The following is a 288,358-nucleotide window of genomic DNA, read 5'->3' on the forward strand; positions in this document are numbered from 1 at the left end:
CACTATGCTGGAGATCCAGAGAACTGCAGCACTTTCCTCACGAACTGTACCATTATCTTCGCTCTGTAACCCCTGACATTTGCCACAGAAGTTGCCAAGGTGGCATTTGCCATCAGCCACCTCACAGGCAAGGCTCGTCTGTGGGGAACAGCTGAGTGGGAACGTCAGTCCGTTGCCTGCTCCACCTTCCAAGCCTTCACAGCCGAACTTCGCAAGGTGTTCGGGGTACCTTCCCAGGGTCCTGATGCTGCTGGTGGAGCCAAAAACATCAGGTTGTATCACAGTGTGTATTTCACTTCAACTCTGGAAACTCGTCCACACTGATACATTTTCACTGATGGAGAGTGACAGGAAACATGGGGGTAGAAAATACTTGCAACAGATTCATACAAAGGACATTTCAATCAGGAGAGACTCATTTGTAACACTTATGAGAGGTTAAAGAAGTGATGTAGAAACATGGATGATATGGAATGGGCTAGTGTAGGTTCGTCTATGGAGCTGTAGTTGAACAATAATAAAACACAGGAGACTGAATGGATTAAGTTAAACCGGTTGTATTAAATATTTCAACAAAAAACGCTTGAATAATATCAAGGATAACAACAACAACACAAAAAAAACAACACTAAAATTAAGTATTCAGTTATTCACAGAATAGTCAGTTTTTCCCAGGAAAGTTCAGATGTCCATGTTCATATGTCCATACCACTCAAAAATAAAGCAGTCCCCCTTTTGGTGAGTTCAAATGCTAAAAAATGAGATATATCAGTCTACTAATGTTTCGCTTTGAAGTGAAAGGAGTGATGCTTCATTGACTTAGTCCTACCATACCAACAAAGGGGGGGGGGGGGGGGGGGGGGACCATGCGTGAGGCTGGTCAACAGATGAGTTGAGTGGGTGTGTGAGGTTCGGGCTAATCCTTCCAGCTCGCCATCCAGTTCTTCATCCAGTTTTCTTATCCAGTTTAAAAAGCCTGACCGTTGTTCAGCAGTGGTTTAAGATTTGAGATTCCACCTTGCAGCTCGGCACACTTCACAGCAGTAGACAAAACTGAATCCATGGTTCCCAAGTTGTGAAAATTGAGAAGTTCCCATCAAATCCAAAATTTGGTTCACAGAGCTTCACAGAGCAGTGTTTAATCAGCAGTGCATGTAGTGAGTGAAGGCAATCAATGCAGGTGAGGCAAATCACACAGAGGAAACAAAACTCAAGGAAAAGGGATTGGCATTGCGACTGGCAATCTTGTAGCTCTCTTCCAAACTACTTTTAAGGGTTTTTACATACTGGGAATGTGGCGGTTGGGAAGCATCAACGGGAAGACCAAAAGCCAAATCAATGGGTAGACGAGGTTGACGACCAAACATAAGCTCATATGGACTTGTGGCAGCATAGTCTATGCGTTGCACATAATGCACCTTGAACGCACCTTGATGGCCTGATAGCCTATCCGTCTTCCGTTTTCCACATCACTTCCGGTAAAAGGCCGGCTCCCTTTTTACCACAGTGTGTGTCCCGCTGTGTGTGCTGCTCTGTGTCGCTCCTGTATGCTCCTGTTTGGCGTGGTAAGTGTCCTCTCTCTCTGCATTGTGGTATTTGCATTCCGACAGCTAATGCTAGTGTGGTCATAGGAAATGCTGATGTCTGGATTTGTCCCTCTCGTCCTCCCTCCTGTATGAGTGTGTGTGTGCGCGCATCCACTTCTGCTGAAGGTATGTTCTGTCTCTGTTGCAACTGCATAATTTTCAGTTTAAATTGAACAGTGCTAATAATATATTTTGGTTAGGCGAAACCACAGATCGGACGGCTGCTGCTTTGTCTCGACTCTACTTCCAGCTTGCTTCCTGCTTTTGCCTGCTTTGCTGCTGTTGTTTTACCTGCTGCTTGGGTGGCGTTTCGGCTGTTTGCAGCTCTCGACGAACCTTTTTAAATCTATTGGCTTTTTAAAATAAGACTTGTTGCTGCAGACTACCTGGAGCCTTCATGTTTCCCACAGTACCTCTGCATGGCATTGCTAAGCATGCTTGTGCTGAGCTGGATTTCCCCTTTTACCGATTTAATTGTATGAGTGAGGTGTGGGTTGTATGAATTGAATTTGGGTTAATTGCCTAGGTTATTAATTTTTGTTTCTTTTTTTTGGGTTCCTTTTGATTAGTTAATTTGATTTCCTTTGTTTTTCTTGTGTTAAATGATATTTTGAATTGTGTATTTTCTTTTAATTAGGTGTTTTGCTTTGATTTCTATTGGGCAGTTATCATTTGGATATTTAGTTTTTTTTTTTGTTATTTGTACATCTGTTTTCTAGGTTTAACTTGCCCATTAATTGTTTATTTCTTTTTGTTCTGAGTTGCAACTCCCCTAATATTTTATTCCTGTTTCAGTTGTCGGTGGCTGGTGGTGGTGTCCCCTCATTTGATGTGCTGTGCTCCCTGGTGTTGGTTACTTCAAAGTGTGTGTGTGGGTGATTTATTTCTATTTATTTATTTTGGGTGAACAACTCCCCGTTCACTAATACCTGTCCACCTGGTAAGCCTCTGATGGTTTTAGACTCAAAATCAGGTCCTTGATCACTGTGGAGGCGTTGAGGGAAACCATAATGGACGATGAAATTTTCCCAGAGTGCCTTGGCAACAGTGCAAGCCTTTTGATTGCGGATAGGTATAGCAACTGCATATTTAGTGAAGTGATCCATGATAACCAGTATATCCTTGGTGTTGCTACGATCTGGCTCCAAAGACAGAAAATCCATACAAACCAACTCTAATGGTCGGCTGGTCAAGATGTTAACTAATGGAGCTGCCTTTTCTGGGAGTGTTTTGCGGCGAATACAACGGTTACAGGTTTGTATTTTCTTCTCCACTGCAGCTGCCATTTTGGGCCAGAAGAAGCGAGCTCTCACAAGATCAAGTACTCACTCCATTCCCATATGTCCCATACCATCATGGAGACTTTGTAATGCCAGGTCTCTCAGTTCTGCTGGCAATACCAATTGGAAAGCAGTACGTATCCCTTCAAGTCGTTTTCTGTACAGGATGCCATTTTTGAGCACAAGACGATCACACTCTCTAAGCAAGAGAGGAAGTTCTGGCAATTCAGCTTTTACTGTAGGGGATGGAGACACTCCTGACTCCATTTGATGGATGACTTCCCTAATGCAAGGATCAGCTCTTTGTTTCTCTCTCAGATCATCTTCTGTTAGATGAGCAATTACAGGGAGACCATTTTGGTTTTTATCAACAAAAATGTTGGGAACAGCAGAAGGATGAACTGCAAGTGATGTAACAAGAGGTGCTGGGTAATTACCATCCTTTACATACACTATAGTGTTACAGATGACATGCTTGTCACAAATGGCATGAACATCCGACTCAGACAGGTGATGTAAAGCAAACTGACGAATTCTTTCATTCTCCTTTTGTGAAGACAAATCATCATAGAGCTCACCATGAGGAAGTCGGGACAAGGCATCAGCGTCAACATTCTGTTTGCCAGTTCGATACTGCAGTTTGAAGTTGTAAGTGGAAAGAGCAGATAACCCCCGCTAGCTTGTAGCATCAAGCTTAGCTGTTGTCAATATGTAGGTGAGGGGATTACTGTCAGTGACAACTGTGAACTGAGTACCATACAAGTAATCACTGAATTTATCCGTGACTGCCCACTTGAAAGCCAGAAATTCCAGCTTGTGTGCTGGATACTTAGACTCGCTACGAGACAATCCTCGGCTGGCAAAAGCAATTGCTCTGAGTCTTCCGTCTTGTTCTTGATATAGTGCTGCACCCAATCCTGTGGTGCTTGCATCTGTATGCAAAATGTAAGGCAGTTTGGAATTGGCAAATGCAAGGACAGGGGCTGTGGAGAGTTTTTCAATAATGGTGTCAAATGCCTGTTGACAGGTGGATGTCCAACGGGAGCCAAAAGGTTCATGGGGTTTGTGATACTGAATGCTCTGAAGAGGTGGATATCCAGCAGTGAGATCATTTAGAGGTTTGACCAGTCGAGAGTAGTCCTTGATGAATCTGCGACAGTAACCCGAGAAACCAAGGAATGATCGCAGTTCCTTAATAGGCCAAGTCTTCAGAGCTTTAACTTTTTCAGGGTCAGTTTCTACACCATTGGCTGAGACAACATGGCCAAGATAGCGCACAGAGGACTGGGAGAATTTACATTTTTCCGGTGACAACTTCAATCCATATTCTGTCAACCGTTGGAGTACTTTGAACAAGCGAGCTTCATGTTCTTCCAAGGTATCAGAAAAGATAATGATATCATCAATGAACACCAACACTTCTTTCAGGTTCAGATCTCCCATACTTTTTTCCATCAAGCGTTGGAATGTGCTTGGCGCGTTAGTAATTCCCTGGGGCATTCGATTGAATTCCCAGAAACCCAGGGGACATACAAAAGCATTTTTTTTGTTTATCAGCTTCCTCCAGTTCAATCTGATAGTATCCAGACTTAAGGTCTAACACCGAAAACCATCTGGAACCAGTAAGAGCTCGGAATGCGTCTTCAACATTGGGAAGAGCATAAGCATCCTTAATAGTCTGCAAGTTTAACTTCCTATAGTCTATACAGAGACAAACAGAGTTGTTCTTCTTTCGTATGACTACGATGGGGGAAGAGAAGGGAGACTCAGACTCTCGAATAACCCCAGACTCAATCAACTCCTGCAAATGTTTACGAACAGCATCTATGTCTTGTGGGTGAATGGGTCCTGCACGTTGTTTAAATGGTGTTTCATCACTCAACTTGATATGGTGTTTTACTTTGTCTGTATGTCCAAAATCTAAATCATGCTGTGCAAAAACTTCAGGCATAGCATTAAGACAGTTTGTTATTCGCGCTTTCCACTCAGGTGTTATAGGTGAACCATCAAAATCAAAATTCAGACTGGAAGATGCTGAGGGTTGTGGTGGTTTGGGAGCACCATTAGGCTGAGAAGAATCGGGTTGGGAAACAGGATACTGGTGGTTGATACTTTCTACTGCACTCAATTCAGCTAACAGAAGCTTGGGATGTAAGATCAAATCATGTCCAGTCTCATTATGCAACACAACAGGAAGTCGACTTGATTGCTTGGAGGGCAAAGTGATGAGGCAGCTTGTTACAAACACTACACAAGGCCAAGAAGAGTCTGATGTGAGGCAAATCACACAGAGGAAAAGGCGAGACAAACTCAAGGAAAAGGGACTTCTGATTGGCCCACATGACAGAGCAAGATGACAGGCAAGATGACTTTTGACTGGTTCAGACAGCCAATCTACCTGTCAATCAGAGTTTCACACTACCTGCGTTACACATTTGCTTAACAAATAAACTTGAGAGACGTGAGAGTCTTTGGCGATTGGACCCCATCTTGATGTCATCATATGTGATAAGGGGTAGGTATAGGAAACCCCCCTCGGGTCTAGACACTGGTGGTGGTCTTCAAGATCAGAAAAGCGGAAGCTGTAGATCTGGACATGATTAGGGGGATGCTGAGCTTGGCCTGACTGAATATGAAGACTGAAGGTGGATGAAGTGGAGGAGGGTTGCAGCAACTGCACTGAAATGACGGCTGCCAACAGGAGAGAGGAGAACAGATTTTACAGTATGACAGGGACAACGTGATTGGCTGGTTGAGATCGTGGCGAGATCTGATTGGTTGCCGAGCACCTGAAGTCAGCTGATTACAAGGAGTGGGGTGAAAGAGGGAGAATAGAGATAGTCTTCCTGACTGAACTACGCTAAGCTTAATTTCAGCCAGGAGAGACTCGTTTGCTTAACGAATAAACGTTTATTGCCATGTGCAAAAGAAGAGTCGAAAAGTGAGAGATAGTTTTTGGCGATTAGACCTTATCATGATGTCATCATATGTGATAAGGGGGTAAGGCTGTGTGAAGTATAGGAAACACCTAAAGAAAAGCAACAGAAGGAAAAATGGCAAAACAGTTAGCTATAGTGATCCTTCCCTTACTGCAGCAGGACTTCTAGTAAAATAGGTAACAAAAAGGTTACACAGAGAAATACATGTAAATTATGAGATAAGTCATGAATGAGGTTGCATTAGCAAAGCTGGTTAGTGAAAATGAAGTTGCTATAGGCCTGAATAAATTATGGGAGGCAGCAATTATAGATAAAAGCCTACAAGCCTATAAGAGCCTAACCCTAACCCTTAAAATAAAATAACAATACCAGTTTGACAGAACATCACACAAAACAGGAGTGCTGACATTGCACTCAGGATATAACACTAACCAGTACCAAAACAGAATGAATTATTAAAGGAATTTTGTAAGTTGTTGCATGTTTTTGAAAAAAAAAATAGAAATTGGTTCTAGGTATAGTTCTTGTTACTCATTTACTTTATGGTCTGTGTGTGTGTGAGAGAAAGAGAACATGTTGGCCAACAAAAACCCACAACACTTGCAAGGATTTGGTTCACAGATGCACAATGTGAAGAAAATAGATTTTATGCAAAAGTTACTTGGATTCCTGTTGAGAGAGGCAGGAACATAACAGTTGCATAAACATAAAAAATGCATAAACACTTTCATTCACCCATAGGGTTGTGTTTTTGTTTTCTCAGGGCCCTATGATGCACTGCATTTGGAAAAGATCAAATTAGCCATAGGTCTGTCCATCATTTTTGCACGGTGGGGCCGCAGTATGATGCCACCATGGCTGCAAACTCGCTCCATCGGAGCCCTGGAGACAGGCACTATCAAAACCCTGAGGGTTCATGTTCATTGCCCAGAACAAGAGGGCATTTGTCCTTCAGATATGTCAAGGTAGTGACTTAGCTGTAGTGCTGGAGGGCTCCCAACATCCTTCTTCTGCCTGAACGGCTTCAGGGTGTGCATCAACTCCGTCAACAGATTCCGCTCCCGTGCTGTGAACAGCAACTCATTGTGCCCAGCCTTTTCTAGAACTTGAGAGAGCTTTAGATGATCACATTAGAGAACTGCCTTCACTTGCCTCAGTGTCGAGTTCAAGCTTGTGTTGACAGTGGCGAGGATGCCTCCTTGTTCCCCAAATTCAGCATCAAACACATCTTTGAATGTTGTGCTCGTGTGCAGCAGTGAGTTGAGTTTTGATAACTTTGAAAGAGAAGGAGTTGTCACTTTTGTTTCTCTCAAACTGTCTCCCACCACCAGTTGGAGAGTGTGCACAAAACACTGCAAGCGCTGTTTTTTTCCCATAGCAGCATCTTCGTCGTCGTCATGTACTTCATCTTCTTGTTCAGTGGGGAAGCACACAGTGGACGTTTGTTGGCCGCATTGTCACTGATAATATAGTCCAATTCGTCTTTAATTTCGTACTCATGGCATATGACCTCAAATTGCTCACAGATTCTTACAGCTGTTTGAGAGCCTTTGAAACGTTCACAGGCCAAGAGATTGGACTTGCTAGCTGTATCCTCTCTTCCTCTCTCTCTATCCAGTGCACAGTGACAGCAAGGAACCTGATCATTTCTCGATAATGAAGATCCCCAACATGATGATGCAGGACACCGACACGAAACGGGGGGGAGGTCCTCTATCTGGGAATGAATGAATATCGCCAGCGTTAGTTGATTAGTTGATTCTGGAAGCAAAGGGAAATATATTGATTCGTGGCACTTTTTTTAACACACTTTGAATCTTTCAAATCATAAGGCTCAAGTCCAAGTGAAGTCATGAGTCACTGGCGTTAAACTCCAAGTCAAGTTGTAAGTCCTTTAAGATATTGTCAAGTTGAAGCCGAGTCCAAAGTAATCAAAATTGTGAGTGCAAGTCATGTGACTCAAGTCCACACCTCTGACTGTTATCCACTACAACAGCTCAAGTTATCCACTGCAAACAGTAACACAGAAGGCTAGAATGCTAGCTTAAGGCACACTATTGAACAAAGCAAGCTGACACCCTCTACTGGAGGCACAGCAAACTACACTTCTGTCACACTACACCGTTTGTAATGCACTGCAACTCACACATGACGTCACCACTCCAAGTAAAAACCCTTTGGTTATCCTGCACAGGTATGGAATAATTCCCTGCTGCGCTCCCACCCCACACTATCAAAACATTAAAACACACACAGGAGGCATCTGACCTCCCCTCCTAACACTGGAACAGCCCTAAACAACTGCGAATGACACCCTCCCTTCCAAAGAGTGCCGAACTGCCGCAATGTGTGTTCCAACCCCGGATGCCACAGACACAATGTCTTTTGTCTCTGAAACCCCCTGCAATCAGGCACACCTGTTGCCAATTCAGTCAATCAAACCCAGTGCTCAGTCACATCATGGGATGGGAATCGAGAACTGGTTTCAGTTGAGAACCTGTTCCAACTGGTTGGATGCGTCTACATCCTTTGCCTTTAAGTTTTATTATTCCCTTATGGATGCCTTCCACTTAGTTCCGTTTGCCTTGCAAAACAATGTCACACTTTCGTGAGAGGCAGTCAGCGTGAATGACAACGAAGGAGTCGAGGAAGTGTGGCTTAATTTCACACAAAGTTATGCTAACGGCACAATGTGCAATGTCTGTGGCACTAAGATTTCAAGCAAAGGATGTATCAATAAAATCGTATCAATTCCCATCCTTAGTCACACCACAATACCAAATGAAATTAGGTCAGCAATGACCAACTAAAATAAAATGCAAATAAAATAAGTCAGACAACTAACAATAATTAAAAGTCAGCAAAGACAACAGAAATAGAGGCCTGATGGCCCAACTGAGAACAGAGTTCTGCATGTGTGGCATAGAACATGCCGAGGCAAAGATCACTATGGTGATGAATGAGGTCTGGTAACCTGTTGTGCCAGGCCAACCAAAACTACAAAGATATAAAAGAATAGTGATTTTACAAAGTGTATTTAGTATGCCAGGGACTTCCACCAGCAGGAATGTGCAAGTAATGACCAGAGTAGGACCACCATCAGTTATATGTATGACTTACTGAGGATTGAGTTCAAAGATCTGATTATGAAATAGTACTAATGTCATGTGATGTAGGAAACATTTACAGATGCCTTTTTCTGTAATTAACTGCTGAATAGAAAATTAACTAGGACAAGAGGGTTATAATGTTTATACTGGAAGATCCAGCAACCAACTGGTATGTATTGAAGTTAAAATGTCGTATATCATGCAATGTGAATGAGGCAGAAATGAAGGAATGAACTGTGATTGTTGAGCAAATGTCATGTTAAGATTATTGCTGTGTGCCCTCTATTGATGATACTTCAACTGCTGATTGTCATGCAATGCGTACATTAGCGCTCCCATGCCGATCAGATATAGCACCCCACTGCTGATGAGTCTATCTTCAACAGTGCAATGAGGGAGGCCAGTGCTTACAAATCATTGTCCTAAAAGCCCCCCTAAAAACCACAGATGGGAGGACATCTGTGGAAAACTGCAATAAATCAGGGAATGCAGCTTGTGATAAAAGGGAAGTGAACCATTCAGATGAACAGATGAAGCCAGATTAATTTTTTTTTAATATATGTATCTATATGCATATATAGTCTGACAGGGGATGCAGGGCACCTAAACATGTATCATTAAAGACAGGGAGAAGCCTGAGCTGAACTGAGGAGGATCCATCAGCCAACAGTAGTGTGACTCTACACAGGCAGTGTCCTACACCTGTCAGGAGGGGGCACTACAGGCTACTACACATTTGGTTACTTGCTCACATTCACAAACCCAGAGCTGTCAACATTTTTCATAGCCTGATGTATTTGATCAAGAAACTGTTGGAATAAAGTATTCCTCCATTCAATCCTCGAATTTATGTTCCATAGAGCCTCGATTATGCCATTTTACACTGATCCACCTTTTTTTTTTTTTTTTACCAGCATGCAGCTATAGATCCAGTAGGATAAGCTGTTTTATACTGGCATGGACATGATTGGCATAAACCTCTGGGTGTTTTTCTCATTTTGATTTAACCCATAGATTGAAATGACAGTGTGGCCTATGTATCTATTGATTGAAACTGATAACCTATAGGGCTAGATACTGTAAATGCCAACATGGCACAAAACAGAAACTGTGTTTTAAAGAGTCTTTAGCCTCTCTGAGATAGATAACAGACCACATTTGATTAAACAGAGCTAGGGATTTATCTGAAAATAACAGATTTTGATGTTAAGGAATAATATGAAACCTGAAACGCTTCTGCTGAAAGTCTGATAGTAACTATGATTACTCTTTACAAAGACAGTGACGCAAAAGTGTATTTTTGGAAAGTGGGAAAGAAAATTATGATGTTGCTAAGGCTCAAACATTTCTGAGGAACATGGGCCTAATCAAGGACTAAAATTTTCATTGATACATTTTGGACAAAATAAAATGACTTCCATTACTGTAATGTGTGGTTTTTAACCATCTCATTTTAAGGAAGTCCTTTCACAGCTTAGGAGCCTTTAAACCCAACCTAGAACCCAGTTTTTTAGAAGGACTGCAATGACTTTTGCTTAATGATGCATCAATCGGAACACAGTATTCAGCTGCATCACATCAGCTTGCACCCAAAATGTATTAATCTGGAAGAGTTGTCTTACTTTACATTCTTAAATTATCTGCAGTAACTTGTCCATAGAGTTCTTACAAGATTAGACACCCCTCAAATTATGTGACTGGTGGTAGGCTGCATATTTTCCTTTCAAATATTGCAAATATTTTTACAGTGTTTCCTCTCTTAACAGGATGTACAGATCTGCTGGAGCATCCCATCCATTCTACTCCATCGGTAGACTATCCAGTTCAGAAACAGTTTCGTCACACAGAAACAGGCCTTTGGAGTACACTCCATACACAAAGGGACCTGCTCCATCGCAATAGGTTTCAGTCTATCCTTTGCGTTGTTTAAAAGGGAATGAGTACATCACAATTGGCTGACATTTCACCGTATTACCACTTGATCTTGGTCTGTTTTGGGTGAATTTCATGTATTCACGACTTCATCAAGTTCTTCCTGCATTGAGAGAACAGTAAATACAAATGTGAATATAAGTCTTGTGCAATGTAACTGCTGCCTGTCTAAATCGAGGCCTAGGTTTCTGCGATGTCATTGTACGCCCTCACCTGCTTGTTTTTATATCTACGTTTTTATATCTCTTTGTTCTGTAATCAGGGCGTTCTTGTAAAAGAGGGCTTGCTCTCAATAGCCCTCCATGTTTAAATAAAGGTTATATGAGTCAATAGTGAACACACACAGCACACGTTCTTGTTAACATCAACAATAATCAATGTAAAACTAAGCAGCCCTATACAATAGCACTTCCAGTGACAGGCTAATACTTTACAGTCAGTGCACTGTGATTCTGCATTTCCAAAACAACCTACAGCAACTTCTGGGTCTTTTCGAAGAAGTGCATCCTCCAGTAGGAGCACCAACCTGTCACCTTTTCACCTTGTCTCAGCATCAGATCACATTAAAAAATATGAAGATAGCAATTTAAGAGAACCGTCCGAATGTATACGTATATGTTTCTGAGTTTTGGTCTCTTTCAGGGGAGCCAGCTCCAGTGTATTGAAATAAAAAGTACTGTATAAGATGCATGCTGCCCTGCACCACCAGGGGTCTATTCCAGAGAGCACATTTAATGAAAACTCTGAGTTTTTTCTCTGAGATGAGGGAAACTCTGGGTTTTCCGTTCCATAAACTGTGATCCCTATAATTGTGAGTCAGTTACCATGGTAACTTACTCTGTGAAGCTAACCTGCTCGCTGGCAGGTTTTCTTCAACAAACCCTGAGTTTCTGTCCGTCTCCACCCTCCTGCTGCGATTTAAGAAGCTTCTGACACCAATCATTTCCTCTTCATACTGTCTAAGTCAAAGTGCAGATCGGAGACATTCATGTAAAGAAGTTCATGTGGGAAATGATTAAAATCCCGATTGGTCGTTAGTTTGTTGTCTTGCTACCCAAGACCTGTGTTTATGAACATGAGCTCTTTTCTGGTCAGTCAGTCAGTGTGAGGACAGAGACAGAGATCTCATATGTTACACATGGAGGCTTCATCCTCACATCAAATCTTTCTAACTCTGAGACTCTGTGGACATTAAGACGCCTGTCAGACTGGCATCAGTTCCTCTGCACCGAAACATTCATCACTGTAAAAAAAAAAGCTTTAGACACACATGACTCTGGTCTATGAAGAATTATTTCTCATGTTCTGATTGGTCGCACTGATGGACAGTCCTATCACAGCTGTCATATTACGCTGTAGATGATGATACTTCTGAGCGAGGATGACAGTAATGCAGCTGAAAATACTTTAACATTTAAAAACTCCACTAAATGTAATTTAAATGTCAGGTTTTGAAAACACTGAAATACAGTCATGCTGTTGAGCAAGATTTTTAAATGTAAAGTAGACATCTGAAAATTTACATTCAGCTTTAACCTCGACTCTTTTTCAACTGAAAAGCACCAAAATCTAAATCTGAGGTTACAATCATAGATCTATAAACTTGTGTCTGATCTGTTTCATCTATATCTATAAACCTGTGTCTGATCTCTTTCATCTATATCTATAAACTTGTGTCTGATCTGTTTCATCTATATCTATAAACGTGTGTCTGATCTGTTTCATCTATATCTATAAACTTGTGTCTGATCTGTGTGATCTATATCTCCATCCTCTGCTGCAGCAGAACTGGCTCCACATCAGGTTACATGTGAACATTGAATCTAACAAACAGCAGGTTCCAGCTGTTCCACAAATAAGAGTGTGATAAAGAACGTGGTCTAGTGGACGACGCTGAATAAACTCTAACACTTTGAACTAATTGACTCTTTCACTGCTGCTGCTGTTTTTAAAAGGTAAATGTGCTTTAATGTCACACATGAATCTTTCTGGCTCCACTGGATTAAAATGGAGGCTCTGCTCTACCTGTTGCCATGGTGAATCGTTGAATCAGAGATCCATTGATTGATGGCTTTTTATATTCCTCGTGCACACGGTTAACTCAGGTGAACATACTCAGAGTTGATTGAACTGACTCAGATCAGCTGTTCTGGAGCTGAAAAATTTCCCGTCTCAGGGTTCATCAACCCAGAGTTCAGGGTTCCAGTCAGAGTTTGTTAAACCTGCTTTCTGGAATAGACCCCTAAATGATGAACTCCACTGCTGAAATTTCATATTGAACATAATAATCAAGACAAATCTAAACCATGCACATTGTGTCCGCTTCCAGCAGCTGACTAGCTAGTGGGGAGAGAATGGGAGTTTCGCCTCTCCATCTCTTTAGAATAAGGTATATCCATTTTGTTCTTTGCTGTGGACAGCAGAGCAGAGTGTCCACAGCAGAGAGCAAAACAGACTTTAGTCAAGTTGATGACTGCTCGCTGCCTTAAGTGCAACAAAATCCAACAGTAAAGAAGATCAAACAACTGTTGAACAAGCAAAACAGAAACTTCCCCCTTCACTCAAAAATATGTTTTTCCTCTTGTTCCTACAGTTGGATGTTTGAGCTTCGCTGTGCAGAAGGGTGTTTGTACAGTTTGACACTACAAGGCAAAAATTAAGACATTAATCTGCCTCTGTCCAATATTCAATTTACACAGGTGTGATGTAGAAACTTGAAGCCTCCAGTGCACAAACACTGAGAATGGACTTTACAGGGAAGAAGGAGACATCTTGTGTCCAGCAGTTAAACTTTTTAAATTAAAAATATTTGCATATTAATAGATTCTGGAATTTTTAATAGGGGAAAACCATTAGATGATGATTTTTTTTTCTGGAAAAACCCTCTCAGACACAGACAATTATTCAAAGTAGACTATTTTATATAAATCTTAAACCACGTCTGGAGGGGACCTTTAAATACGATGTCTTTGACAGCAGTCAACTCACGCTCCCCTATCCGCTATATTTCACAGCTATACAGAGCTCATTGTGCTAACAGTGAAGTGTCATGAACAAGCTCATTGCATGTAACAATTTAGTCTAATTAGCTTAGTATCTCAAAATGAGTTCAGCAGTACATGCAGCAGTCAGTCTGACCAGCAGCAGCTGAGAGGAAGATATAAGACAGAACTGTTAACCAGTTCTAAGGGTCTTGTCAATAAGGACATAAGGTCTGATGTTAATTAATCTACATATTAACAAACTGTTATTTTTATTTTTTATTTTATTATTGTAGGGATGATTAATGCTGTAAACGTTGGTGCTGTATTAGGAAAAAACATGGAAATCCAATCTTCCGTACCCAACCCCTTATGTGACTGTGGTCTCAGAAATGATCTAAACAGCAAAATGATCTGCTTTTGAACTGAGTTTTCTAATAATTCTGAACATTTCAGATCTTTGTGGATGCTTGATGAGTCACTCAATTATGCATTTACACCTAAAAGCATGTTTCCAGAGGCTTAAGATCAAATCTGCGCATACGAACAATGAGGCCCAATGTGCTTAATTCAATCTTTCCTTTGGAAAAGACTGCTAATAGTCTGTATATCCCACTATGGAGTGTTATGACCAGTTTGTTGGAGGTTCCCATCAGCCCGACAGCAAGATCATTTACATGACTGTGTGTGATACATGTAACCCATTAGATCTTATAACTTTAATACTGACCCATCTTTAAGGCTAGACAATTCTGGCAAAGACAAAAGGTACATGGCGCAAATTCAGTATTATAAACATCCACGAACGAACTATGGCTGTTAAGTAGTACATTTTTAAGTGTGTTAAAAGTGGTATTATATAGATAGAATAAGTGAATTTAATGGCAACAGCCTGGCTTAAAAGAGGGGTTTGCGTTGTGCAAAGGCCACCTGGAATGGAGATTACTCTTCTGCCCAGCCATAGCTGAAGCATGATTCCAGAAAACTCATGCTCTGACATTACAAGCCCAGTAATAATGTCGAAAAACAACGAGGCCCAGGCTGCCCTTTAACTGTGGGCTTCGGTAGGTGCGCCTTAGAGATACAGCAAGACTTATTAGCTCAGATAAATGGCATAATGATCGAGTCTACTTCTTAAAGGATGAAGATGTGAGAAAATGGTTATATTTTGAAGGTTGAATAAATTTAGGGAGTACTAGTAGTATCATAATTTTGAGCTTGCCAATCAATTCCAGTAAGTTTAAACAGAAGCTTTCTGGTAATATTAATCCCCAAATACCTAAAATGATCAGTGGCAATTCTGAAGTATAGCTCAGCAGAAAAACTAGGGTCAAGGCCATCCGACAAAGGCATGAACAGACTTTTATCCCAGTTAATAGTAAACCCTGAAAGCTGCCCAAAGGTGTTTATCAGATTGAGTATGGGAGAGAGGGACGTCCTTACATCTGACAGGGTCAAGATCACATCATCTGCGTAAAGAGCAAGGTACATTCAGATATGCCACACCTTGTCTCTAATAGAAATTGCCCAAGGCTGAAGAGCCAGGGCAAGGAGCATAGGGGAAAGGCAGCAACACTACCTAGTTCCATGGTGTAGCAAAAACTGGGGAGACCTATTGTGGTTAGTTAAAACAGAGGATTTGGGACAAGCATAAAGCATTCTTAACACTCATAAATTTGTCAAATAAAACAAATTAATTTAAAAATAGATCAAATCAAATTTTCAAGAGTAGCAAACATTTCCCTCCACTCGATTTGGTCAAAGCCCCCCTGTGCATCTGCAGAAATTACTATTAGAGAAAGAGAATCTATCTGGAATTAAACCTTTTGATCAGGGTGGATTAATGTGCCAATGTTTGCTTAATCAGTTTGTCAGGTCTTTTGCAATCATCTTTTGGTCACTATTTAGCTTAAAGAGCGATAAGATGTAACATTACTGTCGTCCCTGTCTTTTTTCAGGAGAAGACAGATATGAGCATCATACAAAGTGTGAGGAAAATGCCATCTCTCACAGAGCAGTTTACCATACAAAGTAAAAGGGGGGCAATGATGTCTATGTGGGCCTCGTAAAATTCTATGCCAAACCCAACAGGGCCACAAGCTTTGCCGTTAGGAAAAAGGCAAGTGGCGCTTTTGAATTCATCTAGCATGAAGTCAGAATCCAATTCCTGCTTCCCTCTTCTGAGTCCACAAACTGTATGGAAGTCCACTTCTTTGAAGTAAAATCCAATTGCAAATGAGTTTCCTCCCCAGAATGTTCAAGTTCACTCTCAGGAACTGGGTGAGGAGCTCAAACATCCGGACAGAGAAGAATCTCTGTTACTCAACATTGAATCTGATTTCCAGTTAGATAAGGTTTGGCCGTTGGTTGGGATGCCTGACAGACACGTCCACATACAGACACATTTCAAGCGGCAAGCTCCAACACTGAAAAATTAAGCCAACATGGAATTACCAAAAATTGCACTTCTTCGAATGGCTGCTTGAGTCTGGCTCCAACAGTGAGTCAGTCCACATAGACTCCCATGTTAAAATGTCCAACTTTACAGCAGAAATAAACATGTTTACAGCCTGGTACAAAAAACAGTTTTGGTCTCTAGAGCTAATTTCCTTCCTCTTTTTACTTTTCAAACTCTGTCATACTACGTTGTGCCTTTGCCCTGACAGTGGACGTACTGCTACCCTCAACTTTGACTGAAATCTAAAACAAAACTGTCTGTGACATGTCACTTGCCTCCCGACTCTGTCGTTACCTTGAAACGTGTAGAATAGCGCTAATTCATTTCATAACAAAAAAACAATGAAAGGTGAAGTTAGCAGTGATACACTTGCTCTGCTGTCATATAACTGTGCTATAAATGCAGGTTGATCATTAAACTATATAACATTAGTTAATGTTTAACGTTTTCTTTGAATTGATTTGTCACTGATTTGTCACCTGACAACTTTAGAAGCGTTAACACTGACATTTATGTTAATTGCAAAATGAATTACCTTCAACATTGTGGATGGAAGATTCAATCCAGTTGCTGATTCCTTTTTTTTAAAAAATCCTTTTGGGGATCCTTTCAAATCCTTCAGCCCATTTATCAATTTGGTTGAATGAAAGTTTTTCGACCAATTCGCTTTTCTGCCACAGAAAGAGACATTAAAGTTGCTTAAAGAGGCTTCCCACCCTCAGCATGACATCAGAGGAAAATGACCGCTGTGTGAAAACGGTTATTTCGTCCAGGAGGAAGGAGCTTTTGAACTTTCTGAAATGAACAATTCAAACAGATTCATGTGGTTATAGCCCGGGTGTGAGGAGGTAACAGGATTCTAACTGATCTGTCACTCTGTCTTTTCCATTCTTCACACCTTCTATTTGTGTATAAATGAGTGCAACACTATGATTCTGAAAGTTATCCCAAATCAAATGATTATTGTGTCTCACCACTATCTGTGACAGCAGCCTTTTCACACCACCTTCAAGGACAGTCACACAACTACAACAACAACAACAACAACAACACAAGACGGACGCATACCCCAGCCTTTCTTCATTTCATCAAAGGTCAGAAGGTCACCAAATATAAAAAACGTAAGCTTTTGTGGACCGCAGTAGCCAGAGTTAATTCCTCAATCTGACTCATAGTAGTCAAGTAACCTTGCTCTGGATCAGGAGATAAAACACACCTTCACTAAGCAGACAGTCTGTGATTCAATTTCTGGCTTCACATTCAAGGTGGGTCAGATACTGAGCCCAAACACCAGCATGTGAGTGTGTGCTATGGTGGAAAAGAGGTTTATGTGTAGAAAAAAAAGTGCTTGTATGAATGTGTGTGTGTGTGTGTGTGTGTGAATGGATGAATGTGGCTTGTGTGGTCAATAAGTGCTGTCCATTTACCATTTGAATTAGTTATTTCTTAGTGTTTGGTATGAATAAAATCTTTTATGAAAGCAGGTTATTCGTCTCTCACTGCTCAGCAGCCGAGAGAGTGTGAGAAAGTTATCACATACAGTACTCTCAGTTATTCCAGGCAATTCCCTCATGTAGTGAAGTGTTGGTTGGAACCAGTGGCTGTCTGCTCAGACAAGGCCTCCATTATGCTCAGAGGACTGTGCTCCATGGGTATTTTTTTCCATTAGCCATCAGTTATAAAGCTGCTTTTCAAGAAACAAGAGGTCCATATCTGTTCCACGATTGAGCAAAGACTGAGTGGTCTGCAGTGAGTGAGAGAAAAAGTTAGTTAGACTCATTTTATTAAAAGAATTGAAAATGACAGAGGAGGCAGATGTAAAGGATAACATTTCGTGTTTACTTTTGAAACTGAAACTCACTTCTAGTATACAATCTCAAAATCATGATTGTTTGTTTGCTTAGGTTGTGTGCTCAAGCAGATATTGCATTGAGGTCAGAGTGGTGTGGCAACAGAGTGAGGGACAGAAGGAGAAAGAGGGAAAAAGGAAAATCGTGAAAAGTGATGGTAACAAACTGCCTCCCAGGAATGTCTCAACATATTTTATTCACCTCTGCATAATGCTGTAGGAAAGACAGACTCTAAGACATGCCTCACACCGAACGTCCACACGCTATTTTTTTATTTTTATGCTGAATCCATGAAGCCACGACACATTGAGAAAGTTCTGGTTCTGGTTCAGGTTTGCAGGGCATGCCTTATCTCAAATAAACAACTACTACTACTGACCAGACATTCACAGGTAGAGAAGGCGGACTTACCACCTTCCCATCCCCCACCCATCCCTGGAGTCATAATCCTGCTGTTCCTGGTTTACTCCACAGGAACAAAGACAGTTTGTTCACCCAGAGGTGCTCCAAGTCTATCGAGTATGAGGCGCCGTCAACACAGGAACTGGGCAGGGCTGATGACAGAGTCTGGATGTAGATACACCAGAAACTTTGACCGGGCCTGACCTCTTAGGAGGTGGACTTCAGTTCTCTATAGCTGAATATCATTATGTCATTTGTGTTTGTCATCCCCACTTTTAAGTCTGTCAGAACTGTTTGTACACTGCAGTGATGTGTCTGACCAGTTAAAGCTAAAAACAGAGATCAGTTACTGAAGTGGAGGTGATGTCTCTCCTCACATCTGATCTAAGAACAGCGTTCTGTCCAACAAAGGATCTGATGTTGTTAACCTTGTAAGGCAGCTGGCTTTCTCTCAAGTGAGAATCCATCTTGTTGGCTACTGGCAGCTACAGGCGTGTCTTAGGTAAGGTTAAAGCGTTATATCAGGACTGGGGGGTAGAAAAGCAGAGAACAGCTTGGAAGATGTTTTCACGCCTCTCTCAAGCACATGACGTTCTGTCGTGGCTGACAGGATGGAGATGGTTGCAACAAGTTATTGTAACTGTCCTCAAGCTAAGCAGCCGAATCACAACAGACCACACAACAGTATTTTTCAACATTTTTAGTTCAAAATAGGAAATATCTGCAGCTAATTCTGTCCCATAGCACAACAGATGCACCAATAATTTTAATGTATAAGAAAATACAAACAAGTTATTTTGTGAATTATTTGATTAGCCTCTCGTGGTCTTATGATATATTTGCCTGTTCTGTTTATTATGAGCAATAAAATAAATAAATTGTGCCCATTTTTGCCTCAAGGTAGGTTCTGTGTTCTACACAAAACAAAACTCAATAACTGTATTATTACATAAATAAATAAATGATAGGCTACTATAATATTATTGCATAAATAAATGATAGCATTTTACATACATGTAATATATTGTTGTAAAACAATGTATATTTTCAGAATACTGTGCTTATTGCAACAAAAATCGAAAGTTGATTTATAAAATTTAACATATTTTCAATATGTTGCGACCGTCCCTGATCTGTGTTGCAACTGTCCCCATGTCATGTCCCCATTCAAATGAATATTGTGAAAGATATGTAAAATGTAATCATCTTTAAATGGTATGGGTAATTAGCAGAGAGATGTAAGGGCAATATGTAATAGTTTGGTTGGTCTAGTCCAAACTGTCTCTGAGTAACAGAGAAATGTGTTAATCGTCCTGGTCCCCTCCTCTATTCCCTGTAGTGACCTAAAAAATGTAAAAACCTGAACATTTTTTTTTTAAAAATGGATTCATTTAAAAACATGGCTGAATAAAGATTTCCCTCAAATGGTTGCAGCAGTTTTGTCTGTCTATCAGAAGCAAAGAAGGCTACAAACACAATCCTTCCCTAACTCTAACCAAGTCAGATCACAGGAAGTCAAACCTGCGGCAGGGCACTGATATCAGTCACTGGCTGCCATGGGAACCACACAGAGGTGTTTGATATGTCCACAAACATGACCCAAAGTTATTTGTTCCACTTCTGAAAAATGGAAAATGATGCACAATAGGTTCAGTATAATGACAGTTTATATCAGATCAGAAAATGTGTCATTGTGAAACTCTCAAAATACGAATGATGTATTTTGTCATACGTTTACACACATTTAGGGAGGATAAAGAGGTGGAAATGAGCCCAGTGTTTAATTTATACAGGATGTTTTTGAGTGACATTCCTGGGAACCCAGCAGTGATGTGGAAGAGAGGTGGTGGGAGCTGTAACAGACTGAGACCTGAGATGAAGCTACTGTATGAACATATGAGCATTTGAAACACACTGAGTACTGAGATGACGACCAAATAGCTGTGGTGATTTTACAGGTTTTTTAAAAGTGAAAACATGTGAGCTGTGTACTGACCCGGCAGGAATAAGGACTGTGAAGGAAAGTCCTGTAGATGTGATACACTGGTCGAAATCTGTTGGAACTGGAAAGTCGGCCAACTGGCTGAAGTCCACTGGGCATTTGGTCAATGATCTCATCTTCGCATAACAATCTTGGAAGAGTGAGCCATAATGTCATTACTCTGGGTGGGGAAGGTTGCTCTGGACATCTTGATTTTTAAAGCCAAAAACTGCTACAAAGCAAATCACAAATTAAATGAAAATGTCCAGGAAGTATTAGTTGGCTCATGCTGAAACAGAGTCATAAATTCACAGACCTGGAAGATGACACAGCAACTCTTTTGGAAAAGAGATCTTAATGAGCCTGGGTAAAAGAAAAAATAAACAGCTCACCTTGGACTGTGTCCAAAATACCAGAGCACAGAGAAAGAATGATGCTTATTGTCCATTGTATACCTGCAGACAGACAGACACGTAGGAGGGGGCAGAGGTTTCGTATTCAGATTTCTCCTGTCCTCCACAACCCTTCTGCTCTGCAGAGCAGCCATGAATTGAGTTTATTGTGAGGAGCAGGCCAGTATAGGAGAGGAGGACCAAAATGAGGCCACTGGTGACTAGCCACTGTTTATCCACTCCAATGATACCTTCTGTTAAAAAAGAGCATTGACTCTCCACCTCAGGGCGCTGTGCTGTAACAGATCTGTACAGGGTTTTGTAGTGACGCATTTCATAATGAAGAAATGGGGAAATTAGAAAATATATCATCAGTGAGTTGACAAACACTCACCATGAGGTTTATTAGTAGCTGTACAGAAGCTTGTGTTCAGTTGAAAAGCTATTTCCTTAAACAGACAGACATGTTGATGCTACTTGTGTATTTTCAGTAGATCCTTTATCCTGGTAAACACCCACATCCTGCAGGCTTTCTGTCCCTAAACTGACAAACATTATACACATGTTAACACAGGTTGATAGACCTCCTCACGACCAGTAAACATTATCCCTTTAACCGTCACTGCCTGTGACCTGCGTCTGGAGGGAATACTGTAAAATCTGAAACAACACATTGTGTAATCATAACACATCAAGGAACATCACAGCCATTTACCCAATAAATTAATATTAATTTCACTGTATGTGTATTTGTATTATGTATGTATGTACCGAGGATTCATAAATGCTGAAGCCTTTTCATAATGAAGTCAGCTAAGTCCTTTAAAGTCTTCCTGTGAGAGATAACGGCTGATTAAAGTATTTACAGCCAGTCAGGCAGACAGCAACACAAGCTGATTCTATGCAGCCTCCACCTGCTGCTACACTACTGCTGCACCACATCCTTTGTGTCGTACAACGACCTGATCCCGTTTTAGCCTGTCCGAGCACCTGCTCATCAACTGCAGCCTTCACTGCAGTCCGCAGAATAAAATACAGGTTTTCACTAAAGGCTAAAAAAAAAAGAAGGATAACAGGAACTTGTAAAATCAAGAGGGAACCATTCACATGTCTGAAAATTTGCCTCTAGAATAATGTTCTCCATCTCTGACAAATGGAAGTGTAAAACACAAGTCTGTCTTTAAGCCAAGTGTTTTTCCTGTGTGGTATATTCTGACAGACTGAGTCAGAGCTTAAGCACCCTGAGTAACGGTGCCTCACAAGCTTCCACCTCCCCACACTATCTGATATAGTTTATGTCAGTCCTGTTCAGTCATCAGTAAAACACCACTTTCCACAGTTAAATGAACTTAGGATGAGACGCAGGAGGAACCAAAAGATCTGTACATGAATAATATCATGATTTACATCTACATAGCTAGCAGGGCCCATTAAACTGGTCCCATACAACTGGAATAGTGTTAAAGGTGCCCCGTTGTAAACAACCAGCAAATTGCAGTGTATATCCTTTAACCTGAATAAAAAACTGGGTACATTTAATACCTCATAAAACCGTTGCAGAGCCATTTTAGAGACAAATGTAAACTGATATGACAATGGTGATGTATGAGGAAGTAATAAATGTTAATTAGGTCCCCACAGGTGAAACTAGTGCAGTCTAATCCAACAGTGTTGCAGTTCATCCTCTTTCATCAAGGGAATAATGTTTGTGTTATTAAGTCGATCTCACTGATATCAATTTGTGTGAAGTAACCAGACAGGAATATCTGTTACTTTAACACTATTTTATATTATACTGCCTATATAAATACTGCCAATACAACCTGAAGTAGTCCCACTTATGAAAGACTCAGTATGCGAGTATACGACTCAGTATACGACCCTGGGTTATATTTGTTATGTTTCTCTCCAGAAACAGAAAAAGGCAAACAGGATGAGGACTTCAGGCCCTTGATGTGACACACCTGTGAAGGAAAAAAGGGAGGGAGGAGACGGAAAGGAGGAAGGACAAGGTGAGGAGGACAAGTGAAGAAAGACTGGTGTCGAAGAAAAAGTTAAGTCTTTTTAAGTTAATCTTTAACTATTAAGAGTATGAAGAGTGACCTAGTTTTATCAGTCAGCCTTCAGCACAGTTTATCACAGTACAACAGTTACCATGGTAAAAATACATGAAATACCGAACTGTCCCTCTTTTTTATGTCATAGATTAAAACATTGGGTATTTTGATGATATATTGATCGCTTAACTGAAACTGTCCCCGTTTTGATTTCAGAAACCTGGTCAACTTATACAAAACTGTAATAATGAGCCTTTAAAATATAAACTTCACAGGGCTGTGCACATGGTGAGCCGTCTGTTAATGACATGGGCAAAGCTATAATGATTCTGAATGTGTGGGATCAACCAGCTATAGACTGTTAGAGCCGTGGAAACAATGAGTGATCAAGTCTGTTTGTCAAGTCTTTATACAACTACTACCATCACTACGGCTGACTCCAACACCTCTGAGTGTGTTGTGTCTGTCTCCAGCAGTGAGTCAATCCCCAAGCATGTAAACATGTTTACAGCCTGGTACAAAAACCGTTTCGGTCTCACGGGGATGAATTCCTCATATAACTCACTCATTTAATTTTTTATGAAGACTTAAAGTCCTGTATAATTGAGGGTGTGGCCTCTTTGAGTGACAGTTGGCTGAGCGTATGCCCCAACCCGGCATGCACCGAAGTCATGGCTCCACATCCGCCCCTCCTCTTCGCCCATTTTTGGATTAGCCGAGAGTTTGGCGGAATCAGGCACTGCCAAGATGGCGACAGTAAAGCAGCTCACTCCGAGCTTCTAAAACAGCTCTTCAGAAACCTGTGGGTGAAGTCACAGAGGCTACATCCATCTTTATTTACAGTCTATGCTCTGAATATATTCTTTCATTGGCACATCACCCCCAACACTCTGTCAATATGCAGTAATAATGTGCATCACATGACGCCTTACTTGTTTACATCATGAGCGTCTTTGTGCATTTACTGTGAGAACATAAGATAGACTACAGGGACCAGCTAATTCATGCATAAACAACCACTGGTGTCAAATAATGCTTTAAATAAATGGGTGTGTAATTTATTATTAATGAGCCAGAGCTCGTTCAGACATGTGATGGACTACAGCGGATTATTGTGACAGGGTATCACCTGTGACCACCACTACAGGACATGCAACCAATAAGAAGCATCATAGTTTTATTTTGAAATAAATAAATCATCAGAGATCAAAAGCTTTCCCCTGAAACATTTCATTCTAAACTGTTGTCAAATCAAGTGTTTTCTTCAATAAAAAAGAAAAACATTGGTGGAACATTTACTTTACAGAACACATGACAACAACATGGATCTTTGGTATTTCTAATCTCACTGTAAGAGTACTGCTCTCTCACTGTAATTACATGATTATATATCACGTGGCACTTCCTTTAAGAAAAGCACTTCCTGAAATGACCCATTGTATTTTAGTCATAGGCACTTTTTCACCTGCTTGTGTTACTGATGAAATGTGTTGTCACTGGAAGCTACAGCCTGACCTTGACTGGAATGAATGAAGACTCCCTGCTGAGCGAGTTCAGCGTCCCGCTACAGCAGGATGATATGATCCAGCAGAGTTGGAGAGAGGATTGAAATCCCTTCACCACTACATAAACATAATGAATTACAGGTAAAAGTCCAGCAATCAATTTTTTAGAAATAGTTAACAAAAGTAAAATACATCAAGTGAGTTCCAAGAATGGTCTTTTTCACAATGTTAAATTACAGATGCATTCTGGGAGGTTCAGATGATGCCTCTATACAGCATTAAGTATAGAAATCCACATTTTATGACCCATGATCTTTCATGTGTTTGCTTGAGAAATCTTAATCTGCACAGTAATAAAAAGCCATCAGACAAATGTGGCCACGAACAAGTTCAATATTTTTCAGTGAAACCAACAGAAGGAAAATACTCACATGATCCCAAAACTGATGGTGATTGAGTCAAACTTTGTTACTTTTAATTTCTAATCACATAATAAATACTGAAACCACTCTCTCCTCTTCACTATCATGTTTGCACATACTGGCGTTTTTCCATCAGCTTCTCCTCCAAGCACTTGATCAGGATCGGGTCCACTTTGGGATCGAACTTGTTAGCAAACCAGTGGCCATAGTTAAGGAGCCAGCGAAGTTCAGCAGCTCCATAGATGCAAACACTCCGCATGTGTGTACCTGTGCATGCTGGGTAAAGGTTTCCTTCCAAGTAGTTCCACTTCACCAGTCGTGTCTTGCTCTTCAGATCTGTAACATCCGCCGCGGACCTGGGGATGTGTCCTGGAACCCCAGCGACCCTGACAAGCGTGGCCCAGAAGTGTTCATCTGGTGAGTATGTGTCAGCAGACCATATCAGGAAGTCCTTCGTCACCTGGCTGCTGCTGATGTAATTCACAAAATCTCTTGACAGGACAAAATACGCACTTCCGATGAACATCTCGATACCGTGAGGAGGAACATCTTTGGCCACCGTGGTTTTGACGGGAATACGACGGTACTCATAAGGCACGTTCTTCAGCTCGTGCTGGAAACGGAAACGCTGCTTCTTCAGTTCACTGGGTCGACTGGACTCCAGCATGTTACTGCCATTCAGCTGCTTCAGCTCCATCACCAGTTCATAGTTTGACTTGAGAGGAAAGTCCTGGCCGCACAGGTTGATGACGTACTTCCACTTGACCTCCGACCTAAGCAGGTCAGAGAGGCAGTTGAGGTCGGCATTAAGCCTGCTGATGTGGGCGTATTCCACAGACTCCAGTTTTGAGGCAATAAACACATTTGGAGTACAGTGAGCCAGGTTTTTCACAGCCTTTATAAACAGTGGAGAGGCCTTCTGATCATAGTGAATGCAGTAGATGTTATGAGGTGAGTAGATGGCATGAAGAATACGCTCCACCATGGGTGCGTTCTTATGCACCACCAAAGAGTAAGCCAGCGGGAAGTTCCTCTCTGTGTCCGACACTGGGACCTCATTGTAGGCCCTCGTTTTGATAAATGTTTGACAGTCTGAGGTCAGACTCACAGTGCTATCATCATCCACGTCTATAATGACTTTCTGTTTTATCTCCAGAGCTTTGCCGATCTCCACAGGATCCAGCTCATATATTGCAGTGCAGTTGACGTCATACCTGCGGTTGTGGATTCTGGATATGCTGACAGTGATACCATAGGGCTCAATGTAGACGCTGTCCCTCACTGTCACTTTAATGTAGACCAGCTTGAGCAGACAGACCACCAGCAGAGACAGAGCAAACAGGAAGCACCTGTGTCTCAATCTATGTAAGTAGTGAGCACATCTTATTCTCATTCTGGAAACAAAAGGATAAAAATGTGGAGATAATAATAAGTTTAATACACTTTTTAAAGTTATCTTTACAATTTTAAGGTGCATGGAATTCTTGATCTAAGTGCACTAGAAGGTAAACCTTTCTTTTCCTTCAATAATTTACGTCATAAATTCATTTGAACTTCAGGTGTTTTTTCTGTTTAGGAGGCAGGTAAAATAAAATACAGAGTTACACAGGTAGCTGGTTCTGGTCTCATTACCTTGCTCTCTGAAGTTGTCTCTGAGCGGCTCCATGCAAACGTCTCGCACAGTTCCACAAGAACCTAAATGTAATGAGAACATTTCTCCAGTAAGTGTAAGGAATAAAAGAAATAACAGGCCTACTAACAATAAACAGCGAAACTGACTCAACAGATCCAGTAAAGTGGGAAACCTTCAGTCTGTGTATGAGCAGCTTCAGGAATCACTCCTCAGGTCTGCCTCTCCATTAATCCCACCTCAGTCTGAAAATATTCCTCTCCAACAGGAAACACATGATGAGGCTCTGAGTACTGGACTACTTCAAATCCGGTACCGGTACCTTTACGAACAGACAGTACGGAGGAAAAGTCGCCACATGAGTAAAGACAAAGCACGACGACGGAGCCGAAGTCAGACTCCCATCTGCTGAGTCCGGAGCTCCATCGCGGACCGACAGAGAGGGGTGGCCGCAGGGAGCAGCACTCCGCCCACTGGCCGGACACATCCACCACATCACCCCCACCCGACACATTCACCACTTACTCACTAATGATATGATTAACCCTCTTCAACAGGGGAAGATCCAGCAGCGATGCTGGATCTATATATATATATATATATATATATATATATATATATACACATATATGTATATATATCTATGTCACACACGCACATATGTATATATGTGTGTGTTTGTATATATATATACACACACACATATACATATATATTTATATATAAATATGACCAAAGGGTCATGATTTCATTATGCACCTCAAACTTTAACCACACATCTTTACATCTTTATTTTATTTGTTTCAAAGCTGGAAGCAGCTGAAATATGACATTTAACAATCTTACATGTAGACTCAGAACATGGAAACATTGAGAGCAGTGTTTAGAACTACAGTCTACAGTACCTTCACATTGAGTTAATCTGACATAAACAGTTGCAACATGAAACTTAACATGTAAATAAACAAAAGACAAACACATCATGAACTCTAAATTCTCACATTTTTCCACCTTCTGTTTAACACAAGTCGAAACTAAATGGGTCAGAAAACTGAGTGAAACTCACCAAGTTAAACTGTCGATACAAACACAGTTATCAACAAAATGTTAAATTAATTCACTGGCCCAGTCTTCAAACTCTGAACAGTCTTTCTTTATCAGAATTTCCCAGTAGCAGTCCATCAAAGAAGTTGGTAGTAGCTCCTTGTCGTCCACCAGATGGATGATCCTGATTTTCATTAGACGGTTTATTGCTGCCTCTGCACAAGTACAAAAGAAATTCAAATACATTAAAAACCATGCTTTACATATGAATTTGATCTTTAAATAAATGAACAATTCAATTTAATGAGCCTGCTTACAAGCTCAGAGTCCAGGTGGGAGACACATGAGGCAGTGATTAATTATTGACACAGAGAAAGCCATGCTGCCTACCCACCCTCTTTATTTGTTTGAGTTGCTCTGAAGGAAGTGTCAGAAGCAGGATGTGTGTGGTGGGTTAGGATTAGATAAGTCAGGAACAACAGACCTGTAGTCAGTGTGTTCTGAGGAGAAGCAGCCCTGCAGTGCTGATCATCGTCCTTAGGGTTCGTCTGTGTTGAGTTTCCTTCAGCCTCCATGTTCAATAAGTAATGAGACAGGGGCTGGTCTCTGAACGTCACCTGGGCGAACAGTGAAAGAGTTCATCAGAAACATCTTTAACAACATGGACAGGTCTGTTTATAAAAGATGATTCATCAGTGAGATGGAGGGCCAATCAAACAGCAGCACCATGTAACCTCTAAACAGGCCTCTGTATCATGTACCATGCTAGTCTTCATCTTTTCAATGAGATCGACTTCCAAAAAAAAAACAAAATGGGGTGGGGGTGGGGGTGGTGGGTTACTTACTGCTCTACAGTGAACACTCAATAATTTACAGCCCAGTCTGTATCTGACTCTGTCTCCACAGACCCTGACATGCAGGAAACAGCAGGAAGTTGGAGCTTGTTCCACATCAACAGCAGGAAGGAAGGACAAAAATCTGTGTGCTGAATTTTTTTTTTTAAATCTACTAAATCCTACTGGAGCAACGGAAACTCTACTAACAACCTGGCTCTTCCTGTCAAACCTTAAACTATAAAAGACTTAACGTCACCATATCACTGTAGGACTGTATTTTACTGTGCTGCCTGGTTTGTGAACTGTGAGGTGGCCTGAGAGCTGAGCGGTTAGGTCCGCGAGTCGACTCTCCTCCCCATTTACTGTGTACCCGCCCTGAAAGGTTTGACTTTGTAATCGTGTCAAATGAATAAACTTTAATACAATTATAAACTTTATTAATGATTTAAGTCATTGGTTTATTCAGTGCTTCTGTACTCAATTTTAAAAGTTACTATTCAAATCACGCAAATGCAGAAATGCTTTAGAGGCTAAGTCAGGTATTATAGTCTATATCTCTTGTTGTAAATGATACTCACACCACCTCCAGTGCTTTTTGATGACCCTGCCCTGCCTGTAGCTCTCAGCTCCAGGTCCACTGGTGGACAAGATCTTTAAAATATAGTTTCATGTTTAAAACGTTTCCTGACAGCCGCTCACTGTAGTTCTTAACAAACAAACAGGAGGAAGTAGTTTTATTAGGGACATAAAGGAACGCGTCCCCCAGCGACAGAGTGACTCACTGACGGGTTGTAATAGCTTTTAGAAACAATGGAGCTCAGAGGAGTCACACCTACTGTATCAGGCTTTGATACACACAATAACTACTTTCAAACTTTTAAAGTAAAGTATTTTTTAGATACTACGTGTTGACTCAGTTAAAGGGGTCAGAATCTAAATGTTAGGTGGTGCTACTCTGGAAGAGTTCCCTTTGTGAGAACATTCCATTCATGTTCCACATTGATCTGATGGTGGGAGGGAAAGGTCACAGAGTCACCAAACATCTTGGTTCATCCTCTGGGGAAGATGAATATCCATGGTAAAGTGGTAATGCTGGCCTGTAGTTGTTAATACACTCTATCTGAACCTATAACCTATACTCAACAGAGTATTGTGAAGTGGACAAACTGACAGGCTGCTCATTACTGGGCGTAGTGTCCCAACATAGCTCTGAGTTTAAACAGGGCCTCTTGGTGCAGCTAACCCTAATCCTAATGACATTTGATCCTGGCTGGGGGCCTTTGTTACGTGTCCTTTCTGTTTTCTTGTCACTTCTCTACTAAAGGTGATATGAAGTCAAAATACTTCACGGCACAAAGAAACAAAAAGAGGGAAAGTCTGAGGTGGTGTGGGCACATTGCTTCAGGTCCTGGTGGTGAAACAATGAAACTCAGTCCAGAGTTGGTTTATAATATTCTGAGGCAAGATTTTAAACTAGTGGGAAGCTATCAAAAGTATAAATTTGTTTTCTCACCAGGTTGAATCTTTTTTGGCATATTCTGGATCACAGCAGTGGTCTCATGGGACTAAAGTGTTACTATCTGCCTGAACATTAGCCCTCAGCTACAATGAACAGCCATTAGACTCAGTGTTTCCTGTTTCCCTTAGCCGTTCTTCAGGCTGCCATCTAACCTTGTCCCAGGCGTACGCTGAGCTCACTGGGATGTTGTTACCAAGGATCGACTCCAGCCAGCGCTCTGGAGCCAGGTGCAGCTTCCCTTTACTGTCCTTTATCGAGCCATCACTCAGTACATGAGCACGATGCCAGTGACCCTGTAGAGGCAAGACAATGAGGTTGTTTTCTCCTTCACTGAAGCCTATGTTGCCAGTACAGGAGTACAGTACTGCAGTAAAGGAGTACAGTACTGCAGTAAAGCAGTACAGTAGCAGTAGCACTTGTGCTGTTGCAATGTGGGATGACAGTTTGTGTGTTGTCACTGATTTATTGTCTTTTTCGAACAAAGTGCAAACGAAGGTTTTTGTTGGAGTCAAGGATGTGTTCTCTCACTACAGTATCAGACAGACTGACATTCAACTATCAAATGCTCAACATCTGATGGTACTGTAGAGGAGTCATTGTCATGGAGTTTGAGGAAAAGTGTTGACTGTATCCATGTTAAGCACATACCTCTTATCAAGACATTTGGTTTAATTATTTCCAGGTTCTTGATAAATATTGTGTTTAAAGAGAAGAAGCTGTTACACAGGGATGAAACAGGTCTCATGAAGAGCTTTGCCTGACCTTCAGCAGCAGCTGTAGAGCACTTCCAGGCAGCAGGACTCCCCTCTGTATGAGCTTACAGAGGTGTAAGCTGTTGTCTTCAGCTTGTGTCTGTATCAGTGCATTCTTTCCTTTCATCTGAAAGTTGATGTGTTTCCTGTGTACAGTATTTCCTGGTTGTGAGGTGCTGCAGCTGTCCTTGGCATTGTTTGGAGGTGGCGATCTTAATGGTGTCACCGGTCTACGCCTTTTCTTTCTACGCCTGTCTTTATTACGGCTGTGTTCTTCCCCAGGTTTAGAGGAGGCCGGTCTGGAGAAGTTATGTGGCTGCTGTCTCACTGCTGCACTGCTTCCATGCTTGGAAGGCTGACTGGACAGTTTGGCCTTCACAGATACATACACCTCCACCAAATGCATTTGTTTCTGGAGGATTTCCACTAAGTTCCTCTGACATGAAGCTAGAGACACGAGCTGACTTCTCAACACATGTCGCCGAAGGGAGTCAGACACAGTCCTGCAGTGAGAATCAAACAGCACTGCCGTTATTTACGTAAGAGGTGAGCACAGTGATAATAGCAACCTTTAGTGGGGCAGTCATGTCTTTCAAAACAATATAAAGACAGCACAAAGGACAGCATCACAGCAATAAACCACAATGAAGCACAATAAACCACAATGTGCATGTGCATGTCTGCACAACTACAACAACTTACAGCTGAATCTGTCTGACCACTGGAGCTGTACTCAGATTTGTGGTTGTAATTGAAACTTTATCTTCATCAAAACTAATGTTTCAAAAAATAATTTTCGCATCATAAAGTCTTAAAATCTCATCTGAAGAAAGTTCAAGTGTAATTTCTTTGATTCTGGTGCAGAGACCTGCCTATACTTCTAGTCTGATTAAAAATCAGAGGTGGTGTAGTGGTTCAGATTCCACTTCAGACCTCCTCTAGTGTCATCCTGTAATCTTGAGCACAGCAGTTTGAGTCAGGCAGCAGATCACTGTATACTGCAGAATCTACTTAGGCCTATTAACTTTCACTTCTGCCATGTTCTGAAAATGAAAGCTTCACTTGGGTGAAGGATGAGAGAAGCTCCTGAACTGACCGGTATGTTTGGGAAAGATGATCCTTCTCCAGATGCTGTCTGGTGAGCACCTCAGCCAGTACACTCTGGATCTGTGTTAGAGCATCATGATACCTGCCTGAAAAATGACACCTACAATAAATGATAATCATTCTTTATGGTTGTCCTCGATCTGAAACCAAGCTGACACTATTGTGCTCATCACCTGCTGGAAACATTGGGATCTATTGGCTCATTATGGCGCATCATTCTCTGTATTTCTCTACACTACAGTATAACTAGAATTACTCATGGTTGTCTCTGTCCAACACTCAGACCATTACATGCCTGTTTATCCAGAGTCATATAAAACATTAACCACTTTTGTGAATTTTGTTATAATTGCTGTGTGAAAAGTGGCGTAAAAGTGTTTTGTGAGGTCACACTGACCTTTGACCACCAAAATCAAATAAGTTTGAGAGAATGGGACAACCCAAAAACATTATGCCTTTGGCTCTGCCTATCGCCAGCGCAGAGCCATGAGTATTATTGCTGCTGCCAGTGGAGCAGACTGTTTGAATCTGTTCTACCTGCATCCTGCAGACCAGTCAGAGGCCACGTCAACATGTCTGTCTGGTTCCTCACCACCTCCTCCAAAGCCACTGTTACAGCTTCCGAATGTCTGAGCTGTGAAAAGATCACGAGTGGAAGATGATGAATATCACATCAACACTGTAATGCCAGTGAGACTGCAGGTCTCCTAAGAGGACAGCATTAGATGACCCCTTTGTGGTCTGTGTACATTTAATCCAGCCTCACCTGGCTCTAATGCAGACTTGAGTCTGAAGGTGTTTAAGTGTAAGGAGCTCTCACTTTATCACTGATGGTGTGTTTTTTCCTCAGCTGAATGTCACCGGGCTCTCTGGCTCCGTCTCCGTCACCTGACTCCCTGGATCGTACATCGTCAGTGCGGCTGAGACTGAAGCTGCTCTGGCAGGAGAACTGCATGTGGCCCTGAGCCTCTGAGGATGTGGCGTCTGAAAGTCCTGTATTCAGACCTCAGTAAGAATCAATCACAACTGAAAACATTTAAAGTATTAAGGTTTTCAAAACTTGAAATAAACAATAGATCCAACACAGTTTATTCTCAAAGTTTGACACAAACTGAATTAATTAATCTCATGCTCAAACTACTTTAACTACTCTTGTGTCTGCTGCCTGCCTACTGTCTCAAACTCATTCCAAGCTGCTCTCATACTATCTGTGAAAACTCCATGTCAGGATGGATCAACTGGACAACATGAAAGGTGTGAAAGTGGGTTCCTTTCTGATTCTGAAGTATTTTACTTCACATCTAAGATATCTGTCTGGGATAGGTCTGGGTCATCTGCACGTGATGCTTGAGGTTTTCAGGATCCAACACTCACCTCCCTTAGGCTTAAAAGGTGGGAATGTATTTCAACCCTAACCCTAACCCTCTTAGTTTAAAAAGTTTCAAAACATCCAGAAACCTCTTACAGTACTCTGCCAACAGTATTTCTCTGCTGTCTATTCATATTCTCAGTATACTCAAAATGCTGAATACACAGCTTCAGTTGGCTGTTTGTATTTGTTGTGTTTTTGGAATCAGCTGCCCTGCTTCAAGAGGATCAAACTACTAATGACTTTTCTCTGACTAAAGGAAACTACCAGTGGAGTATAACCCTGACCTGATGAAGTGTTATTATATTATGTATGATGTTTTCTGAATGTCAAAATAAAAGCTCAGATTACATTTGCTCTGCAGAGAAAACAGACTGATCTCTGAAGTCCAGCGTGGAATGTGGAAGGCAGCTCACCTGGTTGTCTGTACTGTACAGGTGCGTCACCAGGCTGCTTGTGTGTGACAGGAGATGTTTGGAAAGTTAAGAGCAGCTCTTTGATATCCTTCTCCTCTGCCAGGTCCAGTGCACTGAGGCCACCGACAGTCCTGTCCCTGACGTTTGACCCACACTGGAGGAGAAGCTTCACCACCTACTCAACACACATTCAAGACATCTTGTTAGGGGGTGGAGCCCCCACCTACCAGGGGACTTTGATATTGTACAAACTCAGTTAAGCCAATAGATTCACACTGTGTTCACTGGAGAGTCAGTAATGTCCTGTTGCCCATTCAAACTGACCAATGCTGCTGTGTGTGATACCACAAAACTGCAGTCATGTGATGTTTGACTGGAGGGAGTACTGAGCCTCACTCAGGATAACACATGCATCATGAGAATAGCTGTACACTTCTACAGTGCATCAACATTTCATATAAAGCATCCTTTAACATGTTCACATGACATGATCGTCATTAACAGCTGATAATCACTCATGTAAACAGAGCATGGGGAGCAGATCAAGTCTAATAACTCAGGTCCCTGCGCACTGGGGTCAAGGCTCCTGTCCTTTACAGCGGAGGAGGTGAGGGCAGAGCTCAAGAGGCTACACCCTGGAAAAGCAGCCAGCCCTGATGCTGTGTGTCTGAGGCTGATAAAGGACTGTGCAGCCCAGCTGGCTGAGCCTCTCCAGAGGACACACACAGAGCGTACAATAGCAGAGGCTGCTCTGGACACAGGACCAGGTGAAGTGAAGATAACTGAAGATTACTGGAGCTGACACAACAATTAATGAACTTTACTGTAAGTGCCATAAAAAGTAAAAGGCCAATAGGAACTTCATCAAACAACCATCTATGAAAGAGTTATTTTCATCTATTTTGTCCGCTGTCTCCTGGCTACTTTTACACAACAACATTGCGCTGGTTAAGATAATAGCGAATTGTTAGGAAAAGCTAAAATGTAACTGGTTATCTTAGTTTACCATGAACTGAGACAAAGCAGCCCAATGAAGTCAAACCCTGTTCAAAATTCATTCTTTAAAAAAAAGAAAAAAAAAGAAGCAGTAATAGTATGAGCTGGATCAATAAGTATATGGATAAGATAAGGATAAAATCCTAATGATACCCATCCCTGTTTGTGATTATAATTTTTTATGGCTTCATAAACATTTGAAGGATTACATCATTTGGAAGTGGTGTCTGTTCATTGGTAGGGAGAGCGCCAGAGAACTTCAGGGGAGGCGCAGTGTGAGAAAAAGTAAATTAGAAAAAATAACTGTACACATCTGGTTAGCTCAACTCAGCTATGCATGTGGCAAGATGGATCGATATCTAACACCTATAGTGAGAGAGGAGACAAGAGTCTGGGCAGAGCAGAAAGCAGAGGAAGTATGTTTCTTATCAACCACCTATGCGCATTGGTCAAAAAAAAAAGTATTTTGACGTCCCCGTTAAGACATCAAATTTGCATGTCTTAAGACGTCATAAAACACCGTTTTAACATGTAAATTACATCTAAAGACAATATATAAAAATGTGTTAACACGCTCATTTTAAACGTTGTGAAAGGCGTTTAAATTTGGGCGCTACTACTTCTTCAATTTCTTTTAAAGTATATTTTTTTTGGGCTTTTATGCCTTTAATGGACAGCACAGTGGAGAGTGACAGGAATCGGGGAGGCAGAGAGAGAGGGGGAATGACATGCAGTGAAAGGCCGTCCGATGCGGGATTCGAACTGGGGCCGACTGCAGCGAGGACTGTAGCCTCTACACATGGGGCGCCTGCTTAAACCACTACGCTACACAACGCCCCTACTTCTCCAATTTCTGAGGGGAAACCACATAGACCTTATCATTTCAAGGAAAGAAACAATTCCCCATTCAACCTATGAATTAAGGTTAGGAGTATTGACATTATTAATAATAACAATAATAATAATATACAATTATATAAATATGAATAATAATAATGCCATATAAATAATATTGTTATTATAAACATCTGCATTTTTTATAGGCTACTGCTCACTGAGAAAAATGTAACTTCAATATCATAATTGACATATCCATTTAATGTGCTGTTTGTCTAAGTGCCCACTAGAGGGCAGTGTTAGAGCACAAATGGCAACTTGTTGAATTGTGAGCAGACTGGAGGAGGAAAGAGAATTTGGGTTCAATAAGTTTTTGATTTCAATGTAAACTGTTAAAGATCCTTTCTGATTAGTGGCAAGAGTATTTTCCTGTTAAACGAAAACACACATATGGTCTATTGTTCACCTTCTGGATAGGAATGAGAACCTGCAGATGATGTAGAGACAGAGCAGGTGCTGGAGTGGAGAAGCGAGTTGAGCGCGCCTGAACCACTCACATATACAGTACTTTATACAAACGGATACTTGAACTTAAACAGATTTCACTACAAACCACCACTCCAGCTCCCAGCTGCTCCCCGTGGTTTGCACCCTGCTCCTCAAACAGACTGTCCTGAACTAGCCCAAACCACAGCTCGCTCTGGGCATACAGCTCAACATATATGAAACATAGCCCCTCTGTCAAAAAAAGGGGTGGGTATGTTGACACCAACCAATAGCATGGAAGTATTGATGGTCCAAACATCTTAAGATTCTCAAAACTTTCTGTCATCTTTAGACGTAATTGACGTGTAAAGACGGCATTATCTCTCCTCTTGAGTTGCACAATTATGACGTCTTAATGTGGATGTCAAAATAGAGGTTTTGGACCAATCCGCGTGCCATAGCAGGGCCCTGTCTACACCTGGTGCAAAGCAGCAGTTTCAGACCGACACAGTTGTCTTTTTCCCGTCCAGCCCCCACTTTGTTTAAACAGCAAACCCACTTGCGCTGTGGTCTGAAGGCGGCATTATCAAGAGAGCAATATGCGCCTACATAGGCCACATAAGCGTTATGTGACATCCATGATGCACATGGCTCTGCAGACTGTGCAGAGAAGTGTTCTTTCTTACTACCCGGTAAATCAAGAATTATTCACACTTCTCATATAGGCCTAATATAAAATATGTCTAACATGATTTGTGCCATTACTTCTTTGTAGAGTTGTGCGCATTGCACTGATTCACTCAGCCCTTCCTTGCCCCTCAGCCACATAATGACACAAAATCAGTTTTTTGCAGAGAGCATATATGGAAATGGAAGATGGACGTAGCCTCCTCCTCTGTCGCAGGTACTGGAGAATGATTCCTCCAGGACTGAAGAGGGCAGTATATCAGGTGGAGGGATAAAAGGAGGCAAACACAATAACAGCAATACACGGGATGTGCGTATGTGTGTGTGTGTGTGTGTGTGTGTGACGCAACAGGTCAGATGATGTAAAGAGTTTAAGAGTAAGAAAACCTGAATTTAAAACCATTTGTAGTAACACGAGTGACTAAAGATCCAGCCATGAAACATGACTGAGAAGATGACAGTTCAGTCCAGACTTGGCTGGAGGATAACCAAGGAAAAGGGACAGTTACATGCATAATAATCTGACCTACTCTATAGGAAAAGTGATAACTGAATTGGGGCTGTATAGATAAAACTGTAGCATAGCAATAAGTGCTGTAGTAACTCTTCCTCCGTCTTAATAAACCCCATTCACATGTTGTAGAGGAACAGATGCTGAAGGTGTGAATGAAAGAAGTCTGAGAGTTTCTCCATCACCTGATAGTGTCTAGAGGAAACAGCATCATGTAGGGGGGTGACACCGTCAAAGTTCCTGGCATTAACATTAGCTCCAGCCTTCAGCAGCTCCTCTACCACTGCCTTATCACCTACAGCTGAAGCCTCGTGCAGAGCTGTCCAGCCTGACAATTCAAGTCAACATTTACTGTCAACAGTGGCTTCATGTTTGACAGGTAATAATGCTTTCATGAGTGAAAGATGTCAGACTTCAGAAGTGATCAAATGGAAATAAAAAAAAGTGTCTCAGCTGTGACAAACCTGCATAATCCTCCATGTTGACGCTGATCCCAGCCTGAATGAGCGCTCTGACTTGTTCCAGGTCTTTCCTCTTGGTTGCTTTGTGCAGCGCAGTCTCGCCTTTTGCATTTCTCTTGTGAAGATGTTTCTTGTTGGGGATTTTCACACATTTTGAGACATTTGCTTCGAAAATGAATGAAATCAAAGTTTATGAGAAATAGTAAATAATTAGGAAGGGTACGTTCAGTAACAGTGGTCCTACACACATACTTAATGTTTCTTTAGTTACCTGACTGAGATGTAGACTCAGCATGGCCTGAAGCAGACTGGACACAGCTGGACGTCCCTCCCTGAGGTGGTTTCACTGATTTTATCTCCATCTCCACTTTCTGCTCTTTGTTTTCAACCTGTGAACCTGAATCCTTTCTCTCTGTGTCCTCTGTTGTCCCTCTGCTTTCACACACATTAAGGTCACGCAACAGGCTCAGTGAGTCATCATCTGAAGATGATATATCTCCATTTCTCTCATGCTTCTGGTTACAGCTGTCAGTCATCTCCATAATGTCTCTGGAAGAAGAATGAAGAGCTGACATACTGACATAATGACAAGTGAAGTGAAGTTTCTTCCCTCACAGATCTGAACCTAACAAGTCCTCAAACAACAAAACATGTCAGTTACCAACAAAACTGATCTGACATCTGAGCTGAGAGGTCAACATTGTTTGTCAGTGCCTTCCAAAGCTGTTACACATCACCAGCATACAAAGGATTCATGTGATTACTTACTTGGTTAAGAATAGTAAAAGAGCGTGGTCATGGTTAAATGTTGTCTTTTGGTAAATGAACAGCAATTTCCTGTGTTATTGTCCCCCTCACCTCTTTCCTGTGTTCATGAGTTAGGGGTGACTCAAACAACCACAAAGGGTCAGGACTTCCATTTGTTTAGTTCTTGTATCCAGAAGAAGTGACAGAACTCTCATATCCTGTCATATTGTCACAGGGGTGAAGAAACAGAGACTGCATCCCTCTACATTTACACTGTTTGTGTTTAGCTACTGGACAACCAGCAGAGGAAGGTGAAGAGTCATCACTGAGACTATTCCAGACTGAGGTTGGCAAAGAGAAACACAAGTGTCACCAAAAACTAAATCACGTCATAAAAACTTGATTATTTAACTTATCATAACTTGTTGTCAGTGTCTCCATTTTCATCATGTTAAATAAATTAGACTAAACAGATGTTGGCTGGTCAACAATAGCTTCATTCAGGTCCAATGACTCACCCTGACAGAGCAGGTCAGTGTACTCACTCCTCTCTACTGGAGAATGGATTTTTCTTTAAAGTTGCTCTAATAGACCTTTTTTGTGGCTGACAGTGTCAACGCTGTGGCATTATTTACTGCTGTTACAGTCGCCATCATTTTATCAATCATCAGACTTGTGATTCATTCAGTGGACCAATGATACATTGATACAGACAGAACCAAATAGTCAACCTCTAATCCTGACTAAAATGACCGCACTGGGGAAAGACTGGATCTGAGCCGTGTGCACTACCACCAGTGTATCTGTGTCAGCAGCAGCAGAAACATCAGACCTACCTGGTGGTCAGAAACACACAAAAACACCTGGTGACAGGGATGCACGCCACTTCTTCTTCTACCACCTCCACACCTGCAAAACAGACAGATGTTTTTATCATATACAATGCAGATGTTTTATCTTATACGGTGCAGATGTTTTATATACAGTTACAGCTACAGACAGATATCAACGTTAAAGTGCTGAGAATATGATCCCTGAACGTTATTCAAGTTAAAACTTGAATTTGATTTCTGGTTGGTGTGTGTTTAAAACAACACACTTACTTCTTGAAGTAGTGTTTGTGTGTGCGCCACAATAGGATGTTCTAATAAAAGTTGATACAATAATAATAATAGTAATAATAATAACAGATAGTAATGATAGCAATGATATATAATAATAGTAATGTGGTAATAGCAGCAATGTACATGTGCATGTGCTATATATACAGACAGTATAATAATAGTAATAATAATAACAATATATGATCATGATAATAATAATAATAATAATAATATGATCATATGTGATAATGATAATCAGGATGGTAGAAAGAGAGTTTACACCAGAGGGGCAGGCAAAGGGGCCCGGGCGGCCCAGCACAGGTACCACCCCCCCTTTCCCCCTTATCTTTGCTCCAATGGAGGGTTTTCAAGTTTGTCAAAATGATTTTTATCTAGGGTAAAGTTTTTGTTTTTTTCTAATTTTTCCCTCTTGTAATGACATCTTAAGAACAGCAAAGATCTAAACTGCTTTTTACTTGATAGTGTTAAATTTCTGGTCAGAATTTTTGGTTCAAAGTTCACAGAAACTGAGAAGCACTGGTTCCAAAATCTGTGAACAACAGTCACTTCAGTCAGGAAGGTGTACATGTATGTACCATGTGTGCCTCTATGCTGCCTGATGTGAGGTTCAGGTTCTGTCCAGTCCACAGACTCAACTGGACTATCACCATGGTATCCTCAGTTTGGTCACTGTCACTGTTGTCTACCTCTACATGACAATCAAACTAGCATGACCTTTTTTATTAACGCAAGCAAAATGTCCTGTGTCAGAAGACTGGACTATTTTCCATCACTAGATGGCAGCACAAAATAAAACGTGAGTTTGCTAATAAAACTGATACTGAATGAACACACAAGAAATAAAATGAAAACAGGGCACACACACATTTTCTGGGGAGAAATTCCAACAATAAGAAAACCAGTGTTATTTTACTAGGTATAGTTACAAAATACTATATTTTACTCTGTGTCACCAGCCCTGATAAAAGGTTTCCTTCATTCCAAGGAGAAAACATTTCCTTTCATGTTGATTAAAGTAAATCATTTCAATGACAAATAACATATGACTGCCAGGATGTTACCTTCTCAGGTGCAGAACACCTGTGGGGAGACTACACTTCTTCATAAACAGTGTGTGTTGACATATTTCACTAGCTCAGAACCAGGACTACCAGAACAGGGTTCTGAACTGTCTCTGCTAGGTTCAATGGGTCTGATCCAGGTCTTACACTAACCCTCATTTCGTAAATATTATATAGTTTCAACTGTGACTCCCATACATTCAGTCTCAAACAGGTCGTTTTTTTTAACATTCATACTGCGCTGAGTGGAGGAACCTACAACTAACAATGATTTTGATCATTGTTAATGATTGATTGATCAACCTGTTGATTATTGTTGTTTTCTTGATTAACAATTTGATCATTAAAACACCAGAAAACAGTCCACACTCAAAGACATTCACTTACTGCCGCCATGTTGTTCTGGTATAAATTCACTGTGACCAATAATATATGTAAACAGTTAAACAGTCACAGTCTATGAACCTGACGACGTTAGCTAGCGGCTAACAACAGTTAGCATTAAAATTTTCCAACTGTTCCAACTGAGCTCTATGTGACCAAACCTTTGAAGCTACGGTGGCTAATAGTGTGTGGTTGGTTAGCGATTAGTGTTAGCTAAGTTACTCTAGGAGAGTGAATAGTTTACCTTCAGCTGGATAAATGTAAGTAACAAATGTTGAAGAAAAGAGAGTTTAACATCACTGTCTCTATCACGTCTGAAGGTGCCCCTCTTCTCCAGCCACAGCAGCAGGTGTAACCCGGTGTGACGTAGCAGAACTGTAGCGCCAAAGTACAGCCCTGTTGTGTGATCAAATGATTTCTGAGGCGTTAATGTGCCGGAAGCTTGTTTACCCGGCCTAACCTGATCCCACAGTATCTGACTTATAGTTAACTCCTTTAACTAAAATTTAAAATAGGTGTTACAGCTCAGATTGGCTATAATAGCAGTAAGTATAGATTTTATTTACTGACTGAAGACCCTCACACTAACAAAGTGACAATTTACCCTTTAAATGATTTCACGTGATCAACATTCAGTTTAAATTTAATACTGATTGTGGTTTAATTGGTTTCACCATAGCAGCTTGGTCTGTGACTACTACTAATCGAGTACAAGGGGAATCCATCTGAAACCAAATACTTAGAAACAGGCTTTTGTCTTTATTGATATAAAGTAAATATATATGTATATTCATAATAAATATAATAATATATATTATATTAATAATAATATATAAACAATGTACAAGACAAACAAACTGTACCATTGACGTATGTTTTCCAGCTATTGCTTGTTGTTATTACAAATATATATATATATATATATATATATATATATATATATATATATATATATATACACAAAAAATATATATATATATTTTTTTTTTGTAATAACAACAAGCAATAGCTGGAAAACATACGTCAATGGTACAGTTTGTATGTATTGTATATTGTTTATTTTGTAATGTAATTCTTGATAAACTGAATGAATACAGGTCTTCATGTGGTCTATGTTGTGGTGGACTACAGCTGTAATCTGTGAAGTGCTCAGATTTTGGAAAGGACAGGGACACCACATCTCTCAAGTGCAGTCTCTGTTGGTGGGTCCGTTACTAAACAGTTGGTTCAGCCTTGAACTAACCCTTAAATCAAATCTCAGATTTGTTCAGCCTCATTACACTGTGAACAAACAAAAAGCCATGAAACTGTGACCACTGACCCAGAAACGATAGGAGCGCTCTTAAAACCGATGTGTGTAGAGCCTGAACATTAAAATCTTTTTTATAGTCATGAAAATGATCTTGTATTTCTAATCAGGTCTTAAAGAGGGAGACCAGTCCCCCACACAGAGACCATGTCCTCCATGCAGAAAGTCCTCCGTATTGAGACCAGTTCTCCGCAGAGACTATCCGGAGGACCACAGGCACGTCGCAGGGACGTGCTCAGATAAATCAAACTACAGAACACTGTACTGATTTCTGACAAAGTTAAATGACACATTATCCTTTGGCTGTGTCATGATAAGTGATCTGAAGTCTATTTTCTAATTATAGCTGTGTAGAGTTATTAGACTGAGAAGCACCTGAACATTCCTGAAGGAGAACCCTCCTCAGTTCTGGATCAATGTGTTTTAGGCACAACACAACATTTTAGTTATTTGCTCTGCAGTGAGATCTTTAAACCTGGAAGACTCACTCAGTCACAGTTGATCAAATAAAGTGTTGACAGCAGTGTTTGATTCCTCAGTTTTACCTGTGACGAGTGTAAGAGTGGATCCTGCTGATTACACCTCTCAAGAAATGTTTTAGCTGTTAGGTCAAAATGAAATTATGTCTGAAATACAAACAGGTGCATTTTCAATATTTGTATCCTGTGTTTTTATTTCCGATTAATATTACATGAGTATTAAGATAAAAATAAAAAAGAAAATATAATGTGGGTAACATAATTTAATCATTTTCATAGGCTACATGTAGGCTTATAAAAACGAACGAAAAAAAAACTCAGCAGCAACAAATAAGCTCTGCCGAATAATCACTCAGTCACTCAGTCATCATCTACAGATTTAACTTATCACTGATGAACTGGTTAAAGAATACTGTATCATTATACTCTGTCTTTCAAATCAGTACAAGGTCCGATCGTTTCCGCTTTAGCTGTGCTCGTTCCCGCGGCGGGCCTGCCGTTCTCAGTAGGCCAGCAGCACCAGCACCCGCTCGCTCACGGACCACAGCTAAACAGTGGTGGTGAGATTAGGCGTCCTCTCCCTGGCCACGCCCTATTACAGGCGTCGCCTAGGAAACGGGGCGTGGATAAAGCGTTCGTGAAGCAGGTGACCGACGTGATTGGCTGAAGTGTCGGATGATGTAGTAGCGTGCCATCGTTCCATCGGTCCTCCGTGAGCTGTTGAAGCCGCTCAAAGTGTCTGTGCCCGTCTGCAGTCAGTCTCTCGTCCTCCACCTGCCAACGGTAAGTCAGTCTTCTCTTCGCTTCATGTTAATGTCATGTCGCCTGTGTATACAGAGGCATGTAGGGGCCGCACTGACGGCTCAGTTTGATGGATGATGGCAGGAATAGACGATGAGCGGAGCCGCATCTCAGCCGCTGCGGAAACGAGTTCAGCAGACATGACAGACCGGTGGCATTCCTAACAGTGATGCCAAAAACTGACTGTTTATTAACGTGTACCGCTGCTTCGATCTGGAGCAGTCATTCAGAACGTGACAATAATACACACAGATTGTAACAGTAACGTTGTAACTTAAACGTTTCTTAAAACGAATTATCACAACTGAGGCCAGACAGGTGATTATAGATCATAGATCATAGATTATGTTGTTATTGATGTTTGTGTTGGTTTGTCTAATGTCCTAGTTTGTATTTGTTCTGTTATAAATCCTGCATTCAGAATAATATTTATGTGAAAGCTCAAAGTACCAAAAAGTGAGAGTAGGTTAACAGACTTCTGGTTGAATGATTATCTGTAGAACTGTATTACTGCAATAACACATATGTATCAGTTTTATTCCTCTATATCTAATAATTGATTATTGATTGTGGTTGTGTTTCCTGTGATCATGTTGTTTTCCTGTAGTGACACCTGTGTCAAGCTGAACAGTGTCTTCTTCCAGTTTACGTTACTTTACTTGTTTGGCAGCCCTGCTCCACCATGCTGACCCGTCTGTTCCGTATGCATGGCCTCCTGGTGGCCTCCCACCCCTGGGAGGTGATTGTTGGCACAGTCACTCTCACCATCTGTATGATGTCCATGAACATGTTCACTGGCAATGACCAGATCTGTGGCTGGAACTTTGACTGCCCCAAAACAGAAGAGGTGAGTCAGTGAGATGAGACTGTAGTACTGTACCACACAGCGTGAAGTAGACCACAGTCCCAGCCTGAAACCGCCTCAGGACTGTCTCTCCACCTGCACTTCAGACTATATGTCACACTGAAAGTATATGGATCCTTTGACCAACCGCACAGCTCTGACTTAGTGTCCTTATCATTTAGAATTGATATCCATTGTTACGACCCACAGCTATAGATCCTAGAAAGCATGATGAATCTTATTTAGATTTTGATCTCGGCTGGAGGGATGACGATGATTTCATTAGTTCAGACCAACACATGACAACAACTGCCAGATAATTTGCCATCTGGTGTACTCAGGGTGCACACCCTACCTTTGTTTTTCATCTAGCACCTCATCACTTCCTGGTGTCTTCACTGTTTAGCTATGAACCTGCTGCTGCATAACTTCCTAAGACAGCTAGTAAATACATATCTTCATCCCATCTGACAGGACTGCATCCTGAAATAGCTGAAGTATGGAGTAAAGTAAATAGCTGTGTGTGCGTGTGTGTGTGCGTGCGTGCGTGTGTGTGTGCGTGTGTGCATGTCATGTCATGTTCTGGATATTATGGATTTTGTAATATCGTCATTACTGTGATAAACACACATTTTGGTTTTTAGCACCTAACTACCCCATACTAACCCTAACACTAACCTGATGGACGACAGAGCTTTGTCCTGATTGGCTGAAGCCTTCATTGACATACAATTTTACAGTATATCATACACCTTTATAGTATATCATACAGCTTTACAGTGTGTCATACAGTTCTACAGACATTTCAAATTGTAAAACAATTTTGTTTGACACTCACATTTTACAGTTTCTGTATAAGTTGTAATGAGTGCAGAACAGTTAGTACTATTTCAGAACTGAGACCAGGATTCAGCTCCTTGTGTTGGATGATGGTGGGTGGATCTTGTCACCTTAGGGCAGAGCTAGGCTAGCTGTTTCTGCCTGTCTTGAATCTTTGTGCTAAGCTAAGCTAACCAGCTCCTGGCTGTAGCCTTTTATTGACCTTACAGATATGAGAGTCAGTGTGTCCAGCTCTGCCTGTAGGTATTGCTATTATTTCTAATGAGAGTCTGCGATCTTCTCTTTTCATAGCAAATACTGAGCAGTGACATCATCATCCTCACCATCACACGCTGCATCGCCATCGTCTATATTTACTTCCAGTTCCAGAACTTGAGACAGCTGGGATCCAAGTATATTTTAGGTAAATTATTGATGGTCACATGTTGATAAGATGTCACAGACGGGTCTGTAGAGGGAGCACATCCTCTGACCTGTCAAGATATAAATAAAAAAAATCTCATCCTCTCTTTCAGGCATTGCCGGCCTTTTCACCATATTCTCCAGCTTCGTCTTCAGCACAGTGGTCATTCACTTTCTTGACAAAGAGCTCACAGGCCTCAAGTAAGGACGCACTCCTCATACTGTCCTCTCTTAGTGTCTCTGTTGAAAGCTCCAGCTGATTGCTCTGCTCTGTCCTTCAGTGAGGCTCTGCCCTTCTTCCTGCTTCTCATTGACCTCTCCAAAGCATGTGCTCTTGCCAAGTTCGCTTTGAGCTCCAGTTCCCAGGTTTGAAGAAATATTCACTTATCATATATATATATATATATAGAGAGAGAGAGAGAGAAAGAGAGAGAGAGATGCAACTGACTGGCTTATTTCACTCTAACTCTTTCAGGATGAAGTGAGGGACAACATTGCTCGTGGCATGGCAGTGCTGGGACCGACCTTCACTCTGGACGCCCTGGTGGAGTGCTTAGTGATCGGAGTGGGAACCATGTCAGGTACTCCCTGCCAAGTGAAGCTCCATTTATCCTTTGAATGAGGTGTAATGAGGTGGCTCTCTGATTGTTTCCTGGCCCTTTTCCTGTGAATTGTGCTTGAGAATCTGTTTGTGTCTTTCAGGTGTGCGGCAGCTGGAAATTATGTGCTGCTTCGGCTGCATGTCTGTCTTGGCCAACTACTTTGTGTTCATGACCTTCTTCCCTGCATGCGTGTCACTGGTGCTGGAGGTAAGGCTGCAGTCTGCGGTTGTATGTGTGTATTTGTGTGTGTCAATGTCGGTCTGACTGACCGTGTTGCGTTTGTTCCTGTAGTTGTCCCGTGAGAGTCAGGAGGGCCATCCTATCTGGCAGCTGAGCCACTTCTCCAGAGTGATGGAGGAGGAGGAGGACAACAAACCCAACCCTGTGACCCAGAGAGTCAAGATGATCATGGTAACAACCTCTCCACCTTCTTGTGTTTCTCTGTTTTCATCTGAACACCATGTGATAGCAGCTCTCTACTCCATGTGCAGTCTCTAGGCCTGGTGATGGTTCACGCCCACAGCCGCTGGATCGCCGAGCCCCTGTCCATCAACACCACCGTGGGCATGCCACAGGTCGGCATGGAGCTGGACCACCTCTCACCCAGGAGGATCGAGCCAGAGAAACCGCTCTGGCACTTTTACCTCACCAGGTGAGGCTGTTGATCTGCTTGACTGCATGTCTGTGTGCATGTGACAGCTGCCCTGCTTCAGAACATTAGTTGTGAGAGGAGGTTGTGGTGTGAAGAATAAATCTCTGGTCAGAACGTGGTGTTCAGGATCAACATCTGATGATGACAGTGGACACCGGCTGCAGTAGGGCCTTGGGGTTGCAGACAGTCCTGTCTGTAATGTTGCTGCTGCAGTTTTGACCCCTGCAGACTTTCTCACTGTGTCCACTGGAAGTAGATGAAGTTGTGGTAGAAATGTCTGCTCTTCTTGGATGTGGAATGAGGTCAGCATCAGACTCTGACCCGACTGGTCACTGGTTGACTGGAGTGTACTGTGGTCATACTGGGATGAGAAATAACATGGCTGCCAGCATTTCTTTATGTTGAGCTATCAAACTGTTATTTCATGATTATGTTTGTGTGAGACCTAAAGGAAACTGTCCCTCTCCTGCTGCAGGATGATCACCATGGACATAGAGCAGGTCATCTGCCTGGCCTTGGCCCTTCTGTTGGCGATCAAGTACATCTTCTTCGAGCAGGTTGAGATGGAGTCTACGCTGTCACTAAAGAACCCCATCACTATGTCTGCCCCTGGCCTGGCCCTGCGACGGCCCACCGAGACCTGCTGCAGGAAGGAGCCGCCGGCTCCCCGCCCCATCGCCCCCACCCACAACATGGCTGCCATGGTCTCCATCAAGGCAGAGAAAGGTGTGTCTGGACTCAGTGATGATGTTGAAGCAGCATTGTGTAGCATTGTGGTTTCTAACTCTAACTTGTTTCCTTAGATGAGGTTATCCGGCCCCTGTCCACCCCAGCTGCAGATCCCCAGCCAAAGAGCCTCTTTGTTATGGGGGATGAAGAGGAAGAGCTCAAATCTGACGCTGCTCAGCCGAGCCTCCCCACAAACCCTAGAGACCTGGACCAATGTGTGGCCATCTTGAACAACCCTGAGGTAAGACATCACACATAAATACAGCTAACTCAGCTAACCTCCTCACCTCCACCCACTTCCCAGCTCCCTCAGGTATCTGTGTGGGTCGTGGGATCACATCCCACCAATCAGACTGCAGGATTTGAGGAAGTTGTCTGATCTTACTAGGCTTTAATGAGATTAGTCACTGTGGTATCTCTTTGAGGCTCAACCAATTAGAGCATGACGCCAATAGAAAATACACTTGCAGTGAGTCCACTGGCTGTCTTTGGCCTCTGTGCAATCAGCTCACCTGAGTCTCCCAGGATAGTGTGAGATGGTGTTTATAGGTTCTTAAATTCATTTAAATTTATTTGTATAGCACCAAATTACAATATACATTATCTCTGGTAGATGAGCATCTACCAGAGACAGAGAAACTAAGCTGGCTCACTATAGACAGATATATTTAATGTAGAATCAACTTGCATGAGATTTATTGCTCTAATATTAAATTGAATCCACGGCAACAAGCATCACCGTGTTTACAGTAAATGTTTGTAAACACACAGCGATTGTTATAATCTATAATCTATAATCTGTATAGTCAGTCTCAGTAAAGATCCGTCCTCCTGTCTGACCACACTACACGGTGAACAGTAAATGGCTGCATGTGTTGCAGTTGGGGCCTCGTTTCCTGAGTGATGCTGAGGTGATGCTGCTGGTCAACTCCAAACACATCCCAGCGTACAAACTGGAGGCCACCATGGAGAGGCCAGAGAGAGGAGTGGCCATCCGGAGACAGATGATCTCTTCAAAGCTGCCCTCTCCTTCTGCGCTTTCCTCTCTGCCATACACACACTACGACTACTCCAAGGTGCGTGCGCACACACACACACACACACACACACACACACACACACACACACTGCCGTCCTCTCTGTAACATACTTCCTGTTTCCCAGGTTATGGGCACCTGCTGTGAGAATGTAATTGGCTACATGCCCGTACCAGTGGGCGTGGCTGGACCGCTGCATCTGGATGGGAAGCATTTCCAGGTTCCCATGGCAACTACAGAGGGCTGCTTGGTTGCCAGCACCAACCGTGGTTGTCGAGCAATTGCTGTGAGTGTCGGATTGTTGTTTTCCTACAGGACAAAATAGCTAACTACAAATATCCAGCTGCTGTCTCCAGATCAGATCAGTTCTCTATTTACTGTTGACACAGTTTGTAAGTTCTAGTTCACCTGCTCCAGGTATAACCGTGTCCGTTTCACATGTTGCTTTGAAATCTCACGTCAATATCAGACAAAGTGAGTTTTACTTGACCTTTAAAATGTGTAAATTAGGAATGATGAGGTAGAAATAGGAAACTTTGCTCCTGTGTATATTCTGAAAGTGCTCAGAAAAAAATGACAGCATTGGTCATTCAGATATCTAAAACTAAAAATATGCTGCAGCTGGGAGGTGGAGCCAGCAGTCGCATTCTGGCTGACAGCATGACTCGAGGACCCGTGGTGAGGCTGCCCTCCGCCTGCCAGGCTGCAGAGGTCAAGGCCTGGCTGGAGAGCACAGACGGTTTTCATGCCATCAAAGAAGCCTTTGACAACACGAGCAGGTAAAACACGAACCTGATACGGACAGGACTAAAAGTATGGCTCAGTGTCTGTGTCTACATGTTGATTTTTGTGTGGTTGTTGTGGCAGGTTTGCTCGGCTGCAGAAGATGCTGGTTGGTTTGGCTGGAAGAAATCTGTACATCCGCTTCCATTCCAAGACTGGAGATGCCATGGGAATGAATATGATCTCTAAGGTAACTGTGTGTGTGTGTGTGTGTGTGTGTGTGTACATTTGAGATTCAGATAGAGAGTTTCCATCCTAGTGTGAGACTCATGTATGATGGTTCACACCTGGCCTACCTGCAGGGTACAGAGCAGGCTCTGAGCAGACTGCAGCAGAACTTCCCAGACCTGCAGGTGGTGGCTGTCAGCGGAAACTACTGCACTGACAAGAAACCAGCCGCCATCAACTGGATCGAAGGCAGGGGCAAGTCTGCCGTCTGTGAAGCCACCATCCCCGCTAAAGTGGTCAGAGAGGTAGGAGGAGCCAGGACTCAGGGTGTTGACTTCTCACATGTTTTAGAATGAGGTGTCCAGTATTAAAGGGTCCTGCTGTTAGCCCCTTCGAACTGCTTCAGCTGTAATCATTCCTCCTGTGAAAAGGTCCAGTGCACTGTCAGTAGAGAGATGGAGGAGAAAGTTCCTGAGCATCCTCTAAAATCTTTTTAGTACGATAACTGTCTCTACACTGCAGCTCAGCACAGAGGGACAGAAGCCTGTATTCAGTCTCAGTAACATGTCTGAAAAAACATTACACATCAATCTGGATCCCATTTCACAATCTGCTAAAATCAACCGTTTGAGTTTTATATGAGTTAATTCAGAACAAGTTCCCTCCATCAGACTCATCCTGCAGAAGCTCACATTAACTTTACCTCAGCAGACTCATGTTCACTCGTTCACTGCAGGTGTTGAAGACGACAACACAAGCTCTGGTGGAGGTGAACATCAGTAAGAACCTGGTGGGCTCCGCCATGGCAGGGAGCATCGGTGGATTCAACGCTCACGCAGCCAACCTGGTGGCTGCCATCTACATCGCTTGTGGACAGGTGGAGTAGTTCTCAGGAAATATTCTGCATCACTTTATTTCACTGTATGTGCATAGTGAGGGCTAAATCATGAAATCTGTGCGTGTGTGTGTGTGTGTGTGTTTGTCCTGCAGGATCCAGCCCAGTCAGTGGGCAGCAGTAACTGCATCACCCTGATGGAGGCATCAGGACCAACAGGAGAGGATCTGTATATCAGCTGCACCATGCCTTCTATAGAGCTGGGCACTGTGGGAGGAGGCACCAACCTACCCCCCCAGCAAGCCTGCCTCCAGGTACACACACACACACAGGCACACACACAAAGGCACACTCACGCGCACACACACACAAATTGTTTCTGCTAGTGGACAAAACAATCAGTTACTGCAGCTTTAACAGGCCTGTGCGTGTGTGTGTCTCTGTGCCTGTGTCTGTGTGTGTGTGTGTGTGTGTGTGTGTGTGTGTGTGTGTGTGTGTGTGTGTGTGTGTGTGTGTGTGTGTGTGTGTGTGTGCCCGCAGATGCTGGGTGTGCAGGGAGCCAGTCAGGACTGTCCAGGGGAGAACGCCCGGCAGCTGGCCAGGGTGGTATGTGCCACCGTGCTGGCCGGAGAGCTCTCTCTGATGGCTGCTCTGGCGGCTGGACACCTGGTCAAGAGTCACATGACACACAACAGGTAAGCGCCAGGAACCTTCATTTACATGACTCAGTTTTGTCTGTGAGCCATTCACAGGTCTACACAAAAATCCGAAAGTTCAGCACATGCCAGACCCTAAAGAGTCACACAAAGTTTACAGTGACTATCAACTCCAGCAGACAATCTAGTGTGGGTCAAACCACGTTTAAGCCTTGCAGGTCTACTTTGTTTGTTTTTCAGGGACATATACATTTACATGTTACATCAGTCAAACCATTTAAAGCCTTAACTAATTCCCCCCAGATGCCATTTTATAAAAAAAAATATAAAACCAGTATGCATGTGACACACAACCTTGATGGTCTAAGACGATGTTACTGTCCTGTCTGCAGGTCCAAGGTGAATCTCCAGGAGACTCCAGGAACCTGCAGCAGGAAAGCGTCCTGAGAGCAGTGTGGCCTCCTGCAGGAGCAGTAACTTCAGGAATCTATGGACAATCTGAAAAAGACTAATCATTCATCAATGAAAGAACAGACCTCAGACGTTCTCTGAGTGACACAGGAGTATCATGTGACCAATCTCTATGCTGGCTATGAAAAGGATTCATTCAAGCTAATGGGACTGTTCTGTGGGAAATATAAATGTATCTGGTTATGTCTTATGGAGCTAGAAGCAGCTAATTACTGGCTTCTTTCATTTCCAAGGTTAAGAATGTCGTTAGGCTTTTGGGTTCAGATGAAACAAGCTCTCCAGTCACCAAACGAGCACCGTGAACACAGAAACACTGATACCTAAAGGAGCCTGCAGACTGTACACAGACTATAAGTTTACTGCAGGTCACACTGTGCAACATGGGTCTAATAAACATGGCTACAACATCAAGGCTGATGTATGTGGAATGTAGGATGATTAACCCCTGAATCAGCAGCTATGGCACAAGTCAATAGACAAGATTAATGTTTATATCAGTGAGCGTCATCCATCTGCATCGCTATGGTGGTAAACAATGAAGCTTAGCACAAATCGATTAGATTGGATTAATAGTGATTTTTATTGTATGGGAAAAAAAATCCAAAAAGAAGCGGAGGAGAATCTGGACCCGGGTGTGGTGAGGGAAAAAGAGGCAAACGTAGGACCTAGAGATAGGGTTAGGGAGTTGGGTTAGGAGAAGTATTTCATAATTTCATCCTATTGGTTGGTTTGTAGACGTAGGTCACAGCAGCATCTTTGAATCTCTCTCAGTGTGACGCTGGACCACGACCAAACACATCACCCAAGTTTGTTTCCCATCATCTTTGGTCCCGGGCGGCCCAAAGTCGCACAGTGTGTGCCTGCCTTAAAAAGTGAAGGTGTCTGTTGAATGTGTGTGAAAACTGAAGATCATTGCTGCTCACTACAGATTCTGCATCACTGGACCGACATCAGGAAAGAATAAATATGTGAACGATTATTGATGATTATTAAAGGCTGAGTTTATCTGCAGGTACAGAACAGGTGAGAAAATCTCAGGACTGTGTCTGTACTGCTGATAGGACATACAACAAATCATTAGGCTGGCCATTCCCTGACTTCCCAGAATGCCACAGCCCAATTTAAATACGCTCATCTTCTGTGGCCCACCCAAACCTTTAATGACAACACAACTCACGATACTAAGATTAAGTGTTTCCTGATACATATTTTTTGTTTTATAAACAGAACAATTCTGCAGGTTAATAATCCATCTATATACACATAACAATTAGTTAAGTAACTAATTAAATCACAGTGAATTGTTGAGCCTGTATCCTGGCTGTTTGACGCTGGATAATAAAACACTTATAAATACAGTTTCACAATATCCAACATAACATCAGCATGAAGCAAAGAGAAAATATGACAGTCACCGCTCCATTTGAACTGTTTTCCCACCAATGACAAGATATAAGAAACAGGGCCAGATCAATAATTTACTTCCATAACTTTGTTTTACTTTTTCTTATTTAAATATTGACTCATGGATATTTTATGGGCATTTCAAACTTAATTACCAAATTAAAAATTGAAAACAATTTATTTATTTATTGTAAATGACCTCTCACTGCCCACCTGCAGTAGCTCTACGACCCACCAGCTTACAAACGTGCGTGTGCGTGTGCGTGTGTGTGTTTGTTATCTGTGGAGATGAAGTGACTAAACGTCTGCTTGAGTTGCATCTGTAATTCATTAATAATGTCTGCTTCTAATCAACACAAAGTTGTGTTGTCACTGTGTGTGTGTGACAGTGGCATCAATCAGTCTGTGTTTTTAACTGCATTAGCACAGTGCTGATGCTTCAAGAGTAACATGCTGCAGACGTGTGAAATGAATTCACTGACAGTGAGTTTTCCTGTTGAACCAGCAGACAGGCGGAGGTTCTGGATATATTTTGTAATAAACACAAAAGGACTTTAGAGTGACAGGTTGTCCTGTTTTGATTACTGCTCTGTCATGAGCTGGAAAATTGAATTTACATGACAGTAAATGCACCGTCGGCCTTGACTAATGACACCTGTCCTGTCCTGTAAACAGGTTCAGATGTAGGGATTTATAATTATTTATTATTACCAGTGATTATTTCTTATATAGTAATATTTATCAGCACACATTGATGCATAATAATAAAAAGTATTCATTATTATTTCACTTTATATGGTGCTTACATGGTAAAATTAACACACTAATTCACTTCACACTAACACAGCTAAGACACACACAAAGCACAGAGAGGGAGACAGGGAGGCTGACTGGGGGCCCGCAGTTTGATTTTGGCCCCTGTCAATTTATTCTGGCCCTGCTCAAGTTCTTTGCCTGGTGTTTCTAATTGTTCCTGTTTATGCTGTGACAAATTAATGTTTAACCATTTAAGCACTAATGACATAATCTATCTATATGTTCATTTACATTATTGTTGTGCCATAAATACTAATCAGTCTGCATTCACTTCAGTAGAGGAACTAATGAAAACCAATGTCTGGATGTGAGAGTGACAGATATTGAGAGAATCTAAAACACTACAGCTTTAGAAGACGGTCAATATCTCCTTACAAAACATGTAACTATTAAAGAATATGGCACAAAACATACAGAAACTGAACCAGATCCAGCATGGATTAAGATGTTAAACATGTGTCCTGCAGTGAGATCTCAGTCACCCTGCTGAAGCCAGCTTCACTGTTTTAGCAGAAGAGTGTAATCAATGAGTGACAGCTGTAGGTTAGTGAAAGTTATACTTCTAATCAGATTACAGAGCTTTAACTTTCCCTCCACACGCTGCTCAGCAGAGGTCTCAGTCAGAAATCCTCCACTGATCTCTCAGTGCACAGCCCTCACCAGAGAAGCTGCTGTCCAATCAGATGAGGGCCCAGCACATCTCACCAGTTGTGAGCACACTGATTGGCTCAGCCCTGGTAGGACGCTGCAGAGCAGATTCATGAATAATATTGGAAGTGGGCTGGTCTAAAGTTTGGCAGGAGTTGACAGACACACCTCTGTTCTCCTCTTAAACACTTGAGGTACAGGGGAGGTTCATGTGAACACACGGGTCACTGTAGATCAGGATGTAAAGAGTGTGACGGCCGTGGTCTGTTTAAATAACACTAGTTTAACAAACACTTTGAGTGCTAAAAAGAATCCACATTCAAACTGTACAGTTTGTGTCGTCAACCTGTTTTTTGTTTACTTTTCATTGTTCATTCTTACAGATTGTTAGATTATTTGAATTAGTCATTTTAACAGTAGCCTTCATGCACCTTCATACATACTTCATACACCTAACGATGCTGTGCTTTGGGGACCTAAATGTATCCTTGGACACAACAGTGTACAATTAATTCATATCAAGCTACAGAGCTTCAGCAGAGGCCTCATCACCTCCGACTGTTCACTGTTCAGCCCTCCAGGCTGTGGTTCTACTTCCTGCTGCGTCACAAGAGGATTTTTGTCAAATATCAGACTCAGATAATTAACTATTTGTGTCTTTTAAGTGCAGGGGAATATGAGGTGTGAGTGAATTGTGTTTTATTTGTGATTTACCTATTTTCACTCCATGTAATGAAATGAAACAAAACCTACTGACGTCTGACAAGAGCTGATATTTTAAAATCCTCCAGGTTCTGACTTGCCTGGGTGGATGAGGGCCACAACAGGCCTGAACAGCTCCACCCATAGACATATTGTACAAATGGCTCCGCCCGGTCTGTTAACGGAGACACACTCCGGTCCACTAGGCGGCGCTGGAGCCGGCCAATAAACACAAGCAGAGTAAACCCAAGCAGAGGACAAGGAAGAAGAGCACCAGGAAGCGCAAGACACAGGGAACAACGGCGACCCAGCTGTTGTCCGGTCCATCATGTTGTCCTTCACTAGAGTTCCTCGTGTTTCTTCACACATTTTTCTCCTCGTGAACCCGCAGCTTCACGTGGCGACGGCGCAGAGCTCGAGGAGCCTCTGTCCCCAGGTGACGAATGCCCCCCCACCCCCCATCCACCGGTTGACTGTCAGCTCGGCTCACCGACCCCAGGCCACGTTATTTTTATTATTTATTATCAGTTATTATTATCAGTACTTCACACTGTCTTGTTTATATTCCAGCTCACGAGCGTGTCTCACCTCCCGGGGCTTCGTTCGTTCACTACGCACACGCTGCCGGGCCGCGCTGTCACCTGTCACCCGCCGAACAGAGTAAGTCCTGCTGCCAGACTCCGTTCACAAGTTTCACAATTCAAGCATCAACACACTAAACACGTTTTATACTGATTTACAAAGTGTTGGGAGCTTCTCCACTTACAACAACATTGCATTTAAAATACCGGTCACGTGGTTCACACCGATTCACTGCGTCACGTATTTCAGGTGAAGCTGATAGGTCACATTCAGATTTCCACCATCCGCAGAGACACAGTGAAGAGAAACGAGTCCGGAGAGGAATTCAACAGTGAGTCCTTGTGTGTGTGTGTGTTCAGTATCTGACCTCAGGTTTTCTGTGTCAGTGGTTTGAGAGCAGAGTTGGTGGAGACAAGTGGAGGAGGAACATCCAACTGACCACTCCAAGGCTGGAGAACCTCACCCCTGTGCAGATAAGGTAACCCACAGCTCTCCTCCTCCTCCTCCAAGCATCACTGCAGGTGTGGATGTTTAAAGCGTAACTGTGTGTCTCTGTTGAAGTGAGCTGTCTGAAGCAGCGTACGAGAAGCTGGCGGACGAGACTCTGGATGCTCTGGCTGATTACTTCGAGGACCTTACAGATGAAGCTTTCACCGGAGCTGACTACGACGTCGTCTTCTCTGTGAGTCCGTCTCTGTTCACTGTCTCTGTGCAGCACAGGTACAGGATAGTGATACTGACTCGTGATTGGCTGATGGGCAGAAGGCAACAGGCTCACTATCATGGTTCTTACTTTTTTACATGTTGGTAATGAGGAGTGTGAAGAACTCCAAAAACAACAGAGAAGTGTTTCATGCACTGAAGTAACCTTGTCACTATAAATCCACATATACATGCAGCAGGTCAGTAATCAGACTCCTCTTCTGCTCCTGGTTTCTTATTGGATAGATGGATGGAAAGAGGCTGCCTGTGTGTCTCTGTGTTGGTTTCAGTTGGTCGACATTGGGTGCTGTTATTTGAAATGTGGGGATGCATCACTACATATTATGATCTCCCCTGCTCAGCGTTGTCTTCAGTCTCTGTTCTGTGCATATCACATCAGTTGATTAGAAACCTGGTGACCAATATACAGAGGTACCTGTGTGGTCCAGGACGAATCTACTTGGGAAATCAGGTTTCTCAAATCCTCTACCCTGATTAAGAAATCATATCGGTGGAGAGAGCGACTCTAACCTGGTCACTGATACACAGTGTGGTCAGCATGAGCTAGAGTAGCTGCAATGGATTCAAAGTGACAAGTCTGAGACCACTCAGACCTCTCCTTCACCTGTGTCCTCAGTGTGTTCCATAACAGCCACTTTGACAGAAGATGGATAAATACACAGCTTCAGTGCTGTAGTGTTGGGCTCCTCTGAGTCCTGAAGCTCTGCTGGTGTTAACTGTCCTATAAATGAAGTGAGTGGAGTGGTAGAAATAGCTTGTTTGTAACAGCGTTTTTGCTGCTGAACAAAGTATGAGAAGTGAACTATCAGTGACTGATAGTTAGTTAGTTAGTTAGTTAGTTAGGGACTTCTGTATTTGCCAAGTATGTTTTGACAAGCAGGAAATTTCATGATGATGTTTTATGAATTCCTATGAAGTAATAATGTAAATAGTGTATACATGTGCAGTAAGTATAATGTGTTCCCTAATACTGTGCGTCCAACCACTCTGGGATATTTATGTGGGTAGACAGTAAACTTATGTAACTTGCAGGTACATTTTGAGGCGGACCAGTTTGTTCAGATCAAAAAGAGCAAGACTAGGCTGAGAGCAGATGCTGATCCACCAGAAACACTCAAACACCTGTTAGGCGGACGTTGCATGTAATTAACCACATAAACAAAACTAATATAGAAGAGGTCTTGCTGGGGTTAGACGCAGAGAAGGTGTTTGACTCTGTTGATTGGTGTTTTTTATTCAAGGTATTGTATGGATTCTGATAGCACTGGACTACAAACCAACAGCTAAAGTATGGATTAATGGTGGATTATCATATACTTTAGAATTATAAAGGAGATGCTGACAGGGCTGCCCCATTTCCCCACTCCTATTTGCAAAATTGATCGAACCCTTGAGTCAGTGGATACGACAAAATGAGAAGATACATGGAATTACTATGTTTCTAGAAGAGCAAAAATAGCCGATATTTTGATATACTTGGGGTGTCCATCTGTTTCCTTACCAGAATTGCTTACAACTCTTAACAGAATACGGATTATTATCAGGTTATAAACTTAAGACCCACAAGTCCCAAATCCTGACATTCAATTAGCCCCCTAGCAGATCAGTCAAAGTTGAATTTAAAGTGAGTTGGTCAAAAATGTATAGGGACACACCTGAGTACAGAGGTGTGTGGGTGAAGGGAGGGGTGAAGTATGTGGGAGAGTATGCGTGAGGGCAGATAAACATATACATCTCTTCTTGTTCTTGTCTGCATTATGTATAACCTGTGTTTTAAGTTTAAGTCAAAAGTGTGTGTGTGTGTGTGTGTGTGTGTGTGTGTGTGTGTGTGTGTGTGTGTGTGTGTGTGTGTGTGTGTGTGTGTGTGTGTGTGTGTGTGTGTGTGTGTGCGTGTGTGTGCGCGCGCACGCGTGTGTTTCCGTCCTCTGGGAAGTCCACACCACAGATCATATGACTCAAGACTGTTGTGTGTCTTTCTTGGCTGCACTACATCTGCTAATGTCCTTGACTGACTGAGTGATGACGTTACAACATTGGTCGGCCAAGTGTTGGACTTTTCCCATTGGCTGTTGCTCTTTCAAAATGGCATGAACAGTTCCTCTTACATAACCAGGGTGTGTTTACTGTGGATCCACAACAGTGTTCAACTACTGTATCTTCTCAGATAGTGGGCGGGGCCTTTACCTCACCTGAAAAAGTAACAGGTCTTTATTTCTAACTCCCCATTTCATATGTAGAACTGGGCATACCAGTATTTTATTAAGATGCCTCATTTTCCGCTCCTGTTTGTTAGTTACCTGTTAACACTTTCAAATTAAAAGTCCTATTGCATTTCGGTGGACAGAAACCCTTTATTTCCTAACAGGGCTTTTGCTGTGCTGATGTGCTGCAGTAAGAGTATTGTCTCTGTTCTAGGGGGGTTGTTTATTCTTTCATCCCTCTCGCCTGTAACATCTTCCTCCTCCCTGTCAGTTGTCCATGAGGCTGATTAATAAAGCAGCCAGTCGTGTGTGTCTTTTTTTTATTCATTGCGTTGGAGAACAGCTGTCTCTGCTGTCTGACTGATGGGCCAGTGTTTCAGTCTTGGCAGCTGACCCCCTTTTTCAACTGGCTGCACTGGCATATGGGGCCATAAGCAACACGCACGCACACACACACACACACACACACTCTGCAGAACGCAGAGAGCTGTGACACTGCATAAATCTGCAGGTAAATCTTTCTGGAATAATCAGCAGTCAGCTCTACACTCTTGTTTCAAACTTAATCCATCGTCCTGTTACAGAGGTTTCAGTGAGCCACACAATAACATGCTCAACAGTCTTCTCCCCCTATAATCACAGTCATTTCTACATTTCTCTTTGTGTATCGAGGAAACAAATGAGACACAACCTGTTCATCACTGAGCTGTAGAAGGGTTGGTAGGTGCAGAGTATTTAGCTGTTCCCAGTCATGTCCCGACTCCTGCTCTGCGCTGGAACTGGAAATCATGGAACGGCTCCACTTTACAGTGAAGGAAAAAATATATATAACAAATCATTTGGTGTGAAATGGACAGAACTTAAATGATATCAGTGTGTGAAGATCACTGCTGTTGATGATTGTGTGACTTGGAGGTGTTTTGTTCCATTACAGTAGTTGTTGAACTGGTTTATTAAATGTGTGTGTTCTGTCTTTGTTCCATGCACAGAGTGGAGTGCTGACTGTGAAGGTGGGCGGGGACCACGGCACCTATGTCATCAACAAACAGACACCAAACAAACAGATCTGGCTTTCTTCTCCCACCAGGTAAGACCGACTCCACCCCTGACCCCACCCCCTGATGGTTTTGAGGAAAATGAACACATGACCCAGATGCCTTTCACACACGTCACACCATCACAGAGTGGTTCTCGGGCACCACCCTCAGCTCCTCTCTAACAGTAACATCTGTCTGCAGCTGCCTGCTCTCCACTGCACTGCTGTGGTTACACACAGAGCTGTCCAGACAGCTGTTGGTCTCTGCTCTGTGTCCAGACAGCTGGGACAACAGCTGAGTGTGGGTGGACATTTTAATCTCACAGTGATGGTTGATGAAGGTGTAAAACTCTTAGTGTTTGAAATGCTCCACGGTACAGTGGTCTCTGATGTCCAACAGGAACATGCTCACGCCATCTTTTATTACAGTGATGTTCACCATTCACAGTAAATGTTGTAATTATCGCCCTAAAATGATTTTTCAATAACATGTTTCATTCGCTTTTGTCTCTTCACATTACAGACAACATTTAAATGAGATATGACTTTATATTGAGACAACCAGTCATATACATATCAACCAATGGAGAACCCGCACACAAATTTAGAGGTGACATGTGACTTTAGACCAATCATATTCACAAACTGGAGATACCGGGTGTGTCCAGTAATGCTCGTGGGTGACAGTGTAAGTGTATCTATGGTGCAGTAGACAAGTTAGCAGCGTATGTACTTTAAAACCCTTATATCACAAAATGATATCAATATTTAATTAAAACACTAAATCAAAGTTAAAATAAAGACACAGATGTGAAACCATCACTATTAGAACTCATGAACTAAGTCCTCAGCCTCATGGAAGTAAACTTTTTTTTCTGAGAGATCTGAAACATCAGCCTGTCAGTGAATTTCCTCTGCTGTCTTGTTTGCAGTGGACCGAAGCGCTATGACTGGACAGGTGAAAACTGGGTGTACATTCATGATGGTATTAGCCTCCACCACCTGCTCTCCAAAGAGTTCTCCATCATCTACAATAAGAAAATGGACCTCTGTGATCTGCCCTACTCTTGAGAGCCTCACCTGGAATCACCTGTCTGTAGTAAATCTATTGTGAGTCACTGAACTGTTCGATCACATTGGAGCCAAAGACACAAAGTATTTAGTGTATGTACAACTCCACAGTACTTTACCAGCATCAGCCCATAATGACAGTCATCTGCGTGTGAGCTGCTCTGTTGTTATCTGTATCCTCTCTAGTAAAAATCTATTTCATGACAATGTCACAGTTTCACGAAACCCATGTGGAATTCATCCACATTCAGTCTCCATGTAAACTCCTCAGTGTCCCTCACCGTTTCCATGGCAATCGGTGTTTTCACATCCGACCGATACTGTGGTTGAGAAGTTGACAACACCGTAGGCCCCAACAACACTCCAGTTTCTCAACAGTGCTGGAAACCTGTCAGATGTCGGCTGACGGACAGTTCGTCCCCATGTTGCTGATTTGTATTTATTTTATTTGAGTCACCATGTAAATGTAAATAAGATAGTGTTACTATTTGATGCATTTGACCTGAGTTGGCTTCAAGCTCATTTTCATCTGCAGCGACAGAACAGCACTCATCAAACATAATACACAGCAGTAGGTCACACAAGCACACACACACTCCACGTGTGTGTTAGTCAAATTAAAATCAGGAACGTTTGTACACAGAGCAGATTATTCAGCACAGAGCACACTGGTTGCTGTTCATATACAGCACCCTGAAAGACAACAGTACAAGTCTACATTAGATTAGCTCTGCCAGGTTGTAGCGTCCCTGTTAAAGTGGAGAGATTTGGTCGAAAGATGAAGTGATTGTAGTGGAAACTAAAATCCCTCATGTTGAGATCTGCAGCTTCTATAAGAAAAATAAGTTTTTCTACCAGACGCAGGAACAGTGTTGTGTTTCCTCTCTGATCTCCATAAACAATCTGGGTCCCTCTTTTTAACTTTATTAATATTTTTTAGAATCATTTTCCTTCTGCCTTGTCCATTATATGAGTATTCAATAAAAGATTTCAATCCAACCTTTTCATTGTCAAATGCAGTTTGCTTGGACTAGAAAAGTTTTAGTCATTCGTTCTGGTTTATCAGTAAATATCTGGTCTAGTTTTGTATTTGAAACATTTTCTGAACTGATTCCAGGGATATTTGTCTGTAACTATATTTTCTCTTTAACTTATTATCCCAATTCAAATTAAAATCACCCAGAAGAATTTATTATTGGTTGTAATTACACTCTTAGGATTTCTGTGAGTTGATGAAGTGGGTCTGAGTACAACATGTTCTTGTGTTAACAGCTTTGAAGGCAACATGTTATTTGCCACATAAACACTGTAATGATCCAATTAGTCATTCTCTTTAATTCGTTTAATGTCAAGTCATTCAGTTAATGTTAAAGTTCTTTAGTTCATCATTGACAGAATAATGAATGTGTCAGAATATGTGTGTGTGTAAGTGTGTGTGTGTGTGTATATCACATTACCAGAAAGTTGGGGTATCCCTTCCCTCCTCCTGTGCTGTAGTCAGACTGGGACAAATGACAGAATGAATTTATGTGAGGATTAAAAACACAGACAGCGCTGCACTGCAGTCATTACATGCATTACAAATAGTCAAGGATGAAACCACATTAAGCCTGAAGCATTATTTCCATTGTGGTTCTCTAGAGGGTGCTATAGAAAAGAAATATTGTGATACAAATAGCTACTGCTCCCAGATAGTGATGGCTAGAAACATGGTTCCACCTTTTAAATGACAAGCACAGGCCACATTAGCTTGTAAAGCTTGTTGATTAAAACTGGACAAATAGTCGATTTTAATGCTCCTGACAACCACAACTCATACACATGCACTACTATTTCTGACTACTGATGTCAACGCTATGAATGTTTTCCAGGAGAGACTGTCTGAACATGGGAGAAGTTATCTCCATATTTAAACCATATCGCCTCTCTCTATGACGGCCGGCAGCATGTTGTATGAACTTCTTTTCTAGTATCTCCACACTTTAATTTTATGCTTCTCTACAGGACGTTATGCTTCCTGTGTTAAAGAGGTGAGACGCAAAATCAAACCTCATTTTTGGGGACACTGGACTTTGTGTTTGGCATCCCCCTTTTTTGACACCATCAGTACGAATTTACAAAACAAAGCACATCTGCTCACCTGCTGTACTTCTTTAAGTTTTTAGGTGCTGTTGTGTTACATGAATATTTCCAGTTTGCCTAAACTGACTCCTCATTTCAAAGGGAGATCCTGTAGTTTTGCTACATGTGTCATACAGCTGCAGTGACTTTGCACATACATATGAAACATCAAATCAGCTGATGAAATATGATGTTTTTGCAATTAAGCATCACAGGTACCAGCTAACACGTGAAAGTGTGTGCAGGAATGTTTCAGCATAAATAATTTAACAACTAAAAGACTCTTCAGTCAAGTTTTATAAAATCAGTTCTTCTTCTTCTTCTTCTTCTTTATCCATTATACTTTGTGTATTACTTTCTTCTGAAGATTTTTTTTTAAATGTCATGGGCGGATCATGAATCTGGCTTCTCTGTTTTGATCTTTCTGCATAATCAGTCTCTGACCACTAGGCAGCAGTGTCCCCTTACAGAGCTCTGTGATCAGCTGATCCTGTCTACTGCTCCTGGGTCAGACAAAGCGGAGGCTGCTGGGAACAAGGGGATTCACAGTCTCCACCAATCAGATCAGGCTCAGTCAGAATCAGACTCTGAGATATCTGAGAATGTCTCTCAGTTTGTATCAATAACCTTATGATACTACATCGATAACCTTGTGTATGAATATTCAGGTTACTGATAACACAGGTTGTCATGACTCTGTCCCCCATATGTTTAAGATACAAAGCATTCCTCAGTAATCGTGTCACACCAGGATCTGCAGTCTGGAAACCTGTCCCACCACGGGGGTCACTGCCAGCCTCTCCTCTAACAAATGGAGCACACATCCTGAGTACACCCGGGGCGGGCTGACAAGGATCTGGAGGCTGCACGGTGTTGTGTCACAGCTCAGTTGTCTTGGATAGAATAGGGCCACAATCATCATCCAGCTCAGGAGGAGGAACTAGCAGTTCCTTCAGTTCAGGCCTGTCTCCTCCGTTGCCATCGGATTTGGAGGGAGGTCGGCTCTCCTCCGATCCGCAGCCTGAAACCAACACTTCCTGTCTGCCATTGAACCCCGACTCCAGCCTACCAACTGGGTCAAAAGGTGTGGCGATGTGCCTCTTCAAGCTGAATCCTCTTAGTTGGCATCTGGTGACATCGGACTGTTCGTGGATGATAGGACCATGAATCCCTGTGCAGTCAGGCTTAAACTCCCTTCATCCTGTTTCTCTCCTGTTTGTCTTTCCATTGATGATCGTCCTGCCTTCTCTGTTCAGCAGATCCTGGACGTCTGCCGCAGGGGACAGGCGTTCCAGTTTTTGGTGGACTCGATTAGGAAGGGTATGGTCTAGAGGAATGTTCCTGGGTCGCTCGCAGTTTCATTCTGGATGCTTCCCACATTCGGGACTTTTACTGGGAGCATCCAGACAAGCCGTGTGGCGCAAACCCTGGATGTTTTATGATGGAAAAATGTTTGAGCTGCAGTCGTCCCTCTCTGTACTCCAGCACTTCACTGCAGTGGAGAAATCTGCTCCTATCAGCTGTAGTTAGACTAAAGACTGTCAATCACACATCAGAGCAGACGCACAGCTGGAGCAGTGTTTCAAACCAGCGTCCGAACAAGGAAATAAAGACAATAACATTTAGAGAAACAAAAAACATAAAGGAAATTTGGTGACATTTCTAAGAGCTGATAAGACAACAGACACATTAATTTGTAATCATGCTCTCTCCTTTTATTCACTAATCCCTTTCTGTAAGGTTTTCTTGTCCCCTCTTAATCTATTGAATAAAATCATTTTATAAATTAGGTCTACAGTCCAAATCCATGGTGTACTTTATGTTCTCTGATGCTGTACGAGACAGACCATGTTGTGGTCCTCATTTGGAAATCTATCTATCTATCTATCTATCTATCTATCTATCTATCTATCTATCTATCTATCTATCTATCTATCTATCTATCTATCTATCTATCTATCTATATATCTATCTATCTATCTATCTATCTATCTACCTATCTATCTATCTAACTGTTGTTAGGCGACATATAGTGGTCGGAGTAATTACATACTATATTGTCTCTATTATCCATGACGATTCGCTGTTATGTTGTAACCATGACAACAAAGATTGTCTGATGTGTAGGAAGTACTTATTTTAACCGAAATCATGATCTTTTCCTAAACCTAACCAAGTAGTTTCTGTGCCTAACCCTAACCAAGCCATGACCGTTGTTATAGTAACCACAGCAACGTTCGGTCAGTTCAGAGCCCTGATTCCACTTTTTCATTAATAATAATTTTTCTCATATTCAGAACAAATTGAAGAGAATATCTGTGAACGTGGCTCATTGTCTTTAATGTATTAATGTCCCAATAGTTTTAGCGCCAAAGAGAAACAGTTTTTCAGTGTCTCAACAAGCACTGAAAAAAACATTGAAAACTCCTTCTACTTTTTACAGTGAGCTGAAGAATCGTCCTCGTTTCTTCTGCCTCACTAAAAAGGAGATATGGGTTCTCCAGGAAACTGGTTGTATAAGAGCGGCAAGGTAGGGATAATGTGTCTTGGTAAGAGAACACGGAGGCAGTCAGATTGAAGTATCCTTCATTTATTTAGCTGTGGTCTGCAACAATAATACAAACAAAATAAACAAACATTTTACTATCATAGAAACAGTAAACTAGCTTAATACTGCACTAGCATAATATTAGTTGTGCAAACAATAATATAATAATCATTAAACATAACCTAATAATCACACTCACCACTTCTCATTTACACACAGCGGGAAAACAGGGAATCAGGATAGCTAATGCTGCATGAGGTGAAGGAAAACTGTCTGCTCTTGACCGCATGGAAGAAAGGAGAACACTAACGGAGCAGAAGCATGCACACAGGTGGTGCATTCAGGAACGTCGGTAAAACTGAGACGCATTCGATAAAGTGGGAAAAATAAGTTCTCTATGCAAACACACTATATAACACATAAATCTCACTTGAACAATGTGGGCTTTCGAACACAGCCGCCCCCGACTGTCAACATTGACAGTCGAATCCAAGGTAGAAAGGTCACTCAGGTAAGTAAGTCCTTGGTTTCCTCATCTTCTAGCTTGGGGAGTTGGACCAAGCGAGCTACTGGTCGAATGTATGTCCGATCCTTGACCTTCACAGCAGCGGTCCGAATACGCCCATCAGCTCCAGGATAAGTATCCGTCACCTTACCGACGGGCCATGAAGCTCTTGGGAGTTGGGGATCCACAATGAGCACCACTTGGTTTGGCATGAGGCATTTCCCATCCTTCTGCCACTTCTGTCGCTTCTGCAAAGTAGGCAAGTAGTGACTAGTGAACTTGGACCAGAAGTGGTCAACAAGGACTTGACTATGTCTCCATCTGCGATTTCCAAGGGTGTTGCTTAGGTCATAAACTGCTTGAGGGAGTGAGGCATCGTAGCGTCCCATCAGCAGGATGCTAGGTGTGATGGGATCCGGATCTGCTATGTCTGATGAAACATAACCAAGAGGCTTAGCATTCAAGATGCCTTCCACTTCCACTAGCACTGTCTGGAGCACAGTTTCAGATACAGTCTGGTCTTTAAGAACAACCTTGAGGGCAGTCTTCACAGACCTTACCTCTCTCTCCCATGCTCCACCAAAGTGGGGAGCACTGGGAGGATTGAAGCAGAAGGTGATCTGCTGTTCTGCCAGCTGTTCCTTTAGAGAAGGAGTCATCGCTTCAAAGGCTTCACGTAGCTCTCTAGCTCCACCAACAAAGTTTGTCCCATTGTCGGACAGGAGCTCAAAGGGTTTGCCTCTTCTGGCTGTGAAGCGACGCAATGACATCAAGAAAGCTTCAACATTGAGGCTGTCAAGGAGGTCCAAATGCACGCACCGGGTTGTCATGCACTTGAAGACTATGCCCCAGCGTTTCTCGGTTCGTCGTCCAATCTTCACCGTGAATGGTCCAAAGCAGTCGACGCCAGTCGAATAAAAGGGTGGCTTATACAGCCGTAGACGAGCTGGTGGCAAATCCGCCATCTTAGGGACTGAAGGATTGGCTCGCCATGACTGACAATGCATACAGTTGTTTTGGTACCTCTTGACCACTTCCCTACCACGCAGAATCCAAAAGCGGCGACGCAGTTCAGCCAGGACTCTCTCTGGTCCAGGGTGCAGGAGCGTTTCGTCGAAGTCCTGGATGATGAGCTTAGTCAGAGGATGCTTTGGGTCTAGTAAGACCGGGTGGATTGCGTCTGTCTCTAGCTGTTCAGCTCTTCGGAGTCTTCCACCGACTCTAAGGAGTCCTGTCTCCTTATCGTACTCAGGAGATAGTGAGCCCAGCCGGCTATGGGATGGTAGGGGCCGGTCTGACATGAGAGCCTTAATCTCCTCTGGGAATGACATAGACTGGGCTTGCTTTAGATGGAGATTCTCCGCTTTGATGTAATCAGCTGCCTCAACGGACGAACCGGAGCCTGGATCAGCCGCCCCGTGTAGGGATCGCACTGTTGCTTGCATGAGGTCCTTCCATGTAGAGAACAAGCTGACATCAGGAAGCTGAAGAGAGGGGTCAACAGTCACATGTGCGCAGAAAGAGGATTTCTTCAGTTCACTATCCTCTGGCTCTGGATAGACTGATGGACTGATAGGCCAATGATCCTCAGAACATCGAAGGAAGTCAGGGCCTTGGTGCCAACGATGTGGTCGGGACAATTCCTTTAAGGTCTTGCCACGCGTGATGTCGTCAGCGGGGTTATTGGCACTATCCACGTACCTCCAGTTGCTCACATCAGTAAGGTTCTGGATCTCGGCCACACGAGTGCCCACAAAAACCTTGTAACTACAAGATTCTGACTGAATCCAGTGGAGGACTGTTGTGGAGTCCGACCAGAGTGTGACCTTCCTGATAGGTAAGGTGAGCTCCGTTTGGATAACACGAGCTAGTTGAGCACCAGTGAGCGCAGCACTCAGCTCCAACCGAGGGATGGATAGTTGCTTCTTTGGTGCCACACGGGATCTGGCTAGGATGAAAGCAACATGAATTTCCTTTTGATCATCCTCTGTTCGCAAGTAAGCAACAGACCCGTATGCTCTCTCAGAAGCGTCGCAGAAAATATGGAGATCTCGGATAGATGTAGGAGAGTCTGCGGAGGCTGGTGCATAGCATCTTGGGATTTCCATCTGAGTCAGGTCAGGAATTTCCTGTTCCCATGTTAACCATCTGTCTCGCAGGCTCTGTGGTTGAATTGGGTCGTCCCAACCGATTCTTTCCTTCCAAAGGTCCTGGACGAGAATCTTGGCTCTTGTTGTAAATGGAACAATGTACCCTAACGGGTCGTACTGACATGCAAGTACCTTGTAAACAGTCCTTAACGTGGGTTCTGTTCTCTCAGCTGGTCTGTGTTTGTACTTCAGTGAGTCGCGGAGGCAGTCCCATCGCAATCCAAGAGTTGGCTCCTGTAGGTCTGTACTGGATTGGGAGAGCCATAGCTCACTGCTCTCAGACCGTACATCAGTTGGGAGATGCTCAATGACAGCTGGAACGTTGCTAGCCCACTGGCGTATCTCAAAACCGCCGGAGTGGAGTAGCTGGCACAGCCTGTCTACCAGGTCCTTAGCTTCCTCTTTTGAGTGTGTACTGCGGAGACAGTTATCCACGTAGAATGACTGCTCGACACAGTCCGCGAGGTCGCTGTTGGTTTCCTGTACGTGCCGCTGCAGGGCGTAGATGGCACAACAAGGACTGCAAGTAGTGCCAAACGGTAGGACTTGCCATTCATAGATCTTTGGCTCCTCCGTCCTCTGCATCCCCCGCCAGATGAAACGCAGAACTGGTTTGTCGGTTGGCAACAAGCGTATCTGGTGAAACATACCCTTTATGTCTCCACTCACTGCCACTGGATACTGCCGGAACCGAATGAGGACTCCGAGCAACGATGGGCCTAAAGTAGGTCCGGGCAGGAGAAGGTTGTTGAGGGACTTCCTATCGTACTGGAAAGAACAGTTAAAGACTATTCTGTTCTTGTTGTTATGCCGCACCATATGGTGAGGGATGAACCAGGATTCGGGGGTTGACATAGCTGCCTCTGGTGGCACAACTGCTACATAGCCCATCTTCTCGAGCTTCTGGATTTCCTGGCAGTATACCTTGGCTAGTTCTGGGTCTTTGGCAAGTCTCCGCTCTGTACTTCGGAGGCTAGGTAACACTGCTTCCATAGGAGCCTGAAGGTTTGGAGAGTTGGCTCGACGAAGCAATGGCGTAGCATATCTTTGTATCCCACCAACAGTGACCCTGGTGGTGGACGTCTGAAGAAGGTTCAGGGCTTGCTGGTCTTGCTTTGACCGAGTTGCTTGCTTCTCACTCATAAAGGGGAGAGTGTCGATCTGCCATAGCCGCTCTACGTTCTTTAGGAGCTCACAGGTAGGCGTGACCGTTGCAGTGAACAAGCATTGCTGTTCGGATGAAGCTATGTGCTCTGTGCTGGTGGGACCTTGGAGCGACCAACCAAGTTTGGTGTGGACTGCAATGGGTCCTCCTGGTGGGCCCAAGTGCACCGGCTCTATAGGTGCAAGAAGATGAGGCGTGTCAGATCCGATGAGCAACAGAGGTTGGACATGGTCGACGGGAGGCAGAGGTAAGTTGCGGAGGTGTTTATACCTCCGTTGGAGGATTGACACTGGATAAGAGTGTTCTGACAAACCTAGATTGTCAGATGTGAATGCTTGACGTATGTGATGCTTCTCAGCAGGTTTGATGGGGGAAGATACATGAAAAGTCACTGAAGCGCCGTGCAGCTGCACTACGTCCTGGTGAACAGTCCTGATGGTAAGCGTTTCAGGATGTGAAGTAAGGTTCAAATGTTGGACAGCTGATGGCAGGATGATGCTTCGCTCAGAGCCATCGTCCAGAACTGCATAAGTCTCTAAGACTCGGTTCCCATTGTGGAGTAGGACTTTCACGATTTTCAGCATCACCTTGGGGGATCTGTTTGGTCTATCTAAGTACACCTTTGTCGTGGGAGCAGTCACCATCAGCACACTCTTCTGTGTTTGCTGGACTGCATCGTGTAGTATTGTCAGATGCTGCTCCTTGCAGACATTGCAAGGTCGCTTGAGGGTACAAACGTCAGGCTTGTGAGGTCGTCCACACCTCCAGCACCGTTGCCCGTCCGTTAACCAATCCACCATCTGTGCTGTGGTCAACACCTTGAACTTGAGGCAACCGTTTAAGAAATGTTCTTTGTTGTTGCAGTGTGGGCAGTATGGTTGAGGTTTGGATGAAGGCCTAGGCTGGGCAAGCCGTCCTTTGGAGCCTCGCTGATCACTAGCAGTCAGGAAGAATGCTGTGGGTTTCTCCTTTGGTCTACTGAGAGGACGTTGGTCCCCTTTGGTTGGCTTTGGAGCCTCATAGTGGTAGAGTGAAGCTGCTCTACCTGCGATGCGCTTGGCCTGAGATTTCATCTGTAGCCAGGAGCTCAGATCTGGTAAAGTATAGGTTTGGTCAGTTCCTGTCCGAAGAATGCCTTGGTTCAGACAATATTCTACGAATCCGTCGCGATAACTTGGCGGCATCTTACTCAGCAGTCGGTCAACGTGGGATCCACATCTTAGCTCGTAGCCGTTCTGTCCCTCCAGAGTCCTAAGCATGCCTACTAGTGACTGGATCGACAAAGCGAACTCATCAAAGGCTTCAGAGTCTCCAAACCTGATGGCTGGGGCGTTCAAGATTGCGCCTAATTCACTTTGGACAAGCTGGCGGGGTTGACCATACTTTTCCTGTAAAGCTTGCATAGCCATGGTGTACGGTTTAAGGTCATGCATGTATGCTTTAGCGAGTTGGAGTGCACTATGAAGTTTCAAGTGTCCCAGGAGCACCTGATACTTGTACTGCTCATTGAGGTGCTGATGGCTATTTAACAAGTTGTCAAGGGCCATCTTCAGTAGGGCAAAGTCACTTTCTTTACCACTCTCGAATATGGGGATCATCGGTTTCGGGATGCCATAGGACGAGGCGAGGATTGGGGAAACATTGGGCACTTGTGGACTGGGTTGAGTCAAAGCTGGAGTGGCGTATGACAGTGTTTGTACAGGGGGATTGAAGGCATTCGGCTGATGGTAATTTGCTGCCACCGAGCTAATAGGTAGGGTTGCAGGAGGATGAGCTAGTTGCAGCAAGGGAGATGAAGCCAGCATTATTGGAGGTGGAGCTACACGTTGAGTAGCAGGAGGCAGAGCTGTGTCTCGAACGGGAGGCGGAGCCACGCGTTGTGCTGGGAGAAGAGGCGGGGCCACCTGAAGCGGAGGCGTAGCTACGTGTTGCACTGGAGGTGGAGCCACGCGTTGCGCTGGGAGAAGAGGCGGGGCCACCTGAAGCGGAGGCGTAGCTACGTGTTGCACTGGAGGTGGAGTCACCTGGAGCGGAGGCGGAGCTACAGCACCCTCTGGCGGCGGATTCACGTGTGGCGAAGGCAGAGCCACAGGTGGCGCCAGAGGCTGAGCCACTTGAACCTCTGGAGGCAGAGCCGCCGTCGCTAGTGAATGAGTTGAATGGGCAGCAGAGGCTCTTGCACTATCTGGTTCTTGTGCTTTCTCTTTAAGAAGAGATGTAACCATCTTAGCTATTTCCAGATCGTTAGCTCTCTTCTTTATTTGTCGCCGTTGTTCAAGTTGCTTTGTTAATGATTCTCGGGTTCTAAGAACTTCCTCCTGTAGCCTTTGGGCCTCTCTGGCTTGAGCTTGAAGTCGCTGATACTCTGCTTGGACGAGTTGGTCCTCTTCCACCTGCTGCTGCAACTCCTCAAGCTCTATCTGCTTTACTCGCTCTTCAAGCTGGGCTGTCTCAAGGTCTGAGAGAGATGGGAATGTTCTTTGAGATGCACGTGAGTACCTTGTGAGTCTTGAATTGGAGGTCCGGGAAGAACGTGTTCGCTCACTGCGTGAATGTCTGGTGGAGGGAGCTGGCTGTGTGGCTTGGTTTTGTCCCTCTGGAGGGAGAGTTGCAACCACATAGTCGCTCAGGTATGATGGAGGGTGTCTTTCCCTCTGTGAAACACGTTGGGGTGCAGGTTCAGTCTGTGCATCCAAGTTTGCTGGTTCCATACCTTGATTGATGCTCTATCCGGCTCGAAGGACCATAAAAAGGAGATATGGGTTCTCCAGGAAACTGGTTGTATAAGAGCGGCAAGGTAGGGATAATGTGTCTTGGTAAGAGAACACGGAGGCAGTCAGATTGAAGTATCCTTCATTTATTTAGCTGTGGTCTGCAACAATAATACAAACAAAATAAACAAACATTTTACTATCATAGAAACAGTAAACTAGCTTAATACTGCACTAGCATAATATTAGTTGTGCAAACAATAATATAATAATCATTAAACATAACCTAATAATCACACTCACCACTTCTCATTTACACACAGCGGGAAAACAGGGAATCAGGATAGCTAATGCTGCATGAGGTGAAGGAAAACTGTCTGCTCTTGACCGCATGGAAGAAAGGAGAACACTAACGGAGCAGAAGCATGCACACAGGTGGTGCATTCAGGAACGTCGGTAAAACTGAGACGCATTCGATAAAGTGGGAAAAATAAGTTCTCTATGCAAACACACTATATAACACATAAATCTCACTTGAACAATGTGGGCTTTCGAACACTCACTAACGTTTACTGTTCAAGGGAATTTCAGTTTCTTACATCAGGAAAACTAAAACTCAGGACTGGATATGTCTCCCCATGTCTAAGATAAATGGTCATCTGCTGGTAAGTAGTTTGAACATTTACATTTTTGCTTCTAGTGTCAGAAGATGACGAGGTGGGATGGCTCTGTCCATGAATACCAAATATCCATATTAAATGATCGGTTTTAGAAGTTTTTTCCTGGTGAACGCACCAGCAGGCTCCTCCCACATGACATCACTTACTCAGTTTCCCAGGGATCAGTGGTGCTGTCCGGAGTTGATGACAGATGAACCGGGTCACAGAAGCTTATGACATAACCATGATACACCCCACACTGCCTCATCATCGTGTGTGTGTGTGTGTGTGTGTGTGTGTGTGTGTGTGTGTGTGTGTGTGCGTTACAATGCATCCATTTGTACATAAGCTTATTACAGTAATATCCTTTTTTCAATAATCTGGAGGAATGATAGAACCGAGCTCCTGATGTCTCTTGCTCCATCATACATGATGCTGACGCCATCCAGCACAGAACACTTTCACAGAGCACTATGTCACCATGATGTAGTTAAGCTCTGCTCCTCTTGTTCTTGTATGTTCATGAAAACAAGTCAAACAAAACAACTTTTTAAGTTATTTTCTGGACATTTGACATGTGAATTTTTTTTATCTATTTTATTTTTTATTTGATGGGACAGTGGAGATTGACAGGAAATGCAGGGATAGGGTGTAGGGAAATGACATGCAGTGAAGAGTCAAACTGGGGACTCGCTTCGCAGGTGATCTGTGCCCACATGGAATGCACCCCAACCACCCAGCTATCAGGTCACCCCAAAAGAAGTCATTTTTTGAATAAACATGAATTTTGCACTTCAAACTGTGTAGATGGTAAACTCACCACTGTTAACAACAGTTGTATCTTCGCATTGACTGCTTAAGCCATCTAACTTCTGTGGTGCTGTAACTCCGTCGTGCTACTTTTTCCTTTGCGTTTTAAAGAAAACAGTCGAGGTTGGGTGTCATGGGAACAGAGGTTGGTTTCAGGTTCAAACTCAATGCTGTTGTCGTCATGGTGGCTTGATGTTCACGCAGAGAGGTTTGAATCCCCACCAGGCAGAAAGCATGTTTAATACAAACAGTGTGACTCATCATCTGAGTTGTCACGGCACATGTCATGTCAGTTTGGCCATCGGATGTCTAGATATCTTTGTTTGGAAATGTTTGTTTATTTTGTTGTGATGGGATCACAGCAGCGGTGACACCTGCTGACGTTCAGAGCAGGTGTGAGGAGAGGAGGTGAGAGAAGAAGAAGAGATGAGTCTTCAAGACATTCTTTAAGATAGAGAGAGATGCCCCTGCGATAGCATTCAGCTTCTCCACCAACAGGAAACCACAGAACCAGAACAGTCCGGACACTACATTATCTCTGCATTACACTGCCACAGTACTCAGCACTCATTACTACATGAGACCTCTGTACTAATGAGTCAGAGCACACCCATCTTCAAAACTCTTTATTTTGATCTCAACTACACACCTGTAAAGTTTGTGATTGTATCTTGGAGGTTGTGACGTTGTCCTGGTGACAAAATCTGTCCACAACAGGCAGACTGACAGAGAGACACTCGCTCACAACAAGTACTCAAAACCACCTCTCTGTGGGTTTGCACTACGGTAGGTGTCTCCAGGACCACTTTTTGCTATGATGACACACACACACACACACAGACACACACACACACACACACACACACACACACACACACACACACACACTCACAAGGTGAAAACAATACAGCCCTGCTGTTGCGGCTGGTAAAAAAGGGGGATGTAGCGGATTACCACTTTAAGCACCCAGAGGCTTAGTGCCACTATTATCCTCCTACAGTGGGATTTTCTGTGTGAATTATATAACAGTGATGCTTCAACACAAATCAGACCTCGGCTGTTTTGTCTTTTGGCTTTTTTCCACTGCTGCTCCATCTCCTCTGTTCAGTGCTCGGCTTCCAGACAATGAGCTCGACTCCTCAGCGGGGCAAGCACAAACACCTAGTGACAAAAAGGGTGGACCTACTGTGGGGCTGAAGAGTTGAAGAGTTGTCATGGCAACTGATTGTCATGTGTTGCTATGATGCTAGAGCCTTGCTGAGCAGCAACATGAGGTATAAGAAGTTCATCACCATCATGCAGGCAGCTCTCGGAGTCGCCCCCCTCAACAAGAGAGAGTTGATCCCTCCGCCACGTAAACTGTGGAAACCTGCACGGTGAGTTGTTGTTGTTGTTGTTGTTGTGTGTGTGTCTGTGTGCACATATGTGTTGTGTGTGGGTATATTTCCATTGAGTATGTGTGTGAGTGCAGAGTGGGTGGTCATGAAGTCAATGTGACAGAGTCTGCTTCTCTGTCTGTTTGTCTGTCTGTCTGTCTGTCTGTCTGTCTGTCTGTGGACAGATTTTGTCACCAAGATTCAAGACACAGTCACTAATCTTTACAGCTCTGTAGTTCAGAATGTCACAATGAACTTTATTGTCATTCAGAGGATACAACAGAAGTGCACAGCAGAACCAAAGTGTGTATTCCCCTGGCTCATAGTGCAGTTATATATAAAAAAATGAAAATGTATAAATATAAAATATAAATATACATGAATAGACAGAGTGGACATAATAATAGACTAGGACATAACAAGTAGTGCAACTGCAACAGCAGTTAAAAATGCAATAACAGCAGTTAGAAATATAGTAAGAGTAGATAATAAGTACAGTTGTGGAAGCGGGATACATACATTCAGTCACTCTCTGTGCTTATAGTGTGACTGATTGTGCATGCATGTCTATGTATTTTTTAATTTATTTTTTAGAGGGAATTGAAGAGTCTGGCGGCCTGTGGGAAAAAACTTCTGCAGATGCGGTCTTGCATGCTGCAGTTAGCATTTACCAGAGGGCAGAAGGGTAAAAAGTCCATGTGCAGGGTGGGTGGAATTTCTGGTTATTTTGTTGGCTCTGCTCGGACAACACGTCAGGAACAGATCCTGTATAGATTTGAGACAGGTTGTGATGATTTTTCTCTGCCGTGCTGACCACTCTCTGGAGGGATTTTTGATGAAATGCTGTGCAGCTGCCATACCTTACTGAGATGCTGCTGGTCAGTCTATTTTGCCTATGTACGTAGAATGTGTTGAGGACAAGCGTGGGGAGGTTTGCTCCTCTCATCCGCTGCAGGAAATGCAGGTACTGCTGTGACTTCTTGACAAGGGAGGTGGTGTTTGTAGTCCATGTCAGGTGGTCCGTGATGTGCACCCCCAGGAACCTGGTGCTTCTGAAAGACTCCACAGCATTGCCGTTGATTGTGAGTGGTGTGTGTGCTGCATGCTTCTTTCTGAAGTCAGCAGTGATCTCCTTGGTCGTGTTGGTGTCCAGTGACAGGTTGCTATGAGTACACCAGGCAACGAGTTGGTTCACTTCCTCCATGTAGGCTGAGTTGTCGTCATTGCTGATGAGGCCAACCACTGTTGTGTCATCTGCAAATTTGATGATATGATTCGAGTTGTACTTGGCACAACAGTCGTAGGTCATCAGGGTAAAGAGCAGAGGGCTCAGAACACAGCCCTGGGGGATCCTGGTGTTCAGGATTTTGGTCTCGGAAGTGTTATTTCCAACTCGTACTGCCTGGGGTCTGTCTGTAAGGAAGTCCAATATCCAGTTACATAGAGAGGTGTTGAGACCCAATGGGCCAATTTAATTAACCACGTCCTCTGGAAGGACTGTATTGAATGTGGAGCTGATGTGGATGAAGAGCATCTGCACGTAAGTGTTCTTATTCTCCAGATGTGCCAGGCTCAGGTGATGTGCTGCTGAAATGGTGTCATCAGTGGAGTGATTAGGGCGGTATGCAAACTGGAGTGGATCGAGTGCTATGGGGAATCTGGATGTTATAAGATCCTCGACCAGCTTCTCAAAGCACTTCTTCATCATGATGGGAGTGAGTGCTACAGGGCGGTAGTCATTGAGGGTTGATGCAGGTGATTTGGCACTGGTATGATGGTGGTGGCTTTGAAACATGGGGGTAGAATGGCACCTCCTTGGCTCAACACCCTGGGATGTTATTAGGACCTACAGCTTTCCTTGAGTTGACCCTGTGTAGGCCTTCCACATCAGCTGGGTCAAGGCAAAGTACCTCATCATCCAGGCAGGGGGGGACTTTCTTTGCTGGCATGTTCCTTTCCTCAAACCGGCTGAAGTAGGCATTTAGTGTATTGAGGAAGTCTATATTGTCATTGCAGGGAGGTAGAGTGGACTTGTAGTCTATAATGGACTGGATGCTTTGGGACATGCATCTAGGATCTTTTGAGCCAAAGAAGTGACTCTGGATTTTTTGTCCATAAGCACGCTTTGCAGCTCCCACTCCCACTCTAGTTGGCTCTAGCAGATCTGAGAGCATCTTTGTCACCTGACTTGAAGGCAGCATTTTGTGCTCTTAGAAGTGCATGCACCTCTCTGGGGAGCCAGGGTTTCTGGTTGGTACATGAAGTGATGGTCTTGATGATTGGCAATTCTTCTACGCACTTAGTTATACAGTATATAAAGTTACAGACTCAGCATATTTCCCCAATGCGTTGACAGTGGCAGCTTCCCTGAACATATTCCAGTCTGTACATTTAAAACAGCCCTGAAGTGCTGAAACAGCTTCCTCTGGCCAGATTACTTCATCAATGGGTTGTTTTTAGTAAGCAGGGGCCTGTATGCTGGAGTTAGCATAACAGAAGGTTAGGGTGGGGGTGAGGGTCAGCCCTGAATGCATGTTTGATGTTTGTGTAAACCCGGTCAAGCGTGTTTTCTCCTCTGGTTGCATAGTTCAGTACCAGTTGGTAAAAATGCAAGACTGGCTTCAGGTTAGCCTTGATTAAAATCTCATAAAAACACAGTCCCAGTTTGTATTCTGCATCGCTCAGACTGATTGATACAGTGTGGATAGTGAATCTTTTGCGTTCGCACTAGTTGCAGTGTAAACAGCCGTGATGCTAATGGCTGACAATTCTCTTGGCAAATACAATTTTAGCATCTGGAACTTTATGTCTGGAGAACAGTGACTTTGATTTACCGCTGAGAATGTGGCTACTGTCTGCCCTGAATGTTGTTAGCCCATCTACACAAATGGCACTGTTGGGAATACTGGGATTGGCCTGCCCAGGTCTCGGTGAAGATCAGAGAACACCAGTCTCTCGCTTTGAGTTAGGTGGTTAAATCCAGTCTCAGGTAGTCCATTTTATTTTCCAGAGATCAAACATTCATGAATTTCCCCTAGGAGATAAATAAAGTATCTATCTATCTATTAGACAGCAGAATAGAATAGCAGGTCTGTGGGGATTAGCCTTTAGCCTAGCGCTGACACCTGCTCTCGTGCCACGTTTACGTGGTCTCTCACAATGCTTCTGTAGCTCCCTGCGGTGGACAGTGATGGTAGGATAGTCGGCTGCTCTGTAGGCCCCTGGGTCTTGCTGGCATAGAACCCTAGATCACTGTGTGTTTCCAGTCAATAAGCCAGCAAACGATTGGATGTGTGAAGTTCAAGCAGAGAACTGTGATCATAGATTAATCTCGCATTTGACTTTGTCGGATTAGATAGTACATTTACTGCAAATCACACATTGTTATCTAGAGCCGGAGCGGTTGCTGCCAAACAGGGCAGATCAAAATAAAAGTATTTATGAAGAGAATTCCTACTGCATATGGAATTTCCACAATATCAATTATTGAAAAAATGAAAAATCTATAACTGAAAAACTCCTGCACTACTTTAAAAACAAATAAATGCCCCACCAAATGCTCCGCGCTGCCCCACCAAATCGTCCCGCCTCATCCCAAAAAGATAGCAGAAAATTATCTTATTTTGTCCTTGTTGATTTGACCATTCATAAATATACCACATTCAAATAAATTAAGTTTATTTATATCTGACTGGTCGGTGTGGCCATATAAAAACTGGATACGGAGGCGAGAGCAGTTACTCCACTAACCTTTTAACTTCATCACTTGTCAGTTGCTTATACTCTGGTTACTGGTGACTTGACTGATGAGAACAGCCTGGTTTTAGTTTTAATTAATCCTTCAGATTTGATCTCTAGATCGGCTAGATTTATTTGACTGCTTGCAAATTGTGGTTTTTGGGATTATTTATTGTCAATCATTTGCAATCACCTTCTAGACATAGCGGTTAGCTAGTTAGCTGTGTGTGTGTTAGGTGGTACTACCTCATGCTACTACCCCTCAGCTCAAACCGACCGCTGATCCCTGACCCAATTGCACAAACACTGCACCCCCAAACAGGACTCACAGTGCAGCAATGACTGATAATGACCATAAAACTGACATTGCCAATTACATTGAAGCATCTCATTTAAATAGAAGATATACATAGAAAAAATCTACTGGATTACGGCAGATATCTTGATTTTATTATACCAGACCATGTATGAAAAAGGTATTTAGATATAAAGGTGTCCTCCCATGAGAGAGGTGGGTTTAAAATTAAATACATTATGGGCGTATGTATATATTCTATGGCTTTAGTTTTAGATTAGCTAAAACAGTGCCTGTTATAGCTTACAGTCCTAAAGAACACTCATAGAGGACCCCAGTAATGAGTCTAGAAGTCTGGCAGGAAGTGAAAGAGTCATTCATCACGTGGGAGTATTCCAGGCCTGCCTGGAATACTCCCACGTGATGAATATTGATCTGAAAATTACAATAGAATCCACCCTTCATTTATGTTCAGATATCTATGTGCTACCTGCTCATGGTCAGATTTACCTGTGGACAGAAATGAGCAATACATTTGATGAAACACAAATTAAATTAGGAAAATGTGACATATAAACAGAATGTAGAGTGAAATAAAGGTTTTGACACAAGGCCGATCAGTAAAACAGGGACCCAAGATCAGATCAACAAAGTAGGAGCATCTTTAAACCCTTATTGTCTCTATACTGGTGTCGTACAAAGACCCACATACATTTACAAATAATCAAATTACTCCAAAGTGATTGACACAATGAACAGGGTCTCGGAAAATCTGGAGCCCTTGGGCAGATGCTTTGTGGGTAATCCAGCATTGCAAGGGACTATTTATTCAAAATGTCACCCATATATCTATTTCTATGTACTTGTGATCTTTAACTTTAATGTAAATGCAGTATTTTGTTGTTGTTGGACTATTGGACTGTCTGAGTGGTGGGGGGTTGGTTCTGTATGTTTTAATATGTAAACCTGAACAAAACTTGTCTGGTCAGTGATGTTTCAGTGTGATCTTTACCACTCGCTACCACTGATCCAACAAACAGGAAAACACTGAGTGGGAATTCATCTCAGGATTCATTCATTCATTCAGTAGTAACATGATCTCCTTACGGACCTGATGAGATGACACACAGACATACAGTTTGCACACTGCTGACTGTTCCCAGAACAGCAGGTTATATACTACAAACAGAATTCAGTCACTTTGATTTCCTCCAGAGAAACAGTCACTTTATTCTTTTAGACAGTGTTGTTTGTGTTTGTGTTTGTTTTTTTTGTCATCATTATAGTTGTTGAAGACACCACCCCCTATCTATCTATCTATCTATCTATCTATCTATCTATCTATCTATCTATCTTTCTATCTATCTATCTATCTATCTATCTATCTATCTATCTATCTATCTATCTATCTATCTATCTATCTATCTTGTCTCCTGGTGTCTCCTCTTGTCTCTTTCCTTGTGTCTCCTTTTGTTTCCTGGTGTCTCCTTGAGTCTCCTGGTGTCTCCTCTTGTCCGTGACAACCTGACAACAATATTATTTACAGACCCAACAGTCCACCATGAACAGCACCTGGTGGAGGTAGAAATACCTGCAGACAAAACACAAAACTACCGAGAGAAGAAGAAGCTGAGTTAATAATGACACATGAATGTCATGAGATGTTTGTGAACACCTGGTTACAGCTGAACAGCTGAAGTTCACTGAAGTTGAACTCAAAAAATGTCTGTTGAACCAAATTGGTGTAGAGAGACTATTAATTCTGTCCTTGTCTCGTCTGTCCCTGCGACCCCCAACCCCACCCACACACACACACACACACACACACACACACACACATACACACACGCACGCACGCACAGGTCCACACACAGTGGCACACACTCGCAGAAGTCTTGCATGCAGCAGCAGTAGCAGTGCAGCCATCCTCCTCCCTCTCTCCCTCTGTCTCCCCCTCTCTCCTTCTCCCCCCCCCTTCTCTCTCTCTCCTCAGTCTTGCTTGGTCTCTGCTCTGTCAACAGCTCCTGCATCTCTCTCTTTCTCTCCTCTTTTTTTATCTCTATATCTCTCCGGCGTTGTCGTCTATCACCATGCGTCTCGGCGTCTGCTCCTTCATTTCAGATATCCTGAGCACCTCCACTAACATCTGTTTCTGCTGGACCGAGGGCAAGGTAGAGTCACACCTCCTCTACTTCCACTGCCCTGCTGCTGTGCTCAGGAGCAAGGCAGCAGCAGCAGCAGAGCGTCTGTGAATACACTGTAGTGTGTGTTAAGCTTTTACTCTGTGTGTGTGTTAGTAGTGTGTGTGTGTGCGTGTGAAAGTTTGGCTTGCTCAGTTGTATTGGATTGGTTGAGTTGAATATGTTTTTATATATCTGTGCATATGTGTTTATGATGGCGCCAGTCTGATGGTGTGTTGAGTGGAGTTGTACAGGGTTGGTGTTCGGTCCATAGAAGTTACTGAGGTTTTGACTGATGAATACTGACTTAAGTTCTATCTTTAACAAAGTGATATAACTGCCGTCCTATAGAAGGAGATCTGGGTCTCTGGCTCTGGTACAGAGACGTCTCACACATCAGTCTTCATCAGGATGAACTGTAATAACCTCATCACCATTATCAGCCTTTTACTTTATGACCAATATACTGGATATAACTAAAGACATCCCCATCATCCTCAGCTCTACCTTGTGATTAGTGTTAATAGGCAAAAGTTAGCATGCTAACACGCTAAACTAAGAGGGAAAATACCTGCTGAACATCGGTATATTTACATTGTTTATTGTTAGTGTGTTAGGACGCTGTCTTTAGTGCTTAGTTCAATGCTGCTGTGTTTCAGTGCAGCCTCACAGAGCTGCTAACATCACCGGAGACTTGATATTTCTGCTTGCTAAATGTCCAAACACAGCCTTAATATAACCCTGTACGTGCTGCACAGGTGAAACTGCTTTCATTTCAATCCAGTTCCAAATTTTGTACAGAGGGACAGTGGTCAGGTTTACTGGTCACAGTACTTCCTAAAGTCGTTTCTGTGGGTGGAGCAGTTTTTATTAAAGCTGATTGGCTTTCATTTGACTGTGTCAGGTGAATTTCTTATGGCGGTTTAATTATTTATGCCACTTGGAGTTGTGCCCATCGTGCTCAGGTCAGTTCATTTGTGTGTACAGTTAAAGGATGTTATGTGTTTCCTTTACCTGTGTTTGGTTCAGCTGAAGCAGTGTGTGTGTGTGTGTGTGTGTGTGTGTGTGTGTGTGTGTGTGTGTGTGTATGGTCACTGTGACAAGAGGATAAAGAGATGACTACTGATATTGACAGACATCATTTGAGTCTGTGAGAAATCAGGGACAGAGGAAGACAGAGAAACAGAGATGTATAGACAGACTTAAATGTAACGTAACAGTGACACTGCTGCTCAATATTTTACTCAGATTGTGTGTGTGTGTGTGTATGTGTGTGCGTGCGTGTGTGTGTGTGTGTGTGTGTTAGATTGATGGATTTGTCCTGGGACAGGAGCAGTATTAGATTCAGTGCTGGGCGTCGGCGAGGGAGTGCAGAGGCAGCTGCGGATCTGTCGCTAATAAACCAATCAAAGACCCCCAGAGCAGCCTCTGTCCACACATGGCTGGAGGAACACGTCGTCAATCCTGCACTATTTATCTGGCAGTCATTACTGTACCACGGCCCAGAGACATCGATTCAGCTAAAGCTAAGGTGTGGCAAGGTCACCTGACAAACAGATAGCAATGGCAACAGTGTGTATGCTCACATCTTACTTACCTTGAAATCCATGGTATCCTGATGATCTGATTACATCCATATGATGCCATGATACAATACAAACTACAATGGAAAACTAACCACAGACACAGTATATATTGTGTGTAAGTATGTACTGCTGCATGAAAAGGAAGGGACAAAAAAAAAGAGGACAGAAGACAGTGTGGCTCAGCTCCAAGCCAAACAGATCACAGATATATAGTTTCATTTTCAAAACATGTTCAAAAGAATTTCTTAAAACAGCTGCTCACTGTAGTTTTTATCAAGCGTTGCTTGGACAGGAGAACATTCTCAGTTCATTATCCTCACCAACCAGACCTGACTGTTCTTGACACACGACCTGAGCAGTGTTTTGTGTGAAGTGTTGGATTATTTTAAAACTAAATTAATAATAAAATTCTCTCACTGTCTCTGAGTCGATGCATGTTGTGTTGCAAGCACATATGCAAATCGCTCTGGGAAGTAGCCAGGAGAGCTAGTGGTCAGTAATGGATGAAATAAAGCAAAAAAACTTGGAAAAGCATATCTTCTTAATATCCTCAGTGATTCAGAGAAACCAATTCATTATGAAATGTTTCGAGCTTGTTGTAAACAAGAACGGCTGCTTGAGTCTGGCTCCAACAGTGAGTCAGCCCCCATAGACTCCCATGTTAAAATGTCCAACTTTACAGCAGAAATAAACATGTTTACAGCCTGGTACAAAAAACAGTTTTGGTCTCTAGAGCTAATTTCCTCCTTCATGACTCACCTGTTTATATAACTCACCTGGTTACATTTTATTAAGGCTTAAAGTAATGTATAATTGAGGGCGTGTCTGCTTTGAGTGACAGGTAGGTCAGTATATGCTTACCACAAGCCGGCATGAAGTGAAGTCTCGGCTCCACACATGCCCCACCTCTTTGCCCTATCAGCTGGGAGTTAGGTGGAGTCAGGCACTGGCAAGATGGCAACGGTGGAGCAGCTCACTCTGAGCTTCAAAACCGCTCTTCAGAAACCTGCGGGTGACGTCATCGAGGCTATGTCCATCTTTAGTTACAGTCTATGGTTATTACATGGGTACTCAGTCGACATTACTACATTATTACATGAGTACTCAGTAATTATCGCTACATTATTACATGAGGACTCAGCAGTACTCAAACCACCTCAATAGTAGTTCTCACTACAGTGTGTTCTGTCTTTCAATTTCACCATGTTATTATAACACAGAGCTGATATAACTGTTGGTTCTCCGGCCATAAACAGAACAACAGTTCATTCCTATGACTGTGTGAAGACCACCTCACACAGTCAGGGCTCCTCATGCCTCACTAGCTACATACTGCTAATCAGTGCACTGACCCAGCAACAGCAACAGCCGGCATGGAGCACCACAGTGTTCCCCACAAGTTGAAGACACTACACTGTACTGTTGGGTATGTTCCAGTGCTATTAGAAAGTTTTGAAAAACAACTCTACCAGAAGAATGCAAGAGGTTTCCATGTTTTTTTTTATCCTTTACACAACTTTCACTTTGTTTTTAAGTTTTAAAGAGCAGAAACATTGATGCAGTGCTTTTATACATTTACAATACAGTAGAATTAATTTATTTAATGAGACAGTGCATTATTTAGAATCAACTCAAAGGATCTGGAATTCAAAATCAAAAAATGTTTTTCACAACAATTCATTAGAAATGTTCAATGAAAGTGTAACAGCTAAACCTGAGAGATCCACACGTTAATGCAGCACTCGGGTTGTGAAGATACTTTTTAGGTCAGAAAAGGACCAAAACATGAACCTGCTGGACATGTAGATGAAGTTGTTTCTGGTCCGTCTCACCTGACAGCTAATGTCTGCAGGTAACACCTTTTCACACCTTGTTGTGGACAGTAGCTCAGAGACAGAGACAGTCAGTGTTTGTCTGTTGCTCTCGGTGCAGTGAAGCCGTTTGTGTTAGCACAGTGACACCCAAGACTGGAGGTGGGATAGATAGATAGATAGATAGATAGATAGATAGATAGATAGATAGATAGATAGATAGATAGACAGATAGATAGATAGATAGATAGATAGATAGATAGATAGATAGATAGATAGATAGATAGATAGATAGATAGATGGATGGATGGATGGATGGATGGATGGATGGATGGATGGATGGATGGATGCATAGATGATAGATAGATAGATAGATAGATAGATAGATAGATAGATAGATAGATAGATAGATAGATAGATAGATAGATAGATAGATAGATAGATAGATAGATACATACTTTATTTATCCCCTAGGGGAAATGGGGAAATTCATGAAGAGGAGGGGGTGTTGTTTTTATATCATGTGTGCGTGTGTGTGTGTGTGTGTGTGTGTGTGTGTGTGTGTACATGCGCGAGTGTGTGTGGGTCTATATTTCTTATTCTGATCAGTGCTGTCCTGTTCACGCTGTAGGTGGACCTGCTACAGATTAATGTTCCTCTATTGATTGATCCATTTGGCTGTGAGGATAGATGGCACCCTGAGGTGACCCACAAGCCACAGTGTTCATTATTTCTCTCTGACCGTTTATACACAAACACACACACACACACAACACACACACACACACACACACACACACACACACACACACACACACACACACACACACACATACATCATAAGAACAGAGTGCTGTCAATAAGTGATAATCAGAAGCAGGTTGAATGTTAAACAGTCACAGTGACCATGAGCTTACAGGTGTACTGGGGTGAGGGGGGTGGGGGTGGGGGTGGGGGGCACTGATGAATAAGTAATGAGTAATTAATGGTTCAGAGTTCATCAGGAACTACTCATGAAGACAGTGGTTATTGGGATTCACAGATATTTAACTAATCATTATTAATGTTTCATTAATATAGAATCTGCCAGTCTGTTCTATAACATCTCATCATTATCTCCAGAGTCATTCAGAAACTATTCATTAGTGATCAGATTATTCCTGATTGGTCCCTCACTTGTTCCTTAGTGATTAATCACTTTTTGTGTATCTACCATATTGTATTGTGTTAACAGCGTTTCAATTACTGCAGCCAGTAAATCCTAATCTCGTCAAAGAGCTGCCTCAGACCAGCAGACACCAGCTGTGATGAATGACTGTGACAACAACCTGTCAATCACAGAGACACCCTGAAATAGACTTTCCTCTGATGACCTCTTCACATGATGAGCAGCGTGAGCTCACCGCAAGGTGTGGTGCAGCGCACAACCCAAAGATGAAGTGTAGCTTTACACGACCAGGTGCCATCAGACCACTCCAACAAAGACTGATGTCACTTCAAAACAGATGAGGTTTTGTTCATCCATCACAGGTCACAGGTCACAGGTCACAGGTCACAGGTCATGTTGGGAACAGCTGCTCTCTAACTGGTTGTGAACTGAAAGTCACTATAGACAAAGTGAAAGTGGTTTAACTTGAGCAACAGCCAAGGCAGCACTGCCACCAGCATTGACATCTTCCTCTGCATCAGAAAACCAGTGAAAAGCTCTGGACCACAGTGCGACCCTGTGCAGCTCATACTGACCCTTTACATCCTCTACTGCTACTGATGCGGCAGACAGCGGTGAGAAGAAGGTCAAACAGAGGGTATGAGAAGATGGATGTTTATGCAGAGAAGAAGAGAGAGAGGATCATTCAGAGGGGTGAGGGTGGTTTAGATTTACTTCCTAGGTAGGTCAGCTGACAAAAGGAGCTCCACCAGCAGGAGGGGGCTCAGTGCTTTTAGAGCAAGGACAGTGGAGGATGTGATCTTTGACACCAGGCTGACCTCCCTGGACAAATTTGGTGCTCTTGCATCGCAGTCAACTCACACAGAAAATGCATAGCTTTGTCTTTGAGATTTTATTTTATTTTAAATAGAAAATAACCAAAAAAGACATTGCTCAAAATAAGATATTAAAGAAACCAGTAAAAAAATTATTGCACAAAATAAAAATATTAACTGCAAATGCAATATGCATAATGTAGCTGCATAATGTGTTCTACAGCACACACGGGCAAGTTTTGTCTGGTGCTGATAATCCGCTAGTGTTTCACTTTCATATTGAGTCGATCCAGCCGCCTGTGTTCATGTCTGCACAGTGACACTACCCGAGCGATCAGGTGATCACATGTCTTTGTCTCCATTTGGCAGGTGAATCTAGTACTGACACAGATTTACTAAACTCAGTGAAAGAGCTGTATTCACAGCGTGTCTATATGTATTTTATATAAAGATATGTTTGAATTTTATCATTATGTGTGTGTTTAGAACTTTTCTATTTAGGGTTGGGTGGAAAATTTGAAGATTTCACCTAGAAATGCCTCCACTAAAATCTCTGTAGTTTCGCTCTGCTTCACTATATCAATATCAATTTTGGGACATGTAATGTCCAGATGTTGTAGTGTGGTACAGTAGAGGCTTTGGGCTGGCCCTGTATAATTACAAAGGGATATTCACTCTGAAAGTGTCATTTTTGTTCGGCGAAAATAAAAGTGTTCATTTATGCTGTGTGCCATCTTCATTTACTCAGAGCCAGTAACATCTGGGCTGATGCTTACACCTCTGGATGAATCTCACAAGTGTTACATTTCTTTAGACAGATCAGGAAGATTGAAGATTAGACATGTAGACATCAGCCTAGATGTTACTGGCTAGGAGTAAATGAAGATGATAGATGATGAAGATGACGTTATGTTGTTGTGTGGGTTTATGTAATATTTCAAAATAATAGTTTTACTAGTATAAGTAAATAGTAAGTTAAACATTCAGATTTTTTGCAGCGCCCCCTGTGGATGAGGACACCGCTAGCTGCCTGTGCCAAGGACCTGGTCAGTGTTGTGCCAGTTCACACTTAAAAAGAACTACTTCAAAGTTCAGTTCACACAGATGAAAATGAACTAGTTCATGTTCATAGTTCATTATTTTATATTTTGAACTAAGTTCACAGTTCCAAAAATGAACTAGTTCATGTTCATTTGTTCCGTTTTTGTATTTTTTATTTTTAATAAATAGGCCGCTATTCTCTTTCAACAGAACCTCCTTCTACCATCCATCACCAGCCCCAAATGATTGCCACTCCCAAACTAAATAAATTATTGAACACCGCTGAAGAATATCAGACATGAGTTACATTTAAAATCTGTATATAAATATAATCTGTCTGGTTCTTCACTTGTTTGTTCATAAAATTGCTTCAAATGCTTAAACAAGCTGGCTTCAGCAGTAGTAGATGCGTCTGTAGCGTCTGCACCGCTAGCACCAGCCAAGCTGGGCCGTGTCTATGGAGACGTCATGCAGCGTGCTGTAAAACTGTCGTAAAACATGAGTGAGGGTGAACGCCGCTCACTTTCACGTTCACCATTTGTAAACTGATTTGTTCAGTTCAGCGAACGTGTTCATGCACAACACTGGACCTGTAGGTGTGTAAATGATAGAGGAGGCAGATGATGTATGAATAGCTGTGTTTACTGTGGAGGAGGCAGGGTGGAGTAACAACAATAGACACAGGCTAATTGATGTCTTCTTATAGCTCCACTCACATTAATGTTTAGCTGCAGAATGACAGGATGGTAACACTGGTTAGTCGAAGCACATTTGCTGTGGACACTGATTCTCCCCAAAGGATGACTCCTCATGTTCTGATGACACCACCATCACCATCAGGACACACTACAAATACAGACAGGAGTAAAGCTGACTGAAGAATGAATGAAATTGATGGATCAGGAAGTTTGGGTTTTATTTTGTAGTTTTGGACATCACTCCTCTCAGTTATGAGTGCTGCTCAGATGATGGATCATGGAGATGTCACTGAACACTCATTCTGCAGGTGATTTGTTTGTGTTTTTTACAGCTGTAGACTGACTGATATTTTGCAGTCTGAGCTCATTCAACTCAAGCAAGTTGATGTGGTTTCTAATCCTGGGAGGAAGTCCAGTAGAGTGTGAATGTTGTTACAGTTTAAAGAAACAGAAGTGTCTCAGTATTTGATTTGGTCCTTAAAACCTGTTTCACTTGGGTTTTCTCTTTGCCTTCTGCACACACACATTTATACAAACACCCACACACACCCTTCCATTAAAGAATTATAGATTTATTTCCATGCAGGTAGTGGTTTTACTGGTCCACATCTTGAGATTTCTGCCTCCACCACAGTACAATGGAGGTGACATAAAAAAAACACCTAAAAGTGAAACAATGTTCCTGTCAGCTATGACTGTTTTTAAATGGATTATATCAGTGACCATCACAAACTTAAGTCCAAACCAAAACCAAAACCAAAACCAAAACCTGGACTAATAAAACCAGAATTGTATGCAAGAGAGATTCACTGGAAGGAAGAGAGAAAATGATTCAGGTGAACTCACCTTTAATAACAAAACTCTTCATAAGCAAAAGTTTGTGTGACGACACCTGTTGAAATATAGTGAGCTGTAAAACTTGACATAGTAAATAGCTTAACTTAAAAGAGCTGGAGCTGTGAGAACAACACATATAAAGAAAGAAAATCATATCACACCAGGTGTGATATGATTTTACCAGGTTATCTGTCAGGTAACTGATGTACCAACATTTCACACACAGACACAAACATCTTATCCACTCGAGTCTGTATCTTTTGTCCTTTTCTCTTCCTGTTCTCAACTTCGTGTCCTGCATATGCTCTGTGAGATGTGTGTGTGTGTGTGTGTGTGTGTGTGTGTGTGTGTGTTTGTGCACATCTCCTGCAGCAGTGTTAATTAGTGGAGGCCAGATGGATGAGGTGACGGTGTTACTGTACCCTCTGCAACACCACTCCCTCTGTCATCCAGCACATGCTCACACACACACACACGCACGCACGCACGCACGCACACACACACACACACACACACACACACACACACACACACACACACACTTACATAATCCAAACACAGTGCAGTGCAGATGTGGCCTTATTTACAGTTGTATCTATTTTAAGGTAACAGTGAGGTGTTGGACTGCTCAGCTGTTGTCATTTAAAATCTTCTGTTCTTTTACGCCTCTTCTATTTGTGGTTCCTCAGTTTCGTGTATTTTTGGTGGAAGCTCAGAGGTGACGGAGTTAGAGACAGGAAGATAAATAGATAGATCTCTGCATCACAGCCGGTTTCACACCTTTCCAAAAATAATGTGGGCGGCAACCAAAGAAGAGAGAGAGAGACACAGAGAGAGAGAGAGAGAAATAGGTAAAGTGAGGATTCAGTATTCATGGTGTTGCTCTCTCTCTCTGTTTAGACGCACTGCAGTGGTCTCTCTCTCTCTCTCCTTTCTTCCTCTGTTCAGCTTCCTCAGCAAGTTGCCACTATCCCATAAGCAAATCCCCCCAACACACACATACACACACACACACACACACACACACACACACACTGACACAGTGACCTTGACAGAAAGCAGAGAAACAGGCTTGAGGCAGAAGTTTCTCTTTGGCTCTTAATCACTGATCCAGGATCAGAAGGAGCTGTATTTACAATGAGCAGTTTAAGTACAAGGTCAGCTGTGTTTTGTTGTGTTTTGCTGTGTTGTTTCACTATGCAGCTGACTTGCTAACATTACAGGTGCACAGTGACCCAGCCTTTGCTTTTGTATATTGTCTATCAATATGCTCCTTGTGTTTACAGTGAGAACACAGAGCTCTCATGATTCATCCAGATCAAAATATTAAATAGTAAATTAAACATAAAGCAGCAGATACAGTCACATATTTTCATACTGACCACGTGGGAATAAGACATAACTAAGGTGCGGTAAGGCTGAGTTGGTTTTCTCAGCTCTGTTCAGTTAATCACTAGTATGTACAACAATTGAATGGACATGAAAATCTCTAGGTTGGGTTTAATCAATCATAATCATAAATAACTGTTGGTAACTTTCTTCTTCCCTGAGGAAAGTCATAGATACAGGATTGAATCATAATCAACTCTCAGTCTCAAAGATAATGACATTAAGAAACATCTAAACAAGATTGGTTGTTTCTCTGGATTATGATTTTATATTTATGTTATCTGACTTTTATTAGTATCATAAAATGCACTTATATACAAGGAATTATGTACAGAATCATTTGAATAACATTTTTTTTACACTTGCTAAAATATGTGTATTTGTATACTGTTTTAAAACCTGTTCAATTTACACTCCAAACCTAAAACATAACACAGAACAACGGTAAATTAAATTGACATTTGCGTCATCATACAGCTGAAAAGAAATTTAAAAATAAACTGGGCTAATCAGTGCAGCACTGAGGTCTGTTGCAGGTGAGGAGAAGGGGATGTGAGGCTGAATCCAGAACAGTTTGTGGTTATATTGGGTAATGTGTTTGACTGTCGTCTCCCAGTCTCAGTCTGGTTTACAGCCCATCCCTCAGCCCGACAGTACATGTACAGTTCATGATCAGATGTTGCTCTCAGACACAATGATGCTGGACATCTGGACGTATCTGTCGATGAATCAGGCTGCAAATAAGTTTTCCAAAATGTCTTAAATTCTGTTCTCCCCTTGTTATTATGTCATTATTGAGTTAAGATGAAGAAAAAATGAAGCATTTTAGCATAAAGTAACAACAAAAAAACATGAAAAACTGAGGGGTCTGAAACTCTCTGAGTGAACTGCACATGAATACAGAGTCTGTTTTACATTACAGGAATTACCGCAATTTCATTTCGAGCATTCAGAATTACCCTGTACAAAAATAGCTAAGATACAGTAGACTGCTGCAGGAGGACAAATGTTTGTAGTTCAAGCCTGAAGTTGGCATCACCCTGGTTCCCTCCATAAAAAGCCAATGTGAGTTTTCCATTGTCTTTTGGATTATTACAAAAAATGAACATGATATGATCCTGACAGGTTTTGTTCAACAGGATCATCTTCACTAATGAACACCCACTTTATGACGTTTGAAACCTAAATACAATCAGCAGAAGTAATAAGCTAATGTTAGGCTATAAGCCAACTACACCACGGTCACATGACTTCAACGTCACCACCATTAAACTTCAACTTGTAGTTTGATTTAGCTCTTAGCTCATCTACAAAAGCCTGTGTGTGATGGATATGCACCAAGCAGCAGGGACCTTCAAAATTTGAAAATTTTAAATGTGCCTGCTGCTTGATGCGTGTACTTCACTCCTCATGTTTCAATCTGTACACAGGACATTACTTTCAGTTTCATTCATGTCATAGAGACTTATCTTGACATTGACCTCAGTCACTGCAGGTGTCCCTCAAAAAGCCATTCGAAGCTGTCACAACTGGCCAAGACAACCTCACACTGATGGTTTCAAACCCAAATGTGTCCCCACAACCATAGCAAAACATGTATACACATATGTACAGGCCCTAACAGAAGTTGATCTGCAATAAACCTATACCACTATATCCCCTTATAGACGAACTTCTATTACCTACCTTACCTCTTACCTTTTTGAGACTCCTATTTTGAAAGTGTCTGTGCAGTATAAATGACATAAGGTTTTCACAGCAGAGCCAATAATTCCCTCTAACCATGTTAAGACTTTTATTTTGAAGGTTAATCCAAATCATGGAGATGGTGTTCGTGTGTTTCTGTCAATATGTGTGTGTGTGTGTGTGTGTGTGTGTGTGTGTGTTTGTTTGTGTGTAGTGGTAGAGCTGCCCAACAGAACCTCCAGTAAGTTCTTTTTACCTGGTTGAGACTCTTATTTTGAAGGTGAAAAATCAAAAAAGTAAGATGTTGTTTCTGTGTGTCTGTCAATGTGTGTGTGTGTGTATTGTTGTGTGTGGCAGTAGAGCTGTTTACCATAGAGCCTCCTGTGTAGGTTGAGACACTTATACAGTTAATATCCATATGGTGGTGATGTTGTTTGTGTGTCTTTAAATGTATGAGCGTGAGTGGTGCTGGGAACTGCCAAAGCTTGACCTTCGAACAGCCCTTTGAAGTTGTCAGGACCGGCCAAAATGACCTCACAATAATGGTTTTTAACCATATTTGTCCTCACAATTATAGAAAGACATATACACACATGCAAGGAACCACACAACAACACGCACACAAAAGTACACGCAAATACACTGTGTTGATTTACCTTACAGTTTCTCTCTTAACTGAGTTAAAAATCTAACAAGTAATGAGTCTAATTAGCCAATCAGAATCAGCTTTGCCCATTCCTGCCCAGTAATTGTCAGTAGCACCTGCTGAGATACTAGTTGCCATGGTGTCTGTGGCCACCAGGGGGAGGAGGGAAACACACACACAATCCCCTCTGTCTCCCTAAGCAGACAACAGCGTTTAAGATGAAAATTGGATGAAACAGAAAACTGCAAGTCCTTTTGAAAAGATCACTTCACCATTGTCGTCCCAAGGTTTCAATAAAGAGATTGATATCTTTTATGTGTACCTACAGTTTAGGGTTGAGGTTTTATCGCAGTTTTAAAACTCCCTTCAACTCTGTTGAGGGCCAGAGATTCAGAGCTCAGTTTAACTGAGGTGGGATTTCCTCAAAAATCGTAAAATATATCAGAATTACACCAAAACTGGGTGATACAGGTCAGAAATCTCTGGATTTTTAATATAAAAATTGTCAATGAAGTTTGGAAATTGTGGGGTTTAAAAGAGTTTGTCTGTTTTTTTATTTTATGAAATTTTTCAGGGATGGCAGGTAGAGTGTATCTAATGTCATCCATTCTAGCTATGAAGATTCTGTGCAATACACACCCATTATAGAATCTTAAACTGTCTAAAAATTACACAAAACGGAAACTGCGATTTTGTGAAAACTGTAATAGTTGTAAAAATACTGATTTAACCCAATAGTCTCAAGTCTTGTTACACTTTTAACATTTCAACTATTTTTCTACGTTGAAGTATGACGTAGCAGTAGAGCTCCAAAGAGGGCTGGGATTGGTCATTTTCACAATGTCTCCCCATTCATTTTTCACCATTTTTCTTTGCCGTTTATCATCATTTATGTCGCCATGGTTCTTCGAATCACTAGAAAAGTCATAGCACACAATTCCAGATAAAGCTGCACATACTGATATATATATATTGTCTGGGATTTCCGGGACTAGTTACATGCTGAAATTTCAATATGGAAGATGAATAAGTCGAACTAGAAAATGCATTTCCTGTGGACAATGCTGAAGTAGCTGAAGCAATGGCTGAAGATTAAAAGCAGAACTTGTAAGCTGGAGGTTGAATGGCATGAAATGGGTGAAAAAAGCCTGAATTGTTGATGGAAAGTGTAACAAATACCACCAAACTCTTCAAAAATGTAAAAACTGAAAGTTGAAGGTAAGTTGAAAGCTAAATGGCCTAAAATGGCTGAAAAAACCTCACAAAGAAGAAATGTACAAGCAAAACTTGTAACGTCATACCTGAAAGAGATTTCTGACATTATGCTAAAATGGTTGAAAAAGCAGCTCATATTTACTGAAGTAAAGTGCTTTGAAAAAATTTTAAACTGAAGGATCTGAATTCCACTAGCTGCAAAAGCTGAGAACTGAAACATGTTGTTGAAACAGTTGAAAGTGAAATTACTCACTGCCAAAGGTGGAAAGGTGGGAGTAGGAATAAAACACCTCAAAACTGTAAAAGAAATCATTTGTATTAATAACAGAAAGATGAACTGCATTCTAAACAGTAGAACGTTTATTTTTTCAACAGTTACACTAGACAGAAATTGGTCTCAGTTGTGAAGTTTTTAAATTTTGTAAATACAGTCCAATCTGACCTGAGAACAGTTTGAAGGACTTTGTATGAACAGTGTAAATACAGGACAATCTAAACTGAGTCAGACTCAGCATTCACACTAATAAGTATGCAGGATAATAGTATATGCCTGCACATAATAAACCCTTTGGTTGACGGCATTAAAAAGTCCTCTTTGTTTTGGAGGGGTGGTGGTTTTGTTGCATCCCTAACAATGTTGAGACCAAACCTACGCCCTTACGATGAGGCCATGGGAGATAGAGAGTGGATGGTATAGTTGAGTTTCCCAGTTCTTGGGTTTGGCCTTCGGGAGGAGACAACAGACCAGCCCCAAGGCATTAGAAGTGGCCTAACCTCTGTCAGGAGGTAAAGTATTGCAAAATATGTACCTATTACTTATTACAGCCTGTCACTCAGTCTGCTGCTAAAGCTCCGCAGTCTGTGGCCTTGGACTCAGCATACCGTGCGATAAGCTGTTTCACCAAAAACAAATCAAACCCACCAAATCCACTGAAGCCCAGTTTAATGGCTAGGAGGACCCCCAGCCCTTCTCCACCTCCATCCTCTGTGAGGACACCGTGCCCTGCTGTGAACACCGGCCTGGCAGAAGCCTCTGTGAGTGCAGTGTCTATTCATTGGTCAAGCTATATTGTAAGTTATCTTTAGTGGTGCCTTTATTCATGCAGTAAACAAATGCAAATTTGTTGTTGTCTTCTAAACAGGATGCGTCTGGAGGAATTCAGCCAGCCACTGCTGGAGCTACAGCTTCATCAAGAAGCAGTGAAAAATGCACCTCCTGGAAGGTCTGAACAGCTGGAACCAGGATTTGGGGACTGCAGTGGTGACCATTGAGCTGTCCTCTCAACACCAAAGCTTTGTCAACACCAATAGCCTTAAGTTTTGTGGTTGGAAGGCTGCTCCCTTTCAGGCTGCTGCCACTATGCCACAGCCAGGTGTGTCCTCTGGACTTGATTCAGGATTTCCTGATTAGTCCGGGGGATGTACATTAATGATTATGTGTAAAGAAATAAAATAACTGTGGATGTCTGTAGTGTGCCAGGCATGAACAAAGTTGACATCTTTGGCAGAGTATTTGGTGGAGCTGAGGAACCAGCCAAATCAGTCTCACCAACCAGCAGGTCGGGAACATTTGTTGTCTTGCTACTTTCCCTCTGTACCCTGTCATACTTGTTCATACTTGCATGTGTTTTTGTCTTCTTATGTGCTGTTCTCTCTATCCTTTAGGTGAGCGACGTTAATCTCTGACAGAACCTGCTGGACAACGACAAGTAGAGGGTGGTGTTTTCTGCCATGCACCAGAGCAGCCTGGACATGTGGAAGTTCAAGTCTCCTATGAAGAGGCAGGAGCTCACTTCAGGGATGGAGAGACACAGACTCACCACCACCGACCCATTCAATGCATCCCCAGCAGCAGCTCTTCCCTGCTCCACCCAGGCCAGTGATGATGGCTCTAGGGGACTCGAAGGTGCCTGTGCTGGTTGCTGCCCTACAGGCCCCCGGGTGTCAGCCTCATCTTTGACCGCCCTGCTCCAGTCAGAAAACGTTCCTGCAAAATACTGCATAGCAGGCAGTTCAGGACAGTGGAGACTGGACAGAGCAAATACAAGGGCATTGTATACCACCCCTCTGTAGAAGTTGTTCTCAAGGAGCAGTGGTTGGAGTAGAGCAAAAAAAAAAATTAATAATTGTTAAATACCTTCCCAGAGGCATGGACACTGAATATACATCCTTCTGAATATGTTTCCTGTTATTGTCTATAGTTGTCATAGAAAGCACAATAGAAAACTGTAAAAAAAAAATGAAGAAATTAAATTAATGAATAAATATTTGAGATAGTTACTGTCAAATAAAAATAGGAGTGAAACTTTTTAACTGTAATTTTCTCCTCTTTCTTATTTTCTATATTCCGATTGTAACTTTATTGGAGGGATTGCTGAAAAAGCAATGTTGTTGTCAGGTCGAAAAAGAACATTCTATTTATTGTTTGTGTGAATGTTGATTCTGCATTCACACAAACAATAAACAGAATGTGATTCACACTAATCACAATAACACTAATAACACTAGTAACTAATAACATTAGTAAAAAGCTAATATCATTGAAATCGAAAAATGTAATTTTTTTTTTATTCTTATCGTTTCTTCCATCCCTTTTTTGGCACTTAACAAGTCCTACAGTTTTTTACAGAAACTGTTCAAGTATCAAACGTGAGGCTTTTTCAGGAGATGGGTGTTATTGTTTTTATGATTAGTAATTTTTTTAATATTTAGCTATATATTTTTTTGCCATACAAATAAATGGAGATGATGTTCAAATCCTTGAAAACGTCAGACTCTTTGAACCTCTTAAGTGATTATTCAGCTTATTGATATCTTCAACAGATTCTGATTTATCACAGTTTTAGTTTAATGCTTTTTTCGGAGTTTATAAATGGTGTGTATTGTGTTTCACGAGCAGAGGCTAGAGTGGATGATATCACAGCTTGAGTGGGAGAAACTGTAGAACTCTGAAAAACTTCTGTGTAAGTCGTCTTCATGGCCACATATTTCAGTCTTCAAATACAATTTCTTCCTAGGTAGTAGAAAAATTTGTCCTGTTTCATAGAAAGTGTCTACTTTAGCACATAGACTTACATAATTTGAACAGTGAGCGTCAAAGTGATGAGAGTACCCTCAAACTCTCCCATGGATTGCAATGCAATTTCAGGAGTTGATTTCCAGAGAAAAGCAGAACTGATCCTTTTTTGTAACGCTCTAGAAACTCTAGAAACACCAAAGTCACATACTCTGTGCACAAAGGTGTTCTGCCACTCATGGTCAAACTATTGTTCTGATAGGAGTTACTGTTTCTACAGAAATAGTAGATGTTTGAGAGGTTCACCAAGCCAAAATGTCAAACACACACACAGCCATAGAAATACACACACAAAAACACACACACAAAAACACACACACACACACACGCACACACACACACACACACACAGACAGACAGTGATACAGACAGACACTTTAAGCTACAGGAACCATTCAACCATCATTGCAACTCTCTCATATACCCATAACCCTATCCCATGCAATACAAATTCAGAAGCTGAAAGCAACCCGTGTCTCAGCAGGTGCTACTAATGCAGTATCTGGGCAGATATGGACAAAGCTGATTCTTATTGGCTAATTGGACTCATTAACTCTTATCCTTTTTGCTCTTAAATATGAGACCATTTATAAGGCAAATCAGCACTGTGTATGTGTGTGTCTTAATATCTTTCTATGGTTGTTAGGACAATTTTTTGTATACATATATGTACACACATATATTGACCGACTCACAAACCATCTCCACATTTGGATATTCACCTAATAAAAAATCATCATTTTGGCATCTAATTTTTCAAAGCACTGTAATTCAATTAATATGAGCTACTTTTTCAACCATTTTAGCATCGTGGTGAAGTGATCTTTTCCATAGGACTTTACTTAACTTAACTTTCCCTCCGATATCCCATTTTGGAACACAAGTTTAATCTTAAAAGTTGTGTGTGTGTTTCCCTCCTCCCCCTGGTGGCCACAGTCACTAGTAGCAACCAGTGTCTCAGCAGGTGCTACTCAGCAGGTGTTACTGGGCAAAATGGACAAAGCCGATTCTGATTGGCTAATTAGACTCATTAATTATTAGCCTTTTAACTCAGGTATGAGAGCAATTCTAAGGTAAATCAACACGGTATATTTGCATGTACTTGTGTGTGCGTGTTGATGTGTGGTTCTTTGCGTGTGTGTACATGTCTTTCTATAATTGTGAGGACAATTTTGGTTAAAAACCATTATTGTGAGGTCATTTTGGCCGGTCCTGACAATCAACTGGCTGTTTGAAGATTAAGCTTACACAGTTCCCAACACCACGCACACACATACATTGAAAGACACACAAACATCATCACCACCATATGGATAATAACTATACGTGTCTCAACCTGGTAACACAAGCTTTTTGGAGGCTCTATGGTAGACAGCCCTACTGTCACACACAACAATACACACACACACATTGACAGACACACACAAAACAATCATACTTTTTTGTTTTTCACCTTCAAAATAAGAGTCTCAACCAGGTAAATAGAACTTACTGGAGGTTCTGTAGGGCAGCTCTACTGCTACACACAAACAAACACACACACACACACACAACACACACACACACACACACACACACACACACATATATTGACAGAAACACAAACACCATCTCCACAATTTGGATTAACCTTCAAAATAAAAGTCTCAGCATGGTAAGAGGGAATTATTGGCTCTGTTGTGAAAACCTTATGTAATTTATACTGCCAAACACAGAAGCACAGACAGTTTCAAATGAAAATAGGAGTCTCAAAAAGGTAAGAGGTAAGGTAGGTAATAAAAGTTTGATCTTAGAAGCTATTGTCTATATGGGGATATAGTGGTATAGGTTTATTTCAGATCAACTTCTGTAGGGCATGTGGTTGTGGGTACACATTTGGGTTTGAAACCATCAGTGTGATGTTGTTTTGGCCAGTCGTGACAGTTTCAAAAGGGTTTTTGAGGGACATCTGCAGTGACTGAGGTCAGTGTCAGGATAAGTCTCTATGACATGAATGAAACTGAAATCAACGTCCTTTTTCTACAGATTGAAACATGATACAGTCTGATGTCACAGCCTGATGGTACAGGCTGATGGTGCAATCTGATGTTACAATCTGATGGTACAGTCAAATGTCATAGTCTGATGTTACTGTCTGATTGTACAATCTGATGTCATAGTCCTATGTGACATCCGATGTTACAGTGTGATATCACAGTGTGATATTAATGTCTGATGTTACTGTCTGATGTCACAGTATGATATTAGATTTTGTCATGTGTCATGTTACCGTACGATGGTAAAGGATGATTTCATGGTCTAATGTTACTTTCTGATAGTGGAGTATAATGTCACAGTTTGATGTTACAGTTTGATGTTACACTCTGATGGTACAATCTAGTGCTACAGTACGATGTTGCAGTCTGATGATTATGTCTGATTTTACAGTCTGATGTTATAGTCTGATCTCACAGTGCAATGTCATCATCTCATGTTACTGTCTGATGGTACAGGCATATATTATAGTCTGATGTTACACTCTGATGGTACAGAAATATGTTACAGTGATATTACTGTCTAATGTTACTGTCTGATGTCACCGTCTGATTTCACACTCTAATGGTACAGTCTAATGGTATAGTCTGATATTACAGTCTGATGTTACTGTCTGAATGTAAAGTCAGATGTTACTGTCAGATGTTACAGTCTGATTCTACACTCTGATATGACAGTCTGATATTACTGTCTTGTGGTCACGTTTAATGTCATAGTCTAAAGTTACAGTCTGATGTTACAGTCTAGTGTCATAGTCTGATGTTCCTGTCTGATGGTACAGTCTGATGGTACACTGTGATGGGTCATTCTGAAGTAAAAGTCTGATGTTACATTCTGATTTTATAGTGTGATATTACAGTCTGATGGTACAGTATGATATCATAGTCTCATGTTACTCTCTGATGGTATAGTCTGATTTTACAATCTGATGTCATAGTCTAATGTTACAGTCTGATATTAAAGTGAGATGGTAGAATCTGATGTCATAGTCTGATATTACAGTCTTATGTTAGAGTCAGATGTTACTGCCAGATGTTATAGTGTTATATTATAGTCTGATGCTAGTCTCATGTCACAGTCTGTTGTCACACACTGATGGTACAGTGTAATGTCACAGTCTGATGATACAGTCTGATGTTACAGCCTGATTGTACACTCTGATGTTACAGTCTGATGTTACTGTCTTATGGTAAAGTTTAATGTCATAATTTAATGGCACAGTCTGTGGTTATAGTCTAATGGAGTACTGTGATGGGTCATTCTGAAGTAAAAGTCTGATGGTAAATTCTGATGTTACTGTCTGATGTTACAGTCTGATGTTACAATCCAATGGTACAGTCTGATGTTATAGTCTGATGATACAGTCTGATGGTACAGTTTGATGTTACAGTCTGATGTTATAGTCTGATGATACAGTCTGATGGTACAGTTTGATGTTACAGTATGATGTTACAACGGTTTTACAGTCAGGTGTTACTGTCTGATGTCACAGTTCAATGTTACAGTGATAGTACAGTCTGATATTGTAATGTGACATGTTGACATCAAATATATAACAGTATCTGTTTATCAGTAGAAATCCATAGTGTTATCAGAGAGTGTCTCGGATGACTGTGGATCTGCTGCAGAAATAGTCACTCGGTCCGTCATATGTTTCATCTTAGAACCCTGTGTTTTAATATTGATAATGATCTGCCATACAGAAGATTTAAGAGAGAAAGAATAACATCATCTTATTTAAATATGACATCATTGCAAAGGTGACCCAAAGATCTGACAACCATCCATCCATCTATCAAAAATACTTTCTTCTTGAGCTAGAACGTTCTCGTCAACATCAGTGTCTATCAGTGTCTTTGGCTGTCGCCACAACACACAAACAACCTTCTTGACACAGTCACCTCATCCACAACAAAGACTTTAACTTTCACTGGTGTGCAGCCTTGGAATGCAGGAAACAGTCTTTTTGGACAGTCTGAGGGAGTCTGTCCCAGACATTACCAGTTCATGCACACAACCATTTTGACCTGATCTGCTCATTGACTTTCTCTGCCACTGCTGTGTTCCTCTCATCACCTGTATTCTAGACATACTGTATGACCTCTGACCTGACAGGCTTAAGCGTGGTGTTCGATATGGAGAGTGCATGACTGACACAGAAGTCAAGTAGCATACGTGGGTTGAAATTAGCAACAGCAAGTTGTCCTTGTACACATTGGGGGTACAGACCAGGCACTCACTTACGAGCTGCTGTACCGAACTCCACCTCTCCTGGTTTACTTCTCTCACTCTCGTCCACAATCTGTGTTTTTTCTTTCTCTAAGCAGATCATCTCCATCTGCTCTGCAGCACTATAATGTCCATCACCAGCACTCTGACGTACAAGTTTAGCATGTATGTCATGTTTACATGAGCGGTTATTTTCTGGACATTTCAGTTTCCTGATCAGAAATTCATCTTCTCACAGTTTAAACCTTTCTCTCCTCTGTGTTTGTCAGACACAGCTGTTTCAGGCCTGTGGTTCTTCATCTGGTCTAGCTGTGTGTAGTGCTGCCACTCCGTAAAAAGGGCAGATGATGATGTTTGGGCACTGGAAACTTTAAAAGGGATGTTCCAAAGGAAGCAGGTCAGCAGGCTGGAGTACATGCTCAAAAATATTACCAAACTGAAAAAATGAACCCTGCAAAATTCAACAAAAATATAACTTAAGCCATAACATCAAACTTCCCTAACTAATCTGCTGATCAACCCCACTAACTTATAGAAGAAACTGGGCTGACCCTTCCAACCCACCAAACCTACAAACAAAGATCAATCACATCTCACAACCAACTAAAACACTGATGAAATAACAATGATAATGACAAAACAATGATAATTTGGGGGATCAGGGCCTAGTGAAAAGGGAATGGAGCAGCTTTTTCACACTGTGATTTATCCAAGTCCCTGTTCACCTGGTGTTTCCTTTATTCTGTCCCTCACTAGGGGACACTGCTCCTGTTGTTAGTCTTGGTTATCCTCAGCTTTAGTTATGGCTGAGTTGGCTGTCTGATCACATACACTAACACGTTGGGTGACTACGTTTCTGTGGGCATTCTTACTCTCTTTGTTCTTTCTTCTTTCTTTAGGACATGTTATTTTCCTCCTCCTCCTCCTCTTTCTCCTCTCTGGAGTCTAATCTTAATTTTGTCTGTCTCTTTATCCTCTTCTATATAACCGTTTATGATAACGGTTCTAATAGAGCTTCATCAGTTTTCAGTGTCAGTGATAGAGCTACTGTGAGTGTGATGGTGACTACTCTCTGTCTCCCATAGTGATACACAGCTCACTGACTAACACACACACACACACACACACACACACACACACACACACACACACACCCACACAGACACACACACACACACACACACACAGACACACACACACACACAAACACACACACTGAGGATGAGGGATGTAGGGCCTGGTCTGATACAAAGTGACAGAGAAACTGAGATACAGGAGAGACTTGCCTGACTTGGGAGAGAGAGACTACTGCAGTGCGTCTACACATCGAGAGAGAGAGAGAGAGAGTAACTCCATGAATACTGAATCCTCACTTTACCTCCATCTCTCTCTCTCTCTTTCTCTGTGTCTCTCTCTTCTTCTTCAGTTGCTGCTCACATTATTTCGGAAAGGATTTATGTATTTATCCTCCTGTCTCATAACTCCATCACCTCTGAGCTTCCACCAAAAATACATGAAACTGAGGTGCCAGAAATAGAAGAGGAGTAAAAGAACAAAGGATTTTAAATACATCTGAGCAGTTGTTATATTTAACATATCAGTTAAATCCAACAGGATCTGCTCCTGGTAACTGAAGTGTTATCAGTATCATCCTGGTTCTGTTCAGACCAGTCAGAGCTCTAGAGAAAGGTTGAAACACAGATGAAATATATTTTACATAATGATGATCTGAACAGTTTCTGTGTAGCTGTGAGTGGATACATGATTCTATGGGTTCATTTATGAAAAATGAATGTGAACATGAAAGCTGCAAGAAGCAATGAGCGGGCCCTTACACTTCTTTCGCACCTCTGGGTTGCTCGCAGTAGGCCGGTTAAGATTTCCTGCTCGAACCGTGTGGAGATGGACAACATGTATTGCATGTTTCTTTGCATTCTTAATTGTGTCCACTGTGTGAAACAAAATACCACGCAACAAGCTCACAATATGTTCCTGTATTCAAATGAAGAGCAGACAATGAAAATGTCATGTAAATTAAAATGATGATTGTCACTCAAGGGATACTTCCTGTTTTCAGAAGGTGGCACAGTGACTATGACTTCATATTAGCATGCAGATGTCTTCAGAGTGAGACTATCATCAAACGTGAAATTTGGGGCAGATTGATAAATGTATATTTGAGTTAGTTAGTTGAGTTCGCCACGCTGCCGTGATTAGGCATTTCAACAAAAAGTCACAGTTTTCACAATCAGGCGTCAACAAAGTCTTAAGCATATTCTGACAAACCTGCTCAGAGGACTACAGCAAATTGTAAAACATGACATTCAAATTCTCACATTTAATTCTCTAGGAGTTCAGTACCATGGTGGCATAGCAATTTCTGATGTTTCGCCATGAAAGAGGAAGTTGTTATAACTCCAGCACACCTTGTCCAAACTGCCCCAAACTTTATATGATTGATAAGAGTCCCAGCCTGAAGCATCTACATGGGTGTCGAGATTGGGCGTGGCAAAATGACTCAAGGGTGCCCCCTAGAAAATTTCAACAAAGTAGCCCCTGCAGTATATTTTATCTAGATGTATGAAAATTGGTAGGCATATGTAACACATGGAGCGCTAGGAAAAAACGTCTTGGAGCCTTATACTAAACCCAACTGGAAGTCCGCCATTTTGAATTTAGTGTTCAATTTAGGTGCATTTTTCCCCTTGCAGGTCAGGTCAGTTCTTATTTGTATAGCACCAATTCGCAACAGAAGTTATCTCAAAGCACTTTCCAAATACAGCAGTTCTAGGTTTAGACCTTCTCTTTATAATATTATTTAAACAGAAGTGTGTGTGTGTGTGTGTGTGTGTGTGTGTGTGTGCATGTGTGTGTGTGAGTCTGGCTGTGTGTGTGTGTGTGTGTGTGTGTGTGTGTGTGTGCCCGCAGATGCTGGGTGTGCAGGGAGCCAGTCAGGACTGTCCACGAGCTGTTTTGAACACCTGTGTCTAGCTGGAAGACAGCTGACGCAGAGATGAGTGAGATTTTGGATCAGCAGCCTCTCAAACAGCTGCTATCTCTTAAGAAATGGTAACTCCTATCAGAACCATGAGCGCCACAAGACCTTCGTGCACAGAGTATGTGGCTTTGGTGTTTCTAAAATGGGGTAACAGGGGCAGGTTACAAAAAAGGGTCAGTTGTGCTTTTCTCTGGAAATCAACTCCTGAATATTTATTGCAGTCAATAGGAGAAGTGGAAAATATCTCCATACCATCTCCTGAGAAAGCGACACATTTTAATACTTGAGTGGTTTCTGTAGCACAAAAACATAAGAATAAAAGATGAAAGATAAAGATTGAATAACATTCAGCATTCACACTAATAAGTATGCAGGATATTTATATATGCCTTCTATGTTATTGCATTGCAGGCACATAATTATCATTATTAATTATAGTCAAATTTAGCAGGTTTAGCAACAGGTGTTAAACAGGATCATGGGGGCAGTAGGTGGTTTGCGGTTACAGGTCCAGACTCTACAGCTCTGGAGGCGGGAGGACCTATGAAGAGTAACAGAGCAGGGAAAGAGGGGAACAGAAAGATAGAGAAGGAGAAGGTAGAGAGAGAGGCACACAGCCTGGGTGCTCATGTCTTTGAGTGATGCAGTTTTTTTGTGATTTTTGTGTGATTTTTTTGTTCAAGATTTTAAGTATTGGAGAATTTGTTTTTCAAAAAATATCATTCTTAAAATACCTCACTATTCTAAAGTACATATTTTTTTATGGCATCACATTGTTGTATTGTTCAAAAGCCTAATGAATTTGAAACAACCTACTGACTGACTGTAGATACTGGAGAACAGGAAACTTATGATTTATGTATGAAATATAACATGAGACAGCTATTGTCATTTTTGTATTTTTTTTATTAAATTTTCTTCCAATTTCACACGCCTGTCAGTGACGGAGTGCGGTCATGGTAAACACAGCAAATGGTCTTTGGTGAAGAATCATCTGCCTCGTTTTTAGAATCAGAATTGGAATCAGAAATACTTTATTAATCCCCTGCGGGAAATTGTTATGTTGCAGTGCTCCATTCCTCCAGAACACATCTATATGGGTGTCGGGATTGGGTGTGGCAAAATTGGTCAAGAGCACGCCCTAGAACATTTCAATGAACTAGCCCCAGCAGTAGGTTTTACCTAGATGTATGAAAATAAGTAGACATGTGTATCACATTTAGGTCTGAAAAAAAGCCTCTAGGACCCATACCCTAAACCCAACCTGAAGTCCACCATTTGGAATCTGTGTGCAATTTTGGTGCATGTTTTTGCCATTTACAGGTGTTGCACTGTAACAAAATCCTCCTTGAGATTTAATCAGATTGACTCCAAATTTGGTCAGTACAAAAGAGACCTTTGGGTTGTTAAATTGCGCAGCTTTTTCTGGGTCTTTGGCATACCGTGTCCGCCTGGCAAATTTCAATGCTTTCAAACAAACACTGAAGTAAAGCTCTGACAGGAAACATTTAAAGCTCAGACTTCAGTTTCCTGAGGAACCGACCTGGACTGTGACAATTTAAAACATCGTGTTGTGTTCATGATGTTGTGTTTGATGATTTATTGGTTTACTGTTTGAATGTGTAGCTGTAGTTTCTCCATGGGTGTAAATCTGTCTATCTGTGTATCTCTCTCTCTCTCTCTCTCTCTCTCTGTGTATGTGTGTGTGTGTTTGTGGAGCATTAAGACAGAGTGCTGACCTTGGTGTTTCCTTGTAGGGAGTGGTACAGCTCAGAGGTGTATGTGCTGAGGCACTTGGATGGCTTAAAGACACACTGCCTGCACCACCAGCAGCCTCACAATCTATGTGTGTGTGTGACTCCCTCTCGCCACCAGGTATTCCACCAACAGACTCAACTGCCTTTAATGTCATAGATATAAAACATAGTCTGACTCCAAAGTTGTCACAAACAGACACGTGGTCATGACCCTCAGGCAGTCGGATAGACCTCCAGAGTCCTGAAAAATGAAGTCAGTACTGAAGTGTCAAAACTGCACTTCTTTGAATGACCACTAGAGTCTGGCTCCAGCAGTGAGTCAGTCCCCATAGACTCCCATGTTAAAATGTCCAACTTTACAGCAGAAATAAACATGTTTACAGCCTGGTACAAAAAACAGTTTTGGTCTCAATAACTAATTTCCTCCTTCATGACACCTGTATGAGGGGGTGAATTTTTATATAACTCACCTGTTTATATTTTATTAAGGCGTAAAGTTTGAGGGCGTGGCCTCTTTGAGTGACAGGTGTATGCTTGCCACAAACCGTCAGACACCGCCAAGATGGCGACGGCAGAACAGCCCACTCTGACTTCAAAACTGCTCTTCAGAAACCTGTGGGTGAAATCATGGAGGCTACGTCTCACATCTTTATTTACAGACTATGGTTAAAACATAACACATGAATCAAACATTCTGCAGCCTTTTGTCTGCTGATGTGAGCGAGACCACATGATGGTTTTAACTGTTTCTGTATTAAACCAGGCCTCAGTTTTCCCCTAACTTTAACCAGGTGTCTGATATCTAAACGGTCTAAATATAACCATAAAAAGTATAATAATGCTGTAGCCTGCACGTGTTACACAGTGACACCAAAGGTCCTGACCAAGTGTCTGTATGTGATGAGTTGGAAGTGACAGAGCAGACATACTACACACAACTGTAGGTCAGTCAGACTCAACAGAAACTTCACAGCAGCTGATTCTGATTTATTTAGGTTGATTTCACCACCAGCTCTAAATCAGGTTTATTTCTATACTTTAAACATCATCCAACATGAGGCACATTTACCTGAAATATTATTAAACTGCAGCTTTGATTTTTTTTATTCATTAATGTTTATGTATGTGTTTTACTTTGTGGTCTCTATATGAAGCTCATTTCTCCACTACATTTATTCATGTGATGCGTTTATACTGCATGTCTGTGATTTACCTCATTTTCTGTTCAGCTTCTGTATCACACTTCATTTCTCTTTTCCATTTACCTGCTTTGCTTTTCAATATCCTGTCATTTACAGGGTCAAACCCAAATTACAAGTTTACATGTTTTCGTAGTCCCCTGCTGTGTGTGTGTGTGTGTGGGGGGGGGGGCCCTATTCCATCAATGCAGATAAAGGAAAATCTAAAGATTTATGAATTACACAGGACAGATTGATATGGTTATTCATGTAGAGGTTTTAAATTTTGCATTGTCATATTAATAACGGAGGCTATCAATCATATGTATGAATTATAAAATAAATAACTATGTTAACCTTCAGCCCCAAATCTAATTGAACGGATGGATTTAATGATATTTGACATGTCACAACACAGGTGAGTGGAATTAACTGTTCAGCTGATTAAAAACGAACATTTCAGCTACACCTTTTGTTTCTCATTTGTACTTCCTTATTCATCTTTTTAATAATTTTTTGAATTTATTTGTGGATTGTCTGTTTTCCATTAAGCTCCTCTGATGTTGTGTCTCTTTGATTAACTGTGGCCTAATACAGATACAGGAAATAGCTACTGTCTCTGGTACAAATGTGTCATTAAAGTGAAAAGGGAAGTGTGAGGAAGACTTGTATTTAATGATTGGTACTTGGGAGGAAGTTTATAGGAACTCAGGATGTTGAGAACATGGGTGGCACCAGGGGTGGGGTTAGCGGCTGAAGCCCAGAATGTTTTTAGAAAAATCTTCACTGTTCATTCTAAACCTGGATCATAGCAGCGTAGGAACCAAATAACGTGAACTCGAGATGACGTCTTCCATCATCAGACCCCAGGTCGTGTAGGTAGATGATGCAAAATGAATGAATGGACGTCTGTGTGTGATAAACTATATTGTTTATGGGGTTCAAATCTTCTGCCAGTTTCATTATGATTGCATATAATTGGATTAGATTTTTGTGGCCTTACATTTGTAGTCAAATAACTTTCTGTAACTGTTGGTGACATCAGACACCGCAGCCTCTTTACACAGTTCATTACTTTGGTTCCACACCTCAGTGGAGCAGCAGCCACTGATCGTCACCGTGAAGACAACACAGCTGGAAACAGCTGGAACATACGGCCTCTGATACAGCATGTCAGGTTTTGTTTTAACAACGTTCATTTGACTAAAAAATGTCATCAGGAATGGTGTCCTGTCCAATCAGTCAGAAACCCTTAACCAACCAATCAGCAGATATTAGCAGAGTGCTAATGTTTTATGGTAAAAGATCTCCTTCCCTGTAAGAAAAACAAATAGACGTTAGTATTTAATCATTTCAATTATTATATATAATCAATAATATATTTTCAAAAATAAAATGTGGGCTTTTTTTGTCTTGGAGCAGGTGTATAAAATTATCTTAACAGTTTAGCTCCATTTACCCACAATCATTGAGGACAAGCTCATGAGTGCCCTCTAGGTGAATTACAGCCAATTTCAGTACATGGGCTTTAACAGGAAGTGTACACACTCTCTGTAGACAAGCTCTCTCTCCTCATCAGCACCTGTCAGTTCCCGGTGGTCAGGTGTCCCACCCTGACAGTCAAGCCAATGAGGCAAGTAAAGCTGCATTTACTCTAAGTTGTAAAATAGACAGTAACTCTGGAGATTCTCACTTGATATATGGAACCCAGGGCGCCGGGGGAAGAAGGGCCAAAGGGCCATTTGCTCAGTTCACCTCTGGAAACCTCTTACAACATGAGTGTGGACAGTGTTTCAGAACCTGAACTCTGTCTCATTCACATCAGGACATTTGTTTCGGAGCTCTGTCAGTGGGACTCTGTTAGACATGTTGGTAGAAGGAGTAATATTTAGGAGCAGGTTACGTGCATCTACAGACCAGATCTGAAATCTAGGGGATATGAAACCAACAAACGCTTTAACATGTTGAAGCCAGATGATAATGACATGTTTTAAATGATATAAAAACATGACATTTTTGCTTCAGCCTTATGATCACATAATTCATCTGTGTCTGGAAGTTGCTGCTGTGTTGTCATAATGTTTGTAGACACTAAAGCCTGATTTACTGTCGCATGCTAAAGTGCAGGCTTGGAGAGAATCTGGGGCTCTGTGCAGCGTTATCTATCAAATTAATGATCTTGCGGCCGGTGATGTCCTGTACATGTCGGTGGCAAGCCGGCAAGAGTAGCGCCTTCCCCTGGTCACCTGCTCACCACATGTCACGGTCTCTGCTGCAGCTGGAGGAATGGGAGCTCAGTGGAGATAATAATATAATAATACAAGAGATAATGTATTTGTTGCTCAATGCGTTGTTGGTCCCCCCACCTCTTAAGTTAATGTGATGTCCTTGTACCAAAGTTAGACGGCTGAAACCTCGGCTGAAGAGAACAAGGGCGGAGATGTTCGTCATGTTTGTCATGTTTGTCATGTTATGAGCGAGGATCAGATCAATGTCTCAGTGTTAACATGGTCACATGACTGTTGTTTTAGGACAGATTGTGAACCAGATGTTTAAGGTGAACATTATCTGCAAATCTGTAAATGAAACTCGTTTATTAAGGGAGTATACAATTGCGTTTTTGTTTTCATTTCTTTGTTGCGGTAATTATGCATTTGAAGAGATAAAAATAGATTCGATTTTAACTTTTAAGTTTCCTCTTATTTTATGTGCTGTAATAAATGATTTCATTCTTATATTAGCAGAACTGGACTTGCATAGTCCTGCTGTACACTCTGGCATCATCAGGTATCAGGTATTATTATATATGGCAGACTTGGCAAAGGTCCTTCAAAGACACAGAGGGAACAAATTATTTCTTCAGTTGATGTGAAAATGAGGTGTGATGAATAGTATTATCAAATGATAGTTAACATACGTTGTATGGTTGTGTACGGGTGTGTAAAGTGTACAGGTGTGTACAGGTGTGTACAGTGCACTTTATGTCGAGGTGTGTACAAGTGTGTACATGTGTGTAAATGTGTGTTAGTATATACACTGCCCCCATCCTTTCAGGGTTGGATGTTGAGCAGCAGGGTCGGTGCAGTGTGCTACCTGCAGCACCACATGTCAGTTTGGTGAGGAGACCGGTCGATTCAGGCCTGTGCTTGGGTCGCAGCCAGACTAAACATTCACAGGTTTCACCTTCCTGCAAACATCGATCGTCCTCTTCCTCCCAGTCCTGCTCATCTTTCTCCTCTCTTTCCTGACCTCATTTATCCACCTCTACATGCCTGTATACAGCAGGAAACCTAATGTACACAGCAGCAGCACTAGAACAATCCAAACAAGCAAACCTAAGAAGATTTCAGTACATTTGTCTTATAGCTCAATGCTTCCTAGTTGTGTCTTGACTAACTAGCACAGGTACTATTGTCTGAAGACAGAAGTAGTGTGACCAAATACTTCTAAGTTCCTAAACCTAAAGGAGAATTCTGTCAATTTCCACCAGTGTTTCCAGAGTAGACCCCCCTCATCTCTGCTGCAGGCTACATCAGCTGCTACTGGTATAACACACTCAGATCTCTGATCAGACGGTTTGTGGTCCTGTTGCATTATGGGTAATGTAGGCACCACTTTTGGAAAAATAAGAATCTGTGGAATAAAAAGTAACATAAGTTCTGCTGCCTCATTTTTGATATTTTTCTAAAAACTGTGCAGGAGTGTAATACTAAATCTGTGGACCGCTCCTTTAACCAAACCTGAAGCAGAGAGGAAGCAGATGTTTTGTTAGCCTGGAGGACTTGTTGCAGCCATGTGAACGAGTGCCAGTGTGCAGAGATCAATATTGTTTTGTTATCATATAGATCACATGACTATTTGTAATATTCATGTAGTGATGAACCAATAAGACATTATCTCCAGCGCTACAGTGTTTTCACCTCTTTAGCTCATCGTTGGCTCACAACTGTTTTGGTTCACATCAACCTGGTTTCAGCAGCAGCTGTTTCCAGAAAAACATCGGTAACAGCCTCCGTCCTCAACCTGCTGAGCAGCAAACAGCAGACGGACACAATCAGAGAGCAGCTGCTGAATATACTGGAGCATTTACAGCTAAAGAGCCAGATATTTCCCTCAGCAGCTGGTGCAGACGAAACACAGATCTAAAAGAGAGGGAACGCTGGACTGAGATTCATCAGGTGACACCGACACCACTTCACATGAACCATCATGTTGATCTGTGCCTGCTGGAAATGAGCAGGTGATGATGTCAGTGTTGTGTAATACAGCTTTAAGATACGTCTGAAGACTTCAGTCCCTTCTAATTATTGGCACATGACAATGACGCTGTGTAAGTGAGCGACCAATAGTTAATCTCCTTAAGAGAGAACAAGCGACCCTGCTGACTAGACAACAATAACCCCAACCCTGGAAACAGCAGATGCTAATTAAAAACACAACAATTGTGACAACAATTAAAAACTCTACGTTTAATTCATTACAGAAATCTGTGGGTTAATCTCACCTAAACCTTTAACATCACATTCACATCTGAGCCACTGTTAATGTAAACATATTAATTAGTGGAGCTTCAAGTTGCATCGTTGTGTTGAGCAAGTATAGTTGTAGTTAGCTGAAGAAACAGCTGAATTTCACTGTTGGTTAATCATCATCTAAATTCTGTGGATTTTTATGAAATAGGATTACATTAGTAGATATGAAGTGAGTACAGTAATATGACTGAGTGATAGTGGTACAGAGGGAACATGTCTGCGTCACTTAGTTATTGTTAATTAGACAGAGTGTGAGTGTTTTTGTGCAAAGGCAGAAAAGAAATGAAATGAAATCTCTGGCAGAATATGAAAGCAGTTTGTGGATCTATGTGTTGCTCGGTTATCCCTCCAGTTGCATTATGATTCCATTAAGGAAACTGGCCCCAGGATTGTTTTATGTCCTTCACTGCAGTGACACTGTAGACATTAAAGTCCATATTTATAAAGAACCTCTTATACAAATATCTCATAGCAACATCTCAACAACCTTCTCTCAATTCTCAAGTTTAATTCTTAAGCTAATCGCTGCACATGTTCTGCTTCTCCCATTCTGAGAAGATACCAGATGCAGATTAAACACTCATTAAAACTCAGCAGCTACAGAGAGATTTCAGGTCACAGTGTATCACATCCAGAATAACATCTTAAAGATTAACACAGTGTCAGTCTTCATCATATTCACATTGAAGGTATGATCACAAAATGAATGTTGAGAGATGCAAAGAATACATACATTTATATTTTCTATAAGTTAGAAGGTGTGAATGCTTGTGCTGTTATTAGTCTGAGGATGATGTGTCCAAATGGCTGGATTAGCATGGTCCTGAGTTTTTCTCTTTATAAATTATTGAGTAATTTAACCAGGAACATGCACCATGTGGCACAAATTAGACTAATCAATCATAGCTAGCTTGTATGACATGCTGTCCGACCATGTCAGGAATCAGAGGTGTTGAGTTGATTAGAACGGCTGCACTGGAAGGCGACGTGCAACCCTGTCCATCAGGGGGTTGAAGGTGTGATGTTGTGAAATATGGAGATCATGCTCTCCCTGGGAAGACATTTATAGTGCTTCCCTCAGTCATTCACAAGTTAATATGTGGGCGAAGAAAGAGCTGATGTTGTGTTAGATCTTTTTATTAACTTTATTTATAATAATTATAACACTTTATTTGAACACATACAACTTGTTTTGAGTAAACTAAAGTTAGTATTATTTTCACTATAATACAAGAGGTAACATATTGTGTTATTTATCACAGACCACTTAGTGTCAAAGTCTAGGTAGAGCATTTATTTTGAAATAAGTTATATTTGACAGTATGGCTCTGTTCTGGTACCACTGTATCTCTTCTGATGGGTCTTTGTCAGTGAGCTGGGGAATGGCATCCAGGTGACTCTGTTTAGTCTAACTATTAAGGATTGACTTCTACCTTGCATAAGATTTTTTTATAGGCCTTTATTATCAATGGTTTGCTGTTGGAGAGTACAGTTCAGACAGAGAGAACGTTCCAACATTCTGCTGTGTTTTGATGCTGCTGGTGGATTGAAACTGTACTGGATTCCATCAGCAACGAGATTGCCATGGTTTTTTCCTCTTGTCTCATTCTCATGAATTTAAGGCCTTCCTGAGCTCGAATTGAGCTCCCACCAAGTTTGTATCGTTGGCCTATCTGATGTGCTTAACCTGACCTCATGCAAATAAACCCTCACAAAGCATGAATACATGAGTCAGTATCCAATGGCTGCCTCAAAGTGTGTAGCTTTACTAAACGTACAGGTTAATGGGACTCATACATTTTGATCACACATCTTCCTCGTGACTTGGGCCAAAATAGTCCAATCCAACATTTGTAAAAGGAAGGAAGTCAGGTAGGATTCTTCAGGGCCCGTATTCACAAAACATTTTATCTTACCACTAAGAGTACTCCTAAGTCACACTAAAAGTTTTTCTAACTAAGAGTCCTAAGTCCTCCTTACAAAGCTGCTGAGACCAACTTTTATTAAGGAAACACGAAAACTCCTAAGCTAAGATTGCGACTCCATTGCTATGACCGATGGATGAGCTTGCTAGCAGGAAACACAGTGACTGGTTGATGAAAGACTGTCTGTGCCGGTGAAAACGTATGCACAACATCCGGCAGTAATAAAATAAAAATCTCTGAGAAATAAAAGAATACAAATCAAATAATAACGTATTGGGTGCTGTTTACAAAAGTAATGCATTCTCCAAAATGCATCTGCGTGATAAAGTTTGTGTCAACCTGGAAGAATTAAATTTTATTATAAAAACTAACAAGCTCATCTGTCATAGACTACCTAGCTAAACCTAACTGGCAGCCTATTAGCCACAGTCTGTTGTACCTGTTGTAATGTAGCTGTGGTGCGGCTGTGGGTTGAGGTGTGAGAAGATTTCCCCCGTCCCCCACCAGTGACATCCAGCTGGAATATGATCCTTTCAAACAGTGGCCTCGGGTCACTCTCTATTAAGATCCATGAATTGTGTTTAGGTCCTGGACACTGTACAACAATGTCTACAACTGTGCAGGCAGCATCCAATACAACCTGTGTGTTGATGGTGTGATTTTGTTCTCCTGCAGGAGCTACTTTTGGCCTTAAGATACATTGTGAATACAGGCACTGAATGCACATGGTTTCTACCCCTGTGTCCAGAGTGTTTGAGGATGTGTCTTAGAATGAGAACTGAAATGTCAGCATCTTTACAAGGGTGCTCGGTCTCATCAGGTATTGCAGATCTATTCAGCCAGCCACCTATTTTTATGATGTTTCCATTTAGTATAGGATCTACTGATGATACTACAGTTCTTACCACTCTGGGGGTTGTTTCCAGCATTGCCATTTCATCTGGGAACTTGACCTTTCTACCTGAAAGTGTCCAGTTCAGTGCTCACCTTTTGGTGACCTCTGGACTTTCCTAGGACAAAAGAAACAAGCATAACAACCCTGAATGTTAACCTGCCTTATGTATGTGAGTCATAGCCACTTTCACCAGCGTTAGCAAAGTGATGCAGTTGTGCATATTTTGGTGTTCCATAGCTCTTACAACAGGTATCATACAACGCACAACATTGAAGCTTTTAATCTTTTCTAGACTGTTTATCCATTCATACACTGATCCAATATACCCTGGTGCAAAGGTTTGTCTCACCCAGAACTCTTGAAGTTATTGCTTGGGTGGGAGAAAAGTAAGAAAGACAAGTGGATCAACTATTGAGTTCACAACAGAAAGTATACCTCTGCGGGTATGTGGCTTCTGGCTGAGATGGATGTTGAACTGGAGATTGTTCACACACCACTGCAGTCCCAGTACTCTTTCATTGGGGATGCTGTCTTTGTTGAGATCCAATGTCCTTTGCCTTTTGTTTTTGGGGGATGGAGGCTACAACTGCTCAGCTATTGAGCTTAAACCCATCTTTGTTGCATAATGCAATGAGGTCTTATGTCATCAACGTAAAAACTGTCTTGGACTGTTTCAGCTATCTGTGGTGAAAACGAGCATGCATTGTTGTCATCTGTTTAATGTAATACAAAGTTTGCACAAATTAACAATGTAGCGGTTTTCTGGGGAAGTTTGGGGGCCAGTTTCAGATGGGGTGCTCTGAATGTACAACCCAGCAGTCTACCCATTCTTAAATTAACTGTGTTCTTATCGTTTCTTTTAATTGCTTTTTTAACATCTTGTGTGTAAGTGAACTTGTCAGTGACCCAGTGATGCAGTTTGTGGGAAGTTTGAAGTTTTTCACACTTTTTTGCTCAATAACGCTGTTTTGGGGCTTTTCCTTCTGTCATGGCGAGGAGGAACATGGCGAATACGGGAGAGTCGCCCTCAGCCATGAGTTCCTTATCTCCTTACCGACATTGACAGTTATACCAGTGGGGCTGCACAGGCTGGATAAAAGGAGAAAAAAGAAGTAGAAGAGGAGGACTACGGCAGAGACTTAAAAATGTCAGGCTCAATGCCCGCCGCAGGCTGCCTTCCCTTCTTGTAATCCTGTCGTCAAAGGGCCGTCTCTTAGACACAAGACACATGAACTGGAAGCGTGGGTCAAATGGAAACCCGAAATTAAAGAAGCTTGTCTTCTCGTCCTCTCTGAAACATAGCTTAGCAGGTTGGAGGACCTAAGATAAAGTGGGTCTGGAAGCCCAGTTCGACTGGATCGGTCACTGGAAATAACCAAGAAAAGAACAACCAAGAATTACTGTAACACCATTGTGGTCAGAGAGAGAATATGCGCTCCAGGTATTGAACTACTGACTGTGTCTCTTCGCCCCTTCTATTTACCTCGTGAGTTTCAACAGCTGTTTCACACATTGGTGCATATACATCCGCGAGCCAACGCGACAGCTGCTGCTCAGCTGCCCTGGAGGCTCCTAAATTTATCCTAGGGGATTTTAATCACTGTATTCTAAACAAGACGTTGTATGAACAGTGTGTAACTTGTACCACCACTAAAAAGAACACTGTTATTGATCTTTGTTAAGGATCATTAGGCAAATCTTTCAAATCCATGCCATTGCCATCTCTGCTTCTTATTATAACAGTGATGCATGTGTACAAAACCTTCCTTCAGGCGCCTGGAAAGGTAAGAGAGGACTGTAGAAGCCTGGTCGGAAGACAGTATCTCCTCACTCCAGGCGTGCTTTGAATGTACAGATGATGATGACGATGATGATGCCAGAAAACCATTTCCAGTTCATCTTCCTCTGATGAGAGGACAGACCAGCTGTTTAGACATTTGTTTTGTTTATTATTATCCGTCCTCAGTATTCACATGTTCAGTTTCTTGCCTTTTACTTAATTGTAAATTAGCTGTTGTTGATAGATGATAGTAATAACATCTTTAAGAAAAGATTTTATAAATATTTAATTGGAATTAAGTGATGGATCAGCTCTAGCACAGTCACCACCTTCACAGCTGAAAGTATTTACCAATTTAACATCAAAATGGTGTTCAGTAGGAAAGAACTGACAATTAAGATTTTGAAGCAGTTGTCAGTGTAGTTTTTAGTTTTATTCATAACTTAGTTTTGTCATTGAAAAGGTTTTTAATAAATAAACCTTTTGTGATTAAATTGTACTGAGTATGTTTTTCCAAATTTACCATATGCCTCATGATGAATCTAACAGGTCACTTTGATGAATTAGTGTTTTCATTATTATTAAAATTGGTAAGTACATAAGACACATTAGAAAAGCACAAACTCTAACATTTATCTCTAGATCCTTCATTGTCAGTGTTCAAGGACAGCAACATTTAAACATTTCTATTATGTTTGTTGTTGGTTAAAGTCAACACAACAGTCTTGTAATTAATTACAAATTCAGGAGAAACTTCCATTAATGTGTTGTGTGATTACGATACTGTGCATGTTGCTACTGTTAAAATTCATACCAGACACGCTCCATAAAAACCATCAACAAAGCAAAGCTTCGTAAAAAACTATTTCCCATTAAAACTGCATTCATTTCAACAATTTACACAGCTGGAGAGGTGTACAAAAGAATGTAATAAATTGTATTTATTAAATGCTGCGTGCAATTTACAATCAACTGTAACTGACAAATTAAAAATAAAATACAGTTGGATGAAGGTAAAGGTGTACCTGTACTTGTACTGGTCATTACACAAGTTTACATAATAAAGAGAGGTAGATGAATCCCCAGCTCAACATCATTTTTCGAAACAACAAGTATAAATTATAGTAGAAATGTAAAAATAATACTTCATAGCTAAGTGAGGATAGTGCAACAGTCTGTTGACAGGACTGTAAGCTCTTGCAGCCAGTCCATAAGTGATGGAGGCAAGGTGCAAAAAGTCCAGGAGCTGTTACTCATCATCAGTCTTCATGTGAGACACAGTTCACATGTAACAGATTCGCAGTTTGAGGGAGAAGCTGTCCTGGAGTTTTTTCATGTTCGGCAGAACCAATTTAAATGAAATGCAAAGTTGCAAAATTTAAATGCAACGTGTGGCTTAAGCCACGGCGTACATCAGAAAGACATCATTTTCACAGTGAAGCATCAGGGACGTGTAAAGCATATTCTGACCATGTTTAGAGACGATTGGAGAAATTATAACAGAGTTACAACCATTTCCTGTTTCAAAATTCACAGCAGCGCTACAGCCACACCCTTAAATGAAAAGTAGGAGAAGGTGTTTGTAACCAAGACTGAGCCAGAATGGACTATGTATCATGAAATTTAAGCCACTCCCTGTTGGAAATTTGGCACGCCACCAAAGCCACACCGTTATATAAAAACACACAATTTTCGCAATGTAGCATCATCAAGGGCAGAAGTATTTTTTGACTAAGGTTGAGGAGTAGTACATGAAATTGTAAAGACATTATATTTCATATTGCCATTAGGTGGCACTATGAGTATTACTAAATATGAAAATGTAAATGTGATCAGACCGTGACTCTTATAAAACATACATATTTTGGGGCAGTTTGGACAATGTGTGCTTGAGTTATAGCAAGTTGATGTTTCATGGCGAAACATTGAAATTGGCAGTGTCGCCACGGGCGACAAATCAAATAATAACGTATTGGGTGCTGTTTACAAAAGTAATGCATTCTCCAAAATGCATCTGCGTGATAAAGTTTGTGTCAACCTGGAAGAATTAAATTTTATTTTAAAAACTAACAAGCTCATCTGTCATAGACTACCTAGCTAAACCTAACTGGCAGCCTATTAGCCACAGTCTGTTGTACCTGTTGTAATGTAGCTGTGGTGCGGCTGTGGGTTGAGGTGTGAGAAGATTTCCCCCGTCCCCCACCAGTGACATCCAGCTGGAATATGATCCTTTCAAACAGTGGCCTCGGGTCACTCTCTATTAAGATCCATATAAATTGTGTGTAGATCCTGGACACTGTACAACAATGTCTACAACTGTATAGATAGCATCAATTACAACCTGTGTGTGGATGGTGTGATTTTGTTTTCCTTTTTACAAACTTTTTGTGGTGGTGCAATAATTTTTACATGTGTTCCATCTATGGCACCGATCACAGCGGGTAGACTGGCAATTGCCATGAAGCTCCTTTTTCTGTGTAGTTGTTGAACATCTAAAAGAAATTGTATTAATTGTCCTATGATGTGGTCAGAGCACATTTATTGTTTGGTGAAAAGATCGGCTTTTCTCTGTTGCCAACTGGCAAAGCATTGCCAAACACTTAATTTCCATACTAATCAGGTTGTTTCGGTTGCTAGGAGATGTTGAGTCCCTTACAAACTCCACAACGATCATTATTCCCTCGTGATTGAGTCGTATCTTTTAAGTAATTCAGCATCGTGTAAGGTTTCCACAACACTGTGATGTGGAATGACAGCAGCTCTTTAAGATTCTTTGTGATTTGGTCATAGTGGGTTAGGAGTCCTCTCCACTGCTTCTAACTTCTCCCAGACTTAGATGCTGCTTTTAGCACTAATTAAGTGGCTTTGTGAATTACTCAGTCAGAAAAATTAGGAGTCCTAAAATTAGGACTGACACCCAGTATTTTTAGGAGTTTCTCCTAAATTAGTAAGTTAGGAGCTACTTTTAGCCTTAAGATGCTTTAGCCTTAAGATGCTTTGCTAAAATGTGCCCTGAACATTCTATGCAATAAACACCTCACCACTGCCGATGATAAAATCTGTCTAAAAATGACACAAAACGTAAACTGCAATTTTGTGAAAACCGTAATAGCTATCTAAATATTGTCACAAGTCTTGTGACCCGTTAAACTTTACAACCATGTTTCTACATTGAAGTATGATGCAGCAGTAGAGCGCCAAAGAGGGGTGGGTTTGGTGCTCTTCAACACGTCACCCCAATCATTCTCTATGGGAATGTTTTGGCCGTTTATCGCCATTTACGTCGCCATGGTTACTCGAATCGCTATAAAAAAAAAAAGTCATGGCACGAGACTGCCGATCGAGCCGCACGCATTGAGTATATTGTCTGGGTTTTTCTCAAAGCTGTGAATAAGTATGCAGGATAGTAATATATGAAGATTTGAATAATTATAGTGCCTCAACATTCACGCTCATAATAAAGATTTGTATCTGAAGTACACATGCATCTAAATATAAAACTGTTCCCGTGAAGGAAACAGGAAGCGCGAGTCTGCGTGATTGTCGGAGCAGCAGTGAAGCCGACAGTTGTTGTGCTGGTCGGACGGACCTCCCTCTTTCTGGCCGCTGGCTCCAGTAGGCTGTCCGCCCGCAGGAACTCAAGCGACGAGGGCGGAGATATGTTTCATTCCAGAGACTAGCCACCGCGCTAACCACCGCTGAAACCCCCTCTGGTCCGGACCTAACTGCGACGACACAGCCTGTTCCGCCGAGGACAAACAGCAGGATGCCGGTGAAAGGCGGAGGAAGACTGGCCTCTTACCCGAGCAGGAGCGACAACGTCGGAGTGAGTGTCACTGTTGTGTGTTTGACGTGAGTGACGTTACGGCTGGTAACAACTCCGCCATAGCGCCAACACGTCTCTGCTTCTGACTGCTGTCCAAGTGTTTGTTTGTGTGTGTGTGTGTGTGTGTGTGTGTGTGTGTGTGTGTGTGTGTGTGTGTGTGTGTGAGAGAGAGAGAGTGTGAGTGTGTGAGTGAGTGAGAGAGATTTAAACCTGCCTGAAATGACAGCCCAGCCAATAGTGAGCGTGTGAGTACACCTGTTGTGCCTCAAGAGAAGAAAAGCATGTTACAGGAACCAGTATCTGCTGCTGGTCCCAGTGGATTCTCACTGGATGAACTTTGACATCCGTCCAGTGTTGATGTGACCCTTCTGTGGTTCTGATCCTGACTGTGTTCTCTGAGATTAGGTCACTGAGTGTAATTAAAGTGTGTGTGTGTGTGTGTCAGAGAGAGAGAGAGAGAGAGAGCCTGTTCAGCCTAATTGTTGCTCTGTTCAGTACAGAGCTGTGTTTGAACACGGAGTAAGATTCTCTGTTTGAAGCTGAATTAGATTAAATGAAACGACTATTACATGTTTTATAAGAACATAACTTTAGTTGTGTTGCTGTGACCACAGAGGGCAATAACAACTCTGGTGGTTTGTCAAAATTGGCTGTGTGTGTAGTGTGTGTGTGTGTGTGTGTGTGTGTGTGTGTGTGTGTGTGTGTGTGTGTGTCTGGATGGTTCTGCCCAGAAGGAGAGAGATGATTTTTTTCAGATCTTTTCCGAATAATGGTCATCCTTAATGGGAAATCCTGGGGGCTGTGTGTGTGTGTGTGTGTGTGTGTGCTTGCGTGCGCGCGTGTGTGTGTGTATGTCTGTGTGTGGTCTGAATGAACCTGTGACAGGTAGAAGAGCCTCCTTTAGTCCTGGTAGGCTCTGGGATCAGTATCATGTTTTGTTTTGCAGTGTGGTCGCTCAGAGTTCTCAGACCTGCCCACACAGTCGCGAGTCACGTGTTCTCTCTGGTCTGAAACTCAGAAACATACGGTCCGAAAAAAAAAAAAAGCTGCGATTCTGGCTCTTAACCAATTGTTTGCTCTGAGCTCAGCTCTGAAAAGAACAGTCTGCAATACAAGTGCAACTGTACATCCACAAAAGTTTCAAAATAAAGGTTCGGCCCTTCCAAACTCAAGTCATATCACCATTTACAAACCTGGACACCAAACTAAGACAGCAGGAGAACAGTGACACGTCAAACTGTTGATACAGTGCTGCAGCTGTGAAGAAGGAAAACTCAAACATAAAATAAAGTTTGCAGACATTTGAAAATTGTTTTCAGCCTAATGAAACATACACACACAAGCCTCCAAACTGTAGATTAAATCTTACAAAATCTTTTTTATTAGATTTCAAACTTTCAAATCTTTGTTTTCAGACATATTCATCCCACAGCAGTCTATCGCTCCGTCTTGTATTGAGGCTGGTTTTCATTGTGAATACATAGATACAGCTTGTGTCAACTGTAAGTCGTCTTCATTTCTTCTTAGACTGTTGAAACATCACAAAGGTCAAAATGTTTTCTAAAGCTAATCCTCTGTTGTATGAGAATCACAGATAAAGCAGGGAGGTGGTACAAGGGTCTATACTGAAAGAGTTTGATGAGTGCCAGCTGATGTGTAATCGCTGAGAGCAGAACAACACTCACTCAACAACACCGGGTATAAACCTAGCGTATGGCAGGACTGTGTATGTGTGTGTGCAGGGTGTGATTTGTGACCCTGGTACCAGCACATTAGTCCAGGGCAGGATTTCTTCCTGGTCCGACCACAGCCCTGGTGCCTATCTGAGGAACATACAGCAGATGAAAACTGTTGTGGATCTGTGAAATACCCCCTGATGATGTCAGAGAAACTGTTCACGCCAAAACATTTTGAAGACGTTGTTGTCAGTCAGTCAGTCAGTCAGTCACTCACTCACTCACTCACTCACTCACTCATGGGGTTTTGTGGAGGTAGCATTGGCCCGAGGCCGGTCCAGCCACAGAGTAAAGGACTGGAAGCCGTGAAGAAGCCAGGAGTTGTGTAAGAGCTGAAGATGTTTATTAAATACAGCGTGAGCTCTGGAGGTTGTTGAAGTGTGTGATCTTTAAAGTGTCAGTTGTATTTAAACACTCACAGAATCAGAAATGTCGGATGAAGTGTTAGAGCGGACAACAGTTTAGGTGTCAGTGAAAGAGTGCAAAGGTGAAAGCAGTTTAATGGTCAGTTGGTTTCTGTGATTTCAGTCGGTTGTCAGTGTTTTCTCTGCTGATCTGAGTAAATAGAGGAACGAAGTGAACGCTGAGTGAGTTCTTCTCATGTAGATCAACAGACGGTCAACAGTGGTGCACGCTGAACCCACAGCACTTGTTGTGAGTCTGTTTTCCTGAGCCATGTCTGATGTAGTCAGTGCACATTGTTCATTCATACTGAATCTAACACCTTCATGTATAATGGAACATGAAATCAGTGACAGCTGAGTCCTCTCCCTTCTAACAGAGAGTGTATCATCACATACTCTTCACTGGATCATCGTCATCATCACTCTCTCAAAGATCAGTGGTTCTGAAGTATCAATTCTCCCATGATTCAGTGGGGTCTGTTCATCGGCTCCATTCTGTCCTCTGACAGTAGCAGAGAGCCCGAGTGACCTATTCACAGTAACACAGCTGCTGACAGTGAACAGAGCTCTCACACACTGGAACATATCAAATCTAAACGCCTGGCACAGACACACACTGATGCACCACGCTCAGCTGTCAGATTATTAGGAACACCTGGCTAAAACTAATACATGCAGTTTAATACAAGTCCTGCATGAGGGTTATAATGTTACGTTTCATGTCAGGACCAGCAGCGTCTGACCAGTTAAAGCTAAATCAGTTAGAACGACACAGAAGTGATATCTGTCCTTACAGAACAGTGTTCTGATCTGATGCCTGTGGCCTATTCGGCTCTGCTTACCTAACTGTAAAAGTCGCAGCAAAGTGTTGATTCAACTTTACGTTGAGTTTGGATAAAAAAGTGGTTTGTTAGGCTTGGAAAGCTGAGTAATGTTGACAGGTGTTTCTATTATTTTGTTCTTTGAAGTTTAGCTCAGTTTGGGGAAATATGGCGTTAATCTGAATTATCATAAGGAACCACTTTAATGATTTGACAAAAGATATAATTTCAGAGTCAGCACAATAAAACTTTTAAAATGTTTATAACACACAAATGAACTTGAAGAAAGAATAAACTTAACAGGCAACATGAATCAGACACATAAAGTAAGTTACAGAAAACAAAGGCAATGACTTAATAATTAAAGACATTTACACAATACTGATAAAGACTGACTCAACAACAACACAAGCACTAACTACACATACAGTGATGTTACAGTGAATGAATCGCTGACTAAGTTTGAAAGGGGAAATATGCAGCAGGTGAATAAACCAAAGTTAAATAAATGGTGGTAAATGTACAATCAGGTGTGGATGGAGGAGCTGACTGTGAATTCACCTGCTGATAAAGACGGTGTGCTGCCTGTGTGTCTGTGGAACAGCTGATTCAGCATGGTGGTGTCGGAGCAGTGCAGGTGAAGATCCTGATGAAGATGAGATTAGCATAGAAGCATTCCTGTGTCTAATGTCTTTTTCTGCTCCAGCGGCTTCACACTGTGGGTTTATTGTGTTTAAACAGTTAACCTGAACTGATGGTACATGTGCCCCTGTAGATTCTTATTTCTTGACCTGACCTGTTTCTCTACTTGCGCATGTGTTATTCTTGGCTACAATAGTTGGCTCAGTTGGCGTCACGTGCACCACGGCAGCTGTGACCAGGAAAAGTGATTTTCTGGAAATTCTTTGGTAAAAAAGATAACGTGCGGCTCAAGATGCTTGTGTTTCCAGTCGGATATGGACGTCTCGTATTTTCTTTTTCACGGTAAAAATATATAATTTGCGAGTAATCGAGTACTCATTCATAAGGTAATGAGAGTACTCGAATATTGAAATAATATGAAATATAAAGGCCCTAAGTTTCAATAGAGTGGTTGCACGTTGAGCTGTTGATTTTGACTGGAAAACAACGTGTGTCCAGTAGCATTGAGACAGTGACAGTAGCTGAGGTTATGATGGGTCACTTCCACAGTTCATTCTTTCTCTGTATTCCTGCTGTTATGAAACTGGACTCGACACTGAAAACATCTCAGGTTAGAACATGAATGCTGTGATTGTTTGCATTCTGATGTCACCTGTACCATCCTTGTTGGTCGTTGTGTGGACTGGGTCAGTTTTCATGTAATGCTCTTCTTCCCCACACTGTACGTCACCAATGATCCTCATGTTTAATGTGAAATCATGAAGGACCTGCTGTTTCCTGGAAGTTGGTGGAGGTCAGTGATTTTGGGACTCAGGTCTGTCTCCTGTGTGGTTCTGTATTCATTCTGTCATCATGTTCAGTTTTGTTAAGTAACCTAGTGTTGTACATTTAGCCAGGTGTCTGTGTTTTTCTGTCTATAACTGTGATTTCATGTGGAAGCAGGAGGCTGAGTCTAACCCTGTTAGACCAATACAGTTATAGTCCCGAGGTTCCCAGTTTGTTACCTAAATGGTGCCTGAGTTTCCAGGAGGACTGACTGAGGACTGTGCTGGTTTGAATACACTCCTTTAAGTTGTAAGATATTCAGATATTCCCTGACCAGTGAGAACCACAGGGGCTCAGATAGCTGCTGGGAGTGGCTGACTGATAAAATTCCTGCTTTCTCCTTTATATCTCCCTCCCTGTGTGTGTTTACTGGTACTGCCCTCCGGCTGGGGAATAGGTTCAGAGGCCAAGGGCGCGGTGCACTGCTGAAACCCAAGCTAACTTCAGCGAAGACCACATTTAGTGCAGCTCTAGTGTCTCCCTGGTCTGTGCATGTGTGCAGGACTTGAAACTGCATTCAAAGCCTGTTATCGTAAGAATATAAAATAAGCATGTTGAACACATGAAGTCAGACTGAACGGAGAGACACAGCCAGTGGTGGGGTGTTAACACCACAGAGGAGGTCAGGGGTTAGTTCACGGAAACATCTTTAAGGCTGTTGCAGCTGTTTATTTTTCACTTTTGATGGAACTAAGTTTCCCCCTGCATCCAGTCTGTATGCTGAACCAGACGGTTCAGACTGGCAACTGGAAAGAATCCAATTTGGGTTCAGATTTGTTCCAGGTTTAATTTGACTAGGCACTGGATTACGTAATATGGATATGAATATATATGAAAATGGTGGCAAAGTTTAAATGTTGTTTTTAAAGCATGTCCGCAGAAACATGGTCCTTCCCTCTGAAAGCTGCAGCTGACTTGATGAGTCTTTTCTGGGACAGTGCTGGTATTCAGTATCTCTGCCCACTCATGCAACTTAATGACAGGTCACTTAGCATAGTTTACCTCAGCTGTTTGGCTTCACTGCCGGTCAGGAACATTATGGTCTTCTGCAACTTGACTTGAGTTCCCCTTAACTGTCCTTTCTTCTTCTTCTTTGACTCGTCCTTACAGCCTCCCCTGGTTCATAGCATCAGTTTAGCTTCATGGTTGTTGAGTATTACGAGTAGAAGGGTCCGAGCTTTTGATCATGTTACTGTGTACTAAGTTAAGGAAATAATGTGATTTTTAATGTCTTTCTGCTTGTGTATTTACTTCTTTTCAAACACAGACAGCTGCAGGTCAGACACCAGTGTGGTCTGATAATCAGCAGATGCGTATGTATTTCCAACCCTCATCATTTTGATTTTGAAGGTCACAGAACCAGTTAATCTGGACTGTCCTGAACAGAGCAGCCCTGAGCACACAAACTTCAACATAAAATAAATACTTAACATACGACTCAGTCATAAATAATGATCGTTGTGGAGTTTGTGAAGGATGCAGTAACATCTCCAACCAACTGATCAGTATGGAAATTAAGTGTATGGCAAAGCTGCGCTAGATGGCGAGAGGAAAGCCGATATATATACACCAAACAATAAATGCGCTCTGACCCGACATCATAGGACAGTTTATATGATTTCCTTTAGATGTTCAACAACTACAGAGAAGCAAAGCAGCTTCATGGTCGGTCCACCTGCTGGGATCGTTCACAGAGATGGAACGCATGTAATAATGATTGCTCCATCACATGAAAATGGTCACCAGCCATAGCAACGGAGTCACACTGTTAGCTCAGGAGTTTATGTGTCTCCTTTTTTAAAAGTTGTCTTTGTGAGGAGAACTTAGGAGACAACTTTTAATTAAAAACTTTTAGCATGACTTAGGAGTACTGTTAGTGGTAAGTAGGGCTGGGTGATATGAAAAAAAATCTTATCACAATAATGTTTTTCATATCAGTCAATACCGATATATATCACGATATAAACCATATTTCAAATGAATAAAATTAAGTATATATTATAAACTAAAATCTTAACTCTGACCATCAGAAGCTCGGTCTGGGACTGTAAAGTCTTGTATTGTGCGTGCTGGAGAGGATGATATAAAAGATAAGTGGTGTTACCTGTCTTTGTGGGAACATGCTTTTGACACAGTTTGCAGTGCACGCTACTCTGCCTCTTATCGGACTTTAATTAGCCAGAGTATCTCCACTCTACCCAATTCCTCTGACCCTTCTTATCAACGATATCCTCGTCTTTTGAGCCTTGGGCTGTGTCCGTCGGGGTGTCTTCTTCAGTAACACTGTCGCTCGACTTTTCATTAACATTTTCTGCCGTAATTTTCTCTTTTATCTCTCTCCCACTCCTGACGTACAGGTGGGCACGGCTGCTACTCCACCGCTCTGCGCTGTGTGCTTCAACCAAACCTGACGTGGCTGTAACTTTATTCCAGCCATATATTTCTATCAAGGAAAAGTTATTTGGCGATAATTATCTTTATTGTTTTAGCGCCCAGCCCCTAGTGGTGCGATACATGCTTTGTGAATAGGGGCCCAGATTGTCACACAGTGTGGCTCAATGGGTGTGATTGTTGTGTGTGTCGACATTTGAATGTGGGTAATGCTGCATTTGTCTCATGTACATGCCACTGAGTACAGGCTAGTAGTTTGTGTCTGTGTGAGAGGGAGAGAGAGAGAGAAAGAGAGCTTTCATTGCTCTTGTGTCTAACACACAAATGAGTGAAGTATATTTGTACAGCACCCTTCACAGATCCAAAATTAAGTTCTTTACAAAGTGCTTTACAGAAATAAAAAAGTACAAAAATTCAAAACAGATGAAGAAGTAGAAAAATAAAATGGAGCATGTCATCAGACAGACTAACAAGAAGCCTGTCTGAATAAAAACATTTTCAGCTGCTTCACTAAGATTTTACAGGAGTTTGTGGATCATAATGATCAGTGGAGAGTGTTTCATTAAATGGTTACCACAGTCACCTCAGGTCCTATAACAGACAGACAGTCATTTTTATTCAGCAGACCCAAGAACATGATGTATGTGGCTGTATAAGGGAGGAGGGGGTCAGAAATATACTGAGGTGTTTGACCATGCAAGGCTGTAATGGTTAGAGCCTTTTAAAACAGATGCTGAATTTTATTGAAGACAGTGGAGGAAGGTTTGAACTGGAAAATACATGAGGGGCTTTGATTATCAAAAGACAGGAGCTGTCCGACACCTAGACACAACTCCATGCAGTAAATCTGATCCAAATAAATTGCAAACTAAATCAAATAGACAGATACACTCACTCTACAACACCAAATCATTATTTGTCAGTTGTAAGTCAAATGAGTTTGTTTGCATCAAATCTGCTTTAAGACTTGCAGTGATAGCAACTCTTCTGATAACAGAACAGATATGAATTTAACAGGAAATATGTTGCCATGGATACAGTGCGTTAAGCTGTGGGCTTCAAATTGAGCCCTGTTTTTTTCACATTTTGGAAAATGAAGTGAACTGAATGATCTGTTTTAAGTTCCTGTTTGTTATGTATCATTGATGCAGTGACAACGATCACTGGATCACTGACTGAGGAGCTTCTTTTTTCGCTGGTTTCTAATCAGATTTATGGAGGTTTATTTGCAGTAGTGTTATCATGTCTTTGTGTTCAGGTTTGACTGAATCATGACATGAGTTTTGTCCGATGTGAGTTTCAAATGTTTTTGGTTCAGAATGTGAGTTCAGTTTGAGTGTTTTCTCCCGCTGTTGGTCTCAGCCTGCTAAGTTTACTTTCAGCTGTGTACCACTGTTTGGTGAGTAGTTCCTCAAATTGAGGCAACTTTGGCGCGTGTTTATTGGAATTACATCGGTGTAGTGTAAACACCACAATTTAGAATTGGGGGGCACCTCCTCAGGAAGGACAACACTGAATCATGTCTTTGATTAATGTGATCAATCTCATATCAGAAGCCGTGACTTCTCCATTCAATGGATCTCCAGTCTCTACTAAAAGAACACGACAGGACGACTGAGTGTACATAAAGAGATTTATTAACTAAACTACTATCTACAGAGTAAATGCAATGTGTTATAATTATAAAAACCCTGGAGGCTGTCTCGTTATCACGGTGATGGATTCTGCTGGTGTCTCAGCGGTTCAGCTGTGGTTTTGACTTGGCTTATAAAGATAGAAGATTGCGTGTGTATACAAAGAAAACATTATTTGGACCACGTTGCACAGAAAGAAATAAAGGACACGGACAATATGATGATAAGTGCAAAATGGCAAAAAGCAATGGCTAAGTGTGGTTCCTAAGAGCCAATGACTAAGAGCCAATGACTTAGAGCAATGTGTGAATTGATCGCAACTGTTTTATCCCCTGGGGGCTGGCGCACGTTTCAGGGACGTCACCCGTCTTCTCCTGTGTTTCCACTGGGAGGAGAGAGTCATTTCCACGGAATTTAAGAATAGTTTAATTCTAGAGTTCACCTATAAACTCACACATCCTTCTTCCACCATGACCATAAATCGTTAAATGAAATGACATATAAACCTAATGGCACTAATAATGACAGATAGGAATAATACAAGTGTGGGTTTCATATTACATCCTTCAAACCTGGAATTAATCATCAAGTGGTTAACTGATCAAACAACAATATAAACATTTCCTAAAGCTAATAGTCTATAAATGTGGATTACACAGCAGTTCTTTGACTGTAATAATAATAATATGGACATTCTGGATGTCATGTAGTGTGTTACCTGAGAAGGATGGTGACAGTATGGTTACATGAAAGACATTGTCTTAAACCTATATGTTACATTTCAGCCATTCTTGAGGATAGAGGTTTGGGATTAAACTATAACATGGAAACATTGCATGAGTTACAGAACAGTTAGATATTTAATTTTACATTCTTCCTCAGATCTGTGTCTGTGAAGAGAGTTCTGCTGGTCACTACACAGGATTGGTGTGGGTTGTAGTTTATGACTCGGTCATTTAAGAGGGACAGAGGAAGTGAGGTTGGTGTGAGTGTGTGCTCCAGTTTGCCTGGTGTCCATTGGTTGACCCTCTGGAGCTGACCCTTTGACCCTTGGTCTGGTTGTGCATCTCTGTGACATGCTAACAGCATGGTCTGTTTGTAGAGAAGGGTCCTCTGTCTCTATTTCATATCAATGTGATAGTTTGATGGTGGGAAGAATGACAACATGTCAGTTTTGGATCCATAACTCTGCATGTCCTTACAATGAACTTCTTTACTGGGTTATGACTGATGTCAGACCAGATGTCCACTATATTGGTGAGGGCAGTGATGTCGCTGCTGCTCCCAGTGTCTGATAAACTGTAGTTTGTTTTTGTTTGTTTAAAGCTAATCAGCAGTACGATTTCAGTACAGAACTTTTGTTCAGCTGATCTTTGTTTTGATATTTAACTTTTGTTTGTGAGGGTAGTGCTCCCGCTATCGTCCCCAGCGTGTGATAGGCAGTGGTATTTTGTGTTTGTTTACAGCTAGTTAGTAGCGCTTGGCTGGGTCTGCTTCCAGCGCCTGATGCTGTATAATATTGAATGTTTTCATTGACAGTAGTATTTTGCCCAGTCTAACAACAGTAGTTATTGACAGCGACCTTTGTCGGCATGGGCAGTGTTTTCTATCTTGCTTACAACATATTGATTGTTTTGTTTGTTAGCAGGTAGCAGTGGTGTTTTCACTGGAAACTGCCTTGTTAAATAGTTCATCTCTGTTGGTGAGGGTTGTGTCTTCACAACATGCTCTCCGGTTTGTGCCTGCAGTTAGTGACAGCGCTCGCACTCGAGCTAACTTGTTTGGTGTTGTAACAACCCCGTGTTTGTGAAGGCAGTGCTTTTGTTCCCCACTGGCAACACAAGGTGGGATATTACTAGCTCCTGCTTTGTGCCACAGTTAGCGACAGTGCTCTTGCTGGGGCTGACTTGGTGACATTGGCGTTTGATAACTTTTACTGGTCTAGGTGTTGTTTTCGTCCCCGCTCCCAGTGTACAGTGTCTCCAGTGGAGTGACCACTACGCTGACACTCCGTTACTGTAGTGTCTGTATGGCCCCTCTTCAGCAAAACGATGGACATGATCTTTGCCCATCTTGTCTCGGCCCCGAGCACCTGAGAGAGGGCTTCTCGGAGCCTCCCCTCTAAAATGTGAAAAAAAACAGGGCTCAATTTGGAGCCCACAGCTTAACTCAGTGTATCCATGGCAGCATACTTCCTGTTTAATTTATATCTGTTCTGTTATCTGTTTGTATCTGTTATCATCCCCTCAGCATGTGGATGACATTCAACAGCTTCCTCCCCCCTTCCAAAAGGGCAGGTCGTGGCCGCATATCCAGTTCCTGAGCTCATGGGCTCCATCCCATTTCCTAGAGAAACCGTTATGACGGATGCCAGCTTCTCGGATTGGGGTGGAGTGTGGCAGAACAGGACGGTACAGGGGCAATGGTAGAGCTACGGGCTGTGTACATGACTCTCAAACACTTCTTGCCATACCTGAGGGGAGAGCACATTGTTGTTCGGTTGGACAACCCCTCGACTGTGTACCACATCAACCACCAAAGGGGCCCCAAATCAGCATGTTTACTGAGAGCATCCTGGCAGCTGCTGACATGGGCAGCCCCGCGGCTGACCAGCTTGAGAGCAATGTGCCGGGGGGGAGAAACCAGGCTGCAGACTCCTCCGCTCCTGCCACAAGCCCTCACCAGGGTATTGGCAACTCTGGGGGTCTTTTCGGCAGGGCAGAGGTGGAACTCTTTGCCTCAGAGACTGCTGGTGGCCCCCTTTTGGCCAGCGAGGACGTGGATCCCTCTGCTGTGCAGGGTCTGCCGCGGGTCCACCGTGGTGCCTCCCCAACAGGAAGGATCTCCTATTCCAGTTAGGGGGTCGGATTTGGCATCCTAATCCTTGTCGCCTCCAACTTTGTGTTTGGCCCCTGGAGGGCCCGAGGCGATCAGGAAGACTATTGATAGTGCCAGATCACCGTCCACGCACTTGCAGTATGATAACTGGTGGAAACTATTTTTGTGCTGGTGGGTATGCTGTGTGAAGGACTCAGTGCTTCTGCAGTCCCTCCTAGACGAGGCCTTTCTCCCTCTACATTAAGGGAGACATTGATGTGGCTGCTCTTTTGTGTCGGCATGCTCAACACAATGGGGAGCCACAATCTGGTGTCCTTTTTCTTAAGAGAGGTTCTGAGGGTGCGTCCCCCGAGAGCCCCGAGAGCTCTAGTCCGGGACCCGGCCCTGGTGTTGGATCCTTTATGCTCGCCTCCCTTTGAGCCCTTGGTACAGGCAGAGCCGAGGTGGGTTTCCATTAAGGTGGCGCCCCTCCTTGCAATTACTTCAGCCAAGTGTGTCAGTGAACTGTACGTTCTGTCAGTGAGTGACTCATGTCTGAGGTGGAATCCAGATGACTCAGATGTCACTTTGTGGCCGAATACAGCGTTTCTTCTGAAGGTGCTGCCATGCTCACGCCTCAAAAAGCCTGTTCAGTTGGCACAGTTTAATCCCCCACAGGGAGATGGGGACAAGTTGAGGGTGCTATGCCCACTAAGAGCCCTTAGAGCCTATGTTAACACTACTGCATGTGTCCAACAATACAAACAGCTCTTTGTTTGTTATGATGGCCCAAGGCGAGGTTGCGCTCTTTCCGAGTAGTGCCTGTCCCACTGGATTGTGGATGTTATTGCCTAAGTGTATAAGGTGAATAACTGCCTTCTGCCATCTGGAGTCAAATACCACTCTACCAGGAGTGTCTTCACATCATAGCCCTTTGGGGAGTGATTAATACTATCAAAAAAATATACATATATGAGAGACGATCCTGCTCATTGGACACTTATCCTCTTGACTGGTGGGAAGCGAATCAGATGTGCTTCCTGAGGCTGGCCGCTCTAGCAGGCGCTATCTGTGCATTCCTGGGACATCGGTATCATCCCGTCTCACAGTTAACAGACTGACAGCAGACTAACCCCACAGCAGGTCCACATGTTGCTATTTCTGAACAAACACCAGTAGACGAGCTGTCCGCCATGCTGAGGACGGAGGTAGACCTGCTCTGTTTCTTTTATTTTGAGCTCTGACGATGCAACTACCAGTTTAGGTTTTGTTCACCTGTTGGCTTTTTTTGATCATTAATTAGCTGAGAGAGGAGGAGGAGGAGGAGGAAGAGGAGGAGGAGGAGGAGGAGGTTTTCCTTACAGCACTCTCAGTGATGGAGGATTCAGTGTGTGTTTTCATTTTGTTAAACTGTTTATACATTAGAAAGTCTGGCTGCGATTTGCTATTTATTTTAAGTTATAAAATATTTTCCTAGTCGGGACATCTAGGCGATTAAGCCGGTTCCGCACATGTAAAAATAAGCCCCTTCTTATGAAGAAAAAAACCCCACTTATATTGGTATTCCATTCTCAATAGTACATTTTAATCTTGTTGGTTAATGGTTACTGGTCGGTTAACGAGCGTCGGCTGTCGGTCAGAAAAAAAATACAAAATGAGCTTCCCTAGTAGAGACAAAGGTGTTTAAAGGTGTTCATAGTCTCAAAGAGGGCTGTTGAATTTTTGTTGTGCGATGAAATGAGGTTGGTGAAGTAAGCAGTCCTAACATCCTTCATTATTCATTCAGACTGACTGAAAGCTCTCTCTCTAATCTCTGTCTTCACTGTCTCCTGAATGTGTGGACTGAGTCATTAACCAGGGTGAGGATTTGACAGTGGATACTTGTCTAGTTTTAAAAGGAGCCACTATATGTAACACAGAGGAGCACTGTTCATTAAATAACTGGACCTAAGTCTCCACATCATTATAATTTAACAGTTCATCTGGGTCAGACAGAGCTGGTTAATGATGAGCCTGTTGATGAGGCAGCACATCCTCATAACAAGAAACATTAAAAAGCACAGACTGACATCACTGACCAGGAAATCCTCCGAGTACTACTAACTGTAGTTAGACTATAGGAGAAAGTCCAGACTGTGTCCTGTGTCGGCGCAGAGACATCATTAATTCATTAATGCTCATTAATAACTCATTAAAAAATTCAGATGCCTCAGAGGGAGAATCATCAACATTAACATCACCAATAATTAAAACTTTGTTCAGCTTTATGACCAAAGAAAAGAGCTCAGTAAAATCAGAAAGAAAAGGGCCAGGTGGTCCAGCAGGTCAGTTAAATGAAAGTTAAATTAAAATACAATAGAAAGGGGTAAATCCACCAACTTCAGTCATATTGAGTTATAATGTATCTACATAAACACCACAGATAATGTATGGTATTGCTTAGCAGGTGGCCGTGATACAAGCATGATTATACACTGTACATACTGTACAATTACTGTTCATATACCTGTCAGGTATCATCATTATTACATCTTATTGTCACAGGTAAAATGTTCGAGAAAGGAAATACGCTCAGTTTATTAGGTACACTTAGATTAAACTGTATAGTAAATAAATAAATAGATATATAATGTGTTACTTTCATGGAGGTTGAAGCTGTTATTTATGTGTTGCCCTCATTAATATTAATGAATTATTTACATTGGAGCCCCTTTGTAATGTCTGTTTCAATTTAAGCACTATAAATTAATCTCAGCTCTCCGCTGCAGGTAGTAATGATGATGATGAGATATCACTGCTGGTTCACATGTGATGAAGCGTTGTTCTGGTGTAACTAACCACAGCTGTGCTTTTGGAGGACTTCCTCTCCAAGAGCTCAACAGTGGGAGGTGAAATTCACTTCAACAGTGAGAGAGAGCCCTTTAGAAAGCAGAACCAGGTGTGAACAGCTTATTCCTGAATATTCCTGAATATTCCTGTTTGTGTGTGAACACACAGTTTTAGTTGTGAGTCCAGCTTCATGGATCTGGCACCAGGTTTCCAGGAGCAGCAGTGAGTTGTTGTTGTTGTTGTTGTTATTGTGTGTCTGACCTCAGAGCAGCTTCCTCTGCCCTTGTTTCCTCACACACTGATACGATCGAACTGACGAACTGTGGACACACAAACTGCTGCTGCTTCCTTTTAATGTGGTTTCTGATATATCAATGGAAAGACTGAGAGCGATGATATCACCGTCACACACATACACACACACACACACACACACACACACACACACACACACACACACGCTTCTTCCTGTTATTTCCCAGTAATTACACTGTTTGATTTCTCAGTTGTTCTCAGATCAACATCACAGGCACGACAGGATGACACTGTGATCTCTGAACCAGATAAAACATAGATAATACACTACAGTGAGTCATGTACAGTAAAGTTATTTATTTCTTTGGCTGTCATCAGTCAGAGCTGAAGTTTTATTAGACTTACGTCTGTTTCTTGATCTGATTCAATGTTGTGTGTGTTTTCTGTTCCTGTCTGACTTTAGTAAAGGTATATACCCTCACAGCTCTGTGATATAAAGGGGACGGATATTATCTGATCCCAGGTACATCTGTACAGGCGTTTATGTTGTAACAACTGTCAGCCTGTCAGTCTCTGTTTACACTGTAACATTTACCAACTTAATAACTTCATTTAAAGGTTTGTTAATGTTGAGGTGTTAATCCTGACTTTAACTGGTACTGGCCTCAGAGGTCCAGGATTGGTTTTCCTCTTAATAGACAGATCTATACAACATGTGATGAGGGGTCTTCAGCAGACAGGGCTCCTGGTAAAATGATAACATAGAGAATGATTGTGTTGAGTCACATTAAAGGAACCAGTTGTACAGTTTGTTACCTCAGGAGCTGATGCAGGTGTGTTTTCTACTGACAGTGGGAAGAGCTGTGAGAACACAGCACGACTCACCAGTCCCTTATTTACATAAAATACACACACACACACACACACACACACACACACACACACACACACACACACACACACTGCAGTCTAAACAGGTGTGGTGAGGACTGTACTTGCAGAGAGGAACAGAAACAGATCTGAGTTCACAGGATTCAGCAGAAAGACTGAAGCAGCTCATTTATACACACTTAAAAATCATATAAATATTAGTGGGCACTAACAGCCCACGACTGCTGAGCGTCCTCTGCTGATGATGATGATAAAGATCATATCTGATCAGATCATTACAAAGATCAATAGACAGTGAGTATAGTTTAAGTGAGGCCTGTGTGTCTTTGGTGTGGTCCAAACAGTGGTTGTGGTCTGGTGTTGGCCTCAGGACTCAGGGTGTGGTGAGGTGGTCTCAGGGAAAAGGAAGCAGTCTGTAAACCCTCACTCCCTCTTCCTGTCATTCCACAGATAATGTTCACTCACAGGAAACACACACACACACACACACACACACACAAACACACAGCCTGAGTCTGCAGGAAGTTTACTTGAATGTGTTTCTGATACAGCTGGACCGAAACTATAACATGATGTTTTAAACAGATATTTTATATTTTCTTCATTAACATATGAATATTAAAATACTGATCTAAATATTTTATTTTTATTTTATTTTAACTGATTCTATAGTTTCAATAAAGGCAGTTTATCCACATCTCACTGTTTAATACCTACAGTTTAATACTGACTCAAACAATAAGCACACTGTGTGATACCTGTCTAACCAGAAGACAATGAACAGACACTCAGGTGAGAATTACCTGCGTTCAACAATACATCTGATCACACCTGTCACATGTTGTCATGTCTCCTAATGGGAATTAAGTTATCTAAAGGAGGAATCTGTCCTGATATGTCTACACCCTGGTCTCCACCCTAGGTCACTCACACACACACACACACACACACACACACACACACACACAGCAGATTGTATAAATAGCAGGATCATTTGTCATGTTGGGGGAGCTGTACCGTCCTCGCTGAGCTCTACACTCAGACCTGTCAGTGAGAGTCTGACTGCTGCAGTCAGCTATAGTCACCAGGAAGTACCCAGCTGCTACAGGAGCACAAATCATCCTCACTCACATGTACTCACGGCTGTATATACCGAGAATTTGACCCAGTCAGTCTTTAACAGCTGTATTACTAGACAGTTATATCAGAGATGTGATCAGTGATGGAGAAGGTCATCATGTGGTCTAAATACTTTATCATTATGATATTGATCAGTTTTTGCTCTTACAGCAGCTGAATGCTTCTGTTCTGCAGCAGAGACAGTCTGACACTCCGTCTGAATAAAGAGTGAGCAGATGAACATGTTGTTTAAACTTGTGTGTGTGATCCCTTGAAAAGAAACACTTCCTGGATTTTTGATGCAGATGTTTGAGTTTAAAATTTTAGATAACAATATAACGACTTACATTCATTGTAATATTGCAGCTGTGTGTTGGTCTGCAGGTGTGACCAGCTGATTACGTCAGCAGGTAGTTTCACTGTGATCCACTTGGAGGAGTGCTGAGCAGGCTGGAACAGGACTAGCCTCTGCACTAAGTCCAGGACCCAGTGGTCTTTGGTCTAAGGTCTGATTTTTTTTCTTGCTGATGCTCAGAAGTTGAAGCTCTGTAACATCACTGACCACATGTTGTTTCCTGCAGCGCCTCCTGAAGGACAAACTGAGGTGGAGGTTGTTGTTTTTTCTCCTGACTAGTTTTATTGTTAATGTCTGAAGTCTAGACACAGAGTCCTTTTGTTCACTGTGTGATGACAAAGACCCGACCCTAATCCCCCCACCCACCCACGGTGCCACTCAGATATGTGTGACATCATAATAAGGGCACAGAATACAAAGCAGCATGAGACAGACACAGTCCACATCAATACAAGATGACTGGGGAGACACTGAGTCCTTATGACTTGAGTGCTCCGCCTCCTCCTCTTCAGCTTGGTTACTTACAGCACAGGTACAGCATCTGCTCCTGTTGGGGAAGGTCCACATGATGTAACTGTGGTCATCTGTCCAAGTCAGTGACAGTGCACATGGACCCCTGTGTAGACTTCCCACAGCTTGACACCTTGCAGACTGTCCACGCTGATGATGTCACAAAACTGACTCTCCTGTCACGTCCATCCTCAGTCACACACTGTTTTCACCATCATGTTTTCCAGTGTTCATGTTTGGAACGTGTCGGAGCACCTGCAGAAAGGTGTGTGTGTGTGTGTGTATGTACGTGTGCTGAAACGTGTATATTTATAGTCATGTTGTGAACACATGAACAAGCCTGAGCTGCTCTCCCTCACTTGTCCATTATTAATATGAAACGTTATGAATTCCTGTGTGTGCTGTCAGCAACTGTGCTTCAGTGAAGCAAACTAACACAATTACACTGGTGAGGTCCTCCAACAGAGACACAGCTGTTCTCCTCACCAGCTACACACAGCTGCTCTATTTATAGCCGTGTAGTGTCAGTGCTTCATGAATTATGAAACAGTGTAAACTCATCAGAGCAGTGAGGCTCGACCTCAGTCATCAGTGATTTAAAGTCTGACGCTCAGGTGGAAGAGAGCTGATGATCACTGCAGAGAAATAATGTAACCACACATTTTTATTTCTTGCCAGTTTATGTGTGACTCACTAATCATGTACAAATAAAGGAGAAAAAGTTTAAATGTTTTAATTTCTATAAAGACATGTATGACCTCTTATTAACACAAACAGGATGTTCGGACTGTTCATCTAAAGGCCCTAAAATTATTATTATTATTGCTTCAGTTCAGACCATGTGTCAATTTCTAAAGTAAACAGTATTTAGGTTTTATTTTGGAGGGATTCACGCAGCTCTCTCCTCTGGTCCTTTCAGAGTAAAATCAGCGACTTCATCCATTGTGCATAAAGTGAACTCTTATAATTGTCAGTGTCGTGCACTTCCCTCATGTCCTCCAGTCTTCATGCTGCTTTTCATCCTTTATTTAAATGAGCAGAAACAACCTCAGTAGTAATGAACCACTGTGACTGATGTAAAGTACCGACTTCTCCTCTTGCTGCAGGTTTTTATCTGTACAAACCTTTAGCAGCTCCGTACCACTCATGTTCAGCAGTGTCTGAACTGACTCAGTGTGTCTTGTGTGTGTGTGTGTGTGTGTGTGTGTGTGTGTTTCTTGTGTGTTTTGTGTGGTCTGTTGTGTTAACACAGCTACAGTCACTGCTGACTGGATGGAGCTGGTTCCCATGACCTTGTGCACGTGACTGTGTTTGTGTGTCAGAGTGTGTGGGTCGGAAAGTGCATGTTTGTGTGTTTTCAGGTCAGCGTTGTGTGTAATGTCACAATATATCCATTGTTATCATTCAGTATGTGGTTGTACAGAGCTCTGGTTACATCAATGTAGAGACAGTTTACTGCCTGACACTGACGTGCAACTGAGTACAACAGACTTTTTATATACATTGTTCTATAAACAGCTAACTATTTAAAACAGGCCTCCAAGAATATAATTGTATTATTTTTAGTATCATAATTACACGTCTATAGATTTATAAAGGTGTATTTTTATTTTATTAGTTAGGTGTACAGTCTACTCCTCCAGTTTTTCTTTTTTTCTAGACACGCCCGGTATCCCATACTCCCGCAGTTTTTCATCCTCAGGAACATGTCATTGTTTTCCCGCCAAAGCCAGGATTTTGATTGAAAACACAGAAATGTATCATCAGATTATATCATTAATCTAATGTCACATGAATTATAATTTTTTGTCTCAGTACCACATGATTGAGGTGAAAAAGCAGAATGCAGACGGACCTGACGTGTGTTTTCCGCCATGTTTCTCCTCTCATTAGTTTTAAAGGTCCACTGTGAAGCTGTGTTAACATTCAGAGTTACACAACAACACACTCTCTGTGGGTCCATCAGCTTCAACACATTAGTTGTTTCCTTCCTCAGAAACATTTGTAAAGCTGATGATTTCAAAAAGTTTACATCCATGTTTGTCACTGTAGGTGTGTTGATCAGTGTGGACCACTGGCTCCACTGTGTGTTGTGTATATCGGGTATGTGCATGTGTGTCCTCGTCCAGATGTGCTCAGTCTACCAGAACTCTGAACCTTTAATATGTCTGAGTGTTGTATGGAAGCCTGTGAGGGTCTCTCTCTACTGTGTACAGTGGAAGGGAAACAAGTTGACAAAGCGCTGATGTTTTGCTAACGGCTAACACTACGCTATTTACCATAGATCAGACCCAGAACCTGGACGGGGTCAGAGCAGGTTTTATCAGAGGGTTTTATTGTTCTACGAGCTTCAGACACATCTACACTTCAAAGACACCTCATTAGACATGTGTGTCTGACCCACTGCTGTTTATAGAGACACACATTAACAGACACACACACACACACACACACACACACACACCGTGATTGATGTTGGTCATTCGTGGCCTTAATGAGGATGTGTGTTTCTACAGTTTTCAGTTATCTTTATTTACACCATGTCCCTCTCTCTGTTTCTCTGTCACTCTGCAATAGTCACAGGTATTTATCAGCTCTGATCAGCAGTCATGTGATGTGTTTCTGAGGGTTGGTGGTTTGGTCCCCGGTTCCGCCATGTCAAAGCGTCCTTGGGCAAGATTTACGGCATAAGCCATTACACATTCCTCTGAGAACGAGCTGCAGTGACATGTCACCAGACTGACTGCAGCGATTTCCCTCTCTGAATCTGTGTGTCTGTGTCTGAGCAGAGAGACCAACTGACAGTGTGAAAGGAGTCAATCACCTGCTCTATTTGGAAAGTGCCTTGAGATAACTTATGTTGTGAATTGGCGCCATACAAATAAAAATTGTCTTGACTTGACTAGACGGGTTAGGATTAGGATTTTCTTAGTGTGAACAGAGGGCTGAAGTAGCTGTTTCTTCCTCTTCTTCCTCTGCAGTCTGCTGACAGTGCTCTGACTGAGAGCTGCTGGTCATTCAGAGTCATGTCTTGTATCGCACTCCCCCTCAGCTCCTCCAGTTGTCTCTGCTACTGCTGACTCGTCCTTCTCTGGACTCAGAGGTCACAGCTGTGATAGGGAATCCCTGGGTGCCTCGGTTCCTCTTTGAAGATTAAACCTCCATTTTAATGAAAGCATTCTCTCACTCTTCTTCCTGTCTCTCCCTTTGCACACTGTGGGACAGAACTTTAGTTTTCACACTGCTGCTCTTATTCAGTCTTTTATGTAAGAAACTGATTGACTGAGAGAGGAGATGTAAAACTAAAAACTACATACAGATGGTTTTTGGTTCTTAAAACCACAAATATATCTTCTTATGGATCAACACTTTCACTTTTAATGGCTAATAGTCTGTGGCCAGTGTGTTTTACTGGACTGTGTGGCTGCTGTGGGATGAGTATTGTCACTTGTTGAGGTCAGCAGGTCAAGTTGAGCTGTAGTGTCCTCTTCTTCTCTCCTTCTCTCCTCTTCTTCTCCTCTCCCTTGTCCACTAAATGTTCACTGCTGTTTGTGTAGGAGTACAGATGCAGCCCCCTCTTGTTCGACCAGTCGTAGTTTTCTCGTCCCATCTCGTTCCTCTGGAGGAGCCATGTTCCTTATTTATAATGGAAATATAATGTCTGAAATATTTACAACATTGGGAGGAAGTGTTTCAATAAGACATGAGGTAAAACAATCGCAGCCATTGCGCTCAGCTTTTAAGGATGAGGATGAAGTGGGTCTGCAGGACCAGGGGATGACTGAGTCAAAATGTCTGCTGGAAGCGAATCCAGTTTAACAATGGAGGATTATGCAGCTTAATCCAGAGTCCCCAAGTGGAGAAGTAAGTGTTGAGGAGTAATGGAAGAATAGAGCACAGTCATTAATGTCACTGAATCATTTAAATAGTAAATTAACACAGTGCTCGTTAATCCTTTATTCTATAAATGTCCAAATTAATGACGAATGTCCAGAAGCTGTTCCAGAAAAATAAAGAGCAGTCCACCCACAGAGGCTCACTTCACTCAGAAGCAGCCAGAGTTAGTAAGATCATCACTTGATAAATTACTGACTTCAATGATTATTTAATAATGAAAATTCTCATTGATTGATTCATGGTTTTTACTATTCTGAATTTCACCCTGTTTTATAGTTTGAAATTTCAAATTTCAAATAAAACATGTTTTCTGATCTGCTACTGTTTTAAACTGCTGTCGGTTTAAATATATATATATATATATAATATCATATATTTTTATATAACACACAGAGCCATGTTACTCACTTCTCTGCTTCTGTTACTGTGAAGCTGCTGTTAAAGCTAATGCCTTCCTTTTCTTGGAGATCTTTCGGTCCTGAAGGTCAGGACCAGTTTTACTTCAGCTGCAGTCATTTAAAGCAGCCCTTTAAGAAGATACCATCATATAGATGATCGATGATCAGCATATAAATGTACATTTGCATGACATTCACTCATCTGTCAGATGCTTTTATACAAGTGAGGGACATCAGTAAAACTCCAGTGGAATAGGAGACCGTGGTGTAAGTACTAAGTACTACTGTACATTTATTTAAGAAGTGAAGGACTTCAGGTAAAGAAGTGCAGTTAAAGTTAAGAGTAAGAGCTAGTTAGACATGTTGAATATGTAAAATATCCATCCATTATCTTCCACTTATCCGGGATCAGCTGGCTCCTTTCAACGCAAAGAAGTAGTGACTCTACTCTGAGCTCCCTTTAAATTTTCAAAGCTCCTCATCTTATCTCTAAGGCTGAGCCCAGCCATGCTGCTTGCATCCACAATATTAATCTTTCAGTCACTACCCAGAGCTCATGACCACAGGTGACCAGGTGAGGGTTGAAACGAAGATTGACTGATAAATCCAGAGCTTTGCCTTCCGACTCAGCTCCCTCTTCACCACAACGGTCCAGTACAACGCTCGCATTACTGCTGACGCCGCCCCGCCCCGCCTGTCAATCTCCTGCTCCATCTTACCCCTCACTTATCAGATGACCCTGAGATACTCGAACTCCTTCACTTGGGTCAAAGTAACTCACTCCCAACCCAGAGTGAGCAGCCCACTTTTTTTCACCTGAGAACCATGGCCTCAGACTTGGAGGTGCTGATTCTCATCTTGCTTCACACTCAGCTGCAAACTGTCCCAGCGAGCACTGGAGGTCACGCTCTGATGAGGCCGAACAAATCACATCATCTGCAAAAAGACAACAATGCAATTCTGAGGTTCGCAAAGAAGCGGACACACTCCTCACCTCGGCTGCGCCTGAGATCCTGTCCAATGTCAAAAACAGGATCGGAGACAAGGGACAACCTTGGCGGAGTCCAACATTCACTGGAAATGTGTTTGACTTTCTGCCGAGAATGCGGACACAACTCGCACTTTGGTTATACAGGGATCGAATGGCTTGTAGCAACGGGCCCGGTACCCCATATTCCCACAGTACCCCCCATAGAGACCCTTGGGGAACACGGTCATAAGTTTTCTCCAAGTCCACAAACACATGTAGACTGGCTGGTCAAACTCCCATGCCCCCCTCAGTACTCTCGCGAGGGTAAAGAGCTGATTCACTCTTCCGCAGCCAGGCAGAATCCGCATTGCTCCTCCTGAATCTGAGGTTTGACAATCGGTTGGAGCCGCCTTTCCAGCGCCCTGTAGTAAATTTTCCCAGGGAGGCTGAGCAGTGTGATACCACGATAATTGGAGCACACCCTTCGGTCCCCTTTTTTAAAAATTGGAACCACCACCCCGGTTTGCCACACCACAGGTATTGTCCCCGACATCCATGTGACATTAAAGATATATAAAATGAATATAGATTTTTTAAGATGGAGGGGGACGCTCCTGCCACACTCTGTGAGTCAGGTGGTGTAAAACTGGAGTCAGGCTGATCCAGGCGTTCCTGAATCTTCAGGAGCCTTCAGCTGAAAGATCTGGCTCAGGACAGTGAGTACTAAACATCATGAAATCCTCTTCCTGGGATCCTCCACCAGCTTGTCTCACCTGTGGAGACTCTTCAGCAGATTCAATAGAATTGTTTAGGTGGAAACAGTAAGCCTGGGAAAGGGGAAGAGGTCATGGGAAAGGGAGAGCAGGTGCAGATGAGCGATAGCAAATTATTTCTGTTTTTTCTGACCAGCACCACTAATACAAAATTCAATAAAGCTCTGTTCTATAACAATATCTAATTGTGTTTGTTATCTGTTGCTGCACAGACCAGAATTTGAGAGCTGGACTTGGAACAGTCGCATCACTTTCTGGAGCTCTCTCTTGGAGAAATTATGTTTTGTCACCTGTTTGATGTGGGACTTGAAGCTTGAATCCTGGGAGTCCTGGAGTTTCCCCAGGTTATTGAACAACATTTCTCTTTTTGTTTTGGGGCTGACTTTTCAGTTTTGTCCTCATTTAACTTTAAGAAGTTATTGTTCATCCATTTATTTATTGCTAGACAGGTGGTAATAGAGTTTATAGCTGCAGCATAATTTGGTTCAGCAGAGATGTACAGTTGTGTGTCATACGCGTAACTATGGAAAACATAGATTGTGCTCTCTGCCGATATCAGCAAGTGGCAGCATGTACAGTGAGAATAATAATGGGCCAAGGCAGCTTCATCTGGCAACCATGCAGTAGATGTCGTGTTTTTCAGACACATGATCTCCGAGACTGACGTAAAACTTTCTCCCTGTGATGCATGTTTTGAACCAGTTTAACACAGTCAGAAAGATTGACCAACTTTTTCAAGACAATTGATTAAGATATTATGGTCATTCATATCATGGTCAGTCATAGTCTGGCCCCTCCCCTTAGACCAATTTGTCTTGGGACGCACTATCAGGGGCAATTGCCCACAACAACACAGTTCCCAGGGTTACTGGTACACACAAACCCCTCCACCACATTAAGGTGGCGATTCTTGGAGGGGAAGGAGACCCCAGGGTAGACCCAGAACTCAGTGGGGGTGATTACATATCCCATCACGCCTCAGGATCCCCCAGGAGGAGCTGGAAAGCGTTGCTGGAGAGAGAGATGTGTGGAACCTCCTGTTTAGCCTGCTGTCACCGAGACCCAACCCCAAATAAGCGGGACAAAATGGATGGATGTACGGACACATGGTTGCCAGGTTAGCAGACAGATGGATGTAAACAACCCGGATTGTGTGAGAACTAGCTGGTATGTAGCGTGGACGTAGCCCCACAGCTAACAGTTCAGTGTCTGGACTGCAGAACTGTCCACCTGAACCATCTGAAAGCTGATGATGGTGCTGATCCACAACTGTGTCTCTGTGAAACTCTGCACTCATTGAAGTCTCATTCCTTTGTCAGCTCTCTCATCTTATTGTCCAGTGAGTTCACATCAACAGTCATGTGTTCATCTGAGAGCATATTCACTTTCTTTACCCACAGTAACACAGTGTGAGGCTCCACCTTGTTGATGTGTGTGAGTGATGCTGTCACATGACCAATCACATGACCTTTGTTGGGTATGTGCAATGGAATGACTACTATGTCCACTTTTTAGTAAACAACACAGGCAGTTTCCTTTAAGAAGACATGCTTGTGTTTTCTTCACCTGGGGTTTGCTGTGTAAGACCATCATCGTTTTTGAGGCAGGGTTTACCTGTGCAGTGACTATCACCAGGTAAAATAGATGTATTTCCTGAATCATTGGCAGGTGTTAAACAGCTGACAGAGTAAACCAGATTCATGGAGGTAAAGGCACACAAAGAAAACCTAGTCCCAGTCATGGTGTCAGTTTAGAAACCACATCATGCATTTGTCACAGAATATTCTCCTGAACAAAGTCAAAGAATGCATGTTGATCAGTGGGTTCTAAAGTTCTGTGATAGGGTTCTATTATTATCACTCCATCAACTCCCTCTGTGCTGCAGGATTCCAGCAGGTCTCTTGTCAGTCTGGTCCAGTGTAGAGGTGCAGGATGATGAGCCGGTGTGTTTCTGGTAAACTCATGTGGTCTGGGTTTGTTGATGTTCACATGGTTCATGCAGCACAACAGTAAGAGCAGCTCTGATCCTCTGTCAGCCTGTAAAATGATGACACATCATGGTCTGCTCTCAGGTCGGTCTCTCAATAATTCATACATCAAAAGTGCTCAGTAAGATATCTGAGATTTACCCACATCCTGTCCTCTGCTGTGGACACATTGATGTGTGTATGAACCTTAAAGCTATAACATTTACCCAGACCTATGTTATATATGTTGTTGAGTTGTGTTCTTACATTATAATTTCAAACTTTTCATCTGCAGGAAATTAAACCCACTGAATCTTATTGTTGTATTTCTGATTAATTTTTGTCACATATTCAGTAGGGCTGTCACTTTTTATTCAAAATTCAAACATTCGTTTGAACATGGGTTGAAACGTTCATATTTAAGCTGTAATGACCTGTTCAAAATATAGGCTGCAGTCTCTATAAGCGCATCAGACCATTTGAAGTAGTTTGCCTTGTGATCCAGCAGAGGGCGCTCTATCAACTTCACCTAATGCATGCCCTATTGACCTATCAGTAAACTAAGATAATGATAATGCAGTGTTGCTTTGTTACAAAACTGGAGGATAATAGCAAGCAGAGCTGTCCTGAGCAGACAATCACAACACCAAAACATCCGAGAAGCGGCGTGTGTAAGTATTTTTAAGTTCTATACTGTGTACGACGGGCGTGAGTGCGCAGGGGAGGGGATCATGTCGAAGTGAAAGCCCTAATATTCAGTAAGGTGGAAAAACCAGTGAAGACATGTCGTTCCTCTTCGGTGTTAAGTTTTTACCGGCTCCATCAGAGTCTTTACTGTCTTCGTCAGTGTCATTCGTGCAGCCGGTCCCAGTGGATAAGTCCAAGGCTCAATTTCTTTCCCAGTCCGACCGTGGAGCCAATACTGGCCTGGGTTTACTGAGAGGAGAATCTTATGAGCTGCTAAAGAGCCCAGCTTGACTCTGAACTTGACTCTGCTTTCATTAGTAATGGCTACAGTAGACATGATAATGTTAGCTAACTTCCTGTTATCCATATTATGAATGTGTTCAGCAAATGTTGCAATCGCTAGCTGGCTAACTGCCAGCATTGCCGTGGATTGCAGTAATGCTAGCATGGGCTAATGCTTGTGTCTGGATTGTTTTTTGATTGGTATCGTGTTCACAGGGTAACTTTATTCAGTTGAGCTTCTTGTTGGGTGTTTAGTGGATAATTTCTCTGAGCTTCATAACATCTGACTGAGAACGAGAAGGGATGGCAGGTGTGGCCAATGAAGCATTTGCTTTGGTCTGAGATGATGGTCATCTAGAGCGACATCTAGTGGCAGTGGCGGTGGTTTACAGAACCTGGAGGTTGTTCTGAAACATCAGATATTTGGTGGGAAACAAATGTGAACATTTTCATTTCCCTTCACATTTTTGGTGAACGTGATTTAATAAAAAGGAAGAAAAAAGGGAAGGAAGAATGAAGAAATATAGTTAATATGTTAAATAGTATTTCTGTGCACACAGTCGGAACATTAGAGTATAGTTTGTCTGCATTACAGTAGTGATCTGAGATAATGTAGGTTAAATGATCTGCTTTTGAATTGCTGCTTTTGAATTGATTGATTCCTCTATAACATTACATAACATGTATAACATTCCCGTATAACAACTACAGCAGCTAGTCATGCTTAGCTGTTACTAGAACCTGTGAGTAAAATAAACAGGTGACATTAGTTGTTATGAGGCCATTTCATTCATTTTGTACTTTGTTACAGACAGTTACAGACTTTGAAGATGACACTGAGTGTTGAGAATAGCAACCCTCAGGTTTAACATTGTTTAAACAGGTTTAATCATTATATAAATTATTTGTCTTGTTTGAGCTTGAAGCCTGTCCTGGTCCTGTTTCAAACACCTGTGTCTAACTGGAAGACAAAGCTGACACTGAGTGACATTTTGCTATTTCTGCTATTTCTGAAGAAATGGTAACTCCTATCAGAACCATGAGCAGACCATGGGCTGCACAAGACCTTTGTGTATAGAATATGTGACTTTAGTATTTCTAGAGCCAAAAATGTGGACACGGGAGCGAGTTAGTTAGAGTCAGTTCTTCTTTTCTCGGGAAATCAGCTCCTGAATTTGTATTGCAGGCAGTGGGAGAGGTGGAGGGTACTCCCATCACTTTGAGGCTCACTATTCGAGTTCTTTAAGTCTGTGCTTAAGTAGAAAGATTCTATGAAACAGCACAAATTTGTCTACTACCTAGGAAGTGTGAAGACAAGTTACACAGATATTTTTCAGAGGAGTTCTAGAGCTTCTCCCACTCTATCTGTGATGTCATCCACTCCAGCCTCTGCTCGTTAAGCGCGATACACATCCATTATAAACTCAAAAATTGCCCAAAAAAAGCATAAAACTTAAACTGTGATGAATCAAAAACTGTTGATCGATCAGGGAGTGTGATCCTCAATGTTGCAGGGATGGAGTAAGGCAATAGAATAGAATACCCTTAGATTGAAGCTCCTTCTTAAGATGGTCATACTCCTTCCTGTGTTTCAATAAGCCAGTGCTCAGGTCGGGAAAAAACAGCACCGGTTTGTCATCATACATGATGAGACCCTCCTCTTTGGACCGCCCTGCAGCGATGCAAAGAATTTTGTCCTGATCTTGATATTAAAGCAGGTCTATCAGGACAGGTCGCATTGTATTATCAGGGGCTTGGTGAAATGCTCTTGCTCTATGGTGGCTGGAATCCAGTTGGCAAAGAGGTCATTTCCCTTGCAGCTTTCCTGAAGGTTAACAACACGTATATTGTTGCGTCGGCTGTAGTTTTCCAGCTGGTTGACTATCTCCATCAAAAAGGAATTTCCTTTCCTCAATTTGAGAACACAGGATTCCAATCCCACCAGCAGGTCCTCTGCCAGTGCCAATGCGCTCTTCCGCTTCAGCTATGCAGGAGCTCAGGTTGTCTAACATGGTTTTCAGTCTGGAGATAGACTGAATGATTTTTGCAGTTTTAGAGTCAAGTTTGCTGGAGAGGGCTTGGTTACCGTTTCTTATCTCATGAAGACTAAGTGAATCTCTTCTGTCCAGGTGTTCCTGTGCCACCGCCATTATGCTAGCTTGGTCGTCGCTCTTGAGAGTAGTTTTCTATCTGAATTTAGTTGTTCCAGGATCTCAGGTCCATAATTTAGCTGTCTGACCAAAGTAGAAATACGCTTGGGTGTTTTTTAGAGGATTTACAATGGATTTGCTTGGAGAGCTCCCGGACTAGCATCTACCTAGCTTTGCTGCATCACGTGACCCACCCCCCTCCAGTCAACTTTTATTTGAAATGTTGAATGTGATTCTGTAGAGTTAATATTGTCCTCACAAATGTGGTTTGCAAAAGTGTGTGTGCATGTGTATGTGTGTTTGCGTGTGTGTGTGTGTGTGTGTGTGTGTGTGTGTGTGAGAGAGAGAGAGTGAGACAGAGAGAGAGAGGGGCAGGGAAAGCATCAGGATAGTGTGCAGAGTGACAGACAGAGAGGAGGGAGGAGTGTTGGCAGACATCGAGTCTCTCCCCGTCAACCTGCTCCTACCTGGCCATGTCATCTGGCCTGCGCAGGAAGTGGAGGAGCACGGTGCGAGCGCTCAGGACTCTGCGCGGGACGGGAGCAGGAGGAGGTGCAGGAGGCCCTGTGAGTCTGCTGTTATTTTTAGTCTCTCCTCCCTCCCGGGGCTAGGCTAATCCGCCGCAGCACAGGCTAATCCAGATTGGAGGTAGGACACTGAGGCAGGAAGGTTAAGCGCTGGCGCCTGTGGGAAGCCTGCTTTGGTTGTGTAAACCGAGCGCACCATGCTGAGGCAGGATTTCAGTAGTCAGGTTTGTGGATTTGACAGGGCAGGAGGACGGTGGCCGCTCCGCTCACTGGAGCTCTGAGGAAGCTCCTCTGATAGCCATGAGTCTGGAGTGGCTGCCGACCAGCTGCTGTACCGGCTACCCGAGCTGGCACCGCTACAGGCAGACCTGGACCGCCAAGTCCAGGGCCTCAGATGGCTGCAGGGAAGGGGGCAGCTGCGGTGGCGGTGGGGGGGCCAGGATCCAGCTGAGGGGGTTGGACACTGAACAGCTGAAAGGCAGCCTTGTGGTCCTCTACGCACCTGCTGGGAACTCCTGTCTGCTCAGATTGGTGGGACATGGATGGATGGATATATTGATATATAGCAGAGATCACAGTGTGCTGATGTGTGTGTGATGTCCTCAGGGTGTCTGCTGCTTTAAAATCTCATATTGAACTGAATGTGTGCGTGTCAATGTATTACATGTTAAAGACATGAAGTCTTTAAAGATATGAAGTCTTTAACATGGAGGATTTATAGAGTGTTTGTGGCTGCATCATGTTCAGTTTCAGAGAGTGTGAACTGGGAATAATAGAAATCTTTGACTTCACTTCAGTCATGTGTCAGTCACTGTAGCCTCATCTTCAGACCCCTCATTATGTCTGCATTACTTGCTCACCCTGAACCAAAAACCCTGTCATCATGATGCTGCTCAGTGTGTGATTTTAGATCAAAATCACAACGTCTGTGTCTGTCCCACCCGATGTCGATCCGGTTCTGTGGCTAATGATATATCGTAGTGGTCTTGATGTTTAGGCTGAAGTCACAGTCAAATAAAGTTTACTGGATGACTGTGTTGTAGATGAAATCACAGCTAATTAATTCGTTGTGGGTCAGTTCAGATTGCATAATCACATCCTTCAGTTTATTTATAAATCCGTGTTACAGATATTAGTACACATCTTTATAATAATGTACTCTCACTTATTTTACTTATTTTACTATTTTTAGGGTCCTTACTCTGTGTGTGTTTGTGTGTGTGTGTGTTTGTGTGTGTAAATATGCAGTACTTTGAGATGTAGATACTAAACATTTTTTTTTTATTCTTTTAAGGGAGTGTCTCTGTTGTGTTAGTGTATTTTATTAGAATAAAAGTCTGTGACTTTCCCTCTGAAACTGTGTGTGTGTGTGTGTGTGTGTGTGTGTGTGTGTGTGTGTGTGTGTGTGTGTGTGTGTGTGTGTGTGTATGTGTGTGTGTTTGTGTGTGTGTGTGTGTGTGTGTGTGTGTGTGTGGTGGCATTCACCTGAACATTAACATTGATGTTTTATATGTGTGTTTGAATGGAGGGAGTGAGAGTGCACTCAAACATGTGATAGTCTGCCCTCCCTGGGTGATGATGAGTGTGTTAGTTGGATGGAGCATGAGTATGACCACAGCCTGAAGCAGCTCTTCAGTAATGAGGCTAGATGAGACAGGTGACAGGTGGTGAACCATGTGTCTGTATGTGTACATCCACACATGTCCAGGTGCTGATGCTGCTTTTTCTTCCATGTGATTTTCAGCATGCTACTAGCCCTAGAATTTTAGTGTGATTGAAACAAATGTAATAACAAATTGTTCAGCGTATCCAGGAAATTCCTGCTTATATTTCTCTTATGGCGAATATGTACAGTTTATTTCATATGAATTTTTATATGCAATTTTTTTACCATAGGAATGAATAGACAGCATGTTCATATCTTCGAAAAGCTTTCTCCTTTTTGAACTGCAATAACTTCAGCATACTTTCACCTCGAGAGTTCTGTTTAACATTAAACAGATCCCAAGGCTTTCAGCTATTAAGCTTGTAAACAGCTTTTTGCTATCTTGTACAGTTTTCAGTTAATCACAGTTTCAGTTTTATGCTTTTTCGGACAGTTTCTGAGTTTATAATGGGTGCGTACTGCATGAGTTAGAGTGGGTGATGAAATAGCTAGAATGGAGAGAGGCGCTTCAACTTGTCTAAAAACTTTTCTTTAACTCATCCTTATGGCCACTCTACACACATCATTGCTCCCCACAATGTAGGAAAATGTATCTTAATCAGGCAATGCACTTACAAAAGCAGAGAGACTTAAAGAATTTGTACAGTGAGCCTGTGATGGGAGCACCCTCCACCTCTCCCATTGACTGCAAAACAAATTCACGAGCTGATTTCCCAGGAAAAGCTAAACTTGTAACTCGCTCCTGTTTTTACATTTTTGGCTCTAGAAACACCAAATCTACATATTCAATGCATGGTCTTGTGTTGCTCATGGTCCACTCATGGTTCTGATAGACCTCCCCCCTCCCCAATCTTTATCACTAAAGGTAGGCTAAATAACAGAAACACCTCTGTATAATGTAATATACACTACATCCTCCACATTGATTAACTGAATCAACAACTGTCTAAAACTATTTGTTGCCTAACTGCGAGTAATTGGTTGATCAATTCAGCAGTTGCTTCAGCTTCTTCCGCATTGCTTCAGCAATCTCATTCAGCTCTCAGCATCCACATGCATTTTCAGCAGAAAATGCATTCTCAAGTTCGACTTATTCATCTTCTGTATCGAAATTTCAGCTCGTAACTAGTCCCGCAGCTATATATATATATATATCAATATGTGTGGCTTGATCGGGAATGGTGTGCTATGACGTTTTGTAGCTATTCGAATAACGACGTAAATGGCGATAAAAGGTGAAAAAATTCCCATAGAGAATGAATGAGGAGACATCCAAAAACGACCAAAACCAGTCGTCTTTGGAGCTTTACTGCTTTACTTCAACGCTGAAAAATGGTTGAAGCGTTAAACTCGTCACAACACTTAAGAATCTTTTGGGTTAAATCAGTATTTTGACAAGTATAACGGTTTTCACAAAATCGCAGTTTACGGTTTGTGTCATTTTTAGACGGTGTCAGATTTTGTAATGGGTGTGTATTGCACAGTTCCCAACGCCATGCACTCAAACACCATTACCACTGTATGGATATTAACTGTATAAGTGTCTCAACCTGGTATCACAAGCTTTTCGGAGGCTCTATGGTAGACAGCCCTACTGCCACACATACACAGTTATAGACACACACACACACACACAACACACACACACACACACACACACACACATTGACAGACACACACAAACACCATCTTAGTTTTTTGATATTTACTTAAAAAAATAAGAGCCTCAACCAGCTAAAATGAACTTACTGGAGGGGCAGCTCTACATAAAAACACACATATAGACACAAACACCATCCCACAATTTGGATTAACCTTCAAATTAAAAGTCTCAACATGGTAAGAGGGAATCATTGGCTCTGTTGTACAAAATCTTATGCAATTTATACTGCAAAACACATATGCACATAAATTTACAGACACGCCATCTCAACGACATGGATGCACTTTCAAAATAAGAGTCAAAAAGGTACGGTAGGTAATAAAAATTCGATCTTAGAAGCGTCTATATGGGGATATAGTGGTATAGCTTGATTGCAGATCAACTTCTGTTAGGGCATGTACGTGTGTGTATACATGTCTTGCTATGGTTGTGGGGACAAATTTGAGTAGGAACCATCAGTGTGAGGTTATTTTGGCCAGTCATGACAGCTTCAAATGGCTTTTTGAGGGTCACCTGCAGTGACTGAGGTCAGTGTCACGATAAGTCTCTACGAGATGAATGAAACTGAAAATAACGTCCTTTGTACAGATTGAAATGTGCGGAGTGAAGTTCACGCACCAAGCAGCAGGCACATTCAAAATTTCCCCAGGAATTTTTTTGTTGTTATTATTATTTATTATTAAGTCTTTGACTGTAATGTTGTATCTTAATCATTCCTCACCCCTGCGCGCAGTCAGCATCACTGACAGCTGAGGTGTTGTCAGAATGTGCCTTTTTGCACCTGTAACTACACCTAACAGTGATATCAGAGCTGTTGATCTACTCTTTTAAAGAAACTATCATACTCACTGTTATTCCAAAACTGGTTTTAGACAAAAGTGCAGGTTTTAGCTCATCACGTACACTTGAACGTTCAGTATAACTGTAGTGCTGCTCACTGACTCCAAACCACACATTTAATTAAACAATGTTTTAATCCCAGTCAGATCTTCTCCAGCTAAGTGATAGACTCCAGAAAAGGGTTAATCTGAGTCACATGCAGTGTAGTATACAACACAGCAACAAGGAGATGGTCGCTCACTGGCTCCACACACACACACACACACACACACACACACACACACACAGGGAATTGAACCCAACATCTCTGCAGTAGTGGGTGACAATCTTTCTCTGCCCCCACATTTGATTCAAACTAGCTGATGCTGTTCTCTGGAGGTTATGAGAGCTTTCAGAGAAAAACAGAAATTAATGAGTGGAACTAGAGGAGGCAGAATGAAGGGAAACATAAAAGAAGAAAAGAGAAAACATCTCTTCATGATAACCTCTCTTTCTCTTCACCTCCCCCAGTTTTCCCTCCTGTCCTCTATTGTCTCTCATTCACGACTCTTGTTAGAAGCAGCTGAAGTTGAGCAGAGCTGCCCAACTCCATCAGTGTCATCAGGGCTCAGCATACTGTGTGTGTGTGTGTGTGTGTGTGTGTGTGTGTGTGTGTGTGTGTGTGTGTGAGAGCAATGAGGTAGAAAGGGATGAGGGCAGATGCCTGCTGGAATAGTTGTCCAATTAAAATTACACACCAGCCCGGCAGTGAGACAGACAGGACAACAAGCAGGATACTGTTATTAACATATACTGATACTGACTGTTCTCCCACTGAGGTCAGTTCACACACCCACACATGTTCCTCTGGTGTGTGTGTGTGGTTTTTATGCAGATTGTTATTAATACATAACTTTGTCTCAGTGGTGCCCTTGATCATGTAACATTTACACATTTTCCCACAGACAGTGTTACGCTGTTGGCTGGAAATGAACCTGGGGTGTGGGATATGGATGAAATCCTCTATCAGTTTCATTTTATATCACAATATCAATATATATTGATATAGTGCAGTTTGTGGGAACTGTATGAAAAATCAGTTTATGATAGGGACGTCTTTTTTTGTTAATCCAATGAATTAAATCCACTTCAGTGGTGTGAATGGTTTCATACTTTTGGACCCTGCTATAAATCATAAACATCCAGTGTTCCCACACACTTCTGATCAATGATCCAACATTTCCCTCAATGGTGTTACATGTTATCCAAGGGGATAGCAGCCAGTGTTAAAGGTGTGGCAGAATCTCATTCATTGATAAATGTATGTCTGAGTGAGTCATCATCATTTATGGAGAGTCCAATCTGTTGATTGATTATTGGATGGATGAGACTTAAACTTAATTCTCAGAGAACTATTTATGTTTGCTAACCCTGCTGTGTCTGTGTCTTTACAGAGCTCAGGGATGGAGGAGATGGTCTGGGAGCAGTACACAGTCACTCTGCAGCGGGTGAGTTGATTCATCCATCTATCTACTCGTCAACCTCAAGTGTCAGAGGCCAACCAATACACTGATAAATTAAGTCTCAATCCTGATATGAAAATCTTCATATAGTCTTAAACTCTTTCAGTATCTGTCTAGTGTGTATGAACTCTCAGTCCCCGAGTAGCTCTCCTGTAACAGTGTAGGCTGGAGGAGGGAGTGAATTATACTTGTTAAACAGCAGAACATAAGACTGACCATCACACTGTCCACCACAGTATCCACCACACTGTCCATCAAACTGTCCACAAAGTATCCATCACACTGTCCACCACGACGTCCAGGTGTGAGGTCCAGGATCTACGATGGATATACGTCTCAGTTAAAAACTACCTAGAATCTAAATGAAACATTCACTACAGAGTGTCTCAAGCGGTGGAATACATGACCCACATTACTACAATACAAATGAACATTCTCCTAAAAATAGACCTGCCCTGTCCCTCACTAACCCACCCTCAGGCTGCCTCTCCTCGCTGAACTCTGCGGTCAATACAGTGTATTGGAAAGACCACGCCACCACAGAGAGCTGCACCACTCACACTCACATCAGGAACACTGTCTCATAGAAATTAGGCTTATACACAACTAATGTGACATTTTGAAAGAAATTACATTTTTTTAATGAGAATGAGTTTGATGGTTGGTACTGTTCACCGATATGTCAGTTCATAAGTTCCATCCATTCATCCTTCCTTAAACCTGTGTAACTGCCTGGTGGAAGTAAACCACACCAGCTCAGACTCTCTGTTTGTCTCAGTGTTGTTCTCAGAGATCCTTAATAAAATCACTGTGTTCACCTCCCGGCTTCTCTCTCTGCAGGACTCTAAGATGGGTTTTGGTATTGCTGTGTCAGGTGGCCGTGACAACCCCAACATGGAGAATGGCGAGACGTCGATCATCGTGTCAGATGTGCTGCAGGGAGGACCAGCTGATGGATTACTCTTGTAAGTCTGTCAAACAGTGACCATAATCCTCCTCAGTAGAAATGCCTCAATGGACTGAGCTGCAGCTGTTTACTGATTAAACTGTCCAACCCACAACCACACCTCCGCCACAAGTTACTGCACTGGAGCTTTAGTGATGGCCTTCACTTGTAAGTCGCTTTGGATAAAAGTGTCTGCAGCATTATTGAATGTAAATGTATTACAAATCACCCCGTACTTCTACTGCTGCTAATGAATGTTTGTACCATACAGCTGAGTTAGCTGTTAAGCTGTTAGCTGTTAGCTCTGAGTTCAATCGAATGAAAAAGGCCTCAATATACATGTACCTCAGACAGCTTGTCCTGCATCAGTGTATTCTAGTTAAACAACCGGACAGAAGAACCAGAGAAAAACACTCACTTCATTATCCCTCAGATTATCTGCCCTGACGAGCCAGAGGTCAGTCGAGGTCAAACACTGTGTTTCAAGCTTAGTGGAATTACAAACTGTCACAAAGGAAGACTGTTTATTGGTTTTACTGTGACTAAGATCTAAGATTACATCTGATATTATTTGTGTGTGGGTCTTTTTTTTTTTTTTTACAGTGAGAACGATCGTGTCATTCAGGTCAACTCCATCCTCATGGACAACGTGCCTCACTCCTTTGCTGTGCAGTCGCTGCGTAAATGTGGCAAAGTGGCCAAAATAGTAAGTATGACCCACACACAGAGTAAAGACAGAGAAACTGACTGACTGTTATCAACAGGAAGTGGAGTCTGTCCTCTGGATTTATTCTTTTTTTTTTTTTCTTAATAATATCTCAAAGTTATTGGTATTAGACACATTTCATGTATTATGTTTACAAGCAAAAATAGGCATTGAACATTTAACCCACTGTATTAATAAACATGTTAAATATGCAGTTTTGCTCTTGGTGAGACTGGTCACATGACTCACAGTTGTCTGTTACCATAATAACTCAACGTGCTATAAAAAACCCTGTGAATCACAAACCTGTGGGGGGAGCTGGTGTCACCTGTGTTCAGGTCTCTGGGTGGAGGCGGTGTCTCCTGTGTTCAGGTGTGTGGGTGGAGGTATCTCCTGGGTTCAGGTGTGTGGAGGTGGTGTCTCCTGGGTTCAGGTGTGTGGGTGGATGTGGTGTCTCCTGTGTTCAGGTGTGTGGGTGGATGTTTCTCCTGAAGACCCTGTCCTCACACAATTACATGGGAGGAGTCTGGAAGAAGCTACACCTGCACAGTCACAACAGTCACTCCATTGGGTTCCAGCTCTGCAGGTTCTCTGAGCAGAGAACCATGTTCTCCATCTCAGAGCCGGTTCATGTAGTTAAAGTCATGATGTTCTGCACTAAGATCCAACAAGTGATCAAGCACTACTAGCAACTTACAAGAGTTTTGCTGTGGTCCCTCCGGCTGGATGTCTGTTTACAGAACATTATACAGATACATATGAAATGTTGGTGGTAAATGAGCAGCTCTACATATTAACACATTTTACATAGAGGCCAAAAAGAAAACGAATATCTGAATACAAACTTGACATTGACACATTCTTATATAATCGGCAGCACGTTAAATCACATTGTGTAGAAATGAAGAGGTTTGTGAATCAGTGTTTGTTGTCGGTGAAGTCCTCCGGCTCATCTGATTGGTCCGTGGAGGTATATCAGACCACATGGTCGGGAACAGCTGAGCTAACCTTTTGAATTAAAGGGTTGTTCTGTGTTTCTTCTTTCTCTGTCAGACAGTGAAGAGACCTCGGAAGGTGGTTCACTCCCTGAAGCAGCCCCCCTCCCCGAGTGGAGACAGCTGGGAGTACACTCCCTCCACCCACTATTACGACGCCGACAATGACAACGGCTGGTACCGCAACGAAGGCCGGGACCACACCTCTGACAGCAAAGGATACCTGGACCCTGAGTACAGGGGAGGTCAGGACTACAACCAGAGAGGAAGGAGCCGCAGGAGGAGCCAGGAAAGAACCTCACCCAGCCCGGACAGATCCAGGAGGGAGGGCAGCCGGGAACGGGCCCTGGACACCAGCGCGGACCGTCAGAGGTACCGCAGCCGAGGACACAGCCCCGGGGACAGCTACCACACGGAAGACAAGTACGAGCGAGGAGAAGGAGGAGGAGGAAAAGGACGGAGGTATAAGAGCAGGGACCGGCTTAATGACAACCCTCCATCCCCTGAACCCTCCAGAGAACTGGAGCCTCTGGAGAAACCTGTCAACGTCCTGCTGGTGAAGAACAGACCCAACGAAGGTAAAACACACAAACACACAGCTGCCGAGTGTTTAACTGTGTGTAACCAGAAGACTGTGTGACTGGGATGAAACGAGAGACAGAGTTTGTTACTGTCTCTCATTTTTTCAGTGTCATGTGGTTGTCTGCCTCCTCCGCTCAGACTAGTTTCAGGTTACATCCCTGTTTATCCAGAATCATAGAAAATATGAACCATTTGTGTTAAATTTTGTCAAAATTGCTGTGAAGTCTTAAGTTATGGCTAAAAATTGTTTTCTGAGGTCACTGTGACCTTGTCCTTTGACCTTTGACTACCAAAATCTAATCGGGTTGAGTCCAGGTGAACGTTTTTACCTTACAGATGGCTAGGAGATTTCCAAGTTGTCAGCATTACAATTTGCATTTTTTCTGTTGCCAATTAGCGCAGTGTTGCCAAACACTTAAATTACGCACTAATCAGGTTGTTTCGGTTGCTAGGAGATGTTATTGCGTCCGTCACAATCTCAACAACGATCATTATTCCCTCGTGATTGAGTTGTATCTTTTAAGTAATTCAGCATCGTGTAAGGTTTCCAGAACACTGTGATGTGGAATGACAGCTGCCCTTTAAGATTCTTTGTGATTTGGTCGTAGTGAGTTAGGAGTCCTCTCCACTACTTCTAACTTCTCTCAGACTTAGGTGCTACTTTTAGCGCTAAGTGGCTTTGTGAATCACTTCCAAAAAATTAGGAGTGCTAAAGTTAGGACTGACACTGCCATTATTTTTAGGAGTTTCTCCTAAATCAGCAAGTTAGGAGCTACTTTTAGCCTTAAGATGCTTTGTGGATACCGGCCCTGGTCACCGGAGAAATACAGTAGGGGAGGAGAGAGTAAATGTTTGTCTGGATTTCCTTGTTTTCTGTGTTTATTGGATCTTTATCTTTGACCAGGTCTGAAGTGATCTGTGATCACTGGTCAGAGAGGGTGCTTGTGTCCTAGATGTGTGTGGTGTGTAGATTGGGGCTCTGTGTGTATGTTTCAGTTTAATCATGCTAGCAGGTCTGTGGGTCCAACACTTTGGTCCATGTTTAAATATTTCAACATCTGTTGAATGGATTATCATGACATCTGATGATGGAAGCCAGTCAGCTGATCGTCTGACGCTTCCTCTAACAGGGCAATATTTTTCCTCAGAGTGAGACAATTCAATAGACAAGCTGCAACTATAACAAATACTGTACATTGTGTGTACAGTGTGTTTGTAGAGTTCGGTTGCAAATCTGATTGGTTGCTGAACACCAAAGTCAGCTGTTTACAAGGAGTGGGGTGAGAGATGGAGAAAACAAGAGAAGTTTGAAAGGAAGCGGAAAGGAGATAGTCTTCTTGATTGAACTAAGCTTCATAACAACCACGTCACTGATGATAATGAGAGAATGTGTTAAAACCATCACCAGTAATAAAACACAAAGACCTGGAGGGGCCTCATGCATAAACACAACATCACCTTCATGTGAGACTGACATCACAGCTGACTGAACAACTGTCCCTCAGTTTTTAACAGAGAAGACCTGATCCTGTACCTCTCACCTGCTCTCTGAGCTCATGTGTTTTATCTGAAAACTTCTCCTTGAGCCTAACGCACAGATATGTGTGATGTATTTGTGTTTTTGTAGAGTATGGGCTGCGTCTGGGGAGTCAGATCTTCATCAAACAGATGACCAGCACAGGTCTGGCTTCGAAGGATGGGAACCTGCAGGAGGGAGACATCATTCTCAAGGTGCTCACACATTCACTCACTGTACAGCCACATAATCGTCATGTAGAACAGTGGTTCTCACATAGGGTCCTGGGACCTTCCAAGGGCTCTTTAGATACCTGAGGGATCAGTAGACAGTTAAAGGAAGCCAGAGAAAAACATATCTTTGTGCTGCCCTAGGGGTGTTTATTTAATTTAATTATGTCTGTTTAAGGAGTCACGTGGGGTGAAGTCCGGAATGACGACATACTACATTGCACAGTAAAAAGTGAAGTTCCCCAAATTATTGAACAGCAATTCTCTTTTTGTTTTGGGGCTGACTGGTAGGATTTTAGTTTTGTCCTCATTTAACTTTAAGAAGTTATTGCTCATCCATTTATTTATTGCTAGAAGACAGGTGGTAATGGAGGTTATAGCTGCAGCATCATTCATTTCAGCAGAGATGTACAGTTGTATGTCATCCGTGTAACAATGGAAACATACATTGTGCTCTCTGATGCGATGTGTTCAGACCAAATGACAAGGTTTTGTTGAAATTTTTTGTTATCAAGTGTGTTTATCTTAACGAAAATGAACACAAACACAGCGATGCACAAAACATCAACATCAAGTACCCCACCCACAGACCCTAGAGAGAGCCAACAACAATGGAAAAAAAAAAGAAGAAGAAAAAACACACTTGTGGTGCAGCTTATATATGAACCTGCTGGATGGCTACGGATGCTGGGTTGGACGAGGGCTGTGACAGATAATAAATCTTGAGATATGCAAAAGTCACAGTAGGACCTTCATTGCCTCAGCCGCTGAGAGCCACATGTTAACACAGAGGGACACTCCCTTTACTGTGTCTTTAATGTGCACAAGGTGCACAAGTCATTATTAATAACTTTCATGAGACATTTCTTTCGGGGTGTCGGGTACGTCCTGTGTACAAAGTTGTAAGGAATCTGTTGATGGTCGGGATTCCTCGAAGCAAGCCTAATGTTGCTCCATACTGTACTCCAATCAAACTTGTATCCTACTTCAGGGAAGTTGTTAAGATGTGGACACGATGCCTCTTGGGGCTCATTTTGTAACAATCAGCTTGTGAAGTGGGTTTGTAGGCAATGAATGCTGCCAATGTACGTCATGTTGTAAGTAAAAAGAGAATGAAGTGCCTGGTAGGCTGAAATTGTTCTTTATGTCCTGAACGGCATGTAATCCTTCTATATCACAGATATCACCTAGTAAATAAATCGTTTTCCCACTGAGAAAAAGTAGCTGGTCTCCGCCCAATCAACAGGGCCTGATTATTAAAAATTGGGGAATGAAGATGCCATCTGCAGGAAATATTACAAAACTTTTCTACTGCGCGCCACACCTGTAATAGATCATAGATTTGCCTCATAGGGGTACTTGCAAATAAAACATCAGATAAAGACCAAGGATGCACCATTTTTTCCTCCATTGCTTGCCACAAGACTGTCGCATGAGAGTGAAACCACGTGGTTAGCGGTCTGAGAGTGAAAGAGTTGGGCACTGCCAAGCCTCTGTCCAACTTTCCCTGCTGGACAGAAGAGGCTTCCCATTCCAAATGAATTTGGAAACGGCTGCATGGAGTTTACTCCAGTAATCAGCAAGGGTAGAGAGGGGGATCATGGAGCTGACAAAGTTTATTCTGGGCAACACATTCATTTTAATAATTGAGATCATTGTCTGGAGTGAGTTGCACAAGCTTGCCCACCTTTCTAGATCACTTAAAACCTTATCCAGAGTCTCAGTGCAATTATGTTTAACAGTGCGTTTTATGGTGGTGAATATTTCAATACCTAAATATCGGAATTGTTGAACACAGGGAATATTAGAGGTAGAGATGTGGTCCAAGCTGCTTCATTCAATGGTAAGAGAGCTGATTTTGACCAGTTGACTTTGAATCCTGATAGCGCACCAAACTCATCTAGTGTTGATAGTAAACGGGGCGCAGACTGCAGTGGGTCCTCAAGAAAAACTAAAACATCATCAGCGTAAAGTGTCAGATGGTGCAGTGTGCCATGGATAGTAATTGGTTTGATGACTGACATTTGTCAAATTATCTGACCCGAGGGCTCAAGCAAAAGTGCAAAGAGTCTGGGACTTAAGGGGCAGCCTTGGCGAGAGGATCTAGAAACTGGGAAAAAAGGGGAGCAGATATTACCTGTAAGCACCATCACTGAAAGGTTTGAATATAATAATTTAATCAATTTTATGAAACCTTCTCCAAGGCCCAACGTTCCTAAACCTGAGCATAGGAGAGTACCGCTGAAGGTGGTTGAATGCCTTCCTCGCATCAAGGGATAGGACAGTTTCTGGGGCTTTAATGGCTTTTATTTACTACATTCTCTTTTTTCAGGAGCAAGGATATCAAAGCTATGTTTACGTCTCTAGAAAAAAGCACTTCTTTTTTTTTTTTTTAGAAAAACTGATCATACAAGAAGCAATGGCCCAAGGATGACCCAAAAGGTCAAATATAGCTCTGGTGGTATGCCATCAAGTGAGGCGAGGCATGTTTAATTGGGCCAGAAAGTCGTCACATTTGTTCTTGTCGGAGTAAAAATTGCAAAAGGTATCATTAATCTGCGTGGGATCAGTAGTTATAGCTCCTGTCTGTGTTTTAATTGGGGACATGTCTGAAAACTGATTGCTTGCTCTCATTTTATTTGCCAGTAAATGGCTGGGTCTTGAACTATGGGAGTAATATCGTTGCCTGGTCCTATGAATTAGAAACCTAGATCGCTGTTTGAGAATAATATTAATTTCCTTTTTGACCACTTCACATTGTACAGCTATTTCTTCTGAATAGTTAGATACTAGTGCCAATTCTAGTTTAGCCAAACTGTCCTCTAATTTTTGCAGTTGGGATAGACAAGATTTGCGTTGATTGGAGGCAAATTGTGTTGTATTTCTCCTGATAAAACCTTTAATTAATTTAACCCATAGTATCCTAGGATCATCAACCGAGCCAATAATGATAAAAATTCAACAGCGTGGTATTAAAGCGCCACTTTGGTGCGTGAGAGGATATGCTGCTAAACACCATTGAGCAGAGCACACCTCTATGGTCAAAAAGGGCTATGGGAAGTAAAGACACATTGTGAGCGCCCTGAGAAAATTTTGGGGATGCAAATATGTAATCACTTCTTGAGCAGGACTTGTGTCGGGCAGAAAAAAAGAATAATCTTTTGCTGATGGATTGGTCGGTTGCCACGGATCAGCAAGTCCAAAGGCATATGCCCAAACCCGTAGAGCAGATGATGCCAGTTGTTTTTTAGTTTTTTTTTTCAGCATCACATTTGTCAGATTGCTGTAAAAACTTTGGTCATACCAGTTTGGGGCATATGCATACACAAAGGCGGACTTTCTGCCATTCATTTTCCCTTTGAGTATAATCAGTCTGCCTGCTTTATCTGACCATTGCACCTGGCTACAATAGCTACACCTTTGGTTTTAGTGCAGGATGAAGAAGATGCTATGACATGATAATATTTATTAGCAAGGCATCTGACACCCTGCAATGCAATGTCAATTTTCCTCCTGTGTAATAATCCTAGCGTACAAGTTGTTCAGACCACCTGAATTCCAGCTCAAAATATTGAGTTCAGTCATAAATTCCGAGAACTGGTTCAAAGGTGAAGGTCAGTAAACACATGAGTACAACACTCGCGACCATCAGGCAACATGACCCAATGCATACAATCATCACAATTTAGTTAGGTCCCTTCCTCGCAATCAGTGAAAAAACATACAGAAGTACTCAACCTGTAACCACTTCCACAAAATAAAACTACTGAAAAACAAAAACAGAGTCCCCCACCCACCCACATACTTGGCTCTGTGGCCATAGAAGGAATGGGCAACAATAGGTCAGTGAGCCGCCCATCACATCCCCTCAGATGAGATTACAAAGCAAAACAATTTAGAACAGCCATATAACTATGTTTGGAGAGTGGATGTACAAATCATTTAACAAGAGGTTACCAGAAGGCAAGTGCAGAAATGTATAAAGCAAAATAAAGTGCCAATGTTAAAATATGAAACGCCACCAGTGCACCAGTGATATAACAAGGCGCAGGCAACTTGAATGGAGAACTGTACATTAAAAACACCCAATCCAACTATTAAAAGTTTACTAATTCTACATTGTAACTGAAAATTTCCATATGACGCATTTCTAAAATAAAATAAAATTTATTGCAGTGGTGTTGGTGCACCACTTAACCTTCCTTGAATTTAGGTGACCCCCCCCCCCCCCATCTTGTCCAGCCGGTCACGTGACCTGGTTATTTTAAATTTGTTAAATTTCAGGGGCAAAAGGACCACAAGTTGCTTTTGTACGCAGATGATATTTTACTCCTGTCAAGCAACCCAGAAAATACATTACCACTGATTTCATCTCTGATTGGTTCTTTTTCACGAATATCAGGATACAAGATTCATTGGTCAAAGTCTGAGGCTATGCCCCTATCCAAATTATGACCCCAGAGCATTCTCAGTAATTGGCAATTTAAATGGCTCCTCTCCAGGATTGAACAATATAATGAATTTAAATCGGCTACCCATTATCCAAAAAATAGACAGCAATCTGCTAAATTGGGCCTCTCATTGTTAGGAAGGATAAACATTTTGGGCTGAGGTTCTCCATAGCCCAGGACATGCAGACACGCCTTATGTTTTTTAGATTACTGAACAGGAATTATTGGACTCTATCAAAAATGTCAAGGTTGGGGCTTAGGAATGATGATACATGTTGGAGATGCAACAAAGGCAGGGGCACACTGTTTCATATGCTGTATGAATGTGAAATGGTGCATAACTTCTGGTTAGAAATAATCACCTGTATTAATAACATACTAGAGACAGATCTCAGTGTGAATCCAGCAATATGCATATTGGGTATGTTGCCATTAGAAGTGAATTTGTCCTCAAAGGTGTGCTCCTGATTACAGGAGCCTTGATAACAGTAAGCAGAATAGTGTAAAGGCATTGGAAATGAAAAGAGTGTATCAGTTTTAATGAATGAAGGGATGAAATGGCTAAGATGACTTCCTATGAGCTTATCCACAGGGTTAATAACAGTCTAGATGCCCATATTTGAATGCAATAGGGAGAGGTGATCGCCAAGACAGATGATATTCATGTATTGCATCCCTACTCTTTTTGAATCATATAATGGTCTATGCTCAATGGACGAATATAAAGTGTAATATAGATGTCTAATAGACGGTATCACACTCTGAAGAATGTGCATGTTATATCTTATATGAGCGAATCTTTTGTGTCTTTAATGTTTGTTTGTAAACTGAAAAAAGCAATAAAGAGGTTTAATCACAAAAAAATCCGTCTGTTTAAAAGGTCCGTTCTGCTGAAAAATGAGAAATATATAATTAAGTTGCAGTTTAAGTAAAAAGATAATGTTGATTTTCTGAAGTGATGACGTCACTTCTGCTCATGTTATTTCCGTTTTTGTCACTTCCTGTTTTGAGGTAAAATGTGGCAGACACACGAATGTCACTAAAATCCCTGTCTCCACATGCAGATGCTAAAATGGTTAAAAATATATTTATATTTTTCCATGTCTGTAACATATTCAGATTCAGCCTAGACTGAATTATTAACTGTATTAGAAGGTGTCAGTCTTATGTAATGATGCTGGTATCATGTCAGTATGACAACAACTGGTCTTTTCTCTGTCTATCTCTGCTGGCAGGCATGTGAAAAATAAGCACGAGGCCGTATGTGATATTTTTTTTTGTATATCGTTCAGCCCTAGAAATGATAAATAAATGAGTAATACATTAGTAATAATATTAAAAACTTTTTGTCAGGCTCATGTTGCACAAATGATCTTGTTATTGTTCTAGTTTTACAGTACAAACCAACAATAAATCTTCCACCACACAGACAGGTTTTTACTGTAACAGACTTATGATGTCTTCAGACCGGGTTTGGACAGAGTCGAGTATCCATGAATAGAAGTGACTCCACAGATGATGTGTAACATGAAAACATTGTATTATATAACATCACACTTTTTTATCTACATTTAAAATGCACAAAACAGCTTCATGGAGATCAATCCAACAACAACAACTACACATCACATACAACAGATAACTGAGTGTGTATATACTGTATGTCACAATAATAATAACGTGTGTGGGTGTGTGTGTGTGTGTGTGTGTGTGTGTGTGTGTGTGTGTGTGTGTGTGTGTGTGTGTGTGTGTGTGTGTGTGTGTGTGTGTGTGTGTGTGTGTGTGTGTGTGTGTGTGTGTGTCTGTCTCTGTAGATCAATGGGACAGTGACAGAGAACCTCTCTCTGCATGATGCTGGGAAGCTGATAGAGAAGTCCAGAGGAAAGCTGCAGCTGGTGGTCCAGAGAGACTGCCGCCAGATCCTCGTCCGCATCCCCCCCCTGGCAGACTCTGACTCTGATAATGACGGTGAGTCACTGAGCGCACGGCCTAACCCACAGAGTTAGATATGACAGACAACACATGGTCTGTTTGTGACTATTGCTGTAGTGTTTGTATTTAGAGTTAAGTCTCAAATCCGGTGATAACTAATAATCTTCAGTAGTCACAGCTCACCTGGACCACTGCATTTTGATCTGATCAGACCTCATAACTGACTACAGCCTGTATGTTTGTGTTACTCCATCAAACTCTGACTAGCTCTGGGCTGAGTCTCAGTATGATTTAAGGCTGAGAGTAGAGTCAGGATCAGTCAGGTACTTGCACCTGTAATATAAACTCTGTGCAATGAAATCAGACCTGCTGTGGAGGTTGAAGTGTGTCAGCAGAACAATGACAGGTGTTTATCAAAGGTCAGTTGAGTTTGTAGATGGTGGTGATTCAAAAAATGATCTTGTTAAAACAGTGATTCACTAGATGGGAATGAAATGATCATCAGAAAGACCAACAACATTCAACATACCATGAAATAAACATAAGATAATTATCTAGAAACAACATGTGCACCAAATGATTTCCAGTCAAACAGGAAATGGTCTTCTTCCTCCTCCCAGAATGCATTTGTGCACCGAACATCAGCTTTTAAGATTTAACATCACATCCATATTTAAGATTTACAGAGATGATAGAGAGAAATTTGAACTCTGTCACATTCTAAATTGGTTTCCTGATCATTTCCCACCTCCCTCATCCACCACACACCACTTGCTTCCTGCAATAAGTCGAGGACTCAGAGACATTTTTTTCCGCTCAGCCTCAGGAATAATAAATAATAATAAATGTATTGAATAATAAATAAAGGCATGGAGGCAAATCTATTAAATAAAAAAAATAATTTCAGTATTAATCATTATTTTAATATTTCTTGGAAATACAAATCCAACTGTAATGACAAAGTTAATGAATTTTAAGAACTGAAAAAGTTGATAATTATATTTTGTGACACACTTGAGCCTCCATACAAAAAAACACAGTATAAGGAAATCAAGGATTTATAGTTAAGGCAGATTGTCTCACACTTACACCTACAGATGTATAGTTGTAACTGTGTTTACATGTAGAACAGTTGAAATGTCTGACATTCAGACAGTTAAAAATACCATCTGAAACTTAGAGGTCTTCCTCTTGCAGCTGTTCAGTCACCATGTATCAGTCAGAGGGGGTGGGAGGGTCATCTGAAGGTCTGAATTAGATCTGGACCTCAATGTGGTCTGAAGTACCCCTCATGTTTAAATCTGACCAGAAACTGATGGTATTGATGTGAACGTGCTCATCAAGCAGAGGCGATCCCTGTAATCGCTCAGTGCATCTCTGTCTGTGTTTTCTCTTCCAGATAATATGTCCTACTTTTAGATGAAGGACCCCGACACACAGCATGTGTGACAGTCTGTTGCCTTTCTGTATAATGGCTGTGACACACCCTGACTAAGTTGTAAAGCTTTCACACTTCTCTTTATACTGCTCTAAATCTTTAACTTTATTACCATTCATTTTCCTGAATAAATAAACACATTTTAATCCGTATGTACTTTGAACTGTGTGATTCATTAAGTGTAGAAGATGAATGTTGCCAGAAGAAGAAGTCAGTAAGCTGTTCTATCTTCTAATGTCTTAATGTTCAACCATGAGACAAAGGATGATGGTTTATTTTTGTGAACACAGAGAGTTGCATGACAAAGCGTGGCTCACACAGTGGGTAAGAAGCTCCTTGAATTTTCAGTGTAATAACATATTAATGATTTGTCCTAACAGTGTAGAACTCGCCGTTGTTTGTCCAGGTGGGGAATCTGAACTCTCATCTCTCTGCTGCATTTCCATCTCATACAGACACACACACACACACACACACACACCGACACACGTATCACACTGATACCTCTCACCTCGCTGTCACTGCTGGATCGGCTACAGATGTTGCTGCAGCCTCTAACACACACTAGGGACTTTATGCAGTGTTGGTTGAAGGGACGGCTACGGTATGATGCAATGACGTACAGTAGATTCTAGGTCAATACTTCTTGCAGCCCAGCTGTCTACTACGGGAGAAAGACTAGTTTGCCATTCCCTGTGATATGCTAAAGAGTTAGCAGGTAATTATATGTTTCTGTCATATTTGACATAGTCATTTTGTTTATATTCGATTATACCATTAGTGGTTTTATGGATTATGGGTATATTTGTTAAAGATACATTATAATCTGATTTTTCCAGTTTATTCATAGACGTGTCAGCACAGACTGTTGTTAACCTCCATCCTCCCTCTCTGGCCCACAACCTCACTGTGCTGTGTGTTGATGAAACCATGACGCTGTCCTTGGTGCTGAAGTAACAGACTGATTTATACAAACTCCTCATCTGATTTTAAATTGTCTCTAAAGCAAATATCAAGAGGTCTCAGGTCAGTTTAAGAGACATATTGTAGCAATGTTCAGAGCGACCTCGGTTTAATGAAGCAGTGAAGTAGCTGTTGTTGGTGTTAAGTGTTGCTTAGTGATCTTTGATTTCCTCTGCTATGGCAATGTGTTGGAATGTAAACGGGCACTGTAACCGTTGCTGCTTAAAGTCCCTACTGATGTGGTACAGAAGAGGGAAATGGGATTAATGTTCTGAGACTCATTACATCAAGCTTATTGAAGTTTTTAGTGAATAGGTAGAAACTGGTGTGATAGATAGTGTAGCTATGTCCGGTTTAGAGGCCGTTTCCAGGACAACTTCCTCTTCAACTCTTAATGACAGTAAAACTGACACAGATTCAACATGACAGATAACAATGGCTAACATTAGCTAACATTAGCCATCACACGCTACTGGTCATACCAGACCAAGTGAGGCTGAGGCAGTGAAACCTGTGAGTATGTTGAGTTTTACTATGAGTCAGACTGTCATTTGAAACAGAATAAATCATTCTTCATTCAGTAGATTTAAAGCTATGCAACCTGACACCTCAAACAGCTCAGATAAATGTGGTCTTACAGTCTGGGTCATGTACAGGTCTGGCTGGTACACAGACTGGAGGATCAGAGGTAGTCCACTTCCTGCTGCTGAAAACCAGTGCAGTCTTACAGGATCTTAAATGTGTCTTTAGACACCAGCTGACCCATTTAACACATGACTATGTCCTCCGCCAGAATCTCCAGTTTTGGGAGGGACGAGATATTTAGTCTCTAAATCTCTAAATCTCCACCATCAAATTACCCCGCCCACAGAGGTCTAGATTAGATTGTCATGGATTAATCCTCAGAGTTGACTTAACAGTGTTACAGCTGTCTGTCCACTGAATCACCACTACACTGTTCACTAGCTTCAGCATTCTGTATTAACTTCAGCAACAACAGCAACTGACTCTTATTAATATGTATTGTATTATTTATATTATATTAAAGACACTGGTTCATTCATTTTATTATCATATCTAGTAAAACTTTTAAAGTCTGTTAAAATCTATCATTAAAAAAAAAAAAAAAAAAGGTTTCAAAGTTCACCAGCAACAAGACCAGTTTTCACCTCTTCTGTGGTACAGCATCGCAGCACATGACATGTTCCTAATAGTTTGGGCACAATATCCAACACAGTCCAGTATAGTCCAGTGCAGTCTGTGTGTTTACCTGTAAATACACAGACTCACCCCAGCTAACAGCTACAGCTGGGGTGGGGGGACTTATTGATTGGTTCTGTGGGGTCCTGGATTGTTTGGTGGATCCACAGCTGGATCAATCAGAACACGTCACCATCCCACCACAGACAGGCCTGATTCTGAACGGCCGATGTTGTTTCCTATAGACGATCAGGGTTGACACATTATCCTCACATTTCTCATGCGTCTCTCTCCTCCTCTGTCTTTTATCTCCCTAACACCCCCATCCCCACCCCCATGGTTACAGCCCTGCATGCAGACTGTCTCTAACTCTAATCAAACTAATCAACACCTGCTAGTTGTCACTCGGTGAAACAGGGCTGTGCCAGAGCCCCAGCTAACCAGCCCTCCCCTCTCTGCCCTCCAGTAGCTGTTAAATTAAAGACTGTTTGCTCACAACCATGAAGGGCCGAGACAATCCTGTTAAATGTGACTGAGCTGTTGTCTGTTAACAGTTTGTCATGGTGTGGTGTTTTCACAGGGAGGTTATTGCCGTTTCTCTCTTCTCTGTGGTTCCTCTCTCGTCCTCTCACTTCCATCCTCCAGTGTCTCTGATTTGATGGAGAACAGGCTTCTGTCAAAGCTTCAGCCTCCCTCCCCCTCCCTCCCTCTCTCCACAGCCTTCACTCTGATGGATAAAAGCAGCTGAATCAAAGACTCTGCCACCCATGTTCACTTCAAATGATAAAATCACAGGGACTGAATGAAAGCCAGCGGTCTCTGTGGAGAGCGACGCAGGCTGTGTGTTAGCACTTTCCAGCAGCTTGTGTCTGGATTATAAAGCAGCGTGGAAGCTCCCATGAGGCCAAAGCTGCCCTCAAACTGGCTCTCCAGAAACCGCCTCGTGGGTCCTTAGAAAGCACTTCTTCAAACTTTCTAAATATAGATCTGCTGTTTTTAGTCTTAAAGTTATAATCCTTAAGATGTCAATTCAGTCACTTTATCAAGACTCTTTTTGATAACACTTATGGCCAGCAAGTTTAACTCATTAAGTTTCATTAATGTCTGGGCAAACTACAGACTCCTCAAAACTTCTGCATATAACTCTACAGTGTTTGATGTATGTTCACTACGGCAGCAAACTAAGCAGTCAGCCCAGACGTTCCTCCAGCTACTGCTGGGGTTCACCAGGTGTTCCCACGCCAGACAGACCCTCTGGTGTCGTCTGAGTCTGAGAGAGGTCGAGGTGGCAGTTTAATGAAACTGCCCCTTATAACATGAAGGCATCACTAAGCTTCAGACAAAGTGCTGAATAAATTGTTGAAGCTTCTGCAGCTTAAAAGCAGCTGGAGTTTCAATCTCTATGTGAAATATGTATATGTGAAAGCAGATGATGTTCAACTCATCACGTCTTGTCCGTCTCTGTCAGAATCAGAAAACTATTGATCCTCACAGGAAAACAGCTTTGTTACAGCAGCACATCAGTCAGTTAGGAAAGGCCTCAGAAAGCTCAGAAAGAGTTAATGTGACATGTTGCTTGACTGTGTCTGAAGTCAAAGTATTTCTTCTACATGTCCTGAATGTGTGCGACTGGTTGAGCAGGCCGACTTCCTGCTAACTACTTGTTGACTTCCTGTTGACTTCCTGCTGACTTCCTGCTGACCTCCTGGTGACTTCCTGTTGACTTCCTGCTGATTTCCTGGTGACTTCCTGCTGACCTCTTGTTTTTTTTTTTGATAGACTAATCACTCAGTAATTGTGTCTGAAAACGACACATTCATGAACGGTGGTCATCATGTGACCTTCATTTGTGGTTAAGGCCACTGTACAGTATGACTGTTTTTATGTTGTTGTGTTGTGAAGGAGTTGTTTTCTGGTGGTCTTTGTTTACAGCTGTGAGGTTGTGTTATTAAAACACATGCTGTTATCACCACTAACACAGGAGTCACACAACCAACCAAGACTGAAGTCTTAAGGATTATAACTGTTCTGGATTGGAGCCATTGTTAATCATCATATTTACATGGTATGGAAACTGATTTTCAAAGTGCACCAGCAGATAATCTGAAAACATTGGGACTGTTCTGATTCTCTCTGTGGATTCGGTGAGTTTGAATGAAAGCTGCTTTTATCTTGAGAATATGTTTGTCCTCATGATTCTGACAACATCCTCACTCTGTCCTATGTGGAAATCAGCTGGTGTCTGGGCTTCCTAAGGCTACTGTTCTCTGGTGGTGGTGGGCTTGCAATTTTGGTGGGGGGATGTCGTCCAAAAGAAGCCTTTGCATCTAACTGTCTGTCTGTCTGTCTGTCTGTCTGTCTGTCTGTCTGCCAGACATGTCAGAGATGGAGTCCTACCATTCCTATTCTCCCCCAGAGGAGAGGAGGTCCCGCCAGTCTGACCTGTCCTCCCATTCCTCCAATGACAGAGACAACCCCAGGTAGGATGGATGTAGCTGGGGGGGGGGTGTTTGATGTTCAACTTGACATGGATGTGCTGTCATGGCAACCTCGTCTCCTAGAAATGATTGTTTTCACAGTCATAGTAAGTAATAGTATTGAGTCAGTACAGGTGGAGATTGATTTGAAACATCAGGTATTCTGGTGGAAACCAACATTTTATTCACACGTTCAGTAGCAATGTATTTGTGAGTGTTCAAATAAGAGGCCTGTCTGAGGGTTAAGACCAGGTTTCAGGTTCAGATTAGAATCAGGTTCAGGTTGAGGTTCAGCATTTAGTTGCTATAGTTAAGGTTACGGCAGGGGCATGATGTCAGTGAGTGAAGACCAACGTGCGTGTGTGTGTGTGTGTGTGTGTGTGTGTTTGTGTGTGTGTGCGCGTGCGTGCGTGTGTAACAGGGATGAACCCATAACGACAGCCATGATGTCAGCTATGGCCTCACCATTCAGAGTTCCTGAAGACCCCCATGCCGCAGCTGACACCGCCCTGGTAGAGGAGCCTCCAGGTTATGATCCACATCACACTCCTCACATTAACAAATACCACACACACAACTACAACTCACCAAGAACTTACAGGACGGAACATAAGACCGTCCTTTGTTTTATGTACCAAATTTGAAATGTAAAGCTGCTTTAATTGAAGCATTTAGGGGGGCAGCAGAAACCAGAACTCGGGCCAGGGTTCCCCCTCTTTTAGCTCAGTGTTTGGTCTCCACCTGCTCATCTTAGCTGCAAAATTTGCTTCACTATGTTCACCAGCTGCTCTCTGATAGTGTCTGTCTGCTGAGCAGGTAGTGGACAGTGAAGGAGAGTTGAGGACAGCAGGGGAGAGTAAGGGTCAGTAGAAGACAGTAGAGGACAACAGAGGACAGTAGGGGACAGTAGACGGCAGTGGAAGACAGTAGTGGACAGTAGAGGGAAGTATAAGACATGGGAGGATAGTAGAGGACGGTAGAAGATAGTAGAGGACAGTGGAGGACAATAGAAAACAGTGGAAAGTAGAGAACAACAGAATACAGTGGAGGAAATTGGAAGACAGTAGAAAGCAGTCGTGCACAGTAGAAGACAGTGGGCAGTAGAAGACAGTGGAGGACAATGGAGGACAGTAGAAGACAGTATAGAACAGCAGAGGACAGTGGAAAACAGTAGAGGACAGTGGGGGATAGTAGAATATAGTGGAGGACAGTAGAAGACAGCAGAGGACAGTGGGGGACAGCGGAGGACATTAGAAGACAGTGGAGGATAGTAAAAGACAGTAGAGGACAGTGGGGGACAGTAGAAGACAGTATAGAACAGCAGAGGACAGTGGAAAACAGTAGAGGACAGTGGGGGACAGAAGAATATAGTGGAGGACATTAGAAGACAGCAGAGGACAGTGGATCTTTAAGGGTGATCAGTTGTAGGTTGTGAAGCTGAGACAATGAACTAAAAGAGGCTGAAAACTCTGTACAGTCAAGCTAATGCAGATTTCCTCTCACCTGTTTCAGCTCTACAAGCTCACAGGTCTGTTAACTACTGGTCCAGGATTTGACTGTTCAGTCTGAGCTGTCTCTGTAGAGTCTGACAGTTCTGCATCACCTGTTCTCTCCAGTCGGAGTCTAAACAGAAACCCTTTTCGTTCACTTTAACTTGCACTGACCTGAGCTGTTGTTGGTAGCTGTGATCATATAACATATTAACAGTTTGATTCTCTTATTACAGTCTCTGTAACCACCACGCCCAAGATCCTCCTCCGACCGAGTCCAGAGGATGAAAAGATCTACGGGTGAGTTTTCATTTCCTCTTTTATATTTATTGGTAATTTGAAGGAAACATGTTTATATGAGAGCAGGATGTAAATGATGCCTTCACAGACTTGTGTGTGATTAGCCTCAGACTTTATATACAGTATATACCTGTGGCGACGGAAGGACTATATTTCATAGTATGCATAAGAACCGCCTGTCCACTGCCTTTAGGTTTCCCACACAGGTACACATGTCTACTCATCCAATGACTGAGCGAGAAAGAGAGAGAGAGAGAGATTGATTTGTGTATTTTAGCGCCAAAGTTAAGACACAACACCACAAGCAAGCTCTGATTAGCTACCACATGCATTTCAAAGATCAACCAACAGGCCTGAAAAACAACAGGCTACAATGTACTATCATATACTATATTGAATATCCCAGAGAATTGTGCGGTAAAAGTCGACATGAAGCAACTGATTTCCTCATTTAGCATCTTCATCATAAGAACAGTCGCCTAACTAATGACTAAAGATAGAAATAACAACACGCAACATCAAGACCAAACCAAGCTGCTGCAGTAAACAACCAGAAAAACCACGAGACAATGAAATGAAACCGTTGTGCCTGTCTGTTTGAAGTTCATTCTGCGTCTGCCCGTTACATCAAACTCTCGCACATCGGCCTCTGCATCAATTCAATATCATGACGGATGTTCATCAGTGCTCCACATGCAGTGTCAACACTGGGCATCAAAGCAGCAAACTCCTCCTTTATCTCCTGCTCTCCTCTTCAATCTAGATCCATAACGTTACTGAGTGGATGCAGCAAAAAATAAGACAGGATCTCCTGTTGTCACAATTTTATTTTCAAGATGTTAAAAAAACATACAAAATCATAAAAGAATGTACAGTGTGTACAGGTTTACAGCTGCCGGCACCACTGGTATATAGTGTGTATACAGTATGTGAGCCTCTGTGAAACACATAGGAACAGACAGGTCACTGTAGCTGGGAGCTGCATGAATCAGTGTTGTATGGTATAGAAACACATTGATTCCCCAATTCAGGAGGGACCAGATCTGTATGGATCTCTGGTGTTAGTGAACCTGGACCATGTTGTTAATGGTGACGTGGATCTCTCCTCCTGCAGGCCGAACACAGTGATGGTGAATTTCCAGAAGGGGGACAGTGTTGGACTGAGACTGGCAGGAGGAAATGATGTCGGCATCTTCATCGCTGGTGTTCAAGAGGGGAGTCCTGCTGAGGAGGAGGGCCTGCGCATCGGAGACCAGATCTTAAAGGTGCCAGTCCAGACAGAACTCATTTCAGAAGACATGCAGTAGTTCAAATTACAATGTGAATTAGAGTTTACAGAATAATGAGTATGTCCTAATTATTGTGCCCTTTGTGTTGAAGGTGAACAACGTTGATTTTCAGGGTGTAGTGAGAGAAGAAGCAGTGCTCTTCCTGTTGGAGATTCCTAAAGGGGAACTGGTCACTATCCTGGCCCAGAGCAAACCTGATGGTAAAACATCTAAAGACACAGTCACATTTCTCACATAAATGACATTAACATCAAAGTTCAGCTCTGACCAATGATACAGCTGTTCAGTCTGACCTTCAGTATTTCATCATATCACAGTGTGTTTAGAACATTCATGCTCCTCGGAAGATCAACCCTGAAATCTTCCCTCTTTTACCTCTTCAGACAAAAATGTCCTTTTGATCTTCATCACCTTATTGTTTTCACTTGAGTGTCACTCTCAGGACAAATTTTATATATATATTTTTTTTTTACAGTTTTAGTCCATCTACTGTAACGGATCATCACCATGAACACATACTGCCGCCACAAATACAAACTAGAGCACCAAATCTGGATCAATTCGCCACTGAAAATAGTCCCTAACCAATTTCCTGTTGTTTGTGTAACGTTTGATAAAAACCCAAGTGAGCAGCTTTTAAAGGAGATTACTGAGTGTTGTTTATATGTGAGGTGTTTTTAAAGATTTCCATCTTCAGTAGGAGCCAGTGGTGCTGGAGCTGAGAGCCAAAGCGCAGGAAGTCAGAGAGCACTGAGAGACATTATGGTGTCATGTAGTTTTAGTGGTTTTATAGGATTTCTTGATAGTAGCAACGTAGAACCACAGGGTCCCTCTGTCTGGGCCTGTATGTGATGAGTCAGCAGTGATGGAGAGAAACGATAGAATAATGGAAGGTGTTAATCCCAGAACACAGTGTCCTCTCCCACAATGCTCTGCCAGCTGCCACACTCGCACCTCAGCACCATTACTCTGTCTCTCTCTCACTGATGTTTCCATGTAATGATGGAGATACCAGCTTGGCCCCCCTTAGGCTTTTAGGCCAGATCAGGCTAGTTTTGGTTCAGCCAACCGTGACACACATGCGCCCACACAGATCTGCTCAAGAACACATCAGTGAGAAAGAGCAACACGAACTGTGTGAGGTAATGAGCATGTTGACCCTGGAGCATGTGGCTCTGAAAAAAAGGGATTTGGCCTTTTTATTCAAAAAACTAAATAAGCAAAAACACATCAGACAGTGAAGCAGAGCAATGGCCTGAGGTCTGTACCATGAAGCAGCACTTGAGGTTATCAAGGTAACTTCAGGTTTAACTCTGGGTTTTCAAGTGACTGAAGATGGGAAACAGGTGAGCAGATAGATATGGGGACAGGAAGGAAGTTCGGGGACTTTTGGCGGGAGGATGGAGAATGACAGTATTCAAACCTGCTAACTGTCAGGTACAACTGTTCACTGAAGCAACTAACAAGAGCAGCTTGCTACTAATATGATTCATGAAGTGTGTGGACTATTTCTCTGTCCATCTCCTTCTTGAGTCTCCAAAGTGTCTGGCTTCACCGTGGTGACAAGACTCTAGGAAGATGGAGGAGAAATGCTAAGAATCTAACACTTAATGTCATTTTCACACCTTTGTTTTTAGCTGAGCTAACTGGCTCCTGTCTCCTCCATTTTACACTAATCACACAAATTAATGACGCTAATGAGAGTGGTATCAATAGTTTTATCTGACTCTCTGCAATATATTACAAACCGTCAAACTACTCCTTTAAGTTTTAAATGTGCAACCTCATTTTGTAAACCACTAGCTTGAGACTGGTTTCAAATGGATTTACAAAGTCCTGGATAAAATATGATGGACCGCAGAACTTAATAAAAACATTACCTCCAGACTTATGTTTCTTGAAAGAAAAGGAGTGTTTCAGTAAAGACTGCTTTGCCTTCATGCTTTTTATCTATTAAAACATGAATGATATCTCAACAGTAACCTACACTGTATTTCTTCTTCTTCTGTAAATGTCCTGTAGACTCACAGGATTGTGGTCTGTGAGGTTGTTGGAGGAGCATTCGACTACAAGAAGGGGGGCTCTGTTTGATGTGTTTATTAGTGTATGAAATTAAAGTACACTCAATGTCTGCTGCAGCTGAATCCACAGTATAAAGTCAGCCTTGTGTGTGCAGCCAACCTCGGAAGCAGTGGATTGTAGTCAGTATGACTGTTGGTCCTTTTGGGTCAGTGCTTTGTCGGACCACAACATATCAAATCAGAAAGCCTCACAGGAGCCTGGAGCAGGCTGTAAAGAGTATTTCCATACAACAGTAAGACAAAGATGTGCACATTGTTTTGATTGTGCAAATAAAACTGGTGCATGGAAGTTCATTCCTGACCTTTAACAACCGTGCATGTGATAAGATCACATCCACATACTAGCTCTTTGCTGCTTACAACTGCAGTATGAGGACATGGTCTACTTGTAGGGGACTAGTTTCAGTGGCAGATTAATCCACATTTAGTGCTGTAGTGTAGTATTGGGTATGTGTGTGTTTGTGTATGTATGTGTGTGTGTGTGTTTGTACATTCCTTCTTATCTCTCACTTTTTTGTGTGTCCAGTTTATAACGACATCTTACTATCGGGGCGTGGAGATTCCTTCTTCATCCGGACCCACTTTGAGTATGAGAAGGAGACTCCTCAGAGCTTGGCCTTCAGTCGGGGGGACATCTTTAAGGTGGTGGACACCCTGTATGATGGCAAGCTTGGCAACTGGCTGGCAATCCGTGTTGGCAAGGAGAAGCAGCTGCTAGAGAAGGGTATCATCCCCAATAAGAGCAGGTAGGGCTGTCAGCTGGTCCCTCTTTAGAAAGACATAAAGGTGTGTCCCTCAGACAGAACTCTCCCTCCCCTGATGAAGGATTAACCATACCATCATCATCATCATTAGCTCCCAACCCCATCCTCACAGAGACCAGGGACAGTTTTTCTAAAACTCCAGCCTCTGTGATAAATGTCAACACCTGATTTTGAGATGAGGTCACTGGCAGGAAAATACCCCATCATAAAGCCCATCATATAACTTACTGTAACTAGAAGTTCACACATTCAACAGGGCAGCCAGCTGACCTGACTCAGTGAATAGCTGTGGACCAGGACAGGTAGCAGGTGTTCTTGGGTGAAGCAGGTGATGTAACAGTTCACAGTGCTAGGTGGCCTGTGGATGACTGTATGTAACTTGTAGTTTCTACCATTAGAAAAATACTCACGCAAACACATTAACTGTTGTGTCAGATTGTTGATTATATTTCATTATTGATCCTGCCTCTACACAGCAGTGATGCTATGTGTCTGAGTCCAGCTGCTGACCACAGTCTTACACTACAGTCTGAGTGATGTAAGGTCACCATGACACCACATGACTGTGACACACACACACACACACACACACACACACACACACACACTCCTGTCAGCTGTATGTCCAGTGTGTTTGAGTGGCACCTCTAGGGTTAAATACCAACAAATCAAATAGAATAAGAGGTGACTGTACAGTGCCAGGAATTCAACTAAAACTATATGTTTGTGTGTATCATACTGTTAAAGACTGTAAAATACAAGAGTGGGATGTTTAAAATGAGAAGGAAAACAGATGCACAGCTCTGCTGCACTGCAGTAACATTACAGTGAGACAGCTGTTATTACAGAAACAGTCAGTCTCTGGTGGGAGACAACATGTCCCAGTTCTATGCTGTGGTTTGACTACACCATATGTTCACATGAGGAAAAGGGTGTGTACTGTAAAGACCTACATGCAGAATATCAAATATTCAACTTGTAACTAAGTCAAGTTTATTTCTACAGCAGTTTTAAAAGAGGTGTCACAGACTGGTCCACAATAAAAATGAATTACAGCTAAACAAAGCAGAGCTGAACAGGAGGGGATAGACTACACAGCTGTTCATGTCAGAAGCCTGTTTCTCCCCAACTAGCGATTACGCTGCTCTGCTCTGTCTTAATCACAGGTAGAGCTGATCTTTATTAAAAAAAACTCACAAATTTATTTCATTCTTACAGTTTCATAATGATTGAATGATGAATGAAAGGATGTTTTCTGTCTTTTCATCTTTACTAATCAACCATTTAAATTACTGTGCAGTTTAGAGACTACCAGCAGCTATCGGACACTTTTAAGGTGGAATGTTTTCTTGCATGTTATTCAATGCATGATTGACGTTTGGAAATCAATCAGTACACCTTAAATGTCAATATGACAACTTTGACCATTTCATCTGTTTTTTTTATTACCTCTCTACATGACATATGCTTTAGTGATGATCAGATCTTCAAGTGCTTAAAACTGACTGTTCAGTAGTTCTATTTACCACCATAAAAAGCAGCAGGATATGAAACCAAACAAAATGACATGTTCTTCCTGTCTTTTAATCTCCTCCGCTCTTAAATCACAGCAGTAACTACAGATGCGCGCATGTTGGTTATATGCTGTTATATACGTGAAACTGTGGCAGGGCAATTTAAATTTGGTATTCATTTAATACTAAAAATAATAAGTTACTACATTAAAGGGGTAATAAGTCAAATATCGTCTTGACATTTGCAAAGGTATGAGCAATCGGCGTTCTGATGATCGTTGATCACCAATATCATCGTCCATCGGCAAAACCCTAGTACAGGGACAGACTTCTCTGTTCATTCTGTAAATGACAGTGAAGCTGGAACCGTTCATGTCACTGGGTGAAGTGTGTGTGTGTGTGTGTGTGTGTGTGTTGTGAATCCTGGTGGTGATGGTCACAAGATTACAGGTTCACTCCTATCTCTCCTCTCAGCGTTTACAGCTGAAGAGATCTCTGCGCTCCTATTGATCAGCATCACTAAACAGTCAACTGTTACAGTCAAACCAGGGAAAGAAGAAAAGTTCTTCTTCTTTTGCTTAATGCTGGTTCACGACTGTCACCATCATTCCGACTGCTCCATGTGGGGTCAGGCTTTTTTGAGACTGTCTTCATCTAGTTATGTGCCTGCGATACAATAGACGACATAAATGGCGATCAAAGGTGAAAATATTCTCATAAAGAGTGATGGAGAGACGTCTTCAAAACGACCAAACCCAGCCCTCTCTGGAGCTCTACTTCTGCGTCATACTTCAACATAGAAAAATGGTTGAAACGTTAAAGAGGCCACAAGACTTGACACTCTTTAGGGTTAAATCGGTATTTTGAAAACTTGCAGTTTTAACAAAATCGCAGTTTACATTTTGTGTCATTTTTAGACCGTTTCAGACATTATAATGGGTGTGTATTGCACTGAATGTTTGTGCTGTTTCATAGAAAGTGTCTATCTAAGCACAGACACTTGACACAGACAACACAAACACAGAATTTCAATAGTGAGCCTCAAAGTGATTGGAGTACCCTCCACCTCTCCCATTGACTGCAATACAAATTCAGGAGCACAAAGGTCTTGTGCCGCTCATGGTACACTCATGGTTCCGATAGGAGTTACCATTGTTTTAAGAAATAGCAGTTGTTTGAGAGGCTCGCCGAGCTAAAATCACACCCAGATCTGTGACAATTCTGTGTCTTTCAGCTAGACACAGATGTTTGAAACAGCTCGTTAAGAGAGTCTTTGATCTCTGTGATGTTTATAAACACAGCCACACACACACACACACATAGCCAGACTCTCTCACACACACACACACACACACATACATACATACATATATACTGTATATATTGACAGAAACCCACAAACACCATCTCCACAATTTGGATTAACCTACCTCTCAACATGGCAAGAAGGAATTATTGGCTTTGTTGTACAAAACCTTATGCAATTTAATACTGCCAAACAGAATCAGAAGCATAGACATTTGCAGACACTTATTTTGAAAGTGCCTCCATGTCGCAGAGATGGTATATCTCTGCAATATGGATACATTTTCCAAATAAGAGTCTCAAAAAGGTAAGAGGTAAGGTAGGTTATAAAAGTTTTATCTTAGAAGCTATCGTCTATATGGGGATATAGTGTTATAGCTTTATTGCAGATCAACTTTTGTTAGGGCATGTACATGTGTGTATACATGTCTTGCTATGGTTGTGGGGACACATTTGGGTTTGAAACCATCAGTGTGAGGTTGTCTTGGCCAGTTGTGACAGCTTCAAATGGCTTTTTGAGGGACACCTGCAGTGACTGAGGTCAGTGTCAGGATAAGTCTCTATGACATGAATGAAACTGAAAGTAACGTCCTTTGTACAGATTGAAACATGAGGAGTGAAGTACACGCACCGAGCAGCAGGCACATTCAACATTTCTATTTTTTTGTAGTTGAAACTACTGTCTGACTACAGTCTGACATCAACATCCTGATGACTAGAGTCTGACGACCACAGTCTGATGACAACCGTCGGATGACTACAGTCTGATTACTATAGTCTGACAGGTGTCTGTCCTCCCTGTCAGAGCGGAGCAGATGTCCAGTGTGCAGAGCTCTCATAAAGCTGTGGTGGGCGATCGAGCTGACTTCTGGAGGCTGCGAGGTCAACGCTCAGTGAAGAGGAAGGACCTAAGGAAAAGCAGAGAGAACCTGACCAGTCAGACGCTGGCCACCCGCTTCCCAGCATATGAACGAGTGGTGCTGCGAGAGGGTGGGTGATCCATGGCGGGATGGTCCACAGAGGCCGCACCCTAAATTCTCAGTACCAGGTTCCACAGGGCCTCCTCAGGGTCTCGTAGAGTCAAGGCCTCCATTTGTAGGAGATATAGACTTGAGGCATCACTTACTGATATATTTAGTTCTTCTGATATTCTTTAGTTCTTCTGAGTGATTTAGGTTAAAAGCAGAGTTTTCTAGAGAAGTGATCCAGTTTTAACAGAAGACATTTTTCTTATCACAGCACGGTCACAAACAAAACCTGACACTGTCCCATTAGATTAGGTTTTTCTCTTGATTCATGAAATTTGAAAACATGTTTGTATGTGCTGGGTCATTTCACTGATATATCAGCATGACTAATATTATCATACCATTGTAACTATTCACTATTGAGACCACTTGACTTGTCTGAGACTATGATCTGTGAGCAGAATTGTAACCAACTGTGTGTCATTGCAGCTGGTTTCCGGCGTCCTGTGGTTCTGTTCGGCCCCATCGCTGACGCTGCTAATGAGAGACTGGCCTCTGAGATGCCCGACTTGTTTGTTGTTGCCAGTGAGTCTGTGTGTGTGTGTGTGCGTATATGTACGTGTCTCCATGTGTGTGTGAGTCTCCTCCCTGTGTGGAGTGTAAAACTTCTCATTGTTTGCTTTCTGTTAGAAACTGAGCCTAAAGACGCCGGCTCTGAGAAGTCCTCAGGTGTGGTCCGTCTAAACACCATACGACAAATCATTGAGCAGGTAGCCACGCACACACACACACACACACACACACACACACACACACACACACACACACACTCACACTCCTCCCCTGATCTGAAGTCATCTGGATAAAACAAAGACAGGATGAGGAGACCCATTGTCAGCTGAACCACAGCTGGTCTAGTCAGACCTCCATCACCTTGTATCCCTGTTCCTCACACCACACAGGATAAGCATGCGCTGCTGGATGTGACCCCTAAGGCGGTGGACACCTTGAACTACACCCAGTGGTACCCCATCGTCATCTTCTTCAACCCAGACACCAAGCATGGCATCAAGGCCATGAGACAGAGGATCATCCCCAGCTCCAACCGCAGTGCCCGCAAGCTGTACGAGCAGGCCGTCAAACTGAGGAAGACCTGCTGCCACTTATTCACTGGTACAGACACACATACACAGTCAGTCAGGTGTAACATTCGTACAGTAGCAGCTGGTTATTTACCCTATTGAAGTGTGTTCGCTGAGGTTGGATGGTTTTCTCATCCAGCCACCATCGACTTGAACTCAGCAAACGACGCCTGGTACGGGAGCATCAAAGACTCCATCAGAGAGCAGCAGATGCAGGCTGTGTGGGTCTCTGACGGCAAGGTAACACACACACACACACACACACACACACACACACACACACACACACACACAGAGTGTGGGGCTGTAACTCTACTGTAACTCTAAAGGACATTAAAATAACAGATGTCTGAGGATTAATGTTTACACTATGTCGACTTTCACATCTAAATATACTGCTCTAGGTTTAATTGTACATTTAGACTCTGTCTGACACTAGTATGATTTCTGTTTTCACTCTGTTGTCAGGCAGATTACGTTTATTTATACATGTCATGAGAAGCTGACTCACAGTGTAAATCCACGTCACTGTGACCCCAGCTCTCAGCAGACAGACTCGTGATAAAGATGTGGTCATACTTGATATGAGAGAGGACCAAACTACCCAGCCTATAAAGCTCCAGAAAATGAGGGGTTAAACCTGCGTTTCTATTCAAATCTACACATAGACACTCAATTTATGTGATCATGTGTTAAATACTTGTACTTCACATCTCAGTCCAGGAATGTCAGTATGAGCACAGAGTTCACTTCAGGTCCACACACCTGAACCTGGATCAGTCTGATCCAGCAGTCCTGAGACTGGATCAGAGGTGCTGATTCAGCTGGATGGTCTTTTAGAGGCTGCAAGTTGTGATGCTGTTGGTCTGTGTGTTATACAGAGAGGTGGTGAGAGTCTTGATGGAGGAGGAGTCAGGACTGGTAGATCAGACTGACCTAGCTTTAGCTGGTGTTCCTAATAAACTGGACACTGAGAGTAGATCTTATTTATTCTTGCTCAGTCTGGTGAAGTGGACTGACTGTGGTCTTCCTGCTACCTGTTGTGTGCACAATGTTCAGTGTGTCTTCTACTTCCTGTCAGTAGTGCTCTACAGCTCGGCTTTGTCTCTTCTTCTTCTCTCTCGTTGCTATCCGTCTGTCCATCCTTCCTTCCTGTACACCCAAGATCCATCATGTGTCTCTTCTAGCTGGAGGGAGTAGAGACTGATCTGGACTGCCAGGACGTGGAGCGTCTGTCCTTTCTGTCCGCCATGTCCGCCGACTACCTCAGCATGGACAGCCGGCTGACCTCCGACCTGGACGACACCGCTGATGAGGGCGGGGCCTACACCGACAACGAGCCTGATGTGGAAACACTACACATCTCTGCCATCAGTCGCTCATCTGAACCTGTCACAGCTGAGGAGGTCTCTCACGCACACACACACACACACACACACACACACACACCCACACACACACACACACACATACAGATGGATTAACACTGGTGCTGGTCTGCTGCTCTCTGAACCATCCAGACCTCTCAGGTCAAGTACCTGATGTGATCCATACTGTATGTCCATTTCAACTCTATGGACATGTCAGACTCTCATACACACACAATCTCCCTACCTCTCTCTGCATTCGGCTGCCATCTGTAGTTCAGATGAGGACTTACAACTCCAAACCTAACATGGCAGGACACAACAGTCAGTGTTAACTTCTATAATACACTGTAGCATGCCACCTGAGTTACCTGGTTACCAGGTAAACCACCAGCACCACTTACTAACATAATGAGGTGTATAGACAGTCTATCAGAGATGTGTAGACACTGTCCAGACACCACAAGTCAATGGGATTGATTTTAAAGGTTCTGTATGTAACATTCAGAAAACTTATGTTGTTAATGACAGCAGAGACCCACAGTCAGCTTCCTGTTGCTCACACTCTGTAGGTAGGTATGAGTGTACATCCTGGCCATCAGTTACAGTGATGTGATGGTCAGACTGGGAAAGAAATTTGGCCTGTGTGGTGTTTAGGGCCAGTTTAAGGATTACCAGGGGAAGAAGAAAGAGCAGTCTACCCTTCATCACCACCAGACCATGTGGAGATTTGAATGGGATTAACTGTGAGTAGAGACAATAGAACAGTGGTGAAGTAACAGCGGTGTTATAACTGCCTGTACTTATCCGCGGTAACACACACACACACAGCAGACTCTCATGTGCACCCTGACTGACAGTCACACAGAGAGGGGCAGTAAAAACTAGTCCTGATGTCCAGTTTGACTCCAGGAGACTAAAGGAGACTGGCTGTCATCACGTTGATAGATGAGGTAACTGAAGCGACACTGTTATTATAGTTTGAGGGGCCACATCCTTCGATGGTGTGGCCCTTCGTAGACCACGAAGACCAAACCAAAATGAGATGGTCTGGTCTATGGAGGATTTTTACTTCCCTTTCCCTCTGGAACAAATGATTGAGAATATTCTTGTCATTGTCATTGATATTTATGAGACAAGACCAAAGTCAATTTATTAAAGTGTATCTTAATAGACCGAATGAAGGTCACAGTATTGACACACCCACCATTGCCATGGTCCTGTCCACTGATCTGTGTGTGTACTTTGTGTGTACTTTGTGTGTGTGTGTGTGTGTGTGTGTGTGTGTTTGTGCACGTGCATGTGTGTTTGTGTTTGTGTGTAGATCTTGCGCAGGTACAGTCCAGACATCAGGAGTCGTATGAGGAAAATCAGCAGCCGGGAAGTCCTCAACAGGTCCAGTCCTCCAGCTGTGTCCTTTCCAGACAACAAGGTGAGACACACACACAGCAACTGTTTTATGTCACTGGGAATCTGTCTGGGTTTTGCACTGTCTGATCCACAGCACTTGTTGACAGATTTTTTTTTGTACAGTTTTTTGTACCGGACTGTAAACATGTTTATTTCTGCTGTAAAGTTGGGCATTTTAACATAAGTCTATGGGGATTGACTCACAGCTGGAGCCAGACTCAAGCGGCCAGTCGAAGAAGTGCAGTTTTTGGTACTTCTGTGTCGGCTTCATGTTTTTGCCTCAGAGGTTGCCGCTTGGTTGGCACATATTACTCTTTTGATAATGCGCCTTTAAAATAACAGTAAACTGCGCTACTGACCTTAGACCAGGTTTTTGTTGGTTAATTGTACAATTGCTTCCTTCTGTCTCAAGATAGCAATGCACCAACAATGAGCCTGACCACATCTAATTTTAAGACCAACACGACCAGGGGCGCACAGATAAGCACAAGTGTATTTGCTGTTTAAACAACATGGGCACTGGACGGGAAAACGTCTACTGTGTCAGTCTGAAACTAGCGTAGCCAGGTGTAAGATAGGGCCCTCTTTCATACTCTGTCCAAAGATCTGAACTTGTGGAAGGATGTTATGTTCGTCAAAGACGTTTAATACAAACTTTTAATTCTTAGGCTAAGAAGTGGCACTGTTGATACTGTAAGATCCAATTCATGGAGCTATTATCAATCTGATATTATTATATTATTGTCTTTATATTACTGCTGTAACATTATATTATGCTCTTACTTCACCTCATTGTATTAATACCACTTACACTAGTGGCACTGGTGATACTGGCACTCTGGTTTGTGGAAAAGCCCAATCTGACCTTCATGATGAACAAAACCAACAAGACCTTTCTGATCAGTAAACTCTTCATACAGCCAGCGTTCTCCACACAGAGTTTATAACCACTGAAACAACACCTTAGGCCCTCTGCAGGTGTACCACAGCAGGAGGTCCCACTCAGTTAAAATCCCAGTTGTACCTCAGGATCTCCTGAAAAAACTAGGGGCCAGTTTTACATATTGCATATTGCAAGATATTTCTTAAAAGACCAGTCTGTAGTGTTGGTGCAGTCTTCATTTTGCTCATAGATCAGTCTAATGCAAGTAAAACCATTTCACAAAAATAAATACTGACTCATTTTACGCCAGAAACATTAGACACCTTACCCCCAGGCTCAGCCCCTAAGACCAATGTTCCCATGGTAACAATCAATGACACCTGCAATGATGCACATCATTTGTGGTTTGCTAACATTGTTATGTAGAGAGAAATAAGAAGGTAAAGAGTTTTTAGAGACTGCAGCCATTTTTTGGCAAATTACATTTTCTTTTTATTGTTTCACTCTTTGATGAATTTCCAAAGTAAAATATCCTTGTAACTGTTGAATTATTCCAAAAGACAAACATTTTCTGCTGGGGTTTTTAGAGCTGTTAGAGATGTGGTTGCTCGGTCGGCCATTTTTTAATATTGAAAAGCCTTAATTTACCCAGAATTCATTGTACCACAGTCCGGCTTAAGATAGTCAAGAACTAAAATGCTTTTTGCAACAGATGAATTTAGACATCCGTCTGAAGTCTGACTATTTGTTATCACTAAGACTCAAAGTCTGTCTTTGTGAAACCATCTACCTCAGAGAACTAATCATGTAGAATGGTCTGTCTCTGTTGGTGTCAGTGAGAAGACAGGCTGTGTGGTTAGAGATGTGCTTAGGTGTTTGACAGAGAGTCCAAATACAGGTGGAATTATCTGCTCTGGCTCTGATGCTTTCCCTATTACTCAGGTGAAACTGTCTCTGAGGGAGGAGCTGGTCTTTGTATCGGGATCCATTAACCCACACCACCATCCCCGCCAACACCACCCTCCACCCCCAAGTTCCAGCCGAAGTTACGACTCTCCCTCCAGCAGCAGCCCCGCCAGCAGCAACAACGACCCTCCACCATCCATCTCCAGTTCAGCTGTCTTTTCCAGCCCCCCGCCCCCGCCCCCTCCCCCGATTCACCACTTCAACTCCTTCAACAAGCTGCGGTCCCTGGTAGCATCCCAGCCCCGTGCCGCGCCCACAGAGACTGCAGTTCACCCACCTGTGGTGGCCTGCAGGCAGCAGGACGAGGGAGCAGATGACAGCCCTGTCGAGGACCCATCCATGAAGTCCTTCTTGGGGAAAATCAAGGCCTTCGAGAAGATGGATCACTTCGCCCGAGCCCATAGGATGCTGGAACTGCAGGAGGCACAGAACGCCAGGGTGGGCACAGCTGTCATTTCACTCACAGTGCTACCATAAGATGTTGTGTTTATTGTGCAGTAAAGGTGTTGAATCCCAGTCATCACAGTCTCCTGTGTTTCCAGTTGGAAATTGCTCAGAAACATCCAGACATCTACGCTGTTCCTCTGAAGACGGCCAAGCTGGACCACAGTCGCCCTCAGCCTATCGGGTAGGCTCTCTACTACCATACATCTGTCTCCACTGTGAGTGTGTCTGGAGTCATGTTAGTGTCTCCGCACTGTTTGATAAATTAATCCTGTATATTGTCAGAAATAAAATATCAAGAGTAGCTGGAGTATCTATGTACAAAGCAGCCACTTAGTTTTGACAAAGTTGTCAGTCATGCATTTCATGAAGGTTGTTTCTCAACTTCTTCATCATGAGAAGTACTACACAGACCTGTGGAAAAAACTGGAATAAGCTTTGTCAGGTCTGTGTATAATTAATATAAATATAATAATTAGCTCCTCTAAGACTGATTAGAAATGAAGCTAACTGATGATACAAAGCAGCAGAGGCTATACAAAGATATCAAAGCTCCTCCAGCTTGAAATGTCCACTGAAATGTCATTAAGAAATGGACGTTAAGAGACATAGTAGAAGTCAAGACAAGACCTGGAAGAGAAGATGAAACTGCAGGTCTGCTGGACAGAGTCAAAGTTAAACCTCCACATGATTTAAATCCACTGAATGTCAGAAAAGTCTGGGTTTAACTGGAACTGTAATGCCTGATCTGCAGGTACCATGATAAACCACACCCCAGTCTCATTAGTGACCAGAGACAATAGTGTTGTTACTGAAAATTTCAATATCATAAAATATTTAAGGTCTTTCCTAAAGCAGTTGAAAATTGCAGGTTGATTGTGGGTGTAAGAAGAAAGTGTGAGAGCTTGGTAATGAAAGACTGAGGCCACAGTCTGAAAGAGTGGCTCATTCACAGGAGCTGATCTCCATGCTAACCCGTGCTGGGCAAAAGGCTGAAGGTACTGCCCCTAAAGCAACATGTAATATGTTGTTACAGCCTGATCCAGAGTCTAACTAACTAATGCCACCACTGTAGAAGAGTCAGGGGACCAAGGTCATGATATTATCTGTGGTAAATTTCACATCAGCCCCTCCAGTAGTTGTGCAGATGTTTCACTCTGAACCACAGATGTGGACCTCATGGTGGTGCTCTCGGTCTGGGAGCATGAATGTTTCTCTTTCATGACAATGCATCCAGTAATGTTGATGTTTCTGTCTTGTGTCAAACTGTCAATGAGAAAATACACAGTGTTGTTTAGACTAATGAAACACCTCGTGGTGGGGCAGGACTCAGTGCACCTTGTGTCTTCTGTGTCCTTCTAGCTCCAGCTCCCGTCCTGACCCCAAGACCCCTCCGTCCTCCAAGGAGGGACATCCCTTCTACCTGACTGAGGAGGTGGCAGAGGAGGAGGCGATACCAGGATATTACACCGCCAACTCTCACCAGTACCAGGACACAGAGCTGTAGGGTCAGAACACGGCAGCAGTGCCTGCCCCAGGCCTCTTGGACGGACATGTACACATGCTGCACATGCAGTCTATCTATACATTCACCATTCCATCATGCCTGCACAAGGCAGCTGCTGACTGAATTGACTGCTGCTTCTTTTTCTTTGAGGAAGTTAATCTTAACTATCCATATGGATAGGAACACGCTGTCTTCACTTTACTTTTACTGTTGTATTGAATTGTTTCTCATGTACCACTTTGAAATGGTCAAATGATCAGGAGCCACTTGTTTTCTTGCCTATGCAATTCTTCAGTTTCTGCACAGCAACTGAAACCTATTGCCACGAGTTCTGCCCTCACAAAAACCTCAATGCGCTTTATCACATCCCTCCCCTTCTTTTTTAAGCAATTCAGTATATATTATGACATACAACGTATATACATATATATATATATATATATATATATACATTCTAAACCATATATGTATGTATGTATGTGTGTATGTATGTATGTATGTGTGTGTGTGTGTGTGTGTGTGTGTGTGTGTGTGTGTGTGTGTATACATATGTTTATATATATGTATACAGACAGGTGACAAATGAAAGGAATCATCATACAGTGTCTCAGTCAGATGTTGTGTCTCCAGAACAGCTTCACTGCTCCACGTCTCTGAACTCTACTGGAGGACGAACCATTCTTCATAAACATATACTCTCATGTGGTGGTGATGATGATGATGATGATGATGATGATGGTGGAGAGTGTTTCACACATTGCTCCTACATCTCCCATAGTCCAACTAGACTGAGATCAAGAGACTGTGAAGGTCATAGACTATGATTTACATCATCCTCATCAGACATGAGTGACCCTTGTGACCCCCTCCCATCAGGATAAATGTGATCAGTGAGAACAACTCTGTATTGATCTGCAGTGACCCTTCCCTCTAAGTGGACAAGAGGACCAAGACCAGCAAAATGACCCCACAGCCTAACAGAACCAGTTGACCCCTGTAGGGGTCCAGCGTTCAGACCTGTACCGTTCTCTTGGTGTAGACCTTGCATTCTTGTGGAGAATATGTTGAAGGATGACTTATCTGACCACATCACTTTGTTTCACATCTCTGTAAAGGAGAATGAACTGGGCCTGATCAGCACTTTTATACAGGCCCCAGAGCATGATGGGATGTTAGCTGCTTCATTGTACCATGCAGTGCAGCTGTGTGGACACATGTGGATTGACTATGTTTCATGTATTCAGGTTTTTCCTTTAATTTGTCACCTGTCACTGTACATATATATTATATATATATATATATGTGTGTGCGTGTGTGTGTTTGTGCGTGTGTGTGTGTGTGTGTGTGTTTGTGTGTGTGCGCGTGTGTATATTTGTGTGTGTATAGTCAAGTGTTTATACTCTGTCTTTGCATTCCTTCCTATATGCCAATGCCTGTGTAAACAGTATATATCTCTATATATTCTCTCTAGTTACACTGGAATTTGTTACAGTTTTTTGAAGTGCCTTTTACTTTCTTAGTCCCATGAGGTTTGGGTTGTCTTTCGTCCGCCCCTCAGCCACCCAGCTGGACTAAAACCTCTGCTGCTGTCAAAGGTAAACCAGGGAACCAGAGACACCAAAACCTTAATGCTGTCCTCACACGCTGTACTGTCTGCTTTACCTCCAACAGACCCACTACAACACAGTACACACTCCTCTGCCAGTCCTGTCTGCATTCGTGAAGAGCAAACTGTCCAGTTCAGTCCAGAACAAAGTCTGAGACCAGTCTAAAGTGTTGAACTGAGATCATTACAGTTTCATCTGTACAGGCCCAGTCACTCCAGCATTAAACCACATTTATGGTAAATCAGTTAATTGTAGTGGAGTTATTTAGCTCAGTGGACAAGCTCATGAAGTAAATCTGCACAAGACTTTGGTGTCAGGTTCAGTTCTGGTGCCGTTCTGGTACCACTGAACTGTCCTGACGGTTGATCCTTTAAGGAACAAAGAGCCACAGACTCCCAAACAAAGCTTTGAGCTTGTAGCTTGTGGCTAGTGTTGCACTTTTGTTTAACCACTTCACAGAAGAAGCTTGCAGTTTGGACAGTTATGAGACAAACGTGAACGGTACAAATGTGTAAATCTATTATCCTGTTAGCAACCATACTAACTACCTTGCTAAACTGAGCTAGTTAGTAAACTTGCTGGTTGGGAAGCTAGCAAGCTCAGGAGAGCTTTTATGCCTGACCTGGGCCGCATGTTTCCGGCCGTGGGGCGGCAGGGTTTTTCCACCAAAGTAGTTGAATAGTAATATGAGAGAACAGAGTTACTGTCACTTTTCAAAATGAACAGACTACAACACCAGTGGACCAACAACAGCAACCTGTTCATATGGTCATCATCAACACAACATACAGCAGTAGCTTATATTTACACAGGTAGTGATCATTGACTTTTTCAACCAGGTATGCTTCTAACCTCCCACCCCCCCCTCCACAAACTGACTCCCTTCTTTCCCTCCCACAGTCAGGCTCATCAAGGGCTCTTGTACGTTCTGTGTTAATGGACAGCGAAGCGAAATTGCTGTTCCTTGCATTTCATTTGACACACCGTAAACAAGCAAACATGACGAGTAGTGTGAGGGATATTCACTAAAGCGTCCTCCTCTCTACGTCGATGTATGACAGGAAGAGAGAAATTCCTTTCCGTCAAGCTGTTGAACGTGGTCCAGCTCTGCAGACAGGCAGTCAGGTGTTATCCCGTGATGCTGGGCTGTGGGTGATAGGTGTTCCATCTCAAGAAATGACTTGTGTTTTGGTTGAAGGCAGACATGTCCTTTAGGACACCACAAGATTCAGGTGAAAACCACCTTTTCAGTTCATTGACGAGTTATCAATGACGGGATAGTAGCAGTGTCATCTCTCTGGTCTCAGCTGAATGAGGACACCAGTGTCGGTGGGCAGGGCCTGTGTGAAACAGATCCTCAGATGGAGTGAAATGCACAGTGGACTGACTGTCTCTCAGTGCCTTTACTGGCCAAACTTCTGTCTTCCTATAAGCGTTTGATTGATTGATCACATCATCAAGTGCAGCATAGATTGGCCCCAGTCCTGAACACTGTCAAACCCATGTAGTTTCTGTTGGTTCTGTTGGCTCCTTTTCCTTCATTACACACACTATTCTACTCCCTAACTTGAAATAAGACCGGGCATCTATGGTGTCTTTATGTCAAGCACTCACATCATGTGTATGGAATGACTGTAGCTTTAATCCAGGTGCCAAACCCGTCGCAGCTTCAAAACGCACGGTCCATGGTCACTGAGAAGAGCTCAGTATGTTGTTCGTACCATCAGTGGTTGAATGACCACATTTGTAGTCTGTACTACATCTTGGTCCGTTACTGGCCGACTGTCTGATGTCAGATATGGTGCAGAGCACAAGTTCCACTGCAGCTCAGTAGAGGCAAACTGGTCCTACTGCTGTGGGTCACATGACGTGGGCTCCAGTTCTTTGTTGTCCCAATCCTCCCAATCCTCCCAGTCGTCATTAGAGTGAACATGGTTCTGTTGCTCTGCTTCTCCATGAGTCGTTCCATGTCCTTTGGAGTATGTGATCATTTACGCTGACAAACTTCTGTGTTCCACCCACACTAGGTAGCTTAAGTATATTCGCCAAATTCACCGCCTTACAACCTGACCCCTGACACGTTCTCACACTTGCTAAAAGTCAATAAAGATAATAATTTTCCAGAGCTATCATTAAAATCATCAAAACAATTTAAAGACTGTATAAGTATATATGTTCTTTTCTTTTATATTACTGGTTTTTGGGTCATTTTCTGTTTTAGCACCATGGCTAGCCATGACCAGTTGACAGCAAGACTGAGTCATTACATCAGATCAGACTTCATGCGTCCATACGTTAGGTCGCCAGCTACAGTTGTCAACTAGTCCCGTGAGGAGTCAGTTCAATTCATTTCAATTCAGTTCAGTTCAGTTCGATATTTGTTGTTACTCATTGCATGAGCTGACATTTGGAAATCAATCAATACATCTTAAAGGTCGATATGATGTTAACCAGTCAATTGTTTTTATTGGTTCAAACACTTAAACACATGTTTAATGAATTTCAGCTGGATCAGGTGAACTGTGAATATTTCTGTTCCCTCACCTGGAGAGAAAAGGGGCGGGGCATCGTTCTGGATGGCTCCGGCTCGTGTGTGTGTGTGGTGTCACTACATCACTAAGCTCAGCCTGTGTTAGGATGTGCTGCTGCTCCACTGTCTGCTGTGACTGGGCCTCTCTCAGGTTTACTCTGGTCTCAGTGGTCTCTGGTGTGCTGGGTTTAGACTTTTACCTTGAGATGTTTGTGGGTGAAGTTTCTGCAGGTGTCTGTTCAGCCATGGTGGCTGTCACTGCCTATGACCCGGTTAAATGAAAAGGTTGCGGATATTCTTTTTCTTTTCTTCAACAAACCCCATGTTACAGATGAACGTCTCCTGATATAGATACAGTAGCAAGAAAAAGTTAGTGAACATTTTGGTTTTTTGCACTGATTTGTCATAAATGTGATCTGATCTAAGTCAAAAATGTAGACAAATACTGTGTCCCTAAACTAACGCAAACAATCATAATTTCTTGTGTCTTTATTGAACACAACCATTAAACACAGTGCTGGTGGAAGAATTAAGTGAACCCTCAGATTTAATAACTAGTTTAACCTCATTTGGCTCTAATAACCTCAAACAAGAGCTTCTGAGTAGCTGCTGAGCAAATCAGCCCCAAATCATGATGCTCCCTCCACCCTGCTTCACCTTTGGGATGATGATATTGGGATGTTAGTATGCAGTGCCTTTCTCCACCACACATAGTGCTGCATGTTTTTCCCTAACAAGTCAACCAGAGTTTCATCAGTTCATTAAACATTTTCCCAGCAGCACTGTGGAGTGTAAAGGTGCTCTTCATAAATCTCAAGGGAGCAACAATGTTTTTTTGGAGAGAAACAGTTTCCTCTGTGGTGTCCGTGGCATGACACCATGCACCATGGAACCATGCTCCATGATCTCTGCATGGTGGACTCATGAGCAGAGATGTTAACCAGTTCCAGTGATTCCTTCAAGCCTTTACTCTGAGCTTCTTTCTTTACATTACTGAGCGTCTGAGTTGTGCCTTCAGAGTCAGAGACGTCCACTTAAAGGGAGAGTAGCCACAGAACTAAATCATCTCCACTTATAGACGGTTTGTCTGTGGACTGATTGAGATTTCTGATCTCTTCTTTTTGTGAGGCATGGTTCACATCAGCTGATGTTTCTTCTTAAACAGCAAACTCAAAATGTTTGAGTGTTTTTCAGAAGTCAAACTGTCTGTAACCCACACCTCCAATCTCGTTTCATTGACTGGACTCCAGGTTTGATAACTCCTGACTCCAGTTAGCTTTGGTTGATGCCATTAGTTGAGGGGTTCACAGACTTTTTCCAGCTTACAATGTGATAGTTTGAATGATGTTTTCAATATGGACAAGAACAATACAATGATCTGTGTGTTATTAGCTAAAACGGATTGGGTTTGTTCATAATTGTAACTTGGATGAAGATCTGACCATATTGAAGGACAAGTTTATACATAAATGGAGGTAATTCCAAAGGGTTCACTTACTTTTTCTTGCCACTGTAAATAATTCCTCTGTGCCATAGAGTTAAAAACACATCAGCACCACGTGTATTAATCCATCACTGAAAATAATCCTCAACAGTTTCACTATCTCCTCTCCCAGTAAGATCCACTTCAGTTCACTTTTATTTGTACGGATCCAAATCATGACATCATTACCTCAAGGCACTTTACAGAGTCAGGCTCACAGTGTTACAGAGAGAAACCATCAGAGTACATGCTCTGTCAGACTCTGTGCTGTATTAAGACATGGGGCACTGTGCCTAGACCTTGACACAAGTAAAGCAGAGACCTGAACCTGAGGACTCTTGTCAGCTGATTCTGTGGAGTACGTTCCCAAACAAGTTACAGTGAAATTAGCACAAAGACGCTGACACTTCAGGAGGGCAGTAGCTCCTGTCAGTGGGCTGGTCATCAAACCTCGTCTTACGGACATGTGGGCATGTCCTTCCAAGCAAGTGAGACCCAGCTTGTGTCCGAAATCACTCACTACTCCACTATATAGTGGCTTTGCCATTTTGAAGGGCTGTCTGAATGTATAGTGAAAATGATGATATTTATATAGTGGACTCATAGTATCCCACAATGCACCAAAGGTAGTAGAAAAGTAGTGTACAACGATGGTAACTAACCAAGCAATAAATACCATCATGCATTGCGCTCACGCTGAAAGACAAAGAATAATGAAACGAGTCGTGTGCGGAAGTGTTTTTTCATTCACTGTGTACAACACATACGACTCCCTGGACAGTGAGCAGGGAGGAGTGAATGAGGGTGAGAGTGATTTCAGACACAACCACAGCTTCTTGTATTATTCCAAACAAAGCAGAGACTTTCTGTTTGTCAGTAGACTTTTCCCTTCACAGAGCTGACACCTATCATCCAGATGTGGAGCAGGATGAGAATCTGCCAGATTATTGTGTTTTTTATTTCTGTTGTGTGACTGGACACGGAGTTAAGTGTCGTAACCTGAAGGTCATAGATTAAACTGTTGAAAAGCAAAGAAGTGCGCGTCAACAATCATCTCCATCCCCTGTGGTCATAGTCAGCAATAATCAATCTCAGTTCCTTTCTTTACTTCCACACGAGTTACCAAGTGCTAACTGTCTGAATGCTAACAGGTGTGATGGAGAACACTGTGCTGAGAAAGAGGAAAGTGACTGGACTGTGTCTGCTGAGTTTTTTCCATGTATTTACCTTAAAACACCAAATAAAACAAAAAGTCTTAACCACATCTGTATTTACTGTGATCATTGACACACAGGGATTTTATCACCAGCCAGTTAATTAGACTAATGAATGTATATGATTAATAATAGCTTCAGATGATCTGTAGAATTCAGCGTCACTGTCAGCAGCCAACACACACACTGTGATCACATATTATTGTCAGAATCACAGAAAACATCTTCATCAATTTGACTAACACGTGCTGCAAATACTCACAGCACCACCATAGACAAAAACACGCTGCAGCTAGCACAGGCGACAACACAAGTGAGTGTGTTTGGAATTGAACTCTCGCTGAACCCCTCCCCCAAAAGACTGACTTGTTACTGTGTTTTCAGCCTTTCCACAGGAGAGTGTGAGAGCTGGATTAAACTGCTAACCTCAACATATCACAGTTATGTGTATATGTTGTTGTAAAAGTTAACATCAGTCCTTTGACACGCATCACGTAATGTTTAATGAAAACATCTATCTTAATGGGTTCAGGTGTAAGGGGGAAACATCAACATGGAATACCTGTAAGAGCAACACTTATACAGAGATCACTGTTTTTATTGATTTCTGTTGTTGAGACTACTGTCGAAAAAACAGGGCCACAAGCCTCCATTTCAGGCAGGACGGTTGTAGTAGTATAGAAGAGGATTAGAGCCACGTGGAAAAAAAAGTTTTTATTTTAGAATTCTGACTTTAAACTCTATTAGTTAACCACTGTCTGCATTTCACATCCTTTATTTCTGTAGTTTTTACAAACGTCAGGCACCGAACCAGCACATTTTTTCGTTTTCACTCACCTTCTTCTTCCATTAACAAAGTTGCTCCCTCTGGGATCCCTCGAGCACGCAAAAACTTGCTAACATGCAACGTTTCTGTCAGAATTCAGACTTTAACCTCACAATTCTGGGTTTAAAGTCTAAATTCTGACAGGTAGACAAACCCAACTGCCTTGCGGCTGTGGATATGGCCCCCGGGAAGTCCGTGTCTCATCAGTTAGACGGGGCTGTCCGTGAGCTGTGAACAATGCCAGGGCCCCATCTACACCGGCTAATTACTGAGGTAGTGAATCTTTTCAGACTGGTATTTCGGTCTGGATGTTGATCCTGTAGTTTGTCCTGTGCCACTTGTCCTTCACTTTCAGCAGTCTCAGTTGGACCAAAGCAAGGCGGCCAGTACAGTTAGGGTTTATACTCCTGCCATTTCAGCATTTCAATGGCCTGCTATTGGGTCAGCATCCCTTAGTGTGTCAATTTCTGAAGGGAGCTCGGCGCTTGTGTCCAGGCTGTAACATGCGAGCACCTAGCTGGGTGCTAAGTCTCTCATGAGGGCTCCATATGAGCCTATTGAGGATGCAGACCTGAAAGCTCTGTCTCTCTCAACACAGCTTTTCTTTTGGCTCTCTTGAGTTGCTCAGTCCAGTCAGGGCTTTGTGTGTTAATGTGACTCATACTCAGCCTCTGAGAAAGTCTCACTCTCTGCTTTTTGCCTGCTATGGAAAGCCGACACAAGGTTTGCCGCTTTCTAAGCAGCGTTTGTCACGTTGGCTGCTTGATGTCATTTCGCATGCTTATGCAGAACTGGGCTTTCCAGTTCCCGCAGGTTTGAAAGCCCACTCAGCCAGAAGTATATAGTATATACTTCTTGGGCTGCACTGAAGAGAGTTCCTTTGGGGGACATCTGTGCTTCAGCATCACGGGCTGCACCATGCACATTTGTGAGATTTTACAGGGTTGATGTGGCCTGTCCAGCACCAGTAAGCACTGCTGTTCTGATGTCAGTTGCCCAGTGGGGTTCAGAGTATTAAGTTCTTTTGTTCCTCGCAACTCTTTTGGGATGAGTCATTCTATTTAGACCGTAGTAACAGTCAGAGTGAGGTCGAAACAGATCGTAAGTTATGAATGTAACTATGAATCTGTGCGATCGAAGGATGACCGTCACTATCCTTGTCGCTCTGAACATTATGAGGTGTTCAAGGAAAGAGGACGAGCCGGAAGTTAGCCCCACTTTTATAGCGTGGGAAGTTCAGCTTCCGGGTCATAGGCATGACTTTGTTTACATATGGTCTCAAAATTAGGCGAAACGGAGGCTATTATTCTATTTAGACCATAGTTACATTCATAACTTACATTATCCTGGGCATATTGAACTTGCTTCATAGTACAGGGCTCTAGTTTAATAGCCAATGTTACCTGAAGTGTTCAGGATCTTTTACATTAGGTCACTCATGTAGAAGATATGTTATGATAAAGAGGCTATCTGAGACTATCTAAGGGTAAACATATTTTTTTTTACCATCAAAATGAAGTTGTATTATGCATTATGAAGATTTTGTTCATGCAGTGACCACTTTTATCTCATGAGCATCACTTGAGTTGAGATCTCTTGTAAAGTCTCTGACTGTAAAAAATGTTAAATGTTACTTTTAACATGTTGTTAGTCTAAAAAGTCGAGCCGTTCTGGTTATGTGCTCTTCACAGACCAGCATCTGTTTATGAGATTTAACCACCTTATGATTAGTATTAAGAGGAAAAAGTGGTTATTTTATGTAAACTGTTAATATTAATAACATGTTACTTCTTCCACCATTTTTGTATTCAGGTGCTCAGTTGAATGATGATCTAATATTGAAGTCCAAACTCCCTATCCATACGGATCCAGAAATCCAGAAATACAAACTCTGAGAATGTTACAAACCATTTTATAGTCATTCATATTCATATTGGACACAAGAACGAGAAAGTCAGTCATCAAGCATTAAAAACAATTGTGAAAGAAGTGTGTTGACAATTTACACAAGTGAAACGCACCCTGCAATACATGGGCATCCTGAGAATGGGGCTCTGAATTTTTACCAATAACATCTGAGTCATTTAACGGTGCAGTAAGGAATAATATGAAACCTGAAACACTTCCACTGAAAGTCTGATAGTAACTGTGATTATTCTTCTTCTTCCTTTCTATTGAAATATTTTTGCAGTATTTCCTCTCTTAACTTGGTCTGTTTTGGGTGAATTTCATGTATCCACGACTTCATCAAGTTCTTCCTGCATTGAGAGAACAGTAAATACAAATGTGAGTATAAGTCTTGTGCAATGTAACTGCTGCCTGTCTAAATCGAGGCCTAGGTTTCTGCGATGTCATTGTACGCCCTCACCTGCTTGTTTTTATATCTACGCTTTTATATCTCTTTGTTCTGTAATCAGGGCGTTCTTGTAAAAGAGGGCTTGCTCTCAATAGCCTCCATGTTTAAATAAAGGTTATACGATCAATAGTGAACACACACAGCACACGTTCTTGTTAACGTCGACAATAATCGGCGCTGAGTAATGAGTAGTCCTTCTCTAATGCATGGAGATTCTTCCAGACATCAAACATGTCTGCCTCTTTGACTAAGACATTAAGATCTTTTTACATGTGATTTATTTTGTCTTTAGCTTGTTGTATCTACAGAGTATTTCAAAATTGTGCTCCAATCTGCAGCACAAACTAATATTATACTAATATAATAATATATTGCTTTAAACATCTCAACATTTTCTGTCCACACTCATTTTTATTCATAATAACATTATTTAAAGCAGCGAAACAGAATGTACATTTTAAAATCATTACAGCCGTTATCTTAACAATTCATGTTAACAGTAATAGATGAGAAAGAACCATACAGTAAAATATTAAAAAAACACAAACAGGTGTGAGACATACTGTCACGGTTTGTGATCCAGTACATCAAGCAATATGTTCAACATCAATTCCCTCTCGCATCAGCCTGCCAAGTTTATGCAGTTAGCTTGAGCACTAATGTTCCTAAAATACAAAAATAATGACTATACTGTCACCTCATGATCCCTGCGTCAGTTTGTTTTGGATTCAACAAACTCATAACTAGTGTTTTCAGAGATTCAAAACCTCTCATCAACAGCTTTTCATTACAGTATGTCATTACAGTCAAGGCTCAGAGCTAGTTGCAAGATTCACGGACTTAATCCAAGTCTGCAAGGTGCACAGTGTAGAATACTTTTAATGGTCAGCTTGGCATGAGAGAGTGACATGAGGGTCACTGAAGTTGACAATCGTTTTATAAAATAATTCAACTTCCCTCATGGAACAGTGAAACTGTCCAGTGCAGCAGAACACAGCGAAGAGCTTTTGAAAGCTTTTCACTGAGTCTTGACTGGTAAAGGCACAGTTAAGGTTTCCTGGGAGAAGTCACTTAAATGAAGCAGAGTGATGATCAGAGTGTGACTCCGATCCCACTGCAGAACTGCAGTTAGTGAGACTTTTTTCATTCCTTGCAATCATGACTTGCAAGACACAGAGTACAAGCTCAGCTCTGCGTTTAATACTGATCATGCTTAGAGAACATATGGTTGAGAGCTTAGGTTTGACAACAAATAATAATACAGAGCCCAACAAAGGTAACAGACTTGTCATAACAGTATGGATTTCAATAGGAGGCAAGCTTTTCTTTCTGGCACAGAGAATATGGAAGCAAAGAAAAATCTTACAAACAAATGGACCTATTTGTGCAGTCACTACTGAATACTTGCTGTTGTAGGGTTAGGGTTAGTGGTAGTTGTAGTTCTTTTAAAACGGATATGAATGGAAAAATATTTTTGCACAGAGAACGCCCCTCCCACAAAGACACAGAACCATTTTTACAGTTAATACAACATAACAATCAATACTGAGTTTAAGATCAGAGCATAATACCTTTAAAAAGTCACACACACGTTCAATTAATTTTGATGTTACCTCCATGCATACCCTCTAACAATGTTTGATCAAGTGATCACAAACCAACACAGGTGATATTCTAACAATAGTATTATTCCATTGTAGAAATGCTGGCTGTTTTGTGGGTTGTTGGAGCATGTTCGGAGACTCAGACCAGGCTACAGTGAGCTCCTCCTCACCTGAACAGGTTAATACGGCCCTGCGTCATCTATAAGATCGCTTTGAGTGATCTGGTCCAAATGTACTTTAATGTGCTCTTTTACTCCAGCAGTGACATGGTATGATGACACTGCCGTGTTGGTGTGTTTTGTTCAGTCAAATGAACTTCATCAGTTTGCAGGACGTCAGCACCCGGGGACAGAAAAAGGCTAAGCTATACTGAGTCAGGCAGTAGCTTGGTGAAGTGGAGTCCGGACAGCAGACTTCCTCCTTCACTGCTGTGGACCATCTTGGGAGATGGAGTCCTGAGTAGCTTGTGCAGTTCCTGTAGCGGAGTCTTGAGACAGCAGCTTCTCCGGCGGACGCAGAAACACCAGCATCACTGTTATGTTATCACTAGAACCAGCTGCCTTAGCATAACTCACCAACTGTTGAGCGACTCTCTGTCCAATTTTCTCCTCACACTGTTTCAGTGGAGTGTCTCCTCCTTCTTCGGGCTCACCAGGCTGCTGGAGTGCATCCAAGACCAGTTGTGGGACCATTGTAGGCTTGACTGCGTCAAAGAAGCCGTCACACGCCAGTAAAACATAGTCCTCGTCTCCAGTCAGCTGGGTTGTTGAGCAGTCGGCATCTCCAGACACGTAGGGCTTCTGGTCAAAGTCACCTGGAGATGTGATGTATGGTTAACAGCTGCAGCTAAATACAGCACTTCCTCATCAGGTTGACTGTCCAGGTCTAAATCACTACATCAGGTCAAATGTTGGTAATGATAGTTATATTAACAGCAGACATGTGAACACACGTGTCCTAGTTTCAGCGGGAATCATCTTGTGGTTTTCTCAGCTGAAGTGATATTATGTGGATAACATGTTATTCTACATTACATTCAGTTAACAGCTGTATTGTCAGTGGTGTTTTCAGGTTAGGGTTAGTGTCTAATAGATATCACTTGTTTGTTGAACTACAGATGTCTGATGACAACAAGCTACACATTCAGCTGTGTGACTTCTCATATTTCTCAGTCATCCTTAGGTTGCCATCCATCCATCCATCCATCCATCCATCCATCCGGGAAAATTAATTTGCCCAATCAGCCTTGTCCTTCTGAGCATCACATTACTGGACACTTCCATCTGATTTCAGAGACTTTATAACAAATGGTATTTTTGCTAGAAAGTTCAAAAATCTGGTTACTGGAGAAACAAGAGTGTCAACATGGCGTTAATATATTTGCATCTGCTCTGTCCATAAATGTCTGAGTCAAATGTGCGATGTGTGATGTGTAATGTATGAGCTGTAGTATGTGTTGCAGCTGTAAGCTAGCTGTTAGCATTGTTAGCTCTTTGTGTGCTGTGAAGTCAGAAGTTGAGGCATGATTATTCATTTATAGAAGAATCTGTACAGTAAAGCTGTCTCACACTGCAAACATGGATATACTTGTATTTAGAGGACTTTATTATCATAGACATATTTTCATATCACCAATGTTTGCTAGTGTGACTTGTTGTGTTAGTTATGGTGCTGCAACACGAGTGGATATTTGCTGTTTCGTTCAGTGCCACAGATGGGGGCTGCTGTGCCTGTAACTGATGCGAGTCAAACAGAGTTTTCTACCAATGATACAAGAGCGGCACCAGCTCAGAACAATCCCAGACACCATCACTCAGAGTGCTATGATCAACATTGTTAAACAGCAGTAAGATAGAAAAAAAAAAAGAAAAAAGCACTATCAGCACTAACTCTCAGATCATGTCTGGTGGTGAGAGACTTACCTATAGCTCTAGATACAGCATAGGTGCCATTAACACGCCAGCAACCCATGAAAGTGATACAGCCGCCAAGATCCTCAATTCTTTGTTTCTCATCCTGGAAGACAGAAGAGACAGAGCTTAGCACCTGACCACCTGCACACCAGTCATTCATATCTGAAGATGTGCCATCATTTATTCTAACTTGCATCAGTGTTGGCAGATTTTAATTCCACATGTGCCAAGTGACTGATTTCTACAGCTGCAACTTAGAAAGATTTTCATTATTGATTCATTGATTAATCATAAAGTCATGATCACAGTCCCCCTGCCACAAAGCCGGCAGGCTGTCTGCGTGAGTGTGTGATATCCTTACTTCTCTCTCTGGTTTATGGGGGTCCATGAGTGTCACAGCTTGTCCCTTTCTGACCAGCACTGCTTGAGAGTCTCCAAGCCAGGCCACAGTCAGCTCTTGACCCTGGATCAGCACGGCCACGCCTGTAGTGCCACTCCGCAGACGCTGACAACAGACAGTTATTCATCAGCCTGACTTTCTCTGCAGCAATGCACACACACTGCTTACATGTCTTTATATTAAAAGAGAACGAAACTTAGGATTGGTAATGACTGGATCAGGGGAATTATGAAAATATGGTCAGCCATAAGGAAGAAATTTAAATAGTCAAATTCATGCAAACATCAGCAGGGCCACTAAAATAGAATGACACTGAAATAACTATGAAGCCAGAGTTTGTTCCCTCTAGGATGGACGCAGGATTAAACAACTGGGCAAACCACGGGCTAATGTATATCGCACAGGTGTTTAATGGGCAAATCATGAAATCATTTGAACAACTTAAACAGGAATTCAATCTTCCAGCTCATGTCAATGTCAATGTAATTATTCCAGTGTGTGTAACTGTTCATGTGTGTGTTGGCTGAATCCAGTGCTGCTTCAGTACCTCTCGCTTGGCTTTGTCTCTGAACATGTCGTCTGTGCGTTTGTAGGCCGTTTTAAAGGCTGCGGCTGCGTCACTCTGCAGCATTTCCTCTTTACTCAGAGCAACGTGGAGGTGAGTGGCAGCGTAGGTGGCTGCGTCCACTCCTCCATGTCCGTCAAACACAGCATAGTAGGCACGCTCCACTCCATCCTGGACCATGGTGGAGAGGGAGGGATTTTATTAATTATATTGGTTATTTCTGGTTTTCTGATCTTTTTAAACAAAAAACAAGACATGAAATCCAGTGACAAACAACAGAAGTCTTGTACCTGGATTCCGAAGAGCTGGTTGAACTCAGCCAGGGCCAAGTGTTTGTCCTCCATCTTCCTCCTCGTGTTCTTGATGGCATGAACAAAGCAGTGGTGTAACTGGGAAGGGGAGGGGGGGGGCTTGAGCAGGTTTTGATGCCATGCCAGCCCTACGTCTATCAGCTTATTGAGGAAGAGACGCTGGACTGCTTCTGACTGAAGCACTGATGGTAGGATAAATAGATAAGACAAATGAACAAGGAATAAATCACAGTCTTTTGGTCCTAACTACTCTTTGCTATTGGTATATATACAGTACAACACATGGATTGTAGGACGGTAAGGTTGCCTCCTAACCAAATGCTAGTTAGTGAGACGAGCCATACTTGACCAATATTTGATTGGAGGGTTGGTCAAACTCAGTCACTCAGTCAGTTTACACAGATGGTGTCTGCAGTTATTACACAGTAATGTGACTGAGCATCTCAGGTTCGCCTACCTCGGCATATTTATAATGAAATAATAAATGGGACCTAGAGAAGTAGTACAATGAACAGCAACAACAAACTCCTGCCTTTCAGAAACTTTTCAGCGACAAACTGCCTCAAATATGGAAACAACTACAAACGACTAGTTAACCAATAGCTTGAACTAACAACTACTTTCTTTGGTCAAGGGCTGCCACTGAGGATAGAGAATGAAACTGAAAAAACACAGTATTCATGACAGACTTTTCATAGTTTTAGGTTTATTGTCAATGGAACTAGATGATATTTTTCAACACTGCAGTTCTTCTCAGCTCTATGGAGCTTTTTAGCTGCTAAAGATACATATATTTTTCTCAGGAGTTCATGGAGACCAAAACAGAATTAAAAGGAGAGTTGATATTGCATTTACATTCATCAGGCGGAAACAAACAACCAATTTCAATTTGTATCATTGAGAGAAATATTAGAGACACCCATCAGTATAACACTATAATTTAACAGCACCACAATCACAGCCTCCCCAAAATGAACATAAAGTAAAACACTTACAGACGACTCTCTGTTCTTCCTCCTGGTTGGCCTCAGCCTCCTCTGGGCAGTGGAAAGGTGAAAGGTCGGTCTGCAGCAGCTGGGACAGGGCTGCCTGGCACAGGAAGGCACTTAGGACTGCAGGAGCACCCCTGAACCAACAAACAAGCAAAAATACATGTTGTGTACTTGGTCAAGGTCTGAGCATGATGAAATTTACTCACCAGATTTTGCAGCAAAGTGATACACAGCTGTGCGGCCAGAGTTTGCAGATCCACAGAAACAAGAAGACACTACAAACACAAATATGACTGGGCTAAGCAGCTGCACATTTACAGTGCAGCTGGCAAATGCGCATCTAACTGTTTAATCAACTCTGTCATTTCCTTCATAGAATTACAACTCTGTTGCAGAGAAGACTAGGCTCACAGCAAAAGGAAGTGGAAAGAACAATGGTGTCTCCACAGAGAGGGCATGAAGTCTTCCTGACAGGCCATGCTTCTGAAGAACAAAGTGAGCAGGAGAGCACACAATATTAATTAATATTCTATGTCCTACTCTAAGTTTAGCTGAGCTTGAAGGTTCATTCATAGAAACTCTTCATTGCAAATAAGAAAACAACCTAGAATTCCCACCTCACAGTTGTTTCCTCCACCAATCAGCCAAGTTGCAGGAAATATGGTCACAATCTCCCCTTCCTGAGTTAGTGTTGAATAATGGCCAGAAGTGTTTACATTACATTACAGAACATTATGATCTCACAGTGAGGATTACCTTTTGGATATAAAATGTCATCGCTTCATTTTATCTTATTATCCTAATAAACTGTGTTATAATTAGCATACAAATTTGTCAGTTAGGGCCAAAATGTATCATCTGAGGTCACAGTGACCTTTAACCACCAACTTCTAATAAGTTCATCCTTCAGTCCTAGTGAATGTTTGTACAAAATATGAAGAAGTTCCCTGAAAACATCCCTTTCACAAGAATATCCTAACTCTGACCTCAGTCACTGCAGGTGTCCATCAAAAAGCTCTTTGAAACTGTGAGGACTGGACAAAGTGACCTCACAATGATGGTTTCGAACCTAAACTTGTCCTCACAACCACAGCAAGACATGTACACACACATGTACATGCCCCAGCAGAAGCTGATCTGCAATAAAGCTGCTGTGATTTCTCCTGCTAGAACAGAACAATGTGGACAACAGTAAATAATGCCCTGACTTAATCAGTCTTATTAGCCAATCACAGTCAGTTGTATGAACGTTATGTGTGTGTCAATGTGCGTGTGTGTATTGTTTGCTTGTATTACCAGGTTGAGACACTTACACAGTTAATATTGGTGGAGATGGTGTTTGTGTGCCTGTCAATGTATGTGTGTGCGTGGTGTTAGAAGGTACAACAAATAATGTTGCCATGGTGATCCTATGCTTAATTCCGAATGAGCAAGACCTGAGACACACTCCGCGACCTCCGGCTAGCTAATCAAAGAACTTTAAATCCTATCAGCTAAAGCTTTGTGTTTTCTGAGAAAGGAGACTCTGCCGGAAGCAGTGACATAAAGTACTCATCTGTGGTGTCAAAAGTAGCTCCAAAGTAATCCACCAAGTAGAATATATGTAATGTGGAGTCAGTCAGAATAACAAACTGAAATTAATTGCTGAATGTTTCCTTAATAAAAGTGTGTGTCTATCTGCCTGCCTGTCTGTGTGTCTACCTGTCTGTGTGTTTGTGCGTTAGTTAGAATGCAAACTTAAATTAACTGCTGAACACTTCCTGATTAAAACTGGACTGAAACATATTTCCAGTAAAAACAGCTGAAATGTGTGTAAACCATTGTCTGTATTTAGTGTTGGAGCGGTTTGTAGCTAAACACCACAGATATAAGAGAAGTCTCTAATCAGGTCATTTGATCCAGCTGTGTGCCCCCTCCCTCCACTCAGAGGTTGCCATGGTGATTTTAACTGCTTAGGTTTTACTGAGTGGGACAGAGATTCAGTTGGAATATACCTTTTGAACTCAGCCAGTAAAATATCCTACCTGTTATGACATTCATGACATGAACGTATAGATTTTCTGAAAGAGGAGACTTTGCTGAACGCAGGGATATAAAATGTTTGTCTGTGGTGCCAAAAATGTGACCTGTACAGAGATTTTAAAAATACCTTGTGTGAATGGGGCAGTTAGATAGCAGTTCTGTGAGTCTCTGTGCTTTGTTAGTCACATTGTCTGAAGATGACAAATTTGTCTAGGTTGCCGGAAATAATGATGTGCATAGAGTGAAATTTGTGTCCTGGAGGACGAGTTTAAGTGGATTTTTTTGAGCAGTTTAATCCCTTCTCCCACTCTAGCAGTGATGTCAGTCTCTCTAGCCCTGAAAATTCTGCGCAATACACACCCATTATAAACTCAAAAAAGCATGAAATTAAAACTGTGATAAATCAAAAACTGTACAAAATATCAAAAAGTTGAAGACAAGTCTATTAGTTGAAGGTCTTGTGAACATTTTAAAAGTTTGAATGAAGTCTGTAGCTGAAAGTATGCTCAATGCTATTGCATTGATGGCATATATTATCATTTCCTGCCCTGATCCACTAAATCATACACTGTTCCACCCTAAATCTACCTAATCTAGACTGGTGCAGGTCGATGTTTCGTTTGTTGACTCAATCTAAGAGGTGAAGTGGTGTAAAAATTTAGAAAATTTGTTCTATTTAAAATGAATCAAGTATAATCAGATTATCTATTCATCATCGTCTTTAAAAAAAAACAAAAAACAAACAGTAACTCCGGAAATGCAAATGATGTAATACTTTTGGAAGAGGATATGACGAGTGTTGCTGCTTCACTTTTATACATTGTGTTTGTCCACCCTGCCACATGCTTACTGAATGAGCAGGGCAAGAGCAGAGCTGTCAGGAATGTGAGGAATGTAGCCACACGCAAAAAGCACCAAGTACTCTCCAGCTTTGTGTGTGTGATACATTAATACTAAGACAGTGGTATTATGGTACTGAAAATTCTATGATGAGAAACCTTACTAAGTGTGCAGCCATTTAGCCTGTGATTTAAAAACTGCACTGTAGTGAACTGTAAAGGGAAAGCAAAGACTAATTAAAGACACAAGTTTTCTAATAAATATAGCACAGTCTTCTCTACATTCAAAAGCTCTTTCCAGATGTGGAACACTGGCTCTTATACTACTCTGTCTGTTAAAGTCATTCAGATGTACATTTTGTGCCTGTCGTATAAATGTTGCTCCTTTATTCAGACACAATGAGAGATGGTTTCATAAGGACAAGGTCATTGCTGGAAAATAATTGTCAGTTCTTTCAGAAGCTGCAGCACTGATGGATTTAAAACTCAATTTTCAGTTGAAGAATTAATAACATGAGAATTAAGGGACATCTGCCCCTCTTTTCACATTGAATCCCATTACACGTTTTCTCATCAATTTCTCAAGGATTGTGCTGCCTGTTTCATAATGCCCAACAGAGCACAAGGAGAGAGTGACAAGACGATAAGTTTAATTCCTATTTGTTCATTTCGTGTTTGTCAGGCGACTCATATTTTCCTCCATACAGGTGTCAAGGATGAAACCTAAAATATTAGAAGGGAGACTGCTAGTCTATTGATTATTTTAATTCTGTGAGTTTCTTCTATTTGTCTTGAGCTCTTCATTTTTATAGGCTGACCTTCCTAACAATCTCTACATGCAGTAAGTCACTGATAAGATTTTTTTTAAATACAAGTATGTATTGCTCCATGTACTAACCTGTCCTTTCATCTATGATTCAGCTGTTGTACTATACACATATGTACTTGTAAAAAGCCAATTAGAAACACAACTACCTGAATCAATAGCAGAAAAATCAGCGCAGTCAAGAAGACATCTACCAATGTAGCTTTATGCAGAGAACTAACATGTCATAATGAAAAAGGCAATATGAAATTTGATAGAGTATAACATTAAAATATATGCAACATTTCAAAATTCGTAAGTAAAGTTAACGTAATATTATATCTTATAATATTACATATTAATAACTTAATCAGGTGGAACAAGAGCATTAGAGTCTTGCTGTGTGTGTATTGAATCTTGTGCTGCTGTCGCTCTTCTCTATCCTGCAGGTCTACAAAAGGTGTAGCTCTCGCTCTCAGTCTCACCTGGCAGCCAGCAGCCTCAGGCCCAGCTCCAGGCTCTCTCCATGCAGCTCCTCCAGGGAGACTCTGCGACTTAGAGGGCTGACAGGCAGCGGGCTGCCTTCCTCCAGAGCAGCCGGGAACTCCTCCACAAATCTCCGCAGGAAACACCTGGCCTCCTCCTCCATCCCACTGGCTGTGGCTGCAGTAAACTCTCAGGTGAACAGGGGTCAGGTCTAAAAGGTCACAAGTGGAGACTTGAAGGGCAGAGAAAGTAGGCTTCAACTTCAACACTGACAGTGTGATGAAAAATTAATGCAGTATAAAATTCACTGATGGACATTTGAATTCTCAGCTGGTAACACCTTTCTGAGACACACTCTCAAATCAATCAATATTATAAGATTATTATTATAAATCCCACCCTTTAATGTAATCCTGACCCTGGAACTCTCAAGGCTGAGTATCGAACTTCTAGCATTTTTTGGTGGCAAAAGGTTTTCGTAGCACAGAGTACTGAAAACTAGTGATACCATGCAAAATGCCGAGGCTTTGAAGTGTGTGTGTGGAGTGTAGCTGAGCTTTTCCAGTGAAGCGTGCATTATTTCATATGTACGATGTAACTGATGACATGTGAAGCCTCGCTTCCCGTATGTATGACTGCTGACTGTGTATACGTATAGATATACGGTATATATGACCTCAGAGAGAAGTGATGAAGTTTACAGTTTTTGGTTTATAACACTGATGGACTTTGACTGTCTGCTTAGAATAAAAAATGTTTGTTGAGCAGCGTGTTGGTGTAACTTGAAAAAAACATAAGAAGAGTTTTGCTAATTCTGACAGAAACTGTAGTCGTTTAGCTGCATTCAAATAAGTGTATAATAAGTATGAATATGTAGAAGTGTGCCACATTATTTTCATGTACCGTGATTGTAGACAGTCACCAGATGCATGCTGTAATCCACATTGATCAGCTAACATAACACTGATGGACTTTGACTGGTTGTATTTTCAATGGATCCACCAAGGAAAACTGAGACATCTCCAGTTTGACAACACTGTGATTTTATTTCTCCCAATTAAGTATGAGCATAGTATTGTAACATAAATATAGATGCATTAAGTTAATTTAACTATATTTTTTAAGGACATATGTTGATTGCATTTACAGTAAATGTCTGCTTAGAATAAAAAATACAATCATAGTTTCCATTAAACTGATACTCTGTGACATACAAATGTTTGTATATGTCTGTTTTACATTCTGGCCAGTAGATGTTGCTCTGTTAACAAGATGCATGAAGAAATGAACCTTTTCTGAACCACTCTGGTGGAACAGTTCAGTCCTTCATGACGCATGAGTCTGTGATCATACCGGCAGTCTTGTTCATCATTCTCTGAGTTGATCATGATTCAAAATCTTTTGTTAGTTGTGATTAGAATAATCATATTTTAGTGGAGCTGCTCATGTCAAACCACATGTAAAAGTTAAAGTTTGACATTATGGAAATATGCTCAGTTTTTGTTATGTTGTTACATTATCATTGTAACTGTAATGTTAAATTCTGTCATAACAGCGCCCTAAGAAATACAACTGAAAGGGGGTTTGAAGGAGTTGGTCAAAATTTTACTCAGTATATCTTACATTTCAGGGTTAAAATGGGCTTCCTTAAATAACACATCAAGAGAGTTATAAGCATTCAGAGAAAAAAAATTCATGGACACATGTTTTAAAGACCAAAACACAAAACATTCATATTTTAAACTATTCCTTTTTCTTTCTGTCTCATATCAGCAATTTAATTTTTATCATCATTAAATTTGAATTGGACCGCTCATTGTGTGGTTTCCGTATTCTGTTATTTTTCAATGTCGTCACCGGCACAATGGCAGCAGTATTTCCATCCTCCATGAAATAAAAACAAAAGGGTTTTGTGACTGGTGCCTGCTGTGTGCAGAACTTTACCAGCAGAGGGTTCACCACGGCACGGCGAAAACAAAGCATCCGGCCGGATGTCGCTCACTGGGAGTTGCCTTGTCTTCTTCAAGGATACAGTGCTACTGATTGTTGGGCAGCGTGTTTGTGTAACTTGTAAAAACAATTAACATAAAAACGTAAGAAGAGTTTAGCTAATTCTGACAGAAACTGTAGCCGTGTAGCTCCATTCAAATAAGTGTATAATAAGTATGAATATGAATAAGTCTGCCACATTATTTTCATGTGCCGTGATTGTAGACAGTCACCAAATTCACATTATTCAGCTTTCAGTTTTGCGTTGTTTTGTATTTTGTTTTCCCAAATGTGTAAAAAAAAGTCGAACATTTTTGCTGATATTGTTTTTAAAGGCACTTAAAGGCTCACGTTATCTTCTGTGATTTCCACAGCCGCATTCCCGCGGTTGAAACATTAACATTACACCGAAACACAGACTGTCAACTATATAAAACCAGAGTCACTGCTGGCTGGACTTGTTTAAAATATAATATTCCGGATGAGCAGGAGGCCGTGTCTTCGTCTTACCTGGGGCTAGCCAATTTTACAACAGTCCTTAGCATGGTCCGGCTACATGAGCTACAAACAGACAGTTGAAACACGGAGAGCCCAAGATAATAAAGATGATTAATTAATAAACATATACACACACAAACCTGCACTGGTAGACCTGATGGTAAAAAGACTGACGGTTATAAATCCACAATGTACACCAATAGTGTTGAGAGATCTGGGGTGTGCGCAACACCCTATTGGACCACTTTCCTGTACGTCATCACACTTTCGTCTTCCTTCCGCTGTAGATTTAAAGGGCAATACAACACCAATATTCTCATTCGGAGTCATTTCAAACACATCAAATAGAAATTGGAAATGAAGACAGAAGATGGTAGATTATATTATTTTATGTCATTAAAAAATCTTACAAAAAAAAAAATGAATAAGCTGTAAATGAAAAGAGTGAAATTAATGATCAATCTGCCAATTATTTTCCTGATTAATTTTTTTGTCATGGAAATATCAGAAAATTGTGTGAAAACTACCTTTTATTTAGACATCACCCCAAAAGCCCAAAATATACAGTTTAAAGTCGTCATTCATCAAGTCATCATATATGACAATCTGGAACCAGTAAATGTGAACCATTATTCCTTTAGAAATGACTAAAACGATTAATCTACTATCATAATAGTTGGTGGTAATTTTTTTGTTGATCAACTACTCAATTAATTGACTTATCATACAGCTTTTGACAAAAAATACTACTTATATTGAAAAATTGCTATTTGAATATGGAAAGTGACAATTAAAATCCTAATATGGATGAGCATCAGCAGAAATAATCATATTAAAAGCTGAAATAGGAAAGCATAAACTAAAATTGGTCCTGAAAATGGAAAATCATACTTACTTTGGTCTATATGTGTCCAGCAACTTTTACAATTCAAACAATATTAAGGAATTCGTTAAGGACCTTAACATTCCTAAAATTTACCCACAGATCAACCCCGTTTGTTCCAGCCTGGACGAGTTCTGCAACTGTTGAAATCTCCATGAAAGCTTCTAGTGTCCAGTTTTGGGAATGTTCCAGAGGGAAGGAGGTAATAGGACCATCATTGCTTTTAATGGTTTCTTGCACACCACTTTATACACACCTCAACATTTCTTACTGGGTTAGAGATGATCTCAAATCTGAAACTTGAAAACATCTTACATACATGATGTGGCTCAGAGCATGATGTTCCTTTCCAACATTTTTTGATAAATCCTCCATACAGGAACAGGAGTACATTTTACCTTTTTATTTAGTTCATTTATCTTTTGTTGTTTTCAGAGTACTGTTCTGTGTGTGGGCATGTGCTTCCTGTCTTAAGAAGATTTGCTTTGTTTCCTGTGTACTGGATGTGGACTTTAATTTGTATCCAGACTTTTGTGTATGAACTGTAGTGCAGACTGACACGTGATGCAAGGTGACACCAACACTAACTTTGTGATAGCATGGGGTGGTGCAGCAGGAGGTGGGAATATTGGGGGTGTAACATTCTGTTTGGTCTGTTAATCTTTTAGAAATCACTAAAAAAGGACAATGAAAGTCATTTTAGAATTTAGACTGAAATCACAGGTGTGACAATGGAGAGATGATGTGAACATGCTTTTACAACTGAACTAATTTTTATGATGGTGAATAAAAACTCACAGCAAACTTTTTTTTTTTAAATACATGTTTTACTTCAATGTAATTAAACATGTAAAAACATCTTCATATTCTGTCAAGCAAATAACAGGACGCACTATATACAGACACTATACGAAATATGCTGCCAGGGCAGCCATTTTGTCTTTAGGTTTTTTAGGATTGCCACGCCGTCCCCTGCCTCGTCCCCGTCCTCCTCGTCTTGCACCCCCACCCCGATGCATGAAGTGCCTCATGGTGGCATGTTTAAGCTCCACCAGATCCTGGAAAACCGGATCACAGAAAACACAGCCGGTGTGTTGGGTCTCGCTGGCAGGAAGTGGAGTGCGTGTCTTGTTGAAGTCAACTGCGACCAGAGAGGCGTCGCAGGCATCGCAGGTCTCCTGAGCAACCTACGGGAAGAGAGGAGAACATCAGAGGCAGCATATAGGATCAAGAGAAGTGTAAGAATTGAGAAGACATCATAAATACAGGGATGGGGGACTCATGACCTTAGTTAAAACTCCCCTAACCACAATGGAGTTTTAAAAGTAACTTTGGATAACAGAATCTTTTTAGAGGGTGTTCCAAACCATGTCGAAAGAGTTGGACTGAGGACACTTCCAAACCCTTTCACTAAATTTGTGTTCATCAGCTGTTTACACCAACTGACCTGTTGGGACTTCAAGAGTGGGGGGTGGGGGTGCTCGGGAATCTATCACTGCAGAACTATGATCAGTCAAAGTCATAGCTTCTCAATTTGAGATGTTTCCAAAATTCTCAAGATTGAAGAAAGAAGATCACCTTTTGTCACCTTACATTTCTGACACATGGGAGAAATGTATGTAGAGGGTGTAACAAGTTTACAGAAGTATATCAAATTGAATTTGCCTATGTTTGAGTAAAGTGATACAAAACCACCCTTCCTCTCCATAGACACAGCCTACATCTCTTTTCCATTTTCCTTTTGTGGATGTCTTATTGTAGCCAAGTCATTTGCCATAGATGTTAGTCCACTGGTTGTTGTACATCAACTATTATATAGGAACATTTCAAGAGGGGTTTCTTTAGGGATATCTGGGAAAATGTCCTGAGCTTTTTCTTTAACCCACTATCTGATTTGTAGAAAGTTGAAAAAATATGTGCAGGAAGTTTGAATTTTTCAGTTAGTTTTTGGAAGTTGGTAAATGTATTGTTAATGTATAAATTGGCGACTGTATTTTTTTGTCTTCCCACCTTTGACATTTATATCTATATCATCTATATCAGCAGGACATAAAGATATTTTCGTATCTGTGTTGGTTGAAATGTGTATTCTTCAACACTCATCACATACACCTGCTGCCCCAAACATTCACCAAATGTGAATGTATCTGCCATTGAAAACAATCAGCCAACAAATGCACCATTTCCTCCTGTTTAAGTAATATTTGATAAAAATGACAATGTTTGCTGTTTTAGAAAATTGCTGAACCGTTTCAAAAATGAAAAATTTTTAAAGATGTGCATCTTCAGTATTAACCAATGGACTCGGGGCTGAGAGCTACAGGCAGAGAAGAAAAGTCAGACAAAACTGAGAGATGGACTAACATATTATTGGTTTGCGTCTTTTTTTCTTGGTATTTATTGATAAGAAGAAGAATGTAGAATAATGCCAGACCTTTTCTTTAAATGTTTTTTTCAGAAAAACCTTGTGCACCTTGTTGCACACACAAAGAAACTTAAGTAATTTATTTATTTATTGAGTACATTTTCACTGGTTGAGAGTGTATTAATCAGAGAAATAAGCTGCTCGTATGTCTGGGTAGAAAGAAACTCTTCAAACATCTGGATATTTAGATCACTTGCGTGTTTGCTTTTCTGGACCTGTAAGGCCTGTTTTGAAATTGTATGGGACATTATGCCATATAAATATTATCGTGACAAGATGTGTGACTATTTTCTTACCTGCACTCTGTGTGCATGTTCAAAGAAGTGTACCACCACGTTGCATTTATTACAGGCCATTCTCCATTTTGGTCCAGAGGTGGGATCCAGCACTAAGACTCCACCATCACACTCCACACACTGTCCAATGCCCAAAGAGTTGAGAGAGTGCTGACAGGACGGATGAGTACATTCATTGCATCCCATACCTGGGAAAAACAGACATTAAAAGACTGTCAGAGAGGTCAGAGGGCTAAAAAAGACCAAGACTGAGGGCCAGATTTACAAAGAAAATAACATGCAAATGTGAACCTCGGTCTTCATTGAGTTTATGGCTGCAATTTACAACGTGTATTCAGTGCTTAATTTACTTAGACAGCATTACCTGCACTCATTGTGCAGTTAACTGATCCTGATATTCAGGTTATGTGATATTTGGCATATATTACACCTGACAACAAGAGATTATACATTCTTTTTCCAACAGACACCAGACATATTCAAGAACTGATTTTTTGCTGACCTCTCAGCCAACTGTTAATAAAACATTAAAGAATCTAATAATATAATAGTTACTGCTGTTCATGACCCTGTTCAAGTTATTTCAATTGTTCTGTTGAGGCAGATGGAATGTAATTATTGCAAGGTTAACAACTCTTTTATTCTGCTTTGAGAGACACATGCAATGTAAAATAAAGGCCATCTTGGACAATACCAACCACCCTCTCCAAAACAATTCTGGCAGGACAGAGAAGCAGCTGCAGCTGCAGCAAACAGGTTCAGGATATCCTTTGTTCCCTCTGCCATCAGGCTGTAAAACACCTCAGCCAAAGGAAGTGGCTCATGAACTGGAGTAAATGAACTATTATTGTTTATCATGAAGTTATATTATTATTACTAATGAGGTGCTGAACATAAATACATAAATAAAGTCTGTCTGTCCTTTTCTGTCTGTCCTGTTGTCTGTCCGTCTGTCTCTCCGCACACATTCAAAGATTCAAAAGAGCAAGTAGCACAACTTTATGTAATTAAACAGGGATCCTACATCCAATTTTCCAATTGTGTGAGAAACGTGTTGTGCTGTCTTAGACATTGTTAGTATACAGAAGAAAAGGTAAGGTAAAGGTCATATAAGGATATGATATAATTCAAAATAAATTTCAGTAAATAAATAGAACAAAGTTAAACTTTTATTGATGTGGTGAAAAGGCCATATGGAGGCACAAAACAGGGCTTGCCAACATCACTACGACTGTTTAACCTCATTATCTTCTATCAAACTGCTAGCTTTAAAAATAAGATCTGATTGCATTATCAGAAATCAAACATACAAAATATCACTATATCTGACAAAATTATGTAGTAATTATCAATACTGTTATGGAAGAGAGTAAATATACAAACATCTTTACTTCCCATTGCCAACTCTATTTTACTATACTTTTCTCGCAAGTCCTATTCACAAAGCTGCTGAGACCAACTTTAACTAAGGAAAAAACTCCTAAGTGCGACTCCCTGAGTGTGAGAAGATTTCCCCTGTCCCCCACCAGTGATATCCAGCTGGAATATGATCCTTTCAAACAGCTGATCAGGTCACTCTTCATTAAGATCCATGAATCATGTGTAGATCCTGGACACTGCACAACACTGTCTACAACTGCCAGGCAGCATCAATACAACCTGTGTGTTGATGGTGTGATTTTTTCCCTGTTGAAATCCTTTCTCGTTTTGTGGTGGTGCAATAATTTTTTACATGCGTTTCATCTATGGCACAGGTCACAGCGGGTAGACGGACCATGAAGCTGTTTTACTTCTCTGTAGTTTTTGAACATCTAAAGGAAATCATATGAATTGTCCTATGATGTGGGGTCTACAGAGACATTTATTGTTTGGTGAATAGATCGGCTTTTCTCTGTTGCCAAGTAGCAGCGTTGCCAAACACTTAATTTACACACTGTTGTTTCAGTTTGTAGGAGATGTTGCATCCTTCACAAGTTCCACAACGATCATTATTCCCTCGTGATTGAGTCGTATCTTTTAAGTAATTCAGCATCGTTAAGGTTTCCAAAACACTGTGACATGGAATGACAGCAGCCCTTTAAGATTCTTTGTGATCTGGTCTTAGTGAGTTAGGAGTCCGCTCCACTGCTTCTAATTTTTCCTTGAAGTTACACAAAGGTGGCTTTGTGAATTACTCTTAGTCAGAAAAATTAGGAGTCCTAGATCAAGGACTGAGACGCGCATTATTTCTAGTTTCTCCTAAATCTGCAAGTTAGACATTATCATTGTGTCATATTTACTTTCCTCATAGTATCAGCTGGTTTCAGTCTAGTGTCAGCTGGTTTCAGTCTAGAGTAACCTGGTTTCTGCCTGGTGTCAGCTGGTTTCAGTCTAGTACAAGCTGGTTTCAGTCTAGTGTCAGCTGGTTTCAGTCTAGTGTCAGCTGGTTTCAGTCTAGTACAAGCTGGTTTCAGTCTAGTGTCAGCTGGTTTCAGTCTAGTACAAGCTGGTGTCAACCTAGTGTCAGCTTGTTTCAGCCTAGTGTCAGCTCCAGCTAATTAGCCACAATCCAACAACTACAAGAATTACCATTTGATTTCATTTGAGTTAATGTTTGGGTCTCACCTTTTTTCATGTCCCTAAAAGGCGGGTTGCTAAAGCAGTAAGGGCACAGGGGGTAGCTCTTGCCCCGAGCCCCAGAGGTCCACAGCACAAGCTCAAACTCATCCAGTGGACAGCGCAGCTCCTTGTACAGCTTGATGGCTCCATTCTGTGGAAGACTGTAGGTCTCGTCACAGTGGGAGCAATGGAGCCTGCTGGGCTTGGCCTGCAAATACATGTTAGGATCAGACGTCATTTAAGAATGATTCACTTCCAAATGCATCTGAGAGACTGGATAGTCCTCACCGAACCAACCTCAGAGACCATTATGGGACTACGGTTGCTTATCAAAGAAAGAGGAGGCTGTCATTATCATCAGGTTTTAAAATATGTTCGCAGTCGAGTGATAACTTTAGTTATTTGCAGTTTAATCTGCTGCAATGACTACGTTATCACAGACAGACAAAAATATTATTGTAGTCTGGACCTGGCATAACTTTCAAAATGTGTGATCAAACTTCATGAAAATATCAGAGAGCATGTGTTTTGTTTATTTCTCGGAGGGCTTTATCTGTAAATTTGGAATTTTGGTGAATGTTTAACTTTCCACTGCATTAATTCTCATAGACCTCTATCGTATTTATAACTCAGCCTGTGAAGATACAAGACATCCAGTACATCAGAAGCCCTGGCAGTCTGGGGGTTAAGATGTTGAGGAAAAAATGAAAGGTCCCTGTTTCCCTGGTACCTTTGTTAAATATCATCTCGGACTTCATGCCATTTCTCTACTGTTGGCTTGATAATAAAGGCATAAAATTCCCCTAAAATAGTTCAGACTCACTACAATACTATAATCAGTGTTCTGTAGTAGTAGAGTGGTGGTAATGTTGCTGTTTACTGAATCAAACAAGATACAAACTCCTCCAAGATAAAGGTACAAAAGTGTCCAGTTGCACCATATGTCACTTTCTGAATGAAAGAATACCAACCAAAACCCCATGTCGACGAGCCACAATGCTCCTAGGAGAAAATACTTTGTACAAACAAAATATGCACTTTTTTAGTAGGTTAAATCAGCTCTGTGATCACAGAGGAAAGGGAAAAAACACCACCCCCACTGTGAAACATGGAGGAGGCTCAGTTATGTTACAGGGTTCCTTTGCTGCATCTGTCAACGAAATTAGACTCTGTCTCAGTCACAGGTCATGGATAATCCAACAGGATAATGACCTAAAACATACACCTAAAAGCAGCCGAGAATGCATGAGAAGAAAACATTGGACCATTCTGAAGTGGCCTGCTATGAGTCCTGATCTCAATCCAACTAAACATCAATGGAAAGAGTGGAAGCTCACAGTTGGGAGAAGGCACCAATTAAACCTAAAAGAAGAAGAGAAGTTTGTTCAAGAAAACTGGGCCAAACTACCAGCTGAGATACGAGCTACAAAAAGCACTTGATTACAGTTATTGCCTCAAAAGGGTGTGGTATAGAATATTAGATTAAGGGTGCCAATATTTTTGAACTTGCCATTTTCATTTTTTCGCATTGTTTAAAATAATATGTCACATAAAAAAAAAATCTAAAACAATGTGTCTGTCGTATTAAATATGGAATAGACACTAGTCAATGCCCATTACTTGTCAGTTTCAATTTATTTCAGGGAAAGTTGTGTTTTTTCTTATTTAAGTGGAAGGGTACCAATAATATATCTGCGTAGCTACAGAGGCACATATGTATGACAGTGACACCACCCACCAGTCCTTGTGATGATGCCTACGACAGGGGAGTAAGAGACACACAAGCTTGAGTCTACTTTATGGAAAGATGGCGGAGGGAAGATCCAAAGCACATGCACAAAGTTCCTTGAAAGTGTAATGAGGAAAAATTGACTATAACGACATCCTCAGTGCACATGGAGCAATATGGAGCTCCCAGAGGACTTCATACATGGGTTACCTTGTGGTTTCCTCCAGAACATGCCACTTAGCAGTCATACGCAACTCACTACGCACATATTCAGATACAATGAGAGTGACCAAAAGATCTGCAACCTCATGATTCATTCATGAATTGAAAAGTGGCTCTTTCATCAGGTGGAAATGGTAATAAAGCTGAACTCTGAAGGACAGAGCTCAACAGTCAGCCATCACATGGGTCAGAATGGAATATAAATGGTGCCTTGATGATTTAAAAGTAAAACCTTAAAACAGCATATGCAAGTACTGGAAATCAATCTAGCGCTAGCATGAGACTTGCAAGCAAACCATTCAGCTCCTCCCATCCCTCCCTCTTCCTGCTACATTACGTTCCAGTCTGCTCCAGTCTTTCACCTACAACAAGGATTGTTATGTTCACTGTCTCAACTAATGCAGGAATCAGGATCTTGCTAGCCTGTGATTCAGCCATAGTGATGTCTTCCAGCAACTAGTCCTGTGTGTCAGCTCCCAACCCTGATTTTGTGGTTAGAAGGGAAAAGCTTGCACAAAAACATTAGATAGAATATCTCTTCACTGCTGCCAAATGCAGGGTTTCTGCAGCTTTCAACAAGTAAAACCAAGTTAACGAACCACTTCATGTCCATACTGGAAAAAAACATACAAAGGATATGAAGGACAATCTGGTTTCCAGAATTACTTGCAAAGTTAATGAATTTATTCACATTCAACATCAACATGACTAAACATAACAGTGTGTACTGAGGAACAGTGTGTGTGTGTGTGTGTGTGTGTGTGTGTGTGTGTGTGTGTGTGTGTGTGTGTGTGTGTGTGTGTGTGTGTGTGTGTGTGTCTGCTAGAAACCAAATCAGAATATGGCTCAAAACCAACTACAAAATCATTATACAGCTACAAACCAACTATCCAATCAGAATACGGCTACAAACCAACTATCCAATCAGAATACGGCTATGGTGCTACCAATGCACAACAATGTCAAGACACATTTTCCCTTCCTCATAAATTAATTGCACTTGGCCATATTGTGATTTGGATAATATTTCGATTAACTGTGCAGTCCTACTACAAACCAACTAACCAATCAGAATAGAGCTACAGATCTACTAGCCAATGAAATATACAATTACAAACAATAGAGCTACAAACCAGTTATTTCTGTCATCGCATTCCCAGCGGGTCAGAAGTTTACATACACTTTGTTAGTATTTGGTAACATTGCCTTTAAACTGTTTAATTTGCCGCAACAGAACATATATACAAATGTATTGACTATTCTTCTGTGAACCCCAGACCGGTTGGCAATCGAGCCATATTCACTGCAACCTCTCAGTTTGCACAATACTATGGCTACTCTCATCGCTTATGGAACTGGTGCCGTTTCTTCTGGTCTCGTGATCGGTCACAAGAAGGTTTGCTGTGTCTCCCAGCACAGTCTCAAGAGCATGGAGGAGATACCGGGAGACCGGCCGTTACACGAGGAGAGCAGCTGGACAACCCAGCAGCAGGACCGGTACCTGCTCCTTTGTGCGAGGAGGAACAGGAGGAGCACTGTCAGAGCTCTACAACATGACCTCCAGCAGGATACTGGTGTTCATGTTTCTGACCAAACTGTCAGAAACAGACTCCATGAGGGTGGCATGAGGGCCCCACGTCTTCTAGTGGGACGTGTCACATCAGGAGTTGGATCAGCCTGTGATTTCAATTTTTCACTTTGATTTTAAGTGTGATTGTGAATCCAGCCCTCAGTGGGTTGATGATTATGGTTTCCACTGACTGTTGTTACGTCATTTTGTTTTCAACAAATTAAACAATGAACATCAGCAAAGATTTTCAACTTGGATCATTCATTCATCAAGATCCGATGAGCAGCGTATAATAAGCCTCATAGCCGGGATACTAATGTCCATTTAAACACACTCAGTGACTGAACAAGGCGCCTGTGGTGTCCTGATGTGGGGCCATGCCATCAGATGTACTCTCAACTGCTGTTTTGGATGATAAGTGCTGTGGTTGTGGTACTGTAGCAGCGTGGACTGGTAATAAACCGATAGCACCAGTCATCAGCCTTGGTCATCAAACATCTACTATGTTCATATCTACAAACGGTGGGCTCCCACACTATTAAGAGTTTTGACATTGATTCTTCTTAAATCCATACACTCTAGGCACTTACTGACAACCAAATCTGCACCATGCTTTCTTCAAATTCAAACAGTAGTTTTGACCATTCTGCTGACCTGAATGTACTTCATGAAGCGGTGGCACTTGCCACAGCGAGACAGGGGCTTTCCTGAGGCAGCAATGGGAGAAAAGGAGACCTCCATCAACTCATCCATGCCTATAAAACAAAACAGATAGATACTGTTGGCAGGAGTTGCACAGGAATGAACCAAACGGTAAAATAAGTGTAAATAATTTCTCCCTTGGTTTATTCAGCACTATGAATATGCTAGAAATTCCTTTAAAACTTTAAGCCTTCCCTCTATCCCCTTTTGCATTTTCTTCCTTCTTTCAAATCTTGCTACTGAATTAACATGCATCCTTGTTATTGACCATCCTGCATTTATACTGTTTTGCTCATATTAATCAACATAACGCAATCAAAATGTAATTTGCACCCTCTCAAAGCCCCTAGGAAAAAAGTGGATCGTGGTGGGACATCCAGGTGGATCATCCTCTCTCCCCTCCATAAAATAAGCAATTAATTTTAATCAAGACGTATCAACTATCATTATAAGTTTAATATTCAACATTAGTTACATCTGCTAGACGGATCTCACCAAATGTGAGATCTTACCATCTCACATTTGTAAGATCATGTAACCTGCATTTGTCTCTGTCATTGAGACTAATTTCTTCCTGCATGAAGTCCACCCAGCTCAGTGCATCGTTGTTCAAATGAAAAGAGGACTGGAGAGGACCAGAGTGGGCTTTCCCCTCATTCAAGTGGACAACAATGCAGGAAATTAGTGTTGACAGCAAGTTAGTCTACTCCCTAGGGGTTCAGGCCTGCATCCTTTTCTTGTTGAGTGGCAACCAAGTTATTGAGGTTATGTGTTGGCGTGTTAATATAAGGTTTAAGCTGCATTTACACTCAATACAAGGGGTTAACCCCTAAAGGTGTCAGATTTATAGAACCGGAGTAACATCCAATAAACACTGTTCATTCCTCTGTTCATTCATACCGTATCCCTGATGTGCAATTACTTTTTTTAAGAGGCGCACATCAGCTAAGTCAGAGCCTACAGTGTAACCTCAGAGCCTATGCATGAAGCCATCACAGGTAGCCCCTTACCGCAGACGGCTGAATCCAGCTTTAATGGTAATTAAATAGTTGGAAAGCCCATTGTCAACAGGATTTTAACTACGCGCTCCTGTGGCTACGTGAACTCACTGGTGATGGAATCCACAAAGAAGTGAAACTTCCTCTTGAAGATATCCAGTGTATGCTGCAACACCTGTTGGTAGTTGGCTTTACCCTGTGCAATAAGGTTCAGTTGCTTCTCTACAGCACTGCGTATGGTGGGCAGAACCAGCTCTGAGTCTGCAAAACACAAATACAGCCAATTATTGGTATTTCAATGACATGCTATAAAACACACACATTTAAATTCACACTAATACTGTGGCTCATTTCATATATTAACGAATTCCACTATTCTATCTGGCCCCATGTCCCAAAGGTTTAATTATATGGGACTACTTACATCAGTTGACATAGTTTCCAAAGTTGATTCAACAATGTTCAAGAAACCCACAAATCAATGTACAGCCACCGATCCCTTATCCATCTAAGAGAATGTACAACTATATGAGGCAAATGACCTATCTTGTGGTAGCCATGCACCAGGACAATGCCCAGGTTGGTTGGCTTCAACTTGCGTCCATTTTCTATTGTAACATAGTTCCTCTGGCAGATGTTGTTGATGTGGACAGGGATGCTGGCATCAGTACCTTGAGGAAAGAGGGCAGAAGTAAACAACAGTAAAACTGCAGGCCCTGTTTAAAATGTAGATCTTTAAGTACAGCATCAAATAGTGAGCTCTGACATTTAATAATTTACATACACAAAGGCTGGAAAATACCTAATCAGAATTAGTGTAAGTGACTGAGCGAGACCAGAGTGACTGGCATTAATTTGTCACTGCAGTGTTTTTTATTTGTGGGTGTCAAGTCCAATTAGGACTCAAGCAAAACATATTAAGACATCTTGACCACATTAAGTAATAAAACACAGCTGGTTGAAGATTTTGATGCAAGGTTCCACACCCATATCCTCCTCCACAAGTATGTACAGAACAGATGGATTAAAAAATATAATGCTAAATCAATGGATCTTGTGGTGAGACTGTTTTCCCCAACTGCTATTCTCTCTTAATTTAGGTCAGGTTTTTATCTCCACCAGCTCCTGAGAAAAACATCTGATGTGAAAGAAATCACTTAGTCACTCACTAGTAACAAACCTACAGAATGTTCTTATCTCATTGCATCACTGTACACTACCTGCCCAGGACCAAACAGAGTTAGAGACTGCTGAACAGAGAGTCTGATATTTTGGTGGAGGCCAAACCAGAGCTAATAGGAGAGTAAGAGTGTTGCTCCGTGTCCACTGAATGTGTAAACAGAGAAGAAGTAGTTGCCATAACAACTTTATTTGGGGATAATTTGCTCAATGTTTGTTGTGTAGCTCCTCTGCCCCCAAGTAGCCAAACAAATATATTAATGCCACTTTAATTTTTAAATCCATCTTGAGTGTCTGCATTTCATGTATATGCATTCTGTTTGTTCTCCCACTACTAAATCTGCTGAAGTCCTCATGAAGCCCCAGATTCATACTGCAGGGACACTTTGACAGTTGAGCCATGCTGTGCACAACCTGCATCCTGTTTTACAAATATTTTCAGTTCAAGATATGAACAGCAATTATATCCAACATGTAGCACAGACGTATACCAATGCCATGTTTCTCCATGAGGGTGATGAGTTCGGCCTCGGTGAGGTAATCTGGGGGGCTGGTTTGCTTTTCCACCAGCTTGATCTCGTCTACTGTGAAAATGTCGCCACGCTCACAGTCTGGCATGGCCTCTTCCAGAGGGATACCCTGCCAGGGCATCAGTGCTGTGTACCCTGGGAAGACAATACACACTTAGCAAGGACTGGGTTGCTTATTATCAAAATTATTATTATTATTATTATTATTATTATTAGTGATAAGAAACCAATGAATGGCTAAGAGAAAATACACTAAGTGGATAACAAAAGAAATATATGTGTAATACATGTGTGATGAAGTAACATTTAATTTCTCCCTCCTTTTAGTCTAGGTACTTTTAACTCACAGTAACTTGTATTCTTGATAACTTTTTAGGAACTAAAGATCAAACTGTTTTCAAGCTACTGAAAATCAGTGATGGCATTTGGAGCTACAAATCTGCAAAGTGCCACCTGCAGCTTGGTACAAGTTGGCTGTACCTGGTGATATCAGGGTTTTGCCACTACAGGAGAAGGCCTCTGGGCCAATGCTGAACTCAATGGTGGTCTGTAGGTACTTGCAGTCCTGACTGACAGTGGCAATGAAATGTCGTGTGATGTACTCATACAGCCGCCAACCATCGCTGCCTGTGGAACAGCAGAAGAGGAATAACATGGGTTAATGGTGAGAGGAATGAGGAACAAGAAGCCAAATTGTTTCATATTTATTCAGATGTGTTCCCACCCTGAATGTGGAGTGAAAATCAGCAGTCATAGAGGGGGGTGGGTGGGTGGGTGGGTGGTGTGGGTTGCACACAGTTTTCGTCTTTTTAGGTGCAAAATGGATTTTGTTGTCAAGAGGCCGCCATCATTTTTTATAGTGTGCATGTATGGAATGTGTCCAAATATGTATAACGCCCATTGTGGTATGAATATAAGATTGTCCACGTCTGTTTGCAGTCTGTTAATCATAAACTGACGTGAAAGTTATAATATGTAACTTTTCCACATTAAAATGTATAAACACTTACATTTTCCCAAATGTTTCCTTCAATTCTCAAACCAGCACGTTTCGTATGGTCACATTAGGGATGTTAATAATTTAATTTTTAGAATTTAACTGTTAACCGACAATAAGAATTTGGACTGATTAATACAATCAGATAAACATTTAATATATATATATATATATATATATTTTTTTTTTTTTTTTAAGTAATTTAAAAAGTTTGCTGCATGGTAAAAGAAAATATTCCTGGGACATCTGTAGCATCTGAGCGGGTATTCTCTGCCACAGGTCTCACACACAGACAGCAGACTAACCCCACAGCATGTCCACATGTTGCTATTTCTGAACAAACACCAGAAGACGAGCTGTCCGCCATGCTGAGGACGGAGGTAGACCTGTTTCTTTTATTTTGAGCTCTGAAGATGCAACTGCCAGTTTAGGTTTTGTTCACCTGTTGGCTGCTTTTGATCATTAATTAGCCGAGAGAGGAGGAGGAGGAGGAGGAGGAGGAGGAGGAGGAAGAAGGAGAAGAGGAAGAAGAGGAGGAGGAGGAAGAAGAAGAGGAAGAAGAGGAGGAGGAGGAAGAAGAAGAAGAAGAGGAAGAAGAGGAGGAGGAGGAGGAGGAGGAAGAGGAGGTTTTCCTTAGAGTGCTCTCAGTGCTGGAGGATTCAATGTGTGTTTCTGTGATCTAGGCGATTAAGCCGGTTCTGCACATGTAAAAATAAGCCCCTTCTTATGAAGAAAAAAAAATTGTTGTATTGGAATTTTTTTTTAATGGGTCACAGACACTCGTCCATTCTAAATAGTACATTTTGATCTTGTCGGTTAACAGTCAGTTAACGAGTGTCAGCTATTGGTCAGAAAAGTTTTTTTAAATGAGCCTCCCCACATCATATCCTCAATGATCATGTGTCGGTGTGTTTGTCTGACAGAAGTTCAACATTGACTTTCATCTAGTTTTCAGCCACATACACTTTTGACACCTTGGTGGTTTTCAGCTCTATATTTGAAGCAGATGAAGGATTTTAGTCGTCGGACATCTAGATCTTAATTAAGCAGAGAAAAAAGCTGAATAAATATTAGACAGCTCAGCTCCCAGCTGCTGGGGACGTCCTGTTCTGTGTCCGCCGAACAAAGTCGAACTGCTTTATTCATTTACCGGTTATAATCTCCCTCCATTTGGTGTGGTCCTAAGTTATTAAAGAAACAAAGGTAAGCAGTCTCAGTTTCCAGCTACTCTGAGACGTCATGTGTTTGCCGAAAATCATAAGTGAATTACTGATTATTTGCGAATTTCATTCATTCATTTCCTTCATTCAGCTAGCTACAGAAAAAGACAGGAAAGTCAGGAAGAGAGAGGGAATACCATGCGGGCCATGGGTCAGACTGAAACCTCGGCTGCTACCACATTATTCCATTATTGGTGTGTAGTAACAAATCAAACCAAAACTATATGCATGACCCACCCAGTTCTCCTTCTGAGGCAGCTCGCATGGGAGTGATAGGTGGATGGTCTCCAGCATCAGTTCCTTTCCTGGGTCGGTTTAATCCAGTTAAAAGCAGAGCCTTCACCTGATGGAGAGGTGAAACATCCTTTCAGAAACTTACTTTTATGGGTATCAACATTCAGGCATTAAATTCTAATTTCCTGAAAGCAGCGTTGACCTTGCACCTCGGGGGTGCCAGAGACCACACAAAAAGCACACATTATGTTCCTTTATATCAAGTGTAGAGCAGACAACGTAAATGTCATGTAAATCAAATGATGATTATCACTCAAGGGACACTTCCTGTTTTCAGTAGGTGGCGCTGTGACTATGACTTCATATTAGCATGCAGATGTCTTCAGTGTGAGACTATCATCAAACATGTGAAATTTGGGGCAGATTGAAGAATGTTTATTTGAGCTATAGCAACTTCCTGTTTCCAGTCAGGCTCTTCAACAAAAAGACACAGTTTTCACATTCAGGCATCTTTGAAGTTTTAAGCATATTTTGACCAACTTTGAGGTGGGTGTGGTCATACTGTTAAGAGAAGTACATCAAAGTGCAAGTTGGGTTTAGGGTAGGGGTACCCAATCTTTTTTGTAGGTCTTGGCATATTCCAGCTGCCTACCAAATTTCATATATGTAGGTGAAACACAGTGTGAGTAGTGCCTCTTTGAAAATTTCTAGGGGGACTATCCAGTGATTTTTCCACACCCATGGGCAATATGTACATTTTCACCAGGCATGACGAGTGTGCAAAGTTTGACTTTTTGAGCATGTTTAGGCACTCAAAAAGGCCATTTATTTTAGGGAAGAAAAATTTCTGACTAATGAATTACAATAGGGACTGTTGGGTGTAGACTATGGGTGCAAGAGGATTTTTTTGTAAGTTTTGGCTTGCTCCATGTCCCTACTGATTTTCTGGCATGTAGGTTAAACTGTGAGGATGGGAATGACTCTTTTGAAATTTTCTACATGGCGCTATCAAGCCATTTTGCTATACCCATGTGCAAGACCCGTAAAATATCAGAATTTTTTTTCAATATGATAAAGCCACCAAATTTCTTTACAGACGGAAGAAAAACAAACACTACAGTTACAATAGCACCGTTTGGTGCTCTGGCTCCAATAAACTCAACCGTTTCAATGGGGTTGAGGTCGGGATAATATCTGTTGGTGCATACATATGCATATGCATACACAGCTGGCCTTGAAGTGGCTCTTACCTCTTCTGCCCATATTATATTGTTGGTCTGCTGCTTCAGTGTTCCTTTAAGGTCAAAGTTCTCTGGGTAGTGGGTTGTCTCAGTACGTGGGTAGCTGATGTAGCCCTGTGTGTACAGGCGCTCTGCAATCTGCATGGTATGCTGGGGTCCCATGCCTAAGAAATAAAAAAAACATTTGAATCTTTTCTCTTCTCCTTACACCCTCACAAAACTAGGAGTTGTACATCTTATTTCTTGATCTCAGTGTGAAAGAGGGTGATGGCTGGTCAGTATACTGGACTACATTAGGACAAGTTTTATCATACAAAAGTTGGGCTGCATCTTTCCAAATTTTAGCTAATTAATGCTTTGGCAAAACCTACTCTATATAACAACCTCAAGATATCTACCAAGTTTTATAATGATCAAACAAATGATCGATAAGTTATGGCAAATATTAGCTAAGCCCCGCCCTTCGCAAGGATATTTTGGTTGATGGCGGCCATGCTTTTTGACCAATCTTGCTCAATTGTGATAGAAATTTGTCTGTCAGTCCCCCAAGACTGTAAGCCAAATTTGGTGTTGCTAAACTGAAAATTCATAAAGTTCTATTAATTTTACTGTTTTGCAAATTATGCAAATTAGAAAAAAAATCAATCCAGGCGCACCTTAATGGTCCAAGGGCCTTTTTTATAGAGCACATTGAGCTGGACTTGTGCGTAATTTTTCAAGTCAATCAGACAAATGGTGAAAGGGGCATGGCCTTTTGAAAATGACTTTTTCGAGGCTTAATTACAGGACCACCATGTGGCTCATACTTCTTGGGCAAGTAGCGCACATCATTTCCAGTTATTTGGCCAAGTTTCGTGGTTCGTGTTTCTCGTTCATTCCAGTTTTACCCTTTAGGGCTCAAATCCCTAATGATTGAAACCATATATCCAGACTAGAGCTGAAGATCTTTCTTTGTAAATGCTGATCATTCCCAAGCTCCAACTGTGAGGATTTGCTACATTTGTCTGTGTAGTAAGTTGAATATTTTTCCATTTTGAACTGTTGGCTGGGAAAACAAGCTATTTGATGCCATCCCCCTGGAAAATTGTGATGTTCAGATTTTCTAGTTGCAGCCCTAATCCAAGTGATGCTGAACATCAGCACTGAACAACACTGACCAACAGACTATTACATGTATACACATATTCTCAAATTCCAGAATATTCACAAATGACAAGTGATGAAGTCATGTTTATGTTGATGTAAATTTACCTAAAGCAGAGCTGGCCACTCTCAACATCTCCACTGTGTTCAAGGCCTGGGGCCTCTGCTTGGTCTTCTCTTTCTTACTCACTGACTCCACCTGTATTGAGTGAGGTATTATACAGCTTATATCATATATATTATATACACTTAAATTACACACTTATCGAGCTCTTTTGGTTGGTTGTAGATGTTATTGCGTCCGTCACAAACTCCACAACGATCATTATTCCCTTGTGATTGAGTTGTATCTTTTAAGTAATTCAGCATCGTGTAAGGTTTCCAGAACACTGTGATGTGGAATGACAGCTGCCCTTTAAGATTCTTTGTGATTTGGTCATAGTGGGTTAGGAGTCCTCTCCACTACTTTTAACTTCTCCCAGACTTAGTTGCTGCTTTTAGCGCTAAGTGTTTTTATGAATTACCTAAAATTAGGACTGACACTGCCATTACTGCCAGAGTTTCTCCTAAATCTGCAAGTTAGGAGCTACTTTTAGCCTTAAGATGCTCTGTGAATACGGGCCTAGGGGTGTAGTCATCAACATTAGGTGGCCAGTTGGTTTGGTTATAACTTGTTATAGGAATCTTCATAATCTCAAATAATGAAATAATTATCAGCCTCAGAAATGTAGCCAGTCAGGCTGTATATTCCCATATTTCAACCTACTTTAAAATCTAATGCAAAAACATTGTTATTTAATAATCATTATATTTAAAAAGTAGATATATTGATACCATTCTACTATAATTGACATACAGTACATGTTACTAATAATGACCACATTTAGCGCAGAGTGTACTTGACATAGTTAAGTTTTTAATCTTACCTGGGCCTCCCTGGATGTCTTGGCCAGGTTGACAAACATCTGACCCACCTCTCTGTCGAAGACCCTCACCCTGTTCCAGTCCAGTGTCAGTGGGCTGTCCTTTCCTTTGAACACCTGACAAAACAGGTCTGTCAGTATCATACAGAGGGAACAGATGGTTGATATGGTGTCAGGCGGAGTCGCGGATTTACCTTCGCTTGGATGATCCAGTAAGTCTCTGGTTTGAAGGACTGGATTTTGTCATGGCGTTCCACACAGAAGCCTAGTGTGGGGGTCTGGCATGGTCCAAATGAGATCAAGGAGGAGTCTAGATTGCCGTATTTGCCCTGAAAATACTTTGTCTGGAACCTGAAAAATATTTGACCCATAAAGGTCAGGCTTTCATTTTTAGATGACACTATTACCTTAGAAGAGCTCTAATCAAACTTCATTCATCAACAAAGCTTTTTAGTTACAGACCATGATGATAATTACAATGTCCTAGATGGGAATCTGGCCCCTAACCTTTGTTGTTATCTCTATATGCCTCTTAGAATTTCCTTTGTCATATTTCTACTTTGAACTATTTAGTCAAAAATGGCAAAAACCTTTTGAAAACTAAAAGAACATAATTGTTCTATATGTATTCAACAACATTTGGGCCCCACAGTTGGCTCAAAGGAAGCAGGTCAATGGATTTTAGTTATAAATTTGTCAAAATTCTGAGAATGATATACATTATCTTTTATCTTTTACTTCAGAATAATTGCCATGCATAAAAATTCTTGTGTGCTGTGACGAGTCCGCTACAGGAAATGTAGCTCAAGGTGTCTATGTGTGGCAAGGCCAGTGTGTGGCTGTTGAAAGCAGTGTACCGGGTGAATGCACAACCGATGCGCAGATCCAGCTCCTGTCGTGCGTCCACTGACAGTGCTTCATTGCAGTTGGGCTCTCCCAGGCAGTTCATGGCATTCCAGATGTCAGTGTCAGTAATGGAGCTGAATTTGGCACGGTAAACACTCCGCTCCCTCACACTCCCCTTGTTCATCACTGGCTGGATGGCATCCAATACCTTGGAGGTAAGAGAAATAGTAACTGAGCAGTAGAAAAGATCAAAAGATAAAGAACTGTGTTTGCAGGCACAGTAACGACTTTACATATGATTTTAGTCACCTCAAAGAGTAAGGTCACATTCAATTTTGGAATGAGGCAGAACACAGCTGATCTAGCTCCTATGGCTTGGAAGGTCCATTATCTTGAATCTCATGCCTGACTACACCCAACTTTTTTATATGAACAATGGGTCATAAGACTTGGTGCAGACCATAATCACTTCTGTGAAGCGTCTAAAGAAATGATTACCACTCTGCAGTGAAATTATTTCATATCCGCGCTAATATAAGACAAATAATAAATATAATATAAACTTGGGTTTAAAAAATGTGGGATGTATGTTTGCATGTTCATGCATTAGAACAGCTGTTTGAATCCTTATCAGTGTTGTGCAAGTTCACACTTAGCTCAAAGTTCAGTTCACACAGATTAAAATGAACTACTTCACGAGTCTACGTGAAATTAACTAGTTCAAGCTCATTCTGTTTTTAATGAGCTGCTCTCTTTCTGCACAAACTCACCCACCTATCTCCAGCGCCCAGTCAACTTGCAATTTCCCATAATAAATAGATTATTGTTCACTGCTATATACTCACAGTCAGCTTTGTTTTAATTAAACAATCAAATCCCCCTGGTCGCATCATTTATTTAACACTGCTTTATTCAGTGTTTTTAATGAGTATAATCACCGGGTCTATTTGATTTCCTAATATCATGCTATTTCATGATGTCACCCAATGTCTTTTGTAATTGTTTTGATTGAGAGACCCCTAGCAGCAGAAGTTACATACTGTGCGTTTAATCTGAAAAAGAAAGGATAGCATAGCTGTGGTAATCTCGGCTAATATACAACCGCAGGTTTCAAGACAAACAGAATAAATTTGATACTTGTATTAAAATGCAATCTGTATCTGTGTTCGTTATCTATTGAAGGAAAAACGCACATTAATGCAGGTGTAAATGCACAACGCAACCAAATCCAATCAGATCAGCGAGACTATATTTGGGTTGGTCAGGCTCACATTGCGATTGGATCTCGACAGGTGTAAATGCAGTCTGTAAAGCGAGAGCACATTGTTCACCTGGAATGCAGCATGTTCGCTGCCAAGTCATCCGCTTAACTAATTTCCATATTGAGATCCAATCACAATCGAGATAAGAATGCACTTTAACAACAGGCATAAATGCAAAGATCCACGGATTGGATGTCATTATCAAGATATAGATCACATGTACATGGGGCCTGAATTACCTCAAAACAGATGTTCTCGCCTTCTTTATCACAGTCCAACCATAAAACCACGTAGTCACAGCCTCGTGCTTCCACCTGACATGAAACCAAAAACAGCAGCAAAGACACAAGGGATGATACACTGACCTCCAGATGGTCACACAGAACGCAGTAAGCATCATTGTCTTGTGAGAACCAATTACTGGGTCAACCCTAAAACCTACCTGGAGGAACTTGACCATGTTGAGTTTGGGGTTGGCTTCCTTCTTTTCTGTGGGCGCTTTGCTGAAGAGTTCTGCAGGGTCCACCTTGTCCCAGTTGTTGTATTTCCCTTGAAAAATAAGGACCAAGCTGTTAAACGTTTTTAGTAAGAAATTCCAAGAATCCAAATCATGAGTTTGGACGCTTAAGAGGTTGAAAGGCATATCAAAGTGTAAATCTAGTTTACAGTTAGACATATAATTAATACGTTGAGAGAGACTCCTTCACTTTTTGCAAAATTGTGTTGTAGATTTAATTGTAAATTGATAAAATTACCATTTTGTCCATCAAGCTTTACTTATTGAGAAAGTGAAAACATTTATTTAAAATCAGAAACTGAAAACTTGTGAAATGGAAGATGTTTGGATCCACCAGGACTCTTCCTTAAGTTATCTTAAAGCCATCTGGCCAAACTGAGTAAGTGGGCAAGTAGCCCCACAGTCGTTCTAACAGAGCTTCCAAAGTCTTCTGCCGAGATGGAGAACCTGCTGAAAGGATGACCATCTCAGCAGCTTCCCATTAATCTGGCCTTTATGTTAGAGAGACAGAAGCCATGATGAGAAAGCCATTCTTCTGCAGCACTTCATCTAATCAATTCACGTCACATGCGGATCTGCCTTTTTCTTTTAGTTTCTCACAAACAAAAACCAGTGTGGTCAGACTAAACCATCAGGACGGCGTAATGTAATGTCAGAGAATTACTTTGTCTCTGCTATTTCAATGTCCACACAAAAAGGAAACGAAAACAAAAAGTCAATTTGTGATAACATTACTTAAGAAGGAATACAACTATTAACACTTTTTGATTCAAAGTAAATGCTTACCAACACAATCAAATGCATTTATTGTGAAGCAAAATCAACAGTAGCTCAAAAAGCAACTTAACTCTCTTGCTGAAAACCAAGTGTTTCACTTCCCTCTCTGGTTAAGCTTCTCAAGCCTTTCACTTCTGACTGGGTGTTGTCAGAGATGTGCTTTTTGCCACTTGTAACCTAACCAAACAATGAAGTCACAGTGATGTCACAATTAGAATAGAAAACTGTATGCAGATCAGTTACATCTGCAGATTGGAAAGCGAACCTTATGCTAATTTGCACTTCACTACAGTGACCCAGTAAGCCCTGTGTGCTGTATCTTAATCCAGTTCAACACAAACACAAACATCGTGTACACAGAACTGCTGCCTGTGTCAGGACTGGTTTCACTGGTCAGTCACAATATGTAACTGATCGCAAATCCAATCTAACTCTGTGAAACACTGTTCCATTATAATAGCAATACGCAAAGGAGCAAGTGCGCCTTGCTTTTAAAGGGAATGGGAGATGGCACTGTGATTGGTTTATTGCATGTAAGGTCCAAAACACTCCTGTGAATAATTAAGAGATTAACAACACAATAGCAAAAAAGACTTTGACACACCCTAAATGCACTTGAACCACGCACTTCAGACCAAGAGTTTTGAGTCGTTAAAATAGAGGTGGACAAAAATGTGAAACAATTTTAAGTAAAGAGAAACTTTAATCCTTAAGAGGATGATACTCACCAATGAAATCCAGACTCATGACATGTCCACAAACAGAAGTCATTTTAAAGCGTACAGATTGGCCCTGGAAGCTGCCTGAGTATTCGTGCACCGAGCATGCTCCATTGAGCCCTTTGCGACTTGCACAGGTTCCTAAAAGCCAAGGAGAACAAATGATGTGTAATCAGTCAATGCTGTCATTTAAAGTCATTCACAGGCCACGAGGACATTCAGAACACTTCAATGCCCCGGTTTTTAATAAGCTTAAACAAAATACATTGACTTAAACATAAGTGACCAATAGCAGAGACATTTAATATTGTTAAAGATCCAACTTGATCCTGCTAAGAAGTATTACATGTGTATCTTTTTCCTCTGTGATAAACATAAGTGATAAGCTCCACTGTCATCCAAAAACTATTAAAAACATATCAATGAGCCACACAAGTTCTTTAGGAAATTACTCAGGCCTGAGTAAAGGCCAATTAAACAGCCCTGTAGTTGTTGCTCAGTTATTGCAGCACAGCAGCTCAGACAGCTGTTAGTGAGTTTGATTTAAAAGAGTGATGGAAGATATACAAGTTGAAACAGAGTGATTCTACCTACCTAGGGGGGGTCGCCCAAGTAGAGCCTACGTATGGAAAAGCTAAAAATCTGCCAAGTGTGCCTGCATGACTCTAATGTTATTATGACACTAGATATTAACCCTGGGTAACAGATGTGCTGCTCAGATGGGAAGCAGTGCCACAGTTGAGTTTAAGTCCATGTTGTGTGGAATAATGTTTCAGCATGTTGCTGGTGTTTCTACCCGTACTTCAAATCGCCATTTTTCAGACATTACAAATAGCACTGTCGTCATCTTTTTGTGAAATAAAGCCACGCTCTGGACTGTTTCTTCCTCTACACCATGACTGATGTGACTGGTTGAGAGTGTATTTAACAGACACCATACCATCCAATCTATAGTCCCCTTCACCTTGCTTACACTTTGCACTGCTTGACCTATTCCTTCATGAACCACAATAATTGGTGCGCCTGGAGACGCCCAGTCTGTGCGCCCAAAACCTACCACTGTGTACTTATCGTTGCACTTGCACGACTAAAGTAGAGCCTACTGTGTTTGCTGAGAGTAAAGACCAGACGGAACTGGTTGTTGAACTTTTTAAAACGTACTCAAAAATGACATAAAATGGCATTGAGTCAGAAGCGGAGTTTGACAGGAGGTCAGAGCGGTGACACAAGACCACTGACAACCGTGTCCTTTGAGGGTCCTCCCTTCATTACTCTGGCTCAATGCTATACACTGACGTCCTCCCTGAATAAAATTATTCTCTCAAGGTTGAATGCTAATGACAGGAACATGGACACAAACTACTGTCATGGCAACAGAGGACCCCGTTGACGTGGACAACCTAATCACCAATACCTCTACCAATACAGACATGTGCGCGCACACACATAGAACAGGCTATATAAATAGAGGCAGGTCCAGATACAGGTAGATCAACTCCAAGCCAAAGGACACACTGACGACCAAAGAAGGAAAAAAAAACAAACAAAAAAAACGAAACAAAAAAAAAACACAGCAACCATCAACATCCTCAAGACAAAAAGACCAATTTCCAGTCATCAGCTTCAACCATGGAACAGCTGCAGGTAAGACTCCTGTCTTTACGATGATGCTGACGATAACCACATGGGTTACACTTGGTTGGCCTCTTAATGAGTAGATGACTGTAGAGTAGACAAGTTATGGTTTTTAAGGATGTTAGCTGGTATTGGCTCCTGTCCCCCGTGATATACGCGGATCACGAGGATGGACCTCTTCCGCCCCATCCATCCCCAGCCCCCAATCACTGCCTCTTCAATAACTAAATTAATAACTGTATACTACTTTAAAGTCACAGATGGAGATCGTTTTTAAAACCCAAGAAAAATCAAATGTGAGTATATGTTTTATATGTATATGCTTTGAGTTTTCTCAGGTGGAGAAACTCTGTGGCTGCTGGCTCATGGTCTGACCCTTTCTTAATGATTTCTTGTGATTATCATTCATTTGCAGATGCTTCAACAGAGTGGTCGGATGCTTCAGCTCAATTTGTCGTTTCAGATTTGTTGCTAATGTGGTTGATGGTCTGACTCGTTTTGTCAGCCCTTGCACAAGTTGCATAAAAATGCAAAATGCAAAAGTTTTTCTATTGGAATCTGCACTGATTTGTTCATCAGTCCTTCTACTGATCATATGAACTGGCATCAGCAGTACCATTAGCTGTGTTGTTTGAATCACCAGCACTTAGACACCAGATCCATGCTGGGTACTGTAAATCCTTGAATCGTTGAGTGGGTAAAAGTAACTGTCAGCCAGTGTCTCTTCATCTTAACATGAAGACAAATACATCTGCAGGTAACTGACAGAGAGAAATCAGTCCACACTAACACGATCTTGGTTATTCTGTGTTTAGCTGCTACGTGTCTTTCTGCTGTGCCTCCTGGCCCTCCACCAATGTCCGGCCATACCACTGGGCAGCCAGTGCGTTGACGAATCCTTCTGTCCATACAGCCTGCAGGACTACTACAGCCAGTTGGTCAACCTGCCCAGCCGCATCAACGAGCGTAGCATCGCCACCTGGAGCTACGTGTGAGTATCCATGCCATGTATTATAACACAGATGAAATATGTGTTATGATACATTGGTCCATTCGGTCCATGTAGGAAATCTTACTCATGGCTTGGTGTCATGTGGTTGTGACAATGCAGGACAGCTTAAACGTCCGCAAGAGTGCAAGGGTGCAGAATGCAGCTTTAATTTATTTATCTCATTGCTCATTACATAACCATATTTATTTAATTAGCTGGCAGATTTATTTACATCAATTTCAGATGAAACGGCATTCAACACAAAAAGTAAAGCCTGGACAGACAGGCAGTGATAGTGATAAACATTACCAACAGCTACACACTCTCTCTGCACCTGGATAATGCTGCCATTGCCAAAGGACTGGGTGAGTGAAGTCTGACTTAGCTAGGCAGCATCTCTCCTCTTCTCCAGACCACTGCTGCCTAACCTCATTGTATTCTATGTTGTGATGAAATCTCTACTACTTGCCTACCAAGTCAACTCACTAAATGAACAAACCATTGAATGAAAGCTCTGTTTCTGATCTCCCCTGCTCCCCATCTCTCATCAGGGAGAACATTGACTTGAACCGGGTCCCTCAGGTCATCCATGAGGCCAGCTGTCACACCAGCCACTCCTGCAGGGGACTCGACAATGCTTTTGGTGTGGAGACCATCCCTGTATCCCTAAGGATGCCCGTCCTCAAGAAAAACCCCACCTGCTTCCCCACAGCCAGCTACTCTCTGGAGTTTGAACTCATCACCATAGCATGTATATGTGCCATCTCCAGGCACAGCTGAACAGGACAAACTGCTCTAACATCAGCTTAGTTCAGATAGAGCATGAGGTAAAGAACGATGGTAGTAGTTTCTGAGAAATAGTCCATTTCACTCACTGTTATTGTTTTCCAGTGGAACGTGAAGATGTCACCATTCAATACACAGTGCATGTAATTAAAGATATTTTACATTAACCGGTATCATTGTGTCCATATATAGTTTTCTGGCATCATGGTGGTCACGACCTTTATCCTGACAACACAGCAGTATTACTACTTAAATATTCTCCGATAGAACACACAACAGTGGTTTAAAAGAAGCTTCTACATTGTATGTATGTGAACACTGAGTAGAAGTAACTGGTGCAGATATAAAAGAAGGTCGGAGTTTATGTGTGTGATATTTTGAACGGAGTTTAGCGGACGTTCACACATAAGAAAGCAAGCGACGCATTGGGGTGAACTGTCCAAGATCATTATCGCTCAAACAGCTCTGCACTTGTAACTCGTGAAACTTCTGCGTTGTTTTATGAAGTTGACTGACACAATGCTGAAGTATGGCAGTAATGGCGGTACTGTATTCTAAGACAAAGTGAAATGATAAAAGTTACTGTCGCCTGTTCCTTTTAGCCTATGACTGTCCTTCGTGTTATATGAATGTCTCATTACATGGCTATAAAATCATACTCACCTTTAGAGAGGATTTTGGAAATCGACTGAGCCAGTGATGGTTTCTCTGCCACCATCAAAACGGTCCTCATTTTTAAGTGCTATCAGTTCCTCGTACTGTTAGTAGTGTTGGTGAGCTGCTGTTGTCTCAACTATCTCACACCGGATCAATAGGCGTCGGTAATAACAGCTTTACTACTGTAAATGTCAATTTTGCAAATAACTGCTTGCTAATAGTCAATTTTAAGACCCACACAAGCGGCCATAGCAGCCGGCTTCTTCTTCTTCTTCTTCGTCTTCTTGTCCGTCTTCTTCTAATGAATTTCCGGCAGGCTGTACACTGAAAAGCGTAATGCTGCCCCCCACAGACAAGGGATAGCTATTCATGGTCCGTTCACAAAGTATAATTCTTTTTCAGTTGTTCACGTTGTCTAATGAAACATTTAGGGGGTATTGTCTAATTTCATTGTCCGACTTGTACTAGTATGTTGACGTTTGTGAGCTCGCGCTTCATTAGCCAATGCTGCCTGAACGCTGTTAACGCTAAGTGTGCGCTATTGTCGCATTGGATGATGCGCCTAGAAAGCGATGTTTATCTCCATGTCGAAGGACCGCTCCGACAAGAAACCACGTTCAACTGCAAAGAAGCAAAACACGAGTAAATCCTGGTGTGGTTTTCCACCGCGGGAAACAGCTCTGGGTGAGTAGAGAGATGAGACTTTTCTGTTAGACTGGTGAGTAACATCTAATGTTGGTCTGTAGCTAAAAGTATCATTAGTGCAAATGACAAAACGTACCGACAAACACTTCAAGTGACATAAATGTATGATTGATGATGTTGACAGACGTTTAAGTGATTTAGTAGAATTCAGCCTGTTCCTGCAGCTGTTGTCCAGATAGATGCGTCACTAACTTTTTTTTACAAGTAAAACAAAGAGACTGTTTGATCCAGAACCAGCGGGTTCAGGATCCACTGCCTAATACTGTATTTATTTTAGCATATTCATATCTATCTTTACTATTTATTATACAAACACAACAGACCTAACATGTTTGAATATAAAGAACTTGTATGATCTAAACTAATTGTCCTCTCACATGTTTGTCTGTATCAGGACCAGAAGTCCAGTCCAGTCCTCCCCAGTGTTGGACCAGCACCTGCCTTTTCTTCTGTGTCTGGCCTCATCAACCATCAACAACCACATTACAGTAACACCTCAGAGTATTATCCCTGCACAGAACACATATTGTCTATACTGCGATCTTTTGCACATCCTGCTCAGCAGGAGTTTTGTCAACACTTTTGTACATAGTTTTTTTCATAGCTTTATTATTTTAATATGTGTATCTATGTATATTTATCTTTTTGCTTGTTGCAGTATTTTACCCTTTTATTGCTATTTCCTGTTAATATGTTTATTGGAAACACCAAGCCAAATACCTTGTAAGTAAAAACCTACCTGGCAATAAACCTTATTTTCTGATTGTGCCTTTGTGATGATGTCATCATCCCTTCCTCATGCTGCTGTAGCCTCACACCCATGTGTCATGCAGTATCCCCTTGTCTTCATATTTTTATAGGTAAATAAAAACATACTGTTTGTACTACAAGTACTCATAATTTGTTTCAGTGCTATCAACAATTTTAACTATTAACAATAAATGCACATATAAATAATAAATTATAAGGAACATGGGGAAAACAACAACATGATTAACTGGACAGGGGTGAAGAGGTGAAATGTATGGAGGTGGAGCAAGTAGCACGATCTTACACATTATACCTTTAAAGAGACAGACAGGGCTTTCTCTAAGGGCTTTTTGTACCATTGGGTGTTCAAATCATGACAGCAGGTTGGCGGCTACAGAAATGTATACCACTAATATAGTCCCAATTTTTATGATGTAGGCCTAAATGAGACATACACTTCCACAGGCTGCTCCGTTGCCTGGATACACCTCTGTGAAACATTCGGGAATGTTGTGACACGTGTCAGTTGGCCTTTTATCAAAATCCAGTCAAGTCATGAGTAAACTTTATGTAATGTTATATTGTTTGCTTTGATGCAAAGAGTGGTCAGCGATTATCCTCAATGAACTATGCAATTCATCGTTACAAATCTGGTAAAAAGGTTTTGTAATTTCTCACTTACATTTATCCTGATAATGTTGTCGTCTTTGTATTTCCAGTTTCAGCCATTAACTATATATTTGGTGGCTGAATTTGAAAATGATATGCTGTTGCCAGGCACCAACGGCTACATCGATGTATTTGGGACAGAAGGTCCGAGGTTCGAGGTGCATTGAGAAGAGGAAAGAACTGAGTCCTCTCCAACACCTGTACCTCACCTTGACCATAGCTAAGGGACCAGGCAATTTAGTTTTGCCACATGGCTCTCTGCATCAGCAAGCCGACCATCTCTACCACCACCTCCAGGCCCACCCCAGAGAAGCTATTCAAGGCACGAAACCAAACAATATTGAGAAAAAAAAGAGCCAAGTAAAAATACTTTATTACAGGTCGGCAGATTTATGACCTAGTCTCAATTATCCAAGTAAAACAGGTAAATCTGAAATCCGAGTAGTCATAACTGTTTAAGTTTTATTCTTGTCAAGTATGAAAAGACCCAAAATTAACACAGAGGACTACTTGATTGTGATTTTTTTTTTAAGGTGCATTTGTCTGAGAAAGATTCTGTTCCAGGCTTTGCGTTTCATTTAAGTGATTTATCACTGTAATCGTGATCACCGTAAGCTGTTTCCACTGTTACCTGTAATTACACAACTTGCATTACATTTGACAAATGAGTGATCTGAAGATAGTTACGATATAAAACCTGAAGTGAATGCATTCCATAATACTTAATTGGAAATGTTGTAAATTTGCTGGTACAAAATAAAAAAAGAGACTCATGTTTCTGTTGAGGATTATTGGAGATCAAGGATGTCACTCTGTTGAAAAGTGGTGTGCACATAAGGACTCAGATGAAAAAACATGTTTAAATGTTCTTCAACAGGGTTCTGAACAGTGCCTGAACAGGGCCATAGGCACCAGCCAATCTGACTAAACGGATGAGATGAAGTTGGTGACCAGAGACTGTTCCCAATTTTGGTCACTAGATGGCAGTAGATTACATGAAATAATACAGTGATGATCCCTTCATTCATTCACTAATCCAAACAGCAGACAAGAAACCTTATTGGCAGACCAAAGGTTTTGATTTTCAAGCCTCCCTTGTTTTCTATTGTCAATTATAAAAAATAATAAATCTTTTTTGAAGTTGTTGGGCTAACGCCAAAGAGATGTAAAAATGACCAGAATGCTTGCATGACCTTGAACAGTGATATCAGGCTGTGAGTTCTGTGGTTCACAATTTACAGTAACTGAAATCACAGCTGTGGGAACATTCATTCATCTATCCACTCATCTACTCCGTACTGCTCTCTGGGCCTAGGCTAGGTCACAGGGCAAGAGGGTGAGAGCTGGAAAAGATGGCGAGGGCTGTGTATGAGGCTAAGGGGGGATGGGGAGGCTCGTATTTTCCTTGTCTTTTGGGGTGGTGGAGGGATGCGGACACCCAGGCAGATGGTATGAGGAAAGAGCTGTGTGTGTGTGTGTGTGTGGCTGTGTGCGCATGGATTTCATCCATCCCCTCCTCCACACTTCGAAGAGGGTAATCAATTAAATGCATCCTAATCACCACCATCCCCCCTCCCTGCCCCTCCATGCCATCCATCGAGTCAGCAGATCCCTCTGAGCAGATGCAGGCCTATGGATATCAATGGATGTCCATAGGCCTGAAGAGGGGGAATTTGAGCTGTGCTTTTGGGGAGGCAGGAATAGACTGGCCTCAGGGTCTCAGCACACACAATGTGAATATATTTACATGCCAATGTCCACTTAACAACTTTATGTTTCCTCCATGTAGGCCATGTAGTTCACAATGATGTGGAAAATTTATCTCTGGACATTTGTAGAGATATCTTAATTTTATCACTTCATGATTTCAGAGTGAGGCAGAAATGAAAGCTGTCAGATTTTATCAGATCCAAAAGCTATTTAACATTTGCTCAGTGAACTTTTTGCTAACACTGTTTTAAAATGAGAAGCCTGTTGAAGACTTAAATATGCACTTTACAGCAACATACACAATGTGCTGAACACTGAGGCTAAAGCTGAAAGTCACACACAAAAAAAAGCAGCTTTCTGTTTGTATGCTAAGTGTAGAAAAGGTTACTTAGACAACACAAAGGTCACACTTCACAGGACCTAGATCAAAGTTCAGTTCACACAGATTACAATAAACTAGCTCACATTCATAGTCCACTATTTTGAATTTTGAACTTTGTTGACAGTCCCAAAAATGAAGCTAGCTTTAGCAAGTTTATATGAACATTTAGACACTTTTACAACAGAAAAAAAAATCTCAAATTTTTATGCAGATTGTTCCCTCTCAGTCTGAAAAAATCAAGTCTGCACATCAGCCGCATGCCTGGTGCCATAAATCCTTGGGTGCCACCATAAAACACAGTTCTTCTTTCTCTTATGTTTTATGTTTTTTGGCTGTTGGATAACAGGTTTTGGAGCATTACCACCCTCTGGTGCGTGAGAGTTATTAACTCTTGCCAGAATCAACGTCGCTCACGGTCATGTTCATGTACATTAGTTGCAAACGGGTATGTTCAGTTCATCATTTACCTAGAAATAATTGCATATGATGAATGGTGCTCATTTAGCTCATTCATGCACAACACTGATTTGTTTGATAGATAGATAGATAGATAGATAGATAGATAGATAGATAGATAGATAGATAGATAGATAGATAGATAGATAGATAGATAGATAGATAGATAGATAGATAGATAGATAGATAGCTTCCTGAGGCCCCTTCCGGTAGATGGCATCTGTGTTCAGGGACCAGTCCAGTTTACTGTCCAGGTCCACACCTGAGTATTTCTGGATTTGGCAGGACTCAGAGTTGTATTTATTCTGGTGGAACATGTAAAGGACAGCATCATCCACTCCAATATGTTCCTTGTAGGCGAACTGTAAGGGGTCAAGTGAATGTTCAACCTGTGGCCTCAGTAGGTGGAGAAGCAGCCACTCCAGGGTCTTCATGATGTGTTGGAGTAGAGCTGCAGGTCCTTCATGTCAGAAGGAGCTAGTTAAGGTGGTTGAGGCATCTGATTAGGATACATGCTGGGCACCTTCCACTGAAGGTCTTTCAGGCATGTCCAACAGGTACGACACCAGAAATCCTTCAGAGATTAAATGTCCTGTGCAGTCCACCACATGAAAAATCCCAGCATCTTCCCCAATGTCAAATTTGGTGAGACTGCAGTTCAGCCAGCTCACCTGTGAAGTCGGTTAGTACATCCAACCGGGAATGTGACTTCACTCTGACAAGGTTTCCAATCCTGTATGAGACTTGACAGTGTCAAGGTGTAGTAGCAGTTCTGCTGATTGCGACTCAAATTAAGCGCCGCTCGGGCATATTCCTGCGCTTCTTGAAGCGAGGCCCTCAAGTTTTGAGGATGGGGGACCACCGGGTAATCCACTCTGTCCAATGAGTGACAAGATCAAGTCGAGTCTCCAACTCTCGTCCATACAACATCATAAAGGGACTAAGACATGTACTCTCGTGAGGTGCTGTGTGCAGTGTGGGACAATACTTCATCAGACAACCACAGAGGGCAGGAGCATAAAGCGTCATTTGCTTCAGTGAGTGTAAACCACACTTTGCTCATTCTCTGTGGTCTGTAAAGACGGTTACATGGAGGCCTTTAACGTATGGCCTGAATTGCTCCAAGGACCAAACAACAGCTATACACTCATTCTCTGGAGCCGAGTAAGGTTTCTTAAGGTTCCTTATAGTTAATATTTACTCACACTTCAAATCAGCATAAACCCAGGCATTTGTGCCAGGAATCCAGGAGGATTCCAGTTCCACTGTTACATCTAATGATCGAGATGACAGGATCACATTAAAATTTGAGCAGCTTGTGATGAAGGAAAAGCTATGCAAGCAACATGTAAATATATAAGGAATACTGTTTTCATAGAAAGGTATACATGGTCAATTCTGACTGGAGGTTGACCGTTTAAGAGAAAGAAAGGCCGGTGGCTTCATGCTTCGTGCAGTTGTAGGCATGCACGACATGCACTGACACTTCTTTTCCTCTTCCAGGGTACGCATCATCTGAAGGAGTGTGCAATTCAGTCTCTCCACTCTTCAGTCTCTCTCCCGAATGGACTACTTGTGGAGATGTGTCCCATGGTCCTCGATGTCCTGATGCATGTTTGGCTAATAAAACCTCTCACGGGCGAGATGGGTCACTTTCTCTGGAACATGGCCCATGTCAATATGCAGGGCCTGTTTCAATTTCACAGGGAGAACGAGCTGCTTATGTTATTTAGTCTATCGGTAGAGATTCCCATAATCCACCACGAGCTTATTCCACTCATACAGCAGTCTCCTTGTCTCTTTCCTCATATTTCTCTTATCTCTTCTGCTGCACAGGGTACCTTGACAGAGTATCAGTGTCTGTATTCATCTTCCATGGTCTGTACTTGATATCAAAGTGAAAGTTGGCCAGTTCACCAACCCATCTGTGTCCAACAGCGCTTAGTCTGGCAGTGTTGAGGACATAAGTCAAAGGGTTGTCATCTGTGTATACTGTAAATGTTGGTACATAATACTAGTAATCTCGAAGCCGATAGACCACTTGAGGCCAAGAACTCAAGTTTACCAGAGTGGAGGTGGTAATTTGTCTTGGCAGGTGTTAGGGTTTTTTAACCGCACCCAATGACCCTCAACTTGTTGTCCTGACACTGGTAAAGCACTGCTCCTAAACCTTCATTGGCAAGTCCATGTGCAGTATGAATGGGAGGTCAAAGTTCGGGTAGATTAGGATAGGTGGATTAGTTAGCATGTCAACTAGCTTGGCTACAACATGAGGGCCATCATGAGTGCATGTAATTGGTGTTTTTGAGGGAAGTTGCCCTTTATTTCCCTTCATAACTCTGCCTTTACTTTTGCTTGTCTGACTCTGGGTGTTACTTTCACCAGTTTCAGTGGGTTTCTGCAGCAGGTCAAACAGTGTTTTAGCCATTTGAGAGAAGTCTTGGATGAAGGAACGGTAGAATCCAAGAAACCCCAGCAAGGATTTGACGTCTCCAACTGTGCAAGGATCTTTCTCTCTAAGTGCTATGACAGCAGCCAAATCCTGTGGATCAATCTTGACTCATTTTCTGGAAAAAAGCTGGCCAAGGTGACGAACCACCTTTTTAAACTACTCACACTTGGTTGTTCTTAATTTGATACCGTGTTCCCTCATGTGGAGACCTTGTCTGAGGTGGTGTCAATGATCCTCAAACGATGCTGAGTAACACAGGATAGCATCAAGGTATGGAGCTCAGCATTCATCCCTAATACCTTCCAAAACGCCCCCAGTACATCTCTGGAAAGCTGCAGGTGCATTTGTCAGGCCAGATAGAGTCCTTATCCATTCATATAACCCCCACGATGTACTGCAGGCTGTGAGGTGTCTGGATTCCTCGCTCACAAACCCTTGGTGATATGTGCTGCCTTGATCCAGGATGGAGAACCATGTGTTGCCCTGCAAACTGTGAAGCAGGTCCTGGCTTTGTGGTAACAAATGATGATCTGGCACCGCCTTTCAGTTCACCCCTCTGAACCATACACACAGTCTCAGAGTCTGGTCCTTTTTTTGGACACAAACCACTGGAGAAGATAAGAAGACACAAATTTGTGGATCCAACCTCTGTCAAGGAGATTCTGCACATACTCTTTCACCTCTTCATACAAGGGCTTGGGTATGGTGTTGTGGGACTTTTGAACAGGGTTGTTGTTCACAACATTGATCTTCAGCTGTAAGAGGGGTACACAGCCTATGTCTCCCTCCCCCCTTGTAAACACATCAGACTCCTCAAAAATCATCTGGTGCGGAGTGTCGTGTTGCGTAATGATCTAAGCAGGCCCCCCATCGCTGCAGTCGGCCCCGGTTCGAGTCCCGCATCGGACGGCCTTTGCTGCATGTCATTCCCCCTCTCTCTGCCTCCCCATTTCCTGTCTCTCTACTGTGTGCTATCAAATAAAGGCATAAAAGCCCAAAAAATATACTTAAAATCATCTGGTGCACAATCTCCTGCTGCTGCTGATCAAGATGCTCTAAATTGACAGAAGGATGCCACTTTTCTTGGGTATGAGACTCTGGTGACCCACTCTTTCGCACACTGTTGCTGTCACTATTTGACTTTGCTGATTCCTGGGAGGATGAACTGAGATTTACTGGCCTGCTGTCACTCATTTCTTCTATACGCCTAAGACTGTTCATGGTGACTGGAAGAGGCTTGATTGAGTTGCAGACTGGGATTTTTAGGCGCCAGGTGGCACATCTACTAAAGCAGGAAACAGCTCTAGCCCCTCTAGTAGTACACTCTCCAAGGTTGGTTCAAATAGCATTGTTCCTCCCTGTGGCCATGATCTGACATGACACTTTATCTCACATATTTGGCCACCTAGAACTGAGACTGCTCTGTCCTACTTTAATGGTGTCATTTACAGGCTTTTCCTGGGCTGAAGTCTCACTGATTACAGAAAATCCAGTGCGTTATCTATTCTTCTTCTTTGGCAATTTCGAATGGCTCTGCCTGATGCATGGATTATGATTACATTGCTGTAGTGGCGTACAGCCGCAATTGCAGTTACAAATGTCAAATCCACTGAGTACCAAGAAAACAAATACTAGAATGTTGTCAGGAGGGGGAGCCGGCAAGAAATTTGACGAGGGCAGCCGCCTGTATTGAGGTAACAGATAAGCATACATCTTTGGCCTATCAGTTTTGATAGACAATTTCCTTTTCTTACTCTGTGATTGAATGGTGGCTGGCTATTAGCCGGAGTCATGGAGTCGTGGTTGTTTACTGTGACAGGGGACACTGGTTCTTGTTTGGTCACTGGTGGTCACCTCATCACGTTTCCCACAGGTTTGGTTTTTGACAGGCAGCCAACAGCTCTGTGCCCTTCCTTACCACAAACAGTGGTTGCAGCTTGCAGTCCCTTGAGCTATATATGGCTGGCACCTCCTTCAGTTGGTGGACTTAGATGGTTGCACCATACTTACTGAGTTGACTTGTGGCAGCTCTGGAGTACTGGCCATAGGAGTGAGGGCTGTCTCTATAGTCTTTACTAAGGCTGCGACATGTGCTGTCAGTTCATGTATAGCTGTGCGGTTTGCCTGAACTTGTCTGTTTGAAGGATGCTGGCTGGAACAGCTGGAGGTCGGACTGCAGGTTGTCTCGTCCCTAGTTGTGTAGCATTGACTGTGAATGTTTTGGTTTTGTGTGTCTGACCAGGCGTGCCTGGTCCCCCAACCGCTTCACCGACTGACTTTGACATTATTTCTAAGATAAAATCATCAGTTACACTTGTGTTGGTAATGAGAGATTTAAGGTCTCGTTGAACATATGCATACTTCTCACTAATTCCCCCATACAGTGAGTGAAGGAATACTCCCTGAACAAGTTTGCTGTCATACTGAAACTCTGAGCTACTTTGCTGAGAAGCAAACACTACCCTCTGCTTTAGCCCCATTAAACTGTACATGAACTGTTGTGGGCTTTCTCTGTCCTGTTGTCTTGCATTGCTAAGCTCCTGAAATAACTCGGCACTGCTTTTGTCTCTTAAGTGTGCTCTGAGGAAACGCTTGAGCTCAGCTACAGTTAACCCATCTTTAGTCATTAGCAGGTCTTTAAATGTACCAGGCTTGATTATGTTTAACATAGTACGAATTACTTCTGCCTCTGTGAAATTCTCAGATAAGCCTTCATCAATCTGCCTGCACAGTGAGCTATAGCTAATGTCAGAATCTGAGTCAGAAGTCTGACCACTGTGTATCTTGAATTTTCGTCAAGCTTCCTTGTAGCTTGACTGCAGGATTAATTCTCTTTTTTTAACATAGAAAATGATCAACAACAGGTCCACAAGCCCAGCACAGCAGAGTGTAGCCAAACACCTCCACTTACATCAAAAAACCTACTTAATTCCAAACACCAGACATCATCACAATCATCACAAAGACTCATAGCACCCTCATCCCCCATACTAGGGGGCTCACATGTTATCCAGAGGAACACCAACCCATCTGTATGAATAAAACAAAGAGGCAAAACTTCAGCTTTCTTCTAGCTTGACTGCAGGATTTATTCTGCAGTGCTGCCTCCAGGGGTTTCTCGGTTCCTCAGAGGCGGTATGCACCACTTATTGACCTGTTTGAGTATTGCACTAACACAGTAACAAGTGAAGTACAATTAACAATTTAACCACTATTTACAACACAATGAAATTATTTTAACATTTAACTTATTTTACTTTTTATCTTATCAATTAACTGTACCCTAGTCCCATAATGAACTTTTTATTTTATCTTAATTCCTGAATATAGATGTTTTAACGCTTTACACTCTATATTTATGTCTTTTTAAACATATTCTCACTCTTTACATATGATACAAGAGAATGACCACAGTCACTGACCCCATTTACAGGTCTAAGTCTGCTATATACCCCCATGTATGTACCCTACATGCAGAAAATGCTAAGACGTGTAAGTGTAATGCTGCTGCTGTGTGTGCATGTGTGTGTGTGTGTGTATGAGTCAAATGAGAAGGGAGGAACATCCAATACTTGAAGCTGACGGTGATCCCTTTTATACCATATGGATGCACATAAGATGCAGGAGATTTTTTAAAATCTTTTTGATTGTCAACAAATCATAGATGCAGATCCAAACCAAACACTGACCTGATCGTACCAACAAGCACTGTATGAATATCACAGCCTGATATACCTCCATCCTCCGTGCCACAGAACTCCACTGTTGTCTCAAAACTATTAAAAACACATTAATGAGCCACAGTGATGTATTGGTGACATGTTCTCTCATTCCATGATCATACACTGTAGTTTGTCGTGACCCTATCCCACACACACCTTCCTTTCACCTTTTTATAGGAAAATGACTTCTGAGTTCACAATCGATCACAATACCAGATGCAACTCTAAAATAATACGAACATAAATATTATCATTTTGTTACCATTTTCAGTGAAAATTGACAAAAGATTAACAATTAACATTAACAAATGAATGAAAATGTCACTTTTACCTAAACCTTACACGAATCCTTGACTAAACTATAAGCAACTATAAGCTCAACCTGAATATTGACCAAAGTCATTTACCCCAACCAGATTGTTAATGTCACATGGCAGAATATTCCTGTCACGGCTCAGCCCCTGCCTCTAGGTTCTCTCTCCTCCTTTTGCTTCCCCTCCCCTTGTTTGTCAGTGTGTGTGTGTGTGTGTGTGTGTGTATATGTGTGTGTGTGTGTGTGTGTGTGTGTGTGTGTGTGTGTGTGTGTGTGTGGCAGACCTGGTTTCCCAGCACTCTGTAGAATCCACCCTGATTACATCATTCCATGCACCTGCCGTTCAACCCACCTGCTGGTCATCACCAGTCAAGCTTTCCTTTATATAACACCATTTGTTGCCAGATTGTTGTTTCAGCTACGCTGGTAGTATCTCAACTCGGCCTCTTTGAAATGTGTTCTCATGGTTGCGTCCTTCATGTGACTCTTACCTGTTGGAACTCAATTCTCCGTTTGCTTCAGGTGCATTCTCACTCACCTTGCTGCTTCCTGGTCTGCCGTATGCTCTGCTCTGGCACGCCGTCCTCCAGTCTCCAGGTGTCACTCATGGGTCGGTGCTTTCCTGCACCTCAGACTCACCTCCTGCAATCGGACCGCTCTGTCTTCCTCACCGCCATTACCCCAGGAACAAGGAAACTATGTGCGTTTCCTCTGCAAGAGCCGCGGTCTAAATTTAGTTCCGGGGTAATTGATCGACCCTCAAAAAAGTCCCTGGTCGTGGGGAAGTATTTTCCAAACGTTCAGTAACTTTGGGGGGGGTGTGGTCTGCAGTAATGAACATTTCTGACTGAGCACTCGCTGCATTTTATTTCACCCACCATGTTTAAAAGTCTGCACAGAGCGAGCCAAACATTATTTTTCACACCGCCAGACACAATGAAAACAACTGCGACGAAGCTTTAATAAACTGGTGACATTTTTTTGTAGGATATGGGAAGAAAAGAGTCAAATAAAAGTGATCAATAATCAAATTAAAGTCATAAAATTAGGGCTGATAGCTTCTCAACCCTGTTACTGTATTCTTTTGCAGCACCAAGCCTGCTGACCATTCACACCATTTCTCTGGTTGGTCAACATAAACCTGTTAACATGTAAGTGTGTGACTCATGTGGCCTGGAATGTTTCTTACATATCATCCAGTGACTTTGTCCTCCAGTCTTTCCTGTGTATCTATAATAATCTTGAAAGGTAATCTTTGAGTTTTGAATACATTAGTAACAGCACCAACATCAGCGTGACTTATTTCCTTCTACATGCTACAGCTCAGAAACCTCACCACCTGGTCAAGCAGTCCCTGTCAGTCATTAGTGCAGATACAGATCAATGAGCATAATTAATGCCATAGAACACGACAAACCTACATATTACCTCTCATGTCTCCACCTCACTGGGCCTACTTCTAATTTAAATCCCGTTGGATCTTTCATGTTATTCAGGCAGTTGACACTGAAGAAAAAGCTGCTTCTTCCAGACACCTTCACCGCTAACTGAGTCTGAGCTGCCCACTGCGAGTGAACCCTGCAAACTGAATGTACATTAGCCTGCACCACTCCTCTCTTCCTATACCATACGAACGGCTGCGACAGGCAGCGTTGCTATGGAAACATGCTCCCATTTTCCTCCATGATGCCAGATCCATTCAGAGTGGAGCTCGGACTGCGAGCTCAGATCCGGAACTGCAGGAGAATGGGAGTATTATGGTATGGATTCCATGCAGACGGAGATGGGGAGGTTTCCAGTGATAGTGCAGTGCAGGCAGGAAAGCATTGATTTCTATGCAACATGCGTAGACACACAAGATCACACACACAAGACTCTTTACAGCAGCATAGGGCGAAACGTGCACAAGAGGAATCAGAAGACAAACGTGTATAAGTCAGATGTTTGGACTGACGGGGGACGTACGGATCTTTTTCATTTCTCTATTCTATTTCTCTAGTTTTGTCATCATCATTTCCTTCAGTAATAAAAAACATTATATGCACCAAGTTAACAGCAGGGATATGGAAATGTCTTTTTCTAAACTGTGGTCTGCACATGTTTTACACGTATCCTGTATAATGGTGGATTATTACTGACAGATCAGGCGTGCTCACTTTCACTTTTACCTAAATTTAAAGTGGTTTGAAAAATCTGGCTCAGAGATGTATTACGACTCCAAATCAAAGTTACTCTGTTTCTCTGTATGTGTATATATATATATATATGTATGTGTGTGTGTGTATATATGCTGTTTGTCAACCATAAGTTATGATGGTAAAAATGTCAGCATTAAGTTGTTATCACATGTTATATTGTCAGCTTGTTCTAAAACCCCTAAGTCCTGGTCCTGAAAATCACTTACAGCGGCTTGAACTTTATCTCTCCTCTCTATGTTGAATCAATATAACGTGAAGAAGAGTTCACCATAACACAACCTGCCAACCAGGTCTTTTGAAAAGGGGACATGTTTTTAGGCTGGATCACAGCAGCCGTATAACTGCAAATGTCTGTGACTGAGTGACCGAATGATCAAGCATCATTGGTCAGCCGCATACCATGTGACAGAGTCATAAGATTACACCATTGGTTGGCTAGTTGAGTATTGAAATTTCCCCACTGCTCATTGGTCTTTCAAAATGGTTTGGCACAAAGAAGCAGTGTTGCCAAGTTAGTGCATTTATCACTAGATTTACAGACTTTTCAGACAATTTAGTGACTGTTTTTCAAGAAAGCACCTAGTGACAAATCTCCTAACTTTTTGGGCAAAACTTTACACTTTCCATAGAAGACAGTCTCCAGCAGTGAGTGTCAGAGAGGCAGAACAGCAGTTTCTTACCCTGATGAAGGCTGTGTGCTGTGAGAGACACTATAAGAAAGATAATTCTGTTGCTTCTAACGTTCTCTCTGAGAGATCATTTTACAAGCACATAGAGCAGGACTCACATCTCAGCCGGTGTCTCTAACGCACGTGGTTGGTGATTCTGTGAGATGACATCGCAGTTATAAATCAGGGTTTAAGCAGCAGAGCAGCAACTAAGAAATAGCTTGGAAGTGAATGCTGGTGGATTTTAATGACTACTTCATACTTGTTCCATCGTCATGACAACAGAAATAGACAAACTTGAATGAGAACAGCTTTATTGGGGAATTTGGCTGAATCGAAATATTGTATATATGAGCAGCAGTTCAGGAATTTCGCAGTGGGAACAACGGCAACATCACGTGAAACACTGGGCACATCACAAGGTGTGGGTTTCATTTCTAGCCTGGTAGGACCCACTGGAAAAGGGTAGTTTGACTGAGTGGGTGGTGAACTTCTGACGACAATGTCGGCTGAGTTGAAGTAACAGAGTTTGATAAATTAGTGAAAGAACTTATATTGTTATACATTAGTTGTATACCGCTACAGCACTGACGTTGACTTAGCTGACCCAGTAGCCTAAAAAGTTTTAGTATTATAGCCTAAAGCCAAATGTTACTGTTAGCTTTTGTAATATTAATGCTAACAAACACTTTCAGCAACCATCATGCTGAATATAGCGATGGGACAATCTGAAAAAGATTTTTCAGGATGCAGATAAAATCTGCAAAACAGTGGGTGTTATTATTAGAAGTTGGTTGAAAAATTCACAGAGTTCACAGAGTATTTATACATAGTTTAAAAAATGTCTGGAGAGAAGGATTATTGAACCAGAGAACAACATATAGTGGAATTGCTTGTGCAGCAGTCCCACCAATAAAAGATGCTAACTACGCTAACCGTTCTGATCCGTCTGCTAGCCTCTGGTTCTGGTCTCAACAGACTCTTCATCTGGGTCTGGGTCTGACTGAGGCTCAAACATGTGTCTGAGTCTCTCTGATGTTTCCTCCTCTAACCATCTTCATACTCTCTGCTCTTTCACCTGTCCACCTGGAGAACCCCAGAAAAGCCAGTGGCAAGCTGACTATTTCAACAATGGGAGCTGTTGCACCCATGGGTGGCAGCTTTATTTTTCAACCTCATACTGAATTCCTTTTCTGCAACATGGTTTTGATTTTTAACTTTTTTATTTCAAACTGTATGACTGTCTTTATTGAGGTTAACCACAGAGAAGGACTTTGGCGAATAGACCCCATCAATGTGATACATCTTCATTAAGCACAGGCCCACGAAGATAGGAGATATGACGACTCCCCTCAGCTGAATCACCTCAATCGTCCTTAGGGAAGAGGTGATGATGGGGAAGTAAGTTAGATCTGAAAGACAGACTGATAGAAATGCAAAGATATTTAAAGAACAGCATCCAAGGACTAATCAGCTCCATAAACAAAAGCAGAAGAATCATTTTTCAGATATGATGAATTGTGAATGAAAGTGACGGAACAGATTTGAGTGAGAAAACATTGAGAATTCCCAATGTAAAGAAAATTGAGAAGCATTTCAATAAGGACTACAACTATGTCTACCCAGAATGCCTTCTAATGAACAACAAACCACCCATAGCAGGACTCGAATAAATTTCAATCAAGCGTCATCATACTGAATAACTGGATTTAATTTGTCATTTCTGTTCGTTCTCATTTATTATTATTGGTAGGTATTAATAGGTGTGGGCATTTGGCTGGATTCATGATGAATCGTGGTATGATGTGATGAGTTTGTCATTTGTCAGGTGGGTGGACCATCTCCGATCTGCACAGTCATCTGTTGTTTGTTATTGGACATTGTGCATTAGATATTTTTATTGTTATTTTATGCTGTACATTTGCTATTGTACTTTTATGTTGTGTATCTCAGGACTTTGATATTATCTCATATGGAGCCTGTGGAGCCGGTAAGACAATGGTTAAAAGAGAGGCTACATTACAGCAACATCAACCATTAAAGTTTTGGATGTGATATGTTTTACTCAGCTTTTCTTAAAGGCAGACAGTCCCTTTATAGCTATTGTGTGATTTTAAGTTTCAGTTTGTTATTTGTATGTTGTCATCTGCCAGTCACCAAAATACATATGTTTATTTTCTGTACTCAAACCCAACAGATGGATGTGTGTGTATCTTTTTTTTTTTTTTTTTTAATATTAATAAAATGTGTTTCTGTCATAGGTGACCTTTGGAGACAAATTTCAGGACCACTTAACTGGGGACAAAAGCCAAGTCCTCAGTTGGGAAATTATGTGTGATGTCATGTGTGAGGTTATTTTGCCTTACCACCCTCACCTCCTTGTGTTCCAGGTCCTCTGTCTTCCTTCTACTCCCAACCTGGAATTCCAGGATAGAACAGAGTTCTACTTCTATTGCGACAGTTGATCTCCAGTCTTTTGGCCCAGGATGAGTGAGGTATGTGTTCATGATAGCCATGACAGCCAAATTCTTCTCTGCTAAGAAACCCAGCCTTGCTTTACACTGATGAACGCACACAGACATTATGGACATGGACATTGGAAAAAAACTGACCCTGCTGTATATTTTTTTTCTGCGATATACTGTATATAATATGATAGAGTAATTTTCACCAGATGACTTGAATGGCTGTTTTTGATCAACATAATTCTTTCCTTGGCCAAAATAACAGTTTTGTAACCAAATCTTCCTGTCCTGTGTTTTTTTCCTCATTTTCAGGTTATGGTCCATGACCATAATTTTTGTAATATTAAGCTTTTTTTTTGCAATTTTTGTCCCATTCAAATGAATGGAGATGTTGATCCTAGAAAAACTTAAGCCTCTTTGAACTTGAACTACTTCAGCAAACTTTGAGCTACAGGCTTCATTCAAACATTAAACTGTTCACAACTTTTGATATCTTCAACAGTTTTTGATTTATCACAGTTTTAGTTTTAATCTTTTTTTCTAATGATTTTTGGGTCTATATTGGGTGTGTATCACGCTTAATGAGCAGAGGCTGGAGTGGATGACATCACAGCTAGAGTGGATGACATCACAGCTAGAGTGGGAGAAGCTCTAGAACTCTTCTGAAAAAATTCTGTGTAACTCGTCCTCCTGGCCACAGGAGAGAAAAGCAGAAGTGACCTTTTTTTGTAACTCACTTCTGTTTCCACATTTTTGCCTCTAGAAACACCAAAGCCACATATTCTGTGCACAAAGGTCTTGTGTCGCTCATGGTTCTGATAGGACTTTCTTCAGAGATAGCAGCTGTTTGAGAGGTTGCTGAGCCAAAATCTCACTTAGCTCTGTGTCAGCTGTCTTCCAGCTAGACACAGGTGTTTGAAACAGCTCGTTAAGAGACTCTTTGATCGCTGTGATGTATACACACACACACACACACACACACACACACACACACACACACACACAGAGGCAAGTAGTACTAACGTAGTATCAGGGCTGGAATGAACAAAGCTGATTCTTATTAGCTAATTAGACTCATTAACTCTTACCCTTATTACACATGTTGATGTGAGCTCTGTATGTTGTGTATGTGTGTATCTTCATGTCTTTCTGTGGTTGTGAGGGTTGGGTTCGGGTTTGGCAGTGAGTAATTTCACTTTCAACTGTTTCAACATGTTTCAGTTCTCAGCTTTTGCAGCTAATGAACTTCAGCTCCCAACTCCTCCAGTTAAATATTTCAGCATCTAACTTTTCAAAGTACTGTACTTCAGTTATTGAGCTGCATTTTCAACCATTTTACCGTTGCTTCAGAAATCTCCTTCAAATTTCAGATTATGAGTTTTTCTTATCTATTTCTTCTTTAGGTATTTTTCAATGATTTTAGGCCATTCAACCTCCAGCTTACAAGTTTTTCTTTGAATCTTCAACTATTTTTTCAGCCACTTCAACACTGCTTTAGCAATGAAAATCAGTCCCACATTTTCTAACCTTCATTGACAATTTTTATATCAAAACTGTAAAGATTTTTGTCCTGTATCACCAGGTTTTGGTCTCATTCTGATATCGACAGCCATGTTAAACTGAGCTCTGAAGCTCTCGCCCCTAACAGAGTTGAGGGGAGTTTCAAAACTGCGATAAAACCTCAACCGTAAACTGTAGCTACGCATATAAGATATTAATTTCTTTATTGAAGCCTTGGGACGGCAGTGGTGAGGTGATCTTTTCATTAGGACTTGTAGTTTTACCTCTGATATCCCATTTTCGAACTCAAGTTTCATTTTAAAAGCTGTTGTCTGCCTAGGGTGACAGAAGGGATTGTGCGTGTTTCCCTCCTCCCCCTGGTGGCCACAGTCACCATAGCAACCAGTCTATCTACCTCAGCAGGTGCTACTGATTACTACATTACTGGCAGAAATGGACAAAGGTGATTCTGATTGGCTCATTAACTCTTAGCCTTTTAACTCAGGTATGAGAGGAACTCTAGGCTAAATCAACATGTTGTATTTGTGTGTACTTGTGTGTATGTGATTATGGTTTGTGGTTCTTTGAGTGTGTGTACATTCTTTCTATAAATGTGAGGACAATTTTGATTCAAACCCATTATTGTGAGGTCATTTTGGCCGGTCCTGACAACTTCAAAGGGCTGTTTGAAGGTCAAGCTTTTGGCAGTTCCCAACCCCATGTACACACATACATTGACAGACACACACCATCACCACCTTATGGATATTAACTGTATAAGTGTCTCAAGCTGGTAACACAAGCATTTTGGAGGCTCTATGGTAGACAGCTCTACTGCCACACACAACAATACATACATGCACATTGACAGAAACAAACAAAAACCATCTTACTTTTTTGATATCCATCTTCAAAATTAGAGTCTCAAGCAGGTAAAAAGAACTTACTGGAGGTTCTGTTGGGCAGCTCTACCGCTACACACAAGCAAACACACACACACACACACACACACACACATATATATATATATTGACAGAAACACATTTACACCATCTCTACGATTTGGATTAGCCTTCAAAATAAAAGTCTCAACATGGCAAGAGGGAATTATTGGCTGTGTTGCACAAAACCGTATGCAATTTATACTGCCAAACACAGAAGCACAGACATTTGCAGACACACGCCATCTCCACGACAGTGGATATAAAAGTCTCAAAAAGGTAAGTGGTAAGGTAGGTAAAAAAAGTTTGTCTATATGGGGATATAGTGTTATAGCTTTATTGCAGATCAACTTCTGTTAGGGCCTGTACATGTGTGTATACATGTCTTGCTATGGTTGTTGGAACAAATTTGGGTTTGAAACCATCAGTGTGAGGTTGTCTTGGCCAGTCATGACAGCTTCAAAAGGGGTTTTGAGGGACACCTGCAGTGGCTGAGGTTGGTGTCAGGATGAGTCTCTATGACATGAATGAAACTAAAAGTAACGTCCTTTGTACAGATTCAAACATGAGGAGTGAAGTACACGCACCAAGCAGCAGGCACATTCAACATTTCTCCAAGAATTTTCTAGTTGATATTAACATTTCAAATACAAACAATACAAAAATTCAATACTAAAATATGATCCATTGTTATAGATTAAACTACCTAACAATTTATTAAATTCTTAAATGAGGTCCAACTCAGGGAGCTAAAACATTTAAATGACACTTACATGTCAATAGATCAATAATCATAATAATACATGAGAATATACTGTACATAACTCTGACAGCAATAAAAGATCATATATATATATATATATATATATATTTATATGGACATGTTGCACAAAATACTTTTAATAAGTAAAATTTTGAATGCAGGACTGTTGCCAGACTCAGCTCCACCTGTGCCATCACTATTTACTTTTGTATACCTATTGCAACTTAGAATTAAAAGTGAGATACATTTTTTAATTACCATTGCAAAACAGACAAACTTTTTTCAAGAATTTATTCCCACATTCTTCGAGTATGAAAAATATTCTATAATTAATACTTCATTCATTATGATTTAAGAGTAACTGTTTTTATTAAAAGCAACACCCTAGCTATATAAAAAAAATATAAATTAAGTTATATGGATATGTTGACATTACTAGGAAGCTCAGAAGTATGTTCTCAGATATAGAAATGATTCCCCTGATAAATCTCATAATACTTAACAGCAACATTTAAGCTAATGCTCACTTGGTTTAAATAGTCCTCATTTTTATTGTGGCATCGCTCCATGACTATAACTAACACCATGTAGCCATAGCAGTAATTGGTTTCCCACATTTCTTCCTTTTATTCTTGTATGAATCAACAAAGTTAAATGACTCATCTCCTTTTTTATTCAATTGTGTTGCTTGCCCCATTATTGCTTTTTCATAAATTTACTAAATATTCTCAGTTTTTTAAAAATATGAAGACTATGAGAAGCATTCATGTTCTAGGCCTTTATAAAATTGTGTTTGGCACACGTAGGCCAATAAAAGATTATTTTAATAAAACAATTATACTTTCACTGTCACTGAGCAAAATAAACAAATAATAAAATAATAAAAAAAACTAACAAAATGAATAAATATATAAAATCCCCAACAAAAAAACAAACAAATAAAATAAACAAATATCAAACCAAACAATAATTCTAAAATCTTTATTACACAGTGTTAACAATTTCTAATAAATCGGATTAGGTTATAAATATAGCTGTCGAAAAAAAGAAAAAAAAGGAAAAAAAAAGGAATTCAAAAAAGAGAAAAAAGAAAGAAATTAGAAATAGCCAAGCTGTTCTTCATTTATTCAATCACAGAGGTTAAAAACAGTGTAGGCCTAACATGACTAAATGATCTGAATGATTTTAACCAAGATCTTGCCTTTCTAAAATTCGTTCAAATTAATTCAATCAGACATATTGACACTAAAATCCCCCGCCGTGGAATCTGTGAAGAAATGATTTTTTGATCTTTCATAGTTTGACTCGCGGCGTTAATCCTGTCAGGTCCATTAGTTTGGCCTGTCTGGAGCTAAATGAGACTCTGGTTGATCCAAACTGGTTTGGTCAGCTTTCAGCTCCTTCCAACATGTGTGGTCCAGCGGCTTCCCGGGTTAACCCTTTCACCGGCGGCTTGTACTGCGGCCCCAGGAGGGAGGGTGTTATTTGATTGTCACTCAGACAGAAACGGACAAAAACTATTCCCATCAAACAATGAAATGACTACGGGATTTTTAGGTGACGTTGTTGGCTGTGGAGTTTCCTTCAGTATGCAGTGCTACTTCAGCCCACCCCTTCTCCAAGAAATATAGTCGCTCGGCGGTACAGAGATTGCACGTTGCTATGGTTACGAGCTCTTAGGTCTGTATCTGAGCTGCAATGTATACAACACGGTCTGTTTTTGTGGTCGGGTCCTCATAGGTTAATGTTGCATTCAGGATCACGGGATTAACTGCGGAAACTTAACAGCTTCAATTAAGAACAATAGATGTGTTTTACAACATGGTAGAAATTGAGTGTGGATTCACTGAGTGGATTATTGTTTTTAGATAAACACAGGTCACATTTAAGGTTGTGTTTTAGAGCTAAAGAATGGCGCTGATTTCAACTACAAGATAGAAATTAATCATTGTGTAATTTTACTATAAAACAAATATTTTATTAATTTTTGTATCTACCATTCTCTGCACTGTTCCCCTCCTGAATTCAAATGCAGGCCTATTACAAAATAACCTAAATAAAGCTGAGAGGAACAATATTTTCTTGTATTCGTGCTATTTTATTTATCAACATGGAAATTGTTTTCTTACCTCTGACTTATGAAAGCTGTGCTCAGAAATCTATCTACCAGGAGGAAGTAAACCTGGAACGTATTGTCTCCAATCACCTGGATTTCCTATTTTTCCTATTTCACATGAATGCAGCACAGGGCTTCAATTTTAGGCCCCTCCCTCTGGAATGCCAGAAGGCTGAGTCCCGCCCCTCTGCAGGAACACCATTCAGAGCACTGATAGGCGGTTGGAAGGAGAGCGCAGAGTAAATCCCTGCACTGTGACAGCAGAAAGAACTACAGCTCGTCCAATAGGAAACATACACTGTAATATTTGAGATGTGTGGCTCTGTCACAACTGCGTTTATTATTTTACACACAAATTTAGTGATAAATAAAATGTCAAAAAAGTATAACCTGTGGCAGGTGATCAACAACACGTTAAAAACATTAAGTTTTAAAAATAAATAAATATGAATAATGAATGAAGGAATAAATGAATGTTTTTTAAACGTGTTTTATACACACAATTACACCAGTCAGCATGGTCACAAATTCATATGAGCCAGATCCAGAATAAGTTTTTAGAACCAGATTTTCAGACATTTATATCAGCAACAAAATTCATAAATCTCTGGTAAAACGTTCTCTGTAGGAGAAATCACAACAAATAGTCCATCAGGATTTTGACTCCCAACCCCTTCCAAATTCAGATCATGTGTACACCACAATATTCAAAGGTTTGGTAAATACAATTCCAAGAGAAATGGAGAGAAATGAAAAACTTCTCCATGCACCTCCATGATGGAGTCACGGCTGCTTAACGGAAGGTTAACTGCAAACCCTCTGTTCGACCTGACTGCTTTCCAGTGGTGGAAAGTAACTCAGGTTCTATTTTTAATTGACAGCTGTAGTTATAGCTGTGGTTGCTTTTTCAGATTAATTCTTACATTATTGCTACATTATTTATTTCATTAAATGTTACATTTAAACATATGATAAATCACAAACCATTGTGTACTTCACAAAAAAATCATTTTAAATAAAAGAGTTCAAATCAATAAATAGAAAAAAAAAACAATTCAAATTTATGTAATATTGTTCTTTTTTTCTTATTTCCTGCCCCATTAGTCCCTTCAGGCCCAGGTTGGGAACTACTTGACTAAATTACATGCTATGCTCACCCCTTAAGGTGTTTAAGTATTAATAATTCAATGTCATGTATAATCAGTGAAAGGGGCCACTTTTCTTCAGAATGAGAACTTTTGCTTTGATACTTTAAGTGCATTGTAAGTTGTAATGGGGTATTTTTGAATTGTGCTGGTACATTTGTATAAATAAAAAGGATGTACTGCTGTCTGAAGTAGAGTTTTACTGTAAATTTTAACATCCCAAATCTGTTTGGCCAGTTATGGCTATAAGGTAAGGCTGGGAATTATATACAAAATCTATCTGGCTTTATCTATTCCAAGTATGGTTAAAACCCTGCTGTGTTGTCAGTAGTCTGAAAAAAAGAGGCAGTTGGGGTGAAAAGTCTGAGGAGCAAATTTCACCACATAATACACAGACCATTTCTGTATCATGTTTTATTTTAATTTTATGCACATCTTGTCTGATATAGTGCAGTTTACCACATTGGAAATCATGTCTATTTTGTTTTCTCTAGAACTAGACGATTGGCACCATTTATAGAGAATGGTCAGTCAGACAAGAAGAGAGAGCTGTAAAGAAAAACAGCTCAGATGATGTTATTATATTTGCTGATTATTAGTGGTCACCATGTGGACAGATTCTACTGTATGTCTAATTGATGAAATACGTTGTTAAGTAATGACCATTTCTGATCCTCCATTTTTCTCGTTTGGTTATGGTGATCACGGCTAAAAGGAGAAATGCTTTATGATAGGGAAAGATCATTGTCATGGTCAAAAGAATCCCATGTTAACAAAGCAAAGTGGGACATTTCTCCGATGACCCCCAGAGGCCCGAAAAACGATATTTTTACTGTCAGTTGTTTGAAGGTAATTATTTCAGGTGCCAGAAGTCAGTTACATTCACTCCCTTTTCATTCTATCTCACCTTTAAAATCCTGTTACTTAAAAGGGGCTGGATGTTGGGCATACATTCTTCTGCAGTGCGCTCACCATGTCCCTCTCTTTTGCTATCCCCAATGAACCCCCCACCCCCACCCCCACCCCCAGGGGGATCAGGGGATGGGGGGAGTTCATTGCTAGTTGTTTCCTTTTCAGTGGCAGGGAGAGGCTTTTAAAGGAGGGAGAGAGGAGATGCCTCAGATGCTCAAATTCTCTGAGAGAAGACGATACTGTTAATGACATACATTTATTTTATATGATGTTCTGTCCAATATATGAACACGGCTGAACATGCTTGATTATAGTGAGCCTCTAAATTTATTGATTATTTCAACTATTTCACATACTAGATGTTATGCACTTTTTAGTCCACAAGAATGAGAACACACTAACATGATGGTCTGGTGTCAAGAGGAAGTAATTTAATATGCATTGTTATCCTCCCAAACTATTAAGCTGTAGGCTACTTGAAACTGATGTGTTTTTACTTGACTTACTGATGCTATGTGTGAACTTTTACTTTAAATAAACAAAACTCAACCAACTTGTATGTTGTATCATGACTGTTGCAGAAATAAAATATGAGATGGAGAAAATAAATGTATTTGAATCAAAATGCAAACCAATTATTAACACTAACAGGCACTAACAACTGAAACTCAACCAAGCGAGTCTCTCAAGTCCACAGCAGAAGTCAGGGAAACATCCACAGACTAAAAAGCTAACAGGTGAATAAGTATTGAATCTACCATCAGACTCTGGTACATGAACGAATTTGTTTTTTTTCAGCATTGTTTGGCATACAAGCTGCAGTCCAGCGTGCAAGGAAAATGCCACCAGCAACATGTATGTATGAGAGCTGGCATCAACAGCAGTCGAGTTGAGATTTGTAGTTCTGGGTCAGGGTTTCCGCAGCGAGTACATACAGCTACGGTAAGCCGAGAGGCGAAAACCCGGTTCAGTTCGTCACAACCCGCACTGCTTAAAACAGCTAAACTTCGTCACACAATACTCAAGAAAGTTTGTGGCATATGTTTTCATTCAAGACTGGCAGTCTGATAACATATAAAAGGCAGTTAGGCAGGAGAAGGTGAAAGCTTTTGTCAGAGTTGGACTTAGAGTTATTTCCTGGAGGTAGTATGTACCAGCGCACACTCAGGTCTTATCAAACTCATAAAAATACTAGTAGAAAATATTCATTTGTGTTGTCAAATTGATGAAGATGTTTTGTGAATTTGTTTGTGTTTTGTCTATTTGAAAGTGTCTTCTTAAGTTGCAGTGTGTTGAGCTCTCAGGGCCACCGTACATAATCAAAATCACAAAAATCATCACTTTCAAACTTGACATTGGAGCGGATTCCACTGGATGTGTGTGGCTGAGGAAAGGAGCCCAGCAGATCATGGAGAAGGTCTGTGTGGTCAGAAACCGAAGCTTGCCCTAGCTTGGGTTGCCAAACATTGTAGCCCTTGGTTTATTTGTCAACACCATAGACATGGAGATCCTCAAGACAAGCTACCCCAAACTAGGCAGCAGCCTAAGTGAGGTCCAACAACCAAATGCCATCAGGCTTAAATCAGAGGCAGTGCCATTTTGCCTGAAACCCTCCAGGAGGATTCAACAGCTTTGCGGGGGAATGTCAAAGAAGAACTCCAGTGCAGGGAAAGGCTGGACATCATCAGCCGTGTGGAGGGACCTCACTGGTGTGTCAGCATGATGGTCCTCCCCAAGAAAGATGGTAAAATGGCATGTTTGTGTGCTCAACTTCATCGGCTTGAACGAGTATATGTGCCGTGAAAAGTACATTCTGCCGTCAGTCAAACAGAGCCTAACCCTAACCCTAACACATGCCGACATAGGGTTCTGGCAGGTTCCACTTACAGAGGAATCAGCCGAGTACACTACATTCATTGCACCTTTCAAGCAGTTCAAATTTACTTTTTTCCATTTGGCATTTCCTCAGCACCGGAACACATCCAGTGTATGATGGCTGAGGTCACAGGGGGCTAGAAGGCGTGGTCTACCACATTGACCACCCAGGGAGAGCATCATGCTACAAAGACTCTGGCACCCACCCTGACCCAAGGACGACAGAGGCCAGGGAGAGAGCAGTGTCTGACAGTGTCTGCTCACGTGTCATGATGCTGCACAGCCAGTGCTGCAAAACAGGAACCTAGCAAGTGAACAAAATGCTGCTACACTGCAGGAGAAGCATACCAAAGTGAATGTCTAACCACTGCTATTACTACTACTGTTATTACCACTGTTACTACCACTGTTACTACTACTGTTACTACTTACTGTTACTACCACTGTTACTACTACTGTTACTACTTACTGTTACTACCACTGTTATTATCACTATTACTACTGCTGCTACTACCACTGTTACTACTACTGTTACTACCACTGTTACTACTACTGTTACTACCACTGTTACTACCACTGTTACTAACACTGTTACTATCACTATTACTACCACTGTTACTACTACTGTTACTAGCACTGTTACCATCAGTATTACTACTACTGCTACTACCACTGTTACTAGCACTGTTACTATCACTATTACTACTACTGTTTTTACTACTGTTATTACCACTGTTACTAACACTGTTACTACTACTGTTATTGGTATTACTGTTACAACTAACAGCCACTGTTAACGCTACTGCAACTGCACAACTTTTACGGTCTTAAAATGCTAATACTACAGTTAGTGCTCAAAATTAAAATCAAAATTTGGTTAATCATGTCCAGAATAATTATGGCAGAAGTTGGGGCAGACTTTATCACACCAGACTCACCAATGTCATTGTTCCTTTAAAGTCAATTTTTGGCATTCTGGAGGTCCTGATGTCAGACAATACGCCACGGTTTTCTTGACAAGCCTTCACTTCCTTTGCAGCTTTGTATGGGTTAAGACACATCACACGCAGCCCAAGGTTTCCGCAGAGTAACAGGGAAGTGGAATGGGTAGTCCAGACCCAGAAAAACCTCCTGGGGAGCCCTGAAGCTCCCAAACGGTCTCTTCAGATTCTTCTAATGGGCTGCAGTTTGGTATATAATGGAAGTGCCAAGGGCAACATCAGCAGTGAACAAGAGCTGGTATCAGCAGTTGAGTCAAGTAGGTTTGTTGTACTGCATGGTCTCAGCAGTGACCAGACACCTGTGGGAGACACTAAGGGGAAACTGTCAATCAGTCACCGCCTGCACTGCTTAAAGCAAGCTAAATGTTATAAGATAGTAGTCAAGTGAGTTTGTAACACTAACTAAGGTTGTAATGCTTTCATTTATATGGCAGGAAGGTAGTCTGGTAATATATATAAAAGGCAAATAGGCGGGAGAGGCAGAGAGCTTAAGGCTATTTCCTGGAGGCAGCACATACCAGTGAAAACCAGTAGCATGAACAAAAATACCAGTAGAAAAAATGAGTTTGTTAATTTTTGGCCAGCATTAGATGGATCCTTATCATTTACTCCAATTCTTCACATTGTGTTGTGAATATAGTATATTTGTGAGGTACTGGTACTACCTTTTGGTATTTCCATTTTATGATAGTGTATACTACTACTCCACTACGTGTCAAAGGACATTTACTGTTTACTCCACCTATTTAAGAGCTACACTCTGTAGTTACAGATTAACATTTTATACACAAAACATAAAATATGGTTACTGTTGATTAAAATGCCTTATTGTATACAGTATAATATAGTTCTCAACCAGCTACAAGGGTAAAATGCTATTTACTTATTACATATGTAAATCCAGTGAAATAATATTTAATAGAATATCAAGACACATTTTCTGTATAATGACAACCTTTACTTTTCATACTTTATGCACTTTCCTTTGAATACTTTTGTGCTTTTTCTTAAGTAACAATTTGCAGCAGCGTGTCCGACAGGAACACAAAAATGACTGGACAAGCTGGTCAAAAAGGCTGGGTCTGTGCTTGGCAGGAGTCTGGACTCACTCAGGACTGTTGTGGAGAGACGCATGTAACGTAAGATGGAGGCCATCTTAGACAATACCAACCAATACCAGAAGCAGCTGCAACTGCAGCAAATGTCTCATCTACCTGGGCTGCAGAACAGAGAGGTTCAGGAGATCCTTTGTTCCCACTGCCATCAGGCTCTACAACACCTCAGCCAGAGAAAGTGGACTAATTTAATTATTATTGTTTATTTATTATTAACTGTTATTATTATTATCACCAATGAGTTAATGGACACATTAATTGGCCCTAGGGGATAAATAAAAACAGTAGTCTCACATAGGGAGGACCTATTGCCACACCTCTAACAGTAATGCTAAAATTTACATTGATACACCTACAAGCTTAATACTTTAACTATGCTACTGCTTGTAGTAGAAGTACTTGAAGTTAAAATGTAAATGTAAAATGTATTGTCTTCTGACTTTTCCTCTCCAGTCTCTTTGGGCTTTAGTGTCTTGCTCTAAAACACTTCCGCAGGTGGGGGCTGCTGAAGTAACTGAAACAAATGTAATATTTTAATCTGAATGAATGGGCTCATTGTGATTGTCGTTCTTTATTGCAAGTGTTAATAAAAAACCATCATCCCCCATGTTGAGGTTGTAGAGTTGAACCTCCAGCTGCAGCAGGTCTACTTTTTGAGGCCAGGTTGTTTTCCTGCTAGAGCCTGTGAGAGCTGTGTCCTGATGCTGCTGCTGACAGGTCACGTGACCTGCACCGGGGGCGTGGCCAGAACAAACAAGCTGTCTGTCTGAATTCTTTCAACTGTGACTGGTGCAGAGTAACAATGTGATACATTGGTGCCTGATTGTCAACCCGTGTTTTTTAGTAGTTTTTTTTTTCTTCTTCTTCTTTTACCTCTACAAATCACTCAGTACGCTCAGCATGACAGTGGTGACTTTGAATGAAGGGGAAATAGCAAAACAACATTAAGGCTACACAGACAATTCTGAGAAGCACATGTGAATAAAGGGGCTGAGATTTGAACATCTGGGGCATAACAGAGGAAGAATGGAACAATAAACCACAGGTCTCTGTTGTTTAAGCTCTCTGTTTTAGATAAAGTTTGACGACCTTAATGAAGACTATTGTAACTATATGTGTATTACGGATAAAGGGAAACCATGATTGACGGAGCAACACTTTCAAGCACAAAAGTTTTGCAACTGGAAGAATTTTATGATTCCACAAACATTTTATCGGAACAATTCTATGATGAATATAGCATTAGCATAAAAATAATAAATGTATTTTCTACATACTTATTAACTGATAATCCCTGTTTGTTGGGGTTACCATCATTTGTTTCCTAATCTTAATGCTACTAAAACATTTTGTCTTTCTAGATTTGGTTCTTTTCTGGGGACAAATGGACCATTAAATCAGTTGGTTTAAAAATACACCATCAATGGCGAGCAGGAAGCAAATTTAGGATTTACTACACCGAAATCAATGGTTTTGTCTCTAATGTTACATTTCAATTTTTGTCATATTTTGCCTTACACAAATAAATGCTTAAATGAATGCTCTGGAGTCCACATGATCTATGAGATCTGTCTGATAGATTCAAGGTGTTACTATGCTCTCTGTGGTTTTCCTCCTTATTTCTCATTCCACAATATTGTTGGCAAACCACAAAATGAGCTGTAGTATTCTTTCCTTTTGTTTAGTCAGCTGTCAGCAGGTGCCTTTGTTACTATGATAAGAAAAACAAGTGCAGAATTTTTAGGCTTAATGGATCAGTCTGTATCTGAGTGCAATGGCCTGACTCCCATTAGACTAAGGCTGGATAATTCTATAGACAAGCTGGCATATATTTGTAACTGGCAAATGGTTTTTGTAAAATACTTGTTGTGCTGCTGCAGATCTTTTCCCTCATAACCACAATCATGGTTATTTCAAACATGTGACTTTATTTTGGTCATCTCAAGGGTCACTGCGGAGATGATGCAAAGATACACAAATACTCCTACTATCCCTGAACACTCTGATCCTGTCATAAACTCTACAATTAGTTTCAGCAACAACTATTTTCGTTTTGGAAAGATTCTTCTGTATCTCTCTAAATGAATGTCTGTTTGAAAACATTCAGTGAACTCTGGCTGATGGCCATACATGCAGTTACAATGCTGCTACCTATGTTGACTTCTGCTTTGTGCAATCTGTTGCACAATTTTCAGTAAAAATTAACCTGCTGCCTGAGCCTGCACTGACAAACAAGTTTGGACCCTGGCCATGCATGACATAGCCTGCACTCACAGCAAAACGCAGTGTATCTACAGTGCATTCACTTCTGTGTGTCTGTCAGTACAAATGCTTTGCTGAGCTTCATTTCATTTTGAATTCTTTCATCTGAAGTTACCTCAGTATCAGGCAGAGGTTTTCCCCTGACAGGGATGATATGACTGCTAGGCCTTTTTTTATTTTAATACTTATCAAATGTTTTGAAGCAGGGAAGGGAGACTGGTCATGAATGTGACGTTTGTAAACCTCTCATAAATTCACACTGCAAACTATAAATGGTTAACAGTGCACTCTTTGTACAAGGAATTCTCTGTACAGCAGTCTATATTTTGCACTAACAGGCAATAACACAAGGCAACTTGAGAAGCACAAAAACAAATGAAACTTCAAATGAAAATACATTTTTTTTCTATTTCTATTGTGGATGAAGAGTGTCCACTGATAACACTTAAGATTCAAGTAATTATCGTATTCATGCTGCCATTTTTAATCTAATTTTTAATATATTGTAGATCATTTTTTTTTGTTGGGAACACACAACAAAGTCACTAATACTAGTGTGTAATTTGAATTATTTTTCTTTTCTTAACACATATGACCTAGCTATCTGATATTGATTATGTAAAGGCTGCAGACTCTAATTGTAATTCAGGTCCATTTGAAGAGTTATTAAATCACTATTGTATAAACTTTTTGCACAATGTCTAATATACACATAATATACTCTTTTCACATACAGTGTGTTCTGTGTCTCCTGCCACAACACTTCATTGAACATATTCAAGCCTAACACACCATGTTTTTATCTTCTCACATTCTTCTAAAATTCACCTCGACACTCGACACATTTTTGGAAACTTGCTGAATACATACATACATATATATATATATATATATATATATATCCAGGCTCCTTTCGGTACCTTAAATGCATCTGTGGCCCACTAGGGGTCTTTATAAGAGAAGGCATTGTTTTAAAGGCGTCGTTTTAATGGTTCATACCGGTGACAATAAAAAAAGTGTTATTTAAAAACTGAACAAACATTTCATCAAGAGCTGTGCGATCATGTTTTCACTGTAAACATATGTTGTCAGTTAGTTTCTTTATCATTTAAAATACAGCCCCGCATAAAGCTGCAAACAGTTCACCTTAAAAACAACACGAGGCGCAGGACTCAGATCGTCAATGTGGCAGCGTGTCAACCCGATAATTCAGCCGTCACGGCTAAATATGGGCATAGGGCTTCCTGCGGCCCCACATACTCCACTCGGCACCTCTACTTTATGCACACTACACTACACACATAAGCAGAGGCGACGTGAACGCGCATTCCTTACATAGCATCTAAAGCACGTCATGGCAGACAGGTTTCTTCTCAAAAACTCGGTGGCAAAGTAAAGAAAGTGAAGCAGAGTGCTGGTTATAATGAGAGATAGCTCACATTATGCTGAACCAGCCGGTGTGTGTCCTTTAGGTGCTGTAGTCTAAATACCAGTCACAGAGATTTTCATTATTCATCAGTAATGTAAAGACTTTGCTTCTTGTTCCATTCCCTTAATGTTTTTACAGCCTATGTGAGTTACGTGTATAGGGGGGCAGACAGGGGGAGAGGAGGCCTTTCTTTCCTCATCTCAGATCCAGCGGGCTTTGTTGACATGAATGAGAAAACTCCCTGTTCGTATGAGCTCCAGTGGCCACAGGCTACAGGTCCAGGGGACTATATGATTGGAACGAGGTGAAGGCGGAGTTTTATTAGCTATTTATCTGATCTTCCTCGTGATAAATCATCTTTGTACACATTGTCTCTAACCGACACCAAACACGCAGCCGTCGGTCTCCAAACGGAGCGCAGAGGAAGAGAGGGGCGGCTGGTGTAGAGGCGAGTCTTTCCCGCCGGACAATGCAATTATTTCAGCTCCATTGGTCAGGAATGCCAGATTTCACAGGCCGCTGCCCTCCTCCAAGCGTCGACCGCAGCACCTCCAGTTAGCCCCCGTTGCCTTTAACCTTTTCCCACCCTGGCCGTCCTCTGCCCGCGCTGCACCACCCCGACATTGCACCCCGACACCCTGGTTCTCCCTCAGCGGAACTCTGTTGTTGCGACATCCAGGGGTTTACACACTGCGACTGGGGGTGCTCAGATGTCCCTGTCCGGGAAACGTACGTTATTTCCTGCGGTTTGGAAATAACTTTTGTCCATGAAGTAACTGAGACATAATGACTCGTCCCGTGTGAGACTTAGGCCACAGTTGATTTACACACAGCAGCAGTTACATGTAGGCCTGTTGTTAAACTCAGGGTGGTCTTCACTGTGGACGGGATCTGGTCCATGTTGAGTTTTATTGACAGGAGTCCTGCAGCTGATAAAGTTGCTGACTGCAGATTTTTTTTTTTTCGTTCAATTGAAGCACAACAACCCGATGCAGCACCTCAAAGGCGGGTAATGAGAGATTTGTGAATGGAAGAGGGAATTTGTGTCCATTGTTAAAATTAAACTATACAATGTCGTCCCCTTGGTATGTGACCAATCCCGAAGGTGATGAGATAAATTTCCCACCAATCAGTGCAGAGACAATCGCAGAAACGGACCAATGGCAGACTGGCATGCAAATAAGGAATGTGTCTCTGCAAGAGCTGAATGTCAACTAGTCAAAGATGGAGTCCGGAGCTGGGAGGCCGTGAGGTTGCTAATGGACGAAATCCCGTTTTTATACCCGAGGAGCCGTGAAGCCTCGAGAACCGTTACCTAGGCTGAAAGGGACGCGCATGTGGGAGACGGTCGGTAACGGCCCGGATGTTTTCCCCGGTAAAGTGGCAACTTGGCTCCGTTGTGCTTCCTCTGTGTTGAAGTGTACGGACTGGCCTGCATCCGCCAGGTACCGCTCACCAGAGCCCTGCCCGCGAGGAGAGCGCTGTTGCCGCGGAGCTCGCGGACAGACGTGGATGTGTCGGTGGGTCAGACTGAAGCTCTCAGCTAAAAACTGTACAGCAGCTATTGTGTTTGTGTGTGTGTGTGTGTGTGTGTGTGTGTGTGTGTGTGTGTGTGATAGAGAGAGACAGAAGTGGGGGCAGAGCAAGCGCGCGTACACGTGAGGGCATGCGTGATAAAGGGTGTGATTGACAGGTGGGTGCAAGTGGTTATTCCTGAGATATCAAAACTAGGTTACTGGTTACTATCAACATGAGCTAATCCGCCAGTCCACCCGGGGGTCCACGAGCAGCTCATCAAAACCACAAATGAGCCATTAATTACACACAATATAATAACGTGGTTATTAAGATATTTAGTTCATATTTAGACCTACAGTCGCAGGTGTCTCTGTCAGTACGCTGATATTCAGAACCCTCCATACAAGATCATTTTAATGATCAATTGGATACCAAAAATATCTTTCCAGAGACGTCCATGTGTTATTGATTTGTGTTTTTATTTTCCATAAATGCAGGTTATTAGGACACGTGTAGTTAAATCAGCGTGGCTACACCAGGCTGAGGTTTTTGTGTGTAAAACATGTGCTTTTAACCGGGAAAAGCTTCCCTTCAAAACGCACCATTTACACGGCTTCACAAAGAACAGAGCAGCTGTGTGACATCGTCCCTATATTTGTAAGAGTTGCGGTTGAAGCTGTCTTTACCGTAGGAATGTGTGTTTGTCTGCATCGTTTTCGAGTGAACCTAACAGGCCTGTAGTGTGTGGTGATTTAAGAGCAACACACTGGAGGGAATAACTTCACATAGAATAAATAAGCGTTTTAACGTCCAAACAGTCTGCAACCTTGTTATTGTGGCAGCAGAGACGACAGCGCGTTTCTCCCTCCGTGAGCTGTTTTCTGAGCTTATTCCGGTTTTTTTTTCAAATCCGAACCAGTAGAGTAAAATGACTAAGTTGTCTCTGATGGCTGATCCTCATGTTGCATTCGTTCATTTTGAAACTCCATGGCGGTTCGCTTTTTTGCATGTGTGTTTTGTCAGAATTTTGGCAGGAAAATGAGACTAAACTTCTCTGAACACTGGAAATAACAAAACCCCCTGATAGGCCCCGACCCCTTGGTCTGCTAAACGAGCAGGGTTTCAGATTGCCTCTTTGGCCAAAGGGACAGGAATAGCAGGTATTAAATGAAGGTTTCTGGTATTGTATCGCTGAACGTGCTCTTTGCCCTATATATGTTTTCTCCACCCTCGTTTCCTTGAGGCGAAGTCCTGCACACTGCCTGTCTTCAGCGAGGCCACAACCCACAGCAAAGCTTTGGTTTAGATTTAAGTAAATATAACCCCCCCACACACACACCCTCCACCCCCAGGAGGAGAGGAGAGGTGACGAGTCTACAGTGGGGTGTCACCATACAAACACAGATTAGGTGTTATTTTTATTTTAGATAATAAGTTCAGTAATAAGTGTTGCATTGCTTCACATTTCCTTTATTATAGGCTTTCCTATTTATGCCTTTTACACCCTATAGGCTGCATTGTATCGTAAGCCTATTCAGTTGTTTCACGGCTGCTGGTTTGCCTCCAACATGTTAATAGCTGTTTGGTGGTAGGCTCACATATACAGCCCCATACTGTCCACATAGTTTAGTAACGTTGGAGCTGATGGCCTGCATGCTGGGTTCTCAATAGAAATTGAAGGGATTTAAGGAGCAGCCGTGTTGTCCAAGGCCCTTTTTCTGTTGTACTACTGTGAAATCAGATGAGCAGTGCAATATTAAAAGGGCATTGGCTGACAACACCCCCCCTCCCCCCTCCCCCCATCCCTCCACACACACACACACACACACACACGGACACACACGCACTGATCCCCACCCTCTGTCTCCAACTTCCTCCTATTTCAAATCTTATTTAAACGTGACAAGAGAACACAGAGTTGGCCTCCCCTAGCCATTGTATGTAAAGCTATGGCTATGACGCTCTAATGTATTTGTGGCTGCTTCAGCCTGTGTCTCCAGTGTGGTGTATGTGTGAGGTATGGCTGCCGTAAAAGCAATATATGTGTTTGTGTCCCAGTGTGCAGAGGTCAGCTGCTTTGACGATGTTGCACTACTGTACCATCCGCTAAAGCAGTGCAATAGTATTGTCATAGCATTCGGCCTTCGCCCTATACTACAGCTGCTAAAGGGATAAAAACAGAGGAAAATATAGAAACCGTGCAGGAGCCTTAGGTTCTCATTGGAACCCTCCCTACCCCTTCCCCCAGATTCACACACACACACACACACACACACACACACACACACACACACATTTCCAGCAACAGTCATATGACATACATTAAGAGTAGAGTGGAGCCATTTTTACCACAGCTGGTCTTTGCTGGCCAAGTGTAAGGTCACGGTAATACATTGGAAAAATCCCTTAATCCAATTCCAATTGTCAGTTAACATCAAAACCTACGTTATGAATAGAAGGAATTTCTTACAAGTGCAGTGTAAGCAATAACTGTTGACACAAGAGAGTCAGTCTAATCAATAATTGGACCGCTGAAGGTTCCCAGTCCACAGTTTGGGAACCAGTGGCTAAGCCCAGATGTCCTTATGACAGGGGGAGTCTGTGGCTTTACTGTTCAACCATGCTGCATTATTAGGCCGTATTTTACCCTGGGAGATATAGGGTTTCTGGACCACTCCTTCGAAAAAAAAAGAACATTTTGTTCACAGAACTTCAGAGGCTGCCTCGGTTTGCGTTGTAGACCACGTGTCAGATTAAGTAACATGCTTTGAAGTCAACTTTCCCAACTTTTCACACATTTTGTCAGACAGTATATTGCACTGCTACGTGCTGGCCAACACTGTGAAATCATATATAGCAAATACTGGATCAAATTTAGCTTAAATCCTGTTGCTGGACATTTTCAGTTACCTGATTTTACCATGATCCTGATTCAATCATATGGCAATGATTTCATGTGGAACCACAACTTAACCTCAATACCTTTTTTATTTTATTTTATTATTCATTTATTTTTATTGTGATTTTGAGCTGTGCAATGATATTCAGCCTATTTTAATATACAGTTTTACTATTGCTAATTATTTATCAGAACACACAAATAGGTTTTAAAAATAAAAATTAGCTTTTGTGAAAAAATCAGGTTTGATGTGTTTTTTAATATGTTAAAATTAAAAAAACACTATCACCTATTTAAAAAGTCTCCTTTGTGTATGTACAGGCTAACAGACAGAAGATTTAGAACATCTCAAATTTTCTAGTTGTAACTGAAACTTACACAGTATAAGTAATACTGAAAAAATGAATCATGGAATCTTCAATCCTAAATTTAATCCAAACATTTGACTCATTCACTTGTGGCTTCTTCCTACAATGGAAATGAAACACTGTTTGTTAAGTTGTTTCAGAGCGTTCCCACTAATGTGTGCCACTTGTAGGTTTCTTTACTTTCACCTTCTGTCCAGCTCATCTAAATCCAGCTCCATGGGGTTCAGGTCTGGAGACTGTGCCGGTCTTCATCATGTTCTGGTCTTAATGTTGTGGCTCATTATGTTGCTGTAGGATGAAGCCCTGACCGACCAGTCTGTCTTCATTAGTTACTTCTGGCAGCAACATACAGTCGTACTTCCTGCAGCACAGTGTTGTCCTAATGATGCTTCAGAGGGTGTAGTAACACAGTCTGTAGTTATCACCAACATGGGGGGGGGGGGGTGTTTCAGTAACTTTCGAAGGTTCATTTTCTTCACTGCTGCTGGAAAGATGAAGTTCACCATTTTCTTCACCCCTGAAAGAGTCTGTTCTCTATCAGATTTAGATGATTTTTCAGTTTCAGGTGACCTGAACTTTTTTTTTTTTTTTTTTTTTTTTTACCTTGAGCAGTTTCCTGCTGACCTTTGTACCATTTAAGTTTATTCACTAGATTGGAAGTTTCAATAAAAAAACTGGAAACATGGGGGTGTTCTGCAAACTAGTGTTTATGCATGGTTTATCATGTATGAACATTTTACTTGAGAACATGTTATTTTCTAGGATAAAAAGAGCAATATATGTGACATTCCTGCAGAGGAGCGTGTGAGCCTATAGGTTAATGCTGCAGTCATTTTGTTATGGCGGTGCAGTAGGCCTGTGTTCTCTTTTTTCCCTCTCCTTCAGTCGGCTTTTGAAAGCATAATTTGAGTGTGCAGGCTTGAAGAAGTCACGGTGTGGGTGGGAAAAATGGGGTAAGTTTCCTATTTGGGGCAGGTCGTAGGGGGGATGGGGCTCCTTGTGAGGAATGTGGAGGGCAGGGCTGCTTTGTGTGTGTGTGCGCACGCCTTGGAACACTGGAGCCTGTAGCGTCATATTTAGCCACTGTTTTGCAAGTGACTTTGGAATTTGCAGTTTGTTGTGTGTCTTTAGTTTTGTAGTGAGGAGGGTACAACGAGCATACAGAGAGAGTCATGTGTGTAGCTGCTTTTTTAGCCTCACACACATTTAATCAAGTCATTCAGCAAAAAACATGAAGCTTTTGTCAAAAAATTGTTAAATTGATTTAATTTTAATTCTGGTTTTTCTCATGATGATCACAGTGGATGTTCACCTTTTTTATTTGAAGGAACCTTTCCATGTTAATAAAAAGTTTTATAATGTAGATACTAATCCATGAATCTTAAACTATAAAGTTCTACATAAGACTAGTGAATTTTGCTTTTTTGAGATCAATATTTCTCATATAGAGACAGTTTTACTTCCTTGTTTAGTTTAGTTTCCCCTCATTGAAGGTTACATTTACTTTTGTGGTTCATCTACACTGTGGACTGTTCTGGAACAGCAGCCCCTGTTATTTCAACCACGGCTTCACATGTAAACAGACAGAGCCTCCATCAGGTGATTTTGTTGCGGTATCAAATATGAATGACTAAAAAATGCTTATGTGAGGAGTGGATGGGAGAGTGTGGCTCATCAGCATGCAGACGCTTGTCTTTTTCCACTGTGCTGCAGGCAAATACCAGAGCAGACAGGGTCTATATGAAGTGTAGCCAATAGTGATGGTAAATGGCAAATTGACTAATACTGCAGTTACAGATGCTTTTAACATGTCTCCGTAGTGGCCGGCTATAGCAATCCCATCATGCTCAGCAGTATGTAGATCCGGGTGTGAACACACCTGAACCACATGAAAACAGTGACCCTGTTGTTGGAACTATGTGAGACATCAAGCCCAGAGATCTGAACTCTGCAACAACTCTGACACCATTGTCCTGATTAACTGTCCATAACATCATATGTATATGCTGCCCTGTCTTACACACACACTACCACACGCTGCATCTTCCACAGTTTTGATTAGCTGCAAATATATATTACAAATAACAAAGCAATTACCATAATGAACATAAAGCAGAAAGAGTTTCTTCTGCATTCTCAGAGTAAAAAGGCAGTTTGTTTATTTTACTGTTGATTTACTGTTGATGATTTGTATTAGTATTTTCAATAAATAATAATAATAAATTCATTATTTAAGTAATTAAGTCAATTAATTATTTACGCAAAAACAACAAATAAAATCACTGGCTCTAATTTCTCAAATGTGAATATTTTCTTGAGTTAGACCATGAAATAACCTTTTGTTTTGGACTGTTGACCAGTAACAAGACATCTGAAGATGTTACCGTGGGCTTTGGGCTGAGGGTCTATTTACCAAACAATTCATTAAGAAAACAGTTAAATCAGTAATGAAAATAATTTGATTATAAAGGTAATCAGGGTAAAAGACCCACTGTGCATTATCTTGAGGCCCCTACAGACCTTACAGGAGCTAACAGCTGTAACACTGACATATTGTCAAGTCACAGTCTCGGTACAGACTGTTGAGGTGGGAATGTTGCACGGTCACGACTGTTCTAAATTTCAAAATGCCCGTAATTATGTTGTTCATGATTGTGAGCTTTGAATGAACTGCAGTAAATAAGAGTGAATCGAGGAGACTTAGAATAAGGCAACAAGCTGCAACCGTGTCAGTGTGAGGGTTGGGAGGATATAGGTTCGATATAATGACAGGGGCAGAGGTGGTGTACGCCTGCCTTTAATGTTGGTTGAAATTGTTTATGTTGCCATAGTTGGTACACCAAAACTAAAACAGTATAAAGAAGTGTAGTGATAGGATTTTGTTCTGTGAGTCTCACTTGCAGCACAGCCATAAAATAATCATTTTTCACTCCTGAGGTGAGCTGTTGGTGCGGCTGCAGAGCAGATCGAAGATGTACTGAGGCCCCTGGCCATTTCTAAAAGAGCAGAAATAGGAAAAAGAAGAGTGGAATTTATTTTGTCTGTTGTCTCCGAAATATTTGGTTTTAATGAGGGTCAGAGTTCAGTGTTTCCATCACTGAAAGAAATACAGGCTTTCTGTTTCCTCAGTCCTGATAAATGGAAACATGGTGAGACCTTTGGATAATGTGTGCAATGTATGTGTGAAATAACAATTTCACAAATAAATTGAAACAGATATCTAATATATGTATAACCTACATTTTATATAACTTGAAAATATAAAGAAGAAAAAGAAAACTAAAGTGAAGCAGGAAAGAAATTCTGCTGCTGGTAGACGAGGCAGATTGCATCACAGATTTTTATTAGATCTCATTTTTAGCCAACATAATACTGATACAATAAAGAATCATATAGAATAAGACATGAATGGTTTCTAATGATTTTTAAAATAACTGTGTGATGGTGTGATGTGGTCACCATATCTCTCCTGGGGACCTGCAGTGTGCTGTAGTTGCTTCCGCTCGAATTCTTTGAGCAGCTGTAACAAAGCAGTTTCCTGCAGGAATCAATAAAGTTTTTCTGATTCTAGTTCTGATGATAATGTTTTTATGATAGCGACATCTCTGACTGGTGAATCGTTGCAGCTACAGAAACACATTTGGACAAAAAGGTTTCTGAGGAACATCAACATTAGATTATTTTCTTCTGCAGAAGCTCAGCACACTTGTTTCAGTTCAGCTTGACTTCAGCGTGGCCACACATGGAATTCCCTCTGTGAAGAGTAAAGGGACCTTGATGTTTCAGTCCTCTCCTGGTGTTTGTGTGGTTTACCTCCTCTGCTCACCTGAGGCCTCAGACTGAGACTCTCCCTCTCTAAGAAGGAAGTCTGTCTTGTCTGTGTCACCTTGCAGACGAGACCCTATCAATATTGCCTCTGCTTTCATTAGAGTTAACAGAGTAGTGCAATATTGCTTATAGGGTCTTGACTCTGAGGGATGATCTTCTGCCTCTAGTGTGTTACAGCTGATGCTGCTGCTGACTGCAGATCTAACTGATGTTAAATATACAGAATGATTCAACACTGTAGCTTTGCTGTGAGTCTTTATTGTGTTCATCCAATAAAGTTATTGCAGATGAAGTTGTTCGAACCCCCCGAGCTTGAGGGGCTTTTGCTCTGTGCTGTGTAATAACTCCTTGTTTAACCTGATACCTTTTTAAAACCAAAAAGCTTTAATTTGATCTTCATGAAGTCATTTCAGTAATTTGTTGGTGTAAATACACCAACAATAATTAACATATAGTTACTGTCAAACTGAGGATTTGATTGTTGTGTAACTGTATTTTCAGGAGGTTAATGGAACCTTAATGACTGTTGTTCAAATGTATTTTGAAATGACCATCTGAATGAATGACTGAATTTGCATTTAAACATTTATAACCAAAGAAAACGTGCTGCTGCTGGATTTCCTTCAATAAAATACATAAAGGGTTGGTTCATCAAAATGATTAAAAACATAGCTGAAGTGGTCTCTGTCTGTGGGTCTGGGTTCTGAGGCGATGAAAAGGCGTTTGAACAATTCAACAGCAACACTGTCCTTAGAACAGAGACAGTTTTGGTAGGGACCGTTTCTTCAGTAGAAAGTAGCTCAAATGATAAATGTTCACACTGAGGACGATGGATTATCCAGGATAACAGGGAAAATGTTTCTGCAACGAAATGTTGCATTTGATTTTTTCAAATGTTATTTTTTAATGTCCGTAGCAGCTCAAGTGAAATGTAGTCACCTCTCTTGTGTTAGACCACAACTATCTGCATGGCAACGACAGACAGGGGAAAAGATACGGTGGACTGATTCTTTAAATACTGTGTCATGGATCGAATACTCTGCTGTAGCTTTGCTTTTGTGGGATTTCAAATGTTTTTACTTTTTTACTGTTCGTTGTTTCATTTCAAATTGGCTAAAAATGAAAAGATGAACCTGAACATTACTCACACAGGGAACTGTTTCAGGTTCCAAGGCTGATGTAGTGATCAGCACTGACGTCATCAACACAAGGCCTTTATAAACCCATTATTCAAGCTAGAAACTAGTTTTGGAAGCAGTGGTGTTTATCATGATACTATTAATTCATTATTCAATAATGAGCCTTTTGGGCCCTCACTGCTCTCAAAGCTGTTTCCCGCTCATGCAGGTATTTGTATTTGATATAAACATTTGCATAAAATGCAGTAGCCACAGAACAAAAACATGAAACCTCATTACTCTGTTTTTATTTTTTTTTTTTAATTTATGAGTTGTTTTCTTCAACCTAACATGAATCCAAATGTACAGCAGAAGTATTCTCACACTCGCCAGCACCGAACTGAGCAGAAGTGGATCCGGTCTTGAAACGTAAACAGGACCGTGATGGCGGACAGGTGTAACGCAGCATCCTGCACCTCTGGGACGCTCTCTGCTTGACACTCTTTCCCTGTTGCACTACTGTGGGAGCTGCAGCAAGCAGTGCAATAATGAAAGGGCATCAGTCAGCTGGGCCTCCTCCACAAAAACCTTCAATCTGCCCCCACCCATCACTGCTAACCCACGCCTTTCACTGTCTCTCACCCACCTGCATCTTGTCGTGAGGAAGATTCATTCAATAAAGGCAATGCTAAAATGAAGACGTGGTGTATGTGTTTTATTCTGAGCATGGCTGTGGTGATGATGATGATGTTGTTATACTACTGCAATAAAAAAAGCTCTGATAGGATAAATGGGAATTTCTTTTGATCCCTGTGAGGAAAGACAGAGTAGAGCGAAAGAGTTTCATGCAAAGTGAAAGTTTAGACAATCCTGGAACAGCTGGATGACAAGAACTGAAGGAGGATCTATTAAAGGTGTATGTCTAAAGAAGTTTAGCCATGTAGGTAGTTTCTGTTGACATGCACCTCTGAGATTTCTGCCTAAACCTAAAACAGTGGAGGTAAATGAAACTGAACTGGTCCCTCCAGACTGAGCTGTCCCTGTTTTCATAGGGACTATTTCAAAGCTATAAATGAGTTCCAATGGAAACTGTTGTTTGTTGGACTATACAGAGTAGTGTGAACACAGGTTCTGTAAATGTCATTTTTCAACATGGTCATCACAAACCATTCATTTTATATTAACACCCATATATATTAACACCCATATACATATATATATATATATATATATATATATATATATGTGTATATGTGTGTGTGTGCGTATATGTATATATCATATTGGAGTGGAGGCAGAAATCTCAAAGACATAAATCCAAAGCTGGACAAATAAAAATCAGCAACAACTAAGTGAAAAAATATTTCTCTTTTAATTTGGGTGAATAGGACAAAAGAAAAATGCATGTTGAGCACTTACAGTACAAAAATGCAAAGAATGTCACAGATTCAGAAAGATATATTAATTTCATTTTGAAAGAATGGGACAATGTTTACAAAATATAGATATGTAAAATAGGAGAAGTTGTAACATTTAAGTTTAAAATCCAGCATGTTTTTCAGGAAACAGCAAACAGACATATCCAGAACACAGTGTGTACATGTGTATTTTGACAAATAAACACCCAGTTAATGTCTCATATCTTCATATAGGCCCAAAGTAAAACGTTGCAGTGCAGGACGGTTTTAAAAAAAAAAAGCAAAATAAAATTTTTTGGTAACAACAAAAATATGTGAGTAGTGGTGAAGTGTCTGACGTGACGTGACATCTTACTTGGTTAGTTCCTAATATAAATCCAGATCTGACACATTTTACTCAGGTTTTTGTTAGTTCTTGTTCAGCTTCTTCGTTTAGACATTTGAAAATTGTGTTTAAAGAAGAACATGTTTACATTTGTCAAAGTAAAAAACTGTGTCCTTTCAATGTCAGTAAAAACTGTAACAAACTGATCTTGCTTACCTTTACATTAAACTGTCTGAATATTAATCTGTCATGATCTTAAAAATGCTGGAAAACACGATTAAACAAAACCACCTAAAACTTCATTTAGCCCTATACATTAATACATCCTAAATCTTTTACCTGTATCATAGACACAACTAAACTCATTCAGATTGACACGGATTACATTACAGTTCATTCTGTTTCTGAACATGCTTTTCTTTTTATTTGCCTGCACTATTTCATCTTCAGCCATGAAGCCACAAATAAAGAACAAAGTGAATGTGTTGAAGCGCTGAGGACTGTGACTGACAGTATGTGTCAATCATTTGGAGTTGCTTGCAGTCTGTAGTGAAACAGTGAGATTGTATGAAAAACAGACCCAGTGCTGCAGAAAACATTAGAATCACAGGCGAGATAATAGAACAACACAGCGCTTCCTCCTCAGAGGTGGGTGGTCACATTTACATTTCCTCTGCTCTGCCTGTTGGGATGTGTGAGTGCGAAGCCTGGGAACCTCCCTCTGAACCCCACCCCTCTACTACTAAAGCCCCATTAAAGGTCAGCAGCAGTCACCTCAGTGGAGAAAGGAGGAAAAACACCAGCAACAATCCCAAAACATACAGACAGTTTCCCTGCTTCTAAACAGACCAGATTTCCTCTGCTACTCCATTAGTTTCATACTATTTTATCATGTAAGAAAAATTAAATAGTGGTAGAGACTAATTATGGACAAAGATGTCAGAACAAGAGGTACAATTTATTCTGCAAATGTAAATTTACATCAGCTTATTTTAGGTGAGTTAGTTTGTGAAACTGTAAAAAGCCCAAAAAAGGAAAATGTATTTATTTCTATTTCCTAGTCTATGCTCCAGAGGAAAACTAACAGTCTGAATTAAAGACCTCAGTTAGGTCTCACTGAGCTCAGAGGACTGAATATCTTTACCTTCCAGCCTTAAATCATTCTTAAAGGCAGATTGTGGATCATAATCAGCATTTAACAACTGGCCAATCAATAATGAAACTCAATTATTTTAGACCTTAATGTTCGATTTATTGTCGGCACGTTCCACCCTGTAAAAAGTTTAAGATATGGTTCAAATTAATGCCTTAAATTAAGGAAAATTAATGCAATTAAATTGTACCAGCTTTCCACGTGATTAATGCTTATCAGGTAAAACCTAACTGAAAGACTGAATAAATAATACGACATACACGAATATCAGATTTTTGAGTCATTGAACAAGATGGAACAAAATTGATTTTCCTTTATGTTTTGCAGCTTATTAATCTGACATGCAAATAATAAAAAATATATAATATTACACTCGTATAATTATTACATATTATAAATGACATTATAACATTATTTTTGTTTCTTTATGATCGGAAAAACACAAACGACTCGAGGTCCATCAGCTGCACATGACGTGGCTACAGTGAGAAATGAGAGAATCATACAGATACATCACCTGTCATCGGCAGCGTGACTCCGTGAAGCCGCTTCTTCTACCGGCTGTTCGAGCTTTCCTATCCTCTCAATTCAGACACACACCTCTGAGAATCAGCCGGCGGGATGAAGAGGATGAAGAGGATGCAGGATGCTGAGGAACATAATGCAGCCGAGGATGACGGAGGTGAGGAAGATGAGGCATTAATAGTCCTTCCTGCTGCCTTCGACGCTGCCCGGATTTTATGGTAATGTGTCGCCACCTGCTGGACAGGACGGTGAACAGCAACAGCAGCGGGTAGAGAAGAGTGGTCTGGGTCGGGGTCTGGGTCTGGGTCTGGGTCTGGGTCTGGGTCTGGGTCTGGGTCTGGGTCTGGGTATGGGTATCATCGGATAATCCGTTATTCATTTGTATTTTAAAAACGAAAAAAAAGGTTATTTGTTTGTATTTATTTGTATTTTGTTTGTTAGAATAAAAATGGGTTATTCCTCTATTTCGTCACAAGTCACATGGTTTTTTATTTTAGTTATAATTTTAAACCAAAAACGAAATCACGTGGTCTGTTCGTTTTTGTTTTTGTTTTTGTTTCCAAACGAAAATCCAGAAAATCAGATTCAGAAAACGGCCCAATCATGGTTTCTACCATTTTCTTTTTTTTTTTTTTTTCCATTTCTCATTTGGACAGAAGGTCGGTCGACAGAAAGGAAGCGGAAGTGAAGTGTCAAAATAAAACCCACGAGGATGTAATAGTGTAACATTATGCAAGCACAGGATCTATACCAGGGTAATGTTAGGAGATAGATAGATGAATAAATGAATGAATAAATAAATGCAGACATAAGCTACATGATTAAGATCTTCTATTGCTTTGTTCTTTTCATTTAGACATAAAATATCTTTTATCCAAAAAGTATGTGATATATTATTTAGTTGTGTAGAGTGAGTTATAGCCTAAATGTTTATATACAGTCTTTGGGAAGCAGCTTGTATGGTCCCTCTCAGACTGTAGTCTACATGGACCTGCTTCAGGAGAACAGCAGTCAAACTCAGCTGTCACCAGTTTTTCCTGCTTTCTCTGTCAATACATTAGTAAGTAACCATTAAACGATTTAATTTTCTTCTTAAATAGTCATATACATTATATCCTCCGTCCTTTGTCAGGACGCTGTGTCCTGCTGTCAACACCGGCCTGGCAGCAGCCTTTAAGCTCTGTTGTCTTTAGTTGGTGCCTTTGTCTGTGCAGTTAAGTCATTCTTATTTGTTGTTGTCTTCCAAACTGAACGAGTCTAGGGGAATTCAGCGAGCCAGTGCTGGGGCTACAGCTTCGCTCTGGTTGCCTGGTGAGATGAATAAGAGCTAGTGAGAACGCTGAACAGGAGGAACCAGGACCAGGGGACAGAGCTGTCCTCTCTCCTCACCTACTCCGAGGATATGCCCCACTGTCAACACCAATAGCCTGAAGGTTGGTGGCTGGGAGATTGTTGCAACAGCCCAGAGTCTCCTCCACACTTCATTTAGCACCTCCTCATGAGTCTGTGGTGTGAACATGAATAACTCTTTCTCTGTCCTCACTGTGTCTTTCAGGCTGTGGAAGACTGTGGTGTGCGTATGTGGTGGAGCTGAGGAACCGGCAGGTCAGGAACGACGTCTGTGTCCTGTCACATTTTTGTGCTATGTGCTGTTTCTGCTCAGGTCACACAACCTGCTGGGCCACGACCAGCAGAGGGTGGAGTTTGTGTTCGTCACCATACACCAGAGCAGACCGAACACAGTTCAGGTCTCCTATGAAGAGGGAGGAGTTCACTCCAGGGGTGGAGACTGTGAAGAGAGACACCACCCGCCGACTCTTGCCCAGTGGCCAGATTGCTGCCACCTGTTTGAACCTGTCATGAAGAACTACAGGAACATTCGGACCTGTGGGGCAGTTATGCAGCAGACCACCCTGCAGCCGGTGGACCTGAGCCACACCACACCAAGAGGGTGTAGGGGCAGGACGACACGGTGGTGATGCACCACCACTTGTCTGTGGCAGCTGATCCTCTACCCCCTGCTTATGTGTGTGCCCCCCCCCCCCTGTTTGCACTGCCCAGCTGAGCCCTGCTCACCAGTACCGCCTGCCCGGCAGAACTGTGGGCCAGCGCAGGTGGGAAGAAAGGTGTCGCCCATTGACAACACCATCGGAAATGAAGCTGCATCCTCCGTGGCAGCTCCTCCATGCTCCGCCCTCGGGCCCTCAGCTGGTGATGCTGGCTCCAGTGGCCCCTCAGGCCCTGGGTGTCGGCCTCTGCTCCGCCCCTCCTCCTGTTCTGGTACCGCACAACAGATGCAAGAAGCAGTTCAGGACAGACCCAATACAAGGCCATTGTGTCTCTGTAGAGACAGTTCTCAAGGAGCAGGATTGTCAACCCTCCTCCCAGAGACATGGACACTTTCAGTTCTGTATGTAGTCTTGTATATTCATTCATTCATTCATTTTCTACCGCTTATCCTCTAGTAGGGTCGCGGGGGGGCTGGAGCCTATCCCAGCATCTTTTCGGGCGAGAGGCGGGGTACACCCTGGACAGGTCGCCAGTCCATCGCAGGGCAAACACATAGAGACAGACAACCATTCACACTCACAGCCACACCTATGGTCAATTTAGAGTATCCGATTAGCCTAGTCCCCATTTTTGCATGTCCTTGGACTGTGGGAGGAAGCCGGAGAACCCGGAGAGAACCCACACTGGCACGGGGAGAACATGCAAACTCCACACAGAAAAATCCCACGGCCGAGCCGGGACTCGAACCCAGAACCTTCTTGCTGTGAGGCGACAGCGCTAACCACTGCACCACCGTGTAGCCCAGTCTTGTATATGTTCTCTGTTATTGTCTATAGTTTCTGTAGAGAAAATTGTACTGTAGAAAAATGGAATTAAATATAACATTGTTGTTACTTGTGTTTGTTACTTTCAGTTGAATAAAATTTGAGTGAAACTTTTAGTAAGTGTAATTTTCTTTGTTTTGTAATTGAATGATGCAATGCTCCATCTACATCTCAGGCCTGGTTAGATGTTTGCAGAAATGATCAAGTGATAGTTCTGTATGAGGAGCAGCAGTGAAGAGATTAAACATCAAATCACACAGGATCAGCTATAAAACCTCCAGTTCTCGTCTACAGTTACTGTTGAATGAATGAATGGAGAATCACTCACTATGTCTGACTGAAGATCGAAGGTTTCTGCTTCTCCTTTGTTATTTTGTGTTGTGGATAAAAATGTCATTTAAATATTCACTACAGAATTATTAATACATCACCTATATAATGTTACTAATCAATAATGCGTAAACAAATTATTTGATTTCTAATGATAAAAAATAAACTTTTCAGGATATCATGAACACCTCAGTTCCTGACAGCAGTGGGACTTGAACCAGGAACCTTGGAATCAACTTGTCATCAACTTGTCTCTTATGTTAATGTAGAATAGAATAAAACATTCCCTAATGACAGACAGTGACAAACTGAAGAGCTCCACGTCTCTGAACTCTACTGGAGGATCAACCATCCTTCATAAACATATTCTCTGATGATGATGATGATGATGAAGACGCTTCCATAGGTGTTCAGCTGTGTTGAGATGAGGTGTCTGTGAAAGTCACAGCATATGACACATCAAAGCACCAGTGACCCCTGCGACCTGAGGACGAGGGCAATGTCCAAATCCTTCATTACACTTGTGTCAGAACAAAAAAAAACACTTTTCCAAAACAAAGCAGCTGTTGTATATTTTTTTATTTTCCTTTACATTTTTAAGACCTAATATAAAAATTCCCAGTGTATTAAATTAATTATATTAAATATTTCAAATGACTTATTGTTTATTATTTAAGATTTTTTTTCTTGGCATTTTTTGCCTTGTATCGGACAGCTGCAGCGACAGAGACAGGAAAGTCAGGGAAGGAGAGAGGGGACATGCAGCCAGTGGCCACGGGACGGACTGGAACCCGGGCCACGGCGGCGCTCTACCAGGTGAGTCGCCGGGGCAACCACTGCCTGACTCACTGCTTTTCTCATTGTGTCCTGTGAAACCTGGTGCATGGCTCTCAGATCTCTTACTGCTGACTTGTCTGTCTGAGGTTCCGTTCTGCTCGACAGTGTGACATGTGTAACAATGATTTCAACAGGGAAAAGCAACGTTCTGCACCGTTTGTGCTGAGACCATAACAGCATGTGACAATAAAAATATCATACATTGCAAATTTATGAAAAAGAAAAAATGGAAATATTACATTGACACAGAAGTTCAGCTCTCCGCTGATCTGAGCTCTGTGACAGAGTGTGGATACGAAGCCTCTCCTCTATATGGTCTCAGTTATAAGCGTCAGGTCATGTCACTGACAAAGACTCAACTCAGTCCTGAGTGAAGGGTCTGAAGATGTATTTTAGTTTTTCCTTTTTAATAAATTTGCAAAAATTTCTAAAATTCCATCACTTTGTCATTATGGGATATTGAGCGTAGATTGATGAGGGAAAAATGAATTCAAAGGATTTCATACACTGTAAACCTGATTCTAACCCGAACCCTAAAATCAAGTGTAAACCCTCAAACAGCAACCAACAAAATGTCCTCACTCCAAAGGTCTAAAAGTCAAACCTGTCCTTACATAGATCATACAAGTACACACATTAGGGAGCCTCATTTTGAATTTTTTTTCTGACCGATAGCCGACGCCCGT

At 41.7% G+C, this 288,358-nt stretch overlaps 8 protein-coding genes and 2 long non-coding RNA genes across 17 annotated transcripts in view; 5 read left to right on the top strand and 5 right to left on the bottom strand.

Moving 5' to 3' along the window:
• Positions 1-24,128: 24,128 nt before the first annotated feature.
• LOC130169641 (beta-1,3-galactosyl-O-glycosyl-glycoprotein beta-1,6-N-acetylglucosaminyltransferase 4-like) lies at positions 24,129-26,965 on the bottom strand. Its single transcript, XM_056376539.1, has 3 exons — positions 26,701-26,965; positions 26,528-26,590; positions 24,129-26,289 (listed from the first exon to the last, which is right to left on the bottom strand). The coding sequence occupies exon 3, from the start codon at positions 26,286-26,288 to the stop codon at positions 24,999-25,001; it is 1,290 nt and encodes a 429-aa protein (XP_056232514.1). The 5' UTR covers position 26,289; positions 26,528-26,590; positions 26,701-26,965; the 3' UTR covers positions 24,129-24,998.
• A 344-nt stretch (positions 26,966-27,309) lies between these two features.
• LOC130169840 (ankyrin repeat domain-containing protein 31-like) lies at positions 27,310-41,189 on the bottom strand. Of its 2 annotated transcripts, none has more exons than XM_056376865.1 (13): positions 41,107-41,189; positions 39,130-39,202; positions 37,818-38,095; positions 37,550-37,711; positions 37,271-37,413; positions 33,569-33,743; positions 32,604-32,776; positions 32,321-32,417; positions 31,773-31,869; positions 30,687-31,179; positions 30,077-30,217; positions 28,054-28,186; positions 27,310-27,784 (listed from the first exon to the last, which is right to left on the bottom strand). In XM_056376865.1, exons 3-13 carry the CDS (start codon positions 38,086-38,088, stop codon positions 27,633-27,635), a joined length of 2,037 nt encoding a protein of 678 aa, XP_056232840.1. In that variant the 5' UTR covers positions 38,089-38,095; positions 39,130-39,202; positions 41,107-41,189; the 3' UTR covers positions 27,310-27,632. The 2 variants fall into 2 exon arrangements, with proteins under 2 accessions (XP_056232840.1, XP_056232839.1); XM_056376864.1 differs by having other exon boundaries at positions 32,604-32,788.
• Positions 41,190-43,278: 2,089 nt separating this feature from the next.
• hmgcra (3-hydroxy-3-methylglutaryl-CoA reductase a) lies at positions 43,279-52,449 on the top strand. Its single transcript, XM_056376457.1, has 20 exons — positions 43,279-43,433; positions 44,122-44,298; positions 45,427-45,538; positions 45,651-45,738; positions 45,819-45,903; positions 46,013-46,118; positions 46,240-46,346; positions 46,431-46,550; positions 46,631-46,791; positions 47,267-47,517; positions 47,595-47,761; positions 48,402-48,596; positions 48,685-48,843; positions 49,179-49,336; positions 49,425-49,530; positions 49,643-49,813; positions 50,245-50,385; positions 50,499-50,657; positions 50,884-51,038; positions 51,392-52,449. Exons 2-20 carry the CDS (start codon positions 44,134-44,136, stop codon positions 51,444-51,446), a joined length of 2,661 nt encoding a protein of 886 aa, XP_056232432.1. The 5' UTR covers positions 43,279-43,433; positions 44,122-44,133; the 3' UTR covers positions 51,447-52,449.
• Positions 52,450-55,274: 2,825 nt separating this feature from the next.
• On the top strand, positions 55,275-61,652 carry fxn (frataxin). 2 transcript variants are annotated; one of them, XM_056376458.1, is made up of 6 exons: positions 55,275-55,476; positions 55,611-55,700; positions 55,982-56,100; positions 56,184-56,304; positions 59,536-59,633; positions 60,515-61,652. In XM_056376458.1, exons 1-6 carry the CDS (start codon positions 55,369-55,371, stop codon positions 60,651-60,653), a joined length of 675 nt encoding a protein of 224 aa, XP_056232433.1. In that variant the 5' UTR covers positions 55,275-55,368; the 3' UTR covers positions 60,654-61,652. The 2 variants fall into 2 exon arrangements, with proteins under 2 accessions (XP_056232433.1, XP_056232434.1); XM_056376459.1 differs by having other exon boundaries at positions 55,277-55,476; positions 56,009-56,100.
• A 12,920-nt stretch (positions 61,653-74,572) lies between these two features.
• On the top strand, positions 74,573-196,334 carry LOC130169174 (tight junction protein ZO-2-like). Of its 3 annotated transcripts, none has more exons than XM_056375660.1 (24): positions 74,573-74,698; positions 105,898-106,015; positions 154,516-154,569; positions 155,425-155,549; positions 156,134-156,236; positions 157,290-157,809; positions 159,441-159,544; positions 165,825-165,978; positions 171,918-172,023; positions 172,442-172,548; positions 173,747-173,810; positions 174,925-175,075; positions 175,191-175,299; positions 177,707-177,926; positions 181,569-181,753; positions 182,221-182,316; positions 182,422-182,501; positions 182,694-182,904; positions 183,013-183,113; positions 184,061-184,279; positions 185,565-185,672; positions 187,476-187,937; positions 188,042-188,127; positions 189,306-196,334. In XM_056375660.1, exons 1-24 carry the CDS (start codon positions 74,592-74,594, stop codon positions 189,448-189,450), a joined length of 3,735 nt encoding a protein of 1,244 aa, XP_056231635.1. In that variant the 5' UTR covers positions 74,573-74,591; the 3' UTR covers positions 189,451-196,334. The 3 variants fall into 3 exon arrangements, with proteins under 3 accessions (XP_056231635.1, XP_056231636.1, XP_056231637.1); XM_056375661.1 differs by having other exon boundaries at positions 188,042-188,161; positions 189,306-189,442; XM_056375662.1 differs by lacking the exons at positions 74,573-74,698; positions 105,898-106,015 and adding an exon at positions 119,759-120,033.
• Positions 196,335-199,007: 2,673 nt separating this feature from the next.
• Positions 199,008-212,132, bottom strand: ppm1f (protein phosphatase, Mg2+/Mn2+ dependent, 1F). 4 transcript variants are annotated; one of them, XM_056377046.1, is made up of 8 exons: positions 212,031-212,132; positions 209,403-209,614; positions 205,255-205,385; positions 204,239-204,441; positions 203,931-204,119; positions 203,345-203,488; positions 202,993-203,086; positions 199,008-201,884 (listed from the first exon to the last, which is right to left on the bottom strand). In XM_056377046.1, exons 2-8 carry the CDS (start codon positions 209,564-209,566, stop codon positions 201,493-201,495), a joined length of 1,317 nt encoding a protein of 438 aa, XP_056233021.1. In that variant the 5' UTR covers positions 209,567-209,614; positions 212,031-212,132; the 3' UTR covers positions 199,008-201,492. The 4 variants fall into 4 exon arrangements, with proteins under 4 accessions (XP_056233021.1, XP_056233022.1, XP_056233019.1 ...); XM_056377047.1 differs by having other exon boundaries at positions 209,403-209,635; positions 212,031-212,098; XM_056377044.1 differs by having other exon boundaries at positions 211,903-212,036.
• A 1,450-nt stretch (positions 212,133-213,582) lies between these two features.
• Positions 213,583-239,228, bottom strand: top3b (DNA topoisomerase III beta). Its single transcript, XM_056377206.1, has 18 exons — positions 238,977-239,228; positions 234,911-235,042; positions 233,331-233,437; positions 233,128-233,202; positions 231,638-231,834; positions 230,975-231,131; positions 230,784-230,897; positions 229,966-230,056; positions 228,724-228,878; positions 227,477-227,582; positions 225,503-225,649; positions 224,984-225,157; positions 223,856-223,984; positions 223,425-223,574; positions 222,268-222,368; positions 218,099-218,300; positions 215,495-215,682; positions 213,583-213,960 (listed from the first exon to the last, which is right to left on the bottom strand). The coding sequence occupies exons 1-18, from the start codon at positions 239,044-239,046 to the stop codon at positions 213,679-213,681; spliced, it is 2,577 nt and encodes an 858-aa protein (XP_056233181.1). The 5' UTR covers positions 239,047-239,228; the 3' UTR covers positions 213,583-213,678.
• A 177-nt stretch (positions 239,229-239,405) lies between these two features.
• On the top strand, positions 239,406-240,438 carry LOC130170081 (uncharacterized). Its single transcript, XR_008827939.1, has 2 exons — positions 239,406-239,654; positions 240,070-240,438. It is a non-coding gene; the product is annotated as an uncharacterized LOC130170081 (long non-coding RNA).
• Positions 240,439-284,936: 44,498 nt separating this feature from the next.
• On the top strand, positions 284,937-286,621 carry LOC130169980 (uncharacterized). The gene is made up of 2 exons (XR_008827927.1): positions 284,937-285,104; positions 285,227-286,621. It is a non-coding gene; the product is annotated as an uncharacterized LOC130169980 (long non-coding RNA).
• A 778-nt stretch (positions 286,622-287,399) lies between these two features.
• sdf2l1 (stromal cell-derived factor 2-like 1) overlaps positions 287,400-288,358 on the bottom strand; it is a 5,198-nt gene continuing 4,239 nt past the window's right edge. Inside the window, exon 3 of the mRNA XM_056377318.1 lies at positions 287,400-288,358. This exon is cut by the window's right edge and continues 990 nt beyond it. The gene's annotated coding sequence lies outside the window, so the exon portion shown is untranslated.

Source organism: Seriola aureovittata, chromosome 5 (assembly GCF_021018895.1).
Source record: "Seriola aureovittata isolate HTS-2021-v1 ecotype China chromosome 5, ASM2101889v1, whole genome shotgun sequence".
Taxonomy (NCBI): Eukaryota; Metazoa; Chordata; class Actinopteri; order Carangiformes; family Carangidae; genus Seriola; species Seriola aureovittata.

Coding starts and splice junctions, on each gene's coding strand:
- LOC130169641 (XM_056376539.1), bottom strand. CDS start 26,288: ATGAGAATAAGATGTGCTCACTACTTACATAGATTGAGACACAGGTGC.
- LOC130169840 (XM_056376864.1), bottom strand. CDS start 38,088: ATGGAGATGACTGACAGCTGTAACCAGAAGCATGAGAGAAATGGAGAT. Junction 32,418..32,603: donor AACACACCATCAGTGATAAA/GTGAGAGCTCCT, acceptor ATCTTTTCACAG/CTCAGACATTCGGAAGCTGT. Junction 28,187..30,076: donor CAGCGTACGCCTGGGACAAG/GTTAGATGGCAG, acceptor CTGTTCGCCCAG/GTGACGTTCAGAGACCAGCC.
- hmgcra (XM_056376457.1), top strand. CDS start 44,134: ATGCTGACCCGTCTGTTCCGTATGCATGGCCTCCTGGTGGCCTCCCAC. Junction 47,518..47,594: donor CTCCATCAAGGCAGAGAAAG/GTGTGTCTGGAC, acceptor TTGTTTCCTTAG/ATGAGGTTATCCGGCCCCTG. Junction 49,814..50,244: donor CCGCTAAAGTGGTCAGAGAG/GTAGGAGGAGCC, acceptor CGTTCACTGCAG/GTGTTGAAGACGACAACACA.
- fxn (XM_056376458.1), top strand. CDS start 55,369: ATGTTGTCCTTCACTAGAGTTCCTCGTGTTTCTTCACACATTTTTCTC. Junction 55,701..55,981: donor CCTGTCACCCGCCGAACAGA/GTAAGTCCTGCT, acceptor GTGTGTGTTCAG/TATCTGACCTCAGGTTTTCT. Junction 56,305..59,535: donor ACTACGACGTCGTCTTCTCT/GTGAGTCCGTCT, acceptor TTCCATGCACAG/AGTGGAGTGCTGACTGTGAA.
- LOC130169174 (XM_056375660.1), top strand. CDS start 74,592: ATGAGGTATAAGAAGTTCATCACCATCATGCAGGCAGCTCTCGGAGTC. Junction 74,699..105,897: donor AAACTGTGGAAACCTGCACG/GTGAGTTGTTGT, acceptor GTTTCCTTGTAG/GGAGTGGTACAGCTCAGAGG. Junction 159,545..165,824: donor AGGGAGACATCATTCTCAAG/GTGCTCACACAT, acceptor CTGTCTCTGTAG/ATCAATGGGACAGTGACAGA.
- ppm1f (XM_056377046.1), bottom strand. CDS start 209,566: ATGGAGGAGGAGGCCAGGTGTTTCCTGCGGAGATTTGTGGAGGAGTTC. Junction 204,120..204,238: donor ACCAGCTCTTCGGAATCCAG/GTACAAGACTTC, acceptor ACCATGGTCCAG/GATGGAGTGGAGCGTGCCTA. Junction 203,087..203,344: donor CCCATAAACCAGAGAGAGAA/GTAAGGATATCA, acceptor TCTGTCTTCCAG/GATGAGAAACAAAGAATTGA.
- top3b (XM_056377206.1), bottom strand. CDS start 239,046: ATGAGGACCGTTTTGATGGTGGCAGAGAAACCATCACTGGCTCAGTCG. Junction 225,650..227,476: donor TGCCTCAGAAGGAGAACTGG/GTGGGTCATGCA, acceptor GCTGTTCCACAG/GCAGCGATGGTTGGCGGCTG. Junction 223,985..224,983: donor CATGGAGAAACATGGCATTG/GTATACGTCTGT, acceptor TCTTTCCTCAAG/GTACTGATGCCAGCATCCCT.